Raw genomic sequence first — 247,057 nt, forward strand, 5'->3', positions numbered from 1 at the left:
GCACAGTAACAACTAGCTGTCTAGTCAGAAATGTATTTGAAAACAATGTATCTGGCAAAGCTACGTAATTCATTTAGTGCTCAAGCTCCAATAAGCGCCGTATAACGTGAATTTGTGTATATGACAGCAAGATCTAGCTGCAAAAGTATGGTTCTCCCCCTCCGTCTGTCATCCCAGATATAACAGTTGGACATTTCTCCTTTGGGGGCTCTGTCTCTCTCACAGCAGGACCTAGATTACCCTTATCAGGGCTGGCTGGTCACCCCTAGCCAACCTCACCTTCCTGGCTCTAAGGGATATCTCCAGATTTAATAGTCCCTAGGAGATTTTCAATGACGTGACTTTGCTCCATCATGTTTTAGCACCTACCATATCTTGCAGAAAGAGTTCAAGGGCTTACTTCCTTTCATAACACATAATCTTTAAACTGCTGCTTGATAGGGGCCCATGGCTGTTCAGCAATACGGCGATTAGTAGTTCAAACAAGAAAGCACTCTTTACACAGTAGGGTCTGTCCATCCAACAGCCCAGCGCCAGTATCTGTGACGTAAGGCTTGATTTATACATACTGTAACACATACAGTATGCTCTTCTGTTGGTTATTATCTTGTATGATGATCAGCCCTTTCTTAATTACATTACCCACAAGTTAAAGCACATTCAGTTTCCAGTTTCTGTCCATGCCATCAGATTGATTGTATGTTGTCATGTATTTGAATGTCCCCACACCTGCATACTCTCGCTGTGCAATACCTTGTGCATGCAGTCACGCAGCAAGACCACAAATGTCTGCTCCTGAGCACGTCCATTAGTCCGGCAGAAGCCTTGGTGCAGGCGACAGTGTATCCTGATTAATGTATGCTCAGCTACCTGCTTCCATTCCTCCCTCAAAATTTCCATTGTACAGATAAAACCCTGTAATCATTATACCTCAGACCTGTCTACCAGAGTACAGTTTGACTTCTGAAACAAGTCAGTTATCGGCTTAAGCTTGCAATGGTGATGCATCATTTGAAGAATATGTCGAAACTCTCAGAGTACTACTGGGCATTTGCCTTCACGTCATTTCTTTAGTCTAAACTCCATTTCTCCCTCTTTGCAAAGACTTTTCCGTATCGAGCATCCCACTAGGTGTCCCAGGTCATGGGGCCACATCCCCGGATCCCTTCGCATGGGAGGGGGCTGACTTAGGCCCCCCACTGCGCACAGGGAGCCAGGGGCTGCCAAGGGCCTTCACACTCCTCCCTCCTTGAAAGCTTGCTCACTGCCTTCCACAGCTCTTATACACTTCTCCCCATGACATACCTTTGTGCAAAATTAAAGTCATTACAATCAGACACATTGCACAGTTAAGCTCTGAACCGTAGAAACCACTCACGCCATTTCCAGTAATACTCTGGGTCCCTAAAATTATCATTACTGAAGTTTTCACCTGCCTATGTCACTTCTTATAAGCTTCTTATTTTGTGAGCTTATTATTAAGGTATCACCAGTTTCTTACAGTAACCTATGCAACAAGTTTATTATCTCTCTAAAACTTTCTACAGCTGGTTTCAGAGCCAATATTTCTGCCAGAATAGACACAGAGAGAAGCAGCTTCTTGGTTAGAAAAAAGAAAAAAAAAACCACTTTGTTCAGGATTTCTTCACAAGTGAGATCACTTTATACCCTGTTCACTCTGGCTCCTCACTGAGGAAGCCTTGGGAGAGTACTTGTAAACATTACTCACATGGGGAAACTTTAGTATCTCTTTGGGGGATATTTTTTTTGTTTCGGAGCAGGGGTTGGAGAGGCTTATGTTTGTTTTTTACGTTTTAGGCTAATACTCTGACATTGCATTTCATACTTAAAGGTTTCATTTGATGATAATAACAGGAAAACCTGGCCAGTCACAGCTGAGTGATTCCCCTTAAACTTTCCCTTTTTAAGTGCCGGTCACAATGTTAGCTCATAACACAGCAGTGAGCACAAGGACTGCTTCCCTTCCCTGAAATGAAACTTGATTTGAGCATGCCTTAGTCCCACCGTAGGAACTTCTCTACAAACCACGGAACATTTGTAATTACTGGGATTTTATTAGGGTTCTTCTGTGAAGTAGTCCTTCCTTTGAGATAGCAGAACGCTCAAAGAGAGTTTAATTCTCTGCAGCTCAAAAGGTACAGCAGAGGGATCTTCTCTCTATTTTGCTTTAGCTTTGCATTTTGAACCACACAGTGTGGAACGGGCTTAATTACCAGCTACAGGCCCTCTTCTTGGATTTTTTTACAGAAGAAAGGTTGGAGGACAGCTGTCCTCGCAATCCCACAAGGGAAAAAAAAAAGAAAGAAAGAAAAAAGCAGTCTCTTGGTTCACTTTTTGGAAACTGAAGTTTAGTTACTCTTAACTTTTTGGTTTTCTTTTTTCTTCTCCCCAAGATCTGAACTTTATTTGGCATAATATGAAAAAACACCATCAAACATGCCATGTATTTTATTTACTTCATTAGTAAAGAAAAATATTAGTCAGGCATGCTTTAAAATTTTAGGAAATTATAAAAAATACACAAAAACCCCTCAAAACTAAACAGATAACATCTTCCTTCTTTTCCTAACTGGGCAAACTTTAAATAATTTCGTTTCCACCAAGCTCTCATCTGCTTAAGATTTTAAAAACTCTCCTAGATAAAGTTATATTCATATAGACTATTACCACACTCTCTTTCAGACCCTTAACCCACTGAAGCTCCCATTGCTTCAGCACATTCATAGCTTGAGTCCCTCTTACATGCACCCAGTTTCACTTCTTACTGATTCTTTACCCCCAACCCCATTTGGGGTGCCTGTCATGGTTAGGTGGGGGTAATGAAACCTGAGCGGGTGTAAGGCACCGTTTCCTTCTCTTGGATCCCCTTAGGGGTAGTTCTGATCAGAGTCAATTAATGAATAACGATATGTAGTATCACAACATTTAAGCATCAGAAGGGAAAAACAGTACAACAAAACATGCCAACTATTTCATGTCAAATTCTAACATGGAAACATTTTGTACTGACCTGTTGCTCTGCATTTTTTCGATTCTTTTGTTGTGACCACTAATACCAGTTAGAGTTCCAGTCATACTGATAGTTTGCCTTAGTATCACGTTACTACTAGCCTTGTATTTCTAGGATAATTTTTAGTGCTTGATGTGGGGCGGCAAATTGTTTTTTGTGTTTTGTTTTTTTATTTATTTATACACAGCAGCAAAATCCTTTACAGAGCCATTCTTGTTTAGTTTTTCTTCTGACTTAGACTAGCTCTGAGTCTTATTTTGTACTTTGGAGTCAAAAGGAGTTAATTAATTTCCAGCTTTTTAAATATAACAATGAAACTCATTTACACTACAAGTGTTCCATCATTTGAGACTTCAAAAAAAAATCCAAACCATTCTACTTTTGCCAATTTTCTCACACTCTTACTCTGTTTATCTTTGCATATTTAAATCTGCGGAGTCATGTATTGGCTATTGCCATACCCATCAGCCTCAGAATTCCCAAGGCCCCTGAGCATGGTAGTTAGTTATTCCACACAAGTTTGTTTTCAGGTCTTACTGAGAATTATCATCAACAGTGCTAGGGCATTCAAGACAGTTCCATGAAAACAGCGTAACCATGGTATCCCAAAGATGGGGTTGGCTACATAAATACCCTGAGACTGACTTGTACACATTTCATAGTCTGAAGCATTTATAATTTTCAATTTTCCTCTGCCAGCATGAATTTTCAATGATGGGTTTACAGTAGGGCCTTTTAAAAAAAAAAAAAAAAAGGAAAGAAAAAGTGGTGGACCATCTACTTCTGGAATAATCCAAAACAGACAATGCAAAAGAAATGTGAGAGGTAGTAGTGTGAAAGAGTCATACAGGTGAAAAATGGGAAAAAAGTAGTAGGACTGCGTCTTTGATGAGATGGGGAATACATTGTGTGCAGTTTGGGGCTACACAATAAAAGGATATAAAGATATTCTAATATGTTCATAGGAGGGCAACAAATATGATGAAAGGAGTAGAGGGCATGACTCACAAGGAGTGGCTGAGGGTACTCGGTGTGCCCAGCTTCAAGAGGAGGAGACTGAGGGGTGGCCTCATTGCTGTGTACGACTTCCTCATGAGGGGGCAAACCACACCAAACTGTAAATTACTAGCTGGGAGATTTTGTTAAATGATTAAATAGCAAATCTCTCAACACCTTAGTAAAGCACTGGTCATGGCAGAAGTACATCAGAATGTTTCAAAGATGTAATCCTAAGTGGCTAACAACATATGGTGGAGTTTTAATTGGGGTTTTGGGTTTGATTTTTGTGGGCTGGGGGGCGGGTTGGGGTTGGGTTTTCATTTTTTGGTGATTGGGGTTTTATTTTTAATCCTAAGGGGTTTGTTTCCTGTTTCACACACAGTTAATTATTTTGAAATTCAGTTTAGGGATAGGAGCCCAGTGGCTACTAGGAAGTTTGTTTTATGTGTAAACACCAAGACTAGAGACAAAATTGTGATGACATCAGTGTGACATATGACACAAGTACAAACTGAATCAAATTAAGAATAGGATAAAAATAGCTGAATACCTGGCAAAATGTCCTGAGAGAGGGAAACAGGACATCTAGACACCCTGCATAAAACTAGACAAACTCAACAGAAACCTAGAGATAGCACGGAAGAGAAGAGAAACATTGACTTCTTCCACCCTCTCTTTTCATTTCTAATATTTTTAATTCCATATTTTCCACAGAAACAAAATCTGAAATTGGGTGTCCAGTTTTCAATCAATTAGAGTTATTTGGCTGTACTGTATTTCTATTGAAATGAACTACCTGGAGTGAAGCTGGTGTAAAGCCAGTCAGGATTAGGATGGGATTCCTAGAGTTGGGAATTTGTAATGTTGTGTTTCTCCCCTCGTGCCAAATTTTGAGATTCATTAATGTGACTCAAAAAAACCCACACCTCAGAATTAATACTTTAGGCAAATGAAAGCATTCTCATTAGCTTTAACAACCTTCTTAAGCTACTTTAGATTTCTTTTACAAAGTTCTCTTGAGGTTAGAGCTACAGACAGAAGACAAATCATGCATTATAGCATGGGAGAAATGGATTAGTTAGGAATGACTTGAAACAGTTCAAATTCTATTCATTGAAGGTAGGTTCAGGGAAGGAATGCACCAATGCATACACATTTGATGGAGAACTATTTAATAGGGTTACTTGCTTATAAATGTAAACAGATGAAGAACCTTGAAAAAGTTCTCAAAAAAATTTTTTGCCATAGATGAGGAAAAAAATTGAAGAACATTCTGTGATTGCATAGGCATACCTCAAAGTCTCTTTGAATGCAATTGCTTATCATCCTTCCAAGGCATGGTTTGCAGTAAAAGATAAGAAATCAATAATAGTAACTACCAGCAACTTTCTGGAAGCCCCAACTTAGAGATTCTCTGGGAGTTACGTGAGAGTGCCAGAAATTCTCACAGTCTGGCAAGAAAACCTAATTAGTAGAGCAGTATTGCAGTAGTTCATAGTGCTACAGTTTGATTTGGCCAACAACATAGTGTACGAAGGGAAGAATTCAAAATGGATCTGGTAGAAGCAAGCAGAACTTTTTGTTATTGTATCAGATTTTGAAAGGATAGGTGCAAAAAAAAAAATATCTTGTGATAAGTATTCTTGAGTGGCGATATCATATAGAAAAATCTCTTTTAATGCTATAACTTGAAAATACCCATATTTTATAAGTAAATATTTTTAGATATAAACACACCCAATTTTTCTGTCCTTAAACATGTCACAAGTGTACTTTCATACTTTTAGAATTTTTACTTGCACAAAACAACTCTGATTATTAGTAGTATGGTCTACATCTGAAGTTCACCAAGCTCTTACAATCATTGCTTTACAGAGAATTTAAAATACAGATTATATGGTCTCTGCCTTGTACAGTTTCTGCGTAATGCCCTTGTACTGCAGGGAATTTCATTAGCATGTGCCCTGATCTTGTCCTCCAAACCCTCATTGCTTTAGACAAGCATGGATTTAATTGAGAGAAAACCAAGCTGTGACTGTGGCTCAGGTGTGAAGGCTGTTTCCCTCAGCAAATTAAATCCAATGTAATGATTGAGCTTTCTTTTCCTTACTGTCTGCTTATGAGAGATTTAATACTGCATATTAATTATTGTGTTGAGCTGTCTTACTATGATGTTGTTTTTCCCATCATTTTGTGGGAGATTGATGCACAGATAAAACTGACTGTTTAATGTACTATGAGGATGATTAACACCTTGAGGATGGATTGCAAGGTTATTACAAGTCACCAATTTTTATGACTTCTGCTTTAAACCATGAAACTCAATAAATGGTAGCCCCTGCTGATACCATGTTGCATTTGGCTGAGCCCTACAGCCCTTGCCCCAGAAGTTTCCGCAGAAAGGCCTGTCTCCTGTCCTCCATACTTGTGGAGAGCTCTCAAAGTACCATGGACTCCTAATACTCATGTCCAACAACTAATCCCTATTTGTCAGAAGTACCAATCCCAATACTCAGAGGAAACAGCCTCAATCAAAACTCAATTTATAGCACCTCTCACCCCAAAATAAAACTATATAGGTATGAACCAACTGTCCACCTTGGAAAAACTGAGAATGGATGCAGCCCACTGGAGATGTTGCCCCAGCAGAAAGGATACGAGGAAGTCTGACAAACAGGGGTGTGCTTTCTGTATGGAAAGCGTTACAGCAGCATGAATCTGAACTGCCAGGCCTGATCTACCCAAGGTATGCATTACGGCCACTAAGTGTGAGTGAAAGCTAAACATCTCTAATATACCATATGATGAGTATACTCCATGCATGCACACGCGCACAGACACAGCACACCAAATTCATGAACCTAAAAGGTGGAGCGCTATTTCTCACTTCCAATCATCTGGAGTGAAGCGATATAATCTTTCTGCTGGGATTGTAAGCAGTAGCTATACCTGCATGCAAATCCTGTTTATCACTATTGCCATCAAGTTTATGGGCACATAAATTTCTTTCATAATACTTTTTCATCAGAGATCAATAAGCAGCCAGTAGCAAATCACCAAAAAAGAAATGAATTTATGTAATTGACTTGCTATATTACATTCAGGAAATCGTTCTAAAGAGTTTCCCACATAGCATGCAAAGTCTCAACTCTAAGGAATTTAGTAAATGACAGGAATTTAAGGAAGATCAGCTGTAGTAAATCTACTGAGCCTTTTATCTCTAAGGATTGAACCCAAGCACACTATCTATCTTACATTGTAAGATCTTCTGTCCACAGAGCACATCATTATGCATGTTAGAGTCAAGCAGACATGGCCAGCTATAAGATCATTATAAATTAAATGTATTTATAAGCCTATAAATTACACCCCAGTATAGGGATTTGTACTTAAATGGCAAGAAAAAGGAAGTTCATTAGCTAGCCTATCCCCATGGAGTCACAGTGTTTAGACAATATGGCACTTTTGGCACCCCCTGGGTCAGAAACTAACAGCCTAAGGGACATAGTGTTAACTGTTAGCTGGAAAGAGGCTCTTGTGCACCCACTTAGCATCAACCATTAATAAACAGCCAGAAGTGTTCAAATACTACAACATATTTCGTGCCTTTGGTGAAGAGGAGTGGTCCTAAAAAAAGAGGTGGGACTAAAAGGTACTAAGATCTAGACAGAATAGGACCGGCAGCTTGGAAAAGCCCTCAGCTGAGCTGCTCCAAGGCAGGCCCTCGTAAAACCGTTTGTGCTTTGACCTCAGCTGCTCAGAGAATAACATGCACTGGGCAAAGATGTGCTGTTACAGATGGAAGCTTAGATGCACCCAACCAGTTTTAATACAAGTCTTCAAAGATCTTTGTTTCGTAGCATCAGTTTAAACTGAAACTGAAATTTAAAAGGTTATATATTTCTGCTCCAGAAACCTGTATTAAAATAGAAGTCTTCCAATGGAAACAGAAAGAAGCTGAGAATTAAGTGAATGGCTCTAGAATACCAAACAAAATATCTTCTCTCCTGAATCCAACTCCAAGTAAATATAAACTGTATACTCATCAGTGCCTGAACGGATAACAAATCTGATCATAACCACAAAGTCTGTCATAAACTCGATTGCATTCCTTCACCACTCCTCTCTTCCAAACTTCTCCAACTCTCCATTTCACTTTTTCCATGTGTATTCTGTGATTGTTATCTTGTAACCCAGTCCTTCAGAAAAACTATTGATCACATGGTTTACAAAAAAAAAGTCTTTCAGCAATTGATTTGGTTCATTTTCCTCTAATCCAAGAGGTGTTTGTACACATCAAATGACACATTCCTAAAAGCTTAGCAAAAGCTACAGCTCTGACTGACCTCCGTGAATAAAATCCTCAATGAATAGAACTGTTCTAAAAAAAAAAAAAAACCACAAAAAAACCCTACACACCCCCCAGCCCAAAAAAAACCCCTACCCCCACTAAGACTCCATTGTCCATAGGGCAGCAGAAGCCATATTAATCTGGTATTTCTTCATCAGAATTGACTTGGATTACTCAGCTAACACAAATGGCATAGCCCATTGCTTTCAAAAGGAGGGAAACCAATTTGCCTTAGCTAAAAATCTAGCTTTATGCTTTAGGCAAGCTTGCTATGAACTCCTTATAAGATGATGATATTCTTGCACATTACATTACACCCGCTCCTCCTCTGAGGTTAATTGCCTAAGCTACGCAAAGGCTGTTCGTAGTCCTCCTCAAGAACAGCACGGAAGTTGGCTAGACTGACCTTACCTTAACCAGGCACCTCTGTCATCCAGAATTGCCTGGGTTCACTGACATTCAGCCTCAATAGTGCATTTGACAGCATTCGAAACTTTATGAGAATATTGCAGTTTTGTATATAGATAAATGTAAATACACAAAATCACACACTACATATACAGACAACATGTATACAATATTCTTTTAATGCTCTTCATCCTTAAATGACTCCTGTGTTCTCAGACTTCTTCGCCCTTTAACAAGGTATTTTGGCTGGGAATAACAGAAATTGCGAAGCAAGAGATCAGATACTTCCTCTTTGAGGTTTCCTGAAAAGCCCCAAATGACTGAACTGAAGGACAACAGAGGAAACTAAAGACAAGGAAAGCAAGAAAGCCTGTTGAATCAATAATAGACTATTTTACTCAGAAGTACTCTGAAGAGACTGCTCTCGGGTCAGGAGCCTGGGCAGGTTTTTGAACACCCTCCTCGTCAGAGGATTTAGCCTTTTGGCTTTCCCTGCTCAGTGTAAAAGTCGTCTAGCTGCCAAGACTGTAAGATGGTATTCTCAATCAATATCTGCTTTAAATATTTCTGGCAGGCACTCTGCTCTGGTTGACAACAATCTAATTTTTTTGTGTGCATGTGCTGATTTCAGCCAGAATTCTCTTGCTATTGAATGTTTCATAAGGAAAAAATATTTATGGAAGGTTAGTATTCTGGTATGAGGCTTATTTTTAAAAACTTTTTCAAAACATTTTCATAGCATCTTGAAATGAGTTAACTAAGAAGAATTTAATTCTTCCTGACAGTAGTGAAAGAAGTAATAGCTTTTCAAACAAGTTTTATTTATATAAAAAAATGTAATAAACTGTTTTAAATTAATAAAAATAGCACCTCTGAGAAATAGAAGAATTAATTTTGAACAGCCCAGGACAGATGTCAGTCCTTGTTGAGGCTGGCAAAATGTAAAATTTTAGGCTGGTCTTAAATATCTAAGGATCCAACTTCTTGTTTCCCAGAGTGCAAGAACACCTCTGTCCTTACAAAAGGCAAAGCGAGGCATCTAACAACTCCACGTGCCATTAAGAAGCACAGGTTTACTCTTTATCTGGAAGAGGTGGGTGACAACCAAAGTTCACGGAATTTCTCCTGCATTAATGACTGGATGGGCAAGGCCAGGGGCCTTTCACTAATCCCAGGAACATACCCAGCACCAACATTTTATGTTGTTTTTATTTTTTAAAAAATGTTTCTCTTATTATATGTACTTCTTGTTTTTACTTTTATCTCCAGGTAGCTGGAGAGCTCTAGATCACAATTTAGTAAAGCATTTAAATGGGTATGCAAATCCTGAAGACATTCTGTGAGAAGGCTTACACATGCCTAAATTTAAACATTCACTTTCCTGGACCAGGGTGTTTTCCTGCATTTGTTTTCCAGTGCTCTTTACAGATTGAATCGCTGTTTTGCAATATTTCCAAGTAATTGTATAGCAGTTATCAACACAGACTAGTTTATTTAATTGGCATTTTCCATGGTAATAACTAATGTGGGATGCATAAATGTTTACATCTCTCTATATACTCAATCTATTCTCCCCTTTTTTGCCAGTATTATTTCTGTGTACTATTTTCATGGCAGAGAATTGCTGAGCTACGGGAAAATAATGGGAACTAATAATGACTACAGGGAAACTGCAGGAAAGAGACTAAAACGGGGCTACTGTAAGCATTTGCAGTTTTAATGTAGCTAGCAGCACTTCAGAACGTTTGTCAGTATTTGAAGCTTAGTATGCTGCCATCCTGCTCTGGCCAAGGCTAGCAAGCTGCTCCGGGGAGTCTGGGACCAGCCATTTGTTTTAGGCCACAGTCAGCCACCATCCCCAAAAATACCTTTCCTGCAGGATTACAGCATCAGTTTAAAACTTCAATCGCAGAAGTATCTGAGTACAAGTCATGTTTAGATCTTTACGAAGGAACTAAAGCAGGACCGTTTCAGACAGGAAGCCACACAGGACCTATGTTTTGCTGGCTTACTGCACTTCATTACCACTAATGAATTAATATGAGCTAATTCACCCTTTTGGGGAGCTGTAGGAACAACCCAGACTCCCAGGCAAGTGGGATTTCTCCTCCTTCATTATAAGCCTGACTTTATCATCCTGTTTAACTGTTGCTCCCATCCCAATGCTTATTGCTCAAATTCATAAGTTTATACAACCTCAGGGATGCTGGTTAAAAGTAAGTTGTTCCACAAATGGTTTAGCTATCATGCCAGTGGCTCCAGAATCATCTTCTCATTTGAGCTAGTTAGTGAAAGGAGTGACAACTTCACTGTGCTAACAGGAAAATTTAAGTTACTTAGAATACAGGATTAGGTTCGCTGCCCAGTCATTGATCCCCCTTCTCAGGTCCAGAACCACAATTATCCTGCAGCCTCTCCACCACAGGGGAGAAGACATCTCCACCAGGAAAGGACAGTGCTGGTACAGGAGCAGATGGCTCCTGTTTGACCAAGAGCGACATGATTCAGCACCTGTCCCTGGGCAGCAGAAACTCATCTGGCAGAGCACTGCGGTAGAGCCTTGAACAGGCTTGTAAAGCCACCCTCCCATCAGAGAGCAGCTCCTCTGCAATGCAGCTGCTCTCCAAGGGTGCGGGCTGGTGCCAAATTGCTTAAGGCCAGATTCATAGCTAAGATTCAGTTTACGTTTGTTTGATTTATTTTGTTTTCCATTACACTCTTGCTGCTCTTTTTTTTTTTCCAGACAGCAACCTAAGATTTTAATAGAAGATGCCTTGTTAAATGCTGTTTAACACTATGAATGCACCCATAGGATCTATTTTGCCTATTTTAGAGAGGTGCTATAAAGCTTCTAAATCTATATCTTAACTACTTAAAAAAATTGCTTTCTTTACTTAATAGATTACAGGTGAACTATTCAGCCCAGGTTCCTGAAATAGTTATAAGGGAAATAGTGAATATACACTTACAAACATTTTCTACAAATGAGTTATAGCCATACAGTCATGTCTGCAACAGGAAAGTGCCTAAATGAAAGACAGAAGTCCATGAGCCTCCATGATGCTGGAGCACTTGAGGAACCAGGAGAGACCGTTTCACAAGCCCCTCAGTACTCATTAGCATGCCGCACAGAACTGCATGGCAGGGATTCATACCCATAAACAGTGTGTGCTGCACAGTAACTCACTTGGGGAGCTATACCCTATCTATCATTATTTAAGGATATCTAGTTCTTGCCTAGTTCACTGGAGGATGTGTCTTCTAAGCAAAAGCACTTTGTGTGGCTGCTAACTCTGACTATATGAGAGCTACTGAGTGCTGCTGCAGGTGTTCGTAGGACGCCTCATCCCTCAAGCCTGCTCCCCAGGAAGGGAATAACTGCAGACAGCACTTTTTTTTTTTCCCTCTCCTTTTTTGCCAACAACAAAAGCAAATCAGGACACACTTGCCCCAAGCATATGTCAGTGTTATCTGGAATTCTTAAGTCAAAACTTAATTTGCTGCAAGATTTTTATGTATTAACAGCAATAGCTATTTTATTTTTAACTAGAATATTATAATAATGCTATAAGTCAAACAAAACATGCTCTAAAAGCCGTAGCAGATATTTTTTCCAAACTAATTGTAACCATTTAGAAAAAAAAAAAAAAAAGACTGTGAATGCTATGGAATGAAAGAGTAAACAAAGAAGCTTTCAGGGTGGTATCCTTTGAAAAGATACCCAGAATTATTGCACAAAGAATGATAAAGTATTGTAGTAACATTTTATGGCAGATGTCAAAGTCACATGTAAAGGCAGTGGCAGAGAAGACTTGTGTTGTGCGTTTGAAATCAAACACCATAACAAGCAAGGCAGGCCTTGGGATTAGAACCTCTCATTGCCAAGGCTGATTATAAATGAAGACATGGGTTTGTTTCTTGCCTGTCAAAAATACTTTTGTTTCTGTTTTGATAGGTATTTTGGTTTCCTTCACTTCTTGTTTTCTCTTTTTGAAATGACACCACATGGACTTAATTATTCGGTGTGAGGCCAGTAAAAGCCTGAATCCACACTGCACTCCAGCAGTTTCACTGCCTTTTACAAGTACCCCTGGGGTATGTCAGCATTAAACCCACAATATGATATGAGTCTCTTATCCAAACTATTCTTTTTAATTTTTTCTTCTTCACATTTTATTTGAAAAACCACTTTCAAACAGTGATTTACTTAGAAAGACTAGTCCAAGACCTAGAAATGCAGAAGATGCAGGCAAGAGCATAAAACTTTATGGGACTTCCTGGAAGAGGTCATTTTTCAGTCACTTACAGCAAAACTGAGGCATCCAAACACCAGGTGTTACTTTTCTTAAGGAAATACAGAAATGAGGAGCAACAATATTTCTATTCTCTACAACAAAACTAATTAATGAAACAGGAAAGACTATACCTAATTTCAGACAAGAGAGGCTATCGATGGGATGTACAGAAATTTGAGATGAGTAGTATCTACTATACAAAGACATAGGTTGTGAGTTGTTGTGGTTTAGCCCTAGCTGGCAGCTCAGCCCCACGCAGCCACTCACTCACTCCCTGACCCCGGAGGGATGGGGGAGAGAATGGGAAGGGTAAAAGTGAGAAACCTCGCGGGCTGAGACACAGACAGGGTAACAGGGAACGCAAACGCCGCGCACACAAGCAGAGCAAGCCAAGGAACCCATCCCCTCCTCCCCACGGGCAGTGGGGCTCAGCCATCCCCAGGGCAGCAGGGCTCCATCACGCCCAACGGTGCCTGGGGAAGGCAAACGCCATCCCTGCCAGCGTCCCCCCTTCCTCCTCCTCCTCCCCCGGCTCCGTGTGCTGGGCATGAGGCCGTGTGGTGTGGGACAGCCCTGGGGGCAGTGGGGGTCACTGTCCCGGCCGTGTCCCCCCAGCCCCTTGTGCGCCCGGCAGAGCGTGGGAGGCTGAAACATCCTTGACTGGTGTAAGCCCTGCTCAGCAACAACTAAACATCTCCGCATTATCAACACTGTTTTTAGCACAAATCCAAAATGCAGCCCCATAGGAGCTACCATAAAGAAAATTAACTCTATCCCAGCTGAAATCAGGACATGATTGAAGGTGATCTCAAAAAGAAAAAGCTTTTGGATTTAATGGATGGCAGGTTTCTCACTGGTTGATCTGAGTGACTTGATCTTTGAACCCCAGGCATCAAGATGAAGGAGTAATTATTTATCAGACAAATGTCACTTTCTCAATACTCCTTCTGTTTCTCCAGGTATTAGAAGGTTCACCATAGGAGAAGTTTAGAATATCCCCTTAGGTTAATGAATATCCACAGATAAAAAATGTGATTATTTTAATGTACTTCCATATAGAGAGGATGATATTCTCCATTACAATAAATCCAGTGAGGTCAAAGCTGTGCCAGAAGAGAATCTGACTCCCAGTCTTTATAGGTAATAGCATAGCAGAAAGTTCTGTTCAATTACTGTACTGGCTGTATTCAGGCAAATTATTCAACAATACAATGGAAACTGAGAATTAAGGGACACCATACAAGCTGTATGCAACAGTTGACATCTAAATTGTTTATCAACCTAGGAATCTACAGCATAAAATTAAAAGTTTTGAAAGATTACAGCTGAAGTCTTGAAAGTACATATCAAAAGTGTGTTACAGTTTGGAGTCAGTCAAAGCACCGCCTTCGCAAAACCACAAATTATTTATAATAACGGGTAAAGTGTATCATTAATAATAACCACAGTTCCATATATGGGTTGAACTCTTTCAGCCAGAGGATCACTGAGTGTTTTACTGTCCATACTCATGGCACAAACCCACTGTCTGCATAAGTGGGCTTTCATTCTGGAAAACATTGAAGAAATAATTGATTGCAAGGCTCATCCTCGTTCTTGACTGTACCAATGACTTCTGTGCATGACATCAGCTAAGCTGTTAGCTTGCCTGCATTCTCCTTAGTGCAGGCTTGTGCTTTTAGGAACTCCTCACAATATCCCAGAATTTTTGTGTTGTTACAAAGGAAGTAACAAACCGAGTTTATAAGTAATCAGGTCTGCCACAGAAAACCCTTGGGCCCTGCAGTGACCTCCCAACCTGTTGAAGCTGAAAGGGAGTTTTGGGCAGAGCTCTTATCAACATCACCAGGCAGTAAAGCCAAGGATGGGGTGGGGGGGAAAGCATTAAAAATGCTCTCAGGTCCAATCTACTTATTATTTCTTGAAGTTACTTCTGAAGTCAGACAAAGTGAAAAGTGTAGAACCACCACTGTCTTTGTAAAAACTGCTCCACTGACAGGGAGCAAAGTTTCTCCCAACGTTTAATCAACTAAACTCTGCTGTGAAAAAGATAAATGCTTCAAACAAAACAGAGAATGATGTGAAATACACCAAAGAAACCTGTAATAGTATGCTAACAGATTAATAATAACTTTCTTACTCCCCCCAAATGTATTTATTCTTATAACATATACAACACAATTACAAAATGTGACAACAAATTCTAAATGAATTCAACAAGGAATGCAAATCTGCACAGCAAGAGCTCACTCCCAGCACTTCCAGATCGAACAGATGCAGGATCAGGCTTTCCTAAGAGCCATGGGGGTTATTTTCAAGGGCTTAGCACCCTCAGTTGTAGACAGATTTTCAATATGCCACGGTCATATTTAGACACACTCATTACTAGATCCACAGAAGCAGCTCCCCCCACATTGCCCCAGCAGCACCAGAGACCAGGACTCTGCACACACACCCCTCACCAAGCTCTTTGGTTGAATATGGCCACTTTGTTTTTGTGCCTAAACTGGGGATGAGCTGTTGAAGGAAGTCTGGCTCATATTGCGGATAATGACTTTTCTTTTAAAAATCTGGTCCATAGAGCATTCTTTGGATTACTGACAAGAATCTCCTTTCTCATCTAAATCCAGACAGGCCAACCAAGTGACCTGCTGTGCATAGTTACATGGAAGCTGAAAGCTTATTGCTCTATCTGAAATGTGTACTGCCTAAGCATCCTAACTATAACTGAACACAAGTTGCAGATTTTCCCTCTTCAGTTTATTTGTAAAATCCTCAGGTCTCCCATCCTTCTAGAAGAGGTTATATGGCACTACAGTAACACCTGACAGCCTTTACAAATGAGCTCTGCGATATTGTGTTACTGCATAACTACCACAACCAAAGACTCCAACAGATATTGGGTCCTAACACGCTAACTGTTGCACAAAGGATGTTGAGACAGGCTCACACACAAAGATTTATTAGTAGGGTCCATAACTAATGGCATACATCAACTTTAATGGCTAAAGTTACTCTGGTGAAAAAAGTAGAAGCAAAAGGACAAAGAGAAAGGGAAATTAAATCTCTCTCCAGTGGCCAGCTAGGGGGAGAGCAGCATCCCACGATGGGCATCCTTGCCAGTGCAGCAGGTTGCCTACCTCCCAATACCTCCCACAGTAACTGTCTTGTTTTCATCAGGACCTGATCAAACTCCCAACAGGTTGCTCCTGCTTACAGTGCTGCTTGCACTGAGTGGAGCACACGTTAATCAGGGGCAAGGCGCTGCACACCGGCTAGTCTGTAATCTTTGCACCTGTGTATCACTGGGTCCCCTGTTGTAAGCCAAGAGCTACAGCCGACTGTCAGGAAAAGGAGGGGGTGAGTGGGCAGGGAAAGACAAGTCTCTTGCTGGTAGTAATCGCTTCCCATGAGAACTGGCAGCCCCCAGTATGGGGTCTGCAAGTGCAAATTTTGTCAGGTCACTTCCTAAGAGATGCTGTGAAATCGTACCCATCAAAGCCTCATATATAGCAAATGGGCCGTCACAGAAGCAGTTAACCGTTACCAAACTCCACTAGGAAGCACGTACTACAACCCCTAACGCAATGTGGGTGTTCTGCTCCCTAAGCTCATAGGCACCATCCACACCAAGTCCAACACCTTTGTTGGATCTTCACAAAATCCCCAACAGAAATCTTTCATGAAAGCCCCATAACACAAATCCACACCACACAGCAGGGACTAACTCAGACAACACTCAGGTCATTACCAAAACTGGGAGCTACCAGCTACACAGCACTAAGGGGAACACATGGTTCTTGAGACATGAAACATTTCTACCTGATGACACCCTGCCCAGTGTGGATGGCTCGCTACATGTACAGGAATTGTACATTGCATTATTCTTTATGGTGTAGACACACCTAAAACATCATTCAGAGCAAAGACTAGGTGAAAAGGAACCTGGATTCATCTCTTCTCTGTACCAGACTCTATGGGAAAGGCAAAGAATTCCTATCACTGTATTATAAGAACAGTGTATACTAATGTTTTCTGCATCAACCACCTTCACCTTTTTTGAATAACTACGCATAAATCTAGGGATCCGTAACAAGTTATAAAAATCTCTCCAATTCTCAGATAATGCTTTGCTCAGGTATTTGCTGTAAATCCACAGGAACCTCAGATAAGCCCAATGGATGAATCACTGTGGAAAAAGATGCTGAGCCCCCTGGGCACACAGATTTAGAGAGGATAGGGCAAGTCTGGTACTACTTGCAAAATATTTGAAACAGGCACCTGTTTCTGAGTTTTTATGGAAGTGTTGCTGTTCAATTTGCAGGAAGGCCAGCTTGTCAGAGCACAGAGGAAGGGGTCTGCACCCCGCAGCTTACTCTTTGTAAGCTTTGTAAGCCCCCATCCTGAGGGGTTTTCAGGGGGTTTGCTGTGTTCATACTGTACCTGGCTACAACGGAGTGCAAGTCAACTACTGGTGCTCCTTGGCAATGTTGCAGTAAAAGAAGAGTACATTTCTCTGCCATGTTACAGGGTATGTCATGATGTACTTTCCTCGCGCCTCCACTCATCTCTCCTGAGAGAGTGGTAAAACTGAGAGATTAAACAGTATTCACTCCCACTCTCCTGTTGAGGACACTTTAAGCTTTAACTTCGACAGGCTGCTCCTGTTTCTCCTTCCCCGCTGCTCCCCGTGTAGGTGTGAAAAGGCTCTTGTGGACACGCACTCCCCCAGCTTAGTGTCCGCTCTCTCATGGCGGGCAGCACCCTGGCACCAGCCTCCTTCGAGGGCTTCTGCGCTTGGCAGGAGCTAAACAGATGGGCAAAGCCACCCCCTCTGTGCTCCGAGACAGCCACGCGCTGGCAGCTTGAGCCTGTTGACTAGATTAAACGCTACAGGCGCAGAGACACTGGCATCAACCCAGAGGCAGGCATGCACGGGGGAGGAGCAGTTAGCCCTTACCTCGGGGTAAGGGAGCTTTGGCTCAGGAACGCCTCACTTCCCTGGGACATCCCCTGCAAACCCCCAAAGCCCTCACCTGGATTTCATGGCCAGCAGCCCCTCTTTCTGCTCTCCTGCCACAGGGTCGCCCCCATCACACCCTTCTGGAAAATGGGGTCAAGGCAGAGGTGGCTCCACAAACTGCCCTCGAGGGAAGTCACCAGGGCTGAAAGCACATCTGAACTGATGAGCCTTCATGGGTCAACACCTTCCGTGGAGATGACGTCTCCTTGTTTCCTGGGCTGGGATGAGGGAGGGCCTCATTCTTCCTCAGCAAAGCTCCTGGGGGAGGACACGGCCCCACATGCCACCTCAACACCCCAGAGCCATACCACAGCAATCTCTCCCCCTCAGCCAGCTCCAGACCCTCTCCCATACCTGTGATGCTCATTACAGTCACTAAAACACTGAAGGTGAATAATGACATTTTCTTTTCAGCTGAACGGAACCTCATCTTCCCGCCCGCACTGAGACAGCAGGGAGAGGAGAGCCAGGCCCTGGGAAGGCGGGAGGAAAAGGGCACAAAATGGCGGAGGACACTCTGCATGCCAGAAGCGCGCCTCAGCAGCATCGCAGCATATCCCAGGCTCTCGAAGGACAACACACACATTTCCAACGCTGGCACACACTCCTGTGTAACTTTTGACAAAACATCCTTAATCTCTTTGCCTTCAGTCCTCTTCAATAGAATAACATAGCGCATTGCTGTGCAGCTCAAGACAGGCCAGGCTCTGGTCTCAGCAGTGGGGGTTCAGTCTGGAGTGTCCCAAAACCAGTTGTACTGGGTTATATCCCCTATTTTGAGTTTCTAAATCTTCTTGCAAAGAGCTTGTCATGTTTTATTTGCAAAGTAGTGAGGCAGGTGTAACAGGCCAGTTACACTAACAGTAATGAAAGCCCAGGATTCCACTGCTGGTAAATCAGCCATGATCTGCATAAAAGGTGTTTTTTTTTCCCCCCATAATGTTGTAATGTTTTCAAATTACCTTAACACAATGACTGGCATGAGAATTTTCTAAAATTACCATAACCGTTACTATAAAAATGCTAAACAATATTATTCTTTTTCATCTTTTTGCAAGCAATAGAGTTAGAGAAAAAGGACAAACTAACAATTGGAAATTGACAAAAAATACGAATATCTTAAAAAAATTACTAAATCCCACTTCCATTTCTGTAAGGTTATTAAATGCTTATTTCTTCTGTTTGGTGGTATAGTAAGTGCTTAATATAATCTATGTGCTGGGCCTGGGAGTGTCCTGTGATACAAAGGAAAACATTTTGATCTCAGCTTTCCCATACAAAGCCATAACAACAACTGCCTTCCGTGGTGCTCCTCTACATTTATCTTAGTCCAACTGAGTCCAGACTCCAGCCCTTGAATTGTTCACTGTGGTATCAAGAATCAAATGCAGTCCTTATTACTCTTGAGAATAGTCACATGTTAGTAAAGTGGGTACTTGAAATCATGCAAAGTGCCTCTTCAATAATGCTGTTTATGAAGCTATGTTGTGTTTGGTTCATAACGGATAGATTCAACCCTGGTTTGGCACTGGGGAAGAGTTCTTAGAGAATGCAAAGGAGATCCATGGGACAGCTATGTTACTGAAACAAATAAAATCTTTGATTAAGAGAAAACATCCAGGTGGACAAGATGAGACAGCAACAATTACACAGTGACCAGCAGTGCTGTGACAGATACCCAAAACAGAAAGAACGGAAGGAACTTACGTTGATGATGCTTTTAAGAAAACATTTCAGAAGATACCCTTTGTTCTAGGACCAAAATGTTTTCTGGGACCATTACATCTTCCAGGCTCCTCATCCCCTTCATTTTTAATTAGCTTTTTTCTTAGCTGTGCTTTGTTCCATTTCCTCTGTAATAGCTGTCTTTACTGCTGTCCTCATACTAGAAACATTAGCAGGCAATCAGTGCTCTTGTAACAGGGACTTAGATTACAAAGGCACAGGAAAGCAAATTTATGGGCCGGGCTTCTCCTGCCTTTGGGCAGGAAAATGGTCCGAGTAGGGGGGTCTAGTCAAAATTGATCAGGCACCTGGCTATACCTAGATATGCACCTACAGGTAGAAGCAGGGCCTATTCAGAGAAATAACGAGGCAAATACTTGAACATGTATTGTTTTAAGAGTAAACATAACTCCACACGCAGAACTCAAGTCACCACAGCCACAAGGTTAGATTTTGTTAGTTATACTTCTGTAACACCATTCATTTTTATAAAGTGAATCCTAACTTCTACCACTGCATCTTAGACCAGAACCTAACCTCTAGCCTTCTCTGACAGGAATAAACAGTACAAGAGAGACTTGATTTATCTCCCTTCCATTACGCTCCCAAAGTGTTAAACTTCTCAAAGGGTTGATCCTGAGGAATTTGGTTTCATTTCCTCAAATTCCCTGGAATATTCTGTAATGCTGGAGCTGGGGAGGTAAAGCTACTATTGCCTGCTCTCTCCCAAATGTATTTTTAGCCATTAGCAAGAAACCTGTAGTAACTAAGAAGAGTATGCCAATCCAGTAGAAGTAGACACCAATTAGCATCCAGCAGTCATTTTTGCTGTTCTCATTGCACTTGAGCACAAACTTGGTAGAAGTCACAGATCTTGTGCTCTCCATTTTCACAGATCACTCAGTTCTGCTGTCACGTCTGCTAAGGAGTATACCAGAAGGATTAAGAACCACCACCTTCTTTTTACCACTGACAAAGGGCATTATGAAGTGCACCATTCCCAAAGGCAGCTGGATTCACAAGCAACTACAGGCATTTCTTTCTCCAGGAGCTGATGCTGGGATGCTGTTCTTCCATCCATAGCTGTTTGTAAACACTACTGCAGACAAGACCATAAAAAAAGCACATTGCATACCAAAAGTTCTCTGCAAACAGTCTGGGGCAGGGATGATCAAACAAAACACCCAGACAAAACCCCCCAAACACACACACAACTGAGTATCCAAACTACCCATGCAGAAGCAAAGAGAGGACAAAAAGCACCTAAGACCACAAAAAAAATTCATGTCACAGGCCCCCAAACATCTTTCCCTAAGCTTAGATCACTAAACCATTTGCCTCTCCAGAATTGCCTTATTTATGACACATTTCTAAGCTTTCTACTCCCTACTAACCCCAGGAGGTACTGAGATATGCAAAAATTATTATCAGTTTCTCAAGCCTTCAGTATTTTTGACTATTAACTATAGGTTCGGTTTAATTCTATTTTGATCTGAACTAGTCTGCCCATATCTAATGGCTTGGTTATATTAAAAAAACCCTTTCTAATTTTAGAAAAGAGATTGCAGCTTACTATTCTCCTCATTTATAAATGTTTTAAGGTCTCCATGTTATCCCAAAAAGGAGGTTGCAAAACACCAAACTACCCACATATCGGAGGTATTTTATTCAATTCATTTTTGCACAAAGGTGGGTGCTAGGTGGTAACTCCACAAAGCTGGCACACCACGCCAAGAACCACAAGGTATTTATACAGCTCAGTGTGTCAGTCACAGGCAATATTCACACCTCCCCGGCTAATAATTGGGTAGTTTCCCTCTCATTTTGCCTTAAAGGTACAGCTCCCCTTAAATTTACCACGCGTGCTCAGAGAGTGGGGGGTTTCTGGCCTATGAGTATGTTTTTTAGTATTATGAGGAGGATAGTTCACCTAAAGGACACTTAGTTTTAGTTCTTATCAACATCCCAATTAGGTTTTTTTCTTGACTATATACTTTATCACCCAGTTCTCAGCATCTTCTGAGGCGGGATGTTCTCTTTTATCAGTCTCTCAGCTCCCTTCATAAATAAAGGCTTCCCTATCTCCTCCTGTAAAACAAATGCTTCCCTATCTCTCAGGTGCCTTCTGTGGCCACCAAGTTCTGTTTTGCAAGGCTCACATGGTTCATTGTTATTATTTAGAAGAAAATTCTATTTTCTTCAGGGTATCAGCCACACTACAGGTTTTTCCTCCCTTCTGTGTTGGTAAGGAAAGGCATAGTTTCTGTTTTAAACTGCTTAATTAATATACAGTCATTTTGTAAAATATTTGGCAGTAGCAACTTTCTCAAAATGATGATCTTGCAATTATGCATCTGAAGTTGTAATGACAGAAGACCAATTCAGTTACTGCAAAATTAACATCATCAGCATCAAAGGGCTGTCTTCCTGAGCCTGTTTACTGTTATCTACTGATCTTTTAGAATTTTTATCAAGAGCACGATAAATTATTAAGATATGACAACAAAGACTCCTCCTTGAATGATACTACAAAGACGTTCTTCTAATGCTAAAATTCTGCTCATTACCAAAGAAACTGAAGGGGGCGGGAAGATGGAGGAGGGTCCTGTGTAAGATTCATTTCAGGAAGACGCATGCTTAAGGTCCTCTAAGGAAGGAGGAGAGACAGTCAAGTAAGAATGTGAATCTAAGGCGTTTTACCCCAACACTGTCCCCCTCTTCCATTCAGACAGCGACTGTGGAAACTGCTGAAGGAAAAGGTTATGGTCCAATATTCTGTTGGCAAAGTACAGCCACTGTCATTTATTTTATCATCATAATAGCCCTTGGCAGGCTATCCTGCCCAGCAATACAACAAACATTTTAAATGCCTTTCTAGCTAAGCACTTTGGAGAGCTGTGCAAAAACAAACCACAAGTAAGCTGTTTCAACCCAAGAGTTAAAGCAACAGTAATTATTACTTAATTCCTACTCATTTGCAGCTCCTGTTGTGGCAGCACAAAGGAAGTAGCCAGTGGGGATTCATTGCTTAAGCACAGGTGACACACAAAAGTGACCAGCTGCTTAGTTGTCAACTAAGATGATCAGCAAATTTTCACTGAAGGGATGCATTTGCTTAGCGGAATAGAGTTGATAAGCCCCTGGGATGAGGAGACAATGATTGACAATGAATACTAATTGACTAATGAAAAGACCTGTAGATTGCCAGTAAACAAACTTCCAGACCGCTAGCACTACTGTGTTCTGGACTTGAATCAACAGCAAGCTTTCAGCCCACAAGGTTTTCCTAATTTTAATTTTGTACTTAAAACTTTAGCCTCTTTTAGAATATTCTGCATATATGATCGGTTTTCTACATGTTGAAGTCATACCTTTTTCAACAACACTCTCAGATCACTTATATTGAGGAGATATACCTCGCTGCTGACTGTAGGAAAAGATCATTCTAATGGAGAGGGATCAAGGAGAGAGGAGACACTGAAGTGCTTAGTTACAAGAACTAGTAGCTTGGAGTGTAGTGACTTTTTTCCCTAGCACTGCACTCAGATCTTGGACCAGTCACATCTTCAGTCTTTCTGTTCCTCAGAATCTCAGTCTCTAGCATTTGATAAGCCTTCAAGACCCTGAAAAAGAATATTTTCTCCAGATCAAGAGGTTACTATCATTCATCTGTAGTCTTCCTATTGCTTTAATGAGAATAGGACTCAGATATAAATGCATGCGACCTCATAGGCAGCAAAGGAAGTCAAATCTAGTTAGACAGTTCAGCTGGTAGGTACTAAATAAACGTACAAGCCTAGACCAAATCGCTCTGCAGCACGCATTCTCCAAATGATACACTCTAATGCAGCAGAGGAGCTATACTGATCACAGAAGCACAGACTTTGCCCTTCAAAGTGTGACTAAATGCACTCACCAGACATATAATAGTTCTGAGAACTAATGTGTTCTTTAGGATAAAGTATGTAATATTAAAGAACTGGAACTGACTCATTGGATGCCCAGTCTAGTCCCGGCCCCACATTACATGATTGTCACACTAGCTAATTTCTAGTTTAAAAGTAAATCTGCCTTCTTTTTTGGTACGAAGGCAACAGTCCACCTGCTGCACCCAGTAACAGGAAAGCGGAGGCAGAGCCAAGCCTGGCTGCTTTGCCCTTTCTAGTGGAAGCCAGAGGAAAGGTCTTGTCTCCTCTTCCAGCCCCTCCGTGCTTTCACCTGCAGCCATACGACTCTATTTCCCACTTACTAATCTTGCTGGAAGGATGCTCCAGGCCCTTACTCCAGGAAGATTAGAAACCTATTTCTAAATCACAGTCTAAACATTTACTATTTATCAATCTTTTTCTTTTCTTGACATTAAGCATGCATCGTATTTCCAGTCCTCACATATCTGTGATTCTCCATTTTATTTCCCTCCATATACTTTTAAAGAACACCCTTCCAAATATTTTCCTGCTGACACAAATGATGAAATACAGTGCATTCCCTTTGTCAGTCACCGTTTCAATGTACGACACCAGTTTAATCTACCATTGTGACCTAATTCTGATTGTATCCCATTTATTTTCCACTTCCCATCCCACACCACTGGGGTTTTTTTCCTTTCAAAATTTGTTAGGGAATTGCAAGCTGTTTCAGGGTCAGACAAAGAAGGCTGTACTAGTTAAATGGCTAATTTGTTAGGGAATTGCAAGCTGTTTCAGGGTCAGACAAAGAAGGCTGTACTAGTTAAATGGCTAAATACTGTACTTTTCTAAAATGACTGAATTTCTTTCACTGACCTTAAGTGCCTGTTCTGTGGTACACTTAACCAGCCTGAATGACAATCTGGCTACCAGAGTCAAAAAGCTTTTAAGTTTCACTCCTGCAAATCTCTTTTCTGATCCTACCTCTAAAAGAAAAAGAGCTACAGGAACGATTGGGCTGCTTGAGAACATGCCCCACCAGCCTGATCTTGCAAGGTGATGAGTCATTAATTCTGACTGAATTTAATGAGAGTTCAAGTTCTCAGCAGGTTTCAAGTTACAGCCCCCGAGCTCAGAACAAAACACTTTGGTGAGATGTTTTCAGTGAACATCCACTGTGCAGAGAACAGGAAGATTGAAGAGTTTACAGAAGAATAGGTAAAAGGACAGGAAAACTGTAGAAAAATAATTTGAACATAAATCTTTAAACATCTAAAAACCCAGACTAGCAGCCAATGTATATGTTGAATAAATGAGCCATTTTTCTTACTCAAATAATCACAGCAGCATGCATTTAGGTGCCTGTTTGAAGAGATTAGAGCAGTGATAATAATATTAGAGTCAGTAAACATCCAGCATACACATGTATTAGTATTCCGCATCTATCATTAGTTAACCCTTTGGAATAGCAATTAGTCTTCAGTTTAATTGACCAAATAAAGTTGGTAGAAAATTTAAAATGTCTTTACCAAATGACAAAACCAAGGCATTTTATTGATCATAAAGGTTTTTAATGCAAACTGAGGACTGCTGAGGTAGCAGAACCTCCTACAATAGGTTACAGTGTACAGCGATAAAGCTCCCATCTCCTACCCAGCCTTCAGTGTGCTGTTCACTATGCAGTCTTTATCTTCACATGCTGACACACGTAATCTAACATTCTCACTTTGCCACAGTAGGAGCAATTGCTTGACAATTTGATTATGGTTTCCTGTCAGCTCATACACAGAATATTCTTTGAGCTTTCAAGAATTGCAAAATATTTTGATTTTACAATGATAATAATCTTCTGGGGAAAACATCATTTAAAATATTGATTTCTGATAGCAAACTTACTCCAGATCCGCATGCAGAAACTGCTCTGCACATCTAGAAGCTGATACGCTGGACGCGAGAAGAGGCAGAGAGAACAGTAACGCGCCAGCGGCAGAGGGAGAGGGCTGGTGAATGAGAGCAGTTACGGCCTGGGAGCTGCTCTGCAGCCTGCGCGGAACGAGCCGGCGCCGCAGGAGACAGGCGTCCCTCCCACAGAACTCCAGGCAAGAGGCTGAGCATAGAGGCCAATCCTGAAAGGACACCAGGACACCTTTCCCTCTTAAAAAGGCCTTTGGCAATCCCAGGCGAGGTTCATGGGCACAGGGCATGGTGGAAGACGTGGCCGGTTGCTGTCTCTTGGGTTGCATCGCTGAGACAGCTGAGCACTCAACAGCAACTGCTGTCAGTCTAGCACGTTTTTGTTTTTTCAGGACAATACATTATGTGGTTCCTTATAGGCGGGCTGCTCCCAAAGGGCGCAGATGTTGGGGCTAAAATTGAACTGATGCCACCTGCCGTGGTTTAGCGGCAGCTCAGCCCCACACAGCCGCTCGCTCCCTCCCCCACCGGTAGATGGGGGAGGGAATCAGAAGGGTATCTCTCGTGGGTTGGGATAAGAACAATTTAATAATTAAAACCAGAAGAAACAAGAACAGAAATGCAATGTAAAGGAGAACGACGAGAGGCGCAAAGCCCCGGGGGGGGAAGGGGGGGGGAACGAACCGCGGGAACGTACCGCCGAAACACTCGCCCGCCGCCGCGCCGCCCCCGAGCCGCCACTGCCCCCCCTCCATATCCTGGTCATGGTGTCACGTGGCATGGCATGAACCTGCCACTGGCCCGTCGGGGTCAGCCGCCCCCGCCGCGGCCCCGCCCCTCCCAGCCTCCCCCCCCCCCCCGCCACGCGGCAGAGCGCGGGAAGCCGGAAAGGCAGCCGCCCCTCACGGTGAGGAGAATTAACCCCTTCTCAGCCAGAACCAGCGCACCTCCTTTGCATTCCCTCTCTCCTGCGCTGGCCTGGTATTAAATTGCTCCCCTCACAGTTTGTTCCGTTTTACGTTAAATGTCAAAACCCCCAGTGGGTGAGGGTGATACCTAACACCATGCAGCGAAGTCTCAAACTCTTTGGCTCTGGCCATATCATAGAAGCTTAGTGTTCACACAGACCTCTTGGTATGAGCCAGAGATGCTGTGTGGGTGAACTCTGCAAGCAAAACCACCAGAGCAGCTCTAACACACCCGGTGAAGTAAACCCATCCAGTTATGCTTGTTTCCTTCAAATAAAATTTCAATAAACATTTTTGTAACCAAAGAACGCAAGTTTCACTGAATATCAAGTGATATAGAGGTCTACGTGCTGAGGAACAAGTTGTGTGAACAGCGTAGACACCAGTTTCTTTCACCATATAGCCTGGACTCCTATCTCCAATTGAGGCAAATGGAAGACAGGCATCTAAATAGGTTTACCTATGTGGCTGTTGAGCATTTGTGAAAACATTATCCTAAAAGCCAAATTGCCTTGTCACAACAAAGTCAAAGTAGAGCTTTTACTTTCTTAAAATGTAGAGGTGGGTTTTTTTGCTTTGCTTAAATTGTCATTTTCATCAAGACATCAAAATACATTTTCTTTTCATTCTTCTCGTTGCCATTGTCCCTGAGGTATGACAGTTACATGAAAGAACAAGGGAATAACTACAAAGGGAGTGATGCAAGACAGGGCAGTCTTGGATGTCTGGAATCAGACTGAACAGCAAAGACATTAAAATGGAATAGATATAACTGAAAATAATCTTATTACTGAAACTGCATGACTAACAATAATTTATGTGCACCCAGGAACATATGTGCACCCCCAGAACACAATCAATCACTTCACCTGGAATTCAGCCACTCAGCACTATAACAGTCATACATACAAGCTGTTAGCTACCATTAATCAAAAAGCTTTTAACTAATTACTTAAACTTTTAAACAACAATTTTATGAATTTACACTAAACTATGAAATTACCATCATATCTTATTTTATCAACAGGTATGCAGCTAATACCTTCCATTCTGCCAAACACAAGAGACAATCTAGGTGTGTCATGACAGGCAAATACGCCAAGTTAGACAGCCAGAACTGTGAAAACCTTTGCGAGTCTGAAGAGCTGTGACGTGCTGTAAGATGGAGATGCCCAAGCGCCACGTGGACCTCAGCAGACGTAGAGTTCAGCTCCCTTACATCTAAGGGGATCACAGGAAATCTCCAGATACAAGACATCCAAAAGGAATGATCACCCCCACTTGCACTACTTTATACCGCAATTCGTTGATATCAGTTCGTTGTTACGCAGGAGGAAAAGCTGAGAAAATAACCAGTTTTGTATTACACTAGATAGTTTCTGCCTTCCACCAAACACAGAAAAGGACAAAAAGCTTCCCTCAACCTTGTTAGATGAGACTGTCTAACCCACCACACTATAGTTTAATGAGGAATGATTTAATTGTAACCAGCTGATTCTGCTGTTGTGCTGCAGCCACTCTTGCCAAGAGCATTAAAATACCATTACTATTTCAAGATAGATTATTTTTTTTTGGTAAGAAAAGAGAAATAGGACAGCCTGCGTCAGAAAGGAGTATAAACTACTAAAGCAGAGTACTTTGACAAATGGAGCTTCAAATTCAATTAATTGCAATTATATTGTTTAAAATGTAATAATGTATACATTTTATAAGTAATGCTGACTAAACATATAAATGGAATGAAAAATGGAAAGCAATGCTCAGCAAAATGTAGCACAGCTTTTTGAATTTATGACACTTTCCATCTTTGAAGTGATCCAAAATTTAAACTGAAGTGCTTTTCTAGACGGTGTCTAAATGGCTGAAGGGGCTTCTTTTCTGTCTGTTCTAGCTTAACTTTTTTGGTGACCAGCATAGCATTTCTCAGACTGCTCTTTTCAGAAGAGGCTGGCTGAGGTTGCACTGCCCAGCAGTGTAGACATGAGGCTGTGATAAAATACTTCTGGAGTATTTCTCTTCCACAATTCTGTTTTCAATAGATGCAGATACCCTTCCCAGAAGCTGCACAGAAGCCATGAACTGAGTGGCATCAAAACCACATTGTTGGTCCTTTGCGGTCAGATCTAATAAACATTGAGAATAGATCGAGATTACCAAAAAGAACTGCCTCTCATCTCTTGGTTGACTCCGCAAAGCACATTATTTTATAAATGAAGACAATAGATTTTTATAATTGCAGCAGGTATGGAATATAGATGCCTCTTTATTTATGCAAATAATTAAAAAAAAAAATCAGGCCTACCACATCCCTGATCATTTAAGTCACCTCAATGATACAAGAAATATAAAAGACTACTTCACTAAAGGTCTCTAAAGAGAAAAGGGCAACACCACTAAATGAAGAAGGATTATCATGCTGGGGCAAACTTGAAAGGAGATGGCATTCATACAAAATGCAATTTACTTTGACAGTAATTTTCTGTATTTCCCCTGCTATTATTGAAGATATATGTGTGAGTATGAGCTTTCCTCTTTGAGAAGCCAGCTGTTCATTCTCTTTGGTCTCCAGTTAAGTCATATAGCCCTGTGTTAATGGCTTCACCATTTATTACATAAGAAAAATTACTATGATGTCATCAATTTGCCATTTAGAGCCCTACTGCAGGGTCAAGTAACTGAAGGAAGTGTCTTAAGAAACTGAACAGCAGTGTACCTTGAGAAAAATCATTGCTTTCAAAATTTTGGGAAGGTTTATTGTTTAATGGTGAACAAAAAAAAGCATGAGGAAAGGCACAAGCAGTTCCTCAGAGGTATATGCTTTTATGTGGATGCTAGAGAGACTTATTTCTGCATTATGTCCACATTAATGTTCTTGAATACACTGTTTATCTTTAAATCAGGACCTCTATTCAGAGTGGTCAAGTGTGATTATAAATGTCTTCACAGGGTTTTAATTCTGAAAAGTTTGAGGAAATATTTGACCCTCAGCATTAACTATACATCAGGGGTTTTTTCCTTCTAAAAAACTGTCCCTTTGTGGTGGGAATTATCAAGCTTATTGTCATGTCAACAGCATGTGCAAGTGCTCTTCTGCCTAAAAACCCTCAGTGTGAGCAGGCAGTGGGCAGGATGTGACCTTCTCCTGACTGCTGGGCGAGGGCAGCTCCTGGGTGCAAGGAAGAAAACTGATAGACCTCAGAAGGGTCAAGGCTTGCTCCAGGCCAAGGTACTTCCAGGAGAGGTAAGAGAGGGGCCAGGTGACATTGTGCTGTCAGCCCCAGCTGCTGCACAGGGAAACAGTGACCCTCACCCCAGAGCAGCAGGCAAGGCACTTCTTCCCCACCCATCCCAGGAGAACAATGGGTTCATACGCTCCTTTTGTTCCCCATGAACACTCGGGCAGGATGATGACCTGCAGCAGGGCAGGAACACCCACTTCCATGAGTCCTACAGATAGATGAGTGCTGGCAAGGTCTGACCTGGGGTTCTCAGTCTCCGGAGAACCACATTCCTCCCAGGGACCTCTTCTGACCCCAAAGTTCTTGGAGGCTATTGGAAATCCAATATAATTTGACAAAGATTAATAAAAAAAGAGTAGCTAACAATATGGAAAGGTCAGTAATGAGATGGTGGGATGACAGAGAGAATATGAAACAAACCAAGCTGAAGAACTGTTCCAAGAGATTCACTGCTCCAGAAGAGGTGTTTACAGTTGGGTGTTTGAGTATATTTAAAAAAGGAAAAGTTACTTAAAGTAATTGGCACGCTACAGCTATTAGCAAAATCCTATAAAAATCTTGACCTTGAAGATCAATGCATAATATTTTGCTTTCCTTCCTAATTATAATACTCAAAATAATACTTAACTGATCATTGCTATATGTAGGTTGTATTTTGCCTTCCAGATATTGTCCAATTTATATATAAATACCTCTGAGATACAAATATCTAGACACCATTATTCCTCCTTTTTAGAGGACCGTAAAAGATACCTAACAAACTTTGTTAGAATATGGGCATCCAGAGTGCTTAGCCTGGCCTCTAATGATTAGACCCTGTGGCTTCTTTTACAAGCAGGTATGGCTACAAGACACTGCTTTGCTTGGAGATTAGCTGTAGCATTTCATGTAGTTGTCCTTTCTTATTACGCACCTGCAACAGAAAACGATTAAGGCACTGGACCAAATTAGTTGTCTTTATTGCCAGTGTTGTGGCATTGAAAAAAAAATTTTCAACTGTCTGAAACTGTGTGAAACTCAATTCAGTACCTTCTCAGTCAGTTCCCTGCAGAGAGAAGCCAACACTCCGCTTTTACACAGTTATAGCAAATGTCTTCTATGTGCAGGGCTAACTGACATTGTGGAGAAGAGAACCACACAGCTCTAATTGAATTTTTGTTTGCCATCGCTGAAATTCTTGGACCGATTTCAAATACGCAGTCTGAAAAGGGAAAAAGAATTGACCCCATTAACTGCATTATCTTTGGATTCTGTATATCCCCTACAGAGCAGATTAGATTTCACCTTAAACTCCTACCCAAAACAAGAGCCCATGCAAACATATGCAGTTAAGATGAATGAGTTCAGTCACAGAGTTTAAATCTGAATGATGGATGCATGATTATTTCAGAATTCTTATTCTACCCCAAAAATTGATATGGTGAAGGCAGATAATTAACAGAGCCATTTCCAGATATTTTTCCTGGATGACCATGGATGATTACAAATATTAGTGCCAGTTCCTGTGCTTTGACCTTCAGGGACCTCCAATACTCCAAAAGGAGAACTCTAAGGACAAAACATTAATCTAATCAGGCACCACCGCTGACCCTCCCCAGCAAAACTAGGCTCCGTTTAGTGTTGTAGGGAGACGCTGTTGATGGCACTGTAGGAAGACAGACCTCAATGTCCACTCAGGCTCTAATCTGAGATCTTTGGATATATTCCATGGAAGTCGGTATAGCCTAGAAGAAACCATTAGCATCTTTTCATCTCTGATTTACAGAGTTGTGATACACTAGTTAGAGGAGAAGACAGTGTGAATCGGGATGCTCCAGCCTTATACTGCCCTCAGAAGAAAGGCAGAAGCGTCCCTTTTTCCCTTGGTCTGTGCAGACCAAGGTCAGTGGTGCCACCACCTCCTTGCACCCGCCCCCAGTATGGCCAGCCTGCTCTTAACAGCTCCCAGCCCCGTGGCCCTCTGCTAGCAGCAGGCTCCAGCATTACTAACATTAATTCTGCACCCTGTTTTCAGGCTCTAAACCCCCTTTAGTGCAGTCTTCTGGAATAAGCTTGTCTATTATTTTTCCCCTCACTGTCCTCATTTACAAACCACGTAGATGTAGAACAGCCCTTTTGGGAAGTACTCTTTTTAGCAATGGCATTGGCTCATGGCACGCATATGTAAAAATCAGGAAGAGCAGGAACACTACTATATTTTAATGTTGTTATTATTCTCTGCATAGCTTTTATAAATTACTTCCCTCTATTGACAACCATTTATGTCCAAAAAAAGCATCTCTCAAACCATAGCAATGTTGACTTTTTTGCTTTACCAGTGTGCTGTCATACTTATGTTCTTACAAGGTAAAATTAGTATAACTGGCAGCATGTTTCCACAAGGCACAGCAATGAAGCTGTCATATCAGGAAAGCTGGTTTGTCTCACTAAAAAAATTACAAAGAATACAAGCCACAGAAGGCTTTTGCTGAGAAACCATCTGCTTTAACTATCAGGCCATTTCCTGCTCACCATCTTATGCTATTGCTGGGTAGGGACAACAAAGAATTTCAACCCGTGAAGCAGTCTCCTTGCACAAGAGCCTGAGCTGCAGACAGCTTAGAAATGACTCTTATAACATCCGTGCTTTACAAAATTGTCTTAAACACTGAAGAGTGTCAGAGAACTCATGAGGAGAAGTCTTCCCTTTGGCACGGAGAGCAGGACCAAGTAGCTAAAGGGGGGCACGGACCAAGCTTCATCACCTGAGGACAGAGATGAGGACTCTGCATTCGGGAGCCCAGAATGTCTCACAACTTCTCCAGCCTGATAGTACTCCAGCTTCAGGGGAGTACCTACGTGCAAGTAGTTAAGCTACTATTCATGCCGAGTCAAAGTGAAAAAAACAAGGCAGACAAGCAAGCAATGGCAGCAGTTGCTGTTTAATAGTCACAACCCTATAAAGGACTGTTCATCTACACTTTCACCCTCTCCCTCCGACTGAGCATCTCCTTACCACCTCCAAGCTCTGCCCCAATAGCTGTTCTCCTATAAGGAATTCCCCTGGGGCCTTGCACTGTCCTCCACTTAATTGCTTTCAGTGGCCAGCATTTCATCTATGCCTTGTTTCTCAATGCCTACAAACTGGCTTTTCTTTTTTCCACCTTAACTCCCAAACCAAGTTCATGCCATTCTATCCAGTTGATGCCTGTCCAGTAGCCTATGTGAAATGAGTTGGTGACTGCTCTCCAGTTTTGCAGCAATAAGTCCTTTATCCCGGTTGGCATCCATGCTTGTCCCACCAGACTGAGCATTTCATCTGAAGTCCAGCAAGGACCAGACCTCAGAGGCTGCCCTGCGAGCTTGCTGTGGCAAGGAGGAAGAGCTCAACCAAACCATGCTTGTTTTCTGAATGCATCTGCATCTACCACAGACTTCAGCTTGCCTGGAGATATCAACAGATGGGTGAGGGAAGGGGTGTTTGATCATCTATTGACTATATAGTCTGCAGAAACCCCTGGTGTAAAGCCAGTAATAGCAGCGATCTTGCACGCTTACCAGAACAGCTAATATTGCCCATTGGAGCTGCTCTTAGTTAATCTGCGGCAAGGCCACCAGGCCAGGGCTGTACTTCAGGATGTGCTATGAGGGTTCTGGCATTTCCCTGCTGGTAAAGGTACCTGGGGCAAAAAGAGCTAACCAACATGTGTCTGTCCCACCCTGCCATGCTGTCGCTTCCACTAGTGCCCATATCAGCTCTCCTACTGCCGGATGCCCCCTTCCCACGCTGGGAGCACAGAAGGGGCTTTCACAGTCTCTTTTCATTAAAGGCAAAAGCTCAGGAGTACCTTAAACTGTCAGGATTTATTCTGGATCACCTTTGCCCGTAATAGAGAAGTCCAGTTCTCTTATGGTTAAACAAAATGAAATGCACGCAGTGAAAAAAAGTAAAGCTGTTGAGCCATTAGATGACTCATAATTATGTGCATAAATGTTCAGATTTTAATGGTGAAAGGTGTGAGCGTTAGTAATTAATATTCGATGTTGCCAGCAAAGATTAAGCTTAGTTATCAGAATACTGGTTGACCTCTTGAAACTCCAGATCACTGCAAATAAGATCTTTTTTTCATTACACAGAAAAATGTTCACATACAGCATCCTATTTCTGATGAATATAGCAGGCAGAAGGGGTATTTCTTACAGTGATTTCCCTACAGGTTTGAGAAGCCTGGAGTGAGGAAGAAGGAATTTAAACAACTGGCTGCTGACAAGTTGGTTTATACCATAATTACTATCATAAATTATTTTTACCTGAATATTCTGCTCTGTATTCCAGTTGTGAAAGGGTGAGGGTTTTTTTTTTTGGACTGAACATTTGAACTACTTAACATATAATTTACATACCAGGCAGTGTAATTCCTGGTCTAGTTTCCAATAGGACTTCTGGAGAATTAGGGAAAAATACTTAATACCTGTTCCCCAAGCGACAGTTTCTGGCTGCTGAGCCTAGAGCCCACAGCAGATCGTGCACTGGACAGTCTCTAGGGAAAAAGCAAAGGTAACCTCTGCTACCAACCATTGCTAAAGTTAAAAGTAGCCACCACATTGTCCTCTTGCTTACTGTTTGTTTCCACTTCCAGCAGAAAGCAGTAGAGCCGTTTTAGATAATGTTTAATTCAGCCCAGCTACTGGTGGGTAGATGGCCATAACCTTCCTTATCTTTCAAGTGGCATGATCTGCTCTGGGGCCCAACAGCCACGTGAGGGAGAGCGACCTGCTGACAGCCACAACAGCACAACGGCCCCCCCATAGCAGCGATGGCTTCCCTTCCCTCACGCAGCCCGTGGTATCAGCACCCAGTGAAGGAGCACCATTGGGAAGAGGGCAAGGGCAGCAGGCCAGGAGAATCCAGCAAGAGCCACAGATGCCTCCAGCCATCAGCGCAGCAACCCCGGGAACCACCCCGACTCCGCGCTGCACACGCAGTGGCGAAGGACAGATCCCAGCCCATGACACACTGCAGCTCTGCTGGGTCCACATGGGGACAGGCAAAGCACGGGCAGGCTCTGCTTCCCAGCTGTCCTCGTGTCCCACCGTCGCTTCCAGAGCAGGCCCACCCAGACCTACCGACTGACTGCTTTCCTGTGGCACTGCCGCCAAGTTTTCTTCAGTTAAGGTTTATGGTGATATGCGAAGTACTTAAGGATGTAAGCTGTGAAAAGCAGTTATTTTGCATTGGCCATTCAAACCTGACAGCTATGCTTGAATAACCTGGCTGCTCAAGACTCCCCCCACCCCATTTTACTGCAACATTAGATCATCCTGAAGTGGGGGAAAATGGAATTTATTTCACGAAAACACGCATAAAAGTGATTTTTCTTTTACATACCAGAAAAACATTTGAAAGTGAAAGAGAAGAAAATTGCATTAAACACATCCAACTATATTCGCTAAATTATTAATCCAACAAAACTCAAGCAAAGAACATACATTCTAGAAATACTGCATTTTTTATTAATTAGCTGAAAAAGAAAGAAGTCTCCTAGTAGCTTGCTCTAAGACCCGCTATTGCTTAGGAATGAGGATTTCTAAATAAGAAAGATAAATTGCTTTATAATTAGCATAACCTGTAATTCATCATGCATGTGAACTAACAGTTATATTAATATCACTATTCCTGCAAATACTCCTTGTAAAAGCCCACCCACTGTACATTATACAAAGCCAGCCCAGCAGGATTCATGCCACACAAAGCAGTCCCCACAGCTGAAGTAGTTCCTGAGGTTCAGAAAATGGAGAGGTTATACTGGGGAACGCAATAGCTCCTCCTCGCACGATAGCTTTGAAAGGCTGTTTCTGACCATCCTCACTAACTCCTTGCCTCAGCAATACGGTGCCCGAGTAGAACTTACTACATCTCTGGATATCTGAACAAGGCAATGGTTTTACTCGCCGACGGGCAGTCATTCAGCACGCCCCACTGCACAGCGGTCAGGCCTCCCGCCTGGCTCAGGCTCCTGGGCTGGCCAAAAGATTTGGCTGTTCCTCTCCTCAGCTGCAATCTCCCCAGAGAATTTACCTGGGGAGGCAGGCAAGATCTTTCCCAGGTGGCAAGGCAATACTCATCAGGATATGTAACTGGGCCAAGAACCGCCTTCTTACTACAGAGTTTCTAGAGAAAGGAAGCATTAAACTGTCCAGGCTTTCCAGCAATTCCTCTGGCTCCTACCGTAAAGCCACAGATAGGAGCTAGGTTTATAAGTCTGTACTATTCCTGCTTTGGGAAGAGGTTTAACTAGTTTCTCAGATAGCTTCCTACCCAATATTGCTACTAAAAGCAAATAAAAAGCAAAACCCCCTGTCCTATTCTTTCCCAATTAAAATCCATGTTCCAGAGTCCACCAGTCCTTGAACACAGCTCTTTTGGTTTGTTTTTGTAGAATTTGGAAGAAAGAATGGTAGAAGCATATTTAGTTTCTACAATACATATTTACCTACCATCATTCAAGTCCCTCTCAAAGAGGTGCTCCAGGTTGGCCCTACTTTGAGCTGGTGGCTGGAATAGCAATGTAGCGGTCGCAGCATTACTTATGGAAACCATATTGCATGCATAGAGTGCCCTGCAATGCTCTTCAGATCAATTAGCTGGTAACAGTACGGTATTACTGACTCAGTTACTAGACGTCAGTCAGCAAACACACATACGTAGCATTACAATCCTTGATAAACTGAGATTAAAGAATTGGGTATCTATTTGTACAGCACAGTAACAAGAAAATAGATCACCTGATTCTCCTGTAACTTCTACAGTGAGACAAATCTTGACTACTAGAACTGTTGTTAATAATTTTTTTTGCCTCTTCACTTTCGCTTTTGTCATTAGCAAAACCTTTTCCAGCTCAAAAGCTCAAGCGGGACTTTTTGACAGAGCCACAGCTGCTGATGGCAGCACAGACATCTGGTACGGTTCGTACCCAGCTCATTCCCGGGAGACAGGCATGGCAGAAGGTCCACATAACCTGGGACAAGCAGGCAGCAGTATTCCCTGCCGCAGCTGGTCCCCGCTTGTGTGCGGAGCTGGGTACCAGCTGGCCAGTGCTCGCGTTACCACTCCACTGTTGCACCCAACTACTAGGCAGGAGCGAGAGCTGATGCTACAGCTCAGTGATGGGCTGTGTTACCTCTGCAGCGGATGCAGGTGAGCCCTGTTCTTTCAGTATCAACATCATTCAGTGCAAATCAGTACAGCAGAGTCGGGGATTGCCTTCACTACCACAAAAATACTTTAGATAACTTATTAAAAACTTTGCTGCCTGTATTGCATTAAATAACGTACATTCCTCCCTGACCTCTATTGTGGGCAAATACACTTGCATACATCTAAAACACAAAATAAACCAAATACTAGCTGAAGACCAAACTCCTCATCAGTTAAGGAAGGGAGGGAAAAGGTAAGTGTGACATTGGCTTTTAGAACTAATGCCAGTTTTGAAGTGCCACTTAGCAAGATACAGCTTTCCTCCAAATTTATTGTCGACTCCTTCCTTCTATAATTCTTATGCCCATAAGGGCGTAAGCTTGGACACTTTCAAATTCAGGTCCAGAAACTATCTGTTCAGTCTTTTTTTTTTAGCCATAGCTACATAAATGCTATAATAGAAGTCTTTATTTTAAAAGCTTTTTCTCATTAGCGTCTGCTCCTGGTTCTATAAATCACTGAGCTGTATATGTGATTGTGCCCTGCCGTACAACTCCAAGTACGGAAGCAGACAAATGAAGCTGTTGCCAATGAATACCATTTGACATTTTTAGCCCATACATTTTGAGAACTTTTTAATTACATATTTACTATGATTTCTGATTAAACCAAAATTGCTTTCAATGGCACATAATAAATCACACCACAGAATTATTCACATTGTTCCCATATGTAGCGAAGTGATTTGCTTGCCACATTAGTGACTGAAGTCCATCTCCCATTAAGAAAAGAGTAAATTAAAAGAAAGTACTTCTAGATACTCTGATAACTCCAGCCCTTTCTCTGACTTGTTCTGCTCTATCTTGCTTGCCCTCCGAGGGGTGATTTCTGCATCTTCCTTAGGCAAAAGGCGATGTAACAGCAGGTACGTGCGCAGCACCCCCTGCCAGCGAAGGTGGCTGGATCTGCTGCTGCTTTGCACAGAGCCCCTGCGCAGCCAGGAATGCGTTTTGTGATCAGCTTTCGACCTTACAGAAGTATTGCAACAAAAATTCAGGCGTGATCCTGCCAAAGAGTACAGAATCTCCACAGCCAAATACTTTAATAAGAAATAAAATAGCCAGTACCTTATTTCCCTCACCTGTCCAGGCCTTGTTTCTGCAAGAGGTGACTTTTAGACTTTGTTCACTGTCTCGAGCCATACAGCTCTTGTTTCCCCCTTATTTCCAATAAACACTTCAATGAAGCTGCAGCCCCCTTCTAGAAATACCTAGAAATTACAAAAAATTGCTTGACTTCTGGATTTTACAGAAAATATTCAGAATTAATGACCACAGTATTGAAAAAACCCTTTTGTACTGATCTAAAATAAGTCTTATTTGATCCTTTTATCATCTGAAATACGCAAATACCTGTATTACATATAGTTACAATCACTTTTGCTCTCATGGGTCTGTATCTCTATATTTCATTGCAATGAAAAATATGGCCATTGCCAGCTAAAGAACAGGAACTAGTAATTCATGGGGAAAAAAGTCAATTTTTCTTTAGTGCTCTCTCTATATGCAACAGCTCTTTCCCTCTCCTGTGAGGGTGCCGTAGCTGTATCTCACTACTTTGGAATATAATGCCACTCAACTGTCGTGCAATTCTCCATGACATAATTTAGAGTTCTTGCTAGGAAGAGGTTTTTACGTACTGACTTACAGGAGATTACAAGATTAGCAATGCAGACTAATAAAGGATAAAAAGTTCTGCTTGCTCAGCATTAATTTGTGCTTTAAAAGCCTTCTTCATACAAAACGTTTGTGATTTTACTACCCCTGCGACAGACTAGTTGGTATAACACTTTGGGAGATCAGAAGGCTGGAGAACAGTCAGAACTGTTACAGAAATTCATCCTTTTTTGAGTAACATGGGAAGAGACATCCACAATATAGAGAATTTTTGGCTTACAGAGAATCATAGAATTATTAAGGCTGAAAAAGACCTCAAAGATCATCAAGTCCAACCATCAGCCCAACACCCCCAGGCCTCCTAAACCATGTCCTCCAGTGCCACGTCTGCATGCCTTTTAAACACCCCCAGGGACAGTGACTCCCCACCTCTCTGGGCAGCCTGTGCCAGGGCCCGACCACTCATGCAGCGAAGACTTTTTCCTAATCTCCAATGTAAACAGAATATTGGACACAAAACGGCTAGCAGTCCAGTCAGCGCACAGCGGGAGCAGCCACAACAAGGCTGAGCTACAGCATCCTGAGGGAGTGAGAGCGTTCAGTGCTTATTAACGCTTCACAAATGCTGCTGTTCACACAACTGCTACGAGAGAAATAGCTGTCTTCCTCTATCACAGCCTGCTCCCTTCAAACAGCTACAACAGCTAAGGTCCCTTCCACTCCAAAGTGTACCGGTGAATTTCTGGGGAAGAAAATGAGCTATCAACAATTCAAATTCACCTCCTCGACCAAAACCAGAGTAAATTCCCTGGTTTGTTTACTCTTTATCGTGAGAGAAGGTCAGGTTTATCACTGCTTTCCCCTGGCAAGTTGTCATTAGAAAATACAAAGCCATTAGCCAAAAGCCAAGAGGAAAGCAGCAGCTCGTGCCCACCTGGAAGCTTCACAGGGCAGCTATACCCAGGTACCTACACTGAAGGACAAAACCCCAGAATTAGGTTCCTAAACCGATTGTGCAAAACAGGTACTTTGAAATCCTGGAAAACAAAATTTTTTATTAAACTCTCCTGCTATCTCAGCTGTTGGTTTCACACCTTTCATGGGGAATCACATCACAAAGGAATTTTAATTAGACACTTCTCCTGTGCTCGACAACCTATCTTCAAGCTGAATGGCAGGAAACAATCAATGCCTTGATGAATAAACTGTCAGTCAAAGCATATACCTATGTTCAGTTACCCTGATCCTCCTCAGCCAGAAGAGCACAGTGAAAGAATCCTCCTGTTATTAACCCTACGTGCACCGCAGCGTCAGGAGTGGGATGATTAATCCCTTTTCCATCTACCCTTAGCACCCCTGATCAAATCAATTCTCACAACAGTAATCTTTTCTTTTAGTCCCTCACCCCGGCACTTAAGACACCCTGACAAAAACCACATTTTTCAGATTATTCTTTTTCTGCTGAGCCATTTCTAGCATGATAAGTACTAATCATACCGATCCATTCTGCAATATAAAACATTCAATTAAGCTGCACAGACATTAATGGTGATTACTAGAGACCAAACTAAGGGCAACCAGAAGTGACTTATCCATGCTGAGGTCTGGTGACCCCTTCACTCCTTGCCAGGGAATGTGAAGGAACAGATTAATCAAACACAATGGCCATATGTTTACAATTTTTTTTCCTGGTAAGCAATCAGACTTCCACAGTCAGAAAAGCACTGACAAGTTGATGCATGATTTTCTCGGCACCCATGGCTCACCGAATCTTGTGTTTGTAATCAAACTGCAGCAAATAACTGTAGCTCTACCTGTCACCACGGCTCAAAGGGAGGACACGAGCAGTGTGCAGCTATTACTTCCAGGATGTATTCTCCCGGTGCTAGAAACCCGACCGAAACACGGTGATTTAGGGTTGCTGGACACAGAGCAGGATGGGCAGGTGGATGTGCAAGCAAGACGTCAGAGGACGACTTTAAGAGCATCAATGTCTGGCCTTTATTCTTACAGGAAAAGTTGCTAAGTGTAAGACATTCTTAAGATAAGACCTCTGACTGAAATACCTTTACCATTTATAGTAAGATTTATAACTTGACAATTACTTCCCCTCCCCAAGCTTCATTAAGGGGGAGATGGGTAAGAATAAACGTACTGATGAGAAGAACCTTATATTAATGGATTGTCAGAGACAGCTTTGTGGATGACGATGCAACTGAACTTATTCATTTTTAATCATAATGTATTAACCTGTGGTAGAGAAGGCCAAAGTCAGCAATGCATTTAAGAAAGTCTTTAAATCAAAGCAGACAAACAGCCACACTACTGGCTACTTCCGTCAGATCATTAAGGTGCTTAGAATTAAGCACAAGCTTAACATAGTGTTGGATTGTGGCCTTAACACTGGCAGAGCAGAAAAAGCAGGAAATCCAGAATATTTAACTCACGTGTTACAAATATGTTCTATCATTGCAGGATTCCGGACTGTTCAGGAAAGAGTTCCTACTTTCCTCCGGAGTGAGTGTCGTGGGTTTAGATTTAGGAGTTTCACTTGTAGAGAGTGACGTTTGACTAGGATGGTTGGACAGTGCGGTTTATGGAAACACACCCCAGCCTGAACGGCTGCCACTGTGTCCCAGCAGATTATGTAGAACACGGCTTTTGACCCAGTTCTGGCAGGACTGTTGTTTAAAACTCAACCTGCAGCTGACTGGCTTTCCTGATTTTACCTCTTTCTCTTTCCAACACATTTAACTTTTTTGTCCCCCCCCCTTTTTAAAAAAAAAAAAAAGGAATTTCTGTTCTAGGCAGGCTGCAAGGGACCCTTCCTGATGAAGTGGATGCAGTCACCGACACCTGGTGCATTTTAAACCCTGGAACAGCCAGATGGTGAAGGGACAGCCTGTCTGCAAACACCATTACAGCAATGAACGCAGTGTTCCCGCAGACAGAACCTGTCCCTTGCGAGGGGAAAGCAGGAGAGATCATAGGTTGGTTGGGCCCCTTTTTCCTAAGGGTCAGCTACTTATGCAGCTAGAAATCTAGCCCGCTGTGCCACGCGGCACGTGTGGACTGGGAACCGGCAGGTACACAGATAAGTGAGCCTGTTCACAATCCTAATCTGAACTGCCAAAGGATTGCCTCAAAAGCCACAATACACAGGGGCCCAAACAACAGGTGGTTTTGTGGAGCTTCAGGATTACCCACTTAATCTTCTTAAAGAACGAAATAGAACAGGCACAGAGGGCTCTTGCAGAGGAAGATCACAAAGTTCATCAGCTGAGATGTGATTATAAGAGAGCTAATCAGTTTAGCCACAAAGTAGATGATGCTATTTGTACTTCGGAAAGCTCTTCAGCTTCCTCAGAGATTCTCTTTTCTCTGCTATTCCTGTCCTTGTCCCTCTTCCCATTACCTTCTTTTGTCCGCATACACAGATTAACATGTTAGGTTAAATATTTCACTTCAACCAAGGAGAAACAATTACATATTCAAAATATTTCATACATACCAGTGGTTTCCCAGCACAGTGCAGTAAAAGCCTTAAAAACCTAGGGAAGGTTCCCTCCAAAAGTAATTTCCATTTGTACTTCTCACTTGTATTTGCAGCTATGTTCACTGCGTTGCTGTACCCAGTTTTCAGTGGAAACCAGCTCCAGGGCTTGCAGAGTGTGCAGCATCATGAAACCACTGAGATGCCATACATCTGCACGGCTAGTCCAGCCAGTCCACAGAAAACAGCTATAGGTTTTATACTGCAGCAAGGCAAAGCCCTGTCAACACACCCTCTCCTAACCAGGCGTTCGCCAGAAGCTCTGCTCTCCGGCCAGGGAATAACCCTTCACATGCCTAGATGCTCATTTAAACAAGACCTTTCAGGCCACGCCACAGCATGCTCCTCCACAGAGAGTCAATCCTTTTGTCTTTCACGCAATCCTTAGCTACAAGCAGAAACAGCACCTAGTGGACAAATGGAGGTGGAAACGTTCCTGACAGCGTGATCGTTGCCCCTTATTTTTGGTATTCCAGCCTCAATCCTAGAAGACTATTCCAGGGAACTTTCTTTTAAGATTACCAAAACACAAGCAGTAACAAAAGCAGCTGCAGGATTTGTTACCTGAACTCACGCGGTGGGGTTCGGGTTAAAATCGCAAGCTCGCTCCGCTTGCCAGTCAGTAACAGCCAGCTTTCTGCCACTTTCTGCCAGGTGTTCAGGCCTCAGAGCCACGTCCAGAAGGGAAAACCGCTTACGCTCCCAGGAGCCACGTAACCCCACGATTTTAAATACTTCACTTCCTAAAGCCTGTTCTCAACCTCTTACTTAGCAACCATTGCCTTGAGGGTCCCCTGATATCACCTTGGGAGTGGCCCGATTGGCCACAGCCAGATCGCCCCCATCTGCAGCTGATAAGGATCAGGTGAGACAGCCAGCTGCCAGGCTTCGGGTCCCCTGCCCTCCGCTCAGGCGCGGGAGCCTCTACCACCTGGGGTCAGCTCCGTGTCGGAGACCGTGCGCACGTTGAGCCCCGACTTTGGGGCAAAGCCTAGTAGTCCATTTTTGCCATATTCTTGCCTCCTGTTCTTTTCACACCTGCAGTCACTGAATCAATATAAGGAAGATCTGTAAGAGAGCTGTAAAAATCATAGGATCTATTGATAAGCCTGTATGAGTCAAAGAAAGAAAATATTAGAGAGTCTAACAGGAAACCTAAACTGATGTAACTTGCATAATAAAATTTTAACTTCCATTTATTCTTATTTGATTTTTAGCCCTCTCTGTGTCTGGTTTAAGTTTAAAGTTGCAGAAGGCTTCTCTGTTTACTACTTTACAAAAGTCATCTCATATTAACCTCATATTAACTCTAAAAGAGTCTAAAAGAGTTAATAATGTTTAACCAGTCTAAATGAATCTACAGACCTTCCCAGCTGCTTTCCCAGGCCCTACATGCTGCTTTCCCAGCACCTGCCCCAGTTCCCGGCGCGAGGGTAGCTAGTGCAGGTTACCCCCACGTGTAGCAGAGGCAGCGACGGGCAGAAGGAGCTGCTCACCTGGCTCTGGGGTCACGAAGGAGCACCACACCGGCATTGCAAGTGTGTGTCAGATTTGCATGTGTATTTATTTACCAGGTTAAGACATTGTCTGATGGAGGTCTTTAGTAATGCTTCCACACACAGGAGAAGACTTGTGTGGGAACCACCTCTTTAATAACTGAGAGAAATTTTTTAAACCGCAACATTTATGGCTATTCTTGTCTTTAGAGAAGGATTCTGTAAGCTGAGCGCTTTATCTATACCTTTCACAGAATTTTGATTCAAGGCAAGCTAAATCAGTTCCCCACTTTCATGGTCTCACTCCTTAGCTGGTGCTATTTATTACACAGACCTAGCAACGCCTTGACTCGGGACCACCACACTACAGCAATTACGGCTGGCTTTTTTTTTTTTTAGGTTTCCTAATATTTCCAGTTCTAGGTAGATTTTCAAGCAGTACTACATACAATTTCTTCAATCTTAGTTCAAGAAAGAACTTGCACATGCTCTGCAGCCCACCTCCTCTCAGGAGAGCATGTAAACACACGCATTGTGTTTAAGTGCTCTCCTAAGGGTATTTCCTTGAGTCAGGACTTGAACTGAGGTCCATAGCACGTGGTTTTCAATCCTATATTTCTTATACATACATTTCTTTGTGACTGAGATGACGTAACTCGACTTTAGCTCCCATGAACAGGCCTGTTACTTTGTGATCTCAGAGGGGTGGCATTAGCCTGAGAAAACTTGCAGTATCATCCCGTCCTCCTAAGGTCACTGAGAAATTCAAAGGAATTCTGAATATGAGAATATTGTTTATGTAGCTATGTACAACATTCCACTTGCTGGATACTATTTCTGAGATTAAATTAAAGCCATAAAAACTTTGTCATGCATTCCTATAGCCTCTTCAGGCTGGGCTTTATGATCAACTCTGATGGTATTTTACTTGCATAGGAAAAAGTGTAAGTAAACTTGCCTAACTGGGCAGTCCGCCTTATGCTAAAATACAATTTTTTCTCAGTGAGCTGTTAAATAAAAAGCCATGAGAGACACTGAATCCGTAGCCTTTATTGAAAAACAAAACCAGCGCTTGCCTAAAAATGGTCAGTGTTACAGGAATTGCACGAAGGGAACCAAAATCTGAATCCAAAACTACTTCTCTTTAATATACACCGTACTCTAGATTGCCTGTCAAGCTGGGGAACACTGCAGATATGAATGCAGCCAGTGCATATGCTGGCTTTCTAAATAAAACCTGTCAGCTTCATATTCAAGGGTCTGTTTTCCATGTCTGACTTCTCAGGCCAACCTCCCTCAGCACTCTACTGTAAATTAAAAAATGAAGTTCCCAGGAGTGTGGCTGTTGCTCAAAAGCAGAGGCAACGCTACAGATCTCTGGTGATTTCCACTGCCTCAGGCGTGGCCTTACGGGGGCGGTTAGGGAGAGCCGTGGGGTAGTGCCCCCCTCCGCCGTCCCGGGGGCTGTGCGGCGTGTGCTCTGCACCGCTGCCCCCGTAAACCAGCCGCTCACATCTGAGTTACTTCAGCCCTGTTGCTGATGTAAAATTGCGTTTCTGAGATGGCCCCTACTATAAATTATTGATCATGGATGAAATTGTGGTCCCTCTGAAACCAGCCTCAGTGAAGCTTCAGGATATTTGCTGCTCAGCTAGGAAGGGTCGCTTTGCACTTCTGAGTCATATTTTTTATCAATTAATTGAAAAGTCTCTTCTCTCCTTCTGTAGAGACTTACAAAGGAAGTTCTTGATTAGGTAAAGTAGCTAGCTACTACTGAAGTAGTAGCTTCATTTATTTCAAAGCCCATTTGGGTTCCTACTGCTCCCAGACTGCTGCCCACACTAACTGGTACAGCCTCAGTTTTTCCCTGAGCTCCTCCACGTAACTCCATTGCCTCCCGTCTGCTTTAGTTTCAGAAATTGCTTAGGACAAGCTTTGCCTTTCTGCCCCGTGGGTACCTAACACACGGGGTCCCCGCTGTGCCTGGAGCTCCGGCTACAGCAATAATTCGGCTTGGAATGAACAACTCTGACAGCGAACAGGTCCGCAGGCCGTTCCCGGCTCCCGTGAGCGAGTTCCACCAGCTCGGTGCCAACAACGGACCGAACGTGCCATCCTCTGCCGGTCCAGTGCGTCAGGGACAATCTCGCAGGCAACTTCAGGCTCTGCGCGGGGGCTTCGGACCTAAGACGGAAACCGTGAACTGGACCTTGCTGAACGGGAACCAGGCAGAGAGCGTAGCCCAAGGTGACGTCTTGATGGTAATCTGCATTACTAAGCCGGTAAGTGGTTTGCAGCAGTTAGAGGGTTTTCACGGTATTTATCTTAAGACCTTGATGAAATGAATTGCAATACTGAAAGTTAATAAGCTTATGTATGTGGATCATGATTTCTAGACCTTTCTAAGAAAAGGGGCTCAAGCTTCAATCTGATCAGTGACAAACCGAAATGGGCGTGTTTTAAATACAACAGTGCAACATCAGGATAAGCCTGCTGGATCGTCCCCTTCACAGAGATGCGGTGGAAATAAGGCCTAAATTCATACCTTGAGAAGCTGAACAGTTAAATTACAGTATTATCTTCTCAAACGAAATACTTTGTTAAAGGAATAAAACAGGATAGAATCAATTTTTATTGCTCTATCATGCCTCTAAACCGATTGCAGCTGTAATAAAATTAGGGATCCCATTTCATTTAAAGGAAGGAAAGTAATTTTATTTACTTTTTTCAGTCACGCCCCCACACAAGCAGATGCACGCACAGAGCAATCAGCTGCCGCACTTGTTAGCTCGCTGATTAAATACTTTGTCACTTAACTCTGAACTAATTAAAGAGAATTGAAGCTGCCTGTGTGTCAGCCAACGTGGCATTAACTTTAACTGAAATTCATGTGCTTCACTCCTTCCTCGTCTGCAGAGCTGGGGGAGGGGGGTCCTTTTTGCTTCTTTCAGGCAGCAGTTCTACTAGCGGATCCGTCCTCAGCTGCTGAGGTTTCCTTGGTCGATAAGTTCTGATAGCTGTACTAAGCCAGTAAGGTTTCCTTGTCGCTGCAGCCTTGTCAGCCTCGCAACCCACGAGTGCTCAGGGTGCGCGTGGTGGAAGCGCCCTAGTGAAAGACGGTTCAATACCGCAGCTCCAGCTAGGACCTGATGCGCGCTGGGGATGCCGGCGGGCACGCAGGCCCTGATGATCAAACCACTGAAAATATCTGCTTGTCAAAATGATCACTAGTTGTTAGAACTTGTTCAAAGTCTCAGCCCCTGGATGTCTACTAATTTGTGAAAATCATAGCTCTCTTCTAAAGGGTTTTGTTGTTTTATTTTAATTTTGAGGCAGAAATCTTAAAGCCTCAAAGTCTGGGAACTAATCAAAAAGTTTTCTGAGTCTTTACATTTGAAAAGTCATGATTTCTAAGACAACATCAGGATTCCTGAGAGTTTGACTCCCCAATTTCAAATTCAGTCACCAAAGTGGAATTATAGCCTAGGGAAAACGCATAGCCCAGGAAAAGCCCTCTCGTTCCAGAGGTAGCTACCCTAAACACAGGCATTTGCCCTCTACCCCCCCGATGAAACTCGCGGTGCTGACAAATGGCGCGTGGAGTGGTCACGTATGGAGTGGAGTGGTCAGGTGTGTGTAGGCAGGTGCCTGCGTGCGTCGTTCAGGGAGCTGGGAAGTTAATCCAGACTGACACTTAGGCTGTACATGTTTCACCATCACGTTTTTTGGAAGCTAATCAAACAGATGGTGCATGAACATCACAATATATTCTCAGGCTCCCAGAAGGAGTTAACAGGTTTTTTTAGAATGGCAGCTCATGATATATCATAACTAAGGTGGTGTCACCCTTTTCCCTATAAACTATGATTTTCAAGGCTTTATGATGTAACCATAAAAATTCATTCAAGCTAGAAAAATAGCCTGAAACCAAGCACTCAGTTTTTGTTGAGAAATGTCAAGTAAGCTATCCCATCATTACTGGGCTTTCATTTTTTATAAATTTTCCCAATGCATTCATATAAACTGGGGAAGAAGGGAAGGGAGAGGTCCTAAAAATAAGTAAGTTCTTTAAAGAAGGTAAACGCTTTGTATTTTCATGCAGAATTTTAAAAGGTGTAGCACATGCCAAACAGGTTTTTACTACACTTGTGCATGTTATAAGCCAACAAAAGCTGGGAAGCTCAAAATAAAGGACAATACTCTTTCTTGGCCAAAGCATTTTTTTTAACATCTAAATTGGAGAGATGCTGGAGTCCAGAAATTAGGCTTTCAAAATATCCGTATAGGTTATTCATTAATATTGGCCTTAACTAGTGCTGTCAGGCTGTAGAAGCATCAGAAGCATCACCCTGTTCCTGTCACAAGACGGGTTGACTCCATTTTTGTTTCACCTCCCTTTGACAGGTGGAAACAGAGCAGAATAAGGTCTGGCAAAGGAAAGGATGAGTCTTTCCTTGAGCATTTAAATCTACGGTCACACCGGCAAAATTTAGTTTGGAGTTTTATTTTGGTTAGGTTCAGGTATGTGCACACAAACACACGCACGCATGCCTCTTGTCCCTGTACTTTGTTTTAAATCTCCCACGCCTGCCCTGCTGAGCATCCCTTGCTGCCCGTCTCTGCGTTTCATTCCACTCTGTCACCCCTGTGGCTTACACCGTTATCCCCCGATTTTTGGGGCCCTATGCAAAGTAAGATGTGTGGGGCCAGATCCACCTCAAAACTTGCTCTCCTTAATCCCATGCACTAAGCTGTGTGTTATTGCTTTTTGGAAGCGCTGCAGGTTAGACAGCAGATGAGGTGAGAGAGAAAACAAAGCCATGTAGCATTTCAGAGCTGCCTCCCCCACCATTGCGCTCTCTGCTGTCTCTCCAGTTTCCATCTCCCTCATGTTCTTTGTCATTTTTCTTATGGTTGGGTTTGTTTGGGTTTTTTTCTGAGTCTGTAAAATGGGGCTCGTCTGTAAAATTCCTCAGACGCCCACATGAATAATTCCCCGTGCACGTTGAATAAACGTGGCTTTGGTAGGAAGGCGCACGATGGCCCGAGAGTGCCGGCAACGTCCCTGGAAGGGCAGCACAAGCCAGCCCCTGAAGCTGCCTGTGAGCAGCGCTGCGTGCCAGCCCGGAGAGCCCGCGCGGCGCGGCGCGGGGAGCTGGGGCAGCGGGGGGACGTTAACTGGGGCGGGGGGCGGGTGAACGGCAGCAAACTCTCCTGACTGCAGAACAAAATTACCTGCAGTGGGAGGCCTGGGACATGTCACTAGCTCTGCCGAGACACAGCTACAGCTGACTCACTGTGCCTCGCCTGGCTAAACCACGGGCTTGGCCCAAACAGCCTCTCCGCAGGCAGCCGGCAGGAGCACGGGTGGTGTAAAAGCCATAGGAGCATACAGACAGAGCTGACTTCCCAGAAACAGACAAAACTGAGGAAAACCAACCATCGCAGTCTTACGCCCTTGGCCTCCTGCTGTGCTAAGACCCCGGGAGGCCACAGAGCTGAATCAGCGCAGCAGAAGCGAGCGACCGGCTGTGAGCTGGCTCATGTATATATATATATATATATATATACCCGCGGCAGCCCCCGGGCTCAGCCCTGGTCCCCGGCATGCCGCGGTCGGCGCGGACTTCTGCGCTTCTGAATGTCGGGGCGATCCGCAGCCATGCCTTTATCGAAGTTCTGGTTGGGCTGCACCGAAACAGAGGCCAAAAACAGGATTCAGAGGACATGTTTAAAACCGTATAAAAGTTATATGCACGTGAGGCTAGAAAAAAACCTTGACATCTGTTGCAAACCAGCATTAATTAGGTATTACTTTAAATGATGAATCCTGGCCCATTCCCATGTGAACAGTTGGCAAATGTACTGTTACAATCAGGTTGGATTTGGGGGGTTAGGGGTGTCAGGGTTTTTTTGATCAAGCTACTTTGTCATAATCACAGTCTATGAAGACTCCTTTATTAGCTTATTAAGACTTTTGCCTGTTGTCTGCATGAGCTGCACTGACTGTCTCACGTTCCCCTAAACAGTACTTCTACTGAATATAAAACAATGGCGTTAGAGGTAAAAAAATCACCAAAATACCTTAATAAAGCAGGCTTAATTTGCACTCTTTGTCATCATTTAGGTGATGGAAGACTTTTGTCCACAGCATCCTTGTTTATTCAGATGGTTGGTTGCTGCATGATCACGATTTCTTTCGTTTTTCTCATTCAGCATATGTTCCATGCCTTGTAAACTGCATACCTGTAAGAAGCATCCTATCTTGTTTAGATTAGAGAGATTCGTACATACTGTGCTCTTTTTCTGAACAGATTTGCCTGGAACGCTTTCAGGCTGACATTAACACGATAAGGCAATATGCAATAGAGACGTGCTATACTGCTCAGAATCATCTTTGGGCTTAATTGTGCGCAAGCCTGCATTGTTTTTTTTTCATTTAATGCAGGCTCACACCTTTCTGTGATGTTAGTGATGGTCAGTGATTTTTTACTAATTGATTTTGAGCAGTTTTCCCTTCATCTTTCCCATGCCAGAGAAGGTGAAATCTGTTGCCTTGGCATACTGAGGGAAAAACTCGTTTCAGCAGTTCCTAAATCATAATATTGTAAGGATACTGCAGTTCTTGGTGGTTCCTTGTAGGTACAGCTGTAGGATAGAATAAGACAATTTAGGGTTAAATGCGTCCAAAACCTGATAACAAGTAGTTCCCTTTATATGCTCAGTGCCTATCCAGTGAAATCAAGAGAAACTATTTGCACCCTTGGCAGTAGAATTTGTTCTTATCTATAATATTCCAGAAAAAAATATAATTAAAAATCAGAGTAAGATTGGATTTGACAACAAACCCTTTGGGGCAAAGGCTGTCTTCTCGCCCAGTGCCCAGGACACGCTGAACCCAAGTCACGACGCCAGCGTTTAGGAACTGGCACAAAGAGGGGTAACACAACGATGCCCATTGCGTGACATCTGTGGTGCCTTTGCTGACACCTTGCATATGGGCTACGTATTGCCTGACCCCTCAGAAGAAGCGAAACACCAAGATACCTGTTTTCGCTGGCCTACCATACCTGTCATTTAATATTTTTAAGGTCCTTACTTTGACAATTGCAATTTGCCATGGCATATAATATAGGAAATGTCACTTATTTAAAAAGGCTACATTTAACACACACAGAAACTGCATTCAAATGCAGTTAAGGTTGTGACAAGCCACAAAATGTGTAGAATTACAAATAACGCAAAATGAACTTCTTAGTCAGAGAAACTGAAGGTTTCAAAGCGCATGAAACCTTCGCCTCCTCCCCGTGTAGCACAGCAGCGTAGCGCTGGTGGCAGGCCGAACAGCGGTACTTTGCTATGCCATTGGTAAAGCAAAAAATGCTTCTTTTTACTCTGTTTTCTATGGAAAATTATCTCCGCTTTTACGATAATGCAGTGCAAGTATCACGTTTATTCCTAGCAGCACGTCTCTTCAGTCATGTTGTGAAAGTAAGTGTAACAAAGGGAATATGAGAAGTATTATTAGTAAGAAAAACATCTTACTTTCATGCAGATGACTTCGTCCAGAAGGGCTCCTAGTCGCTCTTGTTGCAAACGGTCGGCAGCCCCTTGTTCTCAGAGCCCCGAGGCAGGGCTCAGCCCCGCGCAGAGCCCGGGCAGACGCATCCTGGCGGCTCAGCACAGACGATGAACCCGTCACGATGAAAGCCACATCCTCTCTGTGAATCTGAGAAATGACATGGGCTTTTACCTTTACCTCTGCAAAACGCTTTACCTCTCGTCATACCCGCTTCCCAGTGGCTTCTGGAAAAATACCTTAACTCCCCAGCATTTCTGCTGAAATCTTAGGTCTTCTTGTGGAACTGTGGCCAAATGCTTCCAGCCTCTGCATGCTTCGTGTACGTGTGTGGCCGTTAAACCTGTGAAAAGGACACCGGAGAAGGCTGAAAGGCTCTGAGGACAGCTCGTTCTCAAAGGTCACAGATCCTTTTCCTGATTTAAGAGTGAAATACAGCTGCATTGGCTGTTCTTCCAATAGCAGAGGGAAATTTGGGCACACCGGTGTGGCAACAGGACTCGCTCAGCAACATTCCTTTAGGCTTTATCACTTCCACTTTATGGAACTATTGTCCACTAAAGTAAGTGCTTATCCCTGTGGTTGGCTGCGATGACTCCATACCCTAATAAAACGCAATATTATGTGGCAATTTTGCTTACTTCCACAAAGTATTATACCACGCTAAAATGCTTGCTGCTGTCACAGAGGAAGCAGTGTAATTACCTGCTTAGAATCTCTGGGAGGGAAAAATTAGTAAATCGTGATGTGATTATGATTTTCCATCTCTTGCAAACAACGGTACCTTCACAAGCTACACCGCCGGTTTAGTAGCAAGTTCTTATTAAAGGCATTTTTGATGTTGAGTGGAAGAGTCTGATAATTATCTTCCAAACGCAGGGCTTCGGGTTTCAGAGCGCTCTGCCCTATCGAGCAGGGGGCACCCCCTTCAGTCCAGGAAAAAACCTGGACCGCACACAGAAGGGCCGAGGACTGAGAGGCAGATTTGCCCACGGATGCAGGAGGGCAGAAGGGGCCGTCGGATCCAACGCAGACAAAATGTTCCCAGCTGGCCAGGAGGATTCCCCTGGAGCAGGACAGAAAGGACAGGAAAAAATCAGACTTTTGAGGAGACCAAAAAAATAAGCTAGAAAAGCAAAACATAAAGAAACGAGTCCTAAGCTGATGAGCACATGTGAAGAGCAAGGCAAAGGCACGTGCACGTCTGCAGGCGCACATGGGTAGACGTTCAACCTCCTGTGCAACCAGCATCACCCTGGGGGAGAAGTAAGCCTTTGCACGGACAAAAACGTGCGTCTTCCTCCCTTTTGGCTTTTATCATTTATTCAATTTTCTGGCTAGAAATAAATGGTTTGGCCCCAGTAAACTGTCAAGAGAAGTAACATCTGTTATGGAAGGCAAATTGGCAAGGACTACATTAAAGTGGGATTTGAATAATGGTTGTTTTCCTCAAAATTTAGACTATTTCCAATTTTTTTTATAGCTACAGATATAATTAATGAATTCATACAAAATCAGGCCACACACTGTTTTTATCCCTGGGCTTGGACTTCAGCTATAAACAGTTATATGTGAACGTACATTCTGGTGAGATTTAGGCCTAAATTGCAGTCTGCAAAGTTGTCCCCCAACCCGGAGAGCACTTGGCGTTAGGGCTTTATTTGCCTTAGTTTTATATTTGTTTTTCACCTTAATAAATTATGTGGAGTTGTTTCAGATTTATCCTTATATCCTTATGAAGAAAATCCTTGTACAAAGTTTGGTCCTAGAAAGCAGCTTGCTTTCTTGCTTTAAATTTACTTGTCACACTGACCTAGTACTCATAGTCCTATTTCTATTCCTAATTTTCACTAGCAGTATATCAGCCACAAATGTGATAAATACACATGCATATGCTGTATTTCTATTTATTGTACCATGGAAAATACTTTATGCTGTAACAAAAACACGTGTATATATAGTAGGAAGCATTAAAACGTAGGATCAGTCACTATATTTTGAAGAAACACTTCGTACTGCAGCCTGCGTGGCCTGTACCTGTCCTGATAACCACCACATCAGGAAAGTGATTCCAGTTATGTACACTCCTGATACGAGCACCTTTACTGGAACAGTGCAGTGCAAGCTACGCAGGCAGCAACATAAATTCTTTTTTATGCATTCTATTAATACACGTAAATGTTAAGTTTGCGTTTAATCCAGGCTCTTTAAAAGAGCTGAGAGGACTCAAGGAGGAATATGTGCTCGTTCCTGCACAAGTTTCGAATCCTGTTCAGGATTCTGGCGAGAGCAGCAACCCTGGCAGTGACGCCCAAGACTCTGGTTTATGTTACCAAAGCTCGAAGACGAAATTACACTCACAGCCTGTGTGTGCACCTGGGGAAATAATTTATGGGCGCGTACTATAAAAGCTGCTCCTGTCCTTCCCCTAGCTGTTCTCTTGGCCTCCTCTTCTTCTCGTTTTATAAACTCCTAACAATGAACTGTCACAATGAATCTTTTTTTTTTTTTTGCTCAATTACAACTGGTTTGAGTTTAGCTTGTACGATTACCCAGGGGAGCTGCCATCTTCCTGTCCCCTTGCACCCCTTGAGTGAGATTTTTGCCCGAGGGACCCCCACCGCTTGCTAAAGCGTAACTCAGACTTTTTGTCATAAGCGAGTCGGTGCTGGTTCTAGCAAGCCAAAGCACAGCACCGTCACTCGGTTCGCTCTGCGGTTTTGCAAGCGGTTTCCCCCACCACGATGCCTTGGTAATTAGTAGGAAGCATATAAAGTGTAATAACCAACATGTTTTGGCACGTAAAGAAACCCAGGGTTTCCCGGGTCCTATTGATCCTTCCCCATGGGAAGCTCAAACCTGGGCAGGGCACAGTGGGCGGCGGGCTCGCCGCTGGGGGCAGAACCCTTTCATCCCGTCCCTCCAGCGCCGCCCGCAAGAGACGCTGGAGCTGGGCAAGCTGGAGCCGCTGCCCCAGTTTCAGGGGGGACCCAGGGCGGGTGCCACCGGCAGAGACGGGGGGGCTCTTCACCAGCTGGGGGCAAGGTCACTTGGACAAGCACCCTTGCGCCCGGCCCCCGCCCCACACCAGACCCCTGCGGGCCCCAGAGTTCACGCTGCTAGTGGTGGAGTGGGCGGGCTGCAGCCTCGGGTTTCGTACACGCGCGCTTTCAATTGTATTTTAACGTGGTCTAACAATGTCACTTCAGTTCTTGTTCCAATTTCACATCTTTTTGGCCGAAAGATTCTTCCTTTGGAAAAAACAGCATAGCCAAGGTATTATTTCTCTGCGGGAATAAATTTTGTTTAAAGGTCTTTATCTTCCAGCCAGTACAACTGAAGAACAATTGCTTCAAAGTAACATTTCAGAATAACTCTTGTTTTAAATAAAAATTTGAAACAAAGATTTTTATTTTTGCTTGCTGATTCTAAATGGGAAATTTGATTTTAACATGTGAAATTCCTTCTGACTGATGGAAGTTTTTTTCTCCTGCGGATCTGTTGAAAATATCAACTTTCATTCTAATCTGAAACTGAGGTAGTACAGATTTTACCTATTCTCCCATGAAAGGACTATTCAGTTTCAGACAGGGGGTGGGAGGGGAGGGAACAGTAAATTGCTGCCATGAATGAGCACAGGGACTCCTCAAGTTTTTCTGATTTTTTTGCCTTTTACTGCCATATATACTCATCCGGGTGTTTCACCTGAGCAGACTGCCTTTTTAATGAAAATTATGTACACAGTTTATTCCAGACCAATGCAGGTTTTACACGCCGAATTTAAAGGCACAGCCTTCTGTTTTGCATGCAATTAGTGCAGGGAAATAAAGCAGAAGAGTCAGCAATACCCTACAACTCCTGCGAGAAGGCGCTTGCCCAGCCTGGCTACGTACCCCGCCACGTTCAAGGCACATACGATGGAGAGGCACGGCAAGCGCTGCCAGCAGCACAAGGGCTGGCAAACCGCACTCGAAGCTCGCTGCGGTTCACTGATTCACGAGGCAGAGGGGACACCATGTAAACAGCTCCTGAAAACTGTGCCCAAGCCACCAGGAAAGGCGGCTTCTTCCAGGAACAGGATCTGCCACGGCATTTCTGTTTCATCTGAGGCGCAACTGGAGCCCCGGGGAGGAGGCGAGGGGTGGGCAGCTGGCACCCGGCATCACGCCGACCTTCTCCTAGGAAGAGGGAAGGCGGTCCCGGTCAAACGGGGCCCTCCAAGGGCTGGTCTGTGGGTGTGTGGCCTGCCCAGAGACCAGCGCAGCATTTATAAAAGCAGACCTGCCAACGGGGCAGGCAATGCGCGGCGGGGAGCCCCCGGCTGCCCCGGCCCCGCGGCCCCCCGCTCCTGCCCGCGCCGGGGCAGGGGCCCTGGCCGGCGCGTTTGAGAACGGCAGCGCCACGAACAAAAGCCATGTCGAGATGTTTCGGCTCGGGCGGGGACGCTCCCGCTGTCCTCCCCCAGGAAAAGCGTCTGCGGGAGGAAGAGCCAGAGGTCCAGCGCAGCCTCCCAGGAGCAACCCCAGTGCCTGTGTGGGGAGGGGGCTGCGCAGCCCAGCTTCGGGGGGAGGCATAAACCAAGGTCCCAGGGACGGTGACTGCTGAAGAGCCCGCGGCGTGTTCTGCAAGCGGGGGGGTGTTAAACATAACCATATCTGGGGGAAATTTCAATCTGGATAAATTACATTATTGCTGGATTTACAGCCAGGTGCAGAATTACTTTTTCTTTCTATGCCAAATTGTTCTGGGTGTTTCCGAGCTACCGTGGCCCGGACCAGAACCAGGTGAAACGATTCCTGCCTTGGAATGAAAAGTGTCTTTTCAGGCTTTCTTTTTTTTTTTTTTAACTCATAGAGCAGCTAAAATGGAAATCTAGAAGTAGTGATACAATATCTATTCACTCTATTTTGTGTACAATTAAAGCAATAGTGTGCAAGGCTGAAGTGCTGTTATGGCATCCTTGATTATTTCTAACAGTACTTGTGTGGGGGTGACCGTCAGCTCAGCTCTGGGATGAGTAAATCCATTACATTCTAAAAGGAGCCACAGAGAGGTTATTCTCCGGCTGGAAACTTTTATCTCTCTTGTTAAAGCATTTTTGTCTTCGTTCTTGTTTCTTTTCTTGTAGATTTGCCAGTGTAACCCTTGGTGTTCAATGGATCACATCGGGCAGGTAACGTAAAGGGTATGTTTCCATTTATTTTAAAAGCTGGTAAGCTGCCTCCTCACTGTCCGCAGGAAACCGCTAGATATTATGTTATTAAACACACTTATAAAGTGTGTGCTTAATTCCTCTATGCGAAACTAAGCAGGTAAAAGCATTAGAGTTGGAAAATGCTTTTCACCAAGCTTCTGCCTGTGACCTGCAAAATACAGTTAGTTTGTTTTGCTTGTGATTTTCTTTTAGGATATGTGGGCAGCTATTAAATCGAAGGCGGCGTTTCAGACATATTTTATGGACTGGACCAAAGTCTGATCATCTCAAAATAAATAAAATGGTGCTTTACTTGATAACCCACACAAAGAGAATAATAATAAAGGAAACCTGAAACTTAGTTTAAATATTTGCAAAGGTTTGTGAATTTCTCCTATGAACACCTCTATGGGAGAAACCCAAAAAATATTTGATGCAGGAATACTAAATTACAGAGCTCCCTATTCTCTGTTGGAAAGCGAGAGGGAGTGGGACTGCCCGAGTTGTGCTTCTCATTGGCTCCCATACCATTGATTCCTTTTGGCACTTTCTATCTAGAACACAATTAAGCTGTTCAATCTTCATCACCATGCTACCTGCCAAGCTTTGCACTGCTTGAACTGCGCTGCTGTGTTTGGGAAGAATTAAAAATTATGTACTAGAAAGGGTGAAAGCGTTTGATGCTCAGGTTTAGAATGAGCGGCTGTTGCCATAGTCATCCCTCAGAGTATCGCGGACACGTTATTGCTGCGTGTACTGCATGTAAGGATTCATTAAAACCACGTGAGAGCGAAAGCAACAAGAGTAGATCATGATATTTTGCTTTTAAAGCCCGCGCTCCTGTTTGGATAAACTTTTCATTACCATGGCATCGCCCATCTGATTATTCTCATAACCCTCAGACCGTTACCGAGACAGAAGTTAACATACGGGAGGTGGAGCAGTCCTAGCTCCTTTACTTCATAAAATCTTGCAGACATCAAAGCCAACAGGAGATTGTAGCCATGACTCTTCTAAAAATTACTCGAAATTAGGTTACTTGCATTCCCAGCAGATGAAGCCATTGCTCACCAAGTGGACGGGCACGGACAGTAACAAACAGACTCCTCTAACAAAGAGCAGATCAGCTGGTGATATAAAACACTGCCTAGGAGTTACAGCATTTGCTGCTGTCTTGATCCTATTGCATGAGTTGTGAGATGGAGAGAACTCTGCAATCCAATTTTAAGAAAAGAGCAGTATGCCTGAAAAATAACCGAGGAGGGTTGTGGAGAGCCATAAATAGGAAATCTCTAAGCAACATATACTGTGAGCGTGCCTCCGGCTAGAGGGGCCATGGTCAGGACTTCACTCCCACAGACAATTACACAGAGGCGCAATCTGAAGCAACAAAAATGTGCTTTTAATTGTTCACAATTGGGGGGGAGCCCAAGCAGCAGCGTAAATGACAACAGGCAAAGGGAGCGCGAGCACTGCACTGAAGAGGCAGTATTGTTTGAAGGCTGGTAGAGAACTGAGACCAAAATTTGCCGGGTTTTGGAGCTAAAACTGCTGAACTAGTAAAACACATTATCCTTCTAAAACCCTTGCCCATTTAACTCCTTAGAACATCAGCACTAACTATACTGTTAGGCTCTTACATAGACATGCAAACACACGCACCCCTCGCCATTATAAAGGCTTGTATCAATAAGCAGATTGTTCAGGGTATTTCTAAAGGTTTTTAGCGTAGTAATGATCATCATGTTATCAAGGAGGGGCATGACAGACAGGAGAATTTCTCTGGCTCATTTACCACGAATAATGATCTATCTTTATGAATGATGATTTACGACCAGCTGGGGAAGATGTTTAAGTTAGAGCTACAGCAGCTACTTCTCATCCAGGACAGATACAACTGTCAAATTCTTTCATTTATTTGCAGCTAAAACTACAGAGAGAGCACCTAAAATGCAGGCACTTGGTGTTCAAAAGCAGCCCAAGGAATGAAGGCAGCTCTAAGAAGCCCTCCATAGACTGCACCACTTAGAGCCCCACTTCTCAGTTTCTGGGTACCTCCATAACCCCAAAAAGCCGCAGCCAAAAGCCGAAATACCCCATTTGGAAGATCACTCTCTATGTTCCCCAAAACACAGATGGTAAAATTTAATGTGAGGACTGAGGTGCGTTTGTAGCGCATTGAGGAAAGAGCGTGCCTGCTCACCGGGAACCGGCTTTCGCAAGGCAAAGTCATCTTTTTTCTCTCCTTTTCCCTCTCCCCCACCCTTGTTTTTTATAGTGAGAGGATAACTGAAATTGCTTGCACTCACTTTGCACAAGTTCAGCCCGCTTTAAACTAACAAGGAGTAAAAGCACTAAATCCCATCGCTGGTGTTTGGCAAGAGCTGCGCTGAGAACAGGGACCCGCAGGGCAGCGGAGGCTTCCCAGGCGCACCCCAGCCTCCCTCTCGGTGCCGGACCCGCCGTCCCCAGCCGGCAGGGCCCTCCACTTCTGGAAGGACAAAGAACGTGCTCAGCCCTGCGGCATCGGGGCGCCTCTGCCAGCCAGGCTTTAGGAACAGGGCTGGGCGAGGGGGTCGGTGCTGACGCTGAGCCAGCCCTTGCCGGTGCGGTAGGTCGCTCCGGCGGAGAAGCCAGCAGTGACCATGGGCTGCAGAATTAGGATCAGCCAGAGGAAGAATGAGGGTCATTAAGACACTTGCAGCTAAAAAAATAAATAAAAAAATGCAGCCTGGCAGGCTTGGAAACCACTGTAGTCAGTAGAAATTCGTAAAATAAATCGTATTGTAAAATATATCTTTCTGGGGTTTTCTTTTTATAGCAAGCTTTATTTTTTGAAAATTGATATTCAGTCTTATGAGATATTTACAGCTGTTACGAGCACAGAGGTTCCTGCTTTCCTTACTGTTTTGATGTTAGAACTTGACGAACACCTTCAGACGCGTCGATCTTTATTATCAACCACAGCTACATTAAAAACTCAAAGGAAAAAGATGTCGGCTCACTTGTTTGTAAGAGCCACTCAATACAGTGTGCAGAGAATTGGGCTGCACACAAACTCTGAACACAAGTAGGAGGCTGGAAATATTTGCCATTGCCAAAACAAAACCACAAAAATTCCCAAATCAGGGACTCTCATTTTTATTATTTATTGTAAAACAGCTGTGACGACTCCCCTCTGCAGACGCCGAACTCCGTGCCCATGAAGCCAATTAGCGTAGTCACTGTTCATTCATTACTCAAACCTATGTCCTCCAAATCACACTCCCCATATGCTGGGCTAATTTTGTGTGGCATAAGATGCCAGAGAAAGGCGCCAGACCACTAATACATAAAAATTACAAATACTGCAGTGTCTCAGCTGACAGGCAGGACCGCTTCCAGGATGGAGCTCTGGACCAGCCTGTCGCAAAATTTGCCCTGCCCATATGAATCCTTTAGATAATTTTTTTTTTTCCCCAGGCTAAAATTGGATTTTAACAATGTGAGGGGGCAGAAGGGGAAGGATTTTCCACAATAACTGATTTTGGTGGTGACTGGGCAGAATTGTATGGGAGGCACTGAAGAGATTAAATGAGATCGCTCGCTAACAGTCTGAAGGGGTGCGCGTTGCCAACACGCATTTGTCACAGAAATAACTCTTGTAAGACAGAAGGTAGTTTTGCACACCAGTCCCCTGCTGTGTGCCACAAAGCCGGGGGCTACAACGCGAGAGCCCCACGACCAAGCCCACCCCGGGCGCTGCAGAGGCGCTGCTGGCGAGGGAAGTCCCGGTTTCCCCGGAGCCGGCGGGGGAAAGCATCTCCCCGATTCAAGACCCTTAGACACGATTTGTGGTGCAGGGGGAACCTCACCAGCATCAATAAGGACACTGAGGTTTTCGTGGCTGATACAGAAGGCAGCAGTGAGATGTTTTAGCTCCCGTGTTTAACCCCTTGGTGGCTTGCAGCAACTCCCACCAAGGGATGGGATGCGGGCACGTGCCTGCCAGGCTCTCATGGAGGGGCCCAGCCTGAACCGCGCCAGCACGCAGCCTGCTGCCAGGCGAACAGGGCTTCAGGAGCCTCCTCGCTCCCCCACGCTGGGCGGATTCGAGGCGGTGGCTGCTCTCTGCCCCCCTGCCTTTCCCGCTGAGCTCCCCTCCCCTCTCCTCCCCCCACACCGGGCGCTTTCTGCACACCCTCGTAATTCAGACATGCCTGTGGATAAGCTCACTTCTGCCTACTACAGCAGACAAATTCAGCAAAAATTTAAACTTTCAAGCTAAGTTGAATACAGAGAGAAATTTCTGAAAATAAAAGCCGAGTGGTTGTGGGTTTTTTTATCCCTATTCCTACTAAGGAAGACAAAGTAGTGGTGCAGGGGCTGCGCGACCCCTCACCATGCATTACTGTTCATTACAGAGCCCCATCCAGCAGGCAACAGCAATCAAACGGGCCGTGAGAAGGGTAGAAGCACCATTAGCACCCGAACAGCAACTAACAAGGGTGAAGCAGAGTCCTCTGCGAGGGCAGGAATTCAGGTGCGCAGCCTCCTTCATCTTCATTATCCCACAACGCGACCGCATAGCGTTGTAGAAGGAAGATGCCCCTGCCGAGACCGACCACAGATGCAAACACAACTGTCTACAGAAATTAGCAAGGCAAATAGATCAGCAGAGTCTTATCGAGGCTTGTGACCGCTATTAGACTCGGCGGCCGCAGATTTCCTGGTGGATATCAAACACTAAGTGAAGGGAAGGAAAAAAAATCTATTGCACCTTCCCTGTCGGCGAGCCATGTGCACTCCAGCCGGCCTGTAAATAGCTAAGCTAATTCGCAGCTGTCACATTTATAAATGCCACTGAAGTGCCGAAAAGGATGCAGAAAACCGGAGCCGTGCGCTGTCCCTGATCAGCAAGAACAATACTACCAACCCCTGCTCCGCTTCTGCCAAAGGCCACTGGGCTAATGTGGCTGATAAGTGTAATCCAGAAGGCCAGCTGTCAAAGCAGATGAAATGCGTGTTTTCTTCCCAGCCTTGTAATGCAAATCAGTATGTCCTGTCGAAAAATGACAATTTCAGGTTTCCTTCTTGTACCCGAATGAAAAAGGTGCCGGTTCCCAAGACTTGCAGAGTCACATTTTCTTTATGCGCGGGCCAGCGAGGGCAGCTAGCTACGCCGTGAGCCTTGCCAACGTCCCCCGCCACCCCGCTCCATGCCAGAGCCCGAGCGCGCGGGCAGAGGTTGCTCCAGCCGCACGCCGACGCGCAGTCGTGTGCGCCAGGACCGGAACCGAAAGCGCGAGCTCCCTACAAGTGCATCGCTGAACAAGTGAGAAACACCTGCTTGTTGCTAGTTGGGAAAGGTAAGGCTGTACTCAGAAGGGAAAAAAAAACCATGTATTTTTGCATCCTGTAACCTTGTCAAAAAGCCAGCGTCATCTGCTCTAGTGTACACGCAAAAATGCTGCTCATGACTTGCCCCTGGTAGGAGAATCTCATTGCTTCAGAAAACATATTTAACATTATAGGAGTTTAAGCCTCTGCTGAAACCCTTTAAAAATGTCACATATAGCTCTTCAAAGCTCCAATCCCAGAGCCTTCCTGAGGATAATGGAGAAGTTAAATCAACTTTACTCTGGGATTACCTTGCCCCTCCAAGTCTCCCCATGGTCAGAAGTAATTTATTAGAAGATTACCTCCATTAAAAACAATTCTCTATCCTCCTTGGAAGCATTTCCTTCCAAAGAGTAAAGAGCTTACGCTAGACTTTGAAAAGCTGGTTAATCACAAGGATATCTGAGTTGATTTCTCTAATGTTCTTTGCAAAGTGCTGGCGTTGCAGGCGGTCTGCTCAGGTGTGCGGCCACCATTCCTGTCCATTTTGTCTCCTTTTTTTACAGACACAAATTCAGCCTCCACCAAAGTTGTGCACATCATACTGCTTTTAATAACGTCTCTGACGTGCGAGTGGTAGGTGAGCTATGCTGTTCTAGCAACTGCTTTCAGCCTGTGTATCAGTGATTTACAGTACAATGGCTGGAGATCCCTTTGCATAGCTGTATACGACAGTAAATAATACAACATAGGAAAGTGTTAATGAATTCGTAAAGTATGCTAGCAGACAGGGTCAATGACATATTTATTATCTTAAAAAATAGATCAATCTGGCCTTGCTAGAACAGGATAAAAGGTGGTTCTGCCAGCAGGGACATGAGAAATCCCTATCTGTTAGCCTATGATACAGAGTAAGCAAAAAGAGCTTAAATACCAAGTTTTCCGTGCCAAAAAAACAGTTTCAGAGAATGCATAATTCGGTCCTTTAGGAGGGTGGAGATAGCTTTTTTGTCTGTTTAAACTACCCCTGTTTCTCGCTCAAGAGCAATAAAACGTGAAAGCAGCAGAGGGCTTAGCGTGAGGGGACGCACGCCAAGGAAAGGCCCGCAGCCTTCCCTTGCACCTTGCCAAGCCACCCGCCCGTTCCCAGGCGCCCCGCGCGCCCCGCCGCTGCTCTCCGCAGCCCGCTCGCCATGCTGCGCTGCCGCCGCGCGGGCGGGCAGCCCCCGGCCCGGGCGCCCTGCCCGATCTCCGCAGCTCCCTGACAAACCCCGACGCCAACAAGAACCATGAGACCGTGAGAAAACTGCCTCGGCCAAGAACGTAAAATGTTAATTCAAATGCTTTGACGGTAAGCAGACCGGATTTTATCTGCGTTGCTTTAAAAAAGAATCAACAGATATAAAAGGATGATAAAAGTGTAGCTTCAAATTTCGCACGCAGAAGCAGAGCTGGGTTTCATCAATGATGCACTGACATAAGGAGCTCTGGAATAGAGGCTTTCCTCTCTTCTGACATCCCTTTTACTGCCTGGTGGTATGAGCTGTATCGGCGCAGCATCTCTCTGGCATTTCAGATACCTGTTCTACCTGCCCTCCTCCCTCCCCACCCTCCCAATACCCTGTCATTTCCAAAAGGAAGGATTTTGATTAATGAGTTCTTCCTGCCAAAAAGATAGCCTCGCAAGCAGCAGAATGAAAATAAGTTAGATTGCATGGAGCCCATAAATACAATCCTTCTGCACAAAAATCTCCAATTAGTAGCCAGGCATCCTTGCTTATGAGTCATTAATGAATACTTCTATATGCTGAACATTCATATCTTTCCGCTTGTGACACCGCCTCCAAGCTTGACCCCCCTGTCATCACATCAAAAGGATCAAGGTTTTAAATGAGGTATTAGCAATTTCTTAAATAGCTTTTTTAAAACACTATGAAAAACTATTGAACCACGACTGTTCGGTCATAGACGACTATTGAAATTCCAACACATCATCTCCTCGGTCCTTCAGCAGCGGGAGGCATGAATGCCGCGCGTTTCACCACATACGGCACCGCTGGACAAGAGTGCAGGAACGACTCGTTATTTAGGCCCTGGCCACGCGGTGAAGCCTTGGCGGGCAGCTGCCCTGCGCTCACGCGGAGCTTTGCGGGTACGGACAGCAGAAAAGCCAGGTTCCGTGCGACAGCATCAGGGGGACTCACCGCAATTCGCTCTGACTGCTAACAGGCAGTTTGATTCCACCAGGTATATAGATTAGAGAGAAACTTAATTAGTATGTCTTTTATTCTTCTACCCTTTTTACTAGCCCTAAAACTGCCTTTTTAATTATGTACAACTTACTCTCTACTTCAAAGTGAGGCAATTACCAAGTCTGGGCAAATCACTATTCTTTTACACTTACGATGGCTGATGCCTTTTGGATCTCGGACCACGTCGCTACCAACAATACCAGCGAGTATCGCAAGAGTGGTAAACAAGGGGTCCGTGCCACGCCTGCAAGCGGGGAAGCAGCCTCTTTCTGCTCTCAGCCCTCCCCGGCACGGCGGGAAAACCCAAAGGCTGCGGTGCCAGCGGCACTCATCGACTTGCCTTTCTCCCCAGGGCGCTCCGCACCCACAAGGTATTTGCTGCTCGTTGGTGTTGGTATGTTTGAAACCCGCCAGTCGCCACGGTATTAGCACGCTCCCAGGTCTGGCGTAGCAGGGCCGGCCACGGCGTGACCCCCAGCGTTGTCCCGGTGGCCGGCACCAATCCCATCCCCAGCCCGACTCGCCAGCGGCTGTGACACGGGCGCGGGCGCCTCGCGGGGACGCGCGCCACTGTTTGCCTTCCCCTCCCGTGAATCAGAGGATTTCACTGCAATCTGGTTCATGCGAAAGGGAAGCAGCAGGATTCAGAGACGTTCAGCTGGCCTTGCTGCCTAATAAATGAATGCTGTCAAAAGAAATCCAGTTCTTGTTATTTTGAGGCTTGCATAGGGTCATTGTATGATGATGGTTCCTTAAGGGAAAAAAAAAAAAAGCAATTTTTGTGGTAGATTGCTCCTTTTAGATATGAGAAGCGTGTAAGGCTGAGGATGTTAAAAAAAAAATTTGAGGAATGTGCAGAAGAGGTTCACATACATTATTTTAGGCTGGAGGAAATACCTTACAGTGAGAGACCTGAACAGCTCAATCTATTTATCTTATCAAGAAGAAGATTGAGTGGTGAGTTGATTACAGCAGATAAGCACCTTGTGGGGAGAAAATACAGGCACTTTAAAGGGATCTTTAATCTAGCAGGAAAAAGCATAACGAGAAGCAAGGGCTGAAAGCTAAAGGCAGATTCATTCAAACTCAAAATTAAGAACATATTTTTAATTATGAGTTCAGTGAGTTATGGAGCCTGATGGCAAACAGGGAGAGACTGAATGGTCTAACAGAAAGAGAAGGCCTGAGTGGCCGACCTCGCGCTCCTCCTGGCCCTGCACTCCAGATGTCAGGGTGGGGTGGGGAACGGGAAGCATTCCAGTTTAAGAAAGTGCAATTCATACTTCTCATCAAAATAAAACAACTTCACTCGCCCACGTTTGATTCCTTTCTTCCACTGGTTGGTGAAAGGGATATTGTTAATTTTGTTAATTAAGACTATTTGAACAGCTAAATTATTCATGTATTTTAATGCACATTTGTACTAGAACTCCTAATGAAGTCACATCCAGATAATATGTTAATAAGTACTGGGAAGCACAAGTCTCTTCATGCACTTTGTTGGGGAATATTCTCTGTCTATACCCGTGTTTCGTAGTGACAGAAGAATAAAGCTGGCGAGCTAGAACTGGAACCAGGCGCAGGAAGGTTGTGAAGATCCATTAGACGGGACAACTCAAAGGGGCAGGAAGAGAGACAGCGTTCACCCCTGGAAGAGGCGGAGATCCCCTCCGCCCCCCGCGGGGCTCCAGCCCGCCGCGCCGTGGACGCGGCCCCTGGGCTGGGCCGGGCAGGGGGTCGCACACCGCACAGCCTCACGTGCCGGGGCCTCACCTCAGCCGGCCTGACAGGGCTTGGGCATCTCTTACACGGCGCGCTGGCCGCTTCTTGGTCGGGCCCTCGGACAAGCGTGCCCGAGACAGCATTACGCTTACGTGAAAGCAAGTATTTTTCTGCATTTTTGGTTCCAGATTGTTACATCCGCTGGAAAACCAGCGCTGAAAAATAAAGCTTTTACAGAAATTGACTGCTTTCCTGCAGCACTCCCTCTTGTGCTATGGGGAGCTATAAAGCTACCAATATTTACCTGGGGTTTTATTCTTCTATTTACTGTAGATTTCAGTTGAAGCAATTGCTCTGGAAACCCTCATGCCAGTTAGTATGGTCTCAATATAGACCGTGCACTTCTTTAAAGCGCACATGTGCTACAAAGAATGCAGAGAGTATCAAAGGAACCACCGCTTTGTAATAAGAAATTGCATTTAACTAAACAAAATATAGTAAATTCAATTCTGCTCAGTTTTAACCATATAATCCAATGGACATTAGTACTATTACATTTGTGTAAATGAGTACAGGCTTGCACCCAGTAAAGTATGAAAAAGAAAAAGGAACATGGGAAGGAGCCACACCGTGCCCATCCGTCACTTCCCCATCAAACCAGGCAGATACGTTAGATGCTAGCTCCAACTCTGCCCAGCCGGCCAGCCTGGTGGGGGAAGAAGCTCGGTGCTTGGCAACCAACCACGGCAGCCTCCCAGCTCTGTATCAGGATTCCCGGTCATTCTCAAGAAGGAGGTTGCATACACCAAAAATACAGTTCGGGTCACCAGAAATCATTTGACCAACACTGGAAATTGCTCCTGGTGAGAACTGAAATTACAAGACTTACACGACTCTCTCAGAAAAAAAGACAAAGAGCGTAGATGCTGCACAATAGCTTACGCAGTGCGAAGGTCTCTTAAGTGTTCAGGATTTTAATATCTATAGTAAATGCTCTTTACTAATCAGCTTAAATAGTGATTTGAAGTTCCCGTGGACAAGAAGTCCTTCGAGGTCATGCGGGACCAGGGAGCCTGCGCTGATGGGCTACCTCCGCTGAAACACCCACAGGAAAAGAAGCTTCTACACCCAACTGACACATCAAAAAATTAATCTGCAAAACAAGATTTGAAGTAAACAGAATATCAGGCGCTGAGGCAGTTGGGCAGGTATGGGATGAACACGCGCTTGGCTAAGCAGAAGTCCTGTGCGGCGGTGAAGCTGTGGCAGAGTGCTGGGGGTCCAGGTTGGCAGGAGTAGGCTAAAGCCGAGCAGCCCGCTCCCTCGGCCTCTGTGCTATGGGAGCAAAAAGCGTATACTGAAGACAGCTCATCCTGCCTGCAGTACCATCTCATGTATTTAATACAGAACCCGTGAGATCGTTAAGGGAAGTCCAACGATGCAGAGCGGTGCTGTGGGTGTGGGCTCCCAGGCAGCGGAGCGAGCAGGTCTTGGTACAGCATTAGGCAGAGAAGTGGAGGATGTTTCTGTTCTACGGGCTTTGTCTCGATTGATAAGATAGGGGAAAAGGTGAGACAAGAAAAGGTTGCCCTGATGATAAATTATCCACAGAAAAATCATTACCAGCTTTCAGATATGCAAAACATCGGTAGAAGTCTGGAATAATGAATTTGAGGATTGCTCAGTTAATTCCATCTGTAGTTCTGCCTGTCATCTCATTTCCATAGGATAGAAAATATCAGAGAAAACAGAGCTAAAAGCAAGAACAGCAGAAAAAAACCTGCCTTTGGCTTGCGAAGAGCAACAGCAGGAAGCGCATGGCCGTGGCCTGGAAGGGGAAGCTCCCGGGGACCCGAGCACCACTCAGGAACGCTTCTCAGGGTAACAGCTGACGTAAAAGATGGGGATTCATCCCGGGCTCTGAAAGCGCCGTGACAAGAGATCACGAAGCTGCAAAAGGAGAGTTTGGGGCAGGCTAGCCCTCGCCAGGGAAGGCGGCTGTGCAGCATGGGCGCAGCCCCCGGCCCCGCGGCAGGGGAGGCGTGGTGGCGCGGGCACCCAGGGACCCTGCGGGGGACCCGGGCAGCCTTTTGCAGCCCTTCCCGCTGTGATTTATTACTTCTGCTAGAGCACAGTGGCTCCCAGGGAGTGGGGGGAGAGCGACGCTCAGGTTCGTGGAATTATTCTCTTAACCACCACTTAGGTGACTCCTTAATCACTGCATAAGCAGCTATTTCTTATCAGACCGCTATTCTGATTGGGGTTTTCTCTGTCTCCTCGCAACTTTAATTTCAGCTGGCAAAAAAAACCCCGTAATGCTGAAGGCTTGATAGTCATTGCAAGAAGAGTTGCTCTTTGCCTATCTATACTTTTAATATGCTACTGATGAGTAAGGCTGAGTCAGATTTACAATTACGATATTTGGTCATGCAATTAATGATGAAATTATCTGACGCACGTGTCAGCAGTGCAGCACGGTTCCCATGGAGGCTGACAGGAGTCCTGCTTTTGGCTTCCGTGGCAGCACAGCCAGCCTAATGGTGAGCAATTGAGAGCTTTCTACCTTAAAGCTTTTTAATGCCATGAATAGCATGCTGTATCCTTGGTAGCATATCTTTGAGGCTATCTGTTGGCACGGCTTAATTATCCAGTATCAGTTTCCAATTACAAGCATATGAATTCTGACATGGCTGTTAGAAGTCTAGCAGCTCTTCTCCCAAAATGTACGTGCATTCTCCAGTGTCCTTAGGCACCATTTTTCTTCTCCATCGCAGCAAAATGTGACCTCTTCACTGGCATTAGCAGTGACATCGTAGTTCATAAACTATCCTTAGTTGGAGTTGAAAAGCATTGTAATGATGTGAAATATTTCCCTGGAAAAAATAGATTCTGCTTGTTGAAGCACCGCTTGACAGCTTCAACACTCGAGAATCAGAATGCTAAAATACTGCAGGTCTCAGAAAGCTTATGGTAATAAAGTACAGCCTGGTATACGCAGGGAGAAGTCATGGCCTTAAGTGTGCAAAATAGAAGAGGACTCTGGCTTAGACTACATTTTCTCTTAGTCTTATCATGCACCTTGTTGCACCTCCCCTGCAACCGCCGTGACGGCAAGCCCGGTTCAGAGCAAGCCTTCCCCCGGCTGCAGCCCTGCAGCTCACAGCAAGGCCTGGCGCTCCCAAAGCCAGCGCCCTCCTCCACTTAACTACGATGAGAAAAACGGTACTGGTAGGAGCAGGCTGTGGAGAAAACTGTTCTTCTAGAGAAAAGCTTCCTAATTCTATTATGATTTTCATTATGTTTCCATTTTAAAATGTCCAAATGATAAACTCATAAAAATAGATTATGAAAACAGTGAGACCACTAACTACAGCCAAATGCAACACCACTATAATAAAACCTGCAGGTGCTCCTATAATCAGCAAAGCAACACGATTCCAATTAAACAAGGAAGAGGGGATTCTTTGAAATATTTTACTCCTGCTTCCAAATACTTAGAAAACGCAGTTTTAATGCTGCAACTTATGTTTCTTTATGTTGTTATTTTCCTGAGCTGGACGCTGTGACAGCAGTATGCATTTCATAAGGCATGGTTTCCAACCAGCAAAGTCTATTCTCAACAGGAAATATGCTCCACTTCGCCCAAATGTTCTGAGGACATCAAACATATTTGTAAAAACATGCTGTATCATAATTGAAAGACTTGCTAGAACTCGGGGTTTATACAGCACTTTACAGCTTCAAGGTGCTGTACAAACATTTAACTTATTTATTAATTAAATTTTCTAACTAGGGACATAACCTAGATTTAGTTAGAAGGCGGCTGCGGAAGAGAGGAGGTTGGGTAAACAGGTTTATCGTGTTTATGTACAAGACCATACCGAGTCCTCTTGGAAGAGCTTCCTTACCAAACCAAAAAGGTAAAACTTCTCAAAGGCTTCTGCTCCCTGGTGGGCAAAGTGACGGGCAGCCGTACGCAGGCCGGCTTGGACCACCGGGCTGAGGGTTTCAGAGGTACTTGTCACGGGTCTTCCCAGGTTCTCCCAGAGAAGCGAAGATGGTTTCCTTCGGGTCCAGTGGAACCTGGACAAGTATTTTTCAGAAGTCCTAGCTGTCACTCAGCCACGACCTTCCCTACTCTATAAACCAGAGCACGGCGAACCGGCAGCCTCAGTGCTCCTGCTCTGGCTTCTGGTTTTTATTACCACACTAGGGGATATTTTCAGAGATTCAGTGAGGAGTTATGACCTAGATTTACAAAAATATTTAGATCTGTAGTTCCTACTAGCTGCTTAACATTCAGTGACATCAACAGCCTCACTGCCCATCTCCAGCAGGGTTTTTGGTAGGAACAGTTTACTTTACAACTGAATTCTGCCCAAACTCCAAAATTGCTCCGAGTGGAACACAGTAGAGCTAAAATCATCTGTCCTCTATGGGTTTATGTTCTGACAACACAGGAGAGTGAAACTATCTCATCTGATATAGGAGTGTCTCTGCAACTTATTACTCTTTCATTGGCACGTAGTAAATTGAGCTCTGGCAATAGCAATACTACAGGGAAATAAAGATAATTAAGAAACATAAAGCATGTCACTCTTCTTGAATCCAGTTGGAATCTTGGTTTTGTGTGTCTCTCTCTTGTCGTAGGATTATGAGCCTAATTTTAAGTCTGTATTCTCATAATTTCACATAATTGACCATTTGCAATCTTCTATAATCTAAAATGTCTAATAACTATGCACAGAAAGTGAGCCCTTTCCATAATATTTATAAATATTTGATATGAACTGGAGTTAATACAATTTATTTATAATGCATGGGAGTCTGCAGTGGGTTTATAAAAATAATGGTTGTTAACATGCAGTCATGATTTAATAATCAGAGACTAATTTCTAAAATGCATATGGAGAGTGGCTGGTTCCAGTAATTGGAAATCGGGCCGAGGGGTGCAGATACAGCCGGATGACTGAGGTGTGGTTAATATACCATACCGGGTGGAGCAAAGATGGCATTGCCAAGAACTTCGTCCTACTGGTACCCTTGTTCTTTTCAGTATCTGCCAGGGCAAAGCTAGAATAGCTTCTGCAGCAACCCCCAGGCTGCTGGATTAATGGTGTCCTCCTGCTAACAACCACTGTGGCAGAGGATGATGTCACGATATTACGTCACTGTGGAGCAATACCGCCATCCAAGGGTTCCTGAATTCTCAGGGAGCCGCCAAGGAGCCGTCAAGCTACCTGAACCACTAGCCATCTATTAACCAATTGATTCAAAACTGTTAAAAAGGAAGGAGAGTTCTTTATCTTTTCCACAGTAAATGCCTCTCTCCTATCTGATGCACCAACGTTGCTTAAGCAATTCCCACGACACTTCAGAGGTCTGCGTGGCAGATGGGAGCGAAGCAGCCTATCTGGAGGGGAAAGCAGATGAAGTTCTTGGATCGACCGGAGAGCATGCACACAGCTGAAATGGACCTTCTGGTTTTCATTTGCTGTGAATAAAAGGATGCAGAAACAAGCACGCGGCTGCATCTGACGGCGATAATGATAAGACCACAGCTGCGGTGAGACAACCGCACACAAGTTATCCTAGAGAGCACCACGGCAAGGGAATAGGCTCTCCACGTTAGTGTCATTTTTGACACACATCTCAATTCACTTCCCATACCCTCTTAGCAGCCCGTGTACGAAAGAACATCAGTTGTTCGTGCCGCTAAATGCTCATTTCTGCGTTTGGGGGAGGGGAGAGGACCTGGCCGCCCACAATTAGCCCCCGAGACCGCTGCTGCAGTCACGCACGCGCTGCCTCCCTGCAGTTCCAGCTGCACATTGTTTATTATTCATTATGAGACTAATCACACTTTCTGTGATGGTCCAGTGACAAAATGGCTCTAGATGTATTTCTTCATAATTTTTTGCACTACTCAGCATCAATAAACTGTGAAATGTATTAGAAAACAATGTTTCTAATGGCCTTCTTTTGAAACCCATTTCAGGTTGTTCGTGTTGAGAAATGCTTATCTCTTGAACTCTCAGATTGCTGGGCTGAGCAAAACAAGACCTTTAAAAAAACCCAAACCCTAGTTCAGAACCCAATTTTAATAGAATTTTTTAATAAGAATCTGCGTGAAGTAAGCAGCTATTTCAGGGCAGCTGGGCCAACCTTCTCAGAAGTAAATGGGTGTTCAGGCAACAACCTGGGACAAGGCACGACTCTAAATATTGCAATTCCCTATTGTAAAGGATTTTGTGTTTTCTGTTTGGTAAGATATCCTGCAGAGTTATTTACAAGACAATGCAATTACAAAGACAAAAGAACCCTTAAGAAGTAATATGAAATTATTCCCCTAAGTAGAGCTACCTACAAGCTTCAGCATCTGCAGTTATAAGCTGTACTGCCTCGACTCTCACAGGAGGATTTAGCACACTCTTCCCGCTGGCTCCCTGTCTCCCCTGCCCCTCTTTGCCTGCTGTTGGTGCCCGCCATGGGTTGTTCCGACAGGGTCACTTCAGATTCCAGTCAGAGCAGCATGGTTTTATTTCCCTTAAAAACATCGTTCAGATCCATGCCACCAAATAGCCACAAATGTAAAATAATACATTTATGACTCTGTAAATAATACATCTTTAAATGTTGCCATATATATTAGTCAAGCACACAACGTCTCTCATTCTGGATATGATCTGTGGTTTCAGCCGTCAGGTGAAGATTATGAAAAATGAGAACAAGTGCTTTAGTTTATGTTCTTACGCAGGTTGGCTACGCTCTTCGTGCTCCGATGCCTCAACATCCAACTGTATCTTCCTCATATAATTTTAACTACCATTTTTCTGTTTAGGAAAAAATAAAGAGGGGCACTGCGAACTGGACACTCAGCAGGATACACGTGGCCAATACTTAAAGTTACAGCTGACGTCGATTCCGATCTGGTGAAATGCTGGGCAGGACTGGGACCCAGTGGCTGGGTTCTCCAGTATGGCAGACGCTAACGTCAAATCCTGCCTGCCCAGTTCCCAGACCCTGTGAACCCAGCCCCAGATCCGCAAACAAAGCTGCTGAAATCAAAGACCCAAAGAGGGTAGAAGGCCCGACAGACATGTTGCAGGCGTCCTCGGAAGAGCCAGATCTGCGCCCTGCCCCTGCTGAAAGCAGTTACAGCTTTAGCATCCACCAGAGACGGACGCCAGGTGCATCCCCTTGGCATTCAACTTCTGATTTCAGAAACTTCTCTTTCTAATCCTTTTCCTGTGTTTGTGCATAAGTCAGAGAATAATTAATTCTGTTAAAGTATTTGCCTTTGGAGATCCTTTGAGCTTTCTCTTTTCCCAGCAGGCCATATCCACTGCCCAGCTTTCTGCTCTTAACAAACCCCGGGTTCAGCTTGAGCCAGTTCTGCTCTTCTGGAGTTACTTGTCTATTGTAAGCTCTATTTTATAAGAAGATACTTTACGAGACACCTCCAGGTTCACCGTGTTCTCGGTGCGTGCCTTTTTGGAGCATGGTACAGGAAGTACCCATCCTCTCAGGTCCTGAAATCAGTCCTTGGGCCCCTCAGAAGGTCCGATCTCAGAGGAGGGGAGGGCACGCAAGTGCCCGGCCCCAGCAGCATCAAGGTCACAACCGTGTGTGATGTCTAATACAATGCCTTTTCAAAGGATGTGTCAAGAAAATGAGGAACAAGGGGTTAGGGAAAAAAAAAAAAAGCTTACCCACAGAAACCTTACTCTTAAAAGCCCTGGAGAAACACAGATCTCTGAGAGCAAACAAAAGAAACCTCCAGGGACGCGCCGCCCTGCAGCCCGAGCTCATGAGCTGACGTGGGTCCGTGCTTTAGATGGGTCTGACCTCCTCCTGCCTTCTCTCTCCTCCGGCTCTTGTTCAGAGCCGCATTCATGCAGCCTTTGCTCCTCGGCCCTCCCCGCTCCGCTGCCCTTGCTCCGAAGGGCCACCCTGTGCCAGGGAGGCGGCGCGGCCGAGAGCCCCAGCAGGGCCGTGGGGACGCGGCAGCCCCGTCCCTGCCCGGACGCCCCGCCGGCTCTCGGCCTGCCTGCACACGCCGCCGCTGGCGAGCCGAGGCACCGGTACGGTGGGGTTTCACCTGGCGGAAACATTTTCCCTCCTGCTCTTTTCCTTTTCCTTTAAGTGGAAGCCCTACCAAAGCTCGAAGCAGAGCTCCTCAACGTGCCTGCGCGACCGCAGCAGCTCGGGCAACCGCTGTTCAGGCTGAAGTGCCAGGGGCCTACCTGGGTAACCCGGCAGGCGCTTGGTGCAAGAGAACACAACAATAGTGACGTATTCGGGAATAAATTTGTAAATATTACTCATCTAACTCCAGATCAATAGCTGTTTTACATACCAGAGTAAACATAAACTTCAGCGCCAGCTTAAGCTTTTAATCATTTATGTATTTGTTGATTCACTCATCTTTTCTATAATCTGATCTATCGGTCTGGTTCTCCGACATAAAAACCATCATTGCAGCAAATGTCGCCATTTTAATTTGTAACCCGTGTCCCAGACACATCCCATAAAATACAATTTTAATCCCTTAAAAAGAGAAGGGGAATTTTTCATTAATTAATTGGACAGTCTTGCACATTAAATATAGTAATAAATGTCTTGCAATGCAGGTGAAATTTAAAATATAAATACATGTTGACTATAGGGATGTGAAAATCCTGATATTTATGCTTAGTGAGTACACAAGCCTGCTAGAGAAAGAAAACAGCTCGAGTCCTCTTGGCACCGACAACCTGCCTCCAACCCCGCAAGGCGGAAGGACTCACACGTCCGCGTGAAAGGGAGGGCGAGGAAATAAAACCAGCCCCTCTCTCAAAAGCGGTGGCGCAGAGCCGCCCCGGGGGTGCAGACAGTGCCCGGGGGTGGCTCACCTGGCGCCCACCCCAAGCCTTAAGGCTCCCAGCTGGGTCCGCTCTGTAATTAAACCTCCCTTAGCGAGATCTCTCCCGTGGGACGAATCCCTGCCTATCTCGTCCCCTCGCACGAGGGAGCCGAGGTAACTCACCAAACGCCTACGTTTCTGTACCCAAAGTGCCATGGGTGCTATTCCTGCCCTGTTCTCCACCTCCCGGGCCCCTTTTTTGGCAGGAAGGCCAGCTGCATGCCAGAAAGCTGTCTTTAAAGAAGCCTAGAGTGTTCCCATCATGGAAAACATTGCGAGTACACAGTAAGTAGCACAATCTGAATTCACGTTAGTACTTCAAATATTCAGGGTGGATGAAACAACAACAAAAATAATTTCAGATAAAGCAGGAATTTCTGTTAACTCTAGCAACCGTTTAAAACTTTTCTCACAAACTCTCATTTTGCTCACAGGGGAGGCAAAGGCAGTGGCTGCTCATACATATATCACGCACCAAAACTTCCGAGGTTAAAGGAGACGCTTTTGCACTAAGGGGCGAGCGCTCGCCCGGCGGCTGGGCTTTACGCTAATCTTTGCCATGTGTCTAAGAAGCTAATCTGCAGCCTACCGCCCAAAGGGCCAGCGGGCGGCACTCCGCTCTCAGCTGCTCCTGGAGAGCCCAGCCACTTTTCTCCGTCTCTCTTCAGCCCTGGGCACCACGCCGGGCCTGCGCACCCCACGGCGGACGGGCTGGGCGGCCGGCGGCGTGGATGGGAAGGAGACAGTAAGGCTGCACGCGCGCACGCTGGCATTTGTGAGCTGAGCCAAGACATGTTCTCTTTAGCGCTAAAGTACCCCTAGTGTTAAAATAATTATTTCCTCTGTAAACCGGGACAATGCCACAAATGAACGTTGCTGGTAGCTGTTCGAATATACACGGAGAGACCTTTCTCTACTATAAAATCGCAGTGAAGATCTCTGTTTACAGGGCATTCGGTTAATCATCTAACAGGACTGATTCATCTGTTTTTCACAGCCATGACAAATCCTTCAAATTTAGAATGATGTATAGCTCTGTTTTTACAAGTAAATAGATGAACTATTGTTTGCGTGAACTTATAGTATAACGTAGCTTCCTGTGGAAAGTCAAGATATTAATTTTGGGGGGAAAGAAAAAGGTTGTTAAAGTCATTTTTAAATGTGCGCATGGGCATAGGACATATAAAATGGGACTAAATAGTAGACCACCTTTCAATTTATTCCCTCCCAAACACCACAGTAAATAAGACAGTATTTTGAAAGAGTTTGTACAAGTTTACGGCTGAATTTTCAGACATGAGGAAAAAAATAAAATTGCCAATGAAAGTTCTTTCCATATCCTGTTATATCGAGTATAAATATGAGTTTATTTGACATACAAATCATTATTTCCTATTTTAAAAAATGAAGGAAACTTCAGAAGTAAATGAACTAATCTCTTGTACCAATTTGTGTAGGAAAGCATGCCTCCAGTGTTTTGAACTACAAAAATATCTGTGTTATCGTTTACGGATTTCTGATACAAATCATAATTCGGTCTGCTAAAACCTGTTTTGCTGTGTGGATCCTATGCCATAACCTCATAAAGCAATTGAACTGACCATACCCTTAGCAAGAGATTCAGCTTTTCAATAAAAGAACTGCCCGTTCCTAAAACCCGTTACAAGCAAGCTGTTAATCTGCAGCTGCTCTGACCGTTACCGAGTGCTCTTGAAGTTACTGTTCTGCAGTAGTACAGCAACGCACCCAGTTTCACAGCAAATCCAGTTGAACAATTAATGCTTACATCATTTTAAACTTGAAAACATAATTAGTGATCGTTCTAGTTACCTAAAACAGTTGGTTAGTGCTGCCCTTCACTGGTTTGTAACGGTATACCACAAATCAAAACTAATGGTGACCTGACAACGTGTGGTTCAGCCATATGAAAACTGGCCGAGTTTTCCCTCCTCCTCTCTCCAGGAGTTCCACACTCCTATCAAACGAGCATCCAAAAATGCCTCCTTGTACTCCAGGTTTTCGAGTAGGAAATGCTTCTGTATACTTATTTCTCCTTTCTATTGGGAGGGATAAGATAATTTCAAATACTATCTCTGCCCATTGTTCTTGGGTCAGAGCACGTCAGCGCGCTACTGTAATTCACTCCTGCGTGTTAAATCACGCTTTTCCTCTAGGAAAGAAATTCATCAACAATAGAACAATGAAAATAATCCCTGGGGTGTTTCTATTCAATATTAAAATATTGGGCTGACTCAAACTGGTGCTACGCAATGTCCGTATTTGTGTAAGGAAGCATGCGGGATTGGGCAGATAACTGGCAGTTCTCAATACGTGCCTTTTGCCCTGTGGAGGGAACAGGCTGTAGCCGGCTCTTTTACACAGCAACGTAATCGCCATTGTACCCGAGCACCAAGCTCCATTTGGGACCTGAACTGGGAGCGGCTGGCTGTTTCAGCTAGCTGTCACGTACGTACTGTGACAGCCACCCGTCTTTAAAAATCTATTTTTGAAAGGGAAAGATGTTCAGGACAGTATTAACAGCTAGAAGATGTCTGACAACAGATGATGAATTACTGTTAATTACTGTGTGTATCATATGCAGCAAGTCCAACCTTAGACGCATCACTCAGATGAGAGCAGTGTTAGGTTCTGTACACAAGCGTAAGAAGCAGTCCCCGACTCCAAGACCTGACAAGTCTAGCTGCTAAAAAAAACAAGCACATGTGAAATTTTCAAAGTACTGAATTAAAAGATGGAACCTCCATTTCGAAAACAGGTTCAGTATTTTTGGACAAATAATCTATTCCTTTTTTAAAACATATTATGCTTATAATTATGTTTGAAAAATAGCCGAAGCTGCCATCGGTGCTGGCCATTTCTATGGAACGTTTCATTCTTAAAAGCCTTTTTGAAAATGCAAAGAAACCTTTGCTGTGCGTGTTTTTGATCAATTGTATTGACGGCTGTAACCTATGGTCCCCCTTGCCAGTGAGGAGGCTCCCCCAGGACCCGGCTCCGTTACAGCGGCGCGAGCCTCCATGAAGCTCTGCTTGCCTGGGGGCTTCCAGCAGAAAGAGTGCCCAAGCACAAGGCGAACGGAGCAGAGAGAAATTCAGAAAATTGGGAGTTTTGAAAAGCTTCCTCCAAAGCACCTTGGAGAATGCCATTCAGGGAGTTTGTCAGTGTAGGAGTGGCCGAGTCGGCCCAGCCCAGTTACTCTGAACCCACCCCTAGTAGGGCACCCTATTTTCATTTGATTAAGGAGCGTTGGCCCATGAAGAGCAGTTGGACTTCTATGATCTTTGTCTTCTACAGAATGCATAACGATAGCAGGAAAATGCTTCAGATAAATCTCTTTCATCTCCTTTCTTATTTCATGCTGGAATATTAAGGTTTACTTTTTCTGGAAGGTTTGACCAATTTTTGAGGACCCTCACGTCATCCACGCGGCTAACCACAACCGATGACCTGAACAGTTAAACCTCCAATAAAGACGAGAGTTACTTAAAGAGAGGGTTACCAATTGGTTGGAATAGTATGAATAAAGCAGAACAAATATAGAAACCATGAAGTCTTTGCCAAACAGGCTGATAAAACATCTCACTTTCTGTTACTCCTCTGGTGTCCTCTGGTCCCAACGAGTCGGCTCAGCCCGCTCTGGAAAGGTGGCAATTCCCAGTGCAGTTTAGCGAACCACGGTCACACATGGCTTCGCTGATGACTACACAACCTACGTTCCATCTTGTACCAGAAATCGGTGTTAAAATACAATGCAATTTGTTAAGCAGGGCTCAGGAGCACAGCCACGGCCTTCAGCGCGGCGGCTGCCGCCAGCTGTGCTAACGCCGTCGGGAAGGGCAGTCACGGCGTAACTGAGCGCAGCCGCACCGCCGGCTGCCGGGTGGGACGGCCGTCAAGAGCAACACAACCCAGAGGCTTTCTCAGGAGGTTTCTCAGCTACTGCTGGTTTCTAGGAAATGATGAAACCTAAAAATACTGGGCTCTGAAGAGAGGAATCAATAGGTGAGGGAAGGGTGTACCTCGATCTGCGACGCTGCACTGCTCCGGTACCTCGTTCTGCACCACGTAGAGTCATTCTCTGCCCAACGGCAGGAGTGACTTTGACCCCAAGGAGGTCATTCCCTTCCTTCCCCTGGGGAGATGAGGGCCGATGCTCTCATATCTCACATTCCCTTTCCTTCGTTGCTGGGGTTTTCCACATGCCTATCTACATTTTGCTTTGGATACAGCTGCAAAGAGTTTGATATTAGCCGCTTCCCCTTTTTTAATAATTATCGACTATTTTTCTTTGGAAAAAAAAATGTGTGAAGTATTTGTTATTTTCAAAGGAAAACATTTAGTTTAATGACATATCTGTTCACAAAACAAATCACCAGTGATTGAAAATAGAATGCACGCTACTACTTTGTGAAAGTCATTCACAGCACAGAAAGACCACTTTGGCAGACACATTTATGTCTATACAAGATTAGATTTTGCATTTATTATGGGCATGTGGCATATTATTAATTATTAACACCAAAAATAAATGTTTATGTTTGCAGAAAAACAAGCTGCTGAATTCTGAAAAAATATTGTCAAGGATTTACACATTGTGTCATGTGTGTTATGTAAATGGAAACAGCAGAGATTCAGTATTTATTATTAGAACAAAACATTTTTCATCCTGCAAGCGGACATGCAGGCTGTAATTTACGTGCATCTCTGAATCAACAAGTCCGATACTTAAGAATAACCGTTTGCATATCAAGTAACTGACTTTGCCTGCCCACCGAGGGTGCACCTCGGGGAAGTCCTTTGCCCGCATTCCCTGGGGAACCGCGTGGGAATTACAAGAACGCTTCTTCCAGGGTTCCTGAAATGGTTCATTTTCTCTCCTAGACCTGAGTAGTGAGTAACGGGGTCCCGCGCCCTGCCAGCAGAAAGCAACCCCAGGCAAATGAAAACCCCTGCTGATGAGGTAGCCTCTCTCCCCAAGTCCTACAAACCCAATTTCAAGATTTCAGACCAAGATGCCCCGTTCAGACGAAGGTCTCAGCCCTGAAACATGATTGGGAAGGATCTGCTTACCCTCTAAGGAGAACACATCATTACCAAGCCGTATGGAAGTGGAGGCAGGAGTAGGATGTCAGACTCGCATATCTCTCTACGTAGTGAGCATCAGTGCAACTTCATACTCCCAGCTGGCCGCCCAGATTACCTCACTCTGGGGCTAGAGGGCTTCTGCGAGCGCCGCGTGCCTCCACCCGCCTTTTCCATTAAAACTTCCCAGCGCTGCTAGCCGGGCCCGCTCGGGGCAGAGCGCTGTGATGGGAGCCCTGGTCCAGACAAGGCACTTGTAGCTGCCAGCATTCTTCTCTTCTGCCAGCCATCCCGCTCAGACCAAACCTCTTGCAAACTCTGCTGTGATGGACGTTTTCGGGCCAAGGGGTGGCATTTTTTTCAGTAGCCTCCCCGTCCCCTGCCCTTGAGCTGCGTTGAAGCTCGAGCAGTGGCAGAACGGTGCTTGGAGATGCCTGCGTTTTTGCTGCTTCGCTGAACGGAGTCAGGATTTGTCCCCCTGCCTGCACAAATGCAGAAGCCTTTTGATTTTGTCATTTATCTCAATACAGTTTTCCAGTCATTCTCCTGGAAATGACGCAGCTGGAGGCGCTAAAGGTGCAGGCCCAGACCAACATTCAAATCCTTGCCAACCAATTGACTTTACGGGAGGTTAAACTACTGTGGGCAAAGCAGCAATAAAGCGGACAGACGAGCTCTGCCTCTGGGAGAGTTTGCTGTTGCTTGGCTACTTCTACCCCTGTCTCAGCTCAGCAGGGGGACGCAGGGGCAAATTAGCACTCCTGCTCTTGCCTCCCACACCTTTTGCCTGTTGCTTTGCAAAACCTCCCTCAGCTGACAGCAAAGGAGCTCAGAAATGTGTACGCAGCACGCCGGAGGAGCGGAGCAGCACGAGGAGCCGGCAGCAGCTCTGCAGCACAGGGATGCGCAGCGGCACCGAGCCACTCTCCGCACAGCGGGACCTTCCCCGCCGCCGCTCAGCCCTGCCGGGGCACCAGCCCCGCCGTGGGGCAGCCACCAGCCACACCAGCCTCGTGGGTCTGAGGCCAGGCCTCAGCCACCGCATCACACCGCGCCGGCTTGTGTCACTTCAGGCCTCCGACACGGATACGCCGAAGCGCCGGGCTGCAGGCAGGGAAGCTCCCCGTGTCTCGGGACACGTTTCAGGGGACACCTGGCACTTCAGGCAAAGCCAGGGGCTCCGCTACAGCCCAGTGCGGCGCTCCGCTGCCGCGGGGAAGCGCACTAATACAATAATTCTGCTGTATCATTAGAGGTCAACTCGGACTAGAGCAGGTAATAAAAGATTCATAACGGCACATGAGGGGATGCACTAAATATCCAAGGACAGCTTGAAATCATGCAAAATTTGACTAGGTTCAGGGCTTGGTTAAAAACTCGCAGCTCAGCTGTTGTTTCACAGAAAAGTTTGCAATCAGTGATAACCGCTTCTGTACCAGCAACTTGTGCTGCTTCCCATAGAAATTATGCCTTGTAGCAAGGAGCATCCTAACAGGCAGAGGTGCTCCCACGCTCAGGCCAGTAATCAAAAATTAATCCCTTTCCCTGATTCCGTTAGGGGCCAGTAGCAGCTATTACTGAGAAGACATAAGAAACGCTGCTGGAAGCACTTTCAAGATAATGCATTCCCAGTGTCGTGACTTGCCATCCTTTGGTATTTAACAATTGGCTAAATCTTCATCTTAGCCAATTTCCACCCCAGTAAGGCAGGGAGTGGGACCTGCAGTAGTCTGTACATTTTAAAATATTCCTTTCAAACTTTGGTTAATCTTATTTTCTGTGTAAATATCAAATCTGCTTTCGGAATCCTGCTAAAGTCCAGTCTCAAGGTGCCGTGGCAGCCCGTTCCCCGGTCCGTTTACATGTGAACAATCGTTACTCACCACTAAGGGGGCTGTGAGAAATTCAGTACAGGCATTCATACAATATTTTCGGATTGATTATAATGGCATCGTCCTTTCCACATTTTCCTCCAGCTTATGACTCCTGCAAGCACAAAAACAACACAGGCAAGTCTCCTCGAGCTGCCGAATTCCATCTGCTTTTCCATCCTTGCAACAGCCTTTGATAAAGAATTTAAATCAGATCCCTTTTTTCTGATGAGCTTAAAATTTGGCTGTGAAGTTTGGCCACATTCTCAGACTGGATTTGATTTTTGGCCACCACTCGTACCAGTATGGCACATCTGATCTCAGACTTGGTGACACTGCACTCAAACCAGATGCTCCAGCTTTGATACAGAAGAGGCTAATATCATTAGCAGATGAAATTAATGATGTTTGACATACCAAATGACTTGGTCCTGCCTTCAGCCTCTGTGGCCAGCCGGCCCCACCAGCCAAGTGACGGTCTCAGCGGACAGGCCGGAGACTCCTTGGCGTGCAGGATGGAGAGCTTCTAACGCAGTCCACTCGGTGATGTTTAGGGCACGTTACCCGACAGCAAAGGTGCAGAGCAGGTACGCACGGCACGCTCGGCTCTGCTCTCCGCCGAGTGCGCCGCTGCTGCGGGCATCGTTGCAATGTGAAGGGCTGTGCTCTGCGCACGTGGAAACGCGGCTTCCCCTCCCAGTTCAAGTCTAAAGCGAGAGAGCCCTCCTCAAGCGCTTCCAAACCGTTTGCCTTGGAGCGCCTGCAAACCGCCGGCCGCGACGCGCGCAAAGCCACCGCGCCTGCAGCACCTCGGAGGCGGAGGGCCCGGTAGCTGTCACGGGCTGCAGGGACGCGGCCCGGTGCGTACGGTGCCTTGCGCTGGCTGCCCAGCCACCCACCTGCCTTGGAATTAGGGGAACAACCCGTTTCTTCCAACCGCAGTGAAACTCTGCCCGCTGCTTTGCGGAAGGCCCTATGGATCTCGATGCTGACATGCTTCCAGTTCAGCTGGTGAAAGAAAATTGCTCATCTTCTATCCTTTTGTGCCAGCTCAGGGACAGTCTCCGTGCACCAGGAGGCTGCAAACAGAGCACGAACTGCTTTGGGGGCTGAGAAACCCCGAAGCTGCGTTCTCCCACCCCTTTGATCATTCCCAGTACCTTTTCTGTACCAGTTGCTTTTCCACGTGTGTGGTACCCGCACTAACACAGCCGCGGAGACGCCAGAGGAGGAACAGCGGGAGAAGCACCACCACTGCCCACGCAGCGGAACGGAAGCCGGGAAGAACTGCATGGCGCCTTTTTGACTTTGCTGCTTTGCCTGCCCATAAGGAGAAGAAGTCAAACGTCCTTCTCAATGGCTCCTGCCAGTTACGCACACCCCGCACCGAGCTCCACAGCCCAGGTGAGGGCAGGTGCCTCGCTCCAGCAGGAATCCGCCGCCTCACCGCGCTGGTTGCCTCTTGGCGCGGCGACACGCCGGCTCCCGTCAGGCGAGTGTAACGGCACTGTTGCCTGCATAAACGCATTTGACACCTCTTAACATGCAAAACACGCAAAGGACCGGTACGCACAGCTCCCGAGCGTGCACGGTACGGCCGCTGCCGGGCTGCCCCGCGCCGGCTCCCGCAGCCGCTCAGATTCAGTAGCAGGGAGCTGCCGGCAGTGAGCACCGTCCCCGCACGGCACCCACTGGCCGTTATTCGGTTTAGATGCTGTTTTACAGCCTGGGGAAGTCTGAAGGGGACAACTGCGTGCGCCCCGCACGGCGGAGCGGGACGCGGAGCCGCAGCTTTCGCATCCCTGGAGCGTGCGGGGGAGCGGCGGCGGCGGGCGGGGAAGGACACGCGCTTCCCCGGCTCGCCCAGCCCCGCAGGGGGACCCCCGGGCCCGGCGGGCGGGGCCGGGCTGCGGCGAGAGCCGGGACCGCTCCGGGGTGCGGGGCGCGGGGCGCGGTGCGGGCAGCCGGGGCGCCCGGCGCCGTCCCGTGGGCGCGCGGCCGGGCTGCTCCGGGATAACACAGCAGGGAAAGCACGGCTGCGGCGGCGGGGCGAGCCGCCACAGCCCCCCGGAACCGGGGGTGCGCGTGCCCCCCGCCGGGCAGCCGGTGCCCCCTCCCCGGGGGAAGGCAGCGCCCCCCTCCTCCGAGCCCTCGGCGCGTACCCCCCCTCCCCACCCCCCGCCCCGGGCAGGCGGCCCGCTCGGCGGGGGCGGCGGGGCGGGGAGCGCGGCGGCGGCGGGTGGGGGTGCGGGGGGCGGCGCGGCGGCGGCGCTAGGGCCGCGCCTGGCGCGGGCCCGGAGGTGGGGTAGCTGCCGCCGCCCCGCGCGCCGGCAGTCGCGCGGAGGTCGCTCCGACGTGAGGAGGTGCCGCCGCCGCCGCCGCCGCCGCCGCCCGAAGTTTGGCCGCGCACCGGAGCCCTCCGCGCCGCAGCCCCGGCGCCGGCCGCGCTCCGCCCGCCCCCCGCCTCATGCCGCGGCCGCCCTGAGCCGCGGTGGCGGGCGGGGAGCCCCGGCGGGCGGCACCTGCCCCGCGCCGCGATGCGCTGCGCGCCCGCGCACCGCCCGCCGCCCCGCCGAACGCCGGAGCACCGCGGCAGCGCGCCCGCCCGCCCCGCCGCCGCCGCCGCCGCCGCGCCCCGCCGAACTTCGACGTCGACAAGTGCCTAGGGCCGGCGGCGGCCCCCGCCCGCGCCCCGCCGAGGCCCCGCGCCCCGCCGGCAACTTCCCCGGGGGGACCCTCCGCCGCCGCCCGCCCCGCGGCCCCTCATGCCGCCGCCGAGGGAGCCCCAGCGCGTCCCGGCGCCGCCGCGGCTCCGCGCCGGCCCGCGGTGAGGCGAGGGCGCGGCCCGAGCCCGCCCGGTGAGTACGGCCCGCCGGGGCGGTGCGGTGGGGGGCTGGGGGGGGTGGGGTGCCGTGCGGTGCCCCCGCGGGGGCTCGGCCGCGCACCGAAAGCGGATCGGCGCGAGCCGCGCGCCCCCTGCCGCTGGCGTGGAGCGGGGCCGGGGCGGGGCCGGGGCGGGGCGGAACCCGCGCGGCGCTGCCCCCCGCCCCCCCCCCTCCCGCGGAGCTCGCGCGGGGCTTCCGAGGGGCGCGCGCGGGCGGGGGGAGCCCCGGGAGGCGGGGGGAGTCCCGGGGCGTGGGGGGAGAGCCCCGCCCCGCAGCGCGGTGAGCCCGTGCGGGGCCGGGGGGGACCGGGGGGGACCGGGGTTCCGCGGGGCGGGGCGGGGCAGGGGGCGCAGCCCCGCGGAGCAGCGCGGAGCGCCGGGGCTCACCCCGGCATCTCGCCGCTCCCCCCGTCCCGCACCGCAGGTCGCGGCGGCGTGCGTGGGCGCCCACGCAAGAGCCCCGCAGCAGCCCCCCGTGTCGGCGGGCGGCGCGGACCAGCTGAGCCCCGCAAAGCAGACGCGTTTGCCCTCTCCGAGGGGGGTGCGTGTGCGCTTTCGGCCCCCGCCGGGCGCGCTTGCTACCGTTCCGCCATCAACTCGGCGGCGGTGCGGTGCGGCGCGGTGCGGTGCGGTGCGCCGGGGCCGGCCCCGCGCCGCGGCGGGCGGAGCAGGCGGCGGGATGCGCTAGCGGGGGCCTGAACCGCCGCCCTGCGCGGGCACGGTGCGGTGGGCGCGCGAAGCCGCGGCCCGGGCGCCAGCCGAAGGGAAGGAGACCGCAGCAGAACTTTTCCCCTGGCTTGTTTTGTGGTGCGTGGGGCTTTTGTGTCGCTTTGCAAAAACAAAGGCTGATTTCTGGCACGTCTTTGGAGCGCTGAAGGATGCCCACCGCAGGGTTTCCAGCAGTTAGCGGCGAGATCCTCATGGAGTCGTGGACTTTGCCACCGACCCTCAACCCTGTGACGCTGATGAGAAGCGGCACCAACTTTCTGGCTGCGTCTGGGAGAAGCTGGCAGTAGCGCAGAGCGAGCCCAGCGTCCAGGAGGCTGCCGTCCCCGCGCCGCTTGGGAGCCGAGAGGGCCACCAGCTCACGCCGCGGCGGGGAGCCTCGGTAGCCCCGTACCCCGGACCCACGGCCCGGGGAGCGTGCGAACAGTGACGGCCAAAAACCCGCTCCAAATGCTAACTCAGATCTGGAGGGGAAAACCACACAGAGCAGACTGATGCTAGGTACAGAGATATTTGAGGCAATAAAGCCACAATTGTAAGGATTCTATAGGAAAAACTTAAAGCAGCTACCTACCAAGGCTGTGAAATTCAAATAGCTGAAGTGCTTGTTCTGGGTGTGCTGACAGCCGATGATACCCGGCGAGTAACGGCAGCGGTAGCGTGAGGCGTCACTCAGCAAAGAATGATGTGGGAAACCAGAAACATGTTCAGTATAGTGCTGAATCCCATTTTTTGTGGTAGCAGAACGCTGTATTTTATTTTTTTTCAGCCAATAGGTATTGGCATTTTAAATTCCTCTTGCGGCAAAGAAATCTTTTTCTGCTAAATGGTTAAATAAGCTGGATGAAAATAGAAGCTAAACTTTGTTTGGAGCAGCGTCTGAGTCCGAAGGCACCACAGCCATTGTTTGGAATATGCTGTATTTCATGCAAGTATGACGGAAAGCGTGTATTAAGTCGTTAAATACAGGGCCTCATCTTGTTCGCATAGGTGAATAATTTTGCATTTATGAAAGAGGTTGGGTTGGTTTTTATTTTTCCGAACATCGGAGCTTTATATATACCAGGCTCTCAAGTCATCTTGATGTAGCAAGGTATGAGACACTTGGGTTTTATTAAACATAAGTTGCAGGTATGAGGACTAGTTCTGTTTGGTTAATACACATTTTTTGATACCTTCTAAACTGTCTTTAAATAATTAATACCTGGAGTGGCCACAGAGGATCTTTTTTACCTGGGCTTGACCAGGTAATGTTCATCTGCTGAAGCTTTAGGGATACAAACTTAAAACATGCTTCCTGTGGAAAAAAATCGCTGTGCAGGTGCCGGTGTCGGGAGGCGCCGCGGGCGCTCCTCGCCCTGCTCCACACTTCAGGCGGCTCTCCCCAGGCCGACGTGCGTTGCAGCGTTGGTGCTTGGCTCTTGTCCTCGCCGTGCTTCTGCCCGGGGTCTGCGCAGCCGCCCCGGTGGGGGCTGGTGGCTGCCGGCTGGGGAGGGGGCTGGGGGGAGGCAGAGGAGGGGCGTTCGCGGGATCCGGAGTTCTGCTGAGGTGCGTGAAGGGGGCATCGCTCCGGCTGCGGGATTCACGTGCTGCGCGAGGGGTCACTTGCCCCCCTGGGAAGGGCGGCGTGCGCGCAGGGCCGCCTTTGCAGCTGGTGTTGGCCCGGGGGTGGGCTGCCTGCCGTTCCTGTAGCGTACCGACCGTGGCCTGAACGTCTCTGTGCAGGCGGAGAGGGGCTCCGGGGGAGGCAGAGGCAGCAGGAGCAGCCTTCGGCACCCCTGCCTCCCGGTGTTCCCGTATTGCAGAGGCTACAGCACATGGGAGCGAACATCCGAGGCCCTAAACGTCCTGGCGACGTCCTGCCGTCACGTCGCCGTTGCCCCACAAAGGAGGTCTCCAGGAGCAGGGCTCTGGAGGCTGTGCATGCGTTAGCTGATGTCCCTCCGGCAGTTCGCCGCTCCCTCACCCCCGGTCAGTGAGGACGCTGCTCCCCCTTTGCACCCCCAGGGGCCCCCAGCACCCAGGGCGTGCGGCAGATCGGGGCTCCACGCATTAGTTACTCCCAGATTGTTCGACTGTTTTTTGGTAAGGTCAGACGCGTAGGCGTTGCTGGGGACAAAACCCCCGTGGCTGCGTGTTGCCCGCAGCGAGGGGCTTAGCAATACGCGGCTGGTACAGCTGGAAGCTTTAGGAACGTTTTTCCAAACACTTTTAAACAGAATAATTCAAATAGAGATGTCCTTAGCAATAGAGCACTGAGATGTAGAATGCATATCGTGAGTGACTCTGCAGGAATAAATATAAGCAAGACAAATGGTATAGCTCCGTCAGAAAAACCCCAGCAGCGCTCAGCACACGATCCTTAATGTGCTTTGGTCAATATCTTTCTGTGTATCAATGGAAGCTCATTAGAAGAAGATATTGCAGGCTAACTGAGCCATGCCGTATTAGTTCTTGCCAAAGCTTGACATTTTTAATACATTAATAATATGTCTGTAATGTAATGGAAAACTATTAATCAGAACTGATTATATGCCAGAAATTTAAGCTATAATTGGCTGCTGCTCGTCAGGAATGTTTTGTCGTACGCTGCTACAGCTGCCTAATGCTCGGATGTCTTGCACTCCTCTGCACTTTTTCCTTGTCAGCGCACTAAATTCGATCGATGTTATAGTCTATAATTCTGTGTAACGACCATCATTATGTCTCTGGGTCCCTTTAATGAGAATTCGTTATATGGGAAGTATTCTAGTGCAGTGTGCTAAGGTGGTGGCTTGCTTTGTGTTATTTTAGTCCAATCCAGTCGTGTTTATTAGTGGGTCTGAGTTGCAGCAGTTATAAAAGGTTACAGGTAGCTGAAGCCCTAGCAAGGAAACTATTAAAGAAAACAAACCTATTTTTGCCTGAATATACAGGCTTCTAGGCTAAGGATAATTAAACTGAGTGACTTCTTATTTCTACACAGAAACATGATATTCACCTACTCTTTATTCCAGCTATGACCAAGCCTTCACCAATACAGACGATATTTTGATTTGTCACAAATTTAAAATAATTTGGCTCTCTTTGTAGCTGAGCAGTTGTTTCCCTTTTGTGTAATGACTGTCATGAGCTGTGGGGGCTTGGGGGTGGTTTCTTCCCCTGCAAAATAGTAAAATACATTGGAGAAGACTAGAGGGAAAGAGCATGAGGTGTGTTTAGAATGACATGGAAAGTGTTCTCTGAATGACTGAGTTCCAAGATGATAAGTAAACATTCCCACTGAAAACAAAAAAGAATGTAAGGTCGCAAAGAAAAGCAGTGGCACTACACAGTGTGCTCCTTAAAAAGACTGAATTTTAATTTGGACTTAGATGTTTCTGCTTTTGTGTCAAATTCAGATTTGAAGCTTAAATATATTTGAACTAATTGAGGATTGTTATTGCATGGAAATTCAGATATTCTCTGCATATTCTGATAAAATATAGGAGAGTTGTGTGGTAACACTTGATAAAATGAATATAATGGAAAATTGCATTTACGTCCATACGGCAATTATTGTAAATTACTTTGCTATGGAAACACAATTCAACCATCTGTTGGCATTTCATAGCGTCTGTAGTTTAGCTCGGTTTAAGATGAAGCATTATTTAAATATAGGGAGGCCGTTTGCGAATAGCTCTGAGGGTGAGTTTTGAAGACGGGTGTTACCAAAGCGACACACGAAGGAGCTCACCAGGTCACCTACCGCTCCCCGTGGGTTCGGGGCGCAGGAGGGTTCATGACACTGGGCATAACTTAAAACTGGGAACCAGCAAAGCGGGCTGCAGAAAGCACTGACTTACAGTTGTTTCTTAACGTCCGCCTGACGGGTTTGCTTAGGTTTTAGCATCCAGACAGAAGAGCGCAGAGGTGCTGCGGCGCTGGCTGAGATCCTGCTCCTGCAGAGAGTGCGGCGCCCAGGCTCCCCGTCCTCGCTGGCACGGGCTGGCGCAGGCCGAGAGAAACGAGGTGGAGCTCTGAGCCCTGCTTTTCCTTGTCCGTCTTAGGGAACTTTACTGCGTCTTCGCGGTTTCCCTCGTACATCATTTGTACTTTCACCTGCGCTTTTTAGAAAATGTCTATTTTAAGTCATTGTAATAGCATCCTAGGATTTTATACCTGTAATAATACGACTGAGGTGATACAAGCCAAGGGAGTTTCTAGTTGCTCTCTGAAGAGAGGAAAGGGGATATATCTGCTGTGAAATAAACGCTGAGCACACAGGTACCCCCACCCCCAAAGCTAGGAAAATGAGAGTGCCATAACAGAGCGGGAAAGCATCCTTATAGTAAGCTACAAATGAACCACTATCTTTATCTGTAGTTTACTGTCAGTAAATCACAATTCAAAGGGAAAAAAAAAAAAGAGCAAAAAAGAGTAAAGCTCTTCTAATGCTAATGAGAAATTTCAAGGAAGCGGAAGTGCGCTTCGTTATGCTTCCAAAAAAAAAAAAACCCCAAAAAAATGACGCATAAGGCTTTTGGAGCTCGCTGAGGTTCCTTTTGCCAAGAGACTGTCGGCACCTGGTAGCCCTGATACCCATCTCTGTGTCGCTTCAGTAGAAGAGCCTTCCTGCTGCTGCCCGCTCCCCTGACTGCCTGCCCGACCTGGGCAATGGTGCCGCTCAGTAGTTTGCTCTCCAGATTTGCTAGGGTGGAAATACAGTTCTGGAAGCAGGAACCTGTAACTCACCTGGAACGCTATAAATCTGTCTCTGTTAGAGAAGAGTTAAATCCTTCATGTCAAAATACTTTTCTCTGTGAATGATTTTGGTAGTTTGTTCATTCTAGCACAGCACCCACGGTAAAGGTTATCCATATTATACCAATTTGCTTTATATTGCATCAAACCTCCAAAATGTCAACATATCATATATTTCGTAATGCATTGATTCTTGGACAATAACTCTAACTCTTATTGTTTCTAAAAGGGTGCTGGTGCCAGAAGAAAGGAATGATTGATGGGAAACAGACACCAGCCTGTAGACACTCATCCTTTTGCTTCGGATGCTGATTTATCAGTGTGTCTGGGCATCCCCTGCGAGCCCTGAACACGGAGGATCACTCAGGGTTATCGACAGTGTAGCCGAAGACCTGCAACTTCACAAATTATTATCTGCTATTGGACATCTTTTACAGGAAGCCCTGACAGATAAGTTATAAGACAAAGGACAAGCGCTGCTTTGCTGTGAAAGGCTGTCATCGGAGTCTGGCTTGGCTTCTACCAAAGTCTTCAACTTAGTGAAACAAACACCCTAGCCTAATGCTTCACGTCTGAGTTGGAACCTGTTTTATAAAATCTATACATGTATATGTACATATATGTATAACCTATAGACTGCACGTACGCCAGTCCTGAGCATCCTTACAAAGGTGACATAAAAGGATTTAGAAATGTATTTGTCAAGATTCCTGTCACTTCACGCCCTCTGGGTTACCGTGTCCTCCGTGATGCAGCACTACCCTTCCGTGTGGGGACACTATGACGTGTGCAAGACTCAGATTTACACAGAAGAAGGAAAAGTATGGGATTACATGGCCTGCCAGCCGGAAGCCAGAGACATGATCAAATACGTAAAAGTGACTCTGGATCCCCCAGACATAACATGTGGAGATCCTCCCGAGACTTTCTGTGCGATGGTAAGGCAAGCTTTTAATTTTGCGTAATTAGCGGGTGTGAATTTGTGGTAGATGGCTTCCAAATGGAAGCCCTGAAGCGCACATGTAGTTATCCAAGAGAATCTGTGTTGTATTCCGAGTGTGAAAGGTTCTGCTGAACAAAATGCTGAGCAGTAGACTGAGCTGGGCAGTGAGGTGTTCTGCTTTTGGGGACCTCACTTGGCTTTGTCTGAATTCAGTGTCTCTCTAGGTCAACTTTCAGTGACTTAAAAGAAAGTGGCATAAAACGCCTAGTGCGCTAAGCGTAACTGGGGTGCGTTTGCCTGGACCACGGAAGACTGGAGTGCATTGGTTCCAGTGCGATCACCTGAAAGCGTCATGGCGTGGTGTAATTCAGCATCGCTTCCAAACATGAGATCATTGTTAGAAACTCAAACTGAAGAAGCTTGAAAAGTGGTGGTGGGAGCCGGGCTGATGGAGTTTTTCCGGCAAGCCCGCGCAGCCGCGGGCAGCATCGCCGGAGCCTTGCCACCGCGCGGGGCAGCTGCGTGCCAGCAGGTCCATACCCGTGTGCGTGGATGGTGCAGCAAGAAGCACCCTCAGGCGGGGGCAAGCTCTGCCAGCTGCTGACAGCTTGCTTCTTCAGCTGAAGCTGTAGGCGTTCAGGGCAACCGAAAGAGACCAAAGCCAAGCTCCGTAATTTAGATGCCCCTAAAATTAGAGGCTAGTTTTGGAAATGTTGGGCTTGGTAAATAATTGTACAGGTATGAGGAATCAGGCAGACGCTATATATGTCAACCTTTTAAAGCTGTGCTGCTCCTAAGTGCTCGATAGATCGTGCTGTTAGAGGTCACTGGGGTTAAAAGAAATCTTCAACTTGTAGGTAACTTCTTTCTCCTCACGAACACGGAGGATTCATTTTCTTTGCCACTGAATATTTCTGTTAAATATTCAGTGGAAAATACAGTAGTTCTTGACTGGAAAATGTGAGTTTGAGATGCAAAACATATGTACTTACATCTATTAATAAAGCCCCGGAAGCGTACATCACATTACCTACATCATTTAGATTTGAAAAACCAACAAGTTCTGGTTAAGTGAGGTTATCGTAACTGAGAAAAGTCTACAAGATATTTATTTGCCTGTGTACGAATCATCATCGCTGTTGTGACAGCATCCCCACAGGAAGGAAATTTGCTTTTAAATGCCTTATGGTATCGTTTTCAACCACTGCTGTTCTGTAAGGAGTTCAGGTCCAACCACACATACATTTAGGGCATTATGTGCACGCACGCAGCTGCTTCCCACGTACATTATGGTAATAGCCACGTGATAAATTGCGAGTTACGTGAATAAATTACATTCACTGTGAACCTTTGACTGCACCACTTGCTCTCTGCCCACTAATCCATCTCTACTGACTTGGCTTTGACACTCTAAACCTCTGAGCAGCTTCAAGCAGCCACTGTTTAAAAACAAATCAAAGCAACGTGCCCCACGTAATGCGGTCTGTTTCTTTTTTCTTTGTCTTGAAATGTATATTCTCCCTCAGAACAGTAATAGCTGTGATTTAGCTCTCAATCAGTGTCATTTAGTAACATCATGTAGTGAATAAGGAAAGTTGTTCTTTTAATGCTAAGGAAACTGCCCAGCAAAACTGGTTTCTTCCTTTTAGTGCAGATAAACATTGCGGTGGCTCCTGTCTTCACTAATTTTTTAAGTTTCCAAATGCCTTGGGTATAGGTCCAGTTTCTAGTTAGAATAATGCTTTTTAAAGAAAAAAACCCGCTCTCTAGTTAGAATAATGATTAAAAAAAAAAAAGACATTTTGATTAAATGTAAGTATTAAAAATGGTGTCAGAGCTCCTGAAAACGTTTGACCTAGCAAGGTCCTTGATGCTGTAACGGTGATGGAAGGTTGCTCGGGGTCACCTGAGGCGATGGGTGTAGTTCACTTGCTGCTTAGGTCTTTGGGGCGCTGAAGGTCACCAGAACCCCGACACGGGGAGCAGTGAAAGAGGAAGAACTGGGTAGAGGGAGGGAGAGCTGCACCATGAGGGGTGTGGGTGTGGAGTGATTGCCTCCGACGTGATAACCTCTTGTATTTGCTTTCAGTACAGCTCTATAGCGTGCATATACGCTATATTCCCATTTGTGCTCGTAGTTGCTCGACTTACTTGAAACGTTAAGAAAATGACAGAAATAATTTGATGTTCCTGAGGCACTGCAGAGCAGCAGAGCGGTCGCATCCCTGAAATGCTTCATGTCTGTCGTGTTATAGCTACATGAAGAAATAACACATTTCCTTCAAAACAAGGTTTTAGACATTTGTAGGGCTGAGCCTTTGGTATTTCAAGATCTTTTATTTTTGTGTTCATTGTTAGTTTTAGAATATGAGTTAAGGAGATAGCGCTGTCGTACTTGGAGAAGGTGGGCAGTGGAGAAGAGTGCATTCCTGTCAGGCATGTTCCTGCACTAAAAATCCTGAATTTGAAATGGCAGCTATCTGAGGGTTTCTCTTCAGCACGGTGGAGTGCCAAATCGACTTACACAGATGCCAGGTTTTATTGTTGAGAGCATTGGGTATTTGCGTGCTAAACCTGCGTGCCGATGCGGTGTTACTGAAGTCGGGTTAGCGCCCAGCTGCCTGCTGGTCATTCCGTGGCGGAGGCCGGGGCCCGCTCAGATACCCTGATGATAAGCAAGGGTACCAGAGAGCTGAGCCTGCTTCTGCAGGAAGAGGAGGAGGAGGCTGAAGCAGCCTCATGTTCTGTTCCGGTATCAGTTCTCTGATCGGGCTTGGTAATTTTCTGTTTGCCAAGACTATAGGGACTAAGGTTCTAGCTGTTGAGTCCGTGTCAGCTATCAGTGTATCATATCCCTGATACAGAACCAGACTGAGAGGTTCACCCAAGTCCTGCGGGGAGATCATGGTTAAGCCTAAGGCAGTCTGGGAGAGGGGGACGATAACAGTCTGCAATAGCACACGGTGCAATCGTGCATTGCGACGCGTGCGAGCCCACGATACCGAGGAGACGGGCAGTTAATGGTCATATTTGCCTCCTACTTATTTCTGCATATTCCCCATGGAATTCAATGTTCTTACGAGTCCATGACAAATTTTTACTCCGTGAGCCCGTTCGCTTGGCAGGCCGAATAACGAGGCCGCGCACGTTCAGATCTGTTGCAGAATGCAGCATGCCTCTGGTTGGTAGCTAAACCCGGCACGTGGCAGCTCACCACCTGTAGGTACTGTTGGGTCCTCCCTCGAGGGCAGCATCCGTAGCTGTTACGGGGAACATGCAGCAGGAAAAGTATCCCACGGTTGCTTTTATGCAATCTAGTCTGAGAATATTATCGTTTCTGGCGACATTCGGTATTGACAACTCGTGAGATTATCCTGAAATCTCAAACCCCTGAAGTCCTATGATTATGTGAGATTCTCAGCTTTCATTTAAAACATCATCTTTATTTTCTTAGTCCTTCTGGTTGCAGAGAAAAGTTTGAAAATGAAACTGAGAAGCTCAAAAAGCAGAAGACAAATATATAGTCCTCCAAACCATTATTTGTTTAGAATCTCATCATTTTTAAAGTTTCTCAGGTTTTTTAGGGCTTGGGAAAGGATTTTGCCGGAGAGGAGAGGTGCACGAAAGGAACATATGAACAAATGAATGGCTTAGGGCATCGGTGAGAGCGTGTCTGGCACCGCACGTTCACGCTTCGCTGCCTGGGAGGAGCGGGGAGGGCAAGGAGAAGGGGAAGAAGCTACTTCACGTTTTCAGAACTGCAGGATTCACTTTGCAAATTTTTAAGTACCTGGGGGTGCTAGTTCTTGTGGCCTGCAGCATTTTGGTTTGCAAAACAAATTTGCTTTAAATCTTGCTGGTGAAATCTTCTACTTCCCTCTTTGTAAGTGTGTGTTACAATTTCACAAGACTCCATCCAGTTATAAAAAGAAACTAATCTGACTTTTCAGGACCGTCACTGTCTTTTGCCCTACAAGAACGGTGCGTAGGTGGTTCTGACAACTTTATTTCTAAAACGTTTGCCGGCTGTGCCCCCGGGCCAAGCATCGGGAGCCACTCATGGCGTGGGGTCCCCCCGCCCCAGAGCTGCGCCGGCCCCTGTGCTGAAATCCAGCCCTTAGCGAGGGGCTTGCATTCAAACCTTAGCCGGGATTAAGTGAAATTCATCACGGGCTTAACCCGGAGACTCCTAGTGGCTATTGCTGTGACTGGCAAACTGGAGATGAGTTTACGTTACCGGCCTGTTTGCAGCTGGAGCGGCAGCATAGAAATACAACTTTCTGCTTATGTTTAGACCTAGCTTTTGTAACATCATCTCACACCCTGGTGGCTAAAAAAATGGTGAAATTATCGGCAGTTATTGGTGCCTGCAGCTAATTTTCTTCATAGGTTAAACAGAAGCTTGAAAAGAAGCCTACAGACCGGAGTCGTGTGTGTTTGTACAATTTATAGAGCAGAAATGCTGATGACAGTAGGAATTTGAGCCCCTGAGTGCTACTCTGTATTTCATAGCCAATCAAAACTAAATTAAGAAACAAAGATTATTAAAAAGTCTTCTGTGCATTTAATTCTGGCATAATATTACGAGGTGGACATTAAATTTTTCCCTCTGAGACTTTCAGCATCATTAATATAGCATTTCTTTAATTACAAGTGGGCTCATATTCCTTAAAAAAGGGAAAACACTCTGTAGTATAGTTAGTGATACCATTATTATGTTTACTGAATGAATTAAATGAACAGATATTCTTCTGAGTAACGTATAAATCAAAAGGTGAAAAAAAGTGGGTTTTGAAGCATTTTGGCATGCATACATGCATTCTTGGGTAAGATATTTTAAAACAGTGTTGAACAATACAGTTAAGAGATGCTGATAAGAGAAAAACTTTTTTCTTTTACGGGCTGAATAAGGACATACAGTCCTTCATTTTAGTTCCACCTGCGCGATCTTGCTAGGTAGCAAGGGGTGGGATGGGAACAGGGGGCTAAAGATGAGGCTACTCTTCCTGCCGTGTTTAACGTGGATTTTCACAGTCACATACTTTAAAAGTACGTCCAGCTCAAAGTTATTGCAGACTTCATTTACAATTCGTGGAGTCATCTGTTCTGAACTCTTCTGAGCGCATTTAATTAGTACAAGTTTTGCTTTGTCATTGTTGGAAAAAAACCTTATCCTTCAGGGAGCGGAGTTTTTATTTTGGTGTTTCCTTTTAAGTTACTGGACATTTCACTCCATTTCCAGTACCGCAAGACCTGCGTGCTGAGCTGCGCCCCTCCGTCCCTTCCCCTCTCCCCTCGCCACCCCACTGACACGGAGGATGGCTGCTGCCGCCAAAGCGTCACTTCGCTCGGTGCGTTCCAGCCTCAGGGCAGAGCTGCTAGCAGGGCGGGAGGGAAGCGGGAAGCACACACCGTGCCCCTTCGCCTCCCGCTCCCTCCCGCTCGCCAGCGCCGGGGCGGCAGCCTACCCGTGCCTTTGGTAGCAGCCTGCCCGCAGACCCGTCAAAGGCGCCTTGCTCCTCGGACCTCTTGGCAAAGGAGTTCTTGGTTTCATAAAAGGGAAAAAAAGATTGATATACTTAATGACAGCAGGAATTAAAAAAATGTTTCAGTAAAAGCTCTGTCTTCTTCCAACTGGAAGCAATCTAAAAAGTAATAATTCCTCATAAATCAAAGCTGAGGAGTGCCAGTACAACAGATTTGCATTTTATTCATTATCACACATCAAGATTCCGCAGTAAATCATTAACAAAACTCTATCCGGTTGCTTTTTTTTGTTTTTCCTCAGTTACACTTTGGGTACCAGAATGTTTTCAAATCTTAAACAAAGCAAAAGCACACCCCCAAGGTACTTAAGTTGTTAAAAATATTTGAGGGTAAAACAGGGTTCCTAAACAAAGTCAAGGGCTTCTACTTATTTTCCGTTGCAAGACTTTTAAGGCACATATCACAACTATATGTAAAAGCGCATCCTTTTAACAAGATGTATATTTTGTAAATACGCTTCACAGAAACTGCTTAACTGCTGCTTTTAACACTGCTTTTATTCCATTTGGTACTTGCTCTGCCTGTTTTGGTTTTTCCCCTGAAGTTAACTGGAAATATTAGACGTTTGTAAGCCAACACAATGATCACGGTATTGTGATAATAATTGACCTTAGAAAGCAAGGGATTGCTGGGGGCGATTGTGGCTCTGGGGGGGGGGGGTCCTCACAAGTTCCGGAGCTGGTGCCCCCCCGTGATGCCCTCAGCACCCCGGGTCCCCCCCGTGCCTTCCCCTGCCGGCCGAGGGGGTGGCTGCGGGGAGCTGCCCACGTCCTCCCCGGGAACTCGGCCGTTTGCTCTTCCTTGGGTGCGGAAACACCCAAGTTTTACAGAGAAATATAGAGAAATAAATGGCTTCCACTGTAAAATGGCTACTCTGACATCCACAGGGGAGTCGGAATGGCTCGCAGTCAGCGCAGCTGGACCAGAAACGACCCCTCAGCAGCACCTGTAGTGCCGCCTTCTGCAGTACAACAATGCTAATTCATAAATAAAACCTTGACTAGCAGCCTACTGCAATTTGTACCAGGGGTGATCTTGAGCCTGTGCTCGTGCAGGGAGGCTCTCCGAACAGGCTTTGCTGAGGCAGAGGGGCGGCGCAGCATCCCGACCAGCACCCCTCATCCGGGTAGGGCAGCGCATCACCTGGGCTGCGGTCCCATGGCGGCGGGTCACCCCGCTCCTCCTCTGCTAGAAACCTTGAACTGAGATTTATTTTTCCCTAGGGGGGGTAGATCCGCCTTTCAGCAGGGCAACCTCTGCTTTCCCACCCGCTGGTGCCCGGCAGCCAGCCCGGCGGTGCGGGATCACCCCCGTCGCGGGAGCAGCCGGTTTGCTGCCGCACGGTTCGGTCACGGGCGCGATGCCCCGCGGTCCCCGGGAGCTGTGCAGCGTTAGGCATTCCAGGCTGCTCTCTCATTTTGAGGACAGCGTACAAGGAGTGTGATATTATATTTCTTCCCGCTGTGATGGGTAAGTCTCAGAGTGTGAATTTTGGATTTACTTGGCAAAACTGAGCAGAGCTAGCTTTACGCTGCTCAGGTTTGTCCATATTATCTGGACAAACATATTTTTCTCATTTGTTTAGTACCTGTGTGTGTCTCAACCCCAGAGTTTCGTGTTTCTTTCTTGCAGGGTTTGTACCGTGTAACAGCTAAGAATCACTGGGAATCAAACGCACGTTCCTGAGGCACTTCCATATATTAAAATTTCCATTTGTAAGCGTCTTAGTTGAAACAAAGCCAGTGCTGAAACTCAGCCGAGAGTTCTGCAAACCTTGCGAACATCAGGACGACTGTTGTGGTTAGCGGTCTCCCCTGGACTCCTTCGAGTAGGCAGAAGTCGATAAGTTGGCTCCCAAATAACGATTTTAACATTCAGACATTTATGTTACTGGTTAAGCAGCCAGTCCCATATAGAGCCCGAGTCGGCCCATGCAAACGTTTAAGCCCACAGAATGCCAGGGCATTCAAGTAAAAAGGTAGAGACCGAGACGATGACCGGGCGCCCATATCCCTTCTGCTCCATGCTGTGGAGCAGAGGGGGAGAAATGCCAACAAGCATCAGCAGTTCCTGCTGCCAAAGTGTGGGAATTACCCATCTCCTCACGCGAGGATGAAAACCTGTCGTTTGTTTTTACCCACAGAGTTTAGAAAAGGGATGAATTTCTGGGAGCTGCTGAATTTTAGTGGGAGTACCTTTGGTACAATTACTGCTGCTTTTTATTTTCCTTTTAAACAATACTGATACTGTTTTGCCAAAGCTGCGATTTCAGATACATAAAACCTCCGCATACTTACTTAAAAGTAGCTAAAACCAGGTAAAAGATTTGTTAAACTAAATATTTCTTGACTTTTTTCAAAGCCTATAAGCACTAGCTGGATCTGAAAAATGAGAAATAACCCCAGATGGTATTAAGGTCACTGACAGTGGAGATGCACGTCCCTGGGAACACTGGGATGGTAATCTCACCAGCTGAAAAGTAGGAAGTAGTTCTGTACCCCATCTACTTGTAGAAACAATGGCTGTTGATACACATTTTAGGTATGGAAGTTTATGTTTTTACAGGTCACTTGCAGTGACATCATCTTGATCTACAAGTATAGCTAGGGACATGAAAATCCTCGGCGCTGAGCTGGCTTGGCAACATGTGTAAGTGATTTCATATAGCTTTGATGTTTGCTCTATCGCATTTTCTGTAAAATGGTTTTATGTGTTGTCTTCTAGTTCTTTAGGCAGATTGCTTATATGGAATTTAGGATTAAAAAAGGAGAGGAAAGAAAAGGGTGCAAATTAATTTTAATTGTATTTATTACAAGCAAGAAATTGTGTTATACCAGAGATATTTTATGTCAGGCTTCAGCCCAGAGAGAATTTTTATAGCTAAGTAGCTGTAAAACCGTTAAAAGGGGACACCATTATGGTGAGAGGAGAGTTTTCTTACATGTACGTACTGTATCTTTCCGGCATCCTGGTGCATTTTAGATTTTTATCTGTAAAACTGTCAGGAGCCATCATTTTAACTCATCAGTTTGATTTGTACCATCTACACCTGCTCATAAGGTGCTTTCCTCCAGAGAAAACTAGGAACAGAGCTGCTTGTGGGTGACATTTACAAATGACTGGGGGGAAAAAAAAGGTGAAAAAAAAAAAGGACTAACAAATGACTACACAAAAGCCCTCATCTTTTACAAACAACAGTGTGCCTAGTTATAGAAAAAAGCATGGAATGTAATTTTCTGACTGCTAAAACAACTCTTTCTGCATGTGCTATTTTCCCTGTCTATTTTTATCGCAGCCTTCCAGACTCTGACATGTCTTTTGGCTTCCTTGACCATATGGATCTGCCAAGCAGTACAAACACTGTAGGGATAGCCTGCAGGAATATCCTAGCAAGGTGTCTGGCTCTGCAAGAGTTTGCTCAGACTTCCAGAAGCATTAAGTAATGGGTTTAAGGGGTTCAAGCAGTGTAGGTTTCTCAGTAAAAATTTGGGGTAGATTTTTGCCAGCAGTGTGCACCTGGGGTCCCCTTTTTCCTGAAATAAAAATGAGGGAAGCTTTTGAAAAGAAAAGGTTAAGAACATACAAGCTTTTTATTATCTGAAGCACTGGCTTTGGTTTTTTTTAAAGTGCCCTTCAATAACTCAAGAGCTGGTAGAGGTGAATCATAATGTATATTTCATGCCTAAGAGTCAGTGTCTGACTTTCCATAAACAGGACTTAAAATATGATCTTCCACTGAAATTGATGCGCCCTGTATAAGTCAACAGAAGGACTTCCACTGACAGCAGTGGATTGTGCCCAAATACTGCTTCCTTAGTAGTGCGTCTTATTCTCTGTGCTGCACTAGTTTGAAACTCTCGACTGGAAACTTTAAAACCATCTTAAGTAAAAACAAAATTAACAGTACGCCTTTATCTTTTTATCTTTTCCTTGTCAGACCAATTTCACTGAAGTTCCTTTATTTCCAACCTTTTTCAGTTATAAAATGTTCTTTACTCATTATACTGGTGCTTGTTCTTGGATTACTTCACCCCTGTGAGCTTCAGTGCAAGGCTGATTGTCTTAGTGCCAGGATAGGGTTTGGTTAAGGGAACACGTTTTTTTCTTGGGTACAGTTTCAGCAATTTTGGGGCACACAAGAATGCACCAAAAGCATATTTTAGACCTTCTAGCTGGAAAGTACCAGCTAGAATACATATAATAAGTATCGGGGTTTGCATATTAAATATATTGGTTTAGCTTTATGCATCTCATGGCTTATTGGTAAATAATTAAAAAGGACAGAAGACTATTAATGAATAATCTTCCCGTAGTTCTCCATAATTGCGCCACCGTCAGTTGCAGCACTCAACATTAGCTAAGCATCATTGTTTATAAACTTCAGGGTTTATAAGTTTAAAAGCAAGCCTCCAAACAAGAGTTCAGCAGTTCCCTTTTTTGTCAGTCAGAACAGACGGGGTTCTCGGCATATCATTTTGTGAAACTTTAAGCTGGAATAGGGAGTATGCCATTTTTAAACATTAAACAATGAACAAACGGTTGATGTTTGAAATTTGCAAGGGTTTCGTTTGTTTCTTGAAGCCACACACACATTTGTTTCCCCTCCTCCTACAAGTTGTTCCTACCAATCCTCAGCTGGTGTAGGGTGGTGTAGGTGTATTGAACAGGATGGTGCGGCCACCGTGGAGAAGGCGGCTCCCATACCTCTGCCTCCTGTGCTGTCCCTGCTCCCCCCGGGGCCGGACCCTCTCTCCAGCCTTGCTGAAATGGAAGCCTTTGAAAATGGTGGAGAAAGGGAAGACTGAAGAGAGAAATGGGGAGTTGTGCCAAAGAACACAAGAGCCAGCCTTCCTCCTGGCTGGTCCCTGCCTCGTCACACCTTCAGGGCTGTGAGGCGTGAGAAGCCACCAGAGCTGATGGATTTGTTCTAACTTACGCTTCTGCTACCCTTTTTTGGGCAACAGTCTCTTAAAATGGTACAGACCCCTCCCTACAGCCCTCAGTTACGGACCTTGGACGGGTACAAGTGAAACATTTTTGAGTCCTTTTGAAGTCTTAAGGAGTTCAGCAGTAGGGTGGGAGAGGCGCGTGCTGAAGCGTGGATTGGTTCATGAGGACCCCTTACCATGCTGCTTTTCCTAGGAGCAGCCTCCAAGAGAGTAACCACATTGCAGGAGTGCAGAGGAGGCAGGCACAGCCTTTTTACAGGCAGCATTCACTCTCCCGATCAATAATGATCTGACTAAAAATTTGGAGTAAATGTCATTCTGGTGATTGTATCTTGTCAAGGGCCTCGTCCTGGTAAGCGATGGGTTTGGAATGATAAAATCGTGCGTAAGATCAGAAACAAAAAATCAGAGAGCAGCAGGGCCCCACTGAATTTAACCTTTTCAGTTCCCATCCTCAAGGTCATTGCACCTATACTAATGCAACTGTGAGCATCCTCCCCTTGCCAGGCCAGTTCCTTCTGATACCTCAAAAGAAGATGTACAGGAGCTGATCAAGAAAAAATAATGCTTCTCACAAATTAAGTACAGAGATGAATGGCACCTGTGACAACCTGTTTTAACACCTTTTTTAATGACACCACCTTACATGAGCTTCTCTAAACTCCCGTCACATAAGCCAGTCACTGTTGGGTTTTTTTTGGCCGCCATCCTAGGTCCAAGGCCTCGAAAGTAGCTATAAGGGCAATGCTGAGCAAGCCTTTGCTGTCGCTGCCTTTACTCTGGATTAGTAATTGGTTTGTTTACCATTACGAGCTGTATAAAGCCTTTCAGGAAGAGCAGAACGTGTTTACTTTTACAAGGATGAAATAAATCATGAATTGGAAACACCTTTGGAATGAATATCCCCTTTAACCAGGGGTCAGCTCCGCAGTGTTTTGCTGGGAAATACATGTGAACGTCAGCGGTGGAGCACGGGGCTGCGGCTGAAGAACAGGGTGGTAAAGCTCCTCCCCTGAGCACGGGTAATGGCAATCTACAAGGAGCCGTCTCGGTGGCAGAGCCTGCCCTGCGATCCTACACGTGCCTGGAGTGGCCAGCGAGGCGTTGCAGCCCCCGAGTGACCCGCGCACGTGAGAGCAGCACGCAGCCGCGTCGCATCTCAGAAGGCGACGACGGAGATCCCTCATATTTCCGTGCCGATCTCGGAGGATGCTTGGATAATTCATTTGCAGGGGAAATCGGGTTTCCTCCAGGTAAGAAGTGCCCGTGAGATTCCAAAAGCATTGCCACGGACTTTGTTAGCAGACATTATCTGGCTCATAAACTCACGAAGCAGAGAAACTTATAGCTGAGCCTACAGTTCTGCTGTATCTGACAGTACGGATGTCTGCTTAAGCCTTGCACTAGGTAGGTCTCCACATGCCAGGCAGTTGGGTTCAGTTATTGTTGGTTTCAATAATTCATAGTTTTCTGACTTAGGTGTCTTAACGCTTTATGCAGAAAAGCAATACAGAAAGTAAACACGACGACATCTGGGCATGCTTTACAAGTAATTTACAGAGCCTTAAGCTAATGAGAAATGAGAGTTCATTTCTACGCTATCTGTGGCTCCATGTCTTATTCTGCAATCTGAACCTCACAGGCATTGAGCAGATCTGCAGCCATAGAAGAGAGCTATTTTCTGATTTATTTTGGGTTTTTAGTGGAATGTTTTTAGCTTTTCTTAGTTTAAGTCAGGTTCCAACTATTTTTTTATAATTTTCCTTTTGTTAATTGTCTATGTGAAGGTCACAGAACTAGAGTTGTAAAAAAAAAAATCTAATTTTAACCTGCAGTTGATTTATGAAATGATACTTGATTCCTTGAGTTTGTGAAAATAACATATACCACTAATAATCTCTCGGAACTGATTTAACACCATATTCTATTGCAGTGCTAGGAAGAAGCCAAGGACTTGTAACAATCCGTCATTTGCAGTGACATTTTTATTACTCTTTCAGAAACGCTGTGCTTTAATTGTCTCCCTGCTTCAAATCACCTGCTTAGTTTGCTTTTACAGTAGTTTCTTCTCTATAGTTATCATTGCCCTTGCTATCAGAAACTTAAACTCTCTGTATATTCCTAGCGTGGTAACTACTAAGAGGAACAGGAGCAGAGAATGTACCTGTGTCCCTCTAATTTAAGAGAGTGAAAATGCTATATTTGATTGCAAGTCACATTTTTATGGAGTTCACACCGAATCCCTTAGAGACCCGCATCCCAGGCAATTCCCCCTTGGTTCACTAGGACTGAGCTGAGAGGAAATCCATCCAAAATAATATACTTTTTTTTGTTTTGTACGGTTATGAAGTTGGCAACAAGCTGCCCAATAGAGAAATGGCTTTGCTTTCAACTGTTAAAAAGGAGCTGTAAGCTCTTAATTTAGTAGCGGTGTCGCTAGTGCTGTAGCATCTTCTGCAGTGTGCCTCCAACTGATGAACTGAAGCGCAGCTATAAATAGCAATGATGTCTTTGTCAGCTTGTGAGAAAAAGGGGTTGGGTTCCCCCCCATCCCCTGAAAGGACGTGTAGTAAGGCACCTCTGATCTCTTCTTTGCTTAGTACATAGGTTTATCTGTTTGATGGGCTGCTGAATCAGAACACTGATCTGCTGCCTGCTGGTTCACGCCGTCGCTCCGTGAGCAACAGGAACACGGCCCCAAGGCTGTGTTGCATATGATGGGCACCCCAAAGTTTAGCGATTGCGTCAAGTTCTCAGCTTTACAGTGCAGGACTTTGGGGTGACCTTCCCTTTTCAAGTGAGAGGTGATTTCTCCCCACCCCAAAACGTGCTTGCCTGAACCACAGCCTGGCTAAATTGCATGCTCAGACCTGCAGTCCCCGAGTATCCCCTGCGCACCTCGGTGACGAGGGACCCCCTGCCAGCACCCCAAATCCCTGGGAGGTCCCTTCGCAGCTGGGCTGCTCCTTCACTGCTCTACGTCTGATAAACAAGAAGTTGTCTGAAGAGCAAATGGCTTGTTGGATTGCGTCTACCTGCTCTGTATTTTAAGAGAGCACCTGTCAGAAAAGCGTTGTTTCACAAATCCCTGGTTTGGGGACCCGATGCAGTGACAAAGAGGAGGGACTTGGTAGCGGCTGTGGCAGCGAGGCTGGTCGGCATGCTAAGAGGTTTCAGTGGAGCAGGTGAAATCTGTTCTGGATTCTGAATCACGAATGCATTCAGGCAAAATAACAATTGGGGAATTAAAAAGTTAATTTTCAGGGCTTGCATGTCTTCAGGTTTGTTCACTTGAGAATATTTTTTGAGGGTAACGTTAGATGCTAAGGGAAAGTTACAGTGATGCTTGTGACTAATGGATAAGGTGTAGTGTGCTCTGTGATGCTGTGAGAAAAATGCTGATGCAGTTAAACTATATCAGATAAAACAGCACCAGCATCAACAAAAAAACACCAAAAAATCAACCCCAAAACTCAACCCACCCACCCCCCTGCCAAATCCTGAAAGATTTTTATAAAGTTTTTGAGACTCCACATTGGTATCATTTTAGAGGATGTTTATAACTAGTAGCCACACAAGTAATTGCAGATTACACTGTCATACAACTCCATTAACTAGGTGAAGGGAAAATAGCAACATTTTCATTTTAATGAGGTGTCCGCTCTCTCCTCCTCTGTACCGTGCATCTTAACGTACCTGCTGTCTGCACTGACTTGGGGCTCCATGGCTTTGTCATTTCTTAGCAATTCCATTCTCTAATTTCTTCTGACACGTGCTTAAATCCACAAGAAATGCGAGGTGAGGCAGAGAGGATTCCTGCAGACTGCCACACCGTAAGAGGAGCGCTCATTTGCATTATTCATTAGGTAAAGGCACTGATTTGCATCTCATTTTGGTCATCTCCATTTCCAGGCAGAGGATGTAGAGAATCTTCAGAATTGCTGAATTTTTATGGTCTTAATAGTGTTCTTTTGGGATTAAGTCTCCATTGTCTGCTGCCCCGTCATTTGTCCCACACTTACCTCAAATACCTACAGAAATGACATTCTTTTGTTCTTTTCATAACGAACTGCAGCTATTTCCTGCATGGCAAAAGTGTGCTAATTTCTTTTGTCATTGTAATTCTAAAAGTATTTTTTATCAAAGTCATGATATTTGTAGTTAGATTATTATGATCTTTTTCCCTGTTGTTCTGAGGTTATGGTTCAAAAGCAAAAGCTTGTGAAGCAGCTGCAGCGATTACATGTGATCTGACAGTATCCACAAATTTTTATTTTGCTGTTGAGCATTCGTAAGCAGAAGGCTACTAAGAACTGTGTGACTTCTGTTAAGTAACACGTTAACACAGTAAAGTTGAGAAACAGAATAGCCCTAGATAACTTTCTACAGTTTTGCTCTTTTATAAGCTTTATGAACCAATTTACATTATGTTTAGCATTAATATTTGATTTGGAAATCCACACTGTAAAAAGGGGGTGGGGGGATATCGCTGTTCTTTCCGCAGTGCACTGGGGGGGTGGGCTGGCACTATTAGGGTCTTCCATCCTGTCATTAAACACAGGAAACTGTCTGGGGAAATTAGGAAATCTAGATGACACAAACAGGTGTCATTATTTCGTAGATGCTTTTTGAGAAAATACACATGACAAACACCCTAGAAAACACCGCTGAACCCCAGAGCTGCTCCCTGACCCGTTGTTTACCTCCCAGGGCACAAATGGCTAAAACAAACGGTGGCTTATTCTGACCCCCACAGCCCTCAGTTAAACTTGGTGCTTCACTGCTCTGGATCTGGTACAAAAATAAGGGAGGGCGTTGTCCCCGTTTTAAATAGCTTACAGTATAATTGAAACACAAAAATGTAAAAAGTAAAAACAGAGCGGGGATCTGAAGGCTGACTTCAGCGCGATGAGGTGCTGAGGCTGGTGATTGTGCATTATTTCTATTTTGACTGATTTCTTGGGGGTGCCACGCTAGAGAGATTCACACTGAGCTCAGATCAGGGCAACGGCCCTGAGCAGCAGTAGGTCAGGATGCTTCATCTGCAAGTGGCGTTACGGCAGAGAGTACAACACAAATGGCTTGTGAAAATGAAACTGGCTTATACGAGGAGCCTGCCTAATACGCAACTTAATTATAATTGAGTTTGCTACAAGTTAGTGACACAGCTGAATCTAAACAAATCACCTAGATAATGCACGGGGTGCGCTGACAGCAGTTGTTGTCAGTGGCGGAAGATGCCATATGGCTCCTTTCCTCTACCCAGGTCAAAATGTTGTTGGGAAGAAGCTTAAATACACTGACACAAATGAGGAATTAGCCAGCCTGGCTTTCCGCCAGCCCGTGGTGTGCGTACGCGTCCTGGGGTCTGGCCGTTCCTGGGCATGGTGGGGGGCTACCCAGATTTTTCCAGAACGTACCGAGAGGAGGAGTGCAGCGGTACTCGAGGACAAACAAAGGCAGCTGGTGCTCAGCGGTGTTGCTCAGGCACGGCTTAGCTCTCTGAGCAGGAGCTGGTCCGGCGCAAGGCTCAGCCCCAGGCAGGGCTTTCCATGCGAATGGGGACACGAGTCAAACTCCCACCAATTGCTGTGAATTTGGTACAAGTCTTCTGAAGTTTGTACAGCTTTTTTATTTTCTTATTTTGGGAACAGGTAAAACTATAGTATAAATTTTGCAGTGCCGTGACCAAAGTATTACCCCTCACATTCCCTTACGGTTTCAGAACCTCATCCGTTTACAGTAAATATCAAACACTAACACGAGTCACTAACAACATCGCAGGAGCTACTGCGCTCCAAGAGCAGCAGAGCCTGCTAGTACTGCTGCTTTTGAGGATCTTCAAGCATTTCTGTTTTAAACTGTGTGAGAAGCTTTCCTGGGTTGCATCAGGCTGAAGCACAGCAGAAGTGGAGTTTATGCTATGTTAAATTGTTATTAACTACAAAATGTCATCCAAAATACAGTGTTCTGCCAGTTTGAGTTATACACTTCTGTTATGCTTTTTGCTTTGAAAAAGTAGACATTTGAAATTTAAGTGTGCCAAGTAGGCCAGATGCTGCCCTTCAGAAATAAAAATTGCCATAACTGATTCCGTGATGACTTGGGTTGTAGAAGAGCCATGAAGTTTCTGCCAGACTTAAAACATCTTTCCTTGAACAGTGGTCCCGCTGTGCTGATCTCGTTGTCAGCAAGGGTTTGCAGATCTTCGGTTATGAAACACCTTGTCACCACTCACCTGGCAGCTTGCTCCTGCTCCGCCGTGAAGTTTGGTAAAGTACTTGGTTCAGATTTTGAAATATTGCCTGGGTTTCCTAATGATTTTCTTAGGAAAAGGGTCGCGGACAGTCCTTTGATACAACTCAGGGTAGCTATTCTCTGACGCCTGTTATGGAAGCAGTAGATAATCCAAAGGCTTCTGCACAATGGATTATTCTAAACAATATTTACCCTTAAAAACGTCCTTGTCTAGTGCAAAGGAGAGCAGCTGTGCAACATTTATTTTTATCTTCGCTCTTCAATGGATATTAGACCTCTGCCTCTTTTGGGGCTTGCCACAGTATCCCTGGTGAATTTGCTGCACAGATCTGCCTTATTCATTACAAACCACCTACCCTGTCTGCCGCGGGCTCCTCTGCACCCTCAGCCGTGCCTGGGAGAGTTTGGAGCAGGTCCACCGAAGCCACCGTGGAAGTGCCTAGACCCCGGTTTGGATGCTCTGTGCTGCCTTGGCCACGCAAAATAACTGACAAGCAGGCTCGAGGATGGAGCAGAGGATTTTCACTGGCACAGAAAAATTCCTCCAGTGGCAGAGGGTTGGCAAAGCCAGCTCAGTGCCATCTGCTCTTTGATCCTCCCCCTATTTCAGAAGCGCGTTCAGGAGGCAGATCATGCCAGCAGCTGGAGGTTGTAGAGTGGACCTGAGAAAATACCCTTCCAGTCAGTGCAGCCAGTATGTGCTGGGACTTGTGTAACCAACATGAGCTGGAGCAGCCTTTAGGATGCTCTGAGTTATGCCTAGAGTTGTTCCAAGACTTCATCAGGATGAAATGTTTTTTAGGACTACTAATCTCACTCTTCATTTGTGATGAGCATAAACTGGAAACCAAAATACGTGAATTTGCTCCACATCCTGTGTGGAATGTAACAATTTCTACAATATATTCATAAATGAAAAATGCGGAACTTTTAAATAAGCTTCAAGAATGACAACTGAAATAAAACTGTCAGTCTAGCGGGTCATGCCAAGAGCAGATCGGAGGTGCTTCCCGGCACAACGAAAACACCGTTGGTTGCTGTGCCGATGACCTTACAGGAGCCAGACCTTCTAACGCGCCTCACTAATTACAGAAAGCCGATCCTCGTGTGTTCATCCCTCGTGTGAAATCCTGAAAGCCGAATCAAATTAAGTCCCAAATATATTTTCAGTTTATGTTGAGAGATGCCACTATTTCAGCAAATCCAAGAGAAAAGGAATATTGCTTTCCTTCAAACAGTACGAACAACGCTGCAAGGAGATTACATCTGTTACAAGAGGAAAATGCTATCTTTATGCCTTTTTGTAAAGCAGCCAATGGCTAATGGACAGGAAGTCTTTCTGAAAGTTTTGCAAATCCACATAATGTTCCCAAGGAGTGGAGCGTGCATTCGAATCGCAGATTGAACCGAGAGCGGAAAAGCGGGGGGATTCGTGAAGCCAGATAGCTCACTGTTGGCTACGTGTCTGAGAAGCATCAAAACCACAAGCCTTGCCAGCTAAGAATAGCATTATCTTAAGTTTAAAATACTCCCTTCTGATGTTCCTTTTCAGTTTGTGGCATGTAAAGCAGGGCTGCTTCTTGCCCTTTGGAGCAGACCAAAGCATTTGTAGGTGTTTTGCTGTGACAAATGTGGAGGACTGCGAGTGCATGGAGCTGGTCCCTTCTGTAGAGCAATGACTCACATGTAACTGGGGTGGCTGACAGAATCCTATAGATGCATGGACTAATCTAAATTACACAGGCCAGGAATGAAGATGTACGGTGGGAGCTGATCACGCCACAATTTCTTACCATGAGCTGAAGCACAGGGAGAAGTTGGAAGAAGAAGTTGCTTCTGAGAAATGCAGCCTCTGATGACTTTCATTGCGCTTAATATTTCTGTAGCGGATTACATGCATGATAGTGGTACTCCCAAACTTGAAGACCTGTGACTCAGTGTGATTTATATTGTGATCTTCCAGTTCATCTGAAATGCCTGTGACAACCCCTGTAGTGTCAGGAACGTGCAATGAACAGGAGCAAATTCCTGCACCTCCCCTTACAGCAATTCCAGGGATGAGATGGCGACTTCCCGTGGTACCGCATTGCTTCTAAACAGTAGTGTGCAAGCTCCTAACGGGCACTGCGGTTAAGTGTTCTCCCAGAGGAAAATTAATATAAGAAAGTTACAGGAAACCATAATTCACGTTTCCTTTAGTGTGTCACTCTTCACTTTGGGTGCCTTTAAAAGAACTAAGTGTATTTTTTAGAGCTATAGAGGCTACACTTGATAGAGCATGAAAGTTCCTGCTTTTGTACGGAGCTCTTGAAAGTCAGTCACTGTGGTGGCTTTCAAGGAATAGCTCTTGTGTTTGCCACACCAGCTAAATCTAAAAGATTAGTTACAACTCAGGCATTCCAGTAAGTTAAAAAAAAAAGTTGACGGTGCTGCTATAACAACTTAATATACTTCCTGCGTGTCTTTGTGTTTGTTACCATTTCTCGCACGTCTCCTCGTTCAGCTGAGCAGTCCACCCTTTCCAGATTCTCTTTGTCTAAAAGCTTTCCATGCCTCTCTTCCTTTTATTGTCACAAGGGAATCAGAGTTCTCTGAATGTCAAAATAGCGCGAAAATAGCCAGCAGTAACAACGCCTAGAAAGTTGTAGGAGTCTGCAGGGGAAGTCAGGCAGAGGGTAATACACGCTGCTTCGGCACTTAACCATATATCTTTTCCATAAACTTAGTGAAGACAGGCGTTTAGCAGGTTGATTCCCAAGTGAGCAGATTCTGTAGTGCCACTATAAAAATTATTTATGCAACCATATTATTAGGAGCACTTGCATTTATGAGACCTTCTTGTGCTAGGTAGGTGCTGTCCAAACATCTGGATGATCCCTTGCCCCAAACGCAAGCTCTCATTTTAAGGAGGCAACGGACAAGTTGTGGAGCACAAGGAAGCAAAGGGTCAATGCTAGCATGACAGACAGTAGTCATAATACAGCACATGATTAATATTTAGTGTCACATTTCAACTAGCCATCACTGCAAAAGAGAGGCTTTTAAGGAGATAAGGAGATTCATGATCTCGTTTCACTGATGTTTACTGAGAACTCCTCCCAGCTGTGCAGAGCGGTATGGGAGATTGTACGAGGGTGCCTGTGTTATAAATAAGTACATAAAAATCAAAAAAGTAAGGAGGGAAGGCTCTTATCACCAGGCAGTCCTACAAGGGAAGAGTTGGCTTCCTGATACCAAACTGGAGATGATGAGTGGGGCGGGAATAGGCTGTGAGGGGTTTTGAAAGTGAGGGCAAACAGCCGATGGTTGATGAGATGCAGGAGGGGAAGCTGGTGCTGGAGTGCAATGGGAGCACACAGTGGCCGAAGCAACGAGCTAGAAAAATGGTCTTTGCAGTGGCGTTCTGGATGGTTATCGACAGAGCAAGATTGCATTTGTCAAGGCCAGAGAAAAGGTTGTTGCTGTAATCAAAGACATGGTATGGCGAGAGCCTGAATGAGAGTTTAACTGGGAAGATGGATAGGAAAGACCATATCGTAGAGGTATGATAGTGATGTAGCATGGAAGCCATAAATCATCTGGCAGAGCCGGCGCACTCTCAGCAAGGTCAATTAGCCCATGATGAGCACTGCGCTGCCAAAGCTAGGCTGCTGCTACCCAAGCTATTGGGTTTGTAACTATCACAGGAACATCTAAACAACAGATTTATAGCTAGCCGAGATCTCTGCTCTCTGCAACTAAATATAGTGTAAACGTATTTAGCCTAGGTGTGACTTTCCAAATTAATCCACCTGACAGGCAGGAGGTATAGCAGATCCTGGTCGCTTTAAGTCACTCTGCAGAATGTTGCCTCCAATTCTGGTTTTCCTCCTTGCTTGCAGTCCTGATTTTGACTCGCAGTTTTCAATTTCTGTCACTTACAGCCTCTTTCCTATTGCTGATCAGCTGCCCTGCAGCAACCGTTTTTCCTCCCCCAGTACCTCATGTTTAAAGCTGAGGGTCAAGTTCTTTGTCTTATACCTCATTGGGGAAACAGGGTTTTGTCATGATAAAAAAAGTCAGTGATGGCATGCACTGGGAGGAGTGGCATAGTCAAAAGAATAGGTGGATCTTTTGGATCCATTGTTTTGCTGTATTTCTGATAAGAAGCATATTGTAATTTCTCTTGCCTCAGCATGACTGATTTTCTGGAGCTTTATTCAGGGCAATTAAATATACGAGAGTTTCAGATACCTACTTTCCAAAAGCATATACTAGTCATTCCGAGACATGCCTGTCTTGGAGTTGTTTGGCAGTTTGACAAGACGGTAACTCCTACTGAGCATCCCCGAAGAATACAAGCAAGCCTGTTTCCCTCCCAGAAAAAAGAAGGTGAGAAAGACCTCTGCTCCCTTTGTTTTTCTGCAGAGCTGGCACTTTAGGATGCTGGACAATTAGTGGTATGTTTATAAATGTCGTTATAAAAACTGTTGTTTTCAGCAGAATAAATTCAAGGGTCTCACTCATCAATTTTAAATGAGAGTTGCAGGACTGCAAGGTCAAAGGTATGAGCTTATGCTGTTGCTGATTTGAAAATGCCAGGAGAAGGGTTTTCACCGTAACTCCACTTTATCCCGGGGAAAAGCCTGCCCCATTATCCTTTTAAATTAAGATGGACACCAAAAAACAACATTAAATGAATTGAGAGAAGGGATTTTACACTGTGGCTTGATCTGGAATAATTGTAATGGTAGGGAAGTATTTTTGCAAGTACACTCTCTTTCCCTAATTAAACCCATGGAAATGCCTAATTTTCTGGTTATTGCCAAAGTGTGTTTCAAACTGGTAGAAATGCTTGACTGTAATTTCATTAGAATTCCATTTCTCCAGGCTACACAGGTGCAATGAAAGAAGAGGTAAAATTAATTAAAACTGTGGACATGTTTATACCCGCCAGATGTCATAAAAGGTAGTGACGGAGACATTTTTCAAGTAATTAAGCAGACAGTTCTGCTTTTTCTGATGAGTTATTGCCCTTCCTTCTTTAATCCGTGTAAGAGATTTCATCACAGAGCTCTTGTCAGGTGAGGGGATTGCTCTTTATAATCAGCATCCCCCTCACACTGCCATGTGCTAATCGAAATCACATCATCACTGCAAAGAGGCAGTGACATGCAGTCGGCACATTTCCAAAGTCAGGCTTCGCATGCCAAGGTCTGCTCATAATTTAGGCTAAAAAGGGGATAACACAATTTTCAGTTTAACCATATGTGGGTTAAATAGATTGAGTCTTTATTCAAGGCATGGCACAGCTTCTGCATGTAAAGCTACGTTCTCCTCAGTGAGGTCAGCATTTAATCAGATTCATGTGTGTTGGTGGTGTTTATGTTAAGCGCTCTTTTTTAGTTTTGTTTCTGTTTTGTCAGGAGTTTGTCTTCTGGCCATGTTGAAATAATCACTAGTTTTCCTGGGGATGTGCGATTTGCTGCAGTCGCATCCTCAGGCAATGTTGTACATACGGCTGTAATGATGGCATTTTCTGAGTTTTCAGTGCAAGTTAGGAGCCAGAATCTGGCACATTTGGATTCTCTGCAGTGGATATAAATGTCTCTTTGGGCTTCCAGTGCCATAAGCACAGCCTCCATATATTGGCTGTGGAATGTACAAACACAGCCCTGTGGCTAGGGGAGGAACAGGCCAGCGTAGGATCCGCGGTGCCTTCTGTGCTCAGACGTGGCAGCGCACACCTTCGGTACCAAGGGCAAGGCCAGTCTGGCTCCATCAGCCTGTCGTGCGCCTGGGACAAAGCAGCGATGCCCCTGCCCCTCACGCAGGGCCGCGCTAGCTGCATGCTCCCCTCAGCTTTGTTAATAACCGCAGCTGCTCTGCACCTCCAGGGGCATCACTGCCATCTGAAAGTTGTTTTCCACATGACATCCAAGAGAATGGGCTAGAGCCTGCATTGCAAAGCAAGTTGTGCCTTTTCTGCATTTTAGTGTTTACATGTCTCTTGCAGTCCTGTCACTCTGTAAAATCAAGTTTGCTGATGACACAAAGTTGGGAGGAGCTGTTGATGCTCCCAAGTGCAGAGAGGCCCTGCGGAGGGATGTGGACACACCGCAGAGCTGGGCAGTCACCAACCACGTGGAGTTTAACAAGGGCAAGTGCCGGGTTTTGCCCCTGGGGCTCGGCAGCTCTGGCTGTACAGGCAGACGGGGGAGCAGCTCCCCAGAGAGGGACCTGGGGGCTCTGGCCGACGGCAGGTTGAACACGAGCCCCCAGCGTGCCCTGGCAGCCCCGAGGGCCAGCCGTGCCCTGGGGGGCACCGAGCCCTGCATCGCAGCCGGGCGAGGGGGGGATTGTCCCGCTCTGCCCCGCGCTGGGGCGGCCTCACCCCGAGCGCTGTGGGCAGCGTTGGGCACCGCAGGACATTGGGGGTATAAAGGTACTGGAGAGTGTCCCGAGGGGGCTGCGGAGTTGGGGAAGGGTTTAGAGGGGAAACCGTACGGGGAGCGGCTGGAGTCCCTGGGTTTGTTCAGCTGGAGCAGAGGAGGCCGAGGGCAGCCCTCATGGCCTCTGCAGCCCCCTCCCGAGGGCAGGAGGAGGGGCAGGGCTGGTCTCTGCTCTCTGGTGACCAACGCCAGGCCCCGAGGGAATGGCAGGGAGATGTGCCAGGGGAGGGTTAGGCTGGGCATTAGGGAAAGGCTCTTCCCCCAGAGGGTGGTGGGGCCCTGGCACAGGCTCCCCAGGGAGGCATCACGGCACCAGCCTGGCGATGTTCCAGAAGCACTTGGACACGGCCCTCAGAGCCATGGTGTGAATGTGGGGTGTCCTGTGCAGGGGCAGGAGCTGGGCTCGATGGTCCTTGTGGGTCCCTCCCGGCTCAGGACGTTCCATGATTCACTGATGTAAATGGAAAAGCAAGTCACCCGTGCTTTCTTAGTTAGGAAAAGTAGTAATTTCTTATTTTATTTCCTATTTCAGTTGCCTTGTATTTTGTGATCGCTATTGATTAAGTATTTCCTAAGTGGCAATTTTTTAAAAAAATATTGCAGTAAAATGAGTCTGTCAAATATAAAACCACCTATTTTACACTAAATGGAACATGCAAACTGTATTCAGTTGTAAATGCCCATAGCAATGGACATACTTAGAGTAAAAATAATTCAGAATGTTTGCATCAGAATGACAATATTCACTGCATACTTCCATTTAGAGTTAGTTCCCTCCCTGAGCATATGTTTTTCCTGGTTTTTACTTAATACTCCATCTTTATTAACTTTACATAATTTTAATTAGATTTCCTCTCATAATATTGTAATATTCTCCTTTTCAAAGTTTTCCTTTACAAGGTCATCTGTGATACATGACTAATGCATTTGACTAAAATGCACAAATAAAATATGATAGTCACATTAAAGCATATGGGACTGTGCTGAGAATAACAACTCCGTCCAAGCTTTAAAAAAAAAATAAAATCAGTAAAACCTTGGAGATGAAAGATAAAGTCATATACTTCTAGAACCAAATTCAGCTTGTCTGTACTTTATACCTGCTGTTCTGGGGCTGAATTTGACCTTTTGAGAGTTGAAAACGTTTTTTGAAGCAGAGTTGTTACTTTTTTTTTCCTTTTCAAGTTTTAAATAGCTGTTTTATACTCTTTCAGTACTAAATTCTGCTTTTTGCAACAACCAGCATAAATCCAGAATCTGCCTTGACCTAAATGGTGCTCCCTTCCATTTCTATTTCACATTGTCATCTTTTTTGCAATGCCCAGGCTCTCAGTTAAACATCATCGAAGTAAATTCCATCAGTAAAACATTTTCAATATATTACCTTTCTGTTTCACTGATTTGTATAATTTCATTACTTAAAAGAATAAATACAGCGCTTCATTTACTACTTTTGTGCAAGTCACACTATGCTGTTGTATTTCTCCCTAAACAATACCAAGCTCTTCTCTTTCCTCCTATAGAAGTCAGCGCAGACATCTAATCATTTCCATCACCTGATTTTGAGTCTTTTCTATTTCTGCTATGCCCTATGGCAGGTGAAGTAAGCAAAAGTATATTTTAAGAGAGTCTACAGCAATGATTTATGGAGTGGCATCCCAATATTTCCAATGTTTCTATCCTATTCTTTTTGCATCCTAATATTGTTTTTTTTCCCCTATGAAAGTTTCTGCTCCATATGCATTGTGCTGTCTCTGTGATTCTTTTATTAACTTGGAAGGGCTTTGGTTTACCATGGAAGATATTTTAAAAATGGTTTAGTAGGCACTGAACTACTCAAAGCTTAAGCAGAGATACCTAGAAATTAGTTTTAAGTGAAATACAATATGGATGTTCTCAAATTTATCTAGGAAGAAGCTTTTCTGAGAAAGTTTTAGCAATTGTTATTTGGCATCGCTTACTGGAGGAGACATGTGCTTGTAACATCTTGGGAAACTGTTGGTATGGCAGCCAGGCATCCGACATCAAGTGCAGCCTCTTACTATTCCTTTATGGAGTACAGGAACTTTTGATTAACATGAAGTCCTTTATTACTTAAACTTATATTTAAGTATCTCATTAGCAAATTACTAAAAACCTATATTGTTAGAAGTTCTTTTTCTTCCATGGTACATATAAAATCTTAGATTAGAAAGAGAGAAGTTCTGGTTGTGAATACTCTATCGCTTTGGGCATGCTGCCACTGTCCCGCGCATGAGGCTTGCTCTGACTTCGTGTCTCACGGTGCGCTGCGGCCTTCCCTGTTGAGCTAAGGGGGCACAGCACAGAACCTCATGATTCTTCAGCTTTGAGAGCTTGAGAACCAATATTACGGCATAACGGAGCCAAAGCACTTCCACTGAGGACATCCAGAACAGGCCCACGGCGTGAGTACCAGCTGCAGTCACAAGACAATATCAAACAAGCAGTTTCTCTCCTACCAACTTACTCCTCTGGCCTTCCTCATCACCACTTGCTGGGAGCATTTCCAGCAGGAGCATACACCGACATACACACAGCACAGGTTAGTGTACAGCAGTTTCTACAGGTAGCCACAAAGTTAGAAATAAACACACCAGCTACCCATAAAATGCTATCCATAAATTAACAGCCACAAAATCCTAGAGAGTAAAAAAACCTACCCAATTCCTATTCAAGTCAAACTTACCTTGCTCTGAAGTAACCAGAAGTTCTTGCAGCCTTCCAAACTTTTAACATCACCCACAGTCTCAAACAGAAGAATCATCCACATGTAATTATCACTAATTCCTGAAAGGTGGGTTCACAGTAAGGAGAAACTTGCATCATGGCTCTCAAAAGAAGTGAACCTAAAAATGGAGTTGAAAAACATAAATGCATGCTATGATACTCACACTTTAGTTATTCAGAAATGGAGCATTCCATCAGTATTGTGTTTTTATATGATGAAAAATATATTTGTGCACTGTGTTTTTAGACTTATGTTTTTAGAAGTAACAGTCTAGTGTTGAGATTAGATAGGATTTGAAGAATGCTTCTTTTTAGAAGGATAATACTCCTTTTAAAATGTGAAACTAGAAGCAGAATGGTAGCACCTGAGAAAGACGTAGGTGGATAAAACTTCAAGAAATAAATCAAGCAGAGCAAATCCACTGTCATCCTTAGATATCTGGAGTGGGATTTTTGATGCTTTCTCAGTAGAGGGTAGTTTAATTTTATTAAAAAAGTACATATTTTATAGGGTAAAAATCCAAACCCATAAATAAACAGGTATTTTGGAATAACAGGCTGAAGCTTAACGTTCAGACAGGCTAACTAAATCGTGCTGTTTGTACCTGTCCTCAGCCCACTCTTTCCCTAGCCCACATAGATGTGTTTTTCTAGGTATGGGATCACTGAATTTTTATGTAGCGTGCAGGCAGTTATGCATGTAAATACCAGTGTGGCAGAAACAAGTTACTTCTGATTAAGGAAACTTTTCCGCTGTTAATTCGCTAAGGGAGAATAAAAGAAAACAGAAAATAATTGTGATCTGCCTGTGGCTAAATGTGACAAAGCTGGGCTATGCCAGCAGGGACCGGAAAATGGCAGCAGTTTGCATTTCTGTAAATGGCCTATCTCCTCTTGGGCCCACACTCCTCCTTCATTGCTGATAAAGGCAAGAGACTCCATCACTTCCATGAATGGAGGCTGAGGCTAGACAAACATTTCAGTGGAGCGGAAGCTGATCTGGTGAAGCATCTGGAAGAGGAGTGGTAATCTTAGAGTATGTGTTGCTATTTTCCTCTCTACTGGCCACCACCTCTGGAGGTTTCCTAGTTCCCCAGAACCTGAAGTTTCAAGTGTCTTTAAAACCTTGACGTTTTCACCACGTGGTTCAAGACAGCATGTCCTTTGCTGCTGTCTCCTGTGGTTATTGCCCGTTTCCCCTCAGCAGAGGCCACACAGGGGACTCGCCCACCACTTCAGCCTGAGGTCTCCTGGTTTAGCTTAGACCGCAGCCACTGGGGTGGTCAGCTTAAGCTGACTGATTTTGCAGTGAAGCAAGCAGCTGGTCTAGTCTGCCAGCTCTGCTCCGGGTCTCTGACCTCCAGGGAGGAGCCGTGACTTACATCCCTCCAGCCAGAGTCACTGGGGAGTAGATGTCAAAGCCCTTTGTGAGCTGGAAGTGTCATTGTGTCTGGCTCCAGCAGCGCTTCTGTCTGGTGGTTTTGGATGGGTGCATTTATCTAAACAAAGCTCCTTCTCTGTTTTTTTGTTTGCTTGTTGTTTTGGCATTTACAGAGAGAGGGATCAAATTCCTTCGGTACCAGTTCTCCTCTGTATCCAACACTAGTTATAAACAGACTAACCATGGAATAGGAAGCTTGTGCTGTCTCATACCAAGTTCTCGCCCTCGCTCGTCATTTTATCCCGGCCTTGCAGGAACATCCTGGCTGGCCCTCTCAGATGTGCCCGCGTGGAGCCATGAGAGCTCTTAGTTTCCTTTCCCCGATCCCTTCAGCAGCTGTCTTGATTTAAACCCATAGGCGGCCTTAAATTGCTGCAGGCCATAGCCCTGCCTGTCCCGCCCATGGCAGAATATATGTCTCACTAGCTGCAGAAACAACTCCCCATCTTTCTTCTGGACATCTTGCTAACTGCCGTCAAAATCGTTTTGCGGCCCAGTCTCCTGCCAAGTCTCTCACATTCAGGCAATGACCTACGTTTTTATTCTTCGGGAGGACCAAAGGCTGCCCCTGCGAGTCCTTGTTTTCTGCAACACCGTAAGCTTCCTGAGGAGCTTGGGATGCCTGTTCTGTGCACTTGCAGCTTACTCCTTCTCCGGACTGCTCATATCAGCAGTAGCTCTTGCGCATCCAGACGGCTGAACCTGCAGCAGCCAGTCCCCGAAGGTGCTACGGCCATGTACCACGGGCACCCTCCACCTCAGGTCGTGTCGGGTGGGGCTGAGACGGACACATTCAGAGGAACACCTTTCTCGTGGCCCAGGAGCCCCAGCGCCTGGGTAATGTCCCGTTGTGCACCCAGTGCTGCAGCCAGATAGCTTTGAGCTGTAAATAAAGCACAAACTTGCATTTTTAAGAGATACAGTAAAAGGCCTTTTCATTTTAAGACAAAATTATCAGATTTATTCTCTGCCTTCTTGGTCTTCTCCCATTTTTCCTCATAAAATGGAAGTTTGTGCTGGAGGCAGTAGCAGTTTGTGCTCCCAGGGAGGCCTGGTCTCACCCCCTCAGGGAGGCTGGGCTGTGATTGTGCATGCCCTCTCTGTGCTGACCTCACTGTTCTTCACTTGAGACAAGCAACACAAGGAAAAGTTTCCTTCCTCATTTGCACTCCTTCTACCTAAAACAGATTTTTGCAGTAAAGGATTCCTGGCTTTTTTGGTATACAATATACCAACACAGCTATTTTAGATATTTCAGAAATTACGCTTTAGTCTGGGAGCTTCTGATGAAGTTCATTAGTTAACAGGCTAGAAATCTGACCTACGGGGTTTGTATATTCAATTTTATTAAAGCCGTCGGTATTTGGGCAACTCAGGATTACTGTGATTGGCAGTTAAAAAATACAATGATCTTTTGTGTCTAGTGCATGTTATGCTGGAGAATATTTGAATCAATAATAATGCTATCAGAGCTGGAAATCAAATGCAAAGTAATTCCCTGGGCTTCCCGTGTATAATGACATTTGCTCTTTTGATGAATTGCTAATGTACTCTTGGACAGAAGAGCTGGCAGTCCAGCCAGCTCCTCTACACAAATGGCAGAGTGGGGAGAGCGGGATTGTGTTTACCACTATTTACTGCTAACAAACCATGCACCTCTCAACACGTTACCTCTCTGCTATGAATTATTCCATGAAAGAGCTGCTATGAAAAAGCAACATCTAAATAAACCTTAGGACGCGTCTTTGAAGAAATTACTATTTTCTTTAAGGAAATGTTAGCTTGCTTTGTTTGTTTTGAAGTGAAAGTATCAAATTGACAAATACTTAACCTTTCTAAAAAGGCAAAAACAGTTTCTGCTATGGGGCCTGCCTAATCCTCCCAGCAATTTCCATGACTCTTAACTGTAAAGTGTTTTCCCCTCCGTGGTCATTTCTCTCGTGTTCATTTCTGACACCCTGCAGTAGAGAAGCAGCCTGACGAACCAGCAGGCAGACCTGCACTGGCAGCAGTGAAATGGACAATATCCAAAGTGCTGTCCTGCATATAGATGATGAAGGGGGGAGAAAACAGAGGGAAAAAAATCCTCTAATCTTCTCATTTTATACAGGTAGTAACGTGGGATTTTTATCTTCAGTAGTAATTGGCTAAAACTCACTCAAATAACCAACCACAGATAAATCTGAGAGGTGTTTTAGTTATTTGTTTAATAATGTCACCGTAAGGACCAAAAAAAAAGTGCACTGAATTTCAGTTTTATTACCATGAATTATAAATTTTGTCAGCATTTAAAAAGAATACGGATTTTGAGACTTTTTTTCTAAGCATACTGCTGTGCTATGATTTCTTTTCATAGTGGATACATAAAGATTTTAAGAGCATGAAGTATTTCGGATTCCCGAAGGACTCTGGCTTTGCTGGAAGATGGCAGCTATAAGACTGTACACAAAACTCTGTGTTAGTGTGGGCTCTAGTAATTTTTAGCAGATACGTCTTTTTATCTTGAGATTGGAAAAGAATATTAATTCTTCATTTACTATGCTCACCATCTTAATTAAAATAATCAAATGCTGTATATCGTAGAGCACCCTTCCAGTTGTGGGCTGCAACACTGGAAGGAACAGATGCACTCAGTCTATTAATGCATGGCTCTGTGGTGGGTGTCATCACCACAATTTGGGGTTTTTTGGTAATTGGTTGGCCTACACAGCACCAGGCTTGCTGATGTCTGATGGGATTCACCTCTCTCAAATGGGAAAGAGGGTCTTTGCTCATGAGCTTGCAGGGCTCATTGACAGAGATTTAAACTAGACTTGAAGGGGGAGCAGGTTAATATCAGGCTTGCCTGAGACAAGCTGAGGGACGACACGCCAAGGTTAGAGGGATGGCATGCTAGCGAGGGCACTCAGCCTGTGTGTCAGAGATGCGCTGCGGTCACTGGAGTGCAGTTGAAGTTGTATGGAGGCTACAGAGGTAATAGCACCCAAGAGGGGAACACCAGTGAAACGCCTCAAAGGGGTTCAGGGGTGTTCCTCTAAGAAGGTGACACAGATGACAGCCCAGCTGAAGAGCCTCTACACCAATGCATGCATCATGGGCAATAAACAGGAGGAGCTGGAAGCCATTGTATAGCAGGAAAACTATGATATAATTGACATCATGGAAACACGGTGGGATGACTCGCGCAACTGGAGTGCTGCAATGGATGGCTATAAACTCTTCAGAAGGGATAGGCAAGGCAGGAGAGGCAGTAGGGTAGCCCTGTATGTTAGGGAGGGTTTGGATTGTCTAAAGCTTAATGATGGTGATGATAGGGTTGAGTGTTTATGGGTAAGAATCAGGGGAAAGGCCAACAAGGCAGATATCGTGGTGGGAGTCTGTTACAGACCACCCAGCCAGGATGAAGAGGCCAATGAATTATTTCACAAGCAGCTGGGAGAAGCCTCACAATCGCTAGCCCTTGTCCTCATGGGGGACTTCAATCTACCAGATGTCTGCTGGAAATACAATACAGTAGAGAGGGACCAGTCTAGGCGGTTTATGGAGTGTGTGGAAGAGACCTTCCTGACACAGCTGGTGAGGGAGCCAGCTAGGGAGGGCGCCCAATGGACGAACAGAGCGTGTTGGTTACAGAGAAGGACTTGTGGGTGGTGTGATGGGAGTCAAATCCAGTTGGCAGCCGGTCACAAGCGGTGTTTCCCAGGGCTCAGTGTTGGGGCCAGTTCTGTTTAATATCTTTATCAATGATCTGGACGAGGGGATCGAGTGCGCCCTCAGTTAAGTTTGCAGATGACACCAAGTTGGGTGGGAGTGCTGGATCTGCTCGAGGGCAGGAAGGCTCTGCAGAGGGACCTGTGCAGGCTGGATCCATGGGCCGAGCCCAGCTGTGTGAGGTTTAACAAGGCCCAGTGCCGGGTCCTGCCCTTGGGTCACACCAGCCCCAGGCAGCGCCCCAGGCCTGGGGCAGAGGGGCTGGGAAGTGCCCGGCGGAGAAGGCCCTGGGGGTGCTGGCTGACAGCCGGCTGGGCATGAGCCAGCAGTGCCCGGGTGGCCAAGGAGGCCACCAGCCCCCGGGCTTGTGTCAGCACTGGGGTGGCCAGCAGGGGCCGGGCAGGGATGGGGCCCCTGTGCTCGGCACTGGGGAGGCCCCACCTCGAGTGCTGGGCTCAGGTTTGGGCCCCTCGGGACAAGAAGGGCCTGGAGGGGCTGGAGCGTGTCCAGAGAAGGGCAGCGGGGCTGGGGCAGGGTCTGGAGCACAAGTGTGCTGGGGGGCGGCTGAGGGGGCTGGGGGGGTTTAGCCTGGAGAAGGGGAGGCTGAGGGGAGATCTGTATAATTTCTGTATAATCCTTACAGAGAGAAGTTAGCAATTCACAAGACAATAGGTTCAGGTAATACCTTGCTTTTCATTAGCTAAAGCTAAGACTTCCTGAGACTTCTGATTTCAATCTCCTGACTGAATTGCGGCATCGCTGGGTGTCTGGAAATTTCTTTTTTCTGGTTCTTGCTAGATTGCAAAGTGCTTTCAGCAAACTGCACAGTATTTCCCCATCTCCCCGTTATGAGTGCCTCTGGTGGGTTTCTCATGGTTGCTTTATGGCTCTGTCACAGCCCTTCTAAATGGATCTATAGAATGTCTGACATAATAACACTTCACTCTCAACTGAGACTTCCCAGCAGAAAACCAGAAATTGTGGATAAGAGTAACCATGATTAGCCGTATGGAAATTGCATTAATTCAAGAGAAAAATGGTGATCTGAGCTACACTGAAATGAAAGGCAAGGTTCCTGGGGGACCAGGGATCTCTTTTTGTGTACGGCAGAACATTAGTAGGATACTCTAAACTGTGTTTCTCTGTAGATTAAGAGGAAGAGTCTCACCAGGTGTAGGACAAAGAGCTTTAACTGAATCCTTTGATATGTGATGCACCTACATCTTACTAGAACTTCTTTCCTAAATAATCCCAGCACCGAAACGGTGATATGAATAGCCCCTTATGCCCCAAGGATGTCAAACCTGGTGGTGGGGTTGCAGCTGCTTTGCTGGGTGAAGACAGGTTCCAGTGGTGTCTTGTCCTGAGCTTGGGTCGCTCAGGAGGAAAAGGCAGAGGTTTTGGAGTTGATGCTCCACTAAGATGTGTGTTTGCTACATCCCTGTTGTTGAGGCTCAGACTGTTCCATCACTCAAATAACGCTTTTACTTTTGCTGTTGATGTACCTGTAATATTTAGGTATTTTACAAGCTTAACTCTTAAGGTTTTGGTGCAATTTTATGACTAGTATCTGCAGTCCAAGACACTCTGCATTAACCCAGCCCTGGTTACCTTTGGTGTTTCTGTTAACTGCCACCAAATTCCACAAACCATGCTTAAAAATCCTCAACTGTGATATACAGTTTCCAAAACATCTCTCGAAAGGTGTGTTAGAGGAACTACAAGTGCAGGTTTTCTTCTTCACGACCATCAGGGTCTCTACCTTGACCAGCAAGCTGAAAAGCTGGGTGGCAGCGCGCAGCAAGCCCGCCGTGCCAGCTGCCTGGCGCTAGCGTGCATGGCCAGTTTGTCTTCCATGCATATCTTTTCCATGCAGGAGCGACAGGGACGTGTGGAAGTTAGGTGATTCCTTCTTTCGCTTCCCTCCTTTCTCCGTTGCTCTGGAGCCCCGCAAGCTCAGGATTAGGCTCTTCGCTTATATAAATTGCCAAGCTCAAAATACCGAAGCTGTGTGTCCCTGTTAAAGACTGCGGTACGCACTGCTGCCACTCTCCTACCACAGAACGATAGCCGATTTATTCCCTAACACAGCAAGAGCAAATTTTATCAGGGTGATGGATTACAAAAGAGAATTTTTCACTAACAAATTCTGTTTCCGTTCCCCCCATTGATTCATTGTTTCAAAGGACCCATTATCTCTCCCATTTTCTGTACCATTCCCCAAAAGGTCACATTACTGTTTCTGGAACTTTTTGAGGAAAAAATAAAACTGTGGTTCTTTTTTTTTCAGATCTGAAAAAAGAATATTTTCACAGCTGTTGGTGAGAAGGTTAAGAGTGTGCCAGCAGCTCCGATGATTAGCACAGGCTGCTTCTGTGTGCTTGTTTGTGGAGAGCTTGTATGCCGTCCTGCACGTTTCTCCAGCTCTCATTGCAGAGCCTGGCAGAATCCGGGAGAACTTTATCTGTGAGAAAAGCAGCTTGGTGTCAAAGCAGTTTTGCTGATAAGATTCAGTCTGCTTCACTGCTGGTGCTGATAGAGCTTTAGGTGGCTAGTAAATAATAGATATATTTGTACGGCATGTGTTAGCTGCTGTTACGCATATAAGGAACGCAATCTTGCTGGCTTTTGGCTTTTTGTAATGAAGTGTTTATCAAAACAACTTCTCTAATAGGAAGCTTCGTTGGCCTTCATTTAAGGTGTCTAAGCATTATGTGAGCTATTCGTTTAAAAGGATGTCTACGTACCTGAGGGTTTAGATTATCAGCAGGTCTGTGATACGCATTTGTGTTCCCATGTTCAGAGCATTAAGCCCTCTTAGATATAACTATCTGTGAACAGAGGCACTTGGTATGAAGCGGGAGGTGGAGGGCAGCCCCGCTCGCTGTGCCCCTGCTGCCCCACGCTCCTGTGCCAGGGCTGGGACAGGCTGTGGGGACAGGCTCCTCCTGCCCTGCCAGTGGAGCGGGAGCCTGCGCCCATGCGAGCATGGCTACAGCCCCCCGGGCCCCGCCAAATCCACGGGTGACCGTACCGCAGGAGGTTTAACCCATTTCTGAGCAGTCACTTACACCGCACCGGCAACGTTTCTTTCTCACTGCGTCTGGCATGGGTGCCTTTGCTGAACGTCTCTTCCCCGACCATCAATGTCATCCTCCATGGCAGGTTCTGTGCGAGATTTAAACGTGAAACCAAACCCTGGTGTAAAGCGGGCACTCTCCTGAGAGGGAGATGAAGAAGCTGCCAACTGTTCAACGCCAACTGCTGTGGGCATCAAGCAGCTCACTGTGCCTTCCCCAGAAACGCAGGCATGCAGTTGAAATACCCAGCCATTCTCACTGGAGACCGTATCAGCCATACATTAGATATTAGTCTTTCATTCCTGCCTATTACTAATTGATAGCTGAGGTCTTCAGCATGCACCATATCTCATTGCACATCATAGCTATAACTAAGTTGAAAATACAAAGCTCCCTTGGAGCTAAAGATTTGAATGAAGAGACTTTATAGATCTCAGTTTTACACGACACTGCCTTTTGTACAGTAATTACCATTCTCCAGCTGTTCAGGTCCGTGCTCTGCTCTGATTTGCACCAGTTAAATCCAGACTAACATCAGTGGCTTTAGCAGAATTAGTACAGGTTTGCTCTCATTTTCTCTATCAACATTAGTATTTTCAGAAACTGTTAATGGTCCCAGTGATCCAGGCCCCACCATGGTAAGTGTTACTGAAGCATTTAGACAAAGTCTGAGCTTCAAGAAGGGCAGAGAGATGGGAGAGCAGGGAATGACATGGGGTGAGCTTTGTGGTTCCTCTCCTTCCTTCTGCACCGTGCACCTAGGCCAGGATCAGTACCGGAGCTTTCCCTTGATGCCAAGTCCAGGGAAAGGAAGCCATTCTTCACAGGGGAAGACTATTGGTTAGTGGGGTTTCTCTCTAATTTCCCTTAATTAATAAACCATTCCTAATTGAGACAGTTGCAGAATGAAAACATTTAGACTCTTTGAATATCTCTTCCAGCTAAGCTGAACTGCAGAGTGGACTGCATGCCCAATGAAGTTTCAAAGCTTTTTTCTAGTTTTATTGCCTTTCTTACTTTTCCCTCTAAAAACCCTGCAGAAAATTCACTTGAAATGTTGGTCCATGGGAGCTTCAAGTTGACATCTGCATGAACTTGCTACCTGAAGTTTTGGGTCAGATTGCTGGCTGCTGAATGTACTTTAACATTTTTAATCTTTTATTTTTCTAGCCTTTTTCTTCTTGCCTGATTCCAGCAGTTTTGCAAGAGCATATAGAGGCAAAAAAAAGAAGACAACAAATTTTTTCTGTTGTCAATCAGGGGAAAGCAGAGAAGGAAAGGAAATGAGAATAAAAAAAAAAGAAAAAAGAAACAAGCAAAAGAGCAAGGACTATTATTTTTAGAACAGGCAGCTGCTTCTGACAGTTCACCTAAGGTAGTTTTCTATTTCTCTGTAGGACTTGAATTCATTCCTCTCAAGACTTCCGTATTGAACCTGATTCTTTTTCAGAGTTCCTGACCTTGCTCCTTTCCTGTCCCAGCCCAGCTGGTATGCTTTCATACTGCTTGGCCAGCTTCTCAGTGCTTGCATTTTACATTTCAGCAGGGATACCCTTAACATACTTCACCTACTCATTTATACCATAGCAACTGAACTGGTTAGAGATAGTCGGTAGATCTGTTTGAGATTTTGGGGTTTTTTAAATAGATGTTATCTATTGGAATAAAAAGTCAGGCTGATTTTGCCACAACTATGAAAATCTCACAAATGAAAGTTGTGGTCTATCTAGTGCTGCCAGTCCTCACTTCTGTGTATCCCACTATCCCACTTTGTTTTCTTTTTTTTTAACACCACCCCCCCCCCCCCCCCCCCCAATGTTAAAGTGTTTTGTGTCAACATTTTTAACAATGTATGTGCTAGATACAGAAATTATTATTAGTGGAAGTTTTCTTTGAATTGAAATTTTAAAATTTTCAGTTTAATGTCCAGTTCAGAGCCCAGACTTATAAATCTGAAACTCCTTCACAAGCTACAATCTATGTCCTCTTCAAAGCATGACTGCAAACTGCCTGACCCCTCTTTCACAGCCTGTTCCCGTTCGCTCTCTGCAAGGGACGCTTCTGCACATCCTGTGCCTCGCTGTCCCCATCGCCATCTGAGCGCCCATCTGCCCGCCTTATGCCTCGGAGCGCGGAGAAGATGCCGGAGGCTGCCTGAGGACAGCGCGGCTGCCAGGCTCCTGGGGCAGCGGGACCTGGATGTGAGCTGTGCCCGCCGGAGGCAGGAGGAGCTCGTGCTGGTACCAACAGATAAGAGTGGCCACAAAGAAATCCAAAGGAAACGCTGGGCGTTGTGAGACGGGGAGGACAGAGAGAAGGAGGAGGCTTGCTTTCTAAAAATTGCCTTTTCTGTGGAATGGAGGACAAAAAGAGTTGAATTTGGGAGCTGCTGATTCCTCCTTTGGCGAAGGGAAAGAAAATGTAGGCCACTGTGGAAGTGGCAACAGGTGCTCGTTCAAAAGCTGAGAAATTAGAAAAATAGTCTTTTTATGTTCACTCTGTATGGAGAAGGAAACTGTAGATGTGTTTCGAAGCATGACAGAGGAAGTGGAAACAAGAGCTGTCTGTGGAGACACCACAGGGAAGAGCAGAAAATAGTTACTGAAGAGGAAAAATCATCAATAAAATACAAGTTAAGTTTTATTCGTTGTGCTAGGGTGTTTCTTGAACCACCGTTAGCATGTTTGTGTTCTTGTATTCCACTCCTCCCTCGAGTCCTATTCATTTTCTGATGTTTTTCCCTTCTTTTTCCAGTGCTCCTCATCCTCTTTCTTTGTGAGGAAGCAAAGTTATTATTAACAATAGATTTTCTTCTTGACATGTAACTGTTCGACAGTTACCTGTCAGACTTTTCCATCCTTTGGCTAGCCCTACCTTTTCATGTACCTGGCATAATGTGCATAATGTGTACTTAAACTGAAGTGATGGATCTAATGACTCACAAGACAATTTCAGTGTCATTTGAGAAAAATGTCATGATGAGCATCTCTTGGCAGTCCCTAGGGAACATCCGCCCAATCTCAACTAGCTTGAGCTACCACCAGGGAAAAGACAAGGAATTCCTCTTTCTTTTTTTCCCTTTCACCATCACTTTGAAATGACAGCCAAGCTAAATAAATAAACAGTATGAAATAAGCCCCATCCTTAAATATATCTGACGCTGAAAATCAGTAAGAGTCGCCTGTATTTGTCCGAGGAGGAGCTTATTTTCAGCCACATTTCTTTAGGCATTCCCAACATTAATTTTAGTAGTTAGGATTTGTAAAAAGAAAAGCTGTATAAAAGAAAAGATTGTTAGAAGTGTGTCTGGAAGATAGGTGCATTATTTTAATCCTTAGGGAAAACACTTTTGCTCCTATTTAAGAACACCTTGGCGGTGCCGCCATGTAAACGTTCCTGTGCAGCGTGGCCTCCAGCCGGCCCGCTGGGCAATGAAGCCCTCCGGCCTGCTTTATTGCCCCACAGGAATGCAAAGTGAATGGGACTTCCAAAATTCACTCACTTCGTAAAAAAAAAGTGTTGCTCACTAATTCAGAGCAGGAAATTCTCTCAAAAAAACTGTCTCAAAAAATGGCATTGCTGATCTTGAGCCAGACTAAATGAGTAGAGCGGCACTAGGCCTCCTTACCCTGGCTGAGGATCAGCCTGTGGTTTTCAAACCGACATGTCCTCCTAATTAATAAAGGAGAGCTAAGTTTACACTGCTTAAATTGAACCTGTGCCCAAGCACATATCTTTCTCCGCCACTTGGTGTTCGCAGACCGCGATTGCTTGTTTGAGGCCTTGTGGTTAGAGGACGGGGTTTGCTGGGTGTTTTGTGTGAGGTTTGGTGGCTTGGGGCTTTTTTCCAGTTTCTGAGTGTCTGTATCCTTTTTGTTCTGCTTTGACATTGACATTGTGTTTTGCTTTAGTCTGAACACGTACAAACAAACAACCTGATCTGCATAAAACATTTGTGTCACCTTTCCCTCCCGAAATTAGTATTCTTCAAAACAAACCAATATGTTTGTATTGCATAAAACATCCTAACTAACTGTGACAGCCAAAAAATGAGTACAGTAGGTGCACCATTTGAAGCTGATTATATTAATTGCTATTCAGGTCATAGCTGAGATTAATTATTGTGTTTGTGTAGGATGTTCGTTAAGAGGTTTCCTGATTGCTGTTCAGAAGATTGATTACTTGTTACATTTACCTTGTGGTTTCTGTGGGGAAAACATCTTCTAGGCTTCAACATTAGCAAACATACTGAGGCCAGGAGGGCCACTGAGAAGTGAGGATACCTACACCTGCCACATCGAGAAGCCACGACACACGTCTGCATTAATAACAAGCTAGAATATAGAAGATTCATAAAACAGACATTAATTTTAAAGTGCCTGAGCCTAGAGATAGTAACATAGCCTTAGGCACTGATGTACCTCTCATAATTACAGCAAGGGAAAAGAAATTTAAAAGCATACAGAAAAACGCCAGTTGGCAGATTTGTGTAGATAAGGCAAATGATTTACAAAAGACCCGACCTGAATGCTTGCTGTACTTGTCATGCAGTTTCCAAAAATCCAAGCTTCTGTGCCTTGACTCTCGCCATTTGACAGCAGAGTGACCCAGGCTTTGCAGGTGAACACCAGTTGCTTGATATTTCTTCTAGAAATTGGCTGGTTTGAGGCAGCAGTGGGAATATGGGGCTTCCTGTGGAAAAAAAGCACAATGTTCCAGTTAGTATCTGGAAGATTTTACAAGTATTTTTGGGCACATTAGCTTTAAAGGAATTCAAGAATAAATTCTAGGGTAAGTCAGATTAGGGGACATCCTTGAACCTGGTGAAGGATAAAGGCAAATCTGAACCATTAGATTTTCTTTTATCTCCTCTAGGCCTCTTGAAATACGTTAATTTACCAGAATTCTGAAAAGAAGACAAAAAAGTAAAACAAATAAATCACAGAAATCATAGCTGCTCTAAATAATTTTTAAAGATTGCCTTGTAATATAGTGCTTAAATAATAATAGGAGTAAGGTATAACAGTATGTGTAACTTTGCAACAACCATGAAGTTTGTCTTTGATCATTCATGTAATTCACTTTTCTTTCTTTATTTCCATTAGGGGGTTAATAAAGCAGGAAAAAAAAGAGAAATGTTTACTTTAAAATTCAAAATAATCACTGGAGCCTGATGAAAGCTTAGCCAGCATTCGGGACAGTGGTATCACCAACAGGAGCTTTGTTTCCTGCGAGTTTTCCTAGTGGAGCCAGCAGCAGCTCCAGTCAGGAAGGGTGTAGAGGTCCTGAGTATATTAACACCCTTTTCTTTTTAGCAGTTAGGCTGAGATAAACTGTCAGGTAGAGGGTATGAGATGTGGTGATGATGGACATGACGTGATAGCTCCAAACAGGCAGTTAACATAAATTAGTTTTGACCTGCCACTAAATCTTTGCATCCAGCAAACAAAATTCTGAGCAGCGATACCTGTCTTACTGCAGTGATCAGTGCATGCCCACACACTGGTTCATCCAGTAAGTAAATTGATACTAAACTGTGAGATCTTTCCCTCATTTGAAAAAATATTTTGAGGCACCAGGTAGACTTATTTGTCAGACTCTGTAAGAGACTTACCTGCTAGAGCTGCCTAATGCTGGAGAAATACAGTATCAGTGAGCCAGACCAGCGGTTTGTTTTTCAGTGGAAATGTATAAATCTTCATTAGTGCATTTGCTGTATCTCATACTTTTCCTTCTCCACGTTCTCATGCATTTAGTTTTTAAAATAGCATGTTAAGTAAAATTACTTAACATTGCAAGCCATAAAAATAAATTATGGTCAAGTTCCATTAAGAGCCCACTTCGGATTATAAATGCATCTTTAGACTTTTGGGGGAAAGAGGGGAGTAAAAAGAGGACTTAAGAAGTTGCACTTCTGGCTGTTCTGCATGAGAAGTTCTTGTTCTGGTCTTTACTACTTGTTTTGTCATTTAGCATAATGTCCACTGAGATGGAGGAATGAGAGGAAATTGGGCAGTAGGGAAAATGGTAATTCACTTTTTTGTAATCTAGCACTTTTCCATCCCATTTTCTTTACCCATCTGAAGACATTGACCTTTTATTTTCTTATGCTTTTCTTCTTGTGTGCAAAATTCCTCATTGTAGATAGGCTGCTGCCTTCAGACCAGACACTCAATTCTTTGCCTCATATACAGCAAAATGAAGGTGTGATTTTATGTGCATGAATGTAGTCATGCTATTTGGACTGTATTAGCACATATTAAAAAAAAGGTAGGAATGAAGAGCCAAGACCTCTGGGAACTCCAAGTAACGTGTGATCCTATTACCCTACACTTTCAGTGCTAATGTTACCAGCACAGGACAGAGTCCTCCTGGCACAGATGGGCATTTGTGTGTTGCAGTTATACCCTGATTTTCCCTTGTGAGCATATCCACGGTGCTGGGATTAAGGATGGGTGAAATGCTGTGCATGCTGTTGCTGATTATAATTGTTGCCCTTCCAGGGGCATTAGCTCCTGGAATAAAGAAATTGGGACCATGACAAAAATAGTGACTCTGGGCATGACTGGTCAGAAACAGAGTTATGAGGAGAAATTGGCACAAGTACCTTTTGCTATAATACCATGTTCTAGGAAAAGGAAAGGACCCACAGCCAAATACCTGAGAAAAGGAGGAAGAGGACTGAAAGGGAGAAAGGGGGGAAAAGGCACTTTTTAGCCAGAACTTTGCCTGGAAAGATGCTTGGCCCAGTGAGAAAGTGAACTGCCTCTGGGTGGTTTGCTCCCAATACCTGGTAAGCGGGCCCTTGTGCATGCTCATAGCAAGTGAGTAGGGCTGCATTAACAGCATACCTTCTGCATTGTCAGTTTTCAAGAGGAACCAGCAGGGCTCCCAGTACGGCCTTGCTATTTAGGGAGGAAAGACCTGGTTGTGGCTTCCTGGCTTTTATGTTCAGAGGAATGATCCAAAATAATCGAGGATTAAGGAGGAGGAAAACGGTAACAAAAAGAAATTGTCTTTTTTAAACTTCTGTTGGTTTTTGCCTTCTTTTCCTGATTACCTCAGTTCTTCACACTCCTCCTTTCCTGTTTCATACCGTTATCACCTCTCTATTTCTGTTTTATCTGCTGTTGCTGACAGTTACCACTAACTGGTTTCAAAATTTAGTTGTACTCCTCTCTTTTTCTCCCTCCCCAGTGACTTTCTTTTCAGACTACTTTCTTGACCAAGGCTGCACCCCAAGGCCAGCCTATAGAAACGCAGGACTAAGGACTGCGGTGCCCGAGCGCTGGGCTCCTGTAAGCAGGCGCTCCCGTGCCGCTCCGTCACTGATCCCATTTGCACGGCATCGCGTGGCTCGCGCCATCAGCTCTCAGATAGAGTTGCAGTGACTTCAGGGAGGCTGCTCTGAGGAGTAAAGGCTCTCAGCTGTGACCAAAGAATTCACATCTTATTCTCTGGCCAGAAGGTTTGCAACAGCATGTGTCAGTAAAAGCTTCCCATGAAAAGTGTTGCCTGAGTGCTGCTCCCTGAAACTTTCTCCTTCTGAAGCAGCTAACCATTCCGTGGCACTTTGACAAGTAAAAATCCCAGTAATGGTACCAGCATCAGCTGTGGTAGGTCAAGGAACCAAAACGTAATTTAGCTTATGCATACTGGAGTGTCAAAACCTTCAGCTTCTGAAGTCTTAATGCATTTTTTAGAGAAAATTGATTTTAATTAAGGACACTGCAGGAAAACCTAATACCTGTTTGAGGATTTAATTTCCTGGTATTTTGGTCTACCGCAGCTCTAACAAAGTCACAAAAGTTATTCCCACTTTATCCCGACACAGATTTCCATACATTTCATTAAAGATGTGAATGTAAGCAATATAGTTCAGATTTTAACTAGATTTTCACAGCACTAAAGAGTAAATGTATATTTTTCCAGAGATTTTATTCAGCCACTATTGATACCATCCAGGAGGCTAAAGTTGATCTCCCCTCAAGCTCTGGAGTAGTTCAGGGACGTAGCACAGAATCTACTTTGTATGTAACTTCTGCATTATGTCACATAAAGTGGAAAAAATACGAGTTTCCTCTAAACCTGAAAAAGCTACCATTCTGAAAGGAGTTGTATTGTCCTTACAAGTGCTTGGTTTGTCTTGAATCACTGCAAAAATTAAGGAAGCCTTCCCCAGCCCTTCTTACTCATCTGCCCTACTAAAGGTTCAAAGCCCAAAACAAATCCTTCACGCAGCTGTCTCACTGTTGACTTGACTTACACTGCCGCTGCCCTTTAAATAAGTAGTTTAAAAACACAAAGCATGAGCCCACTAAGGAAACTGCAGTCTGGGGTGCTGCTTCTATGGATGAACGGTGTAGTTTCTTACAAGATCACTCTCACATTTAATTCTTATTCTTGGTATTTCACCAGTTCAGAGAAGTTTCGTTCCCAAAGCCTAGCCCCTTCTGCTAACGCTGTACAGGGGGTGTGCTGCAGCCTGCTCTCAAAGCAGCAGCTCTATTTGCAGAACATTCTGTCTATTCTTTATTTAATTAAACTCACTTGGTGAATTATTTTAAATGTCATACTTCATAATTGGTGTTTTTTTAAAAATGCAAATATAATAAGGAATAATTAATTTTACATGAAGTGAGGTCCAGTAATAAAATCATTCCAAACAATACAACACAGTGGGAGGGAAGTCCTCATCTGAGATGACTGGAGGGGCACATCGCTTATCACAATAATGTCATTCTTTTAACCTTTACAATTATTCATCATTAAGAGATTGATTTTACTTACACTATCCCCCATCAAACACAGTGTGTCTCTTCATTATTTTTTCCTACTATTTCTTGTGGGAGAATTTCATCTTACAGACTCTTGCTGCTGTTTACGTAATTCAGCGTCTCGGGGCAAATCTGCTTCAATTTAAATCCGTGCAAAGATTCCCACAGTCCTTAGTGGGAGTGAAGAGGGACACACGAGGGACCTGTCCATCCCATATGCCAGAGTAACAGCACCTGATACGTGTAAGGCCTAACGTTCTTGTTATTCTTTGCACTGCTTCCTGAAGATCTCCTACTCCCGATTTATTCAGGAGCGTAGGGCATGGCAGTTCTGCATCCCTTCCCTAAGGCACAGCAACAAGCGAACACCTGAGCTTTGCTAAGACCAGTGCGTGACAGCATGTCATCGTAATGGTGACAAAAGAGCAGCTGGCCATCAACAAAACAGTAAAACTGACGGTCGGATGTGTTAAAACGCTGCCACGACAGGGAGTGCCTCGCGGCAGAGGGTGTCTTCATCCCCGCACGGGCACTGCCCCTCAGCAGGCTGTGGGCTCGGGCCACTCAGTGGCCGGCCACTGCAATACCCATTTGTAAACAAATAGCAATAATTAATATGTGCAACAGCCCAGCGGAAAGCTTTTTATTTCTATCTCTGTTTAGCTTAGACCCTTATGTTAATCTTGTTAACGTAGCTGAACTATAAACATTCTACACAGACCCATGGTGTTCAACACAGTCATGTTCTTGGACCACAAGGTAAGCTGAAGGCGTGCTGGTCATCTCCTCAGCCGTGACCAGGAACAAATAGCAGGATGAGAAACACTGAATTTAGAGTCCATCTGTGACATATCATATGCTTTTTAATGGCAAACGTGGGCTATCCAGTACAAAATTAGAATTTGAGCACCACTGCCGCATAACTTACCCTAAACTCTTCTGCAGGATGGTGAGCTTCGTTATTGTGTAAAAGTAAAAGAGCTAGTCAGAACCTCCACAGATCTGCCGTTTCAGTCTGTTTATCTCCTGTAGTTACATCAGCCCATGCCTGGCTTTGCCCTGCTAGCCTAGGCTCAGCTGATAAAGCCATGCATTTGTAGGTGGCATTGAACAAAACAAAATCCCATTCATGATGGTGACTGACAAACATCACGCATCTTAAATGAAGGTGCCCTGAAGGATGTATAGCCTGCGGTATCATTTAATTAAGATATCAAAGTGATAGCAATTCTATTATCTATGACAGCTATTCTGTTAAAAAGCATTTCTTTAATTAACAAAAGGTGATATCCGAGAAAGCAAGCACTGCTAGGAAACCCACTTGCCTTACGCTCAGAGAAACACGATTACTCTTTGGATTTATTCGAGTCACGCGTTTGCTTTACTGCCTTTTTATCTGCCTTCAGGTGGGGCAGTGGCCACTGCTCCCCAGTCCCGCGGGCTCCCCACAGCCCCGGGGTGCCGCAGGGACCTCATCCTCAGCCCTGCCCCAGCTCCAGGCTCCAGCAGCAGAGTGGCAGCTTTTAGGTTTTTTCACTCAAAAACTAGCACAAGTCACATTCCTCCACCGACGCTAGGGCAGAGCAGCTGACGGCAAAGCTGGCCGGCTTCAGAGCAGCGCTGTACGCGGAGCTGAAAGCTGCTGGGAAGCGACAGGATGATCTGGGACCTCATAAGTACTGGGATACCTCCCAGAGCTTTAATTCAATTGCTATTCAGGTTTTATTCAGTAAGAACATCTGTTGGCTTCAGTGAATTCTTGACTAGGAATTAAATTAATTGGATCTCAGGATAGGATTTACCTCAGTGAAAGGAACCTCGGAGACTTTAAATAAAACCTTAAAGTCCTAATAAAATATTTTCTGTGGCAAAAGGTTATTTTATAAAATATTTAAATATCTCTTCATATATTCAACGTACAGTTTAAATTGGTTTTCTTCTTATGTGCTTGCAGATACCAAAAAAAATTCAGAAGTTTCTATTTTTGAGCATCATATCCAAAATTTTGGCATCAGCCAAATTTCCAGTCATCTGCATGTATAGAGGCAATTTCTCCAGTTTTGGAGAGCACAGGACCCTGCAAGAAAATGCCATGTCAGAGTTAAAGCTATTTGCAAACTTCTACATATATAAATATATATATACACACACACACACATATATTTTGTTGTAATTCTAAGTTTCCGACTCTTACATCAGCAAAATAATGTTTACAAAATGAAGTCTAGAAAAGCGGTCCAAGAAATATTGGAGCTTTAGAAAGGGACTTTACTGGGCATAATGTCAGAGGGAGGAATTGATTTTATAATCTAAAGCTAGTCAGTACTGCGTTCCAGAATAAATACAGATAAGTTTAGAGATATAGAGTCACAAATATTTGCAAGAAGGCAAGAGATAAACAACAGGTTTTTTTTTAAAACAGCTCCTATGACAAAGACAAGTACCTCTCGGCTTGCTTGTTGAATAAATTACTCTAATAAATCATTTAAAATAAGCTTACTATGCCGCTATGAGTTATTAATATTGAAGATAACAGGCTTCCTTTTTTACTATGTACCTTTTAATTGTTGACCAACTTTCTGAATTTGCAAGTGTCCATGTAAAGTATTATTTCACTAATGTGCTCAAATACTGTGTTACAGAAATTCATAAAAATAATTTCAAATCAATTTAAAATTATTTAGAGCCCTATATTGACTTAAGTTACCAGCTAAAATTTATTTTCCATTGATTTCACTGCAGCACTTTCAGTAAATGCCTAATCAAAAATTAGGAGAAATGAAAATTAAGAAATCTAAGGGCATAAATCTTCTGAAGCTGCTTTTTTATTTTTTATTTTTTTTTTAATTTTTGCATTAACATATCACAGATGGCCGTGTTGAACAGGGTGATTTTGTATGCTGTCTGAAGACATTGTTGTAAGCAGAGCTATGCCACTTCTTATCCTTAGAACACTTTATTAGGGCCTGAAAATACTCAGATGGTATATGCAAAGTGGTTTTATGTAAAAAATGTAAATGCTGCATAACTTTAAAGGCAGAGGCATATGGCTTTGGTTTGTAGCATAGCACAGCCCTGAACTCTGTGTTGGAGGAAAGAATACCTCACCTTCTCCAAGGTCTTTTAGTTTTGCACCCTTACAAATAATGACTCATTTGAGAGAGCTATTTTTCATTCTAATAAGGGCACTTCGTATGGCTCCTTTAGGACAAACTGGGGCCCGAAACTCCCTTTAAAGGTAAATGCTGAGCGGCACTAGGTTGTTGAAATTACAGAGTAACTGTAGGAGTGCGTGGAGGCGTATCAGTCGTCGCAGCAAGGCAACGTCACGCCTTCCTGGCTATGGGTGCTGCCTTGTTCGGCCACAAGAGCCTCTTACATCAGGAGCACATCCATGTGTTGGGGGGCTGGTGTCACTGCCGTGCCCCTCACCAGGGCAGCTGCAGGTGGAGCGGGGCTCCCCGGTTCGCTCCTGCCCCTGGGCGCAGGATACCGGCAGCTGCAGCAAGGTTTTCACCTTCCCCGCACCACTGCAAGAAGCAGGGTCTGTTGGAAAACAGTCCCACAGTCCACCGGCAAGTCACCAAACAGCATTTTTGCTCAAAAATGGTTGAGCAGCTAGACAGGCTGGGATAAGGAAATGTAATTTTTCAGATTTCACATGGCAGCAGTTAATTGCATTACTTTATCTGAGGTGTTTCTCTTTATCACGACTTCTGTGAGACAAGCCTGTGATGGGTAGATCTGATAGGGAACATAATATGCTGTAATTTATTACTTCCCAGGGTGGTACAGTGGAAAGGAACATACTTAGAGCTTTCTCTTATCAACTCACTCTGTGACAGATTGAAATATGTTAGAATAAAAGGAATCCCTGTCCTTAAACTTTACCTTCAGACATTCCAGCAGGCAACTGTAGAAAGTCTTATTTTTCCCACTGTAGAAAAACTACATTCAGTCTCTCCTTGTGAGACGCTTCCCCACCTAATGCTTAAGTCAGTCATTTTTTAGGGTGCATTCATTCTGCAACATTCCTGAGTTACAGTTGTCTCATCCTGGCAGATGCACCCAGGCCTAATCTCAGTAGAGGGTTAACAGCGCAGATAGAGGATTGGGAGCACATCATCCATGCAGCAAACGGCATCAAAATGCTGAGCGCCGCCGCGTGGCCCAGGCCGCCCTCTTCTTGCTAACGGGGCCGCCTGAGCTAACCCAGCTGATGTGCAGTGACCCCTCCTCATTACCAGGGGGGCAGGCAGAGCCTTACCACAGCCCCGTGGTGAAAGAAGCCTTTTCGTCTCCGGTTCTGAACTACCTTACAGTCAACGCAGTAAGCAAGTTTGGCTCAGTTCAAGGGGGCTGCCTGCGTGCTACCCATCTGTTGCGTTGGCTGGAGGCATTGCACGGGTTACCATAAACCCTTCTCGCACTTAGAGATGCTCTTGTCTCATTTTGTGTAGAAGATTCTCATTCAGACTTGGGAGGCACTCCGTGTCATTCGGGCCAGTAACCCAGGCCATGCAGTGTTTCTGGGACTGGTTTTATCCCCAGTTCCCATTGGTGTGAGTCTCCCACCTGGGGCAGCAGAGCCCGACAGGCAGCGGCAGGTATCACGCGGGCGTTACGCCCCTGCCCTCTGCGTGGGACAGAGGAGCAGCTGCTTTCCTCCCCCCTGCCCTGCCATCCAGCCAGCTGGGATTCTTCAGAGTTTTGACATGCTGTGATGAAATAAGTTTTGAAAATGACAGGGTGTTCGGAGTCAGTGCAACCACAGACCATACCTAAACTGTAAATTGGCAGATAACAGCACAAATTATTTTAGGAAATTATTGTATATTTTTCAGAGCTGTGCAGTTATTTTTTATTACTGATATATGTAGTAAGGGAAATTACGTGACCATCTCTAGCACAGACCTGAACAAATTACCAGTTTATCACAAAGTTTGCAAGCCTTCCTCAAAAGATACTGTATGTTTTTGGATTGAATTTCTTATAATGGTGCAGTATCCTAACGTGGATTCGATGAGTGTCTTCGCTCTTTGAAAGCACGACGTGCTATAACCTGAACATGCAGAGACATCACACTTCTTATTAGTGAATACTAATAAGATGTCCCTTCACTGTGTAATAAAATTCAACATTTAAATTTGTTTCTATAACAATCCCACATTATGTAGGTATACACTGTGATTCATTAAAAATATTTATTTTATCATCCTGACAGACACAAATGAAGGGAAACAACGTAGCCCACCTTTTAAGAGAAATGAGATGAAATTGGATTTCACTTACAATTGTCATTTTTGTTTATGTTCCTTTTCATTCTTCCTTTAAGTGGTTCATATACACACAAGGGTGCTCTGAGCCTGGGAATTCTGCAACAAAAATGATCAAATACAACAGAAATGAGTGCAGATTCTGTGGCAACAGTAAGGCAGATTTTTTTATATATTAAAAGCAGTGTTTCTGCATAACATCAGCAATTCTAATTGTGGTGTTTGACATTCAGTGTTAATCCACCCGCACTAAAGCTTATTAAAAATGGCAGTAGACACATTGGTAGTACAGGAGTGGGTCAGAAATTGTCAAAACCAATACTGACATTAAGAATCAGAAATAAAATTACAGTTATTGTAGAAATACAATTTTGCATGAAATCCACGGGCACAGAACAGGTAACACTCCGGGGTGGGATGAACAGCGCTGACAGATGCAGACAGTCCCAGCAGCACAGCTGAGACATCCCCAACAAGAAAATAATTTCTTCCGTCTCTTTAGTCCCTTTTATTTGTTGTCTGGCTCTGCAGTTTCTTTTCTCTGTGGCATTAGCCACAGAATTAATGCAAAGACAAAAAAAAAAATTCTCTTTGAAAACAAAGCCTGTGGGGCAAAGGAAAAGGGTCTGTTCCTGGCTCAGCCACCACTTGCCAGAGAACTGATTACTTCAGCTCCCTGCCCGATGTGCCCCAGCTGTGACTCTGTGGGCAGCTGAACATACCTGCTTGTAAGTCATTTGGAGGTTTACAGCTGCAAAGTGATGCGTAAAACATTGCAAACACGTGCAATATTACATAAACATGGATTGATAAAGTTTTATCGTAGCTGGAAGTGACACAGTTTTGCTATCCTTATCCGTAGCAAGCGCGCTACGCTACGTCCCATTACATGGGTAGCCTATTGAAACTGGTGGGGTAGTATGTGAAATAAGGGACTGTCATAGCCGGGGAAGGCAGCGTGCCTCGGCTTAACAGAGCTGTCTACTTCCAATGATAACGAAGTAAAAGATGGCTCAGATTTGGGGAATTAACTGTTTAATTGAACTGCACTCTGCATTTGTCTCATTGTGATGATCAGTGAAACCAACGTATTATTTTGGTAATGCTCTCATGAATATACCCGTTACTTGGTGTAGCCTGTATAGGTATTTGATCAGAGCATCTCTTCTAAGAAGACTACCTTCTTTCGGAAGAAATAAAGAGAAATTTGAGATACTTTTTTTCAAACTATGTTTGCATCACATTTGACAAAAGTTATCTATTGCTACTCTTAGGAATCATCTCTCACAGTCTTAAAAGTCTCCCACAGAGGAAGCAGAAATCACCCCAGGAAAACTATTAAAGTTGACGCTGGTTTGTCACAGGCAACCCTTAATGAATACCATGGAGGATCTGGTATCCTTCTGCTCATTGTCTTGCCATAATTCATACTCAATATCCCACAGTTTACGCAGAGCGACTGTCTGTAGGAGCTGCACATTTAGGCAAGCACATAGCATCTTTTCTGTTGGCGGAAATTATAAGTGGGAAATAAATGGTGACTGTTTCCTGGGGGTGAATATTAAACAAGGCCTCTGCCTTTACAAAGCCAGTTAGGTTTGGGTTTGGTTTTGTTATTTCTCCTTTTAACCTCCTAGCACAGGAATTATGTGTTTCAGTGCATCAAAATAGTTTTGTATAAACTTTGTGTCCATCACAATACGGTGCATTTTGGTGGTATCAGTGTTCATCATGACATTTCACCAGTATTTGGAGTAAACATAAAACCCACTACCACAATGAGGTAACATACCTTCCATCAGCTATACCTCCCAGGTATAGCATATCCTACAGTTCCCCTTTTAAGAAAGAACAAAGTTTTCAGATGAAGCAAAGAAAAGTCTGAAACATGCTCAAACACATGTGTACATATAGAGGGAAAAAAGTACTGCCTGTAAAAAAACCCACAGAATTCCTCATACCTGAATTTGGATCGCAGAGATTGCCACAGAAACGCCCTCAGTGCAGATCCCAGTAGCATTTGCAGGTGCTATGCTTACATCTGTAGGAAAGGAAATAGTCTGGATTTGTTGTCCTAAACCCTGCTGCCCTTTAAGAATAAAATTGTAATGATGCCATGGGGTGACATACGCAGCGAAAGTCATTTTGTTGGGACAGAACTGGTCGTGCCCAAGTCCAATACACATTTACACCCCCAGAATAGTCTCTTACAGCATAAATAACACTTGCACGTACAATTAGCTATTTGTACGTGTAAATGAACTTTTAACAGATAAGCATGAGTATGACAGCACAGGCATAATTTAGCTCTTTGTTCACAATTCAGGGTGCATTTTCATGTTGCCCTTAAGCCAGTCAATCCATGTGCCTTGCATTGCTTCTGTCCCCAGCTGTTGCATCCCTCCTGGCAGCATCAGCAGTCATCTGGCCAAGCAGTGCATCAGATCAGAGCTGTGATGCGGTGGAAAACTGAGACTGGGGGGGAAAGTACTTGCTTTCCAGACACATCAGCCCTCTCAGCCAGCTCGCCACACGGCAGCATAATTGCTAGGCACAAATCGGGATCTCCCAAGCTTGCAGGAAATTTGTCCTTGGAGAGAAGCTGCCAGCTCGGAGGCCATCAGCTCCCCGGCAGGCGTGCGGGAGAGGGCCGAGCAAGCAGCGCGCTGCTAGATTGCAGGCTGACGCTTGCCTGAGGCGGGGCTGAGCCCACGGCAAAGGTGCAGCTCAGAAGGACAGAGGTTTTTCCAGTGGATCCACTGGAAGTTGCTGGACTGGAAAGAAGAGTGGCACAATGGGATTTCTTAAATTTTTTTTCCAGTTTTTTCAAGGCCTCCCTCCAAACCCAGAAGAATTAAATTTGTGCTGTTTTAAGAGTGGCCTCGTTCTAATTTAGTGCAAAATTAGCTTTAGTGGCTGGAAGCCCCTGGTCTGGTTTGCTGCGCTGTGAGGAAGAGGTAGCAAGCGAGCGGCTGCAAGGGCCTGGCGGGACAGGGACCCTCCGGGCTTCTCCGCAGACGAGCGGCCCTACCCCAGCCTTACAGGGGCAGCCTTCAAACCGCCCAGTTGAAACTACATAGTGCAGCTCTGCAACCGTAATTTGAGCTTTACGGAGTCTGGAAATCCCCAAATTATTAAGCATTAATGATAAAGCCTATTACCCATCATGTTGTTCAGTCAGTCAAGCCTGACATGTAACTTGAGCTGTTGGATGAACCCCGTGCGTAAGTGCTAAGGTTGCTTTTACAAACTCCTAGCTGGACACCAGCGTTTCAGACTTCCACTAATATCGAGTTTGAACCTGCACAGAAGCCAATAATATAGAGCTTAGGCGGACATCATTTTTTAAAAGTTTTTTCTTCATATTATTTGCTTTATAGTAACTGCCTGTGCTAGTGTGGACTTTTCTTACTACTCTATACTTAAATACAGTAGGAATAGGCAAAAAAGCTTTGCTTGTTTAGGAATAGTCATTTTGCACTGTACATTTTTGTATGTGCTTATGTAAAATACTTCTGAAGTTTAAATCAAATATAGAAGTCTTCAGTTCCCCTCTTAGTATTTGGACACTGTAGAACAGCTGTGTGCTGTTAAAGAGCTACAACAGGCTGCTTTGGTGGACAGTCAGATAATTCTTGAAGCTGTCAATGAGTGACATAGTGTTTTAGAAGCCTTCTGGACTGAAAAATAATGGCTAAGAAAAAAAGAGGGGGTTTTGTGCACCTTTCTCAGTAAGTAAATACATGCAACACTATAATTAAGCTATTTAAGTGGCAATTTGATAAGGGAGAGTTTTAGTCCAGATGTGTTAAGGACAGAAGATTTTTTTAAACTGCAGTGTATATCCAAAATCTTACCATAATAGGATATAACTAATCAGTAACAGCTTGGTGAAAAACTGTTTTCACTGTAACTCACTTTAAAATATAAACACAGAAATCATTATAATTCTGCCCTTTAATGGAGAGGCCCAGACCCATCTAGCTTTCATTTAGGTCATTACAAAACCGTACATTGATTTTCCAATAACTTCAGAATTTTTAATGGTGTTTCTACACTGATCATTTCTAACATCACGCGAGAGTTAGTATGTGCACGACTGCTGTTTTGTTAGGGCTGCGATGAACAGTCTCCATAAAAAGCTGTCCAAATAAATGCATTTACTGAAATCGGCACAGGATAGGGTTTGTGCCACTATTGTGGCTCATCAGCTAAACACCGCATCAGTGCTCTCTTCTGCTCACTTTGCTTGGTTTGCACAGAAATCAGGTTGGAATTCTTGGCCTCTGTCTGAAGGCACTCAACTGCCAGGACTCACGGCACAAGCCTCCACAGAGCAGGACAAGGAAACCCTTACTGCAGGAGTAGAGTCCCCAGGGGCAGAAGATGGAGCTTCCTTGGAAGTCAGAAAGCTAAGAGCAACCTTTTGCAGGAGCCACAGCGACCACATCCCACCTGCCTTCACTGCTGCAAGGCACATTTCTTCGGTTTGTCTGTGGGCAATAAAAACACAGGGCTAGTTACGCGGACTTACTCATTCAGTTGTGTTATCTACTGGATGAGGACCTCCTGTTGTTCGCACGCATCTCGCCCATTGAGAGGAGGCACCAGCCAAGCACAGCGCATGGCGATCACCCTGCCTCGCATGGGAGGGCTTGGCAGTACACCCTCAGCAGCGTGGTGCAGGAGCCCACCCAGACCACAGCGTGCCTGTTTCCTCACACCACGAGTCTTCCCAAAATTTTTCCCAACACAAAATTTCCAGGCTGCCATGATTTGATATCCCATGATCTGATTTCATTCTCAGCTAATATAAATCTGCTCCACTGTTGCACAGGGCAAGCCATGGAGCTTTGTACTTCTGTTGTGTGCATCTCCTCATGGATTGCACATCCCTCAGCAAGTGCCAGGGAGCAGCGGGAGCAGAGTCACCCACCACCAGGGCACATGTGGGAGCAGAGGACCACCCCAGCACCAGCCATGCCCCCACCGGTGGGTGCCACCCCACATGCGCTGAGCCCAGCCAGGGGATGCAGATGTCCATCAGCAGTCCCAGGTGCAAAAAGTGGACAGAGCAGGGTCATGGAGCAGGAGCAGGAGCTGCAACACAGGCCCAAGGCTCACCCAGGAGAAAAGGCTAGCTAAAACCCCCAGCTGAGCTTAAATAGGGCCTGGGCCCAGGTGGGTCAGGTGAAGGCCATTAAGACCTTCTGCCCAGGTGGGGCTGGTCAGGGTCACAAAGGCCTGCCAGAGCCCTCCCTCCTCTCACAACACGTTTGTCAGAATTTTTGCTATTCACGGATTTCCTTTGTGGAACAAAACCCTGAGCACAGTAATTTATGACCACAAAAAATACAGAAAAAAGTGGGTTTTTGTTGTTTTTTTTCTTTTTTTTTTAGTGTTTCCAGCACCCTGATTCCCTCTGTCACCAATGAGGTGATTTGATTTCTCTGTTTTTTGACGCTCACATTCCCTCTGTGATCACTGCAATGACTGAGACCGTCTGTCCATGATAATGGACCAACTTGCCTTTGCACTGGCTTTCTCTCCCCCAGGGATGACACCTTTCAACTGCAGTGCTTGAGACAACTCCTTTTTTCTACCCTCACAAAGGGGTCCCATTCTAAATTCATGGGTAGTCCAAAATAAGCAGAAAGTGAGCAAGATGGGGTCTGTATCAGACCACAAAATGTAAGGTAGAGACACCTGCGGCTGTTGTTACTGACAGTAGAAGCTACTCCCAGTTGAGGACAGCCTCCGTATCTCCTGCATGACTCCCTTGCTGGAGCTCCTGCAGGGTGGCAGGACAACTGGAGAGGTGGCTCAGAGAACATGGACCGACGCAAGCTGGGCACTACGCTGGAGATCGATACCCTCTGCTGCCTTGTCCAAGGAGCGCTCTCACGGGTGGGCTGGCTTCCCCAGGACAAGTGCCAATGTGCTGCGAGAAGGGGATGCTGCGTCCTCTGGGATTTCAGTTTCTCAGACCCAAATATGCACCTGGTGTATAAAGAAACACAGGTTTTCCTGGAACATTTGCCATATTGTTCAGCCAGAGCTCAGCACAATGGGGTCCCAGCGTTATGCACCTCATGACATTGCAAAAGCTATAAATAGGAAAGTGATTATATTGCCAGATACCTGCTGATACAAGAGGAAAACACCAATATTGAGCTTCTGCAATAACAAAACCACTCTTGGGTCAGTGCCAGTAGGTCTGTCTTAAGGTACCGTTAATGCCAGAATGATCAAGTGGTCAAAATAACATCAGGGAGTTTGCCAAGTCAAAGATAGCCTCAGAAGCATAAAATCACAGGCTAGGAATAAGTAAGCTTTTCCCCTCAAAAGTGTGTAAAGGTATTTCAGAGGAAACAAAACTCCATTTGCCTCTTACAGTAAATTGAAAAGCATTTCCAAAAAGTAACTAAAGTAACTAAAAAGAGAGAATGTTCTGCTAGGAATTAAGTGTCTCTGCCAAATGCACCAAGGCATTTGGTGCTGCAAATATTACAATGTTTTCCTGTGATATATTTTCAGTTCATAGTGTTGGGGAGAGCATGACCTAATAATGTGAGAACTACTCTGAGTGCCAAGAATGCCTTCACCTGATCTACCAAAAGCCTTTGGAAGAAATAGTACCATATAATCAGGGATTACGGAGTTCATAATTCAAAAGCATTTTTCTCTAATTCTGCATCTCTGTGTAAATTTGCGAGAGGATCCCATACCTCATGGCGGCGTCATGAAGATTAATTAGCTACGTCTATGTTCCACAAGGCAAAGTGCCAGATCTTTAGAGGCTTAAATATCTTTATAAAGTCTGCATTTTTAAGCGCCTGCTTGCACCGAGTGCATTGCAGGAAAAGGGCCATAATCTGCAATGTACTTTCAAGCTTAGAAGTACACAAAGTTGTTAAGCATTATTATTTATTTTTGGCCAGTCAGTTCTTCCCTGGTTTAATCTTTTTAAGTCTCCTCAGAAGTTATTGATTTAAGCGTGCTTTTATTTTCTTTTTGCTGGTTTTGGAGACTATATTGTTCAGCCTGCAGCTCAGAGTTCAAAGTGCTTGTCTGGCCATCCAGATGCCTCTCACTCAGGAGCTCTGGGAAAGAGCATCAAATCTTCCACTGAGATTTTAGCACTTTTTCTTTCTTAACTTAAATCACTTCAACTTAAAATGCTGTCACTGCAGTGATGAAAAGCTATTGGTGGTAAAATGTTCTTGTCTACAGCCATCCCTGTCTTCATCACAACGATAATTCTGCAGACATTGACCGAGACGCTCTCAAACCAGCTAATGGATGTAGAGTGCGTTTGAGACCATCAATTACCGTGCGACAGATACTGTGCCTTGCCAGTCCTTCACCGCACTGACTGTTTGCCCTTAGTAGGACAATGCCCAGGAAGTAGTATCTCCTAATTAATATGATTAATATTATTAATTAATAATCTGGCTCTGTCGTGGTAAACAAGTAATTCCTGGTTAGAAACCACATGCAAAATGTAACCATTAGGGCAATTGCTGCTATTAGCGATTGCCGTCTAATCAGTCGTCTACAAGGTACAGCACAGTACCAAGTGAACTACGTGTAATGATCTCTTGGAAAGGAAAGCAGAAATACTCTATTATTTCCAAGAATATGACTTGAATGCAGTAATTTACTGCACAACCTCAGTCCAAATGCAGTCAGGCTGTATTTATTTCTCGTCCTGTGCGCCTGAGCTAACTAACTACCTTGAGGCACCGGTATAAAAATGGGTTGCTGTGACTCGCTTCTTGAAAATTTATTTTGCTCCTTCTTAAAATCTTGGCCTGCTTGACCTCAGCAGCCTTCACCAGTTTGAAAATGCAAGTTATAATCCTCTGCAGGGATTTAGCCAGGTGTCTATTACAGCAGGTAATCTGTGTTACAGCTTCCAATATTCACACTGCAGAAAGGTTAAGCCCCCCCGTCTTTGTTCCCGAGTAAAAAAGTCCATGAGGTGTTAGTGTGGACAGGAAGCAGATTGAAAGAAGCAACATCTTCAATCAAGCCCTAAGCCTGCGTGGATGCCACTGAGGAGCCGTCCTGATGAGAGGCAGGCGGCTTCGCCTGAGCGGCTGCACACAGGCTTTAACCCTCGAACAGCGGCTGCAGCATCGCTGCCGGCTCCCCTGCTGACATTCAAAGGTCACGCTACTGCTAGACCTCTGTTTTTAGCCAAAATCCTCACTCTCGGGTCACGGGACGTCTGCCGCCGAGTCGTTGCTGAAGGCGCGCTCGGTAAGACGCTCCTGCCCCGCGGGAGCAGGGCCAGCCCCAGGCGCCGTCCCAGGAGGGGCGCTTGCAGAGCACCCCGGGCGCCGCTGTCAAAGCGCGAGCTGGCCGGCACGAGTAGGCTAAAACAAATGAAATCCAGCTAATTGCAGGGAAACCCTACTGGGACCAGCCAGCCCTAGGCAGCCGCTTCTCCAGCCGGGGCCGAGCGTGACCGAACGGTGTGATACAGCCAGGCGCCCTCGCCGTGCCTGCCAAACGGGTGTCTCTTCCTGAAGCCAAAGCTTATAGGCTATGTCGGTAGTTTTGGTAATATTTTGAATTCCGTGAGTGGCCTAAAACAAAACAAATAGCAACTCAATTTGCCTGTCTGCAAGGAGCTATTTAATATCAATCTCCAGTTACGGTACAGGAAAGCAGCGGGTTTCTGTCAGATGGTTGTGGTGTTGGGAAAGCCTCACCTACCTTTTATACTAATTGGCAGTAAAGTGTTTGGAAGTATTTATTAATGTTTCATTATTTAGAAATCTCCTAATGGCTTAAACATCGTTTTGAAAAGTTATAAATATTTTCTACCTTGTCCAGCTGAAGAGCCGCTGCTTGGAAGGCTTAAATGAAGATCTATTTACGGCTGCCTGCTGGTCACAAAATTACTTACAGCTGCTAATGCCTCAGTCCTTTAGATGTCCCCAGCACAGAACGGGCTTAGTTTTCACAAATCCGGGAAAGTTTCTCTTTGTTGTATTCATTTTACTGAGATAGAGGTCTTAAAGAGGATTATCAGAGAGATCAAGACATTAAAATATGTAACTAATCCCGGTTAAATTAATTGTTTTCATAGTAACATGTATTAAGGGACGTTCACGTAGGGTAAGACCCCTTTACACTGTTTTGGTAATGTCAGTACGACTTCATATGCAAACTACATTTAAGATGAATTAGAAGCAGTTTAAAGCCAGGTTGCTTGTAGAGAAAATGGGAATCTGACTCCAAGCCTCTGAAGCAACAATCACGTTAAATATTTCAAAATTACATCAATGACTGCCATGTCAGTAGACAGAGGAGAACTTACCTGAACTCATCGTTTCTCCCTCCCTCCCTCCCTCCCTCCCTGTGTTAGAATTCAGGACATCTATTTTATCGGCTTATATCGGCTTAGATTTTTTTCTTCTCATTTCCTCTCTAGAATACTGAACTCCACACAGGTTATTTTGGTGTCATCAAATCATTTGCCTCTTAAAAGAGAATTGCGTGCTGTAAAATTAAAAGAATAATTCAGTTTATTGGGGAGGATATGCCTGAAGCTTGTTATTAGGATTCTCACGTGCAGTGATGCCCTTACCCCCAGGGTTTTAGCCGTCGGTTGTGCCACTGTCGTGACCGCTAGTAAGAGTTTCAGGTGCAGGCCAGCGCTGTCATTCTGGCCCATTTCTCATATACTCTGCCATCAATTGGAAGAACCTCATCTTTCCCCAAAAGCTTTGTGCCCACAGACATGAAGAATACTGTTCAGTAGCAAGCTAGGGCTTCAGGTGCCTTATTACTGCCAGCTTTCATGATCCCACTGCATTCACTTCAGCTTGTGTTTTGTTAAAGCCCTGACTCCCAGCATTCTGTGATTATATTGGCACCTCAGCTTTTGCTAAAAAGGAAAAAGTGAAAGAAAAAGGGAGCAAAAGAAAGCAACTCTTACATACAGAAAGAAACAATATGTCCCACACAATCTCAGTTACCCACTGGAGTCATAAAACACGCCTCCTCCCGCATCCAGAGGCTAGTGGATCAGAGCGGCTTTAGTTTATAACGTGAAGAATCATAACAGACTCGGTGGTTGCTTGTGGAGCAGGAAACCAAAGCCATCCCTCAGCAGTGCTTAATGCACCTGTCTGGCTGCCCAGCAGCATTTATTCGCTGGGTTTCGATCCCCATGACCTCCCAGTGAAGCTGCTTTTACCAAAGCGATGACAGAGCACACGCGTTACAGCTACGCAGGCAGCTCCGCGGGGACAGGCACAGAAGTGACCAGGTTTTTCTAGCAAACCTCAGAAGAGAGTGGTTCACGCAGCTCTGCACATTTTCTGCAAAACTAATATTTACATATAGTCAAAGGGTGTGGAACCTTACAGACGTCACGACGTGTATATTCCCCCTAGGGAAAAGAAAAGGCCTAAGTAAGTTAGCAAATCCTGGTGTTTGTGTCTGATACATTAAAAGGAGCTTAAATAATAACAAATTCGGTGTTTTCTTTATTCTGCTTGAAACTTATTTTTGATTTTCACTGTTTTATTCAAAAGGAAGGCATAGAAATAGCAACCATGAGCTTGAAATCAGAGCTGTAACAGGGACTTATTATAGACACGTTTTACAGAGTATTTTCAGTTACAGCGGCACGCTTTGGAACTGTCAGTGTAACAAGCAGTGCGCTGCTTCTCAAATAACCCTCTGTCTTGTCTTGTAGTTCTTTTCCTAACTTTGAGTCCCACTGAGTCGTCATCCATTTTAGCATTCAGCGGTATTAATGGGAAAGAGAGAGAGAAAGGAAATATCATTTCCCTGCCCAGGTAGGATGAAGCTGCCAGTGGAGAGGTCAGAGTGAGCACAGAAGTCCTTCTGCTCATGTTTCGTGGCAGTATGTCAAGGAGCAGAGCAGCGGCCAGGGTAGAAACTCCTGTTTGAAACCCGTTTCGCGCACTGGATGGCACTGAATCGCTTCATTGCCCTGAGGCTTTGAGATGGAGAGGCATAACTGCAACTGTAAGAAAAGGAAAGGTTGGTTATCATACCAGGGCTTGTTCTGTTCTCAGGGTAGGCGAGGGGAGCTCTGACTAACGACAATAACAGCTACACGTATGCCCCCGTCGAGCACCGCTAGGTATAGGCACGTGCGTCTTTTTCCCCAGCAGTGCTGACCATCAGTGAAAAGAGGCCCGGGTTCGTCCACAGCCCGTATGCGAGGTGGAGGGAAGGGTACAGAGCAGCGGCTGCTCTCTGGAACAAACACAGAATGAACAAGTAGCAAAATATTAATGTACTCTTGAAAGCTGAAATTAGATAGACGTGATTCAGTGCAGCCTACGGGGTCTGATATCTTGGGAACTGCTGCAAGATATCCCCGAGCTGCAGACAAAATAGCCTTTGTGAAGAAGCAGGAGCTTGTAGTGTGTAAGTTAATGCATCAAAAGGCCAGGAAGAGAATAATTCACTTTCACCTTGCTACAGAGGACAAGCAGCAGTAAAAGCTGTTCACTATTAGCAAGTTTTTTTGTTGCTGTTTTTAACTCAACCCCCGGTTCAGAGCTGCAGCCACCTCGGCAGCGTTCCAGCTGGAGCTGCTGACATCTCCCACCTAATCAAGCGCTGGATTATCTTGTCCTGATAAATTGGAGCCAATGCCTCATGAAAAGTCTTCCCTGAAGTACTCTGCTACCCTGTAATAAGATGGCAGACGTCTGAATCAAGCCCCAGAGCTGGCAGAGCACTGTTTTTCTAATGGCTTTTGGTGGCGAGTGTAAATGTTTTAAGGCAAGCGGTGCTAAGCTGGGAGCAGAGTTAAGCATGACAAATTTCACACCGGGGCAAGAGGAAACTTGAAGGTGTACTGGGTACTAGTTCATACCACGTACATATGGGCTGCACTGCTGACCTCAAACCACTTGCCCTAAAAATTACTTCTTTTGTGATAGGAGCTCTTGAGGAACATACTTGTTTTAAAAAGATATTATCTTTGGCTGCTGCATCTTTCTAGGAAGAGTCAGAGTTACTGAGCTGTTAAAGACTTGCTTACTGTTCTTGGTCTTTCGTGACTCGATCGCTGGTCCGAGTTGTTCAGGGTAAATAAACTCTTGTCTTTCTCTAAAACATACTAAGAAAAATGTTTATGTTACAGAAGCAGGGGTGCTGTGTATGTGTGTGTTTATACATTTACTTCCACAGGTAAAATAGCCAGGATAGATCTCGGTAAGATGAAGGTATTCCTTGCAAGCATTTGTGTTTTCTTTCTTGGTTTTGCTCCTGGAGAAAAAGCAGCAGTTCTCATGTGCGGGACAAGAAACATCTTTATGTGTCACAGTCACCTATACCGTGCCTCTTGTAACACTGCTTTGCTCTTTTCCAGGGGAATCCCTACATGTGCAATAATGAATGTGATGCAAGTACCCAAGAACTGGCTCATCCTCCAGAACTGATGTTCGATCTCGAAGGAAGACATCCCTCCACATTTTGGCAGTCCACGACTTGGAAGGATTATCCAAAGCCTCTTCATGTTAATATTACGCTCTCCTGGAACAAAACCATTGAGCTGACAGATAACATAGTTATCACTTTTGAGTCTGGCCGTCCAGACCAAATGATCCTGGAGAAATCGCTCGACTATGGGCGAACATGGCAGCCCTACCAATACTATGCCACGGACTGCTTAGATGCTTTCCACATGGACCCAAAATCAGTGAGGGATTTATCGCAGCACACAGTCCTAGAAATCATTTGCACAGAGGAATACTCTACTGGGTACATGACAAACAGTAAAATAATCCACTTTGAAATCAAAGATAGATTTGCTTTTTTTGCTGGACCTCGGCTTCATAACATGGCCTCTCTTTATGGCCAGCTTGACACAACCAAGAAGTTAAGAGATTTCTTTACCATCACGGATCTGAGGATAAGACTACTTAGGCCTGCAACCGGAGAAATATATGTAGATGAGCAACACCTGGCACGCTACTTTTATGCAATTTCAGACATAAGGGTATACGGAAGGTAAGAGAATATATACCTTTAGAAACAGGCACGTATGTTTGGTTTTAGAGGTTATTCAAAAACGTTTATGTCCCCAGACATGAAAACATTTTATCCCAGACGTGTTCACTGGAATTCTGGCTCAGCTGAAGTCTGTTTCTGGTCGTAGTAGAAGTTTCTGACTCAGCGGCACAAAGTCCCGGGTGTTTGCTATCACTAGCCTGGGATCTTAAGCCCTGTCTCACAAGCAGGATAATATTAACAGTTTCTTACGTTGGCTCAGGAATTCACCCTAGCATTAGCACACTTTCTGCTTTTATACAGTTGGAGCCTCATTTGATGGCAGTTAACTAAAAAGAGAGATTGTGTTTTATCATTTGACTTTTTGGGCCTTTAGTGTAAGCTGTGATTGATCGAGTAGCCCTTGCGCGGACCTCTCCCGCTAGGTCCGGCTATGAACTGCCTGTCAACAAGGAAGGCGGCAGAGATTAGAGTCCGTTCCTTGTACTTTAACTAGCTCTGAAGTGCAGGGAAGCTGAAGTAAAATGGAAAAAACCAGAGTCTTTTGGAGAGACTGATTTGAGTATAACAAAGATGATTACTCAGCTGGGTTCAGGGCAAATAGTCCCTCTGGGGCAAGCACTGGCTGGTATCAGGTACCGTAGCCCCAAAAATAACAACTGCGCAAGGGCATCCCTATCGGGAAGTTTTCTTCCCAGCTCAAACTAGCAATTGACTGATGACCTCAAGCAGGAGGGTGATACCTTTACATGTGTCTGGGATGCCAGTTTATTCAGAAGAAATAAACGGGACCTTCTCTATCAGCAATTCACTCACCTCTCTAATGCACCTTTTCCTTCTCCTCTGTTTCCTCTATAGAGGGTTCAAATCTTCATTTTAAAACCTTTTTTTTTTTTTTTAAGAGAAGAGAAGTATCAAAATGAACAGAAAAGCTGTCATGGAAGGCCAGGGCAGTTTTTTGCAGACAGAAGACTGAGGGAAAAATGCAGAGACAGTGATTATATAAAACAGTAGTGACATAGACTATAGTATTACTCCTGTAGTGAGTTTGCCATTTTCTACCTCTTTTATACAACCCTTTCATGTACGTAAGCATTTCCATATTGCAAAAATCGATACATAAAATCAAAATAGAATCAAATTACTGTGATGTAATCTATTGAAAAAATATTCCTCGAACTATATATAAAGGAAGAATTGATGCCACATGCAGATTTCAATGCATAAGCTCTTTTGCAGTGCCGATATATTTTTATATGTATGTGACATCAAAATACATTTCTTAGGACCACAGATTTAGCATGTAGGTACAGTCTTCTGTGTGCAGACCAAGTACGTATGTGTACGTACAGAATCACTAATTGAACATGTAAAAGTGTAAGATAGATGTTGCTGGTTTAAGCGTTCTTTTTGTAACTCATTAGTTACATGTTATTTTTCAGAAGGCTCTTGAGAGGGCTAAGTGGATCATGGACAGCTTAAGATACTGTTTGAAATAGTTTAGTAACGTTAGCCTCAGTACATAAAAAATGAGGCGTATATTCTATTAAATGTGTATCCTTTCTCCTTTGGGCTCCACATAGGTTAGCTCTACAGAGGGATCATATCAAAGCTCAGGATTTGAAGGTCCTTATGCTTGAGGAAAAGCTGCTCCCCATCTGAAAACCCATTTGGAGCTTAGTCTGACTTCAATTATACTATCAGTAATTTATCAAAGGAAGCATCTGAAGGATTAAAAAAGAGTGCAATGCATGCAAATTAGAAACAGAAACCTTCCGAACACATCTGGGGCACAGCAATCTTGTGGAAAATTATCTATAAAAATGAAGCGTGGCTGTACAGTGAACTTATCTGATGCTGATGCTTGTTGTCTAAATGCTGCAGTAATTGGACACATGCTTTAAAAGAAATATCTGATGTGTAATAGGATCTCGCTAGATTAGACTCATGTGAATTCTTATCACTCCTCTGCTAATGAGAAGAACAGCTCTTTAGGGATTTGGTGGCCTTTCCTTCAGTACCTAGTGAGCCCTCCTTGTTAAAGAATTTATGGGCTTGTTTACTACTAAGTAGCTGTGGGGCTGCGGTGCACAGCCCGCGATTGTTTAGTCACACCAAAGGTAACGTGCAGGGGGGCCACTGTCACCCGGCTTTGGGTGTTTCTGGTCTCCTACCAGAAACCTTACAGCATTATGGTCCTGTGGCCTGGCATGCCCCGAGCACGGGAACGCGATGGCGGGGAGCAGGGGTTACCAGGGATTTTGTGCTGCTGCTTCTGATTCCGCTGAGCTTTCCAGCCGGTGCAGTTAATTTAGGATGTTAACTGGAGATTGAGTTACATTTTTTTTTTTTTTTTTTTCTACGATGTTTTGTATTCTGGGCTTTGAGACATAGATATTCGTATACATTTAGTGAAGCTAGACTCGGCTGTTCAGTGAGGACGGATACAAAGGGATGTTTCCGAGGAGCCTGATGTGTGGTAGATGAGTGGTGCTAACAGACACATTTTAAAGCTAGTCCTTTTACTGGAAAAGGTAACCTGTAGGTTAAGTATAGTTAAAATCACCAAAGCTCACAATAGCATCTTTCTAAGGACAGCATAAAATGTAAATTGTTTCACACTGTATTTTAAGGATCAATGACAGTGAAAAGCATCTATCTTAAAGCTGCCATATTTAATATACAAGATGCTGGAGTGATTAGTACTTCACAACGAATTATAGATAGGAGATTTGCCCACTTAATGTAGGGTTTGTTTTGCCATTGCTTTGCATTTTGGTGTGAAGTAAGCCTGATGTATGTTGCATTAGAGATGAAAGCCTGTGTGCTCTGGATGAATGCCTTACCTCCTCTATTACCACCTGCTTATTCATGTTCAATTTACCACTTCCTCTGTGTATTTATTAAGATGATGAAAAAAAGGAAACGTGGCTGTTAGCAATTTCAGCAACTCCGTTGTGCTCACATTATTCAAGAAACGTAATAATCCACATGAACTAATTCTGACTTACTGATGGTCTGCTTCACTAAATCACGGTGATTTTTTCTAGTGAATAATGGCCGATGTAGTGTGCCAGTACCTTAATTAAAGAGAGCCTCTCTTAGTCTTGATCTCGTTTTAATTTACAGGGTAATACTACAATAATATCACTAATGGAAGGTACATTAAAGGGCATCAAGTAGCATTAACTGTATTAAATTATGGCACTTGTGTTAATTAACTGCTGAAGCAAGATGGTCCTAACGGCTAGAAAGGTCGACTGATGCATAAATAAAGTCTTCTGGGATGGGAAACTAAGAAAGAGCAGACATTTTTCCCCTTCTCTGGCCTTGCTGCAAAGAATCAGAGGGTGTCCTGTGTGGTAACCTCGGGAAGGTTTCTCTCTTCTCTCACTTCCCTGCACGCAGAGGTGGCCTCGACTGGCTGCGAGCTCTGCCTGTCTTCGACTCCACATGCAGGACAGTCCTGGCAGTAAGCTGTGAGGCGCAGCTCCCTTTTTAAACGTTTTTTTTTTGTAGGAGACGCCTGCTAAAACGCTGGTGGTAATTCCTTTGAAGTCAAGAAAAAGGTTCCTAGCAGATTTTGGATCAGGCTGCTAAAGGTTTAACTGCATTCATTCCAAAGTATTTTTGCTTTGACTGTTATACTGTCAGTGATGTGTACATTTATACACTGTAAATTAACTGTAATTCAGGATGCTAATAAAAAAACATTGCCCCGGTGGGTGACAGAATGACTAGCTGGCTAAAACAAAGAATCTTATTGCTTTTGGGTGATGAGGTTTTGATCTAAGAACCACCAGTTTCCTTCTGACACCAGAATATCCAGACTTTGTACAATGTTATTAAGCCCTTTGGAATTTATTTTTATACTCTTTCTCGCCTTGAAGCTTCTGTATTTAAGCCCCAGGGTTTTCTGACCTGTCTCAGCTACGGTTGCAGTTCCAACAGTAATAGAAACCTCTAACCTCTAACTCACAGTACACAAGTGAAAAGTATCCTCAGTTTTAACAGTTTCTTGCTCACACATTATCTCTTCGAAATTTAAATCCATCTCAGGGTCTGAATAAATTACTCTGCAGGAGAGCGTGCGTGCTGCTTAGGGGGCTGGAGCTTTTTTGTCTTCTTAGTCAGCCAGCCCCTCCTGCCAGCTGTGACCCTGAGGCGCTCGCTGTGGCTGCGCTGGGTCTGGGGGAGGTGGGTGCCCTTCCCTCAAAGAGCCCCCCGAGTCGGGGGTTGGCACTGCAGCCTTCGGCGGCTGGCCTCTCCGAGGAGGCTGGGTTGTGCCTCTGCCTTGTTCTACAGACCCGTTTGATGGCTGGATTAATTGGGTTAAACCTGTGTGTTACTCTGGCATACACTTGGCAGCGCTGTAATAAGATCCCTCCGTAATTTACCCAAAAGCAGAGCTTTGCCCTAGGGGAGTGGTAATAGATAGAAGTGCTTTAGTTTTATTTATAATAGAAAATGTTTTCATTAATGTTCCGCTCAGAACCAAACCATCAATATGAAGATGTGTAGGCTTCAAGCTTGCAAGGAGACAGCTGAATACCATTCTTGTGTCTAGTATTTATTTACCATACTTGAATACTCTTTGTTTTATGAGAACACTTGCATAAGCAGCTTGTTGTCCTTTGAGATTTTTCACTAGTATTTGGAGGGAATCTAGCAGTTTCTCCAGTTAAATTATGAACTCATTACAGAACAGGAAAGAAAAAGAAATATATGTCAATTTATCTTTAACTCCCAAGTGCAATGAGCTTTTTTAATATATGGACTCTAATATGTCACTAAGGAAAATAGTCCTTCATTTTCTGAAACAAATCTAGGATTATCAGGAACTGAAATAATTAGATGGTCACTGTGTTTATTCACACATGAGCAGCCTCCAATGGTTTATTCAGTACAGGTGTCCTGGCTGGCTTTTACGCCAGGCAACGTTCAGGTAAGACTGGTTTTCACCCCCCGTCCTGCTGGCACAAGTCCTGTCCGTCAGCTCAGAGCGGTCTCAGTGTTGTAGCACTGGAAGGGGAGCAGAGCATTAGGGCCTGGACGGCTGACGAGGTCTCTAATTCTGCTAAACACTCTTGAAACTAGTGGGTTTCAGTCACCAGGTTTCTTGCACCACCTTTGCTCATTAGCATTTGATCATCTTTTCTTGGCTCGTTTTGCAAGTTGTCAAGGATTTCATACTGATCTCCTCCAGCTGTCTTTCAAGGAAGCTCAGCAGCACACAGGATCAGGGTGTTTGAGGAGAGGCACCAAGCCTTTTTGTAGTATAACTCATTTTGCCATTGAACATTAAAGGAGTAGAGATGAAACTCCTGATGAAAGAAATGAGAATTTTTCTTTCTGTATTACTTTGTATGCTGAAAAGCTATCCAAAGAGCCTTTCCGAATAAATTCAGTGATTCCAATATCTTGCAGAAGCTCTCTTTCCTTTAAGCTTTTCCTTTCAAAGAAGTTCAATTTAATGCAAACACTGAAATAAGCTTAAGGATCTCCTGGCTCACATATACAAATGATTCCTGGCACAGGGATGTCCTTCAGGTTGAAGTTAAAGCTGGAGTGGTACGATGTATTACCATCTTAAAAGTTAAAAATTTCCAAATATTTCACAAGTAACAGGAACCACTGACTTGTAGGGGTTTTTCTAATTTAACATTCTGGTCCCTTCCACGGGTGCCAGCGTGGTGACCTTGCCTGCTGCTAGGTTTGTCCATCTCAGTACCTAATCACACGTGCTTAGGAGCTGATTTTTCCCAGATACTCTGCAGCATGTGGAGTGCCTCAGAAGGTAGAACCCAGAATATCCACGTGCTTTCTCTTGGCACAGATGATGTTCCTCTCTCTCTGTTAATCTTCTTTGTTAGTTGCAATAGAGCCATCGTTCAGCTGTGATTTAAGGAAGTATTTGAAATGAAGACAGTAAACTTTGCTGCCTTTCCTTTTATTTCCTTCTAGTACAGTGCCATAGTAAATGCTGTGTATTACTCCCTATACATTATGAGAAGTATTGAAACAAGAGACAGACCTGATACTAGCTTCAGATGCCATCCTGTAGATCAGGATTCATTTCAGTGAAGTTACCCTTACTAAACCAGTGTGGTTCAAATGCGTTCATGCAGGAGGAGTGAGAGAAAACAAGTGATGGAGAGGAAGGGAGGATGGAAGGAGAGAAGGAAGGAAAGGAGGGAGGACAGACTATGGAGGCCATCTCAGCTTCTGTTCAAAAGAAATGAGGAAAAACCCCGCACCTTTCAAGTCTCTTCATCCTCTCTCATGTTCATATAATAAGGCTGATGTAAAGCAGGACAGTTCTGCTAAGTGCAGCGATACAGTCGCGTGGAGATACCTATTCAGGAAACTGGGAAGCGAATTAGCAACGGCCAAGGTCAAACAATCCCATTACGTGGGGGTCTGTGAGAACCCTTCCTCTCTTTCACTCTTGAGTTTCGGGGATTAATGGGTCTCGGTAGCCCTAGGGCACAAAGGGGGCCGTCATGGCTCTTACCTGATCGCAGCAGGCTGCAGCGCAAATGGGTCGGCACCAGACATCCTCGGTGACGCACAGGTAAAACATCTCGTTAACTGGGCTGAACAACGGGGAAGTTTTCAACACTGCTGTTATTCTGTTTTCATAGAATCTAATCTTGTTGATGGAAAAGCAAGAAAAGCGCTACAGAAGGAACTGGCACCGCTGTGGATTTAGCAGGCAGTAATACGGTCAGGGAAAAGGAGATGAGGGAGTATGCTGCAGGTGGCATTCCCAAGAGAAATTCTGGCTGCTGAGGCATTCGGGAAGGCACAATGTTAGCCGCAGCCCTTCGCAGGCCAAGGGGCTGTGTCCTGGTTAGATTCGTGGGGCATGGTAGAAATGAAAGGAGGCTGAATGGCAAGAGGCATCCTAATGACCGTAGGAGGGAGCAGGGACTGGAGAACTTCTTCATATACTACCACTCCTGTATGAAACCACCTTTAATTTTTGCAGCACACCAAGTCCTTGGAGCCTTAGAGTCTGTGGACAGCATCTGGTTGCTTACACAACAGTTCATCCAGACTCCTAAGCAAGTAGCAATTAATAAAAAGGAATGATTGGTATGACTTTTATGCTGGAAGTGCTGCCATACTCTGGAGTAACATCGATGTACTTCACTGATGGTTATTGTGACACTTCTGGGGTGATGACCACTGCTTTAAAACAAGCCTGAAAACAACAAAAGAGGCTGATAGCCTAAACAGCCTCAGGAAGAGGCTGATAATCTGTAGCTTCATGCTGTGGGTTAGGGCTGATGAGGCCCTGGGACACACCGTGGATAACGCAATACCTGTGGTCCATACACATGCCCGCATCCCGGTGCTGGAGGGCAGTTCTCTAAAGTTATGCTGTTTCTCTGAACCCTTGAGTCTATCCTCTGACTTTGGTGTTTGTGCAAATGTCAGTAGGTGTCTGCCTCTTCCTTGTAAACTCCCTGGAAGACCTTGTGCTTGTCTTCATTTTCTCCCTTAAATCCGTTCCTATCTTTAGGGGAGCTGTGCGGGGTGTCTTTCCTCTGCCGTGCAGTATCCCTGCTCCCACCCTCCCTAGATGTGCGTTGCCCTGTAACATGAGCCAGTATCTGCTATGTTAAGCTTTATAAAAAGTGCTTTGAAATACACTTAAGAAGAATTGGTACAATGGGTTGTTAGAATCCGTCCTCCCGCACCATCACTCATAAAACAGGCATGTAAGGGGGGTACTGCTAGCACTGCTGATGGTAGCAATGCTGTCCCAATGACCGAGGGACATGGTGGTTCATGTTTAACTGCCTTCAGTGTTCCTGTTACGCTGCACATTAAACCTATTAACAACCAAAAAGATAAAATTTGGTTATAATAAGGATATATACATTGAGATATGTGTCTTCACAGTCAACTAATTAGTTGCCATCGACTGTTTTCACTTTGCTCGGTGACATGTGGTATATAAATCATTACAATATGTTAAATGCAAATGGTTGGTAATAGGGTAACCATCTGCTCACTGTTGGAAAGTTAGCAGAGGACTATAGTAAGCTGTACTTCTAATAACGATGCTAAACTCAAATCCCTGAAATACCAAATATCTAAAACCAGCTGCCTCCACTAATGCCAACATTACTAATACATCTCTTACCCTTTTCATTTTCAGAAGTAAACCACATATTGTAAGAGGTAATTTTGTTCTTCCGCGTGAACTTGACTCCAAGGCTAGAGTCTGTAACAGCAATGTGAACCACCATATCTCAGAGCCCGATCTTTTTCTTACGGTGTGTTGAGAGCTTTTGAACAGCCAATAAATAATCAGGCTGTCCACTCTTCTCAGGACATCTTTTCATCCACAAATATAATTAAACTCTCTTCCTCCCCTAACCGCCTCTGCCAGGCCCTTTTCCAGGGATGACATTATTTTGTAGGTGACAGATAGTCGGCACATTGCTGTCTGGTAAGGTATTACCCTAGAGACCATCAAGGGGTGCCTTTGGTCTAATAACCTACCATGCCCGATGAGCATTAAAGATCACCACTGCAAAGAGGGATCAATTATTTCGCCACGGACATATATTATCAGGGGCTGTCACGTACCTTCGTAATGAGCATTTCTGGATACCCAAGTGACAAAGTAATGCATTGGAAAATTAGTGGTGGGACAAGAGTGAAGGACGGCCTGCCAAAGCAGAGGCTGTGCCTTCCAGCTAGAGCAGCTCCTTCTCTCCTTGCCCATTCAGTCATCTGCTGGTCAGGGTCACTCTCATAGCGCTGACGTGCTGGCTCCCCCATCAGTAACATATTGCGTTATCGCCTACCAGAGAGATTAATATGTTCCTGTACTGTATTCCCAAGACGTGGCTCTCAGCATTAAAGAAGCTGAGGAATTAATTCATCTCCCACTGTCTGAGTGGAAAAGGAGTTTGCGATTTCATCAAAGTCAGATGCTAGTGCTGCCGTGGCTTTCGTAAGCCACGTTGGGAGGGAGGGGTTGGTGTTCATCTGCAGGGTTGCATCTGGCATGGTGGTGTCTGATTTAAGACTGTGCTTCCAGGGAAGCACCTGCAGGGGAAGAGGCTGCAGGAGAGCTCATTAGCCTGGCGGTTTCTCAGCCCCGGGATGAATTACAGAATAAGATGCTTGCTCTACAGGGCCTCAGAAACCTGCAGCTTTGTGTAGGTGTGCTGTCCTGCAAAGCTTTCCAAGTTTAAAAAAACGTTACAGGGAGACGTTTTTGAGCTAACACATCTGCCTTTGTTGCCTTGCAAGAAGAGGAGCGCTGGCTGAAGGCTGCACACGTCTGGTGACTCCATTTTGATTCACAGTGAGCGCTTGCCTGTCTCAAAATGGGGTGGCTGCACTTTAAAGTTATCTGGAGCATTTATAGACAGAGCCGGTGTGATGAGCAGCACTTTATAATACCTCAAAGGCATGGTGCCAGAGCTGGGAATTTGATAAGCCGGGGTCCTGAATTGGATTCCAGCAATGGTCACAGGTTTTAGGAAGCTCTCATTTGAAATTGCAAGCAGGGATAAAACAGGATTCTTTCTCTTTAATTGCATTAGTTTTATTGAACTGCAGCATTGCTTCAGTTCCCAGAACACTTTATATATATTTTAATGCAAGCTACCAGAGACAGAATGGTTGCAGGACTGTTTATTGTTTCTGACTTTTATAGTTGGTAAAGCTGATTTTACTCATTTTCCCATTTAACTCTCTCGTGCATTAAAAGTCTTCAGACTTTGGGATGGTGTTTACTGACATCATCATAAACACAGTAATTTTAACTTCTTTGATTTGGTAATGCTTCTGTAGTGCTTTTGTTTAGGCCTGGTCAAAAACTCCAGGTCAGGCCACGTGAATGTGAACCGAAGCCCAGGAACCTCTGGTAGCCTTTCATGCAGAGGGAACATGAAATTCATTCCTTGGTAGCTGATCCTTTAGGTTTATTTGATGTATGCTGCTATCATTCACTGCGACACAACTGTCCCAGTCGTCGGATGCTTCCCGTCTGTTGTTTGGGGGGAGAGGGAGGGTCATTTGAGAGGTTTGGGGTTTTTTTTTAACCTTACATACCTTGGCTATATTTTTATAGCCTCATCACGTTTTAATTAGCTCCAGATCTTCTCATTGTGTCGAACCGTGGGCCACTTCTTCCCTTACGCAGAGCTAGGGGGTGTTAATTTTGCCATGTAAGCACAACTAGGAATTGACTTGAACAAAAAAAAAACCCCAAATTTCAAAAAATCACCATTCCTGCCCTCCAGTTAGAGCAGAGCAGGTCCCACGACCTTCGGCAGCACGGGGGAGCGGCTCCCGCGGGAGCAGGGTGCAGTGGTGGCAGCTGGGGCAGGGGACGGAGCTGCAGCGTGAGAAGGCGCCTGTTTTGTCCCTGCTTTGTGAGGTCCTCCCCCACCCTGCATACCTCCGTGCCCTGCGTACCGCTTCTCTTTTTGGTGATTGCCACCCCTTCAGTGGTATCGCACGGGGAGTCGCTCCCGTGTGGCTCGAAGAGGGAAAGGAAACCCTCACCAGGAACATCTCCATTTGCTATGAAAAAGTAAACCTATTAATACTTTGTCAATGCAGAAAATTGCTTATCGTTTAACAAGCTTCACTGAAGATCCTGTGCTGGTGGAACCATGCCTCCCTTCCTTTGAATGCCCCTGAAATAATTCCTCCAGCAGGACAGCAGAACAGCAAGGAGCCAGTTACATTTTTAATCACTTGCGTCCCATAGGAACTGCAGTCTGCCAGCAAGGGCAGCTCCTTCCCCTCTGCAGCGCAGGAGAAGAACTGAAAGATGGCAAGCTGTGGTTCCAAAATGGTGTGTACAGTTATTAATGAGCTAAAGATCAAACAATCTGTGTCATTAGCTGCTAATATTCTGCTACTGAGAATGTTTAACCCAATCCACAAGCTAGATCTGGGGGGAAAAAATTGGAAAAAAAAAAAAAGGGGGGGGGGCTTTATTCCACTTTTCCGTTTGCCTTTTTTCCTGAGTGGAGAAACAGTTGGATGAAAGGAGTAGGGAAAAGTAAAATAACATTTAATTTCTCCTCTACTGCACACATCTCAAAAGAAAGTTTCAGCAGCGTAGAATCCTTGCGCACCCAGACCAGCGTGCATCACTTTACCTTCTCACCAGGTAGGCCAGTTAGTCACGGCAGCAGTAACCCCCCAGTGGTGATGCTTTCCAAGACTCGTCCTTTGAGGTGGCTGAATGACAGCACCGGCCTCAGTTCTGACACGTACAGATGTCTCACGGCTTAGACTTGATGTCTTAAAGTATAGATCTGAATGTTTGTTTTTCACACTGCACTGAGAGATCAGATTCTGAGGTCTCACTTCATTCCAATGGCTACTTCTGGAGACTAATGCAGATTTTGGATTTTGTGGTCTATACGTTGGATGGTTCATCTGTTAATGCTTCATAAAATATACATGCTTTAAATAGGAGAGATGCAGGAGAGTGATACCACCACACTGACAAAGGGTTACGTGTCTTGACTCCAAAAGCAGGTGCAGTGTATACTTTTATTGTAGTTTATTGGTTTCCTCACCATACAGTCGAGCCTGGGTTTTGACTAACAATTGCACGGTTAGTGTGCGGCTGCCATTCAGCCTGTCTGTGAGTTGTGGGGAGCAGATACGTGCATGTGCTCTGGCTAAAGGCTTCATACACGAAGCATCACGTTACATTTTTAGAGGCATTTGGCACTTAAAATGCAACCACCTAAAGGTGGTTTAGTGCTGGCTATTGGAAAAAAATAGGGGATTTTGTAAATTTTGACTGTGTTTTATTATACCAGGACTTTTGAAAAATCCCTTGCACATATTAGGACCCCAAAAAAACCCAGCTTACTCCAGGAGAAAAGGTTCTGCACTTTAAAATGGGCTGAGGGCATGCTGTAACAAGAGAGAGGCCTTTCAGAGTGTTGCACAAATATTGCTGCAATGCAAACACAATTGATGGAACATAAAGTCCAGTCTCCATGCCCGGTACGCGGGAGGTTCCCCCTAATTCCACATAAAATGTGTGCTTTTTTATATCCTCATAAGCTTAGCACATTTTAAAAGAAACCAGGTTTTAAAATTCGGCTGCTGTGAGTACATTAGGCAGCTAGGAAAGGGAAGGAGCTGCCGTGAGGCACGGGTGAGAGTTCGTCCGAAGAGACTGGTGGGAGGCAGCCCAGGGCGCTTGTCCTGCCTCGCAGCCGCGGGTGCCGATACCGCCGCGAGGGGGGCGGCTCTTCCGTCACGGCTGTTATCGGAGGTCGCGGTCCGCAGGGCATGCTTCCCAACAGAAGCCTGTTACAGACTAAGACTTTTTCTCCTTTTTTTACCAAATTCTTTATCTTCAGAAGTAGGTCAGCATCTGAAAACCCAGAGATTATCATGAAGGGGTAAAACTGAGACAACACAGGAATGATTTGCGCAGGAAAAAAAACGGAATAAAAATGTTGTATTCTGAAAGCTACATTCAACTTGTGTGACAAGAAGCAGGGACAGGTGCCAGAAGCTTGCTCCCTTTGTGATACGATTATATGGCCCCTAAGTCGTTGGGTTCAGTGAATTTGCTGTGTATCATGATAAACCTGTATATAGCAGAAAATCCACAAAGTCCTGCCCGTTTCCTCTCGTGAGGTTTTCCGCCCAACGTGAAAGCAGAGAGCAGCTTTAACAAGATCTGGGGGCACTTCTGACTCCGGTGTAATGCTCCCCTCCTGGCTTGCGTCCGTCAACAAGAGGAGGTGCTGAGCAGGCGTAAGAACAGATGAGGAAGGATGATGAGCGGCAGTGGTGGAGACAGGAGGTCGCGACTGCTGTGGGCACCGTCCTAAATCCCAGTGGAGCTCTCTCCTTCCTTCTCCTCTGCAACTTCCTCAGTGTCTGAGAGAGAGAGCACAGCACCAAAACATATCAGAAACAAACACTAATTCCTTCATCCCCAGAAGTACTGCATACAAAAATATTTCCTAATAAAGTGGCCATTATTCTTCTTGGGGTTTTATTTGCATAATTCAGGAGGTTTCTGATAATTATGCCCATGTTCATTAAGGATAAAGCTCTGTGTCATGCAAGATTTCTTGTTAGGATCCTCTCAGGGCACCTTGTTTCTTCCTACCCGTCAGGTCTTCGGAACAAATCCCTCTTCTTCTTTTCAACGGATGGCAACTCTCTGTCAGCGTGCAGACAAAAAACATTCATTTTGAACAGCAGTCTCCTGAAGTCCATGCCCTGAAGAACGCTTTAACGCAAGGAAGCTGTTGCTCACCATCTGGCTGTCTAAGCCCCAAACAGGACCCTGGCCAGTCTTGCTAGACCTATTCCTTGTAATAAGCTGCTCCTTGAGAAATGGATGCTGCTAGACACCCCTGGATTAATGACTTTTTTTTTTCAAATCTAAGTTCTTTACCTGCATCTATTAGTTCTCTGGTATTGTTCTTAGAGCTATGTATTGTATTTATTTTTTATATATATGTGTGCGGCCATTTTACTTCCAGATTAGCTCAAACATTCTTTGAGAACAGAAACAGCCTGTACATTTTCCACTGGGGTGTGAGCCTGAGGATGCCTGCTTGACATTTCAGGGAAAACTGGGAAGTTTGTATAGGATTTTAAAAGCTATGTTATGCAAGATGGAATTACAAAGGTTTGTTCTTCAGTATAAACATATACTGATTGGTTTTGTCAGCAGTATTTCACAATTTGCTTTCCCCTATGACAGTCTTACATTATTCATAACCTGCAATCTACTCCTTACATTTTCAATTATAAGAGTTTCCTGGTGGGGGTCGCAGAATACGAAGGGAGGTATTGATTTGAAACATTTGAAATATAAATGAAGTTGTTTAGTTCTTCTGGTACATGGAATATTATAGTCGCTGGATCAAATTCGACCTCCCAGCATGTCTGTTTTCATAGACAACAAAAAATGTGTTCCAGACCCCTCAGTGGACGGTGCAGCTCAGCTCTAGCCTCTCTATGAACATTCTTTGATTTGCCCAGTATTTGTTAAAAACAAACATCAATAATAAATGCTTCAGTGTGCTCGGAGGCCAGAAGCAATCGCTATTTTATTCTAGTCTGACTTTAGGTTAGAATCTTAAGACTTTGCTTTGAAACTACCGGTCCGTTGTCACTTAAACTTATGGAATAATATCAAAGTGGTATCGTCAACCCCATTTCACAAAGACCTACCCGAAGACTCTTGTCCCCCGTCACCTGATTTTGGGGCTAGGGCAAGTATTAAACCCGGTGGGAGACCCTTTTTGGCACGGGGGGAACCAGTCGGCGTTGGGGGTACCGCAGCGGGCAGGGGTATGTACACGCCGCGCGTGCCTCCTGCTCGCTGCTCCTCGGCCTGCGCCGGGGCCGAGTCTCCTCTCCCTTTCCCCATCTGAGGCCTACGAGCTCCTGGCCGGCGGCACCTGACAAGCCGATAGCCTGGCCTAGCTCTGACCTCTGGGAAGGCCGGGCCACCCGTTAGGAGTCATACCCACAGACCATCGATCAGTTTACTACATTCAGATTTTCCTTTGGTAAAAAGCCAGTAAATTTGACCCATGATATCATCCATCTCAAACTTTCTAATACTAAACAGCATTTGTAATATTCCCATCTTTGTACGATTCCACTGACTTTAGTAAAACATCATAAAATGTTTGCAGAACCTAGCCGATTTAGTGGCTTCAAGATAACAATAAATAGTGTCTATAATTAAACAGTAATCATATGGTGTTTTAGAAAAAGAAAACAAGCTTTCTCTACACAAAGTCAGCAACAGAAATACAGTAGGTGAAAGAACAACTGTTTTCCCAAATTAAAAAGAAAAGATCCAGTTAGAACTTCATCTCCTGAACCGTTTAAAATTAGTCTCAGCAAATAATTTCATTGTGCGGTGGTGTTATACCAACGGGGCTAGAGATGAGATGACTCAATAGTTCTTTTTCAGTGTCTAAGTTAGCTATAGGATGCTAAGTTGCTTTTGGCATACTTCAAGCACTGTGCGCAGACACAAACCGCTCACTTTTCATCTGGTTTCTTCAGCAGGAGAAAGGATTACTATTTTTGAAGTATAAATTATTCGCAGAAGAAACCGCTCAGGGATGGCTGAAAGTATCTTCAGAATTTGACCCACATTAACAAATACTTTTGACAAACTTTTTTGAAAACTCAAGGCACGATTTTTCCTTCAGAAATATTTTTGTTCAAAAATTATTAAAAATAATCTCTAGAAAAAGATTTAAAACCTGAAAACAAAACTACACATTTTCATTTGACATGAATTATTTTTGCCCCCCAGTTTTTTTTTCACTTCAGTCAGTGAACTGAAAAATCAATTATTCACACAGGTCTACTGGCAAATAATTCTTATCATAATAATTCCAGAGGGAAATATTCTGTGACAAGGAGCTTATATGTTACGGAATTTAGAAGTTAAAAAAATTGAGGGTGGCATGATAAACAATGAGAAGTGTTCTGTTCAGTTTTCTCACTTTTCTCTTTCAAATTATGACCTCCAATTGAGATGAAAAGCTGAAAGAGAAAAAGGAAAAGAGAAACAAACAAACAAAAAATTTTATTTTAAAGTGGATTTGGAGTATCAGTTTTGCTGATAAGAAGGAGCCAAATCCCAATTATTTTAGATGGAGCCACGAGGCCTAAAGCATTTTGAAAATCAACCCTAATGAAACGCAAAAAGCACCAGCACAAAACTACTTTTGAACTATTTGGTCAGGTTCGCGTTCTCTGAACTGTTCGTTATGCACCCTCTGATAGTTCGTTCACTCCAGAAGAGACTACAGCTGCCTCATGCCTTATAATTATCCCTAAAGTTCAAGTTCAGCAACCTGATTTTTCGGGAAGGGATCCATTGCCCTGCCCTTGCAAGAAGCGCGTTCTTCTCCCTAGGCTTGCTGAGAAGCATCAGTTCTGGTAACGATGGCAGCGCTGCCGGGGGAGGGAGGTTATCCAAAGGGTTTAAGAACCCAGAGAACACCTCGGAGTACTGCCAGCGATAACCAGCAGAACACTGCCGGCAGAGCGCAGGGCACGGTTTGCCCGTGCAAAAAGGTGCCCTTCGGAGTGGTTCCAGCGATGAGCCTTGGGCAGCGGCTTCTGCGCAGGCCAGCAGCACGGCATAAGCCTGAAGGAGGCATATTAAGCTAGTTCTCAGAATCAAGTGTTAGTTTGGGGCTAGGCTGTGTGTTCACAATTCAAAAGTATTTTACATGTTTGTCATTTAAAGACACCTACCAAGAGGACAGTCAGCTAAATCATATGCCAAAAGTTTTTCGTGCCTGGATTCTCAGGATTCTCAAAAGAGAACCTGAATTACGTTTCTGCTACGCCCTCACTTATCCTGGTGGTTTTCTGAATGTCCGGTGAGTGCCTAGACATCTCATGGCGATACTGAAAATTAAAGTGGGTTTTTATCGGTAGTTCTTTACCTTTCCCACACACATCTGCAAAACAGGACAGATAAAGGAAATGTGATTTTGAAGTACATGTCTTTTTAAAGCACTTAAGTCCCAGGCTTTTCAGGGACTGTTAGGCTGTGTGTAACTATATTTATTAACAGAACTTAACTGGAATGAGAAACCAGCCCTTGTTCTTTTTGTGTGCTTTATTGCTGGTTGTGTCTATTGGGACTACACCTGGAGCAAAAGGTGGCCAAAACATGTAGAAAAAAACCCAAGGATATGTTCAGTATTCCTTTTCTCTTTGGAGCAGAGCCTGACTTCTTCCTGGCAGATCTCAGAGAGATCAGCTGCCTGAAGCTTCCTGCCATCTCCTAGCGCTTGCTCCGACCCTGCTTCCCTGGCGCGTCCCGCGCGGCTCCAGCCGCTGCAGGAGCCTCCCCGGCCAGGGGTTTCACAGGCGGCACCGGGAGCTGGCTTGGACCAGCCGCTCTGGCGGGGTTAGACAACCTCCGTAAATGAGTCCGCTTTGCTTTTCGCTTTTCTCTGAATTATGACTCATTTTCTTCTTGGAAACAAATCTCCCTGGCCTCTCGCGTTTGTTTGGAAGGGAGGTGGAAGACTCCTCAGGGCTTTGTTTGATGCGCAAAATCCTCTCTACAGACATGAATTTAACGAAGAGGGCTTAACAGCAGAGCTGGTCACAGCAGATGCCTATCAGAATGAGCAGGGGAGATGGTTCCTCACTGAATCCTGATAGCAGGACCAGCAGAAGGGCCTTTCCTGTCACCGTCTGCAGCAGGAACAGGACCGAGCTATTCGTTCTGTTGCAGCTTTCAGAGGTGCCTCACTTTTTCAAGTGAAACTTGCTGTCCAAGAGTAGGCGTACGTGGGGTGGGCTGCCCTGCACCTCTTGTGTGCCTACGCACCGGGCTCCTGCCCAAGGGCTGCTGCAGCGCGGCGGGGCCAGTCCTGCCTGGGTGCAAAGGGACGCGCAGCGAGGGCGGCAGCCTGCTCCTGCGCAGGGTTAGGGCTTGCATCAGCTGCAGCCCATTGCAGCCCGTGCCCCGCTCTTCCGTGTATGCCATCCCTGCAGCAGAAACGACCAGGGGCACGGTTGAGCCTTTAGATGAGTCCATAGGAGGTCTCTTAAACAGAAATGCTCTGAAATCTTTTCAAAAGAGCAGCAGATGTAGTGCTTCACAGAACTGGTCTCCCCAGTGTCGAATTCTGCACGTCCCACGGATATTTTTATGCTGCTTTTCTCTATTATAGTCCTCAAAAAGTTACTGGAATCAGTATGAATTTAACCTTTCTTGTTTCTCACGTGGCAGAAACATTGCTCCCTTGACAATGGTTCATGAAAATACTTTCTTCCCTACCGTGACACAATAGGAGCTACATCCTGAGCCTTTCTCTAAGTTTAAAGATACTTCTGCTTCGGCCAGGTCTGTCCAACGTTAATCATGGACACAAATTTGTAACAGCTCACTTGGGCTATCGTAAAATACAAGAATAATTTTTTTTTTTCCCATTGCAGAGAGTTAAGTAACATTTTTGAATTGTAATCATGTCCACTTGGATGGTAGTTTAATGGCCACAATTTTAGACCTCCCACACAACAAATTGTTTCTTTTCAGTGTTGTGCTGGGAAAAAGAATTCAGGGTACCAGCTGGCAGCTGATACTGTGAAATACTACTTACAAGTAAAGACAGGAAGTTTGATGCAATCACTAGCATCTTGGAGCAGCTTTCCTGGGATTGCTGCTGAGCAGATGCAAGACTGGTATTAATTAAATTAAACCCAGAAAAATCGGTCTCTCAATAAACTTAAAAGTGGTGATGTACGTTAACACAATGCCAGGAATTTCAAATCTAACGTTCAGGTTTGTATGGGAGAAAAGAGAAGAAACAGTGACTCCTAAAGACTTTTTAACTTCTGTTTTTAAATTTGTAAGCTGTAAAACTTGGCAGTGCACCTTTCACCTGAGGTTTGTGTGTCAGTTCTTAACGATCTAGCGGGCTGCGGTACAGACTTTTACAACTGCTGTGATAGAGTGGCTAAATTCTGCCTGGTGGTATTGCAGTGATTAAAATAGAAGGTGTGTCCAGGGTATCTGTTGGTGTGTATTGACTTGCTGGTAACGACGTACTGCCCGATGGATGGGTGGCAAACTAAGACTGGCCAAGCAGGACGTTGGACAGCAGCAAAAAAATTGAAAATAACAGAAACTTGCTTCTTTAGCATGCTGATGGCAACAAGCAGTAGCCAAATCTCAGCCAGCATGCTCCTTAGCTTTTTTGCACCACCAGACAGACAACGACAAGGTACTGCCAAACAGATTGTGTTATTCCAGCTGGGGAGGGAGAGCTGCATTCTCGTCCCAGTAGCCCTTCTCTCCCTGATGTATGACAGCATAACCAGCTGAGAAGCTGTTTTGGTTTTACCCTCTCCTAGTTTTTCCTGATATTTAGAACAAGCCAATTAAAACACCAGTGACACATCATGACAGCTCAGAACACCCAAACTGTGTAGTACCGCCGCAACACATGTGCTTCCCACCCTCCCACTCTATCAAGGTGCGCAAGAGATGGATTGTTACGTGAAGCACCGCAGCTTAGTAGGTGAGATCAAGTGATTCCAGTGAGAAAGAAGGGAACTTTCTAGTGGGAGAGAAGGGGAAGGAGGGACTAGTTGTAACACTGCCGTACTTAGAGTTTATGTCTGCCGGTTTTACTCTGTTCTTCAGTGGTAGTCTGGGAACCTACCAAAACAACCACCAGTGTTAGGTGATCAACTGGTAGCACCAGCAAGTTTGTCTTCACCTTAGCAAGAGATTTTGCTTCCTTTCTGGGACAGACATGACTGCCACGGTCCCCAGTTTTGGCATCCTTCAGGTAGACAATAAAAGCTTTCTATTTTTGAGGTTAAAGATTTGAGCAAAACAGATGCATGTGACAATGTAAAATATCAGCATCCTCCCTTCTCAGCAGTTGTGTCCCTAAAGCCACATCACACCGGGGCTCCTTATGCTCCACTGACACCCAGTTTCCATCCCATGCTTGTTCAAGATCTCAGGCCTGCCATTTAAAATGACAAAAAGATTATCTGCCATTATCTAAAAATACAGCCAGCGAGCCTAGGATAATGTGAATGGAATGAAAGCTAGAAACAAATTAGGCCACATTTCAGACAGTGTGAACTAACATAATTTCATTGATTCTAGTGGAGCCAGATGGATTTACATCAGCTAAGAATCTGGCAAACTGTGTTCATGGGTGAAATTATTTGCGGAACATGCTGCTGGCGAACTCTAGCAGATTTTATAGCCGCTGTCTTTATTGACACATTTCCATGAAAACTAATATCTCTGAAGAAAAAGCAAAAAGGAGTCTTTGGGAAGGGGATGGAAGTTTGTTCTCTGCAGCAGCTAACAGCGGCTATATTTTCAGACAGATTCATTTCAGCTTTAACACTTGGAGAATGTGAAATGAAAGTTAGAAAAAGCATTTGCCCATTCCACTTGGCATGGGGTATCTAAGCATTTAATATTGAGGGTAGGTATTTTTTATCTGGAAACTGAAATAACTCAGACTCAGAATTAGCTGTTCTGTTCTACTACATATAAGCATCACTGGATTATTTTTAGACTTTGGACCTAAGAGACGGCCAGTAAGTCTGAAAATTTTCAGATCTGTTGGTCTGAAACATTTTTTATCTAGCCAAGAAGTCAGAACAGTTTCAAATGCTTAAATACTGAGGCGTTTGTGAGAGGTTCATTAGGTTACTGCCTCCTCCTTCCTATGTAAACTTCTGCATTTCAGAAACATCTGCAGTTTGTTTGGCAAGGTAAGGTTGCCCTTGGCCCTCTGTCGGAAAGGGGCAGGGGAAAGGCGCGGCGAAGCCAAAAGGACCTGCCCCACTAACGTTTGGCTTCAAAAGGAAGACAGCATACGTCTGTCAGAGAGCGTGCTAATCAGATACAGGTTGAGATATAAATCGACCAGCAGTGATCCTGTAGTTCTTGTTCGTATTGACCAGCATCGAACTTGACAGTAGTTGCCATTTAAATAATCAGAACATATAAAAATGTTTACTAGCGTGCAAACACAGTAAAACTTACACACATGTTAATATTTAAATTTAGCGCTTGTGCTCTCTTATTTTTGGGCTGGCTTAGTGCAAACAATGGGCAACTCCATGCCCTGTATGCTTTCTGTGAGTCTTGGAAAGTCCTCGCTCCTGTGGAAAAGGGAATTATGCTGCCCTTCTGGACTTTGTTTTCTTTTTTAATTTCAAGCTCTCCAAACTGCTTGGAAGTAGGCCACTGAGAAAGCAAAGCAAACATGCTCTCTGTGTCTGGGTTTTGCTGTTCCCCACTAGATATATTATATTCAGCTGAGGGACAATAAGAAGCTATTTCCCCCAATTTTCCATACTGCCTGTGGGAATCTAATTCAATTTCCTCCCAAATTTAGCAGCAAAAACTAAACAGTAAAGAATAAAGTTGAAGAGGCTTCTGTAAATCTCTGGATTCTAAGGTACTAAGGTGCAGCAGGATTACTGAGAGCAGGTTAAACTTCTTTTCTAGCCATAAAGCTACTTACAGATTTAAGAAGCTTAAAAACCTGATCCAACATTAGTCCTTGCTTTGCAAATGAAAGAATAATATATCTACCTATACAAAGTTATATTTGTTATTATTGAATTTTTTTATCCTTTATTATTGATGTAGCGCTATTCCACAAAGGAATCTTTTTTTTTTTTCCCAGTGAGAGATTATGACATATTAGATAAATTCAGGGAAGGGCACAGGGAAAAAGACTGGTGACCAAATGCATTTCCAGAAATAAACAAATGAAAGAAAGGACTTATATTTCATTACTCTCACTTCAGTGGCTACATTTTACCAGCAAACCACAGGGGTCTCATTCATAACTCCCAGCAAAAGATGTAGTGCCTTTTTTGGACGTGGCTTCCATACAGCAACGTTGACCTGAGATATTCATATGGCTCAAAAAGTATTGAATAGAAACCAGAATTTACTTTTCTGCTTCATGTGAGCTAGAACATTTGCTCAGCAGACCTACTTGCAGCCAGCAACCCATGCCATTTTCTGATTGCCAACTGTCCTTAGTTTTTTTTTTACCCTTTTAGCTCAGAACTTCTTCAGATGGGTAGTCCCTGCAGTGAGCCCTGGCAGCCTAGATTGCAGTAATTATCTTGTTACCTCTTTTATGTTTGTGTTCATGCTTTCTGTTCCATCCTCGCAGAAGTAAATTGGCCAGCAATCATTTTATTTCTTCGCAACAGTGTCCTTTATACTTGTTTTCATCATCCAAAATCTGCTTCAATAGTAAAGCTGCGTAGGCATCTATTAAGCTCTGGAAATTAGGATAAGGACCAGCATACTTTTTTTTTTTGACATGACATGGAAATACCTATGATATAATGAATAATAATATTCAGCAGATGTGACGTTTCTGAGACTGTGAGCCTCTATGAAAAGATGTTCCACTTGTTAGAGACATTTGAAGGAAAAACGGACTTATCTAAGTATTTTCATTATGTTTACCCTGTACGCTCAGTGGTACAAGCGTTTTGCCACTTACCTGTACAGACAGCTTCTCAAATGATGATGAATTTGTTGTGTACACCACGTTGTGTGGGCAGTAGTAGGAAGAGCAAACATGAGGACTCCTGTGCAAGTTCAGGCGTTGCTTACCTGGGAGCAGAGCGCTGACCCGTGGCGTGCAGAGGTGAAGAGCCCATGCAGAGGGCTTACAAGCTGGTTTTTAAGTTGATATTCTAAACTTTGGCGATGACCTAGAGTGATCGAAAGATGTATCTAAGTGAGGAACATATGGCGAGTCATTAAAAATGTATCAAAGAGCTTCTCTTGCCTTACTTTCTCATGAATGATCACAGCATAATTGATCCCCTCATGTGACACTCCCCCCCCACCCCCCCAGTCTGTTGGTTAGCACTCACGTGCCAGAGCGTCGGCACGCTATTACCGTAGTGATTTTTTACAGCATTTTGATGTCAGTTGTCTGTATGTAAATAGAGTCTGTGAGGAACGCAGTGCACCCGGGGCTCCTGCTCCCACTACAACAACGCTGCTCCTTCAACATGCCAGCGTGCTTCCTGCACCTTATATAACTGCCAAAAATATCCTCCTGATTGCTTTATGACAAAATAATGAGTCTGTCAAAGATGAGTGGTCAGAAAAACAAATTTGTTCTCCCACACAATTAGAGTTTATAGCGGTGGACAGCAATATCAATCTCCAGTGATTCAAAATTGAATTTGCACATTGGAGGGAAACGTGTTCTTGCGTGTGCTGTAAGCAGGCTGCTGAGCAGGAAACATCCTCGCAGGTTGAACGGGAAGGGTGGATATCAGCCAAGCTGTGGAAATCTCAGGATGGAAGTTCCCAAATACAGACAAGTGTTGTGGGGACGTGGCGTTCGCTTTCACAAGCTCAGCACTGACAGAGCTGCTCCTACAATGATCAACAGAAAAAAGCCTAGAGAAACTGTCACCAGATGTAATGGGCAGACAACTGTTCCCTTTGGGTAGAAACTGTTTCAAGGCCTGCATCTCCCCATGCATGACCTAATTGCTCATGGAGTTGTTGATATTTATAATCATGGACAAAGCAAAGAAGCTTCTAGAAAAACTCAAAAGGAAGGAGGTTTACAGTATGTGGAAAAAGGCACTGGCCACTGGGCAGGAATATAGGAACGTTGTCAGGGTGTGCAGAGATGCCACGAGGAAGGCCAAGGCCCACCTGGAGCTAAATCTGGCAAGGGATGTCAAGGATAACAAGAAGGGCTTCCACAAATACATCAGCAGTAACAGAAAGACTGGGGAAACTGTGGGCTGGCGGCTGAATGAGGTGGGGGCCCTGGTGATGCAGGATGCAGAGAAGGCAGAGGGACTGAATGCCTTCTTTGCTTCAGTCTTTGCTGCTAAGGCTGCCCCTCAGGCATCCCAGCCCCCAGAGGGGAGAGAGAAAGTCTGGAGAAGGGAAGACTCCCCCTTGGCTGCGGAGGATTGGGTCAGAGATCACCGAGGCAAACAGGATCCTCACAAATCCACGGGCCCCGATGGGATGCACCCGTGAGTGCTGAGGGAGCTGGCGGATGCTGTCACTAAGCCACTCTCCATCATCTTTGAAGATCATGGAGGACAGGAGAGGTGCCTGGGGGCTGGAGTGAGGCCAGTGTCACTCCAGTCTTCAAAAAGGGCAAGGAGGACCTGGGGAACTATAGGCCAGTCAGCCTCACCTCCATCCCCGGAAAGGTGATGGAGCAGTTCATCCTGGAGGTCATCTCCAGGCATGTAGAGGAAAAGAAGGTTATGGGAAATAGTTAACATGGATTCACCAAGGGGAGATCATGCCTGACCAACCTGATAGCCTTCTACGAGGGCATGACTGGCTGAGGAGATGAAGGGACAGCAGTGGACGTTCTTTCCCTCGACTTCAGCAAGGCTTTTGACACTGTCTCCCATCACATCCTCACAGACAAGCTTAGGAAGTGTGGGTTAGATGAGCGGACAGAGAGGTGGACACAGAACTGGCTGAAGGGCAGAGCTCAGAGGGTCGTGATCAATGGCGCAGAGTCTGGCTGGAGGCCTGTCACTAGTGGTGTTCCCCAGGGGTCTGTGCTGGGTCCAGTCCTGTTCAACATATTCATCAATGACCTGGATGATGGGACAGAGTGTAACCTCAGCACGTTCGCTGATGATCCCAAGCTGGGAGGAGCTGCTGAGGTGCCAGAAGGCTGTGCTGCCATCCAGCGAGAGCTGGGCAGGCGGGAGAGCTGGGCCCAGGGGAACCTCAGGGAATTCAGCCAGAGCCAGTGCAAGGTCCTGCCCCTGGGGAGGAACAGCCCCCCGCACCAGCACAGGCTGGGGGGGACCTGCTGGAGAGCGGCTCTGCTGAGAGGCCCTGGGGGTGCTGGGGGGCAGCGAGGGGACCCTGAGCCAGCACCGTGCCCCTAGGGCCAAGAAGGCCGGCAGTGTCCTGGGGGACATTAAAAGGAGTGTGGCCAGCAGGGCGAGGGAGGTTTATCCTCCCCCTCTGCTCTGCCCCAGTGAGGCCACAGCTGCAGGGCTGCGGCCAGTTCTGGGCTCCCCAGTTCGAGACAGATGGGGAACTGCTGGAGAGAGTCCAGTGGAGACCTACGAGGATGGTCGGGGGACTGGAGCATCTCCCTTGTGAGGAAAGGCTGAGAGACCTGGGCTTGTTCAGCCTGGAGAAGAGAAGGCTGAGGGGGGATCTCATCAGTGCCTATAAATACCTGAAGGGCGGGTGTCAGGAGGATGGGCCGGGCTCTTTTCAGTGGTGCCCAACGCCAGGCCAAGGGGCCACGGGCACAAGCTGGAACACGGGAAGCTCCCCCTGAACATGAGGACAAACCCCTTCCCTGTGCGGGTGCCAGAGCAGGGGCACAGGCTGCCCAGAGAGGCTGTGGGGTCCCTTCCCTGGAGACATTCACACCCTGCCTGGACGCGGCCCTGTGCCCCTGCTCTGGGGGTGCCTGCTCACGCAGGGGTGGGACGGGGTGAGCTCCAGGGGTCCCTTCCAACCCCCTACCGTTCTGGGGTCCTGTGACTACCTCAGCAATGCCATTTATGGTGAGCATCTCAGAACTGCACTTTGCCCTTAACATTTGCTTTATCCTTACATGGGATTTTGCCCTTAGGCTGTTGCCAGTGCAGTACAAAGGCTGCAGCACACCTCCTCTTACATTTGCCGTACCTTAGCCTGCATTCTCAAACCTGCTCTTTTTACAGCTCCCTCAGTCATCCCTTCTCAGTACACATCCAAACCCACTTGATGTGTCAGGCAGCTGCTACCTGCCCACTGCTACCCAGTAATTGCATTTCTGGACATGTGTACATAATGCCTGCTAAAGCATTTCGGCTTTTTTCTTTGGATTTCAAGAAACTATATAGGCATGAAATATATTTCAAGAAACTATATAGGCATCTGGAACTCAGTACACAGGATGTGGAAGCAGTTCTTTAGGTTTTCAGAACTTCTCTGTTCTTACACATGCAGCCAAAGGGGCCGCGTTCTTCTAATGGAACCATCTACAAGGGCTATATGAAATTTTGTGTTTCATGTGCTTTGTCGGTAAATCTGATTAAGCCTTTTGATCCTATCTCAGATTTAAAGCAGTAACAACTAGAAACAGCCTTTCAAAGGAAGTGTTTAAAGAAATTACAAATGGTACCTAGGATTTTCAGTAATAATTTCTCATCATGGGTATTCACATAAGGTAACAAAATATTTCCTTACCTCCGGAGCAGAAAAGAAAGGTAATCTTCCTTAAAAAAAAGACAAGACAGATGAAGGACTCCGAACTTGGGCAGTCTTCTGTAGGAGGCTGATGTCCACATCCTGACAGTGATCTGGCAGGGCCCAGGTCGGCCACCAGATCAGTGGTGCTCAGCTGATTACAGGAATCAGGAATGGCTAAGGTCCAGGCTCTGCTGCTTTGGTTTCACACTGCTCACAGTGCGATACATCTCATCACAAGAGTGGTTCTTTCTTGGTGGATGGTACTTTTACCTAAATGGTCTTCTCTCTGTAACCTTAAATATTTCCATTTTCCTTACTGCTTTTCCTGCAAATAGAAGCAGCTTTTTATTGTGCTCTAGACATCCCTCAGCCCCGCTACACACATTTACCTCTTCCATTCATCCAGAGAAGTCTCTTCCTCAAGCACAACAGGCGTTTCTCTTCTTTGCAGAAGCCTCTGCGGTTGTCCATAGGTACACGCTGATGAGGTCCCTGGGTCAGATTGCCCAGTTCCTAGTGCAGCCTTCCTAAAGAAACAGAAGACAAAGCATTATTTCCCTCTTTCAGTAAAAATGCCTCTCCACATAGAGCACAGAAGTCGGTGTTGGCTTGTTTTTCCCCAGGCACGGTACCCTCCAACTTATGTTCGGTTTGCTTTCCACAGATGCTTTTTGTTCTTTTTCAGTTTTAGCACTGTCTGCATTTTACACTCATTCAGTATTCAGCTACATCCTTCATGTGCTGTGGAAATCATGATTAATCTCTCTGAGACCTGTGAAGTGACCTCAGCAAAAAAATTGGTGCATGTGAGAGGAGAATCAGAGCCTCTGTGGTTCAATGCTCTCAATGTCTTTTTTTCTGCTTATGCTTCTCGCCTTTACTCCCTATGCATAGTTACTGACACCAACAAGAACTCCAGTTTAATCTCTTCAGCTTCCATTAATCTACAGCTTTTTTTGAACTTGTATAACACTAGTGATCATAAACCCAACCCAACTTTTATGTTGCCTGTACAGTAAGGCAGCAAAGGAAATGTTTTTTGCCACACATTGTCTGACCTTCTGTGGTTTGGGGTTTTTTTATTAAACATTTATTTTTGTGCCCACTTTAACTAGCTCTCATTAACTCTACATTTGACATATTTAATATAAATTTATTCTTTTACCTTGATCTTTGATCTTTAACTACTCTTGTAGAAAACCACAGTGACCACATTTGTCTCTTACTTTCTTCTCCTTGGAAATCGTACACAGCTAAGTTTGAATTATTCTGAGATTTTTTGGAGTTTTTCAGCATTGTTGGCTCTTTTTTTGCTCAGTTGTTAATTTTAGGTTTTGACTGTCTGTTCTCTGCCCACAAAGGTTTTAGATCAGTCCTTTATGTTTTTCCAGTGATTGAATTTGTTGTTTTCTCACATTCACTTTAAATCATCCTTGTAGAAGGCTACACATCTCTCCCCATTGCTGGGGTTTTATTTTTGGGGGGTGGTGGTGGTTTTTTTTTTAATTGGGGCAGGGGTAGAATGTTTGCTCTCCTTTTTCTTAAACATGGTATTATTTGGCATTTTCCCTTAAGGCAGGATGCAGCATTCTGGGCGATTCTGCTGGAAAAGCTTTCAAAAATACATATTAAACATCCCAATAAGTTAATTTGCAGAGGGGCATTGATTGAGTGGATCTGTGATTACTCCACCGGTTTAGAGCAGGAAGAGCCATTTAGCAGTTCCTCTGTTTAGGAAGCTAAGTGGCTAAGATGCCCCTCCGTTGTCTGGTTTGTGTGTGTTTGTTCCGAATGCCCCTATGAGGACTGATTGTTTTAAATCTCAGTTAATAGGGTTTTAAAATTTGACAGAAGGTCCCCAGCTACTTCCACAAGCAAATGCATTTTGCTGGTTTTGAGAAAACCTGCCCGTATTTGGTACAACTACAGTCCTCCAAAATGTGTGGTTTTCCTTCGCTTGTTGGAGCTTGGTGGCTAATTGCAGAAGGTGCCTCCTGCAGAACCCCTGCCGCTGCTGTGCTGCGCGGGCGCTGCCGTGTGGACCGCAGAACAGCTTCCGCGGCATGATGCCGCAGCTCTGCGCTGAGAAGCACTTCCTCTGCACCAATCTTGCCCTAAGAAATTTAAAAAACTGGGCACCAGAACAGGCAGCAGAGCTATTCCGTGCTGTCTATGCCCTCTTGCCTGGGAAATAAGAAAAAGGAGGAGGCAGCCCGTGAAGGGTTGGGTCACAGTGGAGTTAGGGAATGTGGGAAATAAAAGGAAATCAATATGCATGAGAATTTATGGGAATTGTTTGTGTATGGATATATACATTCATACATAGAAATACATGCATATGTATGTTTTGTATATATATGAAGAGGCATGGGACAGGACTGGATAGAAGCAGAGGGAGATGGAGAAGGCTGGAGTCTGCCCAAGACTTTTAGCCATGCAAGCAAAACTGAGGAAGGATCGGTCTATGTCGTCAGGAACCTATGACAAGTGTAGCATTAAGAAGTGCAAACAGACTTTGCCCCAGGTTCTCTGACACAACCATTCGGTACTTTCAGGTGCTTATTAAAAGACCTGTGCACATTTACAGCAATTAGCAGATGTACCTACATTTATTTTCCCCCACCTCTGTTCCCCTACCAGTCTTCAGCACCCTTTCAGAGCCCCAGGAACTACAGCTTTTCCTCAGAATCAGCGGCTTTCTCTTCCCACCTAGACCAGTTTGCTGCCTCTGACACTGATGAGTCTCTCCAATAAAACAGAAAACTCCCCCTGGAAGAAACCCATTCGGTTCCTGTCTCTCATTTATTCTGTGACTCTACAGTCTCTCCTGCTTCCTTCTCCTCCGACTCTATTTTTCAGTCTTGCCATTATTGTGTATCTATCTCTGCTGTTCGGGAGTCTTCTGTTTTCATATGCCTGTGGACAGTAAAACTACCCATCACTTTTCTTACAGGAGTGCCATTTACCAAAATCTTCAATCTTTCCATGAACAGGCCTATCTCATCCACTGACACCCAGACAGGCGTCTTGCATCCTGCGGCAGCTACTCATTGAAAATTTACTTTAGAATTGATGTAGTCTTTAAACATCAGTATTTTGGCAAGTATATAAAAGTGAATCATGCTTTCTTTTGTCTTGCATATTCAAGACATTTTGGTATTTCAATTTCAAAGGTGCTGAACCTGTTTTTCTTTTGGAATGAGCATTGCTCAAATAACAGCAGTTTCACCTGCCTCCTTTCTCGCATTGAGAATGCTCCCATCTACTGTATTACAGAGTCTTGTGGGTTTTTCTCCATCAGCCACTAACTACAACTGCAAGCTTGCTTTACCCTGGGGATATATATGTATGTGACCAGTTGCTTGAGGTCATATTCCTTCCAAATGGAAGTCAGCTTGACAGCTGTTAATTTGCACTTGGCCACTCCATGTGTTGTTTTGCTCTAATTATTGGTCACTGTATGGAACAGGTGACAAATGCCCACACGAGAACCCTTTAAATCACTGGATGTACAATCATTACGAAAACAAACAGACAGGGTCGTTAAATACTAGTTTTTCTCTCCAGCCCCAAACAGAAAAAGATTTTAGCCGAGTTTGACATCTGTTGGAAAGGGATGGAAAGAGGTAACAATATCTTACTGCTTATGAAACTAGCTTCCCATTCTGTAAGCATCCTAGTTTCAGGGAAAGGGGAATTTAAGAACAAAACAATTGTTCTAAGACCAGTTGCGGAATCTGGTTTATCTAATGATTTTGTCGCAAGGTTGGACTGGGTGTTCTTTCCTAAGTAAAACTAAACGTGCCTACCAAAATATTTCCCCTGACCTTCAGCTACTACATCAAATTAAAGCAAGCAAAAAAAATTTTCTTTACAGAGCAAGAGAGTACTTGCCAAACAAGAATGGCCAAACACCATTATAGTGAGCTTCCCTTCTACTGAAGCATGGCATTGCAGAGGATATTTAATAAAAATCTGTTTTCTCAGACTCCCAGGGCCTAATTTGGATCTTAATTTGGGGCAGGTTCTCTAAGGACATAAGCAGAGAACTTGTTTTGTTCCTGGGAGTGGTGAGTAACTCCTGAATTTTTGCAAGATTATAGACCTGTCTGTAGTGAAAATTATGAATAATTTAGTTGATCTCAGTGGAGCTGCGTTAGTGAAAACAAGAAAAGATTCAGCATCTCGGAGTCTTGGTGAAATTACTGCTTTTAGACCTGTCTGAGCTGAAGGTGTTACAACATGCTATTTGTGCGATGTCTTGTAAAGCACGCTAAAACAATGATACAGGCACGACACAGAAATAGCGTGGTTGCCATAGGACATGCTTTATTAAGACTTAATCTGAACTTAAACTCACCTCTAAATAATATTCCACTTTTTTTATTTTTGCCTTTTAAAAATAGGTGTAAGTGCAACCTTCATGCTACTGGCTGTAAAGAAGAGAACAAAAGACTCCTTTGTGAATGTGAGCATAACACAACTGGCCCAGACTGTGGAAAGTGCAAGAAGAATTACCAGGGCCGACCGTGGAGCCCTGGTTCTTATCTGCCTATACCTAAGGGCACTGCTAATATCTGTAAGTAGTTCTGTATAATAAGGATATTTCATTATTAGAATTGTGTCCCGTATCGTGACACTGGAGGAAGATTAATGCTGGCAAAAGTTTGTCATTGCTTTATGACCCCGTGCATATAATTTGACAGTGTGTCAAACTGCGCTAGTGGTAAGCGTACATAACCTGTGCTCTTACACGGTTGTACATAGCTTGCATGAGAACTGCACCTTTGTACCCACAGACAAACCCCTGGGCAGTGCACAGAAAGGGCTATGGAATGAAAAATTAGGACCCTTCACACAAGAAGCACACACAGAGGAGAGAAACCAGTGGGGATATCTGCAGTCCTGCTCCAGCCATGGCGCCCTCAGCTCGCCCTCCATACATCCTTACCGCCTCGAGATTCAAAGCAACCTCAGCTCAACATGTGAAGTGAGGGCCTTGCTCATTTTTTGTCCATTTAAGAAAGTTAAAAAATCCCAGACCAAATTTTGCAATTAATAACTGAAGATCTCAAGGTTGGTAAAGGAAGTCTCTACCTCATGTGGACCTGCAATCCAGGTTCACATGCACTCTTTTAGATCACTCTACGTGTTCAAGGGGGAAAGCAAGGGCAAAACCTGAGTTTTCGTATCTGCTTGTTTCCAGCTAACAGCCATCCAACCACACACGTACTCACTGTTCCAGCACACTTCCATATTATCTTGGGATAGTGATATCAGTTGGATATTGTTAGATGCGTTTCCTGCTCCTGGCCAGGACTGGGTCGAAAAGAACATGGTGCTGAAAGGGAGGGCACGAAGATGTGTGAGCATCGGCGCGTCCTTTCACACGTGTATGAAATACACAGTGATTCAGAAGCCTCCGGAACTGAGTAACAGACTTAAATTCCTTTGAAGAAAGGATTGAAGAAGACGCGAATAAATCACCAAACATTTTGACAGAAGTTACTAGCTTCTGCTAAGAAAAGAGTCCACGGTTTAGCCCTGACTAAAAGCAAAATATTCATTTTAGAATACAAGAATATAAAAATTTACTGAAAAGTTACTTGGGAGAAACAGAGCTATGTACTGCAGTTGAATGAAATGTTTAAAACCAGGAGGAATGTGCAACGCTCAGAATGTTATCTAAAATTTCAAAGCAGCAGCTGTGAAGAATCAAAACTCAGAAATTAATATCATAGGAAGCAGGACCTTATCGAGTTAAATGTGAGAGTAATAGACCAAGTAACAAACCGTGAAGTGTAGGGGCATGAAATTGTGATAAAATTCTGACTGAACAGAAAAAAATGAACTTCCAAAAAGCGGGGGGAAAACATGTTGTAAGAGTATTCACTTTTTCGCATGTTATAAAAAGTGAGTGTGGTTCACAGAACTAATACTTTCAAACTATGTTTGGAAGAAATGGTGAGATTTACCAGGTAGGGTTTTTAATATATTTTATATATGCACATATACGCACATACATACATATGCATGCACATATGTACCTGTATTTATTTTTATATCTGTGTATATATGTACTAATGCAGTTGCTACCCCACCAATCACCCAAACTCGTGACAAGACACGTGAACACGAAGACGGGGCTCTTTCTAAATGCAGCGTGCTGTGTCAGTTACATCATTTCCAATCAGTTGAGCACACACCAGACGGAACGGTGGAACTAGCGCCCACGGGAAGGATGCCTGAAGCTTGCTAGAGCAACTTTCATCATTACTGCATTCCATCAGATACACAGTTCCATCAGAAATCAAAACGTTCTGCAAATAATAGGCAGTCTTTTCTCATTTTTATTATCATTATTACTATTATTGTGATAGCATCGTGAAAAACTAACCTTGTTTGAGCTGACGAATGGTCCGCTTACCCGCAATTCCTGACTTCAGCAGTAACCAGCCGCAGGCATTTGTGGCAAACAGGAAGAGGTACGAAGGATTTCTTCTTTGCCTTCCCAGTTGCCAGCAATAAACTGGCTTTCTGAGCCGACCCTCCATCGCACCCACAGTGGTGCCAGCTGGTGAGAGAGGAGAGAGACCTAGCTGTCAGATGCTTGAGCTCAGTGGCATCTTATGGCAATACATTTCACATTTTAATGACTCAGTGAAAGGTATTTCCTGTTTTTTGCTTTAAATGTTTTTACGTGGTTAAGCCTGTAGGTTCTTAGACAGGAAGAACCAGAGAATAACGCATCCCTATTTACATCCGTTATACCATTTATGATTACGTAGCCTTGACGTGCCCACTCCTCCAACCTATTTTCCAAATTTCGAATCCTAATCTATTTAGTCTTATCATATATAAAACCATGCCACATCTCTGGTCATCTGTGCTTTCTTGCTCTCTTCTGGTTCTAAGATGTCATTTTTTTTATTTGGTGAGGCTCAAATTACATGTGATATTCTAGACATGAGGACATGGATCTTTTACAGTGGCAAAAAAATGTGTCTGCTTTATATTTTGTTATTACAGGGGTCAGCCCATGAGTCCTTTCTAAAGGCTGTGCTGCAGTTACAACATTTCTTCTGGCATCAAGGCTGACATAAGTGGCAGGTTATGTGTTACAGTAGTTAGTTCAGAAATGTCAGGTTTGAGTTCCTTTAAAACACGTTTTGGGTGAGCATCAACTTATGGCAATTCTTATTGGTCAATATTATTTATATCTTCTAAAACACCTTCAGATGATGGTAGACATTGAGAAACTTCCTCAGACTGAGAATCTCTCTAACCTTTGTTGCAAACATCAGTGAGAACAATTAATTTAGTATTCTATACTTCTCATACCTTCTTGCCTATCTATCTACCCAATAGTCTCTCTGGGAGGCCTCCTGCTTCTAGCATGGTTATTTTAACACAAAAGAATTATTAACTGCTGTGCCTGTAGCAAGCTGATTCTCAAAATACTGTGGTTTATATTTAACTTGACAGATTTTACACTTTTTTCCCCTATCCTTCTCCATTGAGATGACTTAAAGATTTGAAGGGTGTCTTTCCAAAATCATCTTCATTCTCCTGTTTTGGGCTGGCTGTTGGGTTTTTTTGTTTGGTTGGTTTTTTGGTTTTGGGTTTTTTTGTGTGTGTGTTTATAAGATAGTTGATTTTTATAATAAAAAAAAAAAAGATGGGTTATATGTGATGATTCCGAGTCTTTCATACACTCTGTCTCTAGCCTGTCTCCATGCTGTTTGCATTACATCTTTTTAGCTGCTCTTTTCATTTTTCTTTTAACGGATTTCCTCATTTTTTTCTGCTCTCTTTCTGAAAGTTAATTATTACTGCAGTGGATTTTTTTTATCCTTTTCCTTCTCAACAAGTATGTTGACTTTCAGTGCAGAAGTGGTTCTCTGATAACTACTTCTTGCATCGGGTCCCATGTACCACTCAGAACTAAATCAGCTTCTCTTCTTGTGGGCTGGCTGATTACGAGCATCAATCGTTTATGGTATGTAAAGGCTTTCCTTTCTTTCGTCGCTTCCAGACGTAACGCCACATGTGTTGGAGCGTGGTCAGTTTTGCACCGTTGTGTAAACGCCCTGCACAGCCAATGTCATGTCACGTACCCTGCTGCATTTCTGTCACCGTCGCCACCGTGCGGGCGGTACTGCAGCCCAAGCATCGCACTCTCCCTAGTCAGGCGTCAGTTCTGTCAGTAGTTGCTGGAACATGTTGATAGAATAAAATGACCCCAAACCAAACCCTGGTTTGACCCTAAACTCTCCTTGATATATTACTTTAATTGCCTGGGGACACTTTGTATAATTCAGTAACACAGTGTCCCTCTTCCTTCCTCCAGTTTTCAGAGTCTATCTTTTCCATCTGAGACCAAAATATTTTAAATGGATTTGATGGTTTTTTATATGAGTGTGCTTAAATAAGATATCTCTAAAAATAGTTGTATAAATGAAACACTCAAATTTTATTTTTCTATTTTTTTCCCCACAAAAGAAAAAGATACTTTTTCTTGAGATTCTCTGGATTTAGGAAATTTGCCCAGGTTCAACAGGAAGCCTAAAGTCCATTACCAAATCTTTTCCAGTGGAACTTATGTTGTTTCCACTGTTCTGCTTCTGCCATTTTTTGTGGCCAATAAGGCATCATTATACCTTTTCAAGCTGCTCATGAAATAGAAGACCATTCTGGATTATACTCCAGTCACAGCCGAAACCTCGTCATAAAGCTGTTTTCTGTATCCGTCTCATTTTAAGTCAACACGAGTTTTTCAGGAGAACGCAAATCCGTTTGTTTCCCTGCTTTGCTTGTGAAAGACACCGAGTGCTCTGTTGTTTACTGGCACTAACAATATTTTCGAGTTTGTCTCCTGCATAGCATTTATTTTATATTTTCGCTCTATCTTATTGACTATTTTGTGATTACATTTATTCCCTTGTGCTGCCACATTCTATGGATAGTTTGTTCTGCAATATGTTTTGACACTCAGAGTGAACTTATTGAATTTCTCTATACTTGGTATTACAAGCTAGCTTTCCTCCTCAGCAGTCGTATGTGCCTGACAGCACTAGCCCTTTCCTTCCTCCTGTTGTTTAGATCATCTTTGGCGCTTACGTTCTTTGCTCCATCAGATAGAGCTGTCTAAGACTGTGCTGGGCTCCCATCCATCAAAGCCTGCTCCCTTTTTGTCAGTCCCTCCGCAACCAATAACCTGTACCAGAAGTGCCTGACACTCGGCAAAAACCAACTCCCAGCTGTTACGTGACTCCTAATTCACAGTTCGACGTGAAACGAAGGATCAGCCAGAACATGGGGAACACTGGGGCTTCTTTTCAGTCAACAGTTAGGCCGATATTCTCAACCAGTTTACTGAATTTCTCCTGCAGTGGGTCCCCCTCTGACAGTACAGCCTCTGTCTCAGCACCACGGCCTTAATCCTCCCTGAATGGGAAGGGACTTCCCAGACATCTCTGTGGCGCAGCTGCCACAGAAAGAGTTCCTGGCAAAAAATATGGCACTTGAAGTATTGCACTGATTGCCCTCATCTGTGTTTGCAGTTTTTCCCATTAATATTTGCTGACACAAAGACATCTTGAACGACTGAGGTAAATTAAGTTGGCCAAGATGCTGTGTGGTGGCAGGCTTTCTATTCAGGAGCCTAAACAGCATGTCTCCCTGTAACTGAAAAGAGTACGCATCCACTGTCCTGTCAAAGCAGACTCATGAAGTAGAAAGTGTCCCATTTTTAAGGGCCCCATTCTCCCAAACAGCTGGAAGGACCTTTCCAGTGTCTACTTTCATGACTGAGGCAGAGGAGGTGAACCTACATGATCTCAATTTGAAGGAATGGGACACTCCTGCTTGAGAGGTAAAATGTTGCTCCCTGGTGATTTTGATAACATCCTTCATAGAGAAAAAGGAAGACGTGAGTGCCATATGCTACAAAACAGCAAAGCTTCTTATTGTTCCCATTTTATATCATACATTAATTTTGGCTCATGAAGCTTACAGAAGATGTAAAGCCACAGGAAGATGTCACACAAAAGCTGCGTCAGGCTGGGAAACTTTGGGGGGGGGGGGGGTGTCAGAACTGAAGTGTATCAAGAGCATTCAAGAAGACAAAAGCATCAGGAAAACCTGCAAATGATGGACTAACTTCCCTCTGACTAGGTACCCAGTGCAATAGCCAGCAAAACCTTGCAGATACATACCTAAAAACCAATGCACTATAAATAATGTGCATTTTAAAATGGGGCTTGAAAAATTATTCTTCAGCACTCTGTCTGTTTGTGTGACCCTGCCGAGTTGGTTGGTTGTGCTGGTTGTGGTGGCGTCTGTTGCTGGGAAAGGAAGTGCTTCCGTGCACTGCTGGTTTTAGACAACTCTGTTTTTTCCATATGTGGTGAAGAGGCGCAATGGAAGAGGGTTCTAGTCCTTAAGGAGCAGTATGGGAAGGCAAAGCGTCTGTTCTAAGATACTCAAAGTTCTAGAAATGGTCTGAGTTTCAGGCTTTTTGAAGTTTCTAATATCTAATAGTCTATCCATAAATTATGATTACTTGAAAAAAAAAAATCCTCTGATGTCACTGGGAGTTTTCCTAGACAGAGAGTTTTCAAAACTGGAGCCCCTCAAACATCATGAGAAAAGTCCCAAATTTTAAAAAGTGTTACCCAGTAAACCAATAGCTAAATACTTTCTCTGTCCCATTTATTTGTGGTGATATTGCTTGGGGAAACGGAGGTGGAAGATAACAAACTTCATCTCAGCAGTTCTTTTTCAATCTTTACAGAGCAAGCAACTGCAAAATTAACAGTAGCAGGAATCCTAGGACTCGTGCAATGAAACACGTGACATTTCCTAAGAACTGTGTCTTTTACTGTGTACGGTCCTTTGGCTGAATACAGGTTTGGCAATACATGAAAGGTTTACTCCTGTGATCATAACAATCACTCGCGTTGAGGGATTACAAGATGCTAGGTTTCTCTAGCTTCTCAGGGCTTAAATTACTAGAGAGTCAGAATTTCTGAAATTGATGCTGAAGATCTGATATTGCAATCATGCCCTAGTGGAGGAGCTGCAAAGGGGAAAAGACTCACTGCAGGGGGTGCCGTCATGCTGCAGCACAGATATTCTAGAAGAAGATCAGATGTGGCATTAACAGCCCAGCTCTGACTCCTGCTATGGAAAACAGCTCTATATTTTGTTCCTGTTTAAGAGTTAAAATGAGCAGTGTAGAGTGCAATTACAAGGGCATCTGTTTTGTCAGAAAAGCTCTCACACAGCTTTGATCAGCAATTAATATGAATCCAAACTTGTAGTGCATTATTGACTATCGTATCCTGGCATACCTTCATAGGAGACCGTCTTAAGTCTCAGTCTCTGGGCTGTATTCACCTCACCTGGATAATTCACTGAGCTCTTTTCTGGAAAAAGGGGAAATGAGAAAATTACAGGGCAGAAGACTGTATGAAAACAAAACACCAGATATTTTTTTTTCTCTCAAGCAATGCATGTATATTTAGGTGCACTTACAGTGACCATGTAATATACCGAAGCACCACCCTCAAGTCAAGTAAAAAACAACAGTATTAGCGACTTTCTTCTGCAAAGTTTGCCATTTTGAGGGCAGTAGCTACCCCTGAACTTTCTTTGCACGCTTTACTTGCTGTTTCCTCACTCTAAGGAATTAATAACCATTAATAACCATCCCAGGGATTCTGACTGGAAGATAATTTAGACTGAACAATGCTTTGGCTTAACAACTGAATATACATAAACGCAGTCACTTGGTTTTATTTACCCTTTATGCCTAGCTGAAGAGAGTTGTGCATCAAGGGAAGTAATGGGCCCGATTCTTCATCTCTCTCTCTATAACCTGCTCACATCATTTCGCTGCTGCCAAGCGCTCCCAGGGCTCAGCAGAAGGCTGACTGGAAACCATCCACGCCACGTAGCGTACCGGCTGCCACGCGCAGGGCCGGCAGCGGTGGGGTGAGGCCCCACAGCCCGCGGCGGCCCCACGGAGGGGCTGTGCTGTCGGCCCCGGCGCCTCCGCGCTGACAGCGGGGGGGAGAGGCAGAATCGCGCCTCCTGTGCCTCGTTACCTCAGGACTTGCACCAAATACAGCTCGGCTGAATCCCAGAGCTAGCCTCAATATGGAACTCCAGATCTCACAGACACACTCTTGCTAAGAATAATTTCCCCATCACATGTGTGGTTTTCGCAGAGTGTTAATAGATCCTGCTTCGTGGCCCTACATAAGCAGCGCTTTTCCAGACAAACTTAGACGTGCCGCTCTCACCCTCTTCAGCAGAACGGGCACAAAGTAGTGCGCTATCAAGGCCAGCCGGCACAGGCAGGGATACCTGGTATGACAAAAATCAAGCTGGTTACAGAGAATTACACCAACCCAGAAACTCAGCGCGGAAATAGAAGAAGAGCTTTTCAAACAGAACCCGAAGACAGCTTCGCAAGGTTAATACAGAGCCCTTCAGGCTAGCAGGCATCTTGTTGTCATTATTCTCTGCCTGGGAAACCTTTATCACCATGAATTCATTGAAAATTTTGCAATACAGTAAAATCAGGAGAGCAGACTTTCAGGAAAACCTCTCCCTTTGCTACAATCTGTTCAGGAGAGAAAGGAAAGGATATTTGTATGTGCGTGTAGGAGAGAAGGAGGTTGGAGGCGGGGGAGTATACCCAGAGGAAATACAAATACCGCTTCACAGTGGAAGTGTGAGTGCAAGAACGCAGGATCTGTATTTTTATCTAATATTTGTGCAGTTCCCATCAGTGCATAAAGGAAAATGTATCCTGCTAATTTAAAACAGCTACAATGACTTGCAAAAATGTAAACAAGCTGCTGCTTGAAACTTCAGGGAAAATTATTTGAAAATTCATTGCCTTTTTGACATCTAAGAAAAGCGACAGAAGTTCTCCTACATTATCCAACTGAAAAAAAAGCACTTTTTGTTACTTTTACAACTATAACACCATTGTTCTATTATGATGATATTTTTATTTAGCCTTTAATACCTCATGCTTCTAAAATTTTGGAAAATACACGTTCGTCTCAGCAGAAGTAGGAATAATTAGGTTTGCCCACGACACCCGCCTGCGCGGCTCGGGTGGCAGCAGGTGCAGTCTCCCGCGTGGTGCCCCGCGCTCTGCCAGACCACAAGGTCCTTAGCATACGAAAGCAGGGCGCTGCGGTTCTGACACGCGCCTCACGACTGATGTGGTGAAACCCTTAACGATCGGCTTATGGCTGCTGTTCTGCAAACGCAGTTACTTCAGCGCTGTTTTAGCCGTGCCACGAGGTAGAAGCGTTTCCACCTTGACTCTACAACCTTGCTCACAGTGACTATCATTTATCCCCAAGACATTCCCGCAGTCCAGTTTGCGTAATTGCAGAATGAGGTCCATCCCCTCTCAGATCAAGCTGGAACTTCAGGAGAGATGTTGAAAGAAGTATAGCAGATGTTTAATGGAGAAACAGACAGATTTCTGCAGTAAAATGCATGCCATCAAAAGTCAATAAAACTTGCAAAAGGGAAACTGTATTTAACAAGAGGATGCAAATATCCAGGATTTAAATACCGATCTGCAATTTGTGACTTTAACCCAAGAGACTAGCAATAGTGCCACTAGCAATGCTATTTAATCTAAAGAAAACGGCATTTCAGGAAAGGTTTTATGTCCACATTTTTGTGCTACACACCTTTCAGGGCAGACCTGTCAACAAGGTGTGTGTTGGGACTGCATCAGGCAGCGTGAGAGCCTGCATTGCTAATCCAGCAGGGGAGATTTACTCCTCAGCAGCCCCACCTCTTCTGGTAACTCTCACCTGCCTCTGGAATGGTTTTCTTGCATTAATTCAGCTTAGGAATTGAAATGAAAGCAGGAGGGGGGAAAAAAAAAAATCAATGAGAGGCTTAGTCAATACGACCAACCTAATGCATTAGATTGTTTCGCTCAATTACCTTTCGTTTCCATAGCTTAATTTAGATAACCGTCAGGTAGAAGAGTTAAAAATAGCTATCTACAGTTAATGCAACAGAAGGTATCAACTGATTTAAGCAGCTGGCCAAAGCAGTTAGCAATGCATCTATCCCGTGGTTAAATTAGTCTCCTAGATCTGCATAATACATGCATGACTGATATTTTTATCTAGAGCATTAAACCTAATGGCTGGGTAGTTGAAATACAAAACTGTTCTGAACAAATTCATGAAGTTCAGAGGGCTGGTGTAGGTCCCAGAAATACCCATCTGTCAATACACGTTAGTGGTCCCTGCAGCCTCGTACTGAAAAATCTGCAGACTCTGCATTTATACAGGGCCAGGTACATATTGGCAGTTGCTCGGGTTTAACTATGTATGGACATAATATTCTGACAATCAGGAGAAAATGGTTTTCAGAATCTTAGATGTAATAGCTCAGCCAGCTACAGCAAATAGCTAACAATAATTTTTGTGTTTTCTTTCTCTACAGGTATACCCAGTATTTCCAGTATCGGTAGTAAGTAATAAAACCAGTTTTGTTTTGCATTGTCATTCAGCTTCTCGGATCTAATTTCCCAACATCCCTTTCTGTTGTAGATAATGTTTCTCTGCAAATGTGCTCTGTAGTGCAGGGGCTGTGTATTGGCCTTCCTCCGTTGCATTAACATGTAACGATATTACGTGGTCGGAGGGAATGTCACTCCTGACAACGCATCTGCCTTCAACCGCAGATTTTCTGACCAGTTCTGACCAGCAGAGGAAAACTGAGAGCCACAAAACTGGGTGTTATGCAGAGAATTAAGACACTGTTCCACAGAAAATATTTTTTGAGCATCTTTAAAAAAACAAATTACAAAAAAAGTTTGCTTGTAACAGAGAAGTACAGGGCTGTTAATTTCCATGCAGGTACATGTAAATTTGAAGAGCAAATGGAAGTTTTCATAAATGGAAGAGTTTTCATTTTTATGAAATAGCTTAGCAAACGCAGTGTGTCTGTCGGAATCTGCATTAACTCCAGCAGCCTTTGAACTGGGCTTTACTCCACAAAACAAACAGAATTGTGTTCCTTCACAAAAACCTGGTTTCCTGTATGCAGTTAAAGCGCCAAAATATTGCACTTAAATTACAACAAAACCATAACACTGTTACGTGAAGAACTAGTATATCAATGAAAGCGATGACTAATTAAATAAAACACTTGAAGGGACTAAGTACACAGCAGCTCAGCTGTGAGTCTAGCTGAGTTCCGGAGCCGAGAAGTGCTCACAGTCGCGACGCGCTCGCTGATGACAGATAAAGCAGGCAGGTAGAAACGGGATCCTGCTGCGGCTGACTGAAAGAATATCCCCCCCCAGCCTCAGCTTTGCAGAGGTTTTAGGCACAACTTGCGTGATGCAGGACTACCGCAACGATAAAATGTCGCAGTAGCAAAATGCAGTTTGCCATACCCAATATCCACCTGAAAAGCTTCTAATAATTTGGGTAAAACTGCCTCACTTCTTATGATGCAGGGTCAGGTCTGTCAATTTATGAATCGGCCCAGTTTACTGAAGCTCGTGAATGGCGCTGCTAAGCTCTAGACCGCAAGCTAACTGCCACCAAAACTAGCCTCCTTGCAGATGAGGGCAGCGTTAACAGCTGAATGCCAGGGCACCTCGTCTGCAGCTTTAAATAGCAGAACAGCATCGATGACAATAACATGCCAATGAAAGCCTTCAATCTCAATAATGTCATTTTCCTGCTGTAGTATCTCCTGCGGCATTCACATGACTGCAAATGCATAGTGATCTGCTATTTTCAAACCCTTTGGTTTATACATGTGCTTATAACCAAAAAAACTAACGAAATGAAAGAGGAGTTTATGTCACTGTTCTCAGGAATATTCCTGCTATTAATAACAGCAATGGGATGGATGGGAAAATAGCTCTTTGGAGTTTGGTTGTGCTGTAGTTCCTTAGTACTGTGTTGCATGGACTATGTGGTTGTGTTTTCACTTCACACTCCATACAGCCTTCATCACCACATCTACCATTTCTGAGCATCAGCAGATGTTGGCCTTTGAAAACTTAATAGGGAAACTCAAATATCTTTTAAACAATGGTGACCTGAAAGGATGCGTTGTTGACCTCTTTGTATTTTACACTGGGGTGATTAGTACAGTTTATCTATTACGAATGGAGAAAATTCTGTTTAACATTCTTTAGGAAATACAAGAGTTTCTGCAAGTCTATGCTTTATCTTTAATCTGCTGTAAATGTCTTGGAATAATATGTGTTAGGCTTCAACAAATTTCTTTGCCCACCTGGAAAGGACGAAGCATGGCATCTCTTCATGAGCACAAGTAAATACGGATACTCTGCTTGGTTTTTTCATGTGCTTTTTCTTAAATAGCTCAGGGGGAGAATAGTTGTGCTCGCACAATGTTCTGAACAGCTTTCCTATAAAACAGAAATAGCAGAATTATCGTTAAACAAGGATAGAACCCATAAATTTATCCCGGTCTCTAAGAGAATTTAACAGAAGTACAATTAACACATAAAACCAAACAAGATTAATTAGTGGTGGCTGCTTTAATGGATTCTGCATGATTTCCTCTTTTGTCTATGCTAATACAATGTTTGTGTTCATAGCATCAGCAGAGTTTTTCCCCATCTAGGGATGGGAAGTTACCCTCAGGAGATGCAGTTTGGGTTTTATTTTTCCTGGCAGCAAGCACTAATGGGGGGTATTGGCTTTTGCGTGCTCCAAGCTTTTCCTGCCATATAAGGAGGATGGGATTGGGTGGGGGTTATGAAGACTAAACTGCCAGCCTACAGAGAAGATGCCACTGCAAGTGATGTTCGTTTAACGCTTTTAAGACTGCAGTGAAAGCAAGGAAAGAAAAATAAAATACATTTACCTATGTGCAGACATATGCATCATTCTCTATCCCTTTTTTACCCCAAAGGCTCTTGCATTAAAGCAGCTCAGCGTTAGTTTGAGCACAAAGAAAGAGTGGTCATTAAGTAAACATCCTTTCTGATCATCTAGAAGACAAAAAAAAAAAACAAACAACAAACCAAACCAAAAAACCAGAGCTTTCCCATTAAGGTCATTTGTACCTGCTGTTGTCTATCAGTGGAATGATAGGTTCTCTGGTCGTTGCCAGCATCCTTGAGTCCAGTGCTGGCCCGCTCAGCATTTTTCAGCCGTGTCTGGAAAAAGGTGTTAGCAATTAATGAGTCCCAAAACCATTTCATAATTTTAAGCACTGCTTGAATACAGTATGTAAATATTCTGAAACCTACGTTGTTTTACTTGTTAAAATAACGATTGTACAACTTTACATAGACCAATGCATCAGAATGTTCTTTATTGTGACCAAATACCAAAGTTACAGATCTGTACATGTATGCCTTCAAAAAGTTGAATCTTCTACACTATAGCTTCTATCTTTATTCCTGTAAAGCATAACTCCACTAATTATGCTAAACAGTTTGTTACAAAGGGTATAATTAGATACAGGATAGGACAGACATGATGTGCAAATAGCTCTGTGTGGGTGGTTATCACCTTAAAGCCTGCTGGTGGCAGATGAGTCAGAGTTTAGAGAGAGACCCTGCGCCCAAGTGCAAGATGCAATCACAATAATCAAATGGTGTTTTCTGCTTTGTTCTCTATGTTTTTGTTCTTCTTTATAGCCAATTTCAAATTAAGAGAACTTTTTCTTAATGATAATGAATGCAAGAACAAAAATTCAAAAAAAGACTGAATGGGCACTCTTCCATTTTATTGTTTTCTTAACCTTGAAAGATCTAGTAGTTATTTTTCTGGACCTAAAACAGCATCAGGATGAGTGCAGCTTTATTTGTTTTACATATTTGTTATGAAATTTTAATGTGGTAAATATATATCTTTAAAGGTTGTGAGAGCGGGTATCTTTTTTCTTTTTTATAACAACACAGAGTGTTTTGGACCTGATTTTGCCCCCTTGCGGTAATGGAGAAGTTCTCTCATTAACTTGCAGACAGGGGATCAAATCCATTACAATGCCAGGCTCCGGTCTCGAGTACATACACAACACCCACATACGTCGGTAGGATGTAAACATGCGTAACTAGGTTGCACGTTACTGGTCCATTATTACTCGAGGTCAAGTTTTACAGAGAGCACTGTACTGTTGAGAGACCATTAAGATGTTTATCTGCTCAGCACATTTAAATATTGTCTCCAGACTGTACATATTATCTTGGACATACTAGCAAAATGTTCTCATTTCCATCCAATTTTATCCAAATCTGACTTTTTAATAAATAATACTTCTAATCGGGCTCCTAGTCTAAGGCAATGACCTTATCTAAGTAATTGATTATAATATGAAGCCAGTAACAGTATTTGTTTTCCCTCCTTTACTTCAATACTTAGAAGCACTGAGAATTTTTCACTTTAGCAATTAGATTTTCCATTATATTACAACATTACGGGGCTGAAAGAAAATACTGATCGCCTACGTGGTGCAACACACTCATGTGAACGCTGGATCTGACAGAAATCTAACGTTCTAAAGAAAAGGCGTTGCGAGCAGTTTAGTTGCCTGGTGGGAGTCATAACGAAGCCAGTTTTCTTCTGCACGAGTCGGGCGGCACCCTGGAAGCAGCGCGCCGGGCTGACCCCAGCGCTGCGCGGGAGCGATCGCTTTGCGGCGTGCTTTCGAGTGCAGGGCCAGAAAGTGCCAGCGCTGCTCCAGGGACCCCCAAAAGGTTGGTGGGGTGGGATTTGGGGGAGCTTTTGTTTCACTTTTTTTTTTTTGCCAGATCCACCAATTTTAACAGATAAGAAGAGCCGTTCTCACCAGTCCAGTAGACGTGGCCACTGACAGTCTAGTATTGTTTTTGAGTTCACCTTCATCAGCTTGGGTTAGTTAAAATCACTGTGGCAGTCAGATTGTCTTTCTGTGGTTTTTTATTTGCTGTATTATATGGGATATTACTTAGTTCACAATTATCTTTGTTTTAACCATTAACAAACAGTCAAGTGATAGGACACTGTAGAAAATACGATATCAGTGCTTCAATATGTAGCATAGTACCCACGTAAAACACGCAAGTTTAGCTACAGTTACTCGGGGAAGTTTATAGAGAGCAGACATGATCCACGAAGATATTTAAAAATCTAATCATCTACAAAGCTCGGGCAGCAATTGCTAGGAAAAAATGCACTTTGATATTTTACCCTCTCCTCTTTTTCTTCCTGTCCCTTAGACATGTAATCAGTTTATTTCATGGAGTATAAGGGAAGAATGAGGTTTCCAAATCAGCATTCTGATTTTCAAGAAAAGATCTTGATTTACTGTTCTTCATCGGTTGTGAATTACTGTACAGTAATCCTAGTCGACCAGCCAATTCCAGCATCTTTGTAGGAAAAAGCAGAATCAATCAAAATAAAGAGGAACAACCCCGCAAACTATCAACAGAATAATTTACATTTTTTTGTCATCAGAAGGTACCTAAATATTTCCCTCCAAAAATACTTGAATTCATTGTGCGCTTTTGCAGATTTTTTAGCAGAAATACCGACAACTGAAGAATATTCCCTCAGACCACATTAGTTTGAGACCTACCCAACACGTTTGTTAAAATCAGTGGAATTTTTGGTGATACCTAAATGTTTCCAGAGCTGGATCATTGGATTATTTTTTTCTTTAAAGCCTCTAAAAAGATCACTTTCTTTTACTCTAAGGCAGCAAGTGGACACATAAAGGACTAATTGCATTTAAATTCTTCCAACAGTTATAAAAGCTGTTATGGCTGAGGAGCTGCCATAAAACAACAACATCTACACATTTATGCAGAATTCTCCTTTCTTCAAAGGAACAGGTATGAAACTTCCTACGTTGCTCCAAAAAAGATTGCCTGACGTTGGCCAAGCATTTTTTAAAACTTTATAAAATAAAAGGGTGATTTAAAAAAAAAAAACTTTCAGCATTTCATCCCTTTTGATGAGTTAGATTTTGCAGTGTTATGAAAGTGCTGAAAGGCAAATTTTATGTGAGGAAGGTTATCGTGACCTCAGACAGACCCAGTGAGATAGAAATGCTGTAATAACGATAGTGTGAGCTTTGCAATAAGTGATGGAGTACGATCTGATATAAACACACCCAATTATTCCAGCCGCTACTAGACCTGCCATTGATTTCAGTGAGCATTATTTTTTATTATCCCTAATTTTTTGTTTAATATTAACAGCTAAACCCACTGTCACACATACAATTCCGCTGTGCTCAGCAGACATCTATATTTTAGAATAGATATTTACTCTCAGCTACTCGTGGCTTAAAACAGGCAGTGGCAAGGCCAGTTTTTTTGTGACTAGAAACATGGACTTCTACTAGAATCATTGAGCTTACATTGACAATTCTTAAACGGTTTTCGTGTTTTAAGTAGAAGTTGAAGGAAAGTTAAAAAACATAATAATCAGCGTCTCTCACTTGGGTTCCTTATTGTTATTATAAATTAAATAAGCAATGCTAGCTGTCAGCACAAGTGCTCCCTGTCTGCCGTTACAGTGAGCGTTATTTATGACTTGCTGAGTTCGTAGCAGTGGTTTCAGTGAGCGCATTGTTCGTGGAGCGGGTCAGCAGGAACAGCTGAGGAGATGGAAATACGCAAGTCTGCGTAGGGCGCAGATGCCCGGGCAGCAACGTAGTCGTCGCATGCTCCCTCAGCTGCTCTCCTCACCCGCGAGGAAGGACAGCCCCTCTCAGTGGGAATGCATTTTAAATTTACCGCCAGCTCAGGACTTTGTTGGAGTGAGAAGCCAACGACGTGCCGACTGATTTCTGTCAGCGCCAGGGCAGGTTTGCTTCGTGCGCAGCTGTCTGGCTGGATCAGGGGGAAACTACCCGTTCATTTCCACTGTTTCCCCAGGCTGAAACCGCTGCGTAGCCCATGGTGCAGGCTGCACTTCCAGTGAATAGCTGAGACAGAGTTTCTTTGTTTAATATCAGAGGTAATTGTGACACTGTATATCCCAAAAAAAGGACTGGGAGGAAAAGAACAGAAATGATCGTACACCTAATAAATATCATGCAATCAGTTGCTCCTTACTTCATGAAAGTAAGATTTATTTTTTTTTTCCCCAGTAGTTATTTTCTGCCTATAATTGGCTTTGGAACAACAGTAACTAAAAATGCAGAAATTTCCAAGGCAAATTTAAAATGTCATATCTGATTTTTCTGCTCAGTTACATAGCTCACATACCTCTACTCTCAAAGGTGCCTACAGTAGCTTCACTTTTAAATAATAACACAAAAATGTACTTTTAGAAACTCTTTTTCACATTTCTGTAGGCTTGTGTGCCCAGAATAACTGTCATAGCATATATTACAGTAGACATATATCTTCTAGAATACCTACACCACAATTCAGTAATTATTCTGGAAAATAATTCCTTTAATTACAGAATACAGTGTCCGTACATGGAACTGTTCTGGAAAAGCTTGGTTTATCTAGTCAACTTCTCTATAAATAAAATGCTCAGTGGTAATCACTGAGGACTAGAAATATTTTCACAAGTTGCTATAAAAGAATAACTAGCTGCTAAATGAGTCTTCTCAGTGCCTGTTCAAAGGATGAGTCATCTGCTCCGGTACACTTGTGGGAACGACAGTCAACACTCCTTGACTTGGAGGTCTCACATACCTTTTTAGATAAAGCATTTAAAGGTGTCTCCATTAAAGAAAACGAAAAAAGAAAAAAAACCCAACCACTAAACCCAGAAAATTTCAAAGATAAGAAGAAAGGCCTTTATCAAGAAACCTGTATCATGAAGGAGGATATAAGAAAAAAATATTATCTTTACCAAAGGCTTAAAAAAAATAAAGCAGCACATAATGGAATCATTAAGTCCCTGGGAGCATTAACCACATTACCAGGGAGCCCAGAGACACTGAATACCGCAGCCGGTCTCAGCTGGATATGACCGTGAACAACCTCATCTAACTTTGAAGTTGACCCTGCTATGAGCAAAGGGTGGAACGAATAACCTACAGAAGTCCCTTCTGAGATGGCTATATTTATCACTAATAACTAGTAATGATCACTAGTAATTATAATTAAATCATAATCTTCAGGCACTGTAAATACGCTCTTCATTGTGTTGGATGTCCATGAAGACGCGCAGTGCAATGGAATCTCATTTAAAGGGTCAGGGAATTTTTAATTATTTTGCAGGAAGTCACAACCTCCTTTTTAAGTAAGCTTGCTAAAATGAGCACGGATCTATAGCATTTGCAGGAACGCAAAGAAATATGTGACACTGATTTTTCTGTCATACAAGTAATGATTTTATTTGGACAAGAGATTACTTGGGGAAATCATCATCAGAATAATGTTATAGGTGAGATATTATTGATTATATGAACCAGCTTATATAAAATATCTGATTTCCTATATAGGACTTAGAGTTTATTAAATGACAGATATTCCAGATGGTTAGTCCTAAGGCATTACAAAGCTTTAACACTATTACTTTTACTTCTGGTAATACCTAGGCCATTTCAGTTGAAGACCATTATGCATATGAATTTTTTGGAGTAGGTGTGCTACACAGTGTTCAACAACAGAAGGACGATTTTGGCAGCTCTGGTTTGAAATGTTTCAGGTTTTCTGCAACAACCCTGATGTTGCACAACAGCTAAAAGGAAAAAAGGCTCAGGGGACAGCAGGGCCAAGTAGTCAATAAAGATTGCTTTTCCTTTTTTAGCTCGTGATTTTTATATCTATTCTCTGATGTCCAGTCCCTTTAAAATCATTAGGTCAAGCCTAAGTGTTCCTAAAACTACCAAAACTTTAACAGTGGATTAACTGTGCACGTAATTCGTGCATGTGCTCGAAACCTCTTTAACATAACCAGTCAGTCAGTCAGTGTTTCAGGAGGAGGAGGAGGAAGGTGGTGTCTCAGGTGCATGGAATTAGTCTTTCAGTGGGCTTGGGTTATCAGGCTACCTGAGTAAGTACGGCTTTTAGATACCTATTGTCATACATTCTGACTATTGTGGTTGCCCTTCCTATGTGTGTGAATTGGTGGATCTGACCAGTAGAGGCAGGTTATTTTTGATCAATACATAGACTGAGAATCTACCAAACTGACTCTTTTTCTGTCTTCCATGTTCTTGACTGATAAGGAAATAGCACAAAACTGCAAGAATTTAATGTAATGATGCGATTATATCACAACCTGACTGATTCAGTTGCAGCAGACTACCTAACAGTAAATGGCACAGTGGAAGGCATCATCCTTGCCTTGAACTGTTCTCTATGTGGGAGGACCCTTGGGACAGCCATCCCCACCCAGCCAATTTCTCTTCATCCTGGACAAATGGGTCAGAGTATTATCGAGAAAAATAATCTCCTCCTTTTACATCAGGTGTTTGAAGTCCCAGTCTTTTTGTCATAGCATCCCTGCAGGTCTTCTGCTAAGGTGGATGTAACAGTAAAACACACCTTCTTCCAAAAGACCTATAAGCCTAGCCCCATAACGCCGTCCAGGCTGTGCCAACTGCAACCTACTCACTACCCCACTGGGTTCCTTGTAGGTAGAACTGGAGACATAGCTCTCTCCCCACTAAGATCACCACTACATAGGCTGATGCGACCATTAAGGAAAATTCTGTTCAGCTCGGAAAGGACACAATTGCTGCAGTAGTCACAGACGATGACAAAAATGCAGTGCAAATCTGATGTTCAACCCTAGGCAGATGAAAATAGAGAAGAGATTAAAACAGGAAAAGGAGGAGAGTATAAATACCATTTCCCAGATCAGGGCCCAAAGAAAAGCTTTGTTTTCTCCTCCCGCAACCCCATCCCCTTTACTTTCAGCCCTAACGCTGAGCAACATTCTGCTAAGGATTATCACTCCCCACTCCCCCAGCCCCAGAGCACATAGCCCAAAGGAGGTGAAGCTCTAAAGAGGCATGGCTAATTCTTTCAACTGAGAGACAAAATGCTTCTACATGTAGGTAACACGTTATGTGGGGCCTTCAAAAAATGTAGGCATTTAAGGTTCCCACACAAAAACACATCAAGCTGTAAAATATACTAGTAGAGGAGATAGGAAATAGATACAACACACAAAAGTGTGAGAGCAAAAGAAAAGGCCCACTCTACTGGTAAATATATTTCTTCTGATAGCAGAAATATATTTCACTCAAAAGGCCCTAAAACAGGATGTTATGGTAAGATATGTGTCTTTGGTAAGAAAGCCATATTTGTCTGATACTGTCGTTTTATCTCTACAGAGCAGATTTAGCAGACTATGTTCCTGTTTTGGTCCTGGTGTTAGAATCACATATATTGGTCTAGGATGTCTTCTCATCAAGGAAAATTATATTTTAAACCATGGAAGATAAATCGTTACGCACAGTATTTTGTGTCCACTTGGTGTTTTGGGAATCATCAATTGCTTGTGTTCTTGTTCACTGTGGAGTCACGTACTGTTCAAGCGCAACCTAGCCTAGTCCCGTAATGGATGTTTGTAATCTATGTCTTTGTCCGTGTGCTTGCGTGTTTAGAACAATATCACAGATGTAAATAACACAACCTGATTTTTCCTGATGCATGCAGATCCTCCAAAGTTTGATAGGATATGGCCGAATATTTCTTCCCTTGAGGTTTCTAAACCAAACCAAGGTAGGATGCTGTAAAATTCCTAGTGATCTAAAATTACTGACATTTCTTTCAAGGAGTCCCACATGGTGGCAAAAGTAGCAACAATGATAATCCAACTCATTTTTTCTTCTGGTGCAAAGTAATGCTATCCGGTGAGAAAATAACCTTAAAACAAACCTTACCTGGAAAGTCTTCCAACACTGAGGTTACGCACATCATCACTGCTGCAAGAAGTCTGGAGAAGCAGACGTGCAGGTTATAAGTACTGACATAACAGAAAGCCCTAGATGATGTTGGACTTGCTTAGGCAGCAGTCTATATTTTGAGGAAGTTTCGAGATGCTTGAGTGAGAAAGGTTGTTATTGTCTACATCAAACCCAGTTTTAACGTCTTGTTTCCGCTCCATTTTCCCAAGTGAGCTGAGAGGCATGCTCAGCTTGCGTGCCATCCACCATACAGGCAAGGTCTCTGCAGGACAGACTCCCAGTTTTCTGCAATCTGAGTGCCACACAAAAAGTTACTCGCAGTCTTTGGCACGAATGATTAGCCCTGAAAGAGACAGAACAACTTTTTAAGACGACTAATAGAAGTAAGGTTCTTTGTTATTTGAAGTTGTACTCAGCTGTACTTCACATTTCAAAGTGGTTATTCATTATAAAAAATAACATTCTTTTGTTCTCCTTATTTACTGCCCTGCGCTCCCAAAAAATCCCCTGCAGAAATCTGGCCTGTGGCTCGCTTTGACTGTTCAAAGAGTGTCCTTTCTGTGCTATAACACATACAGATGGAGAATAAAATTAAGAAAAAGGTGATCTAGGAAATAGCTACTAAGCTGAACAAGACGTATTGGAAACCTGTTGAGGAATTACACTGGAAGGGCTGTAGTTAAATCAATTAATCGCTATGACCAAATCAAAACATATGCACATATGTATAAAATCTACCCTGTTATATGTGCAAGTTTCTGTGTGCCCAACAAACCAGAAAATACTAATTGATCTGTGCTCTCTAAAAGGATTGGCAATGCACTTCAGTTTGCATTATTCACATATATTTTAAATTAAATATCCATGCTGAAGTGATACTTAGCGTTCCAATAACTTCACTGAGCCCGTGTTATATTTCACAAGCTTTGGGATGTGTTCCTTAAACAAACAAAAAAACCATCCAGATTGATTTCTGCTCCTCGGCTCTCTGTAAGGATTAGCCGACGTTATTCACAGGAATTTAAAATCAAAACATTCCCAGTGAAATGATACTTAGCATTTCTAATGGATTTCAGAGTTTAATTATATTTCCTGTGATCTATGACTTAATTTCATTGCTAAATCTGTCCTGAACAGTACAAAATTACTCGCTGTTTCTTCCCCCAGAATAAGAGTTCTAGTAAATGCAGTTTTGACGTGTTGTTAGGGAGCATGAAACAGAAAAGCTTAAAAGCGTTTCTATTCAGATTATATGTTTGCGGCACACGTTACAATGTTTAACATTTATTGTTGATGAAGTGCTTCAGTCAGGGATAGCGTAAGAAGAGAATAATGACAGAAATCTGCCTATACCTAATACTATTTTGTTGTTTGCTTTATGCTATTAGGCCAGAATATGCATGCATATTTAATGAAACCCTTTGCAGACCACTCTGGTTACCACACAGTCATTGGTCATGGACTGGGAGAAGCCACCAAATAACCTCTGACGCAAACTGCCGAAGCGCGTAGATGTGAATTACGTTCCCTTTCCCTATCTTGGACATTACAGCTCAGGTGGTTCAATAGTTGATAGGATACGACTCATTCTCCCTAACGCTCACCCTTTCCTTACAAAACAAGAACCACTGTCAAAGTTAATTTAAAAGTTAGAAAATAAAGGCATTGATTTTAATCTTTTGATTTGTTCCTATATGATACCTTTTCTAATTTACTGTTCATTTTATTACCTATCCAGTTGCTCCCAAATTAGCTATGTCAACTGTTTCTTCCGTTCAAGTTGCAAACCACAAGAGAGGTAGGAATTCTTGGATTCATACAGTGGTCCCATAGTGCTCTGTGTTGTGAAAACATCGCACTGTATGAATCTGGAATATCTGTGGAGTGTACCCGTCAGCTTACTGGTGAGGCATCTTCATCGGCAACTGCAGAGACACTAAGTCGCATCAACATAAGCCATACAAAGGCAATCATAAATATGCTTCTTAGGCAGCCACTGCTGGCGCATAAAGTGACGTAGCATTTGTTTATAACAGAGTTAAATGTACGAATATGACCATTTAGATTGTTGCCTAGAAAGCAAATGCTCGCTGTAGCCTTGTTTTCCTCACTGATATGCATAAATTGTAAAAGAGGATGCATAAGCAGGTTAGTTGAGGGCCAACAATACATTAAACGTCACTGTCCGTGTCCTCAGAAGTATCTCTAACTGCCATGGAGTGTAATGCATAGTTATGTCTGTTAATGCATTGTAAGTGTGCCTTACATCTTCATTTTACTGTAACAGTGTGCAAATTCAGAGTGTAGGCATTACGGTTTGAACTGATGTTTCAGTGTTTTATCAAAATAATGGAATTATATGGGCATAATGAAGGATGCCAATATTCGCTCTGACGTATAGGCGGCCTGTTTCGTTTGCATATCTGTCGTTCTCAGCCTGAGCCCTGAGAGCTCATTGTTCTTCCTCATCAATTTATCTGTAAAGAGTATGTATAAAGATGTTCTGTCTTTCTGTAGCTATTGTGAATATCTCATTACTCATGAAACACATCTTAATAAGGAATAGGGGTATTAACAAATGTTTGAACGTAGTTTCACCCATTCAATGAGACTGTGATAACAAGCCGTACTGTCTGTTATGAAGCGGGTCATTTCTAAGGTTACAACGAAATATCCTGTTTGCCTTTTGCTGGCGTTATGTGGAGGAACACAGAGTCACTGGAAAATGAAAAAGAAAAAACAGTTGAATGATTTCTGAATGCACTTTTCTTGAAATACTCTGTGCTTTTAATCAGAAAATGACAGTGAGCATCGTCTCATGCATTACCCATCTTAGTTTAAAAATTATGCTTCCCTTCCGCGTGTGTTTACTGTTGTTTCATGTGATGACGTTTCATGTTTTAGCTTCGGCTGAACCGTGTCCCCACAGCACAATAGTCTGTCATCTCAAAGATGTAAACGCAGAGCATTGTAATGGGGGGGAAATACGCCATTTGTAGAAAAAAAGAAACGACCAACCCCTTTATGAGCCTCCTTCAATGGGTAATTTGATCATGCTTTCTGCAACAGGATCAAGATTGCTGCAGTAGAATCATTGCGTTGGAAATAGGCTTTAAAGGCTCACACAGTCAATCCTTCTGTGAGTTGGCAAAGGATTTGACAATTCCTGAATCATCCAAAGACAATTATCAAGTCTAACATGGCTATCTCTTCTCCCTTTTTTCTCCATGTTAAACCCCTATGTAGCTATCTTTTCCTCTCCCCTGAGGTTTTATTTTCCAAACCATTTACTCCTTACTGTTATTCAGCTTTAAACTGTACCCAGTTTATCTGTGTCTTTCCTGACGTGGTACTCGGAACTGAAACCAGCATTTTCTGGCACTGTAAGCTCATGTCATTTCATTGTGGGTAACCATTTGCAGCCTGATTTTGATACTTTCCCTCATCTCTTCCAGTGATTGCATGGCTTTGCCAGCGCATGGAAGTGATTTGGCTGCTAGCCAGGGACACGTGCCTAAAAATCTTAAGCTGTGCTTCTGGCAAGTCTAATAAGCAGGGTACTTTCTGGTCTTGGTGTGCTGGTTAAGGTGAACCACACAAGCTAGAAAGGCCATACAGCATTGACAGGTATTAGCTTCCCAGCTGGCAAGATGCTGAATGCAGTTCTACACGTTATGTTTGAGCGGTTTAGGGTAGCAGCTCATGTAGCCAGTGGTGAAAGTAATTCCATTTCAATCATTTGAGGACCCTTTACATAGCTTTTTTGATAAACACAGGGGGATGTAATAATGATTCACTGATCGGGCCAACAGCAGTAAGCAAAATAACTTCATTTTATGTCACTAATAGAGTGGGGAAGGGGCGGGAAGCAAAATTAGCAAAAAATTGATTTAATTGTTACTTGCCATGCTGTTTTTTTTTCCTTTGCCATGGCTAATCTTTGACCAGGTGTTAGACTGTTTTTGAGTTAACCGGGTTTTTTAGTGTACCATATAGCATTTACCAGCCTGATGACCAAGATTCCTAGAACTTTCCTATAGCTTAGTATAAGTTCACTTTGAGACAAAGGCTTCTTTCACGCAGCATGGGTGTTAAAAAAGAACAGTACCCAAAGGAGTGCAGCCAAGTATAAGAACTGGTCTCACTGTTTACCTTTAATGTTGATGAGCCACATCTGAACTTGGGTCGTCCTTCTGCGTATGTTTAGGAGCATGTGTGTACATCAGACTGAGCCCTTTGTAATTATTAGATGTTCCTTTAGTCCAAATGATAACTTGGAGCAAGCCTTGTTACAGAGTGAATTACTTCATGTGTAGCTTTGTTTCCTGTGCTTTTGTAATAGCTGATTATGTCTAGTAGCCATATTACTGCAGGTCACATCACAATTTCAGAGTGGAAGTGGTGCAGTCAGTCATTCACAGAATATTCTCAATTTCTTTCTGCTACTTTAAACACAAAAGATGATGCAGTCTGTAGACATCAAGAAGTCTGATGTACTGGCACTTCTTTATAGTCTGCGTATTTTTGAAACATAAAAATGTAGTGCTCTGCTGCCTGTTACCGATTCGAGAAACAAGGCAAATTATCTCCTCTAAATTCACCTAGGGCATGATTATGTTTAGCCACAAGCCTGACAAACATACCAGCACAGCATCATCTCACCAAAATAAATTTTCTAACGGCAGCAGAAGGCAGGTCCTTTGTCAGACAGGGAGACTTAAGACAGCATCGCTTCTGGATCTGAGATGCCGAAGAGTCAGATTGCTTATCACTAGCCAGTTGTCTCATTTTAAGTGTCAAACGCATAAAAGCGTACAATCGTAACAATTTTCCCATGACTCCTGTTTGCTAGTGCTAGTTTCCACACCTAGATCTGTTGCCTCAACCCCACACAGGCACTTTTACTTGAGCAAGATGGATATACCAGGGGAGAAATGCTGCCAGGTGGCCGGCCGAGATGCTGAATCATACTGACCAGCTGCAAGAGACAACAAACATTCACACTTTTTTCCTCCCCCCTCAATTACGTCAAGTAGTAACACACGGAAACTGATACACCAAATGTTTTAGTGCACGCCAGCAGTTATAGGCATCAAAATTATCAGACTGGCATGAACCACATCAGTTTAGCAGGATAACACTGAAGAGAACAAGAATTCATGTATGTTAGCTCAATGGGCATATGTAAATTGAATTAATGTTTCCTGGCAGCAGAAAGGCAGCTCTCAACATTGAAGCATATGTTGTGCTAAGTGTTGTACCATATAAGAAAAGATGTTATTTATTTACGGTTCACCACGTCAGACAACGGCCAGAGAAATACATAGGTATTAGGTGCGCGTAACATACTCATAAACGTGTATCGGTATTGCTATTCCTTTATAAAAACACAGGCAAGCGCAGATACTGTCTCTGACACCCTATGCCAACAACCGGCAGGTTTATTAGGTGCCCAGGTATCATCAGCAGCCTACCCCAGGAACGGCAGCACAGGGGACTTGGCCCGTCACGTATGGAAACACTTTACACCCTCAGCTACTGCTTTATCTAATTACAGGCTAAGCTGACTTCAAGTCCTTGAAGCCCTTCCGAGCCACTGCATCTAGTACTCTGTTACTGCAGGAAACGTACCATAATCTCTTTCACCAGTTAATAAACTACATCCCTAAAGCATCAGCATTTCTCCTACAAATCGGAAGAGTGTTCGAGAAGCTGGGTGCCCCTAATGGCTAGATACCATCTCCTAATTTCCAGCTGAAATTTCTCCATAGCCCCTTAACACCCACTTGCTCTTGTGCCAGTGTTGTGCATTAGCGCAGATACTCACTTAGGGTGCAGAAGGCTGTCTCCTTGCTGTATTTATAGCCCAGTGATGTCCCGTCTTCAGTTTCCTGGACTAAACAAGCCAAATTATCCTAGTCTTCGCTTTTTAAATAGGCTCTGTACTTCTCTGATCTTCCTAATAACCTCTCTTGCATTCATTCCGGGCTCGTAATCTGAGAGCTGCGTGGTCAGCCTTACACAAGCTTTCTACACAAAGCATAGCTGTGCCTTCTGTAAATGATATTGATACATTTCTAATTTCTGCTTCTTTCTGCATAAAACCAAGCATTGCTTGTGACTAAAGACTAAAAGGCACTAGCAGTCTGTTTAACGCAGGGGTTTTTAACAGGCGGCTGCCGTGCCAGCTGCATTTCAGATGGCTGCAGTAAGCACACTTTCTACTCCGTACACATTTGGGAGTTTTCATTATCTTCTCTGGCCCAATTGTTTTTATCTCAGAATATAAACATGCATTAATGCTTACCCCAGAAGTACAGCAGAAGTAGCTCTCCTCTTTCCTTTTCTTCTCTGTTAATTGTTTTAGGAGGTGCTGGCCAAAATTGTCAAACTAGAGATGTGTTTGGTCTTGGAATGAAACAGTCTGGTTCCCAAGGTGTCTACCAGTTACAGTACCCCGAGCTCAGTAGCATTTTTGAATACTCGCCATTTACGTCAGAACAAAGCTTTTATTTTACTTACAGTTGTGGATTTAAGCATGATGAAGTTTGACAGTTTTGTCCACTGTATTTAATATTTCTAATATGAGGAAGTTTCTCCCATGTCTGGATTTATATTCATCTCAAATGTGCAGAAAGATGAGCATTCCTATCAGCGAAACTGAGCCTCCAGTACCCCTGAAAGGTTCACAACTGCAAATGCTTCAGTTCCATCAGGTCTGCCAACAACAGCCAATCTTCGACGTCATGCCATGGTCGTCGGGCCACGCTAACCTGCCTGAAACAAACCTCACTTCCATTGCAGATAAACATCTGCTGTTGTCCATGTTACATTGATTAACATGTGTGTGCCATTCATTCATACTTCTGTTCATGGTTCATTTTTACTAAGCATGTAATGTGCTATTACTCTGCTGCCGTATACATTTTGTATACATTTCTGTTCTTCCTTGAAAGACTGTGAATGCTTCGGGCACTCCAACCGGTGCAGTTACATCGAGCTGCTCAATACGGTCATTTGCGTGAGCTGTAAGCACAACACTAGAGGTCAGCACTGTGAGTTATGCAGGCTGGGCTACTTCAGAAATGCTTCTGCAGAGCTGGACGATGAAAATGTGTGCATAGGTCAGTCCCGGGGTAACTGCGGCTTTTCTTCTGTGCCTTTTCAGCTACAGGCAGCTGCTAGGAACCACTGCTGCTTACTTGCCAGTTGAGCCAGAATGAGCTTTTTCAATGGATAAGAACATCTGTGTAGACTTCTCGCCTCATTTCCGTTGCCCCTGTAGCCCCAAGGAGGTATTTTGAATCTGTATACGACGATGAACCTCCCTGGCTAAGGGTCCTGGGAAGACTTGCCCAGGAAGCCCCTGAGAAACTGATTGTGCTCTCCTTCTGCAGGAGGGAGCCACACCAGAGTTGTGCATGTGAAAACCGAAGGGTTGAGCCATAAATACCTGTTCCCAGTCTAACTTTCGGTATTCCTAATACAGACTCTTGAATACGTGCCTAGAGACCTACAAAAGTTGCCAGCTGCATCAATAGGACATGGGGAGTGGTGTTTATTAAGCCCTTTTACTCACTGAGATTTCATAAGAACACGTCGCAGCTGATTCTGCTCCCAGGCACAGGGCTGCAAGCGCAGTGTTCCCTTGCCTCGCCTTAGAGGAGAAACTGAAATTACACCCTTGTGGTTAGGAGCGGAATTCATCAAATCGGTTTGACGTGACGTCAGTTTAGAAGAGGGGTTCCTAGATGAAAGCAGTGTTTCCGACCTGGCATCTGCTATAGATACCCAAAATGCAGAATTAAAGACAAATGTCAGCACATAATAAAGAAAGCATGCTAGGAAAAAACAGATGATCTTTATCAACGCGAGCAGAATGCGCATTGTTCTCATGTCACCACAGACAGTATATGGCAGAAGTTAGGACGCTTTAGGTGAAGAGTGAACGTAGTCAATAAAGGAAGCCTCATACAATGGCCAGTAGTTCACTGGTAGCCACAAAAGGCTGTAACAGAGGTGGAGAATTTATTGTATAATTTCTTACAGACGTAAGCATTGGTAGAACCTGTTCTGGATTTTCATTGTGATTTTTTTTTTCTTTCCATTTTCCAGGAAACAAAAAGAGTTATAAAATTTTTTTTCAAGCCAAAATAGACTATGGGTATATAAATTATATTTTAATGTTCTTAATAATCCATTGCTGAGATTCAAACCAGAAACTATTTAGGTTGCTATTATTTGTTTCAGTCTGCAGCCTGACAGATTTACATTTTATTTCGTGATAAACACCCAGATCCATCCACGCACTGCATTTCACCTGTCCTTGTTTTAACTTTGCTTGGCAACACTCTCAGAAAATGCATGATCTCCTTTGACATTAATTAGTCTGAGCTAATAAGAACTTCAGTAGGCAAATCATGATTTTGTATGACTGTGCTGAGGAGATTAACCCAACCAAATGTTCTTCGAAAAAACCCACTGTCTCTCGTATTCATTGGATGTAGGTGACAGACATCATTGGTATGACATCAGGGGTGTATCATTTCAGCTGCATAAGTAGCCCCAATGAATATGACACTAAATTACTCTGGGATTTTTAATCAGCTCATTCAGTAACTTGTTTTCCCATGTAGACTGAAATGCTAAGACAGCAGCTGCAGCTACGTAAGACGAGGAAGTTAATAAACCAGGAGTCAAAAAATAAGTAAATTTTAAATTAATTTGCAAGTGATGGATTTAGAATGTCTTAGTAAAACAACTGTACACTTCAAAATTGCCCAGACTCTGCATAAAAAATATTTTAAAACCTTTCACTTAATAAAAGTCTTTAAAAAAAAAAAAAAAAGGCAACATGATGCATTTGCTGACTCTCCCACCTTAATGCAGGAAGAATTCTCTTGGGCTCCCAAGAGAATTGTCCCATGTGAGATGACTATAGGATCAAACCCTGGTTTCCTGCGTATTAGGTAATTTGTTTCAAATAAATAATATTCTTGTTGGACTAAGACAGTTTTCAGGATCACAGTGATCATACTGCATACAAGATGTATTTAGCCTAGCTGAGTTGCCAACTTAAGTTCCATACTACTTCTTGGTTAAAGTCAGTGAAGTGAGGCAGACACCCAAGAGCTTTTCAGAAAACAGAGAAGTTTGTGCTTAAAGTGCGTAGGAACTGGGGCTCCTAAGATTTAATCCTGCAAAATGTAGTGTATTCTCACCTCTGAGAGAGTTGATGGATTCATCATCCTTCTAGGTCAAGCACAAAGAGTCTTGCTCTATTGGAAATGCTCATTTCTCTTTTCTCTGAGTTTAAAAGCAGTGCTTTGGGTTTGAAGTATGAGTGGAATGTTGGCATGAACGTTATAATAAGCAGATTTCCAGTGACATGTGCAAGTCTTATTCCCATGTGAAAGTCTCGTTTTTCCAGGCTAATTCTTTCCTCTTCAGCCCTAGATGTAGAAAAATGTTTGCATAAGCTAGTTTAATGGCAGCTAACAGGGCTTTGGCTCTGGTTTATCAAAACTACTTATATATTTTTCATAAATATATATGGTAAGTACATGGATAGCAAATCTGTGAATCTTAGCCGATGCTAACTAAATGGAGAAAATGTAAAATGTTTCATTTTTTAAAACTGACTAGTTTCAAAGAACTGAAATACTGAGAAGGTTTTTACCAGTGAACCAAATGCAACGCATTATACAGTGGGCTTAAATTTATTTTCATTATGCCCTTCATTTCTTTAGAAGCAAAATAAATTTTATTTCCTAAAATGAAATATCAAAAATCTGTGGATTTGTCAGTTAACTGCAAAATTACCTCATACAGGCAACTGCAGTTTCTAAATAAATTGAGGTATTTTTAAAGTTAAAAATCATTTACTTGACATGCTTACAGTGGAAAAGAATTTAACAACTCAAAGAGCTTTTTATTTTTACAAGGGCTTGATAAAGGCCTAATAACTCTTTATTTCAGTGAATACACGCACTGGCACGCATGGATAGCATGGAAACCACCAAGTAGACCCAGAGTAATAAAACATTTCCTTTGCCTTACAACAGAAATACTGAAATGGTAATTATTGTCACGCCCATAAGAAAGCCAGCCTTGCAGTCACGTAGGGTTCAGTTAAGACCTGTGAGCTCTCTAGAAACCCTAATGATATATGGCTAAGTGAATCCGGAGGGTTGTCCTGTAGCCACTGTCAGCCCAGCCTGAGGAGCAGTGAGCCTGCAAGCTTCAGGCCATTTCCCCAACCTTCTTTTTTACTTGTTTCATTGTGGTTTTTGGCAGCATCACACTGATATAGTGAATCTCAGTGAACAAATAACTACTACTGTAGTCTTCCCATCCTTCAAACAGTCACCAGATAGGGGTTAGGAGGAAAATTCCTTCCCCATTCAGATCTGCAGGGAGTTTTTTCCCCACCCTGGAACTTAGTGTGTGGTCTGCTTTATTAGGATGATCTGGGAATCTTAATTTAATGTTATTTAATACCCTGGATATACTGACTGCCTCCCTGTGGCACACTGGAATGGTGGCTTTTGAGTTTTTTAATGTGTTAAGTATTTGGCAGGTCTCCAGAAGTGTTCCACAGCCTGTGACATTGTGTTGGACAAGAAGCTTGGATGTTTGGTGGACTTCTGTCGGTTACCTGTCTATAGTATCAGTTCTGTATTGGGGAAGATGGAGGCCAGATTCAGTTACTAAAGGTTACTGGGTCTGCGTGGTGATCTGATTTGATCTACTACTTTTGTAAAAGGGCCTGGCTTAAAGTTCTGTTTCCACTATCTACTTTCCCTTAAACAGCACAATGTGGGCCTGGTACTTCTTACGCATTTACGGGACAGTTCAGTAGGAAGGCTTTCAGTGATTCAGGGTCAGGTTCTTGTTCTCTGGAAAGTATAACATTATGTGTCCATAAACATTCGATACCGTGGGCCATAGATTTCTTTCACAAACATGTGTTTAAATCACTGTAACTTCATTATGTCCAACTAAGCCATTTTTAGCATACAAGAATCAGGCCTTCCGTTTCTAATGTAATTCCAAGCTTTTTGTCTTTCAAGGTTTTCTATAACCTCTCTTCAAGCAAATCTTACTTCCTGCATTCACTAAGTATCTCAGTTCTATACCTGTTTACATAAACATTTCATACATCCGATTAACACCAGAACTGCCAGCTTTTCAGGTGGCGCTCACTGTGCTGTAATTCCGCTCAGCCTCGCACAGTACTTTTGGCGTGTCACTTTTCAGCGGCATTAATGAATTTTGCTAGCTAATTGACTCTGTTATTACTGTGGAACTCTGTTTGCCAAAGGTAACTATTCTTTTTCAGCATGCCAACTGTTCCAAGTGCCATCTGTAATTTATAGTTAATAAACACTGAGACAACAGATGACAAATGTCTTCCCGGTAATTTTTTTCCTGTTATGTTTTTTCCTTTGGATTTTTTTTTTTAATGTTTTACTTCCCAGTTCAACTCCATTTTGTCATTTACAATATCGCTGAGATTTAACCTAGTGCTAGGAAACAATTGCCAAAGGCAGTCCTCAAATTAGCACTGATTCGCAGACTAATCTGGCTTTACATAGCCAGACTCCCAGCAGGTCGCCCAGGTTCAGGAATTGATTTGTGTATCTTTTGCCTTCAACAGCAGCAGATATCAGATGCTGCCAAAATGTGCCTGTGGTCTCAGTTGACAGTGGAGTTACTCTGGGTCTACGTGGGGCTACATACAGATAAGATACAGCCCTTCATTTAAAATAAACAAACAAATAAATCAACTGAAGAATGGAGTGCCAAAAATGAGCTCTGCTAGCTACTGTCTTGTCTTCTCTGTTCAGCTAGCTGAAAGCTGGACTCGGATATTGTAATCATGATGTAGAAAAGGGCTGTGAATGAGCAACACGGTCGGTGTTGCGGGAGGAAATGGATTACCCTAGTCATTCTGTAATTAGGTGAACACGTGGAAAATATTCAGTGGGGCATGAGCCTCACTGCATTTTCCATCTGCCCACTGGGAGGTGAGAGAAATGAAAATGGCAGCGTGAAGTTTTGCGTTACATTGCTGCTCACCTCAAGCTTTTCATCACGGAATATGTAAAAGGTTTATTAATGTCACTGATAAATACAATCTCATCAATTTAATGGCAAATATCTACCTAAATTATTATACTGCTCAAAACTATAAAGGAAGACTATCTTGGAAATAAGTAAAGTGCATTTATATAGCCCTGTAAAGACATTCAGCACTTCTGAAAATATTGAGTAACATAGATAAGCCTATTTTAATAATGCGAAACATTTCACCCTGACGGCACGTTGATATATCCATGCTATGCAAAGCTTTTCTAACGTCCATTAAATTGTCAAAAACATTCTTACCGAAAGAGAATCTGTTACAATCACTTATCCTCAAATAACACGGTATCTTCTCCCTTTATATCTTTTCTGTTTACTTTTTCTCTCCACGTCATAAAACGTCTCTTCCTGAAATGACATATGCAAACAAATAAATGGACCTACAGTAGTTACAGTCACTACTCCAGATATCCTTAATAGACAGTCTTCCTTTACCTTTGGCACTGGAAATGCACCCTTTGTTGGTACTGAATGAATTATCACCGTATGGAGACCTGAATCCAGTGTGTATGTGTTGTCTTGTTTCTGCAGACTGTTATTGTAACCCTTTTGGGTCAGTCCATGATCGCTGTAATGACAGAGGATTTTGTGAGTGTAAGGAGGGAACATCAGGGCCTAAATGTGATAAATGTCTGCCGGGATATATCTGGCACAGCTTGGGCTGTCAACGTAAGTAACTCAGAGTCGCCGCTCTCGTGCCACTTTGCGGCCGCTGCCTCTGTGTGCTACCGCATGCAGCCACTTACGAGCAGAAAATGAGCCAAACGCACTGCGAGCTGTAAGAAGGCCGTACTGCCTGAGCCTTTGCAGAGGCTCCCAGACGAGGCCGGTAAATTGACTGTGCCATCCATTTATTTCAGTATGCTTTCTGTGTCCTCTCTCCTTCGCTTACTAATGCCTGGAGGAGGTCCCACTGAAATACGTAAATGTGTGTCTTGCCAACTGTGAAATAAGTTTGGTACACTAAAACATCAGAGTATTAACTCCAAATCTGAAATTCTTACTAAAAGACAAAACGTGATTTCTTTACATAGTCACTTTTATGTACTGAACGTCAGCTTCTTCAGTAACTTAACTATGCTTTCTCACCTTAAAACTATGTCCCCGGACAATAAAACTGCAAAACACTGGCTCATTACCTGTTACAATTAGCGAAAGCTAGACAAAAGCTAAAGGTAAAAAAAATGGAGGTATACTTCTTAAAAATAAGAGCTGAAATTTTGTGTAAATATTGCTAGAGCAGATGTTGCTTCAATGCTTAGTTGCACATGTAGCTTCTCCTCCGGTTAACAGGCCTTGTAAACAAGTGAGTGGAAATAACCACGTCGGTATATACAGGATTAGACTTTTATTGCAAATTTCTTTTGTAGTAAATTCTTAAGATTTATTCCTTATAACTGCTTTGATCCTCTACTACCAGAAACTCTGGAGAGTCCTCTCATGCTTTTCTGTCACCTTTTCTCCCTGCCTCTCTGCATTATTACACACACATTACAGAGATTTCTACAAGACCTTGCTTTTGATTTTTAAGCGTGAGAAACACAAGAGAGAATGTAATTACTGACACCAATTAGCCAAATAGTATAAAATTGGACATATAGCCACACAAATGCTCTAAATACTCTAAGCCAAATGCAAATCTTATAAATTTTAAAAAACAAAACACCAAAACACCAAAACGCACCACAACAATGAAGCTAGAGATCACCGCTGCCTCTCCAAGTGATGGGTACCTCTGAAGTAGAAAATCTGAGCTTGTGACAATTCAGCAAACAGGTCTGGAAAGAAAACCAATAAATAAAGAATTTCAGGAAAGACTGCGATAATCAACCAATTAGCATTAAAGCTAGTACATGAAGAGAAAGGAAGTTCGCATGGGCAACGCCATTAAATGTCACCCAAGAAAACCGGACTTTCTCAGCTTCTGTCAGAAAGCTCCTGTTTATATTTAGCAGGTTATTTAAACCATACTTTTCACATGTAGTTGTTAACTGTATTCTCATTTTCTGGATGCTTGCATTTGAGTTTTGACTCACAAAACTATTGAGCACCTACAGTTGCAGCAGAAAGTGGGCAAAGTAATGTTTCAAATCTCAGAGTTCTCTATTATTAATATCTTGAAAAATCAGATTCTAGGTATTAAAGAAAAAAAGGCACTCAGAAATCATAGGATCTCCCTCTGCCTTGCACCCCTGATGTAGGAGGAGGTTGTCACCTCACCCTAGGTACTGGGCAAAATAAGCATTAGAACTGTGAAGTATTGAGATATTGTAGTGGCAGGAACCACGGGGGGGGGGGGGGAGGGGGAAGAAATAAAAAATTATTCTCTGCAGTAGCATTTGAATAAAGTACAGTAAACACCATGTCCACACAGTGAGTCTAAAAAAGATATTAAGTAGCTGAGATATTAAACAGGTCTGGAGGTCTGTGGAGCAAATTTTACAGTCATATAATTAACATAATACTATATATATACCAGCTTGTCAAACCAACTGCTTATTAAATGCAGTATCTCCTGTCTTTTCAGGTTTGGGCATTATAACCCCAATAATGTTCTTTTAATGAGGATTTTTTTGAGCCCAACATATAATTAGCCTGATTTTAGCTGAATCAGAGTATTTGTAAAAGCTTTAGACAGTTTCTGGAAATGCAAGCTAGTGCCTCTATATTTACTGACAAAACTAATTAAGTTTCCCTCACAGTGTTGTGAGGGAATTTTCTGAACAAATCTCAGTCTGATTGTGTAACTGTTAGATACTCTCCAAGTTAGACCAAATTATCTAATCAAATTCAGAAGAAAAACAACTAGATGCGGCTGTCAGTTTTATGGCACAGACATCAAATTGCCGTGTTTTACCAAGCACACACTGATTTAAATCTCATTTCAAGTCTTTTCATGGAGGAACAGAATTCCGATTCATTTAATTCTGTAGTGTGGCAATTTGAGCAAAGCTTAAAAAGATTATTTGTCTGGACATGTAGCGTGTGGTTTTCATCTGTTTCCTGACCTTGTGTTGTACAGAAATGTATCTGTGCAAAGATGGACACACACACTCAACAGACGAGTTTGTGTTTGTTTACTTTTTGTTATACAGAGGCTATTGGCATTATTAAGAAAATCTATTCTTATGGAGCACTGTTGCTAAAAATCATTGACCTAGGGCAACCAGAGCTTGACCTATAAATAAGTTAAATCTATACCGAAGCCAGTTTAATTGCTTGTATGACTGTATTAGTAAATGGAGGGGCTTAGCTTTATATATTAGTAATCCTTTTGGGGAAAAACCAAGGCTGAACTCATGTGATAGTTCCTAAGCCTCCCAATATATCATTTGATAAATTACTGCTCATAGTCTACCTTATACCACACATGGGCAAAAGACACAGAAGTGATTACCCTCGGAAGTGTTCATTTAGTTACCTCGCTCTTACCGGTTTCACCTAAAACCTTCGAGCACCTAGGCAGAGCGCTCATCGCCCGCGTCTCTGTGCCCACAGAGGCCAGGCGCAATTTTAGACTTTGCCTCCCAGATAACAAGCACGGTGGTAACAGCTGTTACCCCATCGAATCTAGGGCGCGTACGCACAGGCACAGCGGCCAGCAGCGCCCGGTTGGTTCGGCAAGGTTTGCTGCCCTCAGAAAAGCGGCACGATAGGCGCGACTGTGCCTCGCGCCGCTTCTGAGCCCCCCCGGCACCATTCATGCCGCAGGCGCCGTGCGTGCAGGGAGGCTGCTGGGCTTTGCCTCGCCGCCGCCCGCCCGGGTGCCAACACCGCTGTGCTCACCAGCGTGCGTCCTGAGATCGGGGCACAAGGAACGAATTAAGAGCAGAACAGGCTGGGCCTGATACCCTTTTAGCATTCCAGAAACATGAGAAAGTATATAGCTATATTTCATTCTCTATAGAAATTAAACTATTTCCTTTAAAAATGAATATAAAAACAGAAAAAAAAAGCTCCAAGCCTGGCAAGTAATTTACCAGCAACTACAGCTGGTTTGGGCCAGTCTTAAACTCAGCGTCGTGCTTTGTGATAAGAGGAACCTGTAACAAAAGGTAGAAATGTGTGCACACAAAAGAAGTGCCTGAGTTAAAAAAAAAAAGGGATGAAGGCAAAAGATTAAGCAGGAGCATTCATTTGATTTTCTCAGTGTACGGCTCATAGTCTTGCATCTTCTGCATTTTCCTGGCCGTGGCATTTCAGGTGACTAAACTCTGTTGCTTACATACAGGATCATTTAAAAATAACACCTTTTAATTTCCCACACACAAGAATTGATTCCAAAACCCGCTGCATATTTATCCAGTCAGGCAAAGAAAAAGTGATGCTTTTGCCAATCCCAGGTTACCAGCACAGCTTGAATTTTCATTAGACACGGTCACCCCATGGGGGAGGAGGTGAGGGAAGGTCCAATGATTGATGTTATTCACTATCTCCTTCCATGTAGTCAATAAGCAAAGAACGATGTTGAACCCGCAGCCCCACGTGGGCCTAGAGCGAGTGCAAGAGTTACCAATGGCAGCTTGTACCCGAGTTAAATTCAGTGCATTATTTATTGTGAATCACTGTTTCAAACCATCTTGGTTCAATGGTGTAAGTCTTAAACAATTAGCGAATGAGTTTTCAGCCAGATGCCTTACATCAAGCTCTGAATAGTTTATTTTATTTTACCCTTTTTCATTCATTTTAAATAGTTTTTATTAAAGCAGGCAAAGGATTACACTGTTATCTTCAATGCTCAAACTGCGCTCAGTGCTTGTATCTGTCTTCCAGACTGACCTTGTATTACTCTGCAGCCTGTTAGATAATTCATATTCTGTCACAGTGTGCATTCAACTTATTATACGATTATTTAAATATAAGCTTTTTTGTGTGCATTTTGTCATGTGTTACAAATGTTAGAAGCTGAGGCGTTTGATCAAAATCAGCATGTAGATTGAATTGCCAAAGAAAAATGAAACCTGAAACTGTAACCCCGGAACTTATATTAACATTTGCTTTTGGAAGTTTGTGTTTACAATTCAGCAAGAAAAGCTACGTTACCATCCGTTTCTTAAAAAAAAAAAAAAAAAGTCTTTCTTGAAAAAATACATCACCCACTTCTTTCTAGACAGATTAAATACATAGATGTGATAGTCTTCCCCACTGAAGGCTAGCGATCTTTTATACATGTCTGTACCCAGACGTATCCTGCGGGTCCTTCAATACCACACATTGAACTTGTGCCGGGGGAACTATGCTCTGTTAAAAGAAATAGGAGTTCAGAACTGGGATGCCCTGCCTTCCAGTTCACCTTTGCAACTGCCTGTGGGGAGCCACAGACAAACCAGCTGTATCTTGTTACATCTTTTTACCAGAAGCGGTTTAAATGCGTGTAGCGGGTCAGGACGCGGCGGGATTTCCCCTCTGCGCGGGCGCTGTGTGTTCTTGCAGTCTGGTGTGTTTTGGTGCCAGGGCTGGCGCTGGTAAGCGCACCGCCGCGCTTGGAGCTGGAGGGAAGTAAAACGTAGACAGCATTTACGGAAAAGGATCGAGCGCTGACGGGGCTGACCGTTGCTGTCCCCAAAGAACCATCTGCCCCTGGTCTTCATACATTAAGCACTGATTTCACAACACCTCTGTTGCGTGATTGTTATGCAGACTAAAGAAATCATGTGCGTATAGGGGTTTGGATGTAAGAGGAGCAGACTCTGCTTCAAATGGCTCCAAATTTAAATCCAGATTAATTCTTCCATCAGTCCAGAATGCCACTGCTGCAACTCAGGGCAAAGTTCACCTCACAGCTGTAGGACAAGCGAGGCAAGATCACAAACAAAATTACAGCACTATCGGGCCTGATTCTCAGATGATGCAAAACACCGATTCTGCTCACCTCAGGGGAAGCGTGCTGACAACTTACACACGTAGTGCCGTACTGACATCCTGGTCTAGAAGACCTGAGAAAAGACAACACAAAGGTGCTATTGATGCATTCATTCCAAAATGCATGACCCACAGAATAGCCATACAGCTAGAGGGATACGTAGAAAATTGTTCTCCAAATGATGAATATCATGGAATGGTATTATTTTTTTAATGAGAAACTGGATTTGAAGGAGAAAAAGAAGGTTGGTACCTCTCTGGGGAGAGGATATTTTAGTCAGGATAAACATGTCATAACACATACACTATATTTAACAAAAATGAATAAGTGCAGCATCTTTCCTCTATGGAGAGCACAGAGGAGATGAAAACACAGGATGCTCTCTGGATATAGTTATTATACAGATCCACGTAGTTACTGTAGCATGCCTAGGTTGGGGGTCAAGCCTTAAGCTGCTTTTCGTAGTGCTGCCTACAAAGCGTGTGGAATATTTTGGAAATGGAAGAACCTGCAGAAGGAGTGGAATTAGAGGGGCATTGGCGAGAACTCCAGGACATTCTCTGAGCGTCGCTGTGCTGGAAGGACGGCTTCTGTGAACAGGATGGGGATTGTGAATTAGGTACCGCCTGTAGGGGGGAAGCAGCAGAAAACGACAGGTCATCAATCAACCAGAGAATGAGGCATAGAAAAGGGGGCTAGTTAGCATAGTTAACGCCTCATTAGGAGGCACCAGGCTCTTGACAGACTGCGACTCTTCACTTCAGGGGATTTACTCTGATAACCTGGCCATCAGACTTACTTGCTCCAAAGTGAAAAGAAATGGTTCTGTAGCAACATTTATACACCTGACATTTAATAGAACAATTTTTCCCCTGCAAGGTGAAGGATTGGATTGGAGCAAAGAGGTTGTTCTCCTCTCGATCTTGCCCAGGTGTCAGCTTCAAAGCTGCTATTCCATGGCTGTCTAAACCGCTCTAATTGCAAGCTCTGCAATCCCTCTTCTCCCAGTTCCCGGCTATTTAGTCCCGCACCCCTAGCAATCTCTCAGGCACTCGTTTGACCTTTCATTGAACCATTTCAGATCTAACTCAGCAGGACACTAACCAAAAAAGAATAGTTTTCTGCTATATTAGTTCTGTGATGTGAATCAGCAACGGGTTGAGCAAGCAGGAGCACCCCGGGAGAACGTGACCCGCTGAGCTGGGGGGGTGCTGCAGCCCTGGCAGGCAGCAGCTGGGCTGGACTGGGCTGCCCAGCAGCTGAGCACAGCTGGGGCGTCAGGGTTCTCCTCTTCCCACCGTTACACCGTTGCAAGTCGCCGGTATTTTTACTAGACAAAGCCACATAATTTGAAACGGATGAGCAGGTGGAAAATTAGGGAAACCTCCTAAAAACTTTTTCATCAAAAAAGACAACTTCCGTACGCTCCCAATAATAGTTTTAAAAAACCCACTATCCTACAGAAAAACAAGCAACTCTCTAAGATCCTCGTGTGCTGATGCAGAGCCATAACCTTTTACAGATGGCAAAAAGATTCTGCACGCGGAGCCTTTTGGAACAGCGGCGACGGGCGCGAGCAGAGCGCATTTCGAAAGAGCCCAACTTAACAAGAGTGACAACAGTTTCTGAGTCTGTGGTATTTTTAGTGCTGTATCACGGGAGAGTTCTGAACAACTAAATATTAGGAAATTTATGAAAAGTTAAACAAGTAACATTATTTGTTTTCTTTAGTCAGATGATTTAAAAATAGTTAATATTTGATAGCACAATGATAAATATTTTAATACAGTATATTGCAGCCGGTTAGGAATAGATCAAAAAGATACAAAGTAAGCTCCACCAGATAAACTTTTATTAGGTACATGAAATAGAACATAAAGCTTGATAGCAATCACCATTCAATCTCTTCACGTTCGGAAACGTATTGAAGGGGAAACATAACTCAGTTAGTTGTTATGAATTATTAAATGTTCATTTGAGCAGTGACGAGCAGGACTGCTTTCCCTGTGAAAAATCTGCCGCGCGTTCCTTTCAAGCCTGCTCAGTGGCCGTAACTTCACTGTAATTTGCCTGTTCGCTGCCTTTTTACAAGGACAGAAATAAAGAGATCAGCAGTGCCACAGACACGCCCAGGCGGGACGTTTTTATGAAGGGGCCTTAAAAGGATCATTTATGAGCACGTAAAGCACGCCCCACCCTACTCGGCTGCAGGTTAAAACCACTGACCTGAGGCAATTAAAGATAGTCAGCGCCTCCCGTGTTGCCGCTGATGCAGCTGGTGGCACTGCGGACACCTGCACACGCTGGGTGCTAAGACTTCAGTAGTTACTGGTTTAGTTGCCTTTACCCACGTGCCAATACAAGTCACCGTTCACAATGATGGCGATACGAAAACCAAAGATTAGCTTAGAAGGGGTTGATAGGTTTTAACTTGCAAGGTGCTGACCACCTCCCCTAAGAGAGGCTAAGCTCCCCCAGTGTTACTACAGGTAAAAAAAAAAAAAATGCCTTTTAATATCATGCATTAATAAATGGAAGTAGGTATACCAAGATTCAGTCTACCTGAAAATTTTAATTTTAAAAGAATAGCTTCCACCTTTAATGGATTTCAGAGTTATTCTAGGCACAGGGGCACACCTGATGCTAAGGGATGTTTCTGCCCTGAATTGGAACATACCGAAAGGACGTAATCTTGAAGTAATCAGCATTTCTAACTTCAGGTTTGTGTTTCTACAGAGCTGACTATTGTGGTATCTAATAGCTAATGAACTCAAGGCTTTTTAATTACATACTACAACTATTTGAGGCACTTCCCAAGAGATTTTATATGTCTTTACTCTTTGACAGTATTTGTTATGAATAATCTATAGAGGTGAAAAAAAATATCATCTCATACTGAAGGTTTTTAAGAAATGTGTTTGAACTAAAGGATTTCTTCCTTAGTATCAATAGGTTGAGTACTTCAGCAATGAATTTCTGAAACTAATCAAGACCTTTCAAGATCTGAGCTCGCAACTAAAAGACTCATCAGAAGCGCCTTTTTACATTTCCTGATGCCCACGTCACCCTACTGGCTTCTGACCATTTTACCCAGCCCAGTTTAGAGCTGGTCTTCAAAACCTTTACTCCTGAGAGTCACATGTTTAGCTTCATGCTTGCATGCGTATAGACAGTAGAACACCTTAGAGCAGAAACTCAGAAAGCCCGTACCGAGTTAGACCAGGGGTCAGTTTACCCCAGTGGCCTCTACGTGGCAGTAGTGGGCCCAAGTGGTATTCCTTTCAGCATACACGTCCAAACTCTAGGAAGCTACAGCTTACGGATTTTCTTAGCCAAAGAGTTCACCGGTGTCTTAACGTGTAGTTGGCCTCAGTGAGCCTTTCATCCGCTCATTTGCCTAATTACTTCTTAAGACCTTCATACTTTTGTTATCAAAATATCCTGGGCACAAGTTCATGATTATGCAAAGCGTAATAATAATATTTATTTGTTTGTTTTAACTGGCTGGCTGACAATTTCATTTTGTACTTCCTGGTTCTTGCAAGGAAGAGGTGATGAGAATAAATGAATAATCATTTCCAATTCACCTTTTCCATAACAGTTGTGATTTTATAGATGTATATTCTGTTTTTCTTCAATCTATCTTCCCTTTCTTATGCTGAAGAAACCTAATCTGTTTAATCTCTCCTTCTACAGGAACTGCTTATATCTATGATTGCTCTTCATTCTACCTTTTTTAGTAGTACTATATACCTTTTTAGTATGCAGGACTTCATGCAGCGTTCAAGAGATGGGCGCATCATGAGGTTGTACGGTGACATTGTGGTGCTTTCCCTTTCATTGGTTTTTTCCTATCCTAAAAATTTCAAGAATCTATTTGCCTTTTTGAGTGATGAAGAGCATTAAGTCAACATATTCAATAAACAACTCTGAAGGTTCCTTTTCTAAATGGTAAAAGGCAAGTATCCGTAGGGGTGCATTACCCTTGAACACTGATGTGTGCCAACCATTTTGGTATGCTGTCACCCAGCACCTTAGATGTTCTTCTGAAGGTCTTTACAGCCACAATATTTTGCAATATGAGCAAACTTCATTCCATTACTCTTCACTCACTTTTCTAGCACAGTTCGGCATGTGTAAGCCCTGGCACAGTTCTTACAGGACTGAATAGCAGTCTCTGACACTTATTCTTACCCTGTTTCCTATTATTCAATCCATGATTATTCCATGGGGGGACGGGGGGAAGGAAGAAACAACAAATGATTATTCCGTGCGGGGAAAAAGAAACCAAAACCAACAAGCCCGTCTCTTATTAATTTCTTTGAAAAACACGGCTGAGGGATCTTGTGAAATACTTTTTGGAGAGTCAGATACATTCTCAACACGATCCTTTGCATCCATATGCTTACCGATTCCTTAAAAAAATCATCTACTGGGTTTGTACACCCTTATTTCCCTCTGCAAAAAGTTCACTCTTCTGTGCTCATCACGCTCATTCACCTATCTGCTAATTCTATTCTTCCATTACGATTTCCATCAGCTTGCTTGCTGCGGAAGTTTTATTTGCTAGTCTTTAGTTCCTCTCAATCCCCTGGGAGCAATTTATAAAAATCACATCTGCCATAGTCCCTTCTTATAGCTAATCAAGTGTGTTTTGGCAATTAAATTAGTAAAATCACAGGTAACAGTCAGAAATTTGTTTCTGCTTTTTTTTCAAAATTCTTGGATCAAGATTATTTGGTTCTGGAGATCTGATGCAACAGACTGTTGTCCATTTTTTAAGAATGGTTTGTGTAAACTTTGAGACACATGTCCAGAGCACCACCCCGTCAACATGGGCTGTAGCCTGGTAACCTCCTAAAGCTCTTCCATAGTTAAGACTTCATAGATTTTGCCCCTCCCTACCTTGTACACTATTCGTTTGCCCTAGAGACTGCCGAGTAAGCTTCTGCTTCTGATATGTTTAAAAAAAAAAAAATTACTAATTTTTATGACTGGCCTTCCTTGGTACTTCAGCATGTGACTAGAGCTAAATCCTGAGAGTCTGTACTCTTTTCATTTTTTCCTTCATTTTGTCATAATTTCAACATTTTTCTTCACTGTTTGTAAATGTATTTCTTTATACAGTTTTCTTTTACTCTGCTGCTAACGATGCAATTTTTATAAAAATTCTTTCAAGCAGTAGTCTTTTTCTTTGATACTCACATCACTCTGCATCTCTAGTACGACCAGCTCACCAAATCGTGTGCAAGCATTCTGCCCCTTTAGCTCCTCCGTGCATTTCTTTCTGGTAAGTGCTTACACGATCATCTCCTCTTCCCCTAGATCCACACCCCTGAGGCATGTAGTAACCCTTCCAGTAACTTCAAATTCATCTTGAAGTTAAGCATGCAAGTAAATATTTTGACAAGGAACACAGATATGATAAAATCGGGAAAAAAAACTTGATCTTATAGATGTCAGTTCAGCTTTTTGTCAGATCTTTGACTACGACCCTTTACAGTGCAAATTCTAGTCAAGCTATTCGTATGAATAACAACTCTGAAAGTGAATACAGCTTTGCAGGATTCAGCCAATATACATTTGGAGGGGACTGATAACCCATAAAAAGTGCCGTGATGTTCTGTAAAATACTAATAGTATTGGTCTTGCCATTTCTTTCATCCCTGCACAATTTTGAGGTATTTTGTTGATTATGAACTGCTCTCTCCCATTGGACTGCAGTCAATGGCAAAATCATTCAAAGAGACTTTTAATGGAAGCCAAGAGAAACCTATTACAATTATCTTGGCCTCTAAAGAGAATAATTAAATTGTTAATAAAACTCTCACCTATAATCATCAGGTGAGAAGAGAAAGATGTGACAGTGCTGGAAGTTTAAAGATTTCCACAAAGAAGAGGAAGGAGAGTTTGATCGTAGTTCAGTTGTTGTAATTAATGTCTACAGATGATACTTATAACTGAAATCAACTTGAAATAATCACATTAAAGAGGCCGTGTTCATTAACAACACTGATTTCAATATATAGCTGGGGTCTACAATGATTAAAGCATTATGCCCCAAACTATTTTGTATTTTTATAACTACAGCTTGGACAAGTACTTCTTTATATGCTATTTTTTTCTTTCCAATGACTGTCTGTCAATTTGTTCAGATGGAAGTGGAAAACCACGCAATAACAATTGCACTGATGCCACTGGCTGAATCTAGAGACAACTATTTGATTTGTACTTCTGTTTGCAGATCAGTTTAGACACTTCATTCCCTTTCTAGAGACTGAGTGAAGTAACTTTCCAAATCTTTCATGCTTTTCAGGCATTTATGAAACCCTGTGTATCTTCCAGATGTACAGAGAATAAGGCATAACAAAATCTGTCTGTGGATAAACCAAAATATTGCTCCAGCTTGTGGAGCCAGTGGCCGAGCCGTATATTGAGCATATCTGAGCAGCCGAAGACACCTTTATCTTTCTCTGACACCCATGTGCTAGCCCCTGTTCTTACTCGATTTCCTGCCTGATCTGAAGGCTTCTCCAATGGACCCAAGAATCTTGCGTTTCAAAACTGCTAGGTTATAAGGGGCTCAGCCATAATGTCTTTGGAGGAGGAATTCTCCCTTGAAGAATTATTTAGGTTAGCCTTAAGAAATAGCACCAAGCAGCTGTAGATCAGGGATACACTACAAACAAAAGAGCTCCCAGCTTTGTTATCCACACACGCTTCCCAGTCCCCGCACACACTGACGGGAGCTGGCGGGACAGATGCCCCCAGCATTCTCAGTATAGCCACAGCTGTCCACAGGAGACAATCCAGCAGGGTGTTCTGTTAATGAGATGCCGCCGCATCTCTGAGCTCTGAATGTTACACATACTTTAAACGGGAAATGAACTTCCCTTTCAAGCCAGAAGACCCTTGAAATACGACTCTTACTTTGAAGAGTTTAGGATTTCATTTCCAAGGAGAGTAGAGAGCGTTTCACCACAGGTAGCTCTTTCTCTAAAGAGCTGAAGCTGCATTTTGATAGCGAGGCAATAAGCACTGACTAGGGTCCAAGGAGAACAAGTTATTCTCACAAGGTTCAAAAACCTGGCTTACTTCCCACTGATTTCGCGAACAGGAGAATCCCACAATGCGATCTAAACTGGGGCTGCTAGTGCAAGGAAAATCATACCGAGGGCAAACAGCATCCTTAAATCAGCCCCATTATGTTGACACTATGCAGCAAAGTGCAGCTCTCTGCAAGGCTTCAGTTCTCAGAAAAAACATCCTGTTCCACATATCTTTACAGACAGATTACAGGAGTGTATTAAAACACAAATGTCTCAAAAATCAAGCCAGATGTTTTGAAATGCCTCAGCTTACGTATGAACGCATGCCATTTGGTACAGAACTGGGGAGGAAACACGAAAGGCTGCATGTACACGGCATAACTTTGAAAAGGTTTGAAAATTTGGGTCAAGATTTACACCACCTATCAAAATAAAGCCATATACTGCTATATTTTTTTCTGCAATGACCCGAGAGCTTTGCTAGTTCATGCAAAACCATCACCAATTTAAAACACAACTGCAAAGATGCTTAGAGAAGTGTACTGCAGTTATAGCTTCTCTTTTATTCAGTGGCAACGTGACAACTTAGCGATGACGCCGCAGCCCACGCTGCTCTGCACCATTAGAAGACCTTGACTGTTTAGCAAATACAAAACACTGAGCCAGCCAAGATGTGTTGAGCACCTCCCTCACCTCCTCCCACCCGTCCTGGCTTTGGCCCAAACCCCTCTGTTCCACTTCCAACCACTTCCCTTCAGCACTCATCATTCTCTTTTAGCCTAACAGCTACTCATTCTGTAGCTTCCTTGCTTCAGAAAACCATCATCCCACTCAGAGCTGCATGTTACCCCTCGAGAAATGCCGTTTCACAAAGGCAGCGTAAAGCCTTTGCGTTTCACACTCCTCTCATGCTCTCACTTCTCCGGGCCTGTGTTTCAAACCTGAGCATAAACCGTGCTGGAGCCTCCATTGCCCAAGGTGGCACATCTGGGTGGAGGCTGCCCTGACATGCTGGCTAGCCGAGCTTGCCACGCGGCTTCACGGAGCAGGAAGAGGCTTGGTGTTTAGCCGCAGCGTTTGACCTCTCACAAGGGTCCAGGCATAGACCAGTCCTACAGAAAGTCATCCTACCCGGCATTACAGCTTTCTCTTGTCCTCCAGCATCACGTGCAGCCGTCAGCCAGCACTCACGCCACAGAGGCACGCAGCAGGCACCGCTTCCCACCGTAGGAGGCAATGTAAAGGAATACACAGTTCTGGAGGAGCTGTGATTGGGGAATTCAGATTCCCATCACCACCGCGGCCAAGGCTGCCGAAGGAGAAGGAAAGGCATGTGACAGGAGGCGTGGGGGTTCGGGTTATGTAAGGTGGGGGTATGCATGGGGGGTGGCTGGGGGAGAGGACAGGACTGGAACCAGAGAGAAACTTGCCAGGAAATACAGCTTTGTCATCCAAATCCTGTTTAGCAGAAATCTGTTTCTATTTCCTCCAAGAGTTCTACAAAGAAATATATTCAGACGTTACATTTTAAAATACACTGAGACATTATGTTTTAAAAGAATGTGCCTTGTTCTAGAAGTGCATTTTCATAAAAATAGAGCACCTGTTGTGTGGCCCTTCCTTCTCCAAACCGACGGTGAGTGAATGAGTCTGTAACGTCGTTACATGCGCAGCTTCTCCGGAGCATGAGGAAATGGCCAAGGCCTTGGCTTCTCGGTCTTACGGGCCAGTGGAAGCCTGAGTATCACAATTAGTTCTTTTCATCGTGACGTTTAAGGGTATTGATACCGTATATCTTTAGAAATATATAATACACTGATTATAGAGGAATTTATTTTGTCTAGATTAATGGAGGTATCTTTGCTATTTTTCAACTCTGGCATGACCTGGCAATCTAAAAGTTGGAGAGAATAATTTTAAATAAAATAAGCAAGTACTTTGAAGTGAAATCATATTTTGCGGTTATCTATTCCTTGAGGATCTCAGGGTATTTCGGTCTTCACTAATAATTAAATTTTAACACCTTTGTGCATCAGGATTGATAAACAGAACTGTAAGTATGTTAATCAGCATGTCAAAAGTAATGCACGAATGATAGAAAGCACAGAGGGAAACAGTTCTCACTCATAAGAGTCTTCTAACTCTGGACTTTTTAATATCCTGAATTATCTTAGCATTTTGTCACAGTAAGCGGTATCAACATCCATGCTCAGAGGCTTTAGCTTTAGTTCGTATGCGTGTCGAAAGGACTTTTCAGCCGTGAACCGGAACACACACATTGCGTGCTCTCTTTCTAAGCCTAAGCCAGGTCTGCTGTTATTCAGCTGTTTTCTGTGTTGTAGCAGAAGTGTAGAGTCACTAAGATGAGATCAGTGCAATCCCGTTACTATCGCGATAGCTTGTTAGTAGAGGCCTGCAAAATAATATTCTGAAAAATACGTAGGCTGCCTGTATGCAGTCCTCATCTGTGTCGGTCAGTGAGCAATACGGAATTATGAATTCTAACTGCGTGCTTATCAAACCCTCGCTTTTGAGAAGACAAATAAGGAATCAGAGACTGAAATTTTGTTAAGAGGCAATATAATTAGATAAACAAAGACAGCTATTTCGTGTTTTGGACATTTTTGCTGAATGATGTGATACCATAAGTCAATTTTTAAAGTGTTTTCAGCTGAAACACGGGCTAAGTCTGTCGCGTTGTTACAGCTGCTTAGCACATTGCAGAAAAACCAGTGTGCCTGAAGAAGGTTGTGTTGGAAAGCAAGCGTCTCCTGTCTGTGTTTTCCCATCTAATGGCGGCTCTGTCATGAAGATAAACGCCCAATGATACCTAGAGCAACTCTGTGTGTAGCAATAAATATTGTTGATGAAAACTATCGTGAAGCAGCTAATAGGTTTAATTATTTGATACATTAATTTATTAGTTCTTATTTTTGCTGAGTGCTGCGTGCCAGCTGAGTCATCTTATGGATATTCTGATGAAAAGAGTAGGGAGGTAAAGCATTACACCAATTAAAACCCCACTTACAGGACAGCGTATTGTGATCCAGTATATCTGAGGAAGGAATTATGATATAAGAATATGCCCTTTGAGTGTCATTTTTAAATTTTACTGTAATAATTAAAAATAAATAATATCAGATAATATTTTTAAAGGCCAAGCTAAAGCAGAGGGGGATACAAAACATCGGCAAATCTTTACCATGTTCCTGATACATGAATATGAAGCTGCTAAAGTTCCCACTAGTGAGACTGGGAGGAGGTGCATCCATGACATCAGCATTTCCGATTGTCAGACCATTTAAACATCTTATGCAATTGCATATGACACTTAAGTGGACAAGACTGCATATTCCTTTTTTAAACTTCATAGTTTATAAGCCCTTTTATAGCTGAGAGTCTCCAAACTCCCTTGGAAAGAGCAATCATCTCTGCTGTTGCATTTATCTAATAAACAATGCAATCTAATAAATAGACCTGGAATTCATTCCCTTCTTTTGTTAGCACAGGCAAATCATTTGTCTTTCCTTGGCATCAGCTTCTCCATCGTTCCCTGGCAATAACAACTCTTGCTCTGAGAGCTTTGGGAGACCTGCGGGGCAGTGTTTCTGTCCCCATTCTAGAGCTAGCTCCACAAAAGCGCCCTGAAGCACTTCATCCACATTCAAAGCAATAAGTCAATGTAGATTCAGAAGGAAGATCTCCTGATTCCCAGCATTGTGCTTTAACAAAAAAAAAATCCCTCACATTTCGTATGCTTTGTAGGAACCACATAAATGTTTTACCTTTACCTTTGCGCTGTGACTAATGTTCGCATCAACTCTGAATGTTCATCTCCTGGGAGATTCTGCGCAGCGTGGAGCCAGCCCGCCCATGGCCCAGCACCTACCCCAGCTAGGCAGCGTCCCCCAGCGGGCCCCCTGCCACCGCTCCCCCAGCCCGCCTCACTCGTGGGACGTATGACATACCTCCCAGCCCTGGGTAAACGTCTGGAATACCCTCTGGCTCCTCTGATGGCAGTAGCTGCTTGTATTTAGGGAACTGAATCCCACCCTCCAAGTGTTCACAGGACCCTTTGACGAACACTTCATCTTCTGTATCTGAGGAGTTTTTGTGCTCAGCCAGTTTTTACTGGTAGTGGTTACTTCCAGACCCTGACCTTGCTGTGGGCACTAGACAAAACCGCCAGTAGTTTCAATTGCTTCTGGTCCTGGGTAAGGAAAGAGAACACAGATCATGTGAGAATGTTCATTTATCTCCAGGAAGATAGAAATAACAGCACTGTAGCTTACAGCTTTGTAAGTGGAATATGAATGAGAGGGGTATGTGGTCCCTTTTGAGCAACTAAAGCTACGATGTAGCTTATTGCTCTCCTGAGATTACCCTAAAATACAATAAGGGTCATAACAATTAACTGGTGCTCCTCCATAAGCACAGCAATAAAAAGAATGGGGGATTTCTTCCCCCACTTTGGGAATCATCTTCTTTCGGCAAAGTATAAAATTGGAACCATTAAAATCAGAAAACTGAAAGGCTAATCAATCATTTCCTGAAACCATAACTCTTAGGTAACTAAATCTGGATTTGTTTTCAGCCATTTTAACAAGCAATCTTGTGTTGCTTCTGCCAAAGCTACTATGGCTTCTCTATCATGCAAGAGTATCAGTTCCAAAATGCAGTTCTCCCCCTTGTCCTTTTGACAGATTTGATGTATATCTTCTCGTTATCTTTTATTAATTAAAATCCAAGGATTTTAGAGTAAGAATAGAGATGGAAAAGGAGAAAGCACAACCTGTAAAATGGAGTAACTTTCTACCTCTGCTACCCTTATACCATGGTTAAAATAAAATTTGTTCCATAGAGGATTTCGTGCGCTCAGTAGTCAAACATAATCGACTGAGCTGACCCATGTGGGTGCCAGGATAAATTGGTACCTCTTTAGAGGAGGGAGGAGTCACCATCCATTCGGTGGCTGTGTGCTGGGGAGAACTCTGAACAGTAGCCGCATCTTCTTGTAGAAACTCTGAAGACTTTTCCTGCAATTTGATTAGAACTGGCTTAGCTTTGAAGTGAGAGTTGGGCAGAAAGAACAGAAATTACATGTAGGCAAACAATCTAAAAATTCTACCAGAAGTTTTCTGCAAACACGGTACCTCCATTACATACCGATTCATTCACTCCCTGATAACTTAATAAAACTGGTTTGATAAAAAATCAGTATCATTTCAATTGTGCCTCTAACAGGCATTTCTAAGACAAGTCAAGATGGAGATGTCTGCTTTTAGAAACCACTCTCACTTAGTCAATGTTTATTTCCTTGTACTGTGTATTTCCTTGGCAATAAAATTAATCACAGCATTGTTTCAACTTTGCACCAGAGATCTTTGTATTAATGTTTGTCATTTTACAACTGTGATTTTGACACAGTGAGATATGCTTTAGGCTTGTACTTGTCTACACTGATTTATTTTGTCTTAACTTCAGAATGTGCCTTGGTAGATAAGCACAAACCAGTTTGCTTTTCATGCTATCGAAGCATCTACCTTGTCTTGATCTGACAGTAGCCTAAGATAGTTTTACTGATCCCACTACAGCAAATGTTGAATTAGTGTCACTTCAGAAAACCCAAATCGTTACAAATATCTCGTTTAAAAGAGCAATAGCAGTTTTTCATATCAGGTATGCCTGTGGTTTAAAACCACTGGAGAAGTCTGATCAATGCTGACACATGCATTTGTGGTAGCAAAATATTTAAAAATGATTTGGCAGTAATTGTAACTGGTAACAATAAATTAAATTCTAATAATAATCTAACGGCAGATCTAATTGGAAGACAGGCAGGGGGAGAAGTCTCAGTGACAAAACCTCCAAGTCAGTTATTTGCCACTGGTTATTCAAATGAATAAGCTACTTCAGTTATAAAAATGGGAGGTTTCGTCATGTGCAATGCTAACTGTAACAGCAATAGTTGTAACCTTTCAGAAGAAGCCCAACTACTTGTAAGTTTTCCCCATGCCCGTATATCCTCATTCCTAATATATACTTTATATGGGTGAAATCTCATGAGTCAGTGGAGCTCCACATAGAGATTTTTAACATGTAACAACTATTAATTCTATTTTTAGGATTGTTTCCAAATAATGAAAATAATTTGTTGTTGCTAACTCTGGCAATTTGAAAATATTTTATTGTGGTCACTGATGTTCTGACACAACTGGAAGCAATTTTAAACCTTTGCATTTGAATGAGACTAAGTGTTTTGCATTCCCCAATTCCATTAATGTCTATTTGACAAATTGTGGGAAAAATATTACTAATACCTTCACGACTACAGAGGTTTTCTGGTGCGTGTTTGCTATACGTATGTGTAGATGTCCGCATTCTTATTAGGCATACACATGAGCGTCCGCATTTGTTGCAATTTCTTTTATATTCTGTGATTGTTTTTACCATTTATTGATTAAACGATCACATTTTTGGAGAATAATGCATGTTAGTTACAGAATCTTTATAGTATTCATAGGAACTAATTCTGTGTTTGACAAGAAATCACTTGTGCTTGGCCTCAATTTACTGAACTTATTTATGTAGTGATCTGGAACCTCCTAATTTTTTCATGGCATTTCAATGTGCTGGTCACAGCTGTTTATATATAGTCAACCACTGCATATATCGAAGCTACCTATGAACATCATCGCTGAAAACATGGGTTTCACTATGCTTGGTTTTTTACTCACCTATGCCAAGACAGGATATTCTGTTAGCACGTGTGCTGAAAACTTCCTCATAAACAAATTCAAGTAACATTCTTTACTAGATACGAAGTGTGAAGGAAACAGACGCATTAGAGACAAAACCAGCCAAGAATAATTTCTTCAGCCAGTAGAGCTGCACGCTTTTGAGGTTATGAACAATGGGTGGAATCCAAGGTCAAAATATTCTCCTAATTTCAGTAGCGCCAGCCACACAAACTACTGACGAACAGTATGGAAAAGGCACTGCAGCAGAAGTAGGGTCAGACTTGCATCGGTGCTTTAGAATAGACCAAAACATTGCGTAATATATCCAGAGCTGTCAACCCACCAACCTGCCCAGGGACTATAATACTCATGATCTGGGAGACAAAAAGGAGAAAAGTGAAGAGATGGTTCTAAAAAGAGAGGGAGAGAGAAGGCTGTAACAAATGATACCACAAAAAGAGCACGCTGAAGTAAAATAGTGATGGGATAGACGCTACAAAACATTGCTTGAAGACTTAAGAATTCAAGAACAGAAGCCAGGACCTCTAATAAAAAGTTTCCTTTATGGGACTTTATCATTAATGGTCTTTATGCTGTTTCCACAAGCAATGAAAATTTCATACTAAACCCAAATTTTGATGCAGAACGTGAACACCACCTATCCCAGATCAAAAAATAGGTCCTTTTGAATATGCTCATTCCTTTTCTTTAAGTCAATAGCCTGTCCTTACATGCATATGGCTGACCCACCTCAATAAGATGCTACTGTAGGCAGGCTGGACAAAACTTAAGGTAGGGCAAAGAAAGGTAAAAAATGTATTTTCTCCCCTCCCAGGTGGCCTTCTGGAAAGACAGGAGGCTAAAGGAAATTACGTTTAAGCCCAACAGGATATTGTTTTTCTGCCCGAGCACTAGGCAGCCCAATAGCCCTGTGCCTGTGCTCTGAAGCTGCCCAGACACAGAAGGCGTATAAGCCAAGAGCACGGCGCTGTGCCTGAGGTGGCCCTCGGGATCAACGAGAGCAGGAGCTGCGTCTGTGTCTGTGGTGCTGATTCAGAACTAAAACCAGCCACAGTTGTCTGTCCCTTTTCTTTCAAGGAGCTGCAAAGCTACTGAAGTTGAGTTTTGGACAGACACAGAAATTTTCGTGTATTATTCAGATTTGAACATTTAAGAGGAAAGTAGACATTTGTCAGACAACTGTGCGGCTCAAAATACATGTCTTTAAATACCCAATATATTCTGTGAAACACCACATCACTTACCCCTTGAACTGCTTGAGCTGGTTATTCCTAGGTTACTTTCCCCTTGTTTTCCTTTTTTATTCCATTTACAAATGTACTAACATTGGAATTAAAAATCAAGAATATTTTGTGACTTGTGGGAAGGCATCTTTCATCATCATTCACAGAGGGTTAATCCTAAAAAAAAAAAGGCTTCAATATTTTACTATTTATAACTTTGGAAAAGTGGTTTACATTTAAATTTAAAAAAAAAAAAGTCTTACTAAGGGCAGGGTTTGTTGGTTTGGAGGGGGCTTCAGATAGCTATCCATTTTTACATGTGGCTTTTTTCTGTCTCCTCTGTATAGTGTTTGAAGGATCCCATAAACAGACCATAGCTTAGATTTTAAATCGATGAATTATTCAAAATAACATTAAAATGTTTCCTTTATTTTACTTTAACTATTTCGCTGCCCACAGTAGCACAGATCTGGAGGCTGCGCTCAGAAATATCCCCCAAAAAGGCCTGCAAAGCTCTCCAGAGCAAATCAGATAGCTCTGTTTTGTTTCTTGAATGATCGGTTTGATGTTCTGTCTTCTAATTAACGAATATCTGCCAGCAAACCCACAGCTACTTCAGTCTTAATGGTCATGTGTGATTACTTCCGAATTAGTTCTTTTACTCGCATCGCTTCTCTGGTTTTCATTCCTTGATCAGAACTCGATACCTGGTGCCTTTCAGATTAATTCACACTCATTTTTCATCACCGTTGCTTGTAACGATGGCGATGAGGCGGAGCTGGCCCCGCAGTGCTCGGCAGCGGGCGCGACGCGTCGCTGCGTGCAGCGGCAGGTGGCGAGGGCACGGCCGGCGGAAGGCGGGAGGGGAACGGCGGGCAGGAAAGGCCTGCGCGGCCCGGCGTGCCGCTCCTGCCGCCCGGGGCCCTGGGAAGGCCGAGGGCCAGGCCGCGCCGGGGCTCCAGCAGCCCCACCTGCCCCACCAGCTCCAGCTGCAGCAGCTCTCCCTGGGCTTGAGCGCGGAGCGAGGGCCCACAAGGTCCTGGCCCTCCCTGCCCCAGCGAAGCCTGCAGCCTCTTCTGAAGCAAAATGTGTTCTAACACAGAGCCTAGAAAAGTGCTGTGGTAGCGTTAGAAACAGTGTTAATTCTCATAGCAGTTAACATACTTGCCTTGCTTTGGCCTGACGGCGTGGCGACCACTTTTGTTTAAGGCATAAATTTCATTTTAAATTCCCATGGAAGTGCTCTTCTCTATGCTGCTGATGTGCTACGCTCATTAGCTACAGCTAATCCAATTCCTAAACTGAATAAACATAATTAGTTAATATTAAAGTTTTAAAAGTAATCCTGACACTGCTTTCAGGAAGGTGGAAACAGTATTAGAGTTGGTCAGAATAAAATTAATACAAAATTGGTAAAAAAAAAAAGAAAAAGGGGGATTTCAGAACATTTTCAGAATTGTTTTGTTTAACCCCCACCACAATTGCTAGAGCTACATCATAGCTATGTGTGTGTACGTGTGTGTGTGCAAGAGCAAGAGGTACAAGGACAAAACTATGGAAAAGAAAGCTGTGACAATAGAAGATGAACAACTCAAAAATTTTCAGCTATGCAGTAGTTTGCTGAGAACATTAAAATCTACCTGTTTAACGTGTTTCTGTGGGCAAACTTTTAAAAGCAGGCAAGAATAATGAAGGAGACACTTTTGATCCATCCCTCCTCTAAGTACATTTTTAAAACTTTCTAACGAGCAATAAATAGTCTGATTTAAATACCAACGTCTACAATATTGTAGCTGGAATTTCGTGGAGAGCAATGATTAGGGGCATTTGGAGCAGCCTGCGTCAGTGTGCCAGGCAGAACAGCCAGCACGGAGCAGAGCACCGCTTCAGCCACTTATCTTGTACATTCTGGGCCAAACACAAACTGAAATATTTCATCTGCTACTTAAGAAGTGGTATTTAATTAACTGTTGAACGCCACTCAGTTATTCAAGGCAAACAATGGTCAGCATTGATGGGACAGATACTTCACCATTTTCATTGCCTGAACTGTAGGAAGCATCCCAGCAATGAGTAGACTAGAACAAGCAGATTCAGTAGCTGTGCCATCAGATAAAGCATGTTGGGTTTGCCTGTTGACACGGCTAAATATATACAATATGAATAATAAAGTCAGCTTTAAAGATACATAGCCTCAGTTAAGGATGTAACTCAAATATTGACTTTTAAAATACAGTTCATTTTTTCAACCTCTTATATTTTTCTGGGTTGTTAATCTCATCATATTTATGTGGTGGTGATTTACTGTTCCTTGTACATAATATAAACACCATTTCTTGTAAAGTGTGTATAGAACATTGAAATTCAGGCATACAGCTGTCCTCAATAAAATGTGTTGTCTGTTGTACCTTAATATTCAAATGTTGACATTACAACTCAGAAACTGGACAACAATGTTAACTCCACAGCGCTCAGAAACAACTTTTGATTGCTAAAGGAATCACTGAAACAGTTATTTGACCGTTCTCTCTCAGTTGGATCTATGACTTTCTAACACATGCATTATCATTTGGCCCACTCGGATGAACATAAGAAAGCCATTGTCCGAGAGTCCTTCTAGAGTGAGAAAATTATTTTTCTGAAAGCAAGCCAGGACAGATAAGATTACCAGCAAGGCTGCTGGTGCACAAAATGGTACAGATTTATGTAGAATTGCATCACTTAAGAATTTGGACTGTTTCAGTTTTAGTTCTCATAATATTTGGGTTGATTTTAAAAATAAGTAAATTAAGGTTTATAAAATGGTACTTTTTTGTAGCAATATATAGCAATGTTTAAAGTAAAAATAACAATATTTTTGCTATTCTGAATTATTTAGGTATTTCCAGGCTAAGGTAGGCATAAACAGCACACAATGTTGAGTCTGCTTCTAAACCAAATAATCTTTTCCCCATTTCTCTGAGCAAAAATATTTACTGTTACCGTCCGCCTGGGTAGTAGGTGCAAGGTCTTTACTAAGGCAGCCTCTCCTGTGGAAGACAGAGCAATGGCCTCACACATATTCTATTAGTGATGTCATCTGGGATAAAACACAGACTGACACTTTTAAGTAGTATGTTCCTCACATCTCCACAGATTTACCCAGTGAAATATTTCAACTGATATGAAGTAATACAAAGTAAAATTGTCAATTTTTCAAATACAGTAATATTATGCAGCGCTAAAACTTCTGCTTGTATTATTTTCTCTTAACTCTTTTGTCAAATCTGACTTCTGAAGTTATTATATCAGGACACAACATCTAACTGAGGTAGTTTTAAGGCACTGGTTACCCTTGTACCAAAGCAGCAAATCTAATTAAGAAGAAATATTTGATCCATAATGGAAATAACGTTATCTTTTATTTCCATATGTATATATACCCTGTAATCCCCACTGAATAGCATGCTGAACTTCCTGCCTCTGCTTGCCTTTCTTTTTTGCATATTTTCAGATCATTAATACATGCAGCTCTCGATTATAAAACCCTGCCTTCTCATATGAAGCTTTTTACTTCAGCAAAGCCATGTTGCATTTTTAAACACTGTTCATGCTTTCCAAAAACCCTAGATACGTTGCCCCTGTCAAATAATAGCACACCCACCTAGAGCTCCTGTTCAGTAGTAGCTGTAAAGATGCAGACACTGGCACAAGGCAGGCGTTAATATTCATATTATTTCATTATTATTCATTATTCATATTAATTCATTAACAAATATTATGGTTAGTGGTCTGAAGTGGATGATATGGTTCTCCAAGACTGCAGCCTAAAAAAAATTATAAGAAAATTTTCAATAAATCAAATATTCAACCTTGAAGTGTTTAAAGAAACACATCCCCTGTTTACATGTCTCGGGGGGTGGGGGGTGGGGGGGTGGAAGGGTAGCGTTTTAAGTCTGGTTTTAGGGCAGAGTTTGTCCCGTAGATGAACTTATATTTATTCTGCTTTTCTTTCCCTCCCTCCCCCGCTATCTTGCAGCAAACGTATGTGACAACGAGCTACTGCATTGCCAGAACGGAGGAACGTGCATCAACAACGTGCGATGCCAGTGCCCTCCAGCTTACACTGGCATTTTATGCGAGAAGCTGAAGTGTGAGAGGGATCCAGGAGGCTGCAGCCAGAACTCCGGCCGGGGGGCACTATCACAGGGGCCTCTGTTCCTGCTGACTGCTCTGCTCGGAGCAACAGGACTTTGCATATGCTAGGCTCCGTACGGCTGATGGCATCGCATTCAGACGGCTTCAGATGAACGTGCCACGTGAAAACATAGCAAAATCCAAGCGTTTGCTACTGAAACGTAAAAAGGAAAACAGAGAGGAAAAACAACCACATACAAACTAAGACGGCCTAACTGAACTAAGCCATATTAATCAGTTACGGACAGGGCTCCGAGTCAAGACTGTTCACCTCTGACTCGAGACAAGTTGGCGGCTGCCTGTTCGGTCAGATCAATGCGAGCTGCAAAGCTTACAGAGGACTGAAACGGCTTTGGCAGCCCCCAGAAGGGGAAGAGGATTTAAGAAACATTTGCTACTCCTATATGGTGCGCTACTGTACCTCCGCCCGGTGTATGGACCGACCAAATAAAGGCATTCTTTGCTGTCAGTGCATTGTGGGTATAAGGAAATCTGTAAAAGCTGCCATATTGGCCTGCTTCAGCCCCCGACTCCTTCCCAACCTGTGCTTTAGTGAACGTTGCTCTGTAACCCTTGTTGGTTGAAAGATTTCTTTGTCTGATGTTAGTGATGCACATGTGTAACAGCCCCCCCAATAAAACTCAAGTCAGTCATATCCTTGTATACCTTAGCAGCACTGCATCAGTAAGATGCGGTGTTCACCTACTGTACAAGAGTGGCTATAGGACAAAAAAGTGTATTTATCCTTTTGTATTCAAATGAAGTTATTTTTCTTGAAATAATGTACAATGTAGATTTTTTGTATTATTGCCTATTTGTGTTACCAGACAATTTAATTCTAATCAGAGAAGAGAAAGATACTACTTTTTATTTAGTCCTTTTCTTTTTCCTTTCATTTAATTGTGCAGAGATTTCTCTGTATGGGCAACGTGCTGGCATCAAAGAATATCAGTTTACATATATAACGAGTGTAATAAGATTCCACCAAAGGACATTCTAAATGTTTTCTTGTTGCTTTAACACTGGAAGATTTCAAAGAATAAAAATTCCTGCATAAACAGTTCCAGGATGACGTATGGCTATTTCTTAAGGCCTTTTCAGAATACAAAAAAAAAAAAAAGTGATCATTTCACCACCTGGCATGTGGAAGAAAAACAGGTTCAACAGGGGAAGTTACATCATAACAATCCAACCTGGTTTTATTTTTACTACTGTCATTATTTTTGCAAACAATTCTAAATGTAAAGGGCACCATTTCAGGAAGATTTCATCAAATCCCAAGCTTGAAAAAGGTAGGAGAAGTTGAATAGTTCTCATCTTCGCTCTCTCAATTCATCACAGAAATTATTCCAAGACTAATTTACAAGGTATTGCAGAAGCTAGTCTTTAATTCCTACATTTTTGTGGATTCTAGCAGGAATGAGGCAGATACAGCCACAGCTTATATTGTTTCTCCAAAAGCTTCATTAAAATTATATGTTTATATATGTATACGGCTGCCTAAGAAACTGCAAAACCAGCAGCAATCACAAAAAGAGCCAAGATTTAACTTTTAATAAAGTCAAATTTAATATTTAGAAGGAATGTCAAAATATACAGCAGCGAGTAGATGAAAAGTGCTGCTCCAGCAAATAAAGTTTGTTTCAAGTATTGCCCAAGGTGTAATAAATTCTTGTTTCTGCCTTTTATTAGGCCAATTACTGAGTGTGACAGAAAAGGATGGCAAGAATAGAGAGGCAAGCCAAAACCACAGCAGTGGTTCAAAGTCCTGGGGAAAAAAAAAAATAAAATCAAAAGGTAGCGAGGCTGTGTGAATTCATTTCCTGGCAATTTTCATCATAATGACTATAAATATTTTACCAACATAATAGCCTAGTATGGAAAACAATTAATCAGCAAAAGGAAAATTCCTGAGAGAAATAAATTCTACCTGACTGCCTCTTCCAAATGGCGAGCAGAGCAGAATTTAGGGTGCTGCCTTCTTGGATAAGCTCTTTCTGCTGAGGAAGCCAGTTTTGCAGGCCGGTACCCAGCCTCCAAACGGGTAGGCAAATAAGGTCGTCATCTCCAACAGAATCCTGTGAAGATGATGATGATGAAGGCAATAAGCTGGTGCTTGTTCAGGCTGTCACTTGGCCCTTCGTGTAGAATGCTTGCTGTTCACACCGCCACGCTCTTTCAGTGGGCTAAATAAGATACGGCAAAGGTAGATTCAGGGCTTGTCTGTTGCCAGTTCGGGCCTACGTGAGGTTGCAGGTACGCATTAGAAGGATGTTCACGACAATAAACAGAAAATTATATTGCAGACTCAATGAGGGATATAAATGCTAATACAGGTGACATGCAGAGCTGGAGATTACCTATAATTAAGTGGATTTCTGATATTAAAATGTGGCATTTAAATTTTCTTAAAGCTTATTAGCACAGACCAAATTCAGATTGTGTAATTAGTGGAAAAGATGCACTTTAATTGTCGTCATAAACTCAAGGCTTTGTGAAAGTGCTAAGAAAGCATGTCATGCACGTTTGGTTAGAAGGGATTCTGTCAGCAGTGCTGAAGTATAATGACTATCAGACTGCAATCAATTCAGCTGCTTTCCAATTTCATATACTTATGATCTTCCAGACGAGGGCAGAGTATATGGCTTTCCACGTATTTAGCTACCATTTCGTGCATTTTATCCTCCCTCACCTATTAATAAAATTACAATTTTATACAGGAGTACATTCAGCGTATCAATCTTCCTTTTCTTCAGGTTCATTATTTTTTCCTCTAAACTCCACAGAACTTCACTAATTGAAAAGTTTCTGCTACTGTATTCCAAGTACATTTGTAAAATCGTGTGTGCATCTTCGGGAGAGGAGGAGATTTACCTCACTTGGCCTTGCTTTACCTGCTTTTTTATTTAATTCAGGGGAAAACAAAGGCAGAACCTGTTCCCCGTTGCAGAAGTTGTGAAGAACAACAGATTCCTTTTCCTGAAGATACTGTAGGGTCTTCATGCAGTCACAGTATCTGCTCTGTTTTTCACCTGAAGATCCGTACCCCTTCCAACATATTCCTGTTTCCTGGAGCGGATGCCCTGTCCCTGTGGATGCCTGTAAGATAGTAAACATGCACCATCCTGAAAAGGTAACAGGAGCAACACAATCACTAACCGAGGATTTTGGTTCTGTATCAAAACGCAGCAAAAGCAACCTACTGCAGAATTAAAATCTCCTGTAGGATATTTCTTCCCTGGAAGGTTCGGCACCCAAGAACTGACCAGGCTCCACAGTTCAGAGTACGATGACACTAACCCTAGCATTCGTGCAGTGGTCTTGCGTATTCCAGTTGTTTTGCTAAATCGGTCAGTCCCAGTCAGCTTGCAATTCCTGCGTTTCTAACTAGAACATTGGTCTGATCCAGGATCCACATGTGTTTAACTTCTGAAAATGGGGCAGGTTATGGCAAGGTGCTGCTTGGCAAGGGAGCGCCAGAAATTTCCATTTTGAGCTCGTCGTCTTTCTCAAAGGGACATTAAGAGAGAGGCATCTGTCTTAGTGCTGCATAACTGTTTTGAAAACAAACTATCCAAAGGGAAAATAAGCTAGTCAGATGCAAATTGACCCCGGATATTGCCCTCAAATCGTAATTGATCTAATACTTTATCATGACTGAGCCATAGATAAGAAGTTACTTCACGTAGTGAACAGAACAAAAAATAATGTGCAAAAGACTCCTCACATTTAGAAAGAGCTCTTCTGCTTGCATATAATTTTATACATCTTTCTCATAACTCCAATACACCAGGGGGATTTGTTAGAGCCTCATCGGGATTCTAGGTTTAGTAAACCATTGAATTAACTAGATTCAGCCATGCATGCGGTTTATTCACCTGTGAGAAATTTGAGTAATATTTTTTCATAGAATATGCAAGACTGGATTTTCAGCCAACCTCCAGCCCAGCCTTCACATTTGTCCTTGCGAACGCAAAGTTACAGATCTAAATACTAAGACATAGTCAATCCATTCATTCCTAAGAAAAACTGTAAATGTCATTACTTATGGATGCAAACATGTAGCCACCAAAGTGCAGATCCAGTGTTATAAATCAGAAATTTTATATTAACCAACTTAATACCTTCCCCACCGTCACACAGTATCAGAAAGCAGAGGAGGTAGGACGTGTACGCAAAGCGAACAAGCAGAACAGCAGCTTTTTGCACCATATGGTGCATTTCATTTAATGAACTGAAAGTTCATCACCAGTACAGTATGTTCACCAAGACACCATTTTGCCACAACGTGCAACAGATAAAATTCCAGGACAAAGCGTGTGTTTCCCGTCATTGTTTTTCCGGCCATCATTGTCTATACAGACCCAAGCATATACAGGATGAAATACTGCTCAAGAAATATTACAGCCTCCGAGAACAAAGAGAAGGCTGATGTTATGAAATCTGCAGACCTAAGCAGATTGTAAAGGCTTCGGGGTGGAATTGCTGCATACACTGCTGGCTAATACGCCTCGTTTCTGAGAAGGACCGGGATAAAGATCACACCATGGAAGTGCACTGAGTCAGACTTTCACGCAGTTGGCAGAACCAAAGTGACGGAGAGTTACAGGAAGCACAACAGGACAGCGTTAGTCCCACATGTCAGCAGCGGCAGCCACATCTCAGCCTGGGACATCTCCAGGCATCCCCCCCATGGAAACCTCTGCGTGTGTGTTTCCAGACATGCACGTTCGTGTTGCTACGACACCTGCTGCTCACATGACGCTGCTGAACGGCGTTGCTGTACACATGTCCCAGGCCACCAGTGTCACTGGAAATACAATTTTTGTACTAGAAGTGAACCGTTGTTGAGAAATGGAAGTCATAACAGTGTTTTCTGGGAAAAGAGGGTCAGGAGTGGGTTTGGGGGCTACTGCTTTTTTGTTTTGAGAAAATGAGACTGGTTTTGGATGAGTGCTTTCCATTTCTCATGCAGTGTAATTTTCACTTGAGTATTCTATGCAGGTCTTCGTGACATCCGAGGAACAAATTACTAATAAGTTAATTCTGGCATTTATACGTCTGAACAAGACCTCTCAAGAATACCGACATAAGTTCAATCCTATATATTGGCAGTCTTCACAGTTCAAGATTGCAAAATAGGCTCAAGGCAGAGTACTCTTCCCCAAAGAGAAGAAATATTAGAGGCACTGATAGGGGTGAAAGGGACTTGACAAGTCCTACATACAAGCATAGAAAGTTGAAAAAAAAAAAAAATATATATATACACACACACACCCACACACACCCTGACACTGAAGCCAAAATCTCCCTAACTTGGATGTCTCAGCATTTGAAATAGAAACCGCCAGATTTTCACAAGTACGCCATGCTCACAGCTCCCAGAGGTTGGCCTTGCTGTTATGTACAGGGAAGTGGACTCTTCTCTGTTTTAAGGGAAGAGGAAATTAAAGTCTTTCTACATACCGTTATTTGCAAAGCAACATATATGATAATCTATGAAATCAGTGCAATGTTTAATATGTAGAAGAGTTATACAAAGTTTATGGTAGAAATCTCTTCAAACTGTTCTTCAAACAGTAAATTATTAAAAAATCATCACATTCTATTATTTTGGACAACTCTAAATTAGAATTAAAAGTCAGGTTTTATTCATTACTAACCTAATTCAAGTGATGGAACTTACAGAACCCACAGCTGCAACCTGCAGACTGAACTCAGAAAGAAGTTTAAGCTTAAATTTCTTCTCCAGCAGAAATACTGCAGGTCCAGAAGTCACATCTAATAGAGCAGAAGTAAACTCCAGCACCTCACTGCAGCCTAGATCTGGAAGTACTACAGTCGCTCCCGATCTAACAGGCATGCTTAGCTCTTAAGTTTGTAAGTATCTCTATAAACTCAACAAGCTCTGAGAATTCAGATTATTGGTCAACAAAGCTTGAGTCTCTGTAATGATCACGGCGAGGCTTTTTAAATTCTGGCAAGTTGTCTTTAGTTCTCTAGTCACGCATGTTTCCAAATAAAATTTCTGGGACCACTGCACCCCAAAAATCACTTTAACACCTTAAAAATGGGGTCAGCAGTTTTATCCAATCTGTAATCAGACACTTATGACAATGCCATAGTAGTTGTCTCTTTTTAGACTGTAATACTAAGTAGATAATGGAGGCAAAAGGTTAACATTGTCCTGTACATAGAATTGTAGGATCATTTAGGTTGGAAAAGACCCTTAAAATCATCAAGTCCAGCTGTTAGGCTAACACTGCCAAGTCCACCACTAAACCATGTCCCTAAGTGCCATGTCTACACGTCTTACATATTTTTGTTCTTCCCTAATGCAGAGGTAAATCACAGCTCAAGTCATAACACAAGTGACATTTTCTTTCTTTCATCCTCTCCATTTTCAGTGGAATCCAAACCTAGTTCCATCATTTATTCTACAGAAAGGTTAGTATTTTCCAGTTCTTCAAGGTATTGCCCATAACAAAACCTTCTTGGCTGTGTTGCAGAAGGTAACATCAGCAAAACACAAAATAATAATTAAAAAAAAATGTTTAATCTCTTTAAAACAAAGTTGACAAAAATATAAAATCACTTCAAACCATTGCTGCATACCACTGAGCAAAGTATCTTAGCAAATATTTTCTATTTAACAAGTCTAAAAGGGGTTATTTACCCACCTGTGGTATCACAAACCACTTTACATACCGTCAGCTGACAACCAATGAAAATCAGATTTCTGCATGATCCCAACAGGAGAACAATGTTCATAAATCGTTCATAAAGTGGTTCACAGCTGCACCGCTAGATCCAAAGTTAATTAATGTAGTGCAGCAGGATACATCTGGAGAACAATAATGCCCATAAAGATCAGTACAAATCTTTAAAAAAAAAAAAAATCTGCAAGTTCTCCAATTTCTGATTCAGCTGCGGAGCATGAATGGATTTTGTTTTTAGAACTTTTTCTGGTTGGGGTATCAGTTGTTTCAGGATTAATGCCTTCTCTACATTC

At 43.8% G+C, this 247,057-nt stretch overlaps 1 protein-coding gene across 4 annotated transcripts; it reads left to right on the forward strand.

The window, feature by feature from the left end:
• The first annotated feature begins 84,094 nt into the window (after nt 1-84,094).
• Nucleotides 84,095-241,108, forward strand: NTNG1 (netrin G1). 4 transcript variants are annotated; one of them, XM_064455630.1, is made up of 10 exons: nt 84,095-84,566; nt 90,270-90,978; nt 151,575-152,215; nt 182,372-182,544; nt 192,465-192,491; nt 202,576-202,641; nt 204,565-204,624; nt 209,783-209,950; nt 215,505-215,642; nt 239,888-241,108. In XM_064455630.1, exons 2-10 carry the CDS (start codon nt 90,733-90,735, stop codon nt 240,112-240,114), a joined length of 1,746 nt encoding a protein of 581 aa, XP_064311700.1. In that variant the 5' UTR covers nt 84,095-84,566; nt 90,270-90,732; the 3' UTR covers nt 240,115-241,108. The 4 variants fall into 4 exon arrangements, with proteins under 4 accessions (XP_064311700.1, XP_064311697.1, XP_064311699.1 ...); XM_064455627.1 differs by lacking the exons at nt 204,565-204,624; nt 209,783-209,950; nt 215,505-215,642; XM_064455628.1 differs by lacking the exons at nt 84,095-84,566; nt 204,565-204,624; nt 209,783-209,950; nt 215,505-215,642 and adding an exon at nt 84,961-86,308.
• Nucleotides 241,109-247,057: the final 5,949 nt, after the last annotated feature.

The sequence above is a fragment of the Phalacrocorax carbo genome, chromosome 6 (genome assembly GCF_963921805.1).
Source record: "Phalacrocorax carbo chromosome 6, bPhaCar2.1, whole genome shotgun sequence".
Taxonomy (NCBI): domain Eukaryota; kingdom Metazoa; phylum Chordata; class Aves; order Suliformes; family Phalacrocoracidae; genus Phalacrocorax; species Phalacrocorax carbo.

Coding starts and splice junctions, on each gene's coding strand:
- NTNG1 (XM_064455630.1), top strand. CDS start 90,733: ATGTATTTGTCAAGATTCCTGTCACTTCACGCCCTCTGGGTTACCGTG. Junction 152,216..182,371: donor GACATAAGGGTATACGGAAG/GTAAGAGAATAT, acceptor TTTTAAAAATAG/GTGTAAGTGCAACCTTCATG. Junction 215,643..239,887: donor GCACAGCTTGGGCTGTCAAC/GTAAGTAACTCA, acceptor GCTATCTTGCAG/CAAACGTATGTGACAACGAG.